The 288,358-nt window shown below is 41.8% G+C and overlaps 3 protein-coding genes across 9 annotated transcripts; 2 read left to right on the forward strand and 1 right to left on the reverse strand.

The window, feature by feature from the left end:
* The first annotated feature begins 1,349 nt into the window (after positions 1 to 1,349).
* Positions 1,350 to 59,914, forward strand: LOC102696192 (1-phosphatidylinositol 4,5-bisphosphate phosphodiesterase gamma-1-like). Of its 2 annotated transcripts, XM_069191131.1 has the most exons (33): positions 1,350 to 2,080; positions 15,458 to 15,607; positions 15,849 to 15,942; positions 20,212 to 20,259; positions 21,780 to 21,864; positions 22,861 to 22,941; positions 23,478 to 23,512; positions 24,748 to 24,820; positions 25,380 to 25,478; positions 27,837 to 27,955; positions 28,095 to 28,180; positions 32,765 to 32,885; positions 33,493 to 33,661; positions 33,812 to 33,931; positions 34,866 to 34,973; positions 35,656 to 35,843; positions 37,084 to 37,284; positions 37,924 to 38,043; positions 38,298 to 38,481; positions 38,691 to 38,768; positions 39,025 to 39,072; positions 41,906 to 42,009; positions 42,164 to 42,260; positions 42,770 to 42,836; positions 44,325 to 44,488; positions 44,745 to 44,841; positions 45,898 to 46,122; positions 49,208 to 49,353; positions 50,510 to 50,624; positions 52,994 to 53,155; positions 54,255 to 54,343; positions 56,174 to 56,358; positions 56,471 to 59,914. In XM_069191131.1, the coding sequence occupies exons 1-33, from the start codon at positions 1,822 to 1,824 to the stop codon at positions 56,529 to 56,531; spliced, it is 3,978 nt and encodes a 1,325-aa protein (XP_069047232.1). In that variant the 5' UTR covers positions 1,350 to 1,821; the 3' UTR covers positions 56,532 to 59,914. The 2 variants fall into 2 exon arrangements, with proteins under 2 accessions (XP_069047232.1, XP_069047233.1); XM_069191132.1 differs by lacking the exon at positions 39,025 to 39,072.
* A 2,426-nt stretch (positions 59,915 to 62,340) lies between these two features.
* On the reverse strand, positions 62,341 to 85,492 carry cyldl (cylindromatosis (turban tumor syndrome), like). Of its 2 annotated transcripts, XM_015354271.2 has the most exons (16): positions 85,124 to 85,491; positions 83,717 to 83,987; positions 80,887 to 81,349; positions 78,364 to 78,651; positions 76,900 to 76,972; positions 75,285 to 75,487; positions 74,586 to 74,745; positions 73,694 to 73,835; positions 72,755 to 72,865; positions 72,127 to 72,218; positions 71,224 to 71,290; positions 69,907 to 70,039; positions 65,609 to 65,717; positions 64,479 to 64,597; positions 63,966 to 64,176; positions 62,341 to 62,978 (listed from the first exon to the last, which is right to left on the reverse strand). In XM_015354271.2, the coding sequence occupies exons 3-16, from the start codon at positions 81,325 to 81,327 to the stop codon at positions 62,794 to 62,796; spliced, it is 2,334 nt and encodes a 777-aa protein (XP_015209757.1). In that variant the 5' UTR covers positions 81,328 to 81,349; positions 83,717 to 83,987; positions 85,124 to 85,491; the 3' UTR covers positions 62,341 to 62,793. The 2 variants fall into 2 exon arrangements, with proteins under 2 accessions (XP_015209757.1, XP_015209758.1); XM_015354272.2 differs by lacking the exon at positions 83,717 to 83,987 and having other exon boundaries at positions 85,124 to 85,492.
* Positions 85,493 to 91,159: 5,667 nt separating this feature from the next.
* rhpn1 (rhophilin, Rho GTPase binding protein 1) lies at positions 91,160 to 139,943 on the forward strand. Of its 5 annotated transcripts, XR_001479179.2 has the most exons (16): positions 91,160 to 91,794; positions 102,095 to 102,210; positions 113,019 to 113,147; positions 114,999 to 115,074; positions 117,818 to 117,895; positions 121,495 to 121,619; positions 122,168 to 122,334; positions 123,361 to 123,548; positions 126,848 to 127,004; positions 127,577 to 127,696; positions 129,579 to 129,773; positions 130,937 to 131,013; positions 131,841 to 131,987; positions 133,176 to 133,334; positions 134,259 to 137,007; positions 138,210 to 139,943. XR_001479179.2 is itself a non-coding variant. In XM_006634211.3 (15 exons), exons 1-15 carry the CDS (start codon positions 91,723 to 91,725, stop codon positions 134,457 to 134,459), a joined length of 2,007 nt encoding a protein of 668 aa, XP_006634274.1. In that variant the 5' UTR covers positions 91,160 to 91,722; the 3' UTR covers positions 134,460 to 139,943. The 5 variants fall into 5 exon arrangements, 4 of the variants coding, with proteins under 4 accessions (XP_006634274.1, XP_069047234.1, XP_015209749.1 ...); XM_006634211.3 differs by having other exon boundaries at positions 134,259 to 139,943; XM_069191133.1 differs by lacking the exon at positions 91,160 to 91,794 and adding an exon at positions 100,723 to 100,749 and having other exon boundaries at positions 134,259 to 139,943.
* Positions 139,944 to 288,358: the final 148,415 nt, after the last annotated feature.

A 288,358-nucleotide genomic window follows, 5' to 3' on the forward strand; every position in this document is an offset into this window, starting at 1 on the left:
GAAGTAATGGAAGAGTCTGCAGTTTATGAAATCCCACGCTAAAATCATTCTTTAAATAGTGGGACGAGTGCCATAGTGGATCGAAATGACTTTTGTAAAGCTGACTTCTCCTTCAATCTTATCTTAATAAGTTAAACATAGTCATAAATGAAAATTGTAGATCTTACAGCATTAAAAATACAATATGTTTCTAAATGGAAACTCCAGAGTGCAGAAGTTGGCAAGGCCTGATGAATATTAACATCAGAAAAAAATGTGCAATAAATAACTGCTGTTGTGGATCATTATGGTATGTTACTTTTTTCCTGCAGCTGAGCCTGAAAACTTTAACTTAAATTTGAAGCGTTAATCATCAAGGTACAGTATGAAGATGAGTTTCCCCATTCCTGAGGCATGGATGCGGTCAACTGTCACACAGATTACAGTTGTTGTTACAGGTTTGTGCCTGAAGATGTCGATGTTTCTAATCTATCCTTTACCTCCAGAGTATTTCTCTTTCTCCTTACTCTGTGTATTTTTCTTCTCTCTCTCTGCATCTTGACCGTAATATTTAAAAAAAAATCCAGCTGATCTCTTTCCGGCCTACTGCGCCCGTTTCCTCTACAGGCGCCTTCCATTCTCTGAAAGAGAGAGAGGACTTGGAATAAAAAAGGCTGAGGTGGTGCAGATAATACCATACGCTAGTCGGTCTGGGAAAATACCGTACCAGGAACATGTACACCAGAGCTGCGTTGGCAGGCAGGCAGCGGGGCCTTCACAGGAATGTCGCCGTCTGAGGAGGGAGGCAGCCCGGTGTGAGAGAGAGGGACGCGCGGTGGGATGGAGCAGGCTGAGCGACCACCGCTGGAGTTTCTGTACCACGCTCTGTCCGTCTCGGCTGTCTGAGACTCGACTCCCAATCCCTGTCACTTGTCTCTCCCCTTTTCCTCGCTGCTTTCCTTTCCTCCACAGCCACATCAGCAGGATTAGTGGTGAGAGAATTGCAGCAATTATAGTATTTTTTTTGCCGTGTACGTGTTTATTTCGTGCTCTCCGTTTCATCTCCGGAAAGAACATATTTTTGTTTTTGTTTTCCCTTTCCTGGTAATCAGAGGTGTGACAGTCGCGTGTCTTGTTCTGTGGCTGGAGGCTCTTGGCACACTCTGTGCAGTGCGTGCGTTTGATGGGTGCACCGTCTCACCACTAGCCAGTCCCAGCTCCTCGGCAGCGCAAGGAGCAGTGTGACACGGCACCCTGCACTTTTTGAAGGGATCTTCAGGTACTGTCAGTCTGTGAAAAAAGAAGACTAGGACCTACAGCAAAAACAAAAACTACACTCATTTTTTGTGGAGAGGAAGAAGCCAAAATCCGGATTCCTCCCTTTATACTTTTGTAACTTTTCCTCCTTACGTTCGGGTCCATACGTATTTTATTATTAGTGTTTCTATTAATATTACAAGACTAATAAGAGACCACTATTTTAAACTTTTTTTTAATCATTTAGGAAAGTCGTACTTCGAATGAAGTTCGAAACCTTGACTGTTCTTCATGAAGGTAATCATCAAAAAAAGTTAGTAGCAGAGGTTTAATCATTTTATAATTTAAATGTAGTATTATAGGCGACATAACCCGTTTTTCCGTTTCAATATAGCTACTATCATTTAAACGTTATTTTATTTTATATGAAGTATTCATTTTTCACATATTTATTGATTTATTAATCCATCCTCTAGTTTTGTAACAGCCATTACAAGTTAAATATTTTCAACACACAAGTACCTTGACTTCAGTCCTCTGAAGGTATTTGAGCTCAGTTCTGTACCCAGCTGCCATGCACTGACGATGTGCGCGGCTCGGTTCGGCGGGAGCCTCAATGGCTGTCTGGAGGAACACTCAAACGGACCCGGGCCCGCAAGTTCGCCCAGGTTGCTAGACTGGGCCGAGGTCGGGTCGCGGATTCTGCGGAGCCTTGCGATCGGGACTGTGATGACCGTCTTCTACCAGAAAAAATCCCAGCGACCGGAGAGGAGAACTTTCCAGATCAAACAAGATACCCGGCAGATAGTGTGGAGCCGCAACCCGGACAAACTGGAAGGCGAGAGTAAGTGTGTGTGAGGGATCACCCTCTGTCACTGGACATCTTATTCGCTTGACTTTATTAACTTTATTTTTGTACAATGTATAACAAATAACAAATGTTTAGGACTTTAAGAAGACGTTCTTAGCATTTTTAGAATTATCCTTAAGAGAGCATGCTACTTTAAAATTTGCAATCATATCCATTGTGTTTGCACAAAAACACATGGTCATTGAGGCATGCATACAGTATGTACAGTAGTTTGCGGACTTTATTGGTGAATTGGTGGGCTTATTGTTCAGGGATGGGCTACAGACCACAGCTCTTGTGACTTCACTGACTGGAGGGCTGGTATTTGGACAAGTCAATTAAGATATGAACTACATATAGTAGGGTTTGTAAGTTAAATACTCTTGCTGTGATAACCTCATTGGCTGCCAGACAGAGGTCACACTCTGCACATCTGTAATAACCGCAGTCTGTCCAGGGCAGATGCCTGATAGGGACATTGTGTACTGTTCTACTCCAGTATATAGACTGTTTTGGTGTGCAAATTATGTATAACTAAATATTTTGCAAAATCTTTGAATTCTCTTTTTTCACTTCTCTAATGTATATACAGTACTTCTGTTGTATACTGTATACTGTACCCCTGGAATATACGTGCCGTATGTTTGATATGAACAGAATATATCCATTACACTACATACAGTTTTACTTGGTGTACATTCTGCATTCTTTCCACTCACTAGAAATACTGAGGAACGTTGTGGCCTATGTACTGTATTGTACATCCAGTATATGCTGTACCCCTGGTACGTACTGACACAAGCTGGAGCTCCTGTGCTGTCATGTGACAGCTCCTGTGGGATGCTGGAAAAACAGGAAGTCTCTCCCAGTGCAATCATGCAATAATTGGAGCAAGGAAGGGAGCAAGGAAGTGGAAACAGTTGTTCCCATCTTGCCTGTTGCTACGATTTGGCATCAGTGCTACCACCTTCTCACCCGATCTTGACAGATCTCAAAAGCTCAGCAGTGCTGGGCCTGGTCAGCTCTACAATGGGAGACCTCTAAAGAAGAAAGCAGGTTGTTGTTGGAAGTTTTAATGTGGGGCCATCCATTTGGATGAGATTTGTAACTGAAGTCCTGACTGATTGCCTGATCTTTTCTTAATTAAAGATCCCATGGCACTGTATGTTAGGATAGGGGTGTCTTGGCTAAATTCTCCTCTGAGATTGTAAAACCAGGGCTTCCTAAAATTCCTCAATGAACCCTCCTATAAGCGAAGCTCTTTGGGATCCTTAGAGATGAAAAGCAAAGTATAAATATGATACAAATTCTTTCAATATTGATAGTTTTGCTAAACTATCCCCCAAATTAAATTTCCTGGACTTAACCAATCATGGCCTCCTAATAATCCCCATCTATGAATCCTCCCCACTGATAGTTGGTGTGTGATGAGCATACTGCTGCACTGTGGCTGCCATTGCATCATCCAGGTGAGGACTGCAATTTGGAGGTGATGGAGGGGAGTTCCCATTACCTGTAAAGTGCTTTGAGTGGAGTGTCCAGAAAAGAGCTACAGTATATAAGTGTAAGGCATTATTATTGTGAATTCAACTGCCATGTTAACTTTTTGCATTACTTTTTTTCTTAAAAGGTTACACAACATAAAGTTAAATTGCTGTGCAGATTTACTGGAGGAAGTGCTCACAGTTGTGGTGCAGATCTCCTGGAGGAGCATCACTGCTGTGTGCAATGTGTCTGTCAGCCTTCTGTGTCGTGTGACCTGAGTAAACAGGGCCATGTGAGCCTCTAACACTCTAACACTCACTTTTGAACTTGCTGTTGAATGCCATAGTCAAAATGTAAAAGAAAGTTAAATGCGTTTTATGTCTGTTATAATGTTAGAATTTTGCATCTGGGGTTGGGCTTTCAAAGTGCCACAGTACATCATGGGATATATATCAGTAAAATTAAGGAGCTTTTCTAGGACAAGCTTGTGATATCCAGTGAAAGTGTGTGCTGTATATTGAGGCATGGTTGCATTTATTAATTTAGGCATGGTTCTGCCTCGTTCGGCCTCTCCTGGGTGGCTGTGTTGCTGTCTGTGTGCTCTCAGGGCGTTGGCAGCAAGTGCACTGGGCCTGGAGAGAGAGAGAGCATTACCAGACAGGCCTCCCTTCCTCCCCCCTTCCTGCTCTCGCTCGCTGCCTCTCTCAATAAAAGGTTTAAGTCTGTGAGCGCTGGCCATTGCCACATGGCTGCTTTCGTGCAGAGCGTTAGTGCAGCAGGGTTCAGTAAAGCCTTCAGTGTCCACATGTCTTCATTCTCTAAACTGGACTGCATCCTCTCTCTTTCTCTCCATTCCCCTCCTCTCATTTCCCCTCTCTTCCCTTCTTCTTTCATCTGCCATCCTCTCCCATCACTTCTACTTCCTTCCTACGATCTCTTTTCCTTTCATTCCACAATTTTTTTTAGTGTAAAAAAAAAGGCCAGCGTGTAATGAAACTTAGTAGCTGTGTTCTGTTTCAGGACGCAGAGGTTTGGAGAGGCATCTGAGAGATGTGTGTGGAAGAACAAAGGGAGTGATAGACTGGTGGTCCCAGCTGTTTGACAGAAGGGAAATGGGAATTAATCATAAAGGACTAAGGACTATATCTCCTGCAAGATCATTAGTCTAGGTGCAGCAGTCCCATTTCTGGAGTTCTGTATGGGATGAGGGCAGTATGAAAAAATCTGGTTGTGGAGAGCAAGGAGGAAGCAGTCAGAACAATTTCCGAGGGGTGGTTAGATTTTTAACATTAAGAAATTGTGTTGTGACCTGGGATAGGTTGTACACATTGTAAGGGCACCCTTCCGAGGAAACCTAAGAGTCAGGCTGCTTGTGAACTAGGTGTTACACTGCGGAAAACCAGGGACTGAGGCGGACAGGTTTTACAGACGTCTGCTCTTTATTGTGCATAACTCATAACTGACACAGAATGGCAAAAACCCGCCAAGGCACCTAAGTACCGTAAAACGGTAACTCCCAAACCCAAAGTGCAGCAGTGTTGTAAACCCCAAATGGATGCTGTGCGCGACATAACACTAGGCCTGACTTCAAGGCCATTAGAAGGGAATATGACATCAGTGCTGATCAGCAGAGGTCATTTGTGAGTCCCACAGTGCGCCAGTAATTAAAAAATAAATACAACACACATGAATTCTTAACAAGGTCTGTGTAAATTTCTCATAACTCGATGTTAGCTCATAACATCGGACGGAAGTGAGAAATTTAGACGTTACCAACCTTATGGTTATGCTATGCCTTATGCCACATGAAATCACAGTGTTAGTTTTAACAACAGTGATAATAAATATTGTCGTATCCTTGATTTAACCAGGTAAGTCAGGTGAGAATAGTTTTCCCATTTACAACAATGAGCGGACCAAGAGACTTAAACCAGTGTCCCACAGGAGACACAGCAGTGAGAAAAGCAATTTAACATAAATCACATACCAAGATTCACAATAGAAGGCATCAGGCAAAAAAAAAGTTGTAATCATACAACTACAAACCTCCTCAGTTGTGTGCTCACTCTGCAGATTAGTTCATTCATTGTCAGCTGCAAATTGAAATGACTTGAGCCCAGCATGCCCTGTGATGGACAGGGTCCTGTCCAGGGTGTACCTTGCCTTGCGCCCTTTGGATGCTGGGATAGGCTTCGGTTTCCTTGTGACCCTGAATCGGAAGAGGCACTTAGAAAATGGATGGATGGATGACTCATTGGTAGATGCTTTATGTAAGTTCAGTGTAAAGGAACTACATCTTAAATTCTAGAATGATGCAGAGACCTGCAGTAAATTCTAAAGAGTGTGTTTTTCCAGTGGGAAATCTGTAGATCAATTTAAACCAGTTTCTTTTGTCTAGTATGCAGAGGAGGGTTGTCAGTTAACTCAGTGACAAACCCTATGGCAGACAAGTGTAAGACCTCAAGCAGAGCAAGTCATTTCTACAAGTCATGATCACTGTCCAGGACGTGGCGTTTGGGCATCTGAACTAGTGTGTGTCAAGAGGAATGTGTAAAATAGGACTTGATGTACTGAAGGAAACCCAACAGCCTTGCATCAGATGTTCATTTCAAGAAGCAGAGCTGAAGCTCAGATTAGATGGGCTGAATGTAATTGTGTGTAGAGAATTAAGAAGCATTGCTCATCACGCAGTGAGGAGAATTTCTGAGGAGAGCGTTTTGGCAGCTTTGTGCCTGAGATGTTCGCGGTCAAGTAAAAATAACATGACAGATTGGTCCTCATTTGTCTTGTTGCTCTTGTTGTGAGACTGCAGCTGTTGATGCTGCTGTTGTTTTTGTTGGGAGGTTTTGCTGTTCTTGCTTTTGGAGTTGTCAGGCTGTAGCTTTTGATGCTGTTGTGAAGCTGTGGATGTTATTGTGGACGAACGGTGTATGATGGACCCACTCTTAACAGATATCAGTTGTACATGATGCTATGTCAAACCACTCCACTTTGGTGTAACTATAGTACAAAGCACAGTGCATCAGCAAAGCTCCTAACCTTAAACTGCAGTGGCATTTTGCCACACTGACTGAACACCAGGGAGTCTTCATCAAGGCTTCAGAGACCCACTAGTTTCATTCTGAGCTGTCACTGTCCTAATTAACCCTTAACTGGAAAACTGTTTGAAATGTTGCAAGAGCTGAGAGGAACTAAGTAAGTCCAATCAAATGCATAATGAGATTAATTAAAAAATGATGCAATTGAGATTTCCGCTGGACTGAAAAGTCAGAAGATGCATTGGGCCTCCAGGACAAATGAGAAGAGACCCATCTAGCTCATTTTTCTGTCAATAGCTTTAGATCCAGGACTTTAATTCAGTCTTTTCTTGGGGGAGAGGAACCTCCAAGGATTTAACAACATGGTTTGTTAGCTTGTTCTATATTGTCCATTCCTAACAATCCTTTGCATGCAAACATGGCTGCTGTTTTCCAGCTTTAAACCTCTAAATTTCCACTTTTATCCCATTGCCCATGTTCTGCTGCTGAACCTGAAAAAGACAATGGGTTAACATTATCAGTGCATCGCAGGATATGGAATAACTTACTCAAGTCCCCCTTGCAGCCTTCACTATTGCAAACTAAAGAGATTAGCTTACTTTAATCTATCTGTGTTTGGCATCCTTAAAGCCAGGATTTAACCTGGTTGCTCTTCTTTGACTGGATTCCAGAACAGCTGTAGCAGTGTCTTTTTTGTACCTTGGCAACACAAATTCTACACAGTATTCCAAATGAGGCCTTCCTTGTGCATTGCGCAATTTTAAACAAGTTCTGCGAGGATTAAGGAATTGCTTGCTTTTCTGGCACTTCAAGTGCAATACTTCTGTTCACTTCTGTTCAGGTCAGCTACATGTCACTGGCATCACGTGCCTTGTGGAGTTTTATCATGAGTTGTCACTGGCTTATTTACCGTCATCTTTTACCTACATGTCCAACACCACAAACATTGCTGGCCCTGCTCCAGGAGAGCAAAGTCCCACATGTTTTATAGATTACCCTTAACAATCAACCCTCTAAACCAGGGCACTTTCCCTATTAATCTGCTAATTAGGTATTTAATTCAAGTAAGTGATTTGGCTCAACCAAATCACTCAAAAAAGCTCAACCAAGATACCCAGCCATGTTGTCGAAACTGATACCCTGGCCTCATTCAGGAAACTGCTGGATGAGATCATTGGATCAATTAACTAACTACCAAATGGATATTCTGAATGGCCTCCTCTCCTTTGTGATCTCTCATTTGTTTTTATGAAACAAAATGTAAATTAGAAGTTTTAAAATGGGAATAAGATTTCTACTAGTGCAGTAACCTAAGTTAAGGGTGTTTTAAATTGAAAGTTACAGGAAAATTACTGACCGGTTTCAATTCTCCACATGAAGAAAACAGCACCTTGCTGTTGCTGGGTACTAAATTTCCCCAGTGTTTGGGTAAGGCGGAGCAGTGGCACTGTGGCTAAGGATCTGCACCTGTGGGTTGAAGGTTGGTGGTTTGTCCTTCAGCCCACAGAGGAATCCTACTCTGTTTGGCCCCTGAGCAAGGCCCTTAACTGCAGTTGCTCCAAGGGAGCTGTAAAATTGCTGACCCTGTGCTCTGACCCCAAGCTTCTGTGTGTCTACTGGAGAGCAAGCTGGGGTATGTGAAAAGAAAAATTCCTAATGCAAGAAATTGTATATGGCTAATAAAGTTATCTAATATAAATTCATATTTTTTCCATGCTGGCTGTTTTCTTTTTATAGTTAGTTTTTACACATTTTTACAGTTAGTTTCTGAAAATAGTGGTTTTCATGCCAGAATGCAATTACAAAATTAACCTAAAATACAAAGCCATGTTGCTTTCACAGCATAGGGGTTTAAGGGAATGACCTCTTGGTAGTGATTTCTCAGTAGTGATGAACAATGATCTCTCAGTATTAATCATAATCTATTTTTTCTTAGTGAGCAGCAGTGATCACTTGGCAGTTGATCAGCAATGATTAGGGATGATCTAGTGGTAATCAACAGAAGTCTGTAGGGAACTGCAGCAAATTCTTGGTATTCTTAGTAGTAATCTCCAGTGATCGTTTGGTAGATCAATGTTTTTCAGCAGTGACCTTCAGCAATTTTCCAGCAGTGACTGTAGTGATTGGAAGTGATCTGTGTCTACTGATCAGTAGTGACCTGGCTCTATCGGCACAAATGATCAACAGTAGAGTAGTGTAGTAATCTACAGTGATCTTTTAGTAGTGATCTGCCATGATCTCACAGTGAGATGCAACCTTTCTGTAGTGATCTTTAGTGATCTATTTGCTGTCATTATCAGTGTTCTAATTAGTGGTCTAAACTGATCTTTCTGTAATATGTGGTAATATCTTGCAAACAATTAGCATCAGTCTCTTGGCAGGGATCTGCTTTTTTCAGTTTTTGATCTAAGAAGTACAGTAGCATAATTGGGTGAGATTTGTTCACTAATTTTAAAAAGTGTGAAACAACAACACAGTCAATAAAAACAGAAACAATTACAATCTTATTAAACTTTTTTCGTATATATGTATATACAGAACATGCTTTAGAATTCTCTCCATTTTTGGACTCATACTAACAAATTTGTACTTGTGCACCAAAGTAACATTTGTTTTACCTTTGACAAAAAAAAACAACCTAGTGCATAAATTAGTTTATGAACACTGCCCCTGTCTTGCTCTCTCATTCCAATTCTTCTGATTTCTCTCTTGCATTTTGCACTGGCCATTTAACCATGACGGATTTTATGCAGTCTTGCTAGAGCGCCTTTTACAGCCTGTGTCATCCATAAATCGCACAGGCTGATCAATACTGCTACATTATGGACGCGATAACAGCACCCCTGCCCCCACTGCTGGTATAAAGAGCACCACCTCCCCTCCCTGTAAGCACACTGTGAGTAATTCCGCTCCCTCTCTCCAGCTGGACTGCACAGACCACCCTTACTGTCCTATCTGCTCCTTTCACTCCCATCCTCCCCCTCCCACTCTGTCCACATGGCTTCCTGGAAGTAGGGAATCTGTGTGTATTTGCAATCAATACTTCTCTGTGCTTTCGGTGTGCTGTGTGCGGGAGTGTGTAGGTGTATGTGTGTGTGCTTGTGAGTGCAGGGAGAGTGCTACATAAAAATATTAAGTGTTTTTTCTAAAGCTTTTTTGCTTTACCCTCGCCCTTTGCTCTGTTTTATTTGAACTGGCACTAGTAAATGCCTTGGCCCGACTTGTGTAATCTCGTCATGCAAATTGCAGTTTTAATTTAGCGAGAGAGGGAGGGGATATCCAGGTTCGCCACCGCACAGTTTTTCAGCAAAAACAGTTAATGTATAACTGAAGTCCATGAAAGTATAAGTTTTGCTGATTTTTACTCCACTATAGCTCTGACTCAGCTCATGAAGGGAAGCTCACTTCTTAAAAAAAGGAGCTCCACTGATACGCCTCAGTCTTGAAGATGCTCTGTGGGTTCTGTCAGGGGTCACACACCCAACCCCAGCAGGACCAGAGGTGAAGGGAAAAAGCAAAGAATTTACAGTTTTACTGTTCGGTGCAGTGCAAACATATTCAGACCCGTTTTCACAGCTTTTTGCTGTAAAGCTTGCAGCCATGATATTTTAAAGTAGCAGTTAATATTTGTTCTTTACGCAAACCTGCAGGGCAAAAAACAAAAAGAAAGAAGTAAATACATAATACAACAAAAAATGGAAAAGTCCTGATTGCATTAATTTTCAAATCCTTTGCTGTCAAAACCTAAATTAGTTTAGTGCACGTAATTAACTTATTACACCAGACACTTTGTTAGGAGTCCTTTGTCTGTGTGCAGTAATGGTAATTCTCATTATTGTCTCAGTCCTTTGGGCAGGTGGTGAAATTCTAGAAAAGGTTCTGCCGTGAATATGCTACAAATTCAAAGACACTGAATATTCTTGCAAGCACAGTGAAGTCCATCATTAAGAAGTGAAAGGTGTATAATAATACCCCCACACTGCCTACTGTAGATCAAGCTGGCCCTCCATGCTGAACAGCTGAGCAACGAGGAAAGTGATTGAGGCTGCCATGAGGCTGACTAAACTGCACAGGTAATTGGCTGAGATGGGAGAAAATGGCCATGAGTTCAAGCTGACCTGCATGGCAGAGTGGCAAGAAGGAAGCCATTGCTACAGTACAAACAAAAATCTCAAATCCTGCATGGGGTTTGCAGCAAACCATTTAAGTGATACTGAAAACATTTGTTTTATGGTTAGAAGACACAAAATTAGAATGTTCTGGTTTAAAGGGGAACTGCAATGCTATTTTTATATTTCAGGGTTAGAAAGAATCAACATTGTTGAGTGCATTTCAAACCACAATAAAAGTCAAATGTAGACAGGAACTTCCAGAAAACTTCCAATTTACATCACAAAATAGATGAAATTTCCAGGTATGTGCAGAGCCATATTCTGTGATTTAGAACAAGGCAACAGAATTTCTGGAAACGTGTTACAGCCCTATGCCATTGTAATCAAACAAGCTTGTGAATACATTTCTTTTAATCCAATAAAAATACTGTTCTTGAATTTGAGTTTTGACAATAAATACTACTCGCTCTGCATGCAGATCACATTGGAACATTTCTGCGGTGAAATGTCTGCTGCACAACCTGTGCTTATTTGTTCCTACATCACATTGCATAAGCTACAGTGACTAGTGAGCAGGAAGGGCCACATCATGTCACAATTTGTGGGAACGGTAATATGAATTTATGACTACATGGCAACTTACAGTATAGTGCTTTCACAAAGTGACAAATCTTGTAAAAAATGTGACACAAATGTGCTTAACTGTTCTAAAGCCTTAGAACTGGGATGAAAATGAATCTCTTGCAAGTCTCACACAAGGCCAGAACCCTGGCTGACACATCCTACCCTGCCCTTGGTGGTACTCAGCCAGTTGCTGTACTGATGATTATTAGGGAATCCCCTCACAGTCGGCTAGTGACGTTACCCAGGCTCAAACCCGCAGTCACTGGGTTTAGCCTGGGCTTGGAAGAGGGGTACCTTTACCAGTGAGATGCTCAGAAACCCCATTACATAGATCTCTTAACAGAACTTGCCTGAATGCTTTCAGCTATAGCTCTGCATCCTGCTTAGTTCATGCTGGAAACTAAACAGGCTGAAAAACCTGTAGTCTTTCAGAGAAAGTAATAAACAAAGCTATTGCAGTGGGAAACTATATACAAGGCTCATTCATTTGCTGTACCATACAGTCATGTACTGGAGTAGAAAAGTCCTCTGTTATGACTTGTTTAAAGGTTGGTATCATTGTTGCAATTGTTACCTGTAAGTTAATAATGTGATTGGCACTCCTCTTGATTAATATACGTAGTTGGCCGGGTGCTGAAGATGAGTAGTTAATAAATAGACATACATCTGCTGTGTTTAAACAAATGACACTGCATTGGCCTGTGTCAGGTTCTATTTATTGATTTAATTATCTGAAAGGTACTGATGATGTAGTTAATCTGAAACAGAATACCGAAAGGGAAGAAGTCCACCTTCGTGAGTAGAGGCAGTATACTGTAAATCAGGCCAGCAGCCATTAGTCTTCTGTCCGAGAGCTGTGTCTGTTTCTGACTCCGCATGGCTGACAACGTCAGGTTTTTGTGTTGTGCCTGAGGCTGTGTCACAGATGTATAGATCTCTACATCATTGTGTTAATGAGTGTGTCACAGCGCAGATGGAACACAAAAACTCAGTCAATAAGGTGTGATGGCCAGAGTGCCTAGTCTCTACAGACTCCACAGGTGGTGATTGTTGACGACCTAACTGCAAAGACACATGCTTGTCACCGTGCAAAAGATCTATGGAAGTATGTCATTCTGTTTTGGTCTTCTACTTGATGTTGTCTTACACTTGTCTTAGCTCAAGGTCCAGACCTGACCTATGCAAACAGGACTGAATCCCTTCAATTGCAGAAAACGTCAGGATTTGACTGCCTGTGATACAGAGACCATTCATGTTTTGTTGACTTAACTAGACAACAGTTTGAATTTCTCTAAATCTGAGACATAAGCAAGTTGTGACATCCAAGACAAAATTGGAGAGGAATTCTCCAAAAACATTTGAGGTCAGTTACTTTCAAGAATTTAATTTACCCTGAAGTGAGTTTTGCATTGGACATACTTGTTGTGCACACTGGGAATTTGATTAACACTGCTTGGGATTTGGTATCTCAGCTTTGCCCATGTGCATCAGTTATGATAATACTGAAGAGAAAGTTCCCTGTTAGCAGGATTGTGGACAGTGTCTTCAGTTTGGTTCTTTAGTAAAGGTACCATGATGGTTTTGCAACGTTACAGCATAGCAAGGCTATCATTCCATTTTTAACAATGAAACACCAGAGACAGATAACTAGCTGCCAATCTTTAACAACTTTTTAACTTTTAAAATGATTTGTAACAGGCTGACGTCTCAGGTTGGGTTTTAGGGTAGGAAGAGTTCTCTTTTTGCTTTTTAATGACAGTTGTCAATCAGATTCTTGTAACAACTCGAATCAGCTCATTTTATTATAATAATAATAATAATAATAATAATAATAATAATAATAATAATATAATAAAAATAATAATAATAATAATAATAATAATAATAATAATACAAATACAAATACTAATACTAATACTAATACTAATTGCTTACACTTATATAGCGCTTTTCTGGACACTCCACTCAAAGCGCTTTACAGGTAATGGGGATCCCCTCCACCACCACCAATATGCAGCATCCACCTGGATGATGGGACGGCAGCCATAGTGCACCAGAACGCTCACAACAAATCAGTGGGGAGGAGAGCAGAGTAATGAAGCCAATTCATAAATGGAGATTATTAGGAGGCCCTGATTGGTAAGGGCCAATGGGAAACTTGGCCAGGACACCAGGGTTACACCCCTACTCTTTTCGAGAAACACCCTGGGATTTTGTTAATGACCACAGAGAGTCAGGATATCGGTTTTACGTCTCATCCATCATCCATTCTACATGTACCATTCACAAACATATACCATACACAAACAAGACGATAGACATCATTAATACAGGACACATACTGTATGACTAGGAATTCTGATTAAACAAAAAGACAGCCCTAGCAAAGAAGCTGTTCAGATACTGGGTGGTGCTGGTTTTAATAGACCAGTAACATCTTCCTGAGGGAAGTTTATGAGACAGGTGGTAACCAGGTCGGGAGTGGTTATCAGCAATCTTGCTTGCCGTCTACTTTACCCTGGAATTGTAAACCTTGTCAATGAAGGGCAGATGACAGCCAATGCCCCTCTCCGCAGAGTGAACACCACACTGCAGTTTGCATTCAGAGTGAGCCTCTGAGGCTACATGTGGGGTGTGATAACCCCCAAAGAGAGTGCCAGTTACAATCATAGTAGTTTTCGTATGGACAGTACCCTGGTATTCTACACCTCAGCCTCTCACGTACACATCAAAAACTAAATGCTTGAAAAATGCTTCTGGAGCTGAAAAATTGAGTTTTTACTTAGTTTCTCTGTTTGTTCTAAGCTTCACAGCCTTTCTAAGCCTTTGTTCCCTATTATTCCGCACATACTATACCACATTAAACTGTACATTTTACTAGAACAATGTGAGTGTAGTACCTTACTCAAGGACACAAGAGCAGTGCCCCACCCTGGATCTGAACTTGTAACCTTCCAGTTATGAGTCTAGTATCTGTAGGAGTGCAAGGAGGCATAGTACAGTCTTATTTCAGGGCAGATTTGGAATAAAGAAACTGAGCATAAAGAGATGCGGTTATTCTCTCACACATCAGCTCTGAAACATACAGTAAGCATTTTTACCTTAGATTCTGCCCCAGACAGATTTCTGTTTACCATAAATCTTGGGTGGGGAAAATGAACATACTTTGCACGATATATTTTTATATCTTTAAAATATAACACAGATTGCAAATTTCCTTAAGTGCCCTGGTCGGCCTAAATAAAGACTTTGCTCTACCACATAGACACACAACAAGTGGGCTAACAGCTTCCTTAGAGATGAGGGGAGGCAAATAAGGTCTAATCTCTGCGTATCCTAGACACGGCTCCCTGAAACTATAGCACAGCTGTCCCCCACAAACACCAAGCTAGAAAAAATGGCGTTATACAACTAGTGATGACCCACTAACTTGTACACTGGACAAAAAGGATGCAAAATTACAGAAACAGTGTTATGAACCCATTTTAAAAAATGTTTTTCTAGAATGCAGTCACATAACCCTGCAACTCACAACTGGTAGCCCACTGAAACTAAGCAGATATTAGCCTGGTTAGTACCTGGAAGAGAGACCTCCTGGGAAAAACTAAAGTTGCTGCTGAAAGAGGTGTTAGTGGGGCCAGTAGGGGGTGCTCACTGTGCAATTGGTAAAAAAATAAATAAAAAAAATTGTACTGTAAAAAGGTTCCATCCTTTGGTTGAGACAGGAAAATGAGGTCCTGACTCTCTGTGATCATTAAAAATCCCAGGATCTTTCTTGATAAAAGGAGGGGTGTAACCCTGATGTCCTGGCCAAATCCCCATCTCTGAACTAGCTTCATCACTCTGTTCTTTTCCCCACTGATAGCTGGTGTGTGGTGAGTTTACTGGTGCACTATGGCTGCCGTTGCATCATCCAGGTGGGTCCTGCACATTGGTGGTGGTGGAGGGGAATCCCCATTACCTGTAAAGCACTTTGAGTGGAGAGTCCAGAAGAGCGCTACATAAGCGTGAGGAATTATTATGATTAATACTATGCTATACTCTCCTCTCCCCTTCTTTCCTTCTCTCTGCCCTCCTTTCACCTCCTCCGTCACCTTCTCCTTCTCTCTCAGTTGACATCCGGGAGATTAAAGAGCTACGCCCGGGGAAGTGTTCCCGGGATTTTGAGCGGTATCCCGAGGAAGCGCGCAGGCTGGATCCCTCAACTTGCTTCGTCGTGCTGTATGGCCTGGAGTTCCGCCTGAAGACGTTGAGTCTTGCCGGTCAGTCTGTGCATCTGTCCCTCTCTTCTCTCTTCCGTTCAGAGACATGTTCCATAAATGCTTTCTTGGCAGGTCACATTCATTAAAATGAAGCATTATTTATGAAAACTGACATAAGAACCTAAAAACAAAGAATAAATAAGTAAATCCGAGGAGAACTATTATTGGTTCTACTGCTCTTCCTTCTGTGAATATTAGATTAAATAGGAATGTTCCTCTTCCTATCTCTCCCTATTGGCAGCATTCAGTGAGGAAGAGGTGAATATGTGGCTGACTGGGCTAAACTGGCTGGTGATGGACACCCAGAGGGCCTCAGCCCCCTATCAGATCGAGAGGTAAGATGCCCAGGCCTTACGACCCCTGTCTTCTCTGCTGTATGGTTCTCTTCAGACCCTCTTCTGCTTCCTTCACAGTCTGTCCTCTGCCACCCTTCGCCCCAGTGAGGACAGTGAGAAAAGAACAGCTACTGTATGTCTGCTCACTAGCTACAAGGAGAAAATCAAAACTCTCTCCTTCCCTCTGCCTTCTTACTCGCCTCCTCCCCCCAGCTCTGCTACCAAATGTGTGTGAATTATTAATGGCACAGCGGGCTCTGGACTCCATTATACACTCACGGACAGTTATATTTAAAAGCTCACTGACCCCTTTCAATTTAAGTTAGGATTATTTAGAACTAGGCTATTTTAAAGAAAACAAATCTTGAAAATCAGAGAAATTGTTGTTGTTGTAATATAAATGATATGGAATATTTAATTCAGCCCCTGTACATTGTTAAGAAGTTGTTTTCTAGCAAACACCCAAGTTAGAAAGGATGATACAGCCATATACACTTGAACTGCTGTTAAACAGAAGAAAATGATTTAAATTGTACAGTTCAGTGAATTTTGGTTTTACCTTGTAGTGGATTTTATAAAGAAAGGCGTCTAAATTGCTGAGTTGGCCCGTTGCTGGAGATGACCTCAGCTGCTGAGGATGAGCTTAAACGCAGGATTGCTGGGAACTGCGAAGGAGGGGAGAGTCAGGGTTGCCTCCCCTGGCAGAGCAGCAGAAGGGCTAAAGAACCCACAGGACAGAGGAGGCCACAGTCTCGGGGTTCCAGCAAATTCTCAATCCTCTTCTTCACAGTCAAAAGTATTTTCTTAATGCCAAATATTGGAATTATCAGTTTTGTGTTTTCGTGTTGCACCTCGTATCTAAAAGCCCCACACAGGGTAGATAGAGAAAGTGTAGGGAGACTCTTCTTCCCCACCTACCTTGGAGAGTCATAGTCTGCACAGCCTATTGGAGGCTAAGTGCTTATTGAAGGAGAGGTACTGTATGACCTTCACTAACAGCACGTCAGCCCTGTGTATCAGAGTGCCAACAGAGCCCTGAATGACTAATGTCATCCCATCCCAACGCTTCCCACTGTTTAAAGAATCCCAGTCACAGTCAGCTGACTTGACCCTGACTTGAACCCTTACTCATACAGCTTAGCCTGTGGTCGGGCAAGTGCCCTTTCCAGCTGAGCAACTGGGGAGGCCACTTTACACTTTCGCCTGCAGCTGGAAACAATTTCTCAAAATTCAGAGTAACAGATCCTGAGCAGACAGTGATAAGTGTAAGTTTAGGGACAGTGAAGTTAAATTTGTAATGAAATGTGTATGTCAGACCACAAGATTAATATGAGAAAAATGTATTTTGTTGTTTTCAGTCCCTGTTCCAGGTGAGCATAAGTATTGGGACAAATGGCTGACAGGTCTTTATTATTAATAATAATAATAATAATAATAATAATAATAATAATAATAATAATAATAATAATAATAATAATAATAATAATTGCTTACACTTATATAGCGCTTTTCTGGACACTCCACTCAAAGCGCTTTACAGATAATGGGGACTCCCCTCCACCACCACCAATGTGCAGCATCCACCTGGATGATGCGACGGCAGCCATAGTGCGCCAGAACGCTCACCACACATCAGCTATCAGTGGGGAGGAGAGCAGAGTAATGAAGCCAATTCATAGAGGGGGATTGTTAGGAGGCCACATTAATTGTGAAAACATAAAAAAGCTATGAATGTATATTCTTTGTCATAATATGGTTTAACATACAGTATGTATAAAATATCTTCAATTAAAAGCTGTCATTCTGTATTTTAGCCTCATATTTATCTTTTGATATGAAACACACATTTCAGCAGTACAGTGCAAAAATGGCAAATGTTGTTTTTGCTTCACTGTCCCAATAATTCAGCTGTTCATTGTATATTGTGTATGAAAATTAACACACTTCAACAATACTCTCCCAGATTCAGTATGAACTTTAACATGAATAACATTTACTTTGAGTTTTTGATGTTTTAGAATTTCTAAATGTTTCTGCCAAGAAAGCCATGTCACAATGAGAAATTTAGGATTCCTCAGAAAACAGTAAGTACTACAGACTACAAAAACACCAGGTTTGTGGGTCTAATATGACACCATAACTGTCAGCCTTTGTTGAAAAGAGGTGATGGCTGACTGACTTGCCAGCTAGTTGAGGACAGAAATAAAAACTAGAGGAAAGTGTGTGAAAACAGAAAATACAAAGTGCTTAAGAAAGCCACTATAGTGTTGTCGTTCTCCAGTGTTTACCAGTGACCCACCATAACGTTGTCCGTTTATGTCTGGTTTGTTGAAAACCATTGGGAGATCAGTTCAGATCAGGAAAATGGAAAGGGTGTTGGCTCAGCAGGTAACTGAAGCTGCAGTTGAATGGAATTCAGAGTATATACCGTATACTGAGCATCAAAAGAAACATAGGGCCTTTATTCATGCTTGTATACTTTTTACAGAAAAAAAGTATAGAGATTTGGGATATTGATTAAATGTTTTTGACATCATTTTGATCAATTGATTAAGTGTGACGGACAGTTATGAAACTCAAGTGTTTGTGACCTTTGTATTTGCACTAAATCACAAAATTAGGGACAGGGGTGACACTTGACCCAATTATCCTGTTGAATGTCAAGACTGGTGAAAACAAAGAATTAGAATAAAAAAAGGAACCGATAAGCCCTACTTATTCACAATAATAATACCTTGGTGCTGTCAGAACATTGGAGATGGGACTGAGTCACTTCAGGTGGACTCACTACAAGGTTTCTGTAGCATAACATTCAGATGTACCGAATAATATGCTATTTGTAATGTACAACAGACTAATCGAAGGAGAGGTTCAAATGTGATGGTCAGGCCAGGAGTATTTGGTTCCTTTAGACCTCCTCTTATAGTCCATAATGGCTGAATGACTGCACAGGCCTGGGACCTCACTTTGTTTCTGTACTATGGGCTCATCCTGGCATGTCAACAGTGTATGTAGCAGGACAACACATGTTCTCATGCTGCTTGTGCAACAGTGGCTTTCTTGCAAGAAAAGAATGTGACATGCACACTGTGGTAGCCCCATTCACCTGACCTGATCCCTGTTAAACATCTGAGGATCTGAGGGGTGAAACGGGACTGTGTGGTGTCTAGGACTCAGAGACCTGTGAAGAGGTACATGCTTGCCTAAGCTCTATAACATGAATGGGGCAGAAGCCCTCAAGATGGCATCAGAAACCTGGTGAAAAGCATGTGTCACAGAATTATAGATTTTATTGCTTGTGACATTGGTGACACATGGAAATAACCTATTACTTTTACATTTGACTCCCTTATGATGAATCTTGTTGATAACAAATGTTAATCGAAAAAATATTTGCCATAGTTTTGGTTGTTCAATAAAATGTCAGTGCACTCGCTACAAAAAAGATTTTGTAATGTCCCTAATAATAACTTTTTGAGTTTGTAGTGAAAAAATATATGAGCATAATACAGTAGCTGAAAAAATCAGGAGCTTGATTTCTCTGTTTTATCATGTCAAGAGAGGGATTTGAAGTCAATCATAAAGAACATTGGAAGCCAATGCGGGGAGGCTAGAACAGGAGTGATACCCATGTTCGTTCTGGGATATAGTTAAGATTCTAGCAAGTGAGTTTTGAACATATAGACGTTTACAGTGGTCTTAGAAGGGTCAGTAAGCAGTGTATTGCAGTGTATTATTGTATACCAGATGAAAAAATTTTGAATGGAATAGGTAGTAATATGCTGGAAAGGAACAAGTAAATGTTTATTCCATACTGAAAAGAGAAGAAAAGAAACAACATTTAGGCTTTGGAGCCTTCTTCAGGTTTGACACCTGAGCACAGTACTCCTGGACCAAGTTAAACTGCTGGCCAGCGGCTTAGAATAAAACTGTCTGGTCCCTGGAAAGAATCATGAAACCTTTAATAGGTATTCTAGTTATACAGTACAAAGCTGATTGGAAAGCTAACATTATTTATTAATGAGAGATTCTGACATCAACAGCCAAGCTATCTGAGGAATAATAGAGAAAGAAGAAACTTCTTCTGAAAGTAATGAAGCTTTGGCGGAATCTGACTTCACCACAGACGGAGGACAGTCTTAATTGGGCCACTAACAGAGGGGCAGGACATGGCCTGTGGCAGGACAGCACCAATAGAAATGGAGTTAGCTAAAGCTGCCACATTTAAGCCACCTTGTTTTGTGTGACTGTACACTTGCTCTGTTGCAGGTGGCTGCGGAAACAGTTTGACGCCATGGACAGAAACAAAGAGGGCAGGTGGGTCCTGTCAGCTGAACTTCAACCCTGGAACTTGGATCTACATGGGGAACCGGGAGCGAGACTCATGGCGACAAGGCAGTGGGCTGAAGGGAACAGAGAACTAGCATAAAGTTTTTGCAGTCTAGATTGATAGGGGACTCAGTATTAGGGAAATGAGACAGAGTATCAAAACTACTGGTATGTATGGAAAGTCATATACTGTATAGGAGTTTAAGTCTAGGGTTTAGACCAGTCACCTATCAGACTGTACAATCCATTACAGTATCACACCCAGCTCTTAAATAGTATATATGAGTTAATTGTTGATTAATGCTGAGAAGAAATTTTACAGGATATAGTGGAACTCCAACGGGAGTATCGGGGACTGGGATAGAGAGAATGGGGATAGGGGCTGTGGGAGACTAACATGCAAGACTGTTTCACTGAGGATGTTCCTCAGTCCAGTGTGTCCAACCACATCACCCACCCTGGCACCTTCCGCTGTGGGGGGAAGTGGGCGTGCACTTGAGTCCACACAAACAGGATGTCTGACAGGACGTGATAACAGGCAGCCTGGAGGGACAGGAAGTGATGTGGGGGTGGGAGAGAACAACTTCCTGTCCTCAGAGTTGGAAATATAAATAGAAACTCAATCAAAGGGTGCATGAGGAGTGTCTGGGTAATCACGGCATAGCACTCCCACTGCCCCTCCAGGACCACAATGGGCCAGACAGCTCCATCTACAGACTCTGTAGGTGAACCAGCACCAAGAAGTTTGCTTGGATTGTATAGATCAATGATGACTTTTACTAGTACATCAGAGATCTGTACAATTCACATTGAGCAAACATAAAGAGAGCACACTCTCATCAGTGTCTGACAACTTAGCCATATATATCACACAGGAACAAGTAATAGGTTTATTCCATGCTGAAAAGAGAAGAAAGAAAACACAACGTTTCGGCCGTGGTGCCTTCTTCAGGTGTGAGACACCTGCTATTTACAGAGACTAGCCTTGAGTGAGGAGAAGCACGCCTTGTTCTAGAACCAGCACTGGTGAATCTGGGATTCCAGATCATGGGACTGCCATTGGTGTCTCACACTGCCAGGTGTCTTACACCAGAAGAAGGCTCCACGGACAAAACCTTGTGTTTTCTTTTTTCTCTTTTCAGCATGGAATTAACCTATTACTTGTTCCTTTGCAGCCTACGCATGCTGACGCAGCTACCCACCTGAACATATATATCACACACTGACTAACCCAAATGCTCCTGTAAAAATAAGATGTTTTCAGAGCTTTGTATTATTTCACTATCTAAGAGGTTTCACCTACAACAGGGCTCCGAGCTCATCCCCTGCTTTGCACTGCATTTGAAACATTTTGTGGGGATTAAGTAGTGGGCGGTTTTCTGTGGTGCACAATCGGTCTAGAAATAATAATTACAATGATAACAGTAATAGTAACAATATGTATTTTTGAGAAATGTTTCCAGGTTTGCCCCTGGGGGCAACATTGTCTGTCTTTCTCTGTGTTCCAGCATCACAGTGAAGGATGTGAAGGCCTTGCTGCCTCAGATCAACTACAGAGTGCCCAATATGCGCTTCCTCAGGGATAAACTACAGGTACTGTGCAGAGAGATTGATGGCCTTTTCAGAGTGAGGCAGTTTGAGCTAAGTGCCTTATCAAACCATTTAATTACTGTAGTTTCACACTGTGATCCCTAGATTCTGGACAGCAGAGCTCTAGTGTCATGTGAAGGACAGGGAGATGGAGAGACACAGAGGACTGTACCTGTTAAGCACTAGATTTACAGTACATGTGTAAATATGTGCCAGAGGCAGGTTTCTGGTGTGTTGTCAGCAATCCTCTGAGTATTCCTCTTCAAACATACTATCTAAAGATTTTCAAAAACTAAAAACGTTTTGGAATGTTGTGTGGGTGGTAAAAGCTTTTGCCTTTCAACCCATTAAGAAGATAATATGTTCAGCACAGCAAAAACCCATTGAAATGTTATTTATGTTATGTTATTACATGTTACTGTTATTGCTATTGTGTTACTGTCTATTGTCTTATCTTCTGTCCTATTTATATACTGCACCTGAGTGACTAATGAGAAACACTTTTCATTATACTATGCACCTGTGTTAGTTTAATGACAATAAAGTTTAATTGAATTGAATTGAATTGAAATGAAAATGAGCATTCTGCAGACTTGCAGGATACGTGCTGATGCCATTCCTGGTGCTAAAAAAAATACTAGTGAAACTGACCATAAACTTACTATCTCAATTTTTTTTAAACAAATGCTGTGATGTGATGAACACTGCTGAACAGTAGCTTCTCACAACCTGGCATACTGTAGGCAACCCCAATAAAACCAGTGAAATGTATGTTTTGAAGATTAAGTGAACAGACACCTTCTATAAGGGAAAAGGCAGTCCCATGATTTGGAATCCCAGATTCACTAGTGCTGTGTGGTTCTAGAACAAGGCGTGCTTCTCCTCACTCAAGGCTAGTCTCTGTAAATAGCAGTTTTTCATAGATCTGGCAAATCCCAGAGGCTGTGCTTGAATCACTTTGCGTAAATTGCAACCCCTTGCACTATGCGTGTTTTTCAGGAGGTGGAGGCACGCTGTGACCTATCCTTCCCCCACTTCTGTCAGCTGTACAGGACCCTCATGTTCGACGCACAGAAGAGTGTGAGTCAGTGACACCTTGATAGGCTGCCTGAAACCCACTGAGATTCATTGAGACATAGTGAGACACTGGAATATACTGCCTGAAACCTACACTGTGAGATACCCTGAGATACACTGACACACTGGAATACACTGTGCGATACCCTGAGATACACTGACACACTGGAATACACTGTGAGATACCCTGAGATACACTGACACACTGGAATACACCCTGAGATACCCTGAGATACACTGACCAATGGAATACACTATGAGATACCCTGAGATACACTGACACACTGGAATACCCTGTGAGATACCCTGAGATACACTAACACTGGAACAAGAGATAGTTACTGTTTAAAAACCTGCTCAGTTCTGAAGTTCCAGGGAGGACTCTCTTATAGGACTTTGCACTGTATGGCAAATATACAGCACATGCCATAGTGGGATTTCAGTGAGTAGTGGAAGGGAGGTGGGACAGGGAACGTGGGTGAGTATAGGGGTGTTACATGCTTGAGTCCCTTGCTGTGACTCTCCTCCTGTCCCCCCAGGTAATCGAGCAGCTGGAGCTGTCCTTCCCCCTGCGGTGAGTCCCTCAGCACCCCCTGCCATTCTCTTTATCTTTTCTCTCTCTCTCTCACTCCCCTCCTATCTTTCACCCATACTGTCCTGTACCAGGAATATAATTGTGAAATACCACCATTCAAAAAGATTGGGAACATGACTCTCACTTTCTTGGCCTCCCTTACCTCCCAGGTTTGAAATTAGTGTTATTTTATTGCCAAAGAAGATACAAGCAAGGTGTATCCCCCGTGGTGCTTTGAATCAAAGCAGTTTTGCAGGAAGTTTTATCATCTGAATACAATTGCAGTCACCCTCTGTTATTTTAAACGAACGGGTGCTTTGATGTGATCGTAGCACAGGCATTAGAACTACAGTATAAAAAATACAGCACTTGAACACATGGCACAATTTCAGTTTCTGATAATGTTGTCCCTGCCTTTTAGTAACTATTTCCCTAAAGATATCAGAGTCACCTTCCCCCAGCTCCTTCAAAATTAGACTCAAACCCTCCTTCTTTAGAAGGACTGTTATTAAACTGGTTCTGTGTGCCCCTTTGCTTTCCTACTGTACTCCATACTAACATCTACTGTCTCCTCTCAGTGCATTTTTGTTGGCATTTTTGTTCTGTAAAGTGCTTTGAGAAACCAGTTTTAAAGGCACAGTCTAAAAAATAAAGATGATGATGATGATGATGTTGATGATGGTGATTATTACTATTATTATTATTGAAATGTTACACATAAATGCTGTGACAGAAGTCCTCAAATTATGAAATTGAAGTGAAATTTCCTGCAAAACTCCTCTTTTTAAAGTTGCTGTTAATGTTGCAACTGTTAAATGTAGTAAAAAAATAGTGCAGGTGTGGAAAAGATAGATTAAACCATTTTTGGAGTGGAAAATGTAGAACCTCGGTGTCCTTCACTGCAGACAAGGAAAAAAGTGCAATATGGAGAGAACTTGGCTTGACCTCTCCTTCCTGAAATTGGCATCTTGCTTCAACATGCCGTCTGTGGGTTTATTTTGCTCTCTTCCTGCCTCTTTTTTCCTGTGAGCTGTCTTTTCTGTCCTTTGCTCTTCTCTCTCTCTCTACAGTGTCACTCTCTTCTGCTCTGTGTCCTGAATGTGAGGAAGTCACTCTATCTACTGGTCTCTGTTTTGTCTGGGTGGAATTAGCTCTTGATGCACTGATGCCCTGCCAATATCTGGAAGTGTGTAAATGTGGCCTCTACTGTCCCTGTGTGTCTTATGTGTAAACAGGAATGTAGACCGTCCAGAACTATGCCAGATCTCACTCTATGACTTCCAGAAATTCTTGCAGCTGGATCAGAAGGTACCATGATCAAGCTATCAATCAGTTTTATCTAGCACAGTTTGAGTGCTCGCTCACAGGACTTTATGGTGCAAGGCAACAGCACAACAGAAGTAGGATTTCAGTTCTATAGAATAAAAAAAAATTATAAAGATATTATGATCATTATCACAGACTTACTAGAATTTATAAAAAGCTTAATTGTGGGGGTGGAGTCTGAATACTTGCTTTAAATTAAGAAGAGATCACACCAGTTATTAGAAAACTGCAGTCTCCAGAGGGCATTCCACCATGAAAAACATAAGGGTAGAGTAGAATTTCTTATGTCTCAGCTGTTAGTTTTCAGTGCCTTTGTTAATTTGGGTGCCTTTTCGCTTTCCAGAGCTCAGTTGCTGGGGTTTGTGGAAAGAGGATGCTGCAATTGAGCTTAATTTAGAATGCAAGACCTTATTCGTTGGGCATGCAAAAGGACAATGCCTTCTCAACACAGCTTTGGCTTCTTAGCATATCTCAGTGATGGGATCAGTTTAGGGGGCCTGGACACCTTCCTGTGTGTGTGACTCCACGTCTGTGTTCCCAGGAGATCTGGGCAGCAGAGCTGAGTCAAGTCCGGGAGTTCCTGTGTGGCTACCTGAAGGACAGGCAGCAGACAATGGAGCCCACATTGCAATTAGATGAGGTGAGGACCCTTGGAGAGCCACACACACATCTCATAGGCACACTGCCACTCACTGCCAAGATACACATCCTCCACCTGTCATTACCTCTGTCACCATCTGCCTGCCATTTACCTGTCTGCCTGTGGTCCTCTTGTCCATGTGCTTGTCAGACTGCAACACTGTGTTTGAGCTCCACTATCTGATAGTGTTGTTCAGTCTCTCAGTGTGTCTGTCTGTGACACTGTTTGATCTTTACTCTCTGACAATGTTGTTCACAGTCTCTCAGTATGTCTGCCTGTGAGACTATTTGAGCTCTATCTCTGACAGTGTTGTTCAGTCTCTCAGTGTGTGTGCCTGTGACACTGTGTTTGTGCTCCACTCTCTGACAGTGTTGTTCAGTCTCTCAGTGTGTCTGCCTGTGACACTGTGTTTGTGCTCCACTCTCTGACAGTGTTGTTCAGTCAATTCAATTTCAATTCAAGGTGCTTTATTAGCATGACCGTTGGGTACAATCAGTTTTGCCAAAGCAAATAAAAGTAATGATATTTACATTAAACAAAACAAAAAATAAAAGTAAAATAAAATCTACAGACATATTACAGACATTTACAACAAATACATATTATAAAATATTGACATATACTGTAGGCGGATGGAGCATTATTGGGAGACAGACTCAGTGTTCTCAGGCTGTGACAGGAGATCACATACTGGGCTGCCAGTTCAACTGAGTTCCCTCCTCCCTCTCCCAGTAGGATTGGGACCCGTTGTGATTCTGGCAGGTGTGGGAACTCTGGGATTAGATTCCTGAATTTTGGGAAGAATGTTTCTCTAATCCCAGAGTATCTGTCACAGTGCAGTAGGAAGTGCACCTCTGTCTCTATTTCTCCCCGCTGGCAGTGGGAGCACAGCCTGTCCTCTCTGGGCAGCCAGGTCTGCCTGTGTCGCCCAGTTTCTATGGCTAGGCTGTGGTCACTGAGCCTGTACTTCGTCAGGGTCTGTTTCTGTTTGTTGTTTCTTATTTTGGTCAAATATTCAGCTAGTGTGTATTGTCTGTTTAGGGTTCTGTAGCATTCCAGTTTATGTTGTGTTTGTGTGTATGTGTCCCAGTGTGTGAGATATTGCTGTTTGATCTGTGCTGTGATGTGGTTGAGTCTGGGTTGTGGTGCTCTAGCAGTGCTGTCCTGAGGCTGTTTAGTGTCATTGTGGCTCAGGTCAGTGAGCCTCAGGACCAGCTGGCTCAGGGGGCTCTGTTTTGGGTTAGGCTCTTGGCTCAGCAGGGCTTTGTGGTGGTAGGAATTTTGGTCGCTGTTTTTTAGGTGTAGCCAATACTTTAATATTCTTTTCTGTATGTTTATCAACAGTGGGTACTGGCCTAATTCGGCCCTGAACAGAATGTTGTTAGGGGTTTTTCTCTGTACACGGAGGATGTTTCTACAGATCTCCATGTGCAGAGTTTCTGTGGGGTGTTTGTCCCATTGAGTGTAATTCTGGTCTGTGAGGGGACCCCACACTTCACTGCCGTATAGGGCAATGGGTTGGATTACACTTTCAAATATTTGGAGCCAGATTCTTGTTGGTGGGTTGATGTTGAAGAGCCTCCTTCTTATTGCGTAGAAAGCCCTGAGTGCCTTCTCTCTCAGTGCCTTCGCTGCCAGGTCAAAACTCCCAGAAGAGCTGATGGTGAGACCGAGATATGTGTTGCTGGATGTGTGCTCCAATGTGTTGTTGTTCAGTGTGAATTTGTACCTGTTTCCCTGAGGTCTGGCTTTCTTCTGGAAAACCATAATTCTGGTCTTGTCCAGATTGACTGTCAGTGCCCAGGTCTGACAGTACTGCTCCAGCAGTGCCAGGCTCTGCTGCAGCCCCTGTTCTGTGGGCAACAGCAGGACCAGGTCATCTGTGTAGAGCAGGAACTTGATTTCTGTGTCGTGTAGTGTGAGACCAGGAGCTGCAGACTCCACTATCTGATAGTGTTGTTCAGTCTCTCAGTGTGTCTGCCTGTGACACTGTGTTTGAGCTCCACTCTCTGACAGTGTTGTTCACAGTCTCTCAGTGTGTCTGTCTGTGACACTATTTGAGCTCCATCTCTGATAGTGTTGTTCAGTCTCTCAGTGTGTCTGCCTGTGACACTGTGTTTTTGCTCCACTCTCTGACAGTGTTGTTCACAGTCTCTCACTGTGTCTGTCTGTGACACTGTTTGAGCTCCACTCTCTGACAGTGTTGTTCAGTCTCTCAGTGTGTCTGCCTGTGACACTGTGTTTGAGCTCCACTCTCTGACAGTGTTGTTCAGTCTCTCAGTGTGTCTGCCTGTGACACTGTGTTTGTGCTCCTCTCTCTCACAGTGTTGTTTACAGTCTCTCTGTGTCTTTTGGCAGTTCCTGACATTCCTTTTCTCAAGGGAGAACTCGATTGTGGAGCCACGCGGCATGCCAGTCTGCCCCGAGGAGATGAAGAGACCACTGTCCCAGTACTGGATTTCCTCATCTCACAACACGTACGTGAAGAGGGGAGATGTGGGTGGGCAGATGGACTAAGGGAAGGGTTGTGAGTGCAAGAAAATGTCTCTAACACCATTTATAAGTGCTTGGTCCAAGCTCTCTTTCTCCTCATTCTCTCTACCTCTGTCCCATCAGTTACCTGACGGGTGACCAGTTCTCTAGCGAGTCATCCCTGGAGGCCTACGCCCGGTGCCTCAGGATGGGCTGCCGCTGCATAGAGTGTGAGTGGAGCCGGGCTATCGTTCTCTGCGCCACAGGTCCTTCATTCCTTCTGCTCACTCTGCGTCTCCTTATCTGTTCACGTATCATTTCTGTCAGCCCTTAATCCTGCTGACATTCACTCCCAATCCTGAGGAGGTAATTTACAATCCCCAGTGAGTAAAGTCCTGGAAAAGTGATAATACTCACCAATTGAACAATCAAGTCATTAAGAGTCCAGAGTAAAAGAAAAAAAAAAGACACAGCTGTTCTCCAGAACCAGCAGTGAAGACCACAGATTCATCCCGTCATGTTTTCCTCTCTCCCTCATTTCAGTTCACTTTGATAAGGACAGTGTTAAAGACAGGAACCCCTGTCTGTCAGTATCAGGCCACAGTTTTTCTGTGTTGTCTTTAAATTCTCTAGATACTCCCAGGTACATAAAATATTATCTTCCCCATGTGGTCTAGAGGATTAAATTACGGTGGTCATTCATGTCAGCCGTATGAAGCAGATTAACTAATTGAGGACCCTGCTTTTCACTTCCTGGCCACAGTATTAAATTTTTCACACACACACACAAAAACATTTTCCCTGTAAGGTGAATAGCACAGCCGCTAAGGTAGGGCCTCCACAGCTGCCTTTTTTGATCATCCACACCAAAAAGGCCATTTCCCACAGAACATCCAGGCCTGAGCCTTTGTGCCATGGAGAAATACAGATGCTTCCATTCTGTTTGCTTCCTAGCTCCTAGCAATGAAAACATGTGCTCACATGCTCACAAAATATGTGAGCTGCTAGTTTATAACACTATAAGTTTGAATCAGGTGGGTCCTGGGCTTGTCTTAGGGTCTTTGTTTCCTTTAGGTGCTAAGGTTGCTTTAGATAAGTGGTTCACACAAAACTGTGAATTTCTTTACTAAATACTGTAAGTTTTGGCTCCACTGCTGGTGGGTGAACCTGAGAAGCTGTCCTGCAATCCTGGTGACATAAAGGCATTGCTCTCTTAATAAAGGGGACTTCTGTTTTTTTTCTGGATTTCACCTGATTTTCATCAGGTTACATGGCCTTTTCACCAGTGACCAGTAATTTGTGAGGAAAGCTGAGGCAATTTAGTACTGGCACTGCACTCTTGGATTCGAGGGTCATGCACATTAGAGCACGTACATTGGAGTTGGTCATGAAGGATTACTTAAGCAAAATGAAACCAAGTTATTTAATCAATATTCAAGATATGTTTATTTAAAATCATTCAGGTATGAATCATTGATTCTGATGCTCAGTATTATTCAGTTGTGTTTAAATAAATAAATTCAGCTCTGGCATTTATTCAGACCAATATATCTCGTCAGTTTTTGAAGACTGCGTCCACAATGTGGTTTTAGTCAGCAAAGGACTTGTTTGGATTGCTTTCAAAGTGTGTGTAACACAACACTGATAGTTTCAGACAGGTAGTCTGCACCCCTTTTGGTTTCAAAAGATGTTCTTACACACCTTATCAAAAATCATTTAAGTACAGTAGGTCAGATCTAAGAAATATCAGAACTATACAATGAAAGAGACAGAATCATCTATTTACTTTAATTTCATGCTTTTTAATATTTACCTTAAAATACCTAGGTGTGATGAAACAGTAGTTGCGCTTAAATGCCTGTGCTTAATTTGTGTTTTCAATGATTTACCTTCTAAAAAAATCCAGTGTCTTGCACACCCCCAGAGGTGTATACGCCCTAGGTTATGAATCGCCACTTTACAGTCTTTGGCAGGTGTTCATATGCCCCATCAGGAGCTGTTTCTCCATTGTACATTTTGCAGGAGGTTTCACCATGTTAGAGCCATAATGCTTTCCCTGTGGGAGCTCCATCAGTAGTTTCTGAATTCACAGAACTTTGTGAATTCCTATTTCATTTTGACCTGCAGGTGTGCATCTCAGAGTGTGGTCAGGGATATTGGTCAAGAGTGCAGACATTCACACAAGACTGGAAGAGTAAGACCTGCAGCAGCTGTGTTCAGTCAGACTTTTCACTAAAAATAGAAAACGAACACAGGTTTAATCAAGGAGTCGGTGTAGTTGCAGTGAGAACAGTCTGAGGGTAATGGTTTGATCAGGAAAACTAGGTGATATTTCCCTTTTGTTAGAAGAGAGAAGTAGATTTACTCATCCTTCCTTTTACCTTCCTTTTTGATTAACGGTGAGAAGTGAAATGCACAGACTGCATTTCCTCCTGGTTAAGGGTTAGAGGTGAGGTAAGATCAGATATGGACCAAATTTGTGTTGGGCGGATAATTTACACCAGGGTTGGGCCAGCCTTGGTCCTGGTTTCACATTCCCTCACTGTTTACTAGATATGTGTTTCTTCAGGTTACAGCAAATAAGTGCAGGGACCCAAAAACTGGGTACCCTGGATGAATTACAGTATGCACAGAAGATACCAACAATTATTTATTTGCACATTAAATAAATGATAAATGGATTTCTTTTAAAAATCCTAAAAGCCTTATTAATATTGCTAACATTGGGATAACATTTAAGGGGGTTGAAGTCTGGGAGTTTCACCATGAATTCTAAGAATTTTGTCGTGATAAAATAACATTTTTTAAATCAACCCAATTCACCTTATTGGGTCACTTAAACTAGAGATTATTTTTGTTTTAATGTCTGTCATGTGTTGTTGTGTAATTAGGCTACCAACCTGTCTTGCGTTGACTTAGTTGCTTGGGTCCATAATCAAAAGTCAAAATGAGAACCAAAACTTTCTGTTAAAGAAAAGCAGACAACCAAAGCACATGCCAAAATTCTGGGCTTAATTACCAATCAGCCAAGACCAGTTCGTAAAGAAAAAGATCTGTAGATGTTGACAATCAACTGTTCTCATTACACTGAGATAACATGATAACAGTGTCTATACAGCAAGATGTTTAATTTCTCATCAGCACCAAGAATGTGAGAGACAGATTAGCATTTGCTCAGAAGTAAGAAGATGAGCATGGAGGGTTTTGTAAAAGGGTTTTTTGACAGATGAGACAAGGATAAACCTTTACTAAGCTGATGTAAAGGGTAAAGCATCAAAGAACACCACCTCATCTGTGAAGTATGGTGGAGGTAGTGTCATAGCCTGGGCATGGATGGCCTCCTCTGGAACTGGCTTACTGGCTTTTGTTGATGATGTAACTTATAACAGCAGCAGTAGAATGAGTTCTGAATTGGACAGAGGCCTTTTGTCTTCTTGTGTTGAAGAAAATCCTTCCATGCTTCACCATTCAACTTGACAGTGACTGAAAAAGTACAGTCAATGCCCAGGAGTTCACTGGAAGAAAAAAGAGGAAAATCTTAGACCAGCCAAGTCTAGATTTTTGGACATTTTTGTAAATGAGCAACATTTTACATTCTGGAGAAAACAACTAGTCAGAAGTGAGAACACTGCTATAATAAGCACAATGTCAGAGTGGCTGCAGCAAAGCATCTTAGATGTTTCTATAGCGCGTTTGCTGAGCTCAGTAGGGCACAGACTTCGTACATTTATTTATTAAGATGAATAGGCATCAAAATACTGACTTTTACACACTGAAATTAACGTCGATTGATCCCAGTAGTTATGAACATATGGGTTGAACAGAAAGTTTATCTTTATTATAATATAATAATTTGTATTATAAAAGTCTCCATACAGGTGCTGCTTTTACAGGTTGACACCCTTGCCAGTGGCCGACAGCAGAGTGCATTGCACTTTGACAGATTGTCTTTAAATCAATTGTCAGAATATCCCCACCTCCAAACGAGAACAAAATTGCAACGATTTTATTAACTGGTTGTTTCAGTAACTTAAAGTATATATTTAAAGTAATAATTTAACAATATATGTAAATGTTTTAAGATATGTCTATGTTGTGAATGTCTGTAGATTGTATCTTATTTTTAGTTTTTGTTTTGTTTATAAGAGAGAGTGTCATGGAGACGACTCCCTTACCCCCCATCCTGATTTAAATACTTTTATTTTTTCACAATCTGGCAATGCCAGACAGAATTCACATTCGCTGCAGCCAATTATCATGCCCGGCTCCTCAATGGAATCGCTTTAACATGCTAATGCGTTGGTGTAACAGTCCGGGCGTGGCAAGCTTCTATGTGAGAATTGACTGCGTCAAGCGCACCGCAAACTAATGCGGTATCGCCTGCTTGTTTTGAATGGCTGCATCTGTATATTGTATTTAGGATTCATATTAGTCTAAAAATCCAAATGACTTGACTGTCAATCCAAAATAACTATTTTGACTTTGCTGTCCCTGTACGTTTATCAAATTCATTCAATATTCGTTTTCTTCACTACATGTCATTTTTCTCTTTAGATTGGTTTTGGAGAAGGCAGCGCTACAAGCATGGTGGTCATGTGTGGGAAGGTTCTGATCACTTTCCGAAATGTTTAAATGCTTTTTGACAGTTGACAAGTGGCTGGGCACGGCACCTGTGCTGCAGATCTTAAGACAAACTACACAAAGCAGTTCCAGAAAGTAACTAAACTAAACTAGTTTCTGAGGAAGTTCGGTTGTACTTGCCACCCGCTTGCACTCACCCTGACCACCACCGAAACATCTTCTGGGTGTTTCAGTGGACTGCTGGGATGGGCCAGATGATCTGCCCATCATCTATCACGGCCACACGCTGACCTCCAAGATCAAGTTCCTGGACGTTCTGCACACCATCAAGGAGCATGCCTTCGTCACCTCGGAGTAAGTGACACACCGCAGATCCAGATCCAGCGTTCATTCCACACAGCCCCCAATGGCACAGAGCAGCCTTGTGTCACTTGTCTGACTTCCTATGTGAGTGCTGAAAACTAAATTCAGAGAGCTTTATTGGCATGACCAATAACATACAGTACTGCCAACATTTGCAGTGGTTAGCACTGATGCCTTGCAACGCTGGGGCCCTGGGTTCAATTCCTGGGTCCTCCCTGTGGAATTGTGAAAGTTCTCTCCCTTTTCCACATGGGTTTCCTCTGGGTGCTCCAGTTTTCCCCCACAGTCCAAAGACGTACAGTACTGGTAGGTTATGGCTTCTGGGAAAATTGATCCCTGGTGTGAATGTGTACATGTCTGTGTACATACCCTGCCTTGCGCCCATTGCCTGCTGAGATAGCCTTCAGCTCCCCTGAGACCCTGAATTGGATAAAGTGGTTAGAAAAGGGATGGATTATTATTATTGGAGGAGGCTCTTTTCCACTGTGACAGGAGATCATATTCTGAGTAAAGTACTGTAAATAAGAGGCTGTTATTGGCTCGAGGACAGAGATTATTGTCATTCTACTCAGGTCCGGCCCTCCTCCTTCTCGCCCAGGTACCCGGTGATCCTGTCGATTGAGGACCACTGCAGTGTGGTGCAACAGAGGAACATGGCCTCCCTCTTCAAGAAGGTGTTTGGGGAGATGCTGCTGACCAAACCAGTTGATGTCAACGCCGAGGAGCTGCCCTCCCCCCACCAGCTGCGCAGGAAGATCCTCATCAAGGTGGCCACCTCTCTTTCCTTCTCTTGTTCTGTCCCTCTGCTCGCTTGTTCTTTCACTCCAGGGGTGCGTGTGAGATTTGTGTGTCTGTGTGTATGTATGTGCAGAGTATGTTGTGTGTCTGGACTGACCTTGGCTCTCTGGCTTCCTCAGCACAAAAAGCTGGCCGAGGGGACACTGTATGAGGAGGTGACGTCGGCGAGCTACTCGGAGAGCGACATCAGCAACTCCCTCCGCAACGGCATCCTGTACCTGGAGGATCCCATCGACCATGTGAGTGGGGGTCGGGACGAGGAGGGGCGAGGGGAGAGGCTGGAGATGAGAATTCACTACTCTAAATTCACTGGCCTCCCAGTCCTGAGAAACATAAGAACGTTTCTAGGAGGAGAGACGTGTTTCTTTCAGGAGGTGGTATAGCTAATAGCTGCCCTGTCTGCCCAAGAATCAGAGACTGACACCACTGGACCCACATGTGTGCATTCCTGAACTGGATTTAATTTAATCTCCTCTCCTTTCGGCCACATTTGCAGATTATATACAGTGGATCATTGATTATCTGGCACACTACCAATGAGTTTTTCAATAACTGGATGATCACATCAAAAGTCTTACAATAGTTTAATAATCTCATTGTATTTTTTGGGCATTGTATTTTGTTGCATGTTTTGAATTTTTTCACTAACTAAAAATGATCTTAGTAAAGCAAAGTGTATTTAAAAACATACAAATAGATGACACGCTCGTGTTTAAAGTGATGTATTGCAGAAACAGTGCTGAACAGTACGTATGACATCAGTTTGTTTAATGCAAGGTCCAATACAATATGTTTAGTACAGTCCCTGTTTAATGAGAAATAAAAGATTGTAAATATTGTATTATGTACTTTAGACAGATCATCCTATTACTGTCCATAAATGTTGGAAGGCAGATTATCAGTCACCAAATAATCAATGATCTACTGTTTAAAAACTGTTTTTGTTGGTGATGCGGGAAATGGTCACGCCAATAAAGCACCCTGAGTCTGAAGGAGCATGGAGAGGTGAAGGGGGGGGATTTGATTGGAAACCCTTTAAGATGTGGGGCAGGATGGGTGAAGAGGTGGCCAGGCGGTGCTTCAGGGTACAGATGGGTAGCCACAGGCAGTGGCAGCAGCTCAGCAGTGTGAGTGTGTGGTAGGAGATCACTCTCTGTGTCTGCTTTTCCACAGACCTGGACCCCCCACTACTTTGTCCTGACCAGCAACAAGATCTACTACTCTGAGGAAACATCTCGCTACCAGAGCCCGGAGGAGGAGGAGGAAGAGGAGAATAAGGAGGTGAGTGGACAGAGACAGCAGCAGGCTTTATGATACTGAAATAACTCACCCCTGTTTGTGAATGACACATCATGCCAATTTAATAATAATTCAGCAAACATGTACAAGTTTCTGGTGTTTACATCGACTCCTTCTGCCTTACATCTCCCATGCAGATGCTCTTCTCTGAGTACTGGCTGCCTAGCTCTGTTGTATCCTCTTCATCACCCTGCCCACTTCCTGTCTCTTAGCCCTAGTCCTTCTCTTGGCATATGCTGTACACTTGTCCCCTTCTGATGTTTTAGCAGTTCCTCATCTTCCCTCTCTGCCTGTTGTACCTGCTTCTTCTCCTCCAGTAGAACCCTGGTGTGGAATATGAGGCCTAGAAGCCTCAGGCCTGTACCATTCTTGACTGATGACTCCTCAAGACTGCCAAGACTGCACCTTTATGGTTGAGACCTGTAATTACTGTAACTGCTGCCCGTTATTGCACAACGTGTTGCATTCTGTTGATGTCTAAGACTTGTGTTCATGTTTCTGTACCTTAGTTTTTTCCAAGTGACGTTTTGCAGTGTAGGCATTGACATTTTTGATTGTTAATCGGTTGGAGCAGGGGCATGAGCTGAATTGACTTAAAAAGCAGAAATAACAGGAATGGTGCCGCTCCATTGTACCCTGTGATGACGCCCCTCCCCTGCGCCAGGAGCTGAACCACAACGAGCTGCACTGCAGCGAGCGCTGGTTCCACGGGAAGCTGGGCGGCGGCCGCGACGGGCGGCAGGTGGCCGAGAAGCTGCTGCAGGAGTACTGCGGCGAGGGCGGGGGCAAGGACGGCACCTTCCTCGTGCGCGAGAGCGAGACCTTTGTCGGGGACTACACCCTCTCTTTCTGGTCAGTACGCCGTACTGTAGGCACTGAGGGAGACAGACACCACAGTATGACCTGGGGTCACGGCTCTTCCTGATTTACATCAGCGCCCTAGTGCCTCACTGGTGTGGTGAGTAAACACATCAGTTAATTAGAAGGATGAGCAGACACTGAAGAAATATGCAGACAAGTGCAGGGATTGCAGGTAGTGAGAACATTTTAAAGATTAGCATTCAGCCTTTTGACAAAAAGGTATAAACTGTACCTTCACAAAACTCCTCAAGAATAATTAAAACCATCATACTCTACATTTATTTGGGATAAGTGGTTTTTTGTTAGTGCTCATCTAAACTTTTCATTTACATGTTTGCATGATGGTTTTAATTGTTTTTTGTAACTCATTGTACACATCTATTGTATATATTTGATATACTCATTCCATTAATCTCTATATTGTGGTGCTGTTGTAATTGATGTAACTTTTTTCTGGAAATGGAAATGTATTTTGTCTGCAAATATTGACTTTTACCTTATTTAAAATTTATTTAATCTATAAATGGGGTGGTCACTTTGCATCTCTCCTGTTGAAGTTTTCTAGGGAATTGAATATTTCTTGTTGGATGTGATGATAAAAATTTTTCTGGAGTATTGAAAAATGAGTGCAGATTAATACATGTTTCCATTGCACCTTGCATCTTACATAAAGTATATTTGGCTCAGCTCATCAAGCATTCAGTGTTTCAACCACCCCTCTTCTGTCAGGGAACCGGCAGGTAGTTTTCTGAGGATCCTGTGCGTAGCTGTGAATTGTGCGGGATGCAGAGGCAAATGATCCAAAATCATAATCCAGAAGCAGGGTCGATAGGGGAAGCTATAGATCAGATAACCAGATAGAGCCAAGACAAACCAAGAAGAGAATCTGAAAGGTGAAATCCGAGAGACGAGATCGAAGAGGGAAAAGTTAGGCCCAAAAACTGGGAAATCCAACAAGACTAAAGCACACACTACAAAACTTTAAAGGAGACTTCTCAATAGTGAGCATGGGTTGGTCCCTGAGGGAACTTTAAATACTGAAGGGAGAGGGATGTGGTTGGATAATTGGTTCAGGAGTGAGAATCTGTGGAATCTGGTGCCTGTGAGAATGTGATGGGTTCAATTAGAAATGAGATAGTGAAACAGTGGGTTTGGGAATGTAATGGCATTTAAGAGGGAGAGTGCGGGGCGTGACATCTTCTCCCCCGTCCCCTGTCTGTCTCTTTCCCAGGCGGTCTGGACGTGTGCAGCACTGTCGCATCCACTCAAGGCAGGAGGCAGGTTCGACCCGGTTTTATCTCACGGACAATCTGGTGTTTGACAGCCTGTACCAGCTCATCTGCCACTACAGAGAGGTGCCGCTGCGGTGCAACGAGTTTGAGATGAGGCTGGGCAGTCCTGTTCCCCAGCCCAACGCCCACGAGAGCCGAGAGTGAGAGCAAGGGAGGGGGAGAGGCGGGGGGGGCAGATAGGTACCCCAGCCAAATGCCCCTGAGAGCTGAGAGTGAGAGAGGAGGGAGGGGGGGCTAGAGAGTAAGGGGGACCCAGGAGGAAGAGAGGAATGCAGACTGATACCCCAATCTGAGAGCAGTGAGTGAGAGTAAGGGGGAGAGAGAGGGTATCTGAAGGGAGGGAGGGGTGCAGAATGTTACACCAGCCCAGTGTCCACGATAGATTTGCACAGAAGGAAGCAGTCTTGATTAAGGAGGGGAATGAAGAGAAGTGAGAGCAGAGAAAGGATTGAGGTGGATGACCAGCAGGACAGTGTAACAGAGAAAAATGGAGAGAGGAAGAGGGACAAACATATGGTGATTGGACACGAAGAGCTGCACAGATGGGATATTGATTTATTTATTGGTAATGGACAGTGTAGGTTAGACTGAAGAAGGGTAGGAAGTTAAGAATATGGCTGATGTTTACTGGGATAATACGTTACCCAACTCTTTCTTATTCTGACCCTTCTCTTATCACACTCTTCCCTCCCTCCTAATGTCAACTTCTCACTGTCTCTCTCTACACTCCATTCCTCTGCCTCTCCCTCTGTAACCCCCACTCCCCCATCTCCTCCCAGGTGGTTCCACGCTTGTCTTACCCGTCTCCAGGCAGAACACATGTTGATGAGGGTGCCGAGAGACGGGGCCTTCCTAGTGCGAAAACGCAGCGAGGCCAACAGCTATGCCATCTCCTTCAGGTAAGCGAGTGCTAGACCACATCTCTCACCGCCTCCCTGTCTATCACACACAGTCTGGCCTGCATGCCAGTCTGGCCTTCTCTTTCACTAAACTCTACTGCACTCAGGTAAAGCCTCCATTACTTCCCACCATGCCTTCCCTGCCTTTTGCTTATGCTCTTTTTCTGACTTTTTACTTGAACAAACCGGAAAGCAGGCCGTCATTCTTCAGCACTGGTGTCAAATCCTCTGTTGGCCCCTCTTTGTCATGTCAGGGCGGAGGGGAAGATAAAGCACTGCCGCATCCAGCAGGAGGGCCGGATGTTCATGCTGGGCAGCTCAGCAGAGTTTGAGAGCCTGGTAGACCTGGTCAGCTACTACGAGAAGCACCCGCTCTACCGCAAGATGAAACTGCGCTACCCCATCAACGACGACACCCTGGACAGGATGGGCACCACGGTACAGGCAGAGAAGGGGGAGGGTATTGCATGAAGATCATTCAGAGAGAGGAGTGAGAGGCACAAGATGGGATGATGCTGATAGAAAAGAAAGCGAGAGAGAGTTGGGAGGGTAAGGTGAGGGAGCTGAGGAGAGACGTGAGGGAGGGAAGGTGATGGCCAAGAAAGAGAGAAGCAGAGGTGTTCAGCGATGTCCTGATTTTTCCACAGGAACTGGATTATGGGGCACTGTATGAGGTTCGTACCCCACACTTCTACGTGGAAGCGAACAAGATGCCCACAGCCAGGGTAGGTCATGGCCTTTGGGAGGGGTCTGGGAAAAGGGAGGGTTGGCGTGTCCTTGTAATAAGATGCTGTACCCCAATAAATTGGCCCCAGCTGTTGTCATTAGTGAGCTAATCTGCAACGGGCCAGCAATCCATTCATCCTATGTGATAGTGCATTTAAACTTGGCTGAGTTTGTAAATGTCCAAGGTGAGAGAGCAGTCTGCGGCAGTCCCTATACTGCTTTGTGCTGTCAGTAATCACAGTGTTCTGTGTTCAGATCTATCGAAGGAGGAATGCGCAGAGGAGACCTGGCCGACTGAGCGAGGTGCATGCTCTTTCCAGTATGAAGCAGGGAGAGCTTAGGGAGATGGCAGTCTGGAACAGAGCTCTAAGTGGGATGAGAGGGCAATGTCAGGCCTGTGGTTCACTCCACTTTCCATTCTGTGCCAAAACCAGTGTAGTTCAGACAAGTCCCATTGAGAGTCATCCAGTTAATTGCAACACATTCCAGCCCAGATCATTGCAGCCCAGTTTAGTACTGTGCTGTCCAGTTTAGCATAGTATAGTCTCCTGTGTTTATATCCCATTCAGACCATCACATACAGTATATGTATCCTCCAGAAATAGACATTTTATCCTACTCAACAAGTAATGAGACTAATCATGAACCTGTGAGCTAGCAATATAGCACTAATCAGAAGATTCTGCTTAAGGTTAATACTTAATATGGAGCATTTCTTAAGGATATTCCCCTTTGATTCTTAGACTATACATTTCCTATTTTGGTGTAATACAGGCCTTGATATGTTAGACTTCTTTATCAAATATATGAGACAGTTTGAATACAGAGGAGAGAATATGCTCTGTGCGCTTATGTGGTATCAGGGTTGGAGGTGGGATTTGTGTGAGGCCTTGAGATTAGAATGTGGACTGGGAAGGTTTGCAGACCCTCAGTGTTTACTCACTAAGCTCCTCTCCCTGTCTGATCTCTGAGCCAGCTTTGTTAGGGACTGGGCCGACTGGCACAGCTCAACACTGCCACCTCTCGGCCGGGAGGATTTGCTCTGCCTGCTCTGGCTATTTCTTTCCTCCCAGATTCCACTGTGCTCTTAGAGCCCAATAGAAACCTGCTTGTTGTTAAAGCTGTTTAATTCTCAGTGATTTGAGATGTTTTCAGAATGACTCGCATTGTTGAAGAACAGGAGGGCAAGATGCTTTGGAATTAGATCTATGCCCCTACAAAAATGAAAGCATGTTATTTTTCTGATCACATCAATGGAAATGCATGTAGTAGATCATCAATTATTTAGTAACCAATAATCCAACTTCCAACATTTTCCAGCACTTATGGGATGATCTGGTAAAAGTATATCCTGTGTTTGTTCCATCCATCCATTTTCTCACCACTTTATCTGAAGGAACCTGAGCCCATCTCAGCATGCAACATCCAAAATTAGGATACACTCTGGATGGGGTGCCAGTCCATCACAGGGCACACAGACACAAACATGCACAGAGTCACAGCATGGACAGGTTCTCCAGAAGCTAGTTAACCTGCCAGTATGTCCTTGGATTGTGGGACGAATCCAGAGCACCCAGAGAAAACCAATATGAACACAAGGAGAACCTCCTGAATTGAACCTAGGGCCCTACACTGGAAGGCAGCAATGCTAACGATTGTGCCACAGTGCTTTCCATCTGAGAGTATACGCAAACAATACTTTGTTTCTCATTAAAGAGGTATTATCAGCTGAAGTAATATTCAGCGCTGTGTTTCTGCAATGCTGTACATGAGTATGTAGTCTATTTGTGTCTGCAGCAATTACTCCGTGCTTTATTTAGAACATTTTAAAAAGATAACACATTCAAAACACCACATAACATTTACTCAATACCCCAAAACTCAATTATGTAAAAGAAAGTGCATGAAAACGTTACAGTAACAATTTTAATGTGATTATCTGGAGTTTATGAAAATTGGTGAAAACTTGGTGATCCCTCCTCCCCCAGTGGTGCTGGCCAATTAATGATCTGCTGTGTGCATAATTCTCCCAGCTCCTGGAGGTATATTTCAGCCTCCAGTTACATGTTTGTGCCCTACTGGATTCTTTTTTTGAAAAACAAAAAAGCTTTTAGATGGAATAAACCTGGTACCAATCTCAGTAAATCTGCACAGAAAATGTTAGTAATAATTTAGCCGGGTAGAGAACTTTTCCATTCCTGGAGGCCCTCATTCCAGCAGCGTGCTTAGGTTTCCTTAAACATTCAGACAGGGTGAAAGGGATGCAGTTTAAAAAACAATGACACCACAGTATAGATAAAATCAAGTATATATGTTTATGAAGTTTCAATATATTTTTGTCACAAATACCTTTAGTCAGCTTTGGACTTGCAAAGAAAGAATATTCTCACAATTTTGGTGGAAAGAAAGAAAAAGAGCACTTTTTCACACTTAAGTACTGATTACATTTTGCCTGACTGGTCAGCAGAAACCCTGGAACAGTGAGCAGGTTTTTTGTTTGGCCCCTTGTGAAGCTTGGAAAGGTTTTGTGAAATCAGTGATGTGGTGGAAACATCTAGAAAACGAAACTTCTACAGTTGTTAACATCTGGAACACCCTGTAGTCCTGCAGGTCTGGATCGCGGCTCTCACCTCTTCGGAATGAAATTCCATGATTTGCTGTTGAAGAGTGGGAGCATTTCCTCTCCTCCTCTTCCCTTGCACCTTTCCCTGATCACGGGGACTGATCAGCATGTAATCAGATAATCAATAAAGAAGAGTGACAACTGATGAGTCAGAGTACAGTAGGGTTTTGAATGTGCATGACTCTTCAGCACATTGATAGAAATTGATAGATTGGTAGAAATTGGTGATTGCTGGAAAGACAGGAAATAAAATTAAAATCAAGCGTCCCTACAGCTTCCCCTCAATTCAACTGATGAGGCAATTGCTCTCCCTTCTGGGGCTGCTGGTGCGTAATGGCTGTCACAGAACCCAGGTATCTTTCAAGAAACAGCTGGATGAGATCAATTAACGACTAATTAACAATCCTCTCATTTGTAACCCTTATGTTCTGTGTTGCACCATGCTATGCTATGCTATGTTTTGTTATGTACTGCGCCTTGTTATTGATTTGTGTGGGTTGTGTTGTATTGCAGTGTACAGTGAAGGCCCTGTATGACTACAGGGCCCAGCGAGAGGATGAGCTCTGCTTCCCCAAACAGGCACTCATCCTTAACGTGGACAAGCAGGAGGGTGGCTGGTGAGAGAGGGGAGTGGGAAGAGGGAGAGGACAGGGGGAGGGCTGGAGAGAAACAGGGGAGGGACTGAGGAGGACAGAGGGATTGTGGCAAAAGAGAGAGACAGAGTGTAAGTCAGACAAAATGGAAAACACGCTGTCTTATGTGGCCCTGCAGGTGGCGTGGTGACTATGGGGGCAAGAAACAGCTGTGGTTTCCTGCCAATTACGTGGAGGAAGTCCCCAGCTCTCCCACGCGTGAGCAGGATGAGGCTGTGAGTCGGACGGACAAGCAGACATGCAAAGAGACATGGCTATCCTCACAGGCAGACATGTTGACAGACAAACACATGACTGAGTCACAATCACGGCCTGAACAGTTCAACATTTATTAACATTGACAGACACTATTTACGTCAAAACAAAGACAGAAAGGATAACATAGTACGTTGTGTCTTATAGCAGCTTGGGCATGACCATGGTACATGTCAACAAATGCGATAGCTGCTGCAGAGACACACCAGTGCTTTATAACTCAAGTGAAGGACAAAGCAGGGGGGCATTAATTACATTGCTCTAAATATAAGCCCCTCATAATTAGATGCCCTTGCCTTTATCATTAAACCACCAAATTATCACTGGCATCTTCAGCAGTCTACATTTCCCAGTACAGACTGGCCAAGAGACAGGGGTGGTATCACTGCCGTGTTGTGTCTTAAACTCCTGATGTCTCCTGATTTCGCTCTCTACGTCTCTCCACTTCCTTTTTCCCTCCCCCTCTCAGTCAGCAGAGAACAGTCCTCTGGGTACCTTCCTCAAGGGTTTCATTGATGTGCCAACCTGCCATGTGGGTGAGTCTCTCATCCTGCTGTCTTTAGTCTGTGTTCCAGCTGTCTGTGAATTTATTTGTCCTACTGTCTGCATCTGTGCGTGTTTCTGTTTCCACCCATCCTGCTCACTGGCACAGCCTGGGCACTTGCCAAAAAAAAAACGTAGGTGCTTATGTTGACCCATCATTTACATATTCTGGAAAGTATAGGGGAACAACAAGAAGACAAACAAAATATTAGGATATATAGTTAAAAGTATAAAACCAAGTGTCAAATCAAAGGCTGTCATGATAAAAATGTACAAATAAGACCTCTTACAGAATATTGTGTACGATTCTGTTCACTGTGTTTACTAAGTGAACTAAGTGTGTGTCAGTCTTGTGGCAGTGTCTGCCATTGTATGTCAGTGTCCTGTGTCATTGTCCCGTGGCAGTGTATGTCAACGTGTGGCAGTGTCAGGTGGCAGTATGTGTCAGCGTGTTTCAGTGTCTTGTGGCAGTGTCCTGTGGCAGTGTCAGCATGTGTCAGTGTCTTGTGGCAGTGTGTATTAGTGTCCTGTGTCAGTGTGTGTCAGTGTGTGTCATTGTCCTGTGGCAGTATGTGTCAGCATGTCAGTGTCCTGTGGCAGTGTCTTGTGGCAGTGTGTATCAGTGTCCTGTGTCTGTGTGTGAGTGTCCTGTGGCAGTGTGTTTCAACGTGTGGCAGTGTCCTGTGGCAGTATCTGTCATTGTGTGTCAGTGTTCTGTGTCACTGTCTTGTGGCAGTGTGTGTCAGTGTTCTGTGTCACTGTCTTGTGGCAGTGTGTGTCACTGTCCTGTGTTAGTATGTGTCATTGTATGTCAGTGTCCTGTGTTAGTGTGTGTCATTGTATGTTACTGTCCTGTGTTAGTGTGTGTCATTGTATGTCAGTGTCCTGTGGCAGTGTGTGTCAGTGTTCTTTGACAGTGTGTGTCATTGTATGTGAGTGTTCTGTATCAGTGTCCTGTGGCAGTGTTACTCAGTGTGTGGCAGTGTCTTGTGGCAGTGTCTGTCATTGTGTGTCGGTGTCCTGTGTCAGATTCTGTCATTGTGTGTTACTGTCTTGTGTTAGTGTGTGTCATTGTATGTCAGTGTCCTGTGTCAGTGTGTGTCAATGTCATGTGGCAGTGTGTGTCAGTGTTCTTTGGCAGTTGGAATCGGTGATCTTTGACAGTGTGTGTCATTATATGGCAGTGTCCTGTGGCAGTGTGTCAGAGTCTGTCATTGTGTGTTACTGTCTTGTGTTAGTGTGTGTCATTGTATGTCAGTGTCCTGTGTCAGTGTGTGTCAATGTCAGGTGGCAGTGTGTGTCAGTGTTTTTTGGCAGTTGGTATCAGTGATCTTTGACAGTGTGTGTCATTATATGACAGTGTCCTGTGGCAAGTGTCCTGTGTCAGTGTGTGTCAGTGTCTTGTGGCAGTGTCTGTCAGTGTGGGTTTGTCTTCCTCCCAGTGAGTTCATGAACTGTACCTATGTGCTTGTTGTCCGCAGTGATACAAAAGGATGGGAAGAACTCCAGGCCCTTTGTGTTCACATTACACTCCCAGCAGATGTCTCCCCCTGTCCAGATGCTGGACGTGGCGGCCGACACCCTGGAGGACCTCAACGGCTGGGTGTCCAAAATCCGTGAGGCTGCACAGAATGCAGATGCACGGGTCAGTACCAATGGACAGATCAATAGGCACATGGGTCAGTGTGAGCAGACAATCAGGCAGGTGGACGAAAGGGTCGGTAAGGACAGTGAAACGGTCTACAATATCAAGAGTGGCAAGAAACAGACATCAGTGATAAATATGGAGAGTGAACAGACTGAATGTTTAGTGTGGTGGAGGGAGCAGTAGATGTGGTGGAAGGGAAGGCAGAAGGTGCTGATGGTCTGGGCCTGATGTTGTGCTGTTTCTTTGGTGACAGATGCAGGAAGAGAAGCAGATGGAAAGGAGGAAGAAGATTGCGCTGGAGCTGTCAGAGCTGGTGGTGTACTGTAGACCTGTGCCTTTTGATGAGGAGAGTAAGGACTGTTATACATTCAAAATACTGTATACACTCCCCCTCTCTGGTCACACTCTTCACTCCTCCCTCTGTCTACCTGACCACACCCTTCAATAAGGGCAAATTCATATTGCTTCTCTTGTTCTCACGTCTGTTTCTCAAATGATGTATAAACTGTGTCAGACAAAGGAGAAGTATGAACAAGCTACCAAGCCAAGCTGATAAAGTTGATACCGTGGCTTCTTTTAAGAAACAGCTAGATGCCCAGATCATGTAGCTATCAAACGGGCCATCAAACAGACTAAGTGGGCTGAATGTAACCATCGTTTGTAACCATTCTTTTATTCATATGAATGTTACTATCACCTGTGTCTAAGAATCAGTGTTATCGGTTTTAACCTGGCTATTGTCAGGAACAGTTCTTTCTGGGCCCTATGCGAACGACACGATCCGGAAAGTGAAGAAACAGTAGGGAAAAATATCATGCAGGAGTGGGTCAGGAGACGGGGGGGCGTGTTCGAGGTGAGCAGGTGTCCAGGGGAAGTGAGTCCGGGGCAAACAATCCAAGCATAAATCCAAAATGGGAGGCAGAGTCCAAGACCAGGGGATCCATCCAAAGTAATTAAAACCAGAACCGGGTCGGGACCGGCGGGACAGGGAATCAGGAACAGGAAACTAAAACCATACTGCAGCAGGACCTCGGGCTCTCACGAAACGAGATTCAATGAGAAGCGCTGGGCAAACGCCTGCATCTGGCTTTAAAGGTGGAACTAAAGAGGGGCTGGAATAAGGAACAGGTGTGGGGAATGGGACAGAACGAGGAAGGGCTGGGGCGCCCTTAAGAGGAGGAGTAACGATCGTGACAGCTGTAAGTGCACTAACAATTAACAGGTGCACAGTGCTGCTTATACCTCTTCCCCAAGCTGTCTAGAGTGTAGTCCTGTCAGGGGTGGCAGGGGAGCTATGATTATTGAAGTTCATTGTGAACGAGGGAGTCTAAGCGAGTGTTGGGAGAGGTCTCTTTCTGTTTTGTCACGCCAGTAAACGCGTGTCCCCCTGCCTCCGTTTCCCTCAGAGATTGGTACGGACCGAGCATGTTACAGAGACATGTCGTCATTCCCCGAGACGAAGGCGGAGAAATACGCTAACCGCGCCAAAGGCAGGAAGTTCCTGCAGTACAACCGGCGCCAGCTGTCCCGTGTCTACCCCAAGGGCCAGCGGCTCGACTCCTCCAACTACGACCCTCTACCCATGTGGCTGTGTGGCTCACAACTTGTCGCACTCAACTTCCAGACTCCAGGTAGAATATGGGGATACAGTGATAATTCTCTGGGATCCAGGGATCTTGCTCTTGGATACTTGGAATGAGCTCTGGAATATTTGGATAGCTCACTGCCCAAAGCACTTGATACTGAAAAATTGTCATGATTCTATATTGCAATGTGTTAATTCAAGTAATAAAAAAGCTTATAACTGTATGTGTTTTCTTAGATTCTTGGAACAGCTGGTAATACAATAGTAATTAGGCGGCAAGCATAATAAAACAGATTATTTATTACAAATTAAACTGAGAACCTGTTTCCCTACTGCAAAATAGTCCATCACTAAATAACGATAGACGTCTTTTAGCCTGGGGATTCCTCAATTATGAAATCACTATTTTTTTAACAATATAAATATTTTCTTAAGTGTGGGGTACTCTTCCAGTGCTCAGTTTACCTGGACAACTTCTGGCATCTTGGTCTGTATGAAGGAGATATCCCTCCCATGGTCCAATGATATCTCTTCTGAAATTATCTCTCCCTTCTCTCTTGTTTTAATTCTTTCCTGTATTTTGCATCGTATTTATCATGACTTGAGGCCTACAGTATATATGACGTATCCCTGTGAAGGCTTACTTAGTGACCTCACTCAGAATTATCTGGTAACTCTTAAATATTGCTGATCTAAGATGGCTGATTTCATAGAGGTTTAGTTTAGCCCAAATTATCCCACTGTGGCTGCTTCAGATAAAGACAATGTACACAAATACTTTAAAAATGCCCATTGTATCATCTTTTTTTAAAATGGGGTGCTTTTCTTGGACATTTCAAGTGTTTTGCTAACCCCGCAACTATATTAGTAAGAAAGATGATCCTGATACTGAGTGCTGATAGCAGGTATATCTGTATCATGGGGTTTATTCTATTAGCAAGACTGAGTAAAAATTGCATTTTGGGGGTGTTTTCCGTGCAATGTGATCACTGGGTGCTATTGTCTTTGATGCTGTTCTCTATGTGGCGTGATCGCAGTGTTACAGTGTTATATTGGGGTGGTCCTCTGTATGGTGTGGTCACGGTGTGAGAATCTGATATTAGGGGTGTTCATTTTGTGGTGTGATCACTATAAAGCTGTGTTCACGAGGAATGACAACTCCCAAAATCAAAGTGTAATGAACTATTGTGGAGAAAATGTTTGGCTTAACCCGCTTGGCTGAGGGACGACCTCCTGGCCATAGGATGAGGAGCCCAGGACCCCCACGCAAGGTAACCAAGGGGTAGCTGAAGAGGTGGAGTTGGGGTGGAGGTGGGATGCAAAAGTTGCACGTGACGGAGGGAGATATCGCATTCGGTATTTATAGCGTTAGGTGGAGGAAGGACAAAGGGAGTGATTGCTAATCACTGACGGCTGGGAATGATTGAGCGTGGTTGTTGTCATCCCTCCGGAACTTTCATTAAATAAACTCCATTTCACGAGGAATGACAACGCCCAAGATCAAAGCATAACGAACTATTGTGGAGCGAATGTTTGGCTTAACCCGCTTGGCTGAGGGCCGACCTCCTGGCCGTAGGACGAGGAGGCCAGGACCCCCACAAAGAACCAAGCAGGACCTCAAACCACCAATGCAGAATTTGGAAGAGCCTGGAGAAGGTTAGAAGGTGTGATCTGTGACGCATGGGTTGTTGCAGCAGTAAGACAGTCAAATGAAGAAGATCGCTTTATTAGCCACATACAATTTCTTGCATTAGGAATTCATCTTTTCGCATACCCCAGCTTGCACAGGGTCAGCCATTGTACAGCACCCCTGGAGCAGTTGGGGTTAAGGGCCTTGCTCAGGGGCCCAACAGAGTAGGATTCCTCTGCTAGCCGGGGGATATGAACCGGCAACCTTGCCGGTTCATGTGGGACAACTGTTGACTGGGCCAGAGATAGGACAGCGGGCAGACACGGCCGAGGAGGTGGCCGCAGTAGCAGTGGAAGGGGGAACCCGGGGCTAAATTGAATGCTGGGTACGGGGACATGAGACAGGACAACTGGTGGCTGGGCCGGAGGTAGGATGCCGGACAGACCCGGGGCTGGGGAGATGCCTGCAGCAGCAGTGGAGATGGGAGGAATGGGCCCGGGACTAAATTGAACGCCAGGTGGACATGAGACAACTGTTGACTGGACCACAGGTAGGACTCTGGATAGACCCGGGGACAAGGAGATGGCCACAGCAGCAGCTGAGACAGGAGGAATGAGCCTGGGGCTCTTTCTTCTCTTTCCTCCCTTTTTTTTTTTGCGAAAGCGGTCATTTTTAATAGGCTGCAAACCCTTTCATTGAGGAACCCGTGTAAGACTGGGTTAATTAGGCTGTTTAGTGTCCTGGAAATGATGAGAAACCGACTGGCTGTATCCAGTCTGTAGCTACTGCAGCGCAATTTCTAGCGTGGGCTGGAGAATGGCTGTGCGGGTGGCGTCAGCCGAGGGCGCCGGAAAATTTGGAAGCGTTTCTTTTAACTGGACTCTCAAGCCTTCAGATCGCAGTGTCAGGTCTGTAATTGCGGGAGAAACTGGAGAAGAGGAGGAGTGGATATGCGCGACTGCAGTGGTAACGTTTACGTTTGAGGCAGGGGCTGCTTGGAGAATTCGCTGCGGAGGAAGGAGAGCTGGATTCGTGGTGAGGCAGGTGATAATTGCAGAATGTGGAGTTCAGTGAGGTGTTGAATCTTGAGAGAGCTGGCCGGAGATGAGCGCTGCTGGTAGGAAGGCAGGAGATGGAGGCGCCGGGGCAAAGGAGGGAGATATTGCATTTGGTATTTATAGTGTTCGGTGGAGGATGGCCAAAGGGAGTGATTGCTAATCACTGACGGCTGGGAATGATTGAGCATGGTTGTTGTCATCCCTCCCGAACTTTCATTAAATAAACTCCATAGATATTGGGGTGGTTGTCTGTGTGGTGTGATCACTCTATGACAGTGCGATATTGGGGTGGTTCTCTGGTGTGATCACTATGAGACAGTGTGATATGGATTGGTTGTCTGTGTGGTGTGATCACTGTCTATCTGTGTTATTGGAGTGGTTCTCTTGTGTGGCTGGAACACTGTGTGACAGTATGATACTGACTGGGGCGTTTCTCTATCCAGATAAGCCCATGCAGCTGAACCAGTCTCTGTTCACGCTGGGGGCAGGCAGCGGTTATGTGCTCCAGCCCGACATCATGAGAGAGGAGTCTTTCGACCCCTTCGACAAGAGCACCCTTAATATTGAGCCCATCACCATACAGCTGCAGGTCAGGGTAACAGATGTCCTTGAGTGTCTCTTTGTCTGCCTCTCTATAAATTCTACCTACTGTATTTGTGTCTTTTGGTGTCTGTCTCTTCAGTTTCTGTGTCCTGCTATCTGTTAACCTGTCAATGACCAATGGTCATTGGTCCAATGGTCATTGGTCACACCTGAAGAAGGCTCCACGGCCGAAACGTTGTGTTTTCTCTCTTCTTTTTTTCAGCATGGAATAAACTTATTACAATGACCAATGGTAGGCCCTTCAGCCATGACATCTACCAGGTAGTTTAAAATTGCTGCAGAACAAGACACAGCAACATAGTCTAGAGAACCTGGTGGAAAGGGAAAAGGGGGGCCACAGAGTGGTTAGGACAGACAGTTTGCATAGGCATCCAGTTTTGTCAGCTCCAATGATAAAAGTGTACTGTAAAAGTGCACTACCTACTGTAGGTATATTAATTGGTTGCTCAAGTACAGCTGAGAAGAGGTGTTCTCACCTGGAGTGGGGCTTCACCTGAAATTAGCAGCAGGATGTCAGATACAGTATGTGGTGAGAAGAAAATGGAAGAAATAGCAAACCATCTGTCTAGTGCTTGTGATACACCTTAGAACATGGCATTTGTTGCATCATAAGCCATTCCTGCTCAGTGAGCCCCACATTTCTTCCCAGGTTCTTTGGTAAGGCTCTTAATGATCCTCAGTGGAGAGGCTAATTCCATAGGAAGTCTGTTGTGACTTCCTTTCCCTCCTATAAGAATTCTGCTCAATCCGAGGGCTCAGCACTCACTCACGTCAGCTGTATCAATCCGAGGGCTCAGCACTCACTGAAATCAGCTGTACATTCAGCACTTTTTGTTTTACTCTAGAGGAGGCCATGGTGGCTCAAGGCCCCACCACTGGGGTTGGGTTCTGAGCCAGAATGGTGACTTCCTTGTTCAGCCATATTTCACTACATCTCTCTCCTTCTGCACGTCTTGTATGTTGGAGATGTGAAAGTCTCTGTCTGGGAAGATGGGCTTCCACCTCTCTCCGCATGCATTATGTGCTTCGTTCTCAATTTTTAATTTTCTATTCTAGCTGTCTGGGTGTCTGCAACTCAAACTACTCATTGACCTGAGACGTTGGATAGCTGCCGTTAAACATGTGGTACTTTACATTGGCAGGTGCTGGGCGCCCGTCACTTGCCCAAGAATGGCCGCAGTATTGTGTGTCCCTTTGTGGAGGTGGAGGTATGCGGCGCAGACTTCGACTGCAGCAAAAACAAGACTGATGTCGTGGGTACGACACACTGTTCATGTCTCTGTCATTGACTTTACAGTATTTGGTTACAGGAGGGGTTCTCAAAATATTTGGACCAAGTACCACCCCTAATCAAACCAAAGCATCCAACTACCACCTACAAGTCATCTTCTCGTAGGAACCCCAGAAAATCTCAATGACCAACATGAGCATGCGTGCGTGGACACACTCACATATACATATAATAATAATAATAATAATAATAATAATAATAAACTTCATTTGATATAGCCCTTAAAAGGTGGCTTCTCGATGCGCTTTACAGAATGACAACAGGAATAACAACAATTAAAAATAAACAAGAAAAGCACCATTTCAGTGAGAGAGTCTGTTTAGTCGAGCAAAGCTGATGTGAATTAATTGTTCGAGCCTTTATACAATTCACAACAGAGTCTAACAGATTTTAAATCGTCAGGCATTTTATTGATGGCAAAGACCTCGTGGATGCTGCAGTGCGTCCACTTTATATCTGGAGCAGCCTCTTTAATTCATGCAACTACACCGCTGGGGCAGCTTGTCATCGCTCTAGCACCGTCTGTACAAACTTCAACGCATTTTATCCAGTCGATGCCATTCTCTTCAATAAATTCATTCTGAAATATGTATACTCCTGTAGTTCTTGACCGTAGCAGCTTACAGAACAGAAAGTCCTCATGGGACATACCCTCAAACTCAAACGAGCAAATTGGCAAAATCAAAGGCATCTAATTGCAGTGAAAAGCATCTGCTCATCTTAATGCGCTTTTCAGTGTACTTTTGACATCATCTGCCATATTAATAATTCTATGAATTAATGTGTCTTTTGAAGCGAAGGGGGCAGCAGGTAAAGCTGTTTAGCAGCTGTTTCTCCACACATAATACGCGTCAGCTCTTTTGCCAACGGTTTACCTGCTTACCTGCTTTAGCAATCCGCAAGCTTGCGTTTTTCCCCGTTTCCGTTTCAGGAGTCTGTCTCAGAAGTTAAAATACGTTTTTATTTAATGCGCATGGAAGTGAAACACGGAGACACTTGGTGTATTTTTCTCAAATTAACCTAGAACAGTCCTTAAATATTTGTCTGTTACCTATTACACTTTCCTGTGCTCACAAGATTTCAAGTGTTCCAAAACCATGCACATTCTCCTACCTCCCTATTTTCTGGAGAGAACTTTTTTTTTAAAATGCAATTGGCAAAGTAGCAAGCATTCTTATACAGTGGTATAGAATTACATAGTAGCTCTTGTGTCCACTAAAGTATTAGTGCTCACTGTATTGATGGGAGACCTCCTGGAAAAATTTGAGGTTTTTGCTGGAAAGGTATTAGAGAAGCCAGCGGGGGCCACTTATCCTGCTGTGTGTGTGAGTCCTAATGCCCCAGTATAGTGACAGGGACACTATACTGTAAAAAGGCACCGTCCTTCAGCTGAGACATAAAACCTGACTCTCTGGGGTCATTGAGCAATCCAGGGTGTTTCTCGAAAAGAGTAGAGGTGTAACCCCAGCATCCTAGCCAAATTTCCCCCTGGCCTTTACTAATCATAGCCTCCTAATAATCCCCATCTATGAACTGGCTTCATCACTCTGTTCTAGTCCCCACTGAAAGTTGGTGTGTGGTGAGCATACTGGTGTACTATAGCTGCCATTGCATCATTCAGGTGGGGTTGCACATTGCTGGTGGTGGAGAGGAGTCCCCATTACTTGTATAGCTCTTTGAGTGGAGCGTCCAGAAAAGTGCTATAGAAGTGTAAGGAATTATTCATCATTAGTAGTTGAAGTATCTGAATTCCACCGCCGTAAGAAAGGCGAGCTTATGGCCGACCTGACTATGCCCGTGGAGTCTCCAGGATAAACTTCGCCAGGTTTAACAATTAAACATGTTTTATTCACATTGACTTTGGTTTAGTCAACAAACAAAAAAACGTTTTCCACAATACCAAAAGCTATTCCTCAAAGCTCAAGTAAACTAAACCCGCACCCACGCAAGCACATCAGAACCGTGATGCTCTAATTTCCTCTGTTTTTTGAAAACTAAAACTTCTAGAATTTACATTAATGAACATCGGCGATTGGCAGTCTTAAAGGCATACGCACAATTTCTGTAAACAAAACAATGTGGTTTTCAAATAGTAGAACATCAACATATTTACAGGATTGTTTTTAAATGTATATAACCAAATTAAAACATTACATGGCTCCTACAGCAGTAGTAGTAGTATTTTCTCTGCTCGTGCACTAACTCTCCAATATTAATCTGCTCTATTCCGCCTGTAGCCATTCCATTCAGTTTGAAAGCCCTCACAGTGTGACAGGCTGGTTGTATGTGGCTGTGCTGCTCCAGGTGTTAATGAACCCCGCTCTCCCCCTCACAGCGGACAATGGGCTGAACCCTGTGTGGCTACAGAAGCAGTTTGTTTTCGATGTGCACAACCCTTCCTTCTCCTTCCTGCGCTTTGTGGTGTACGAGGAGGACATGTTCAGTGACCCCAACTTTCTGGCCCAGGCCACCTTCCCCATTCGCAGCCTCAAGACAGGTATGGCACACCGAGAAATCCCCAAATATACAGTAGGCAGATTACAATAATCCCAAAGCTGGGACATAAACTGGGCAGAAAATTGCAAAGTACAGCACAGCGTGTTGCAGTAGCACTATGTGTATCAAATTAACATTAATATTGTGCGTATACTGTATATGCAGCATTTTAGTACATCACAGCAGCAATGTGTGTATTACAGTAAAAGTAATACAGTACTTCACAGTAGCAGTTTGTGTATTGTGGTAACAGTGTGAGTGTACTGGTACTGTAGTGTAATACAGCACAGTAGTAGCAGTGTGTGTATTACAGAAACACTGTGTTATAGTGTCATAAAATACAGTAACTGAATTATACTACACTATTATAGTGTAGTACATCATTGTTGTGTTTATATTACATTAACAGTGTGTATTATGGTGTAATACATCACAGTAGCAACGTGTGTGTGTCAGTAACAGTGAGTGTCTTTTAATGTAATACATCACAGGAGCAGTGTGTGTGTAACAGTGAATGTATTATAAATTTAATACATCACAGTACCACTGTGTGTGTCAGTAACAGTGAGTGTATTATAATATAGTACATATCAGTAGCAGTGTGTGTGTGTCAGTAACAGTGAGTGTATTATAATGTAATACATCACACTAGCAGTGTGTGTCAGTAACAGTGAGTGTATTATAATATAGTACATCACAGTAGCAGTGTGTGTGTGTCAGTAACAGTGAGTGTATTATAATATAATACATCACACTAGCAGTGTGTTTGTGTCAGTAACAGTGAGTGTATTATAATGTAATACATCACACTAGCAGTGTGTGTCAGTAGCAGTGAGTGTATTATAATATAGTACATCACAGTAGCAGTGTGTGTGTGTCAGTAACAGTGAGTGTATTATAATATAATACATCACACTAGCAGTGTGTTTGTGTCAGTAACAGTGAGTGTATTATAATGTAATACATCACACTAGCAGTGTGTGTCAGTAACAGTGAGTATATTATAATGTAATACATCACAGTAGCAGTGTGTGCATTACTGTTGCAATGCATTAGTATTAGAATGTAACTTGTTATCTCAGCAGTGTGTGTGTTTTCAGGCTTCAGGAGCGTTCCTCTGAAGAACAGCTACAGTGAGGACCTGGAGCTGGCTTCTCTGCTGGTGCACATTGAGATTGTCAACGCCAAGGTCAGGACCACACCCTTCTCCTGGCCTGATTCTGCAGTCAGCCATTCCTCTTGGGGTTTTTACCCTAGTGTGGGACTGCTCGCAAGAGTTTGAAAGCCAGCTGGTCACATGAGAACATTGTCATGAATGTTTATCATTTCTGTGTGTGGAGTCTTCATTGGGGTGGCACAGTGGTGAAGAGGTTAACTGCCTCGCAACACTGAGCCCTGGGTTCAGTTCCTGGCATGCAGGTGTAATGTTGCCATAGCCAAAATGTAATGTAGTGTGCTCTCTGAAGGCACCAGTTCTGTAGGGTTTGGGCATTTACTGGGACAATTATTAATTGTAGCAGTAAATCACAAAATTGATTCTTTTGATGGCTTTAGAATCCAACCATGCGATATAACTCAAACAACGCACACACACAGGTACTAATACACAATGATACGTTTATTAATACATAGAATATGCATATAAACTAACAGATCTTATCGAGAGGGTTATCAGAATACAAAAGATATATATTCAATCAGTTACAAAGAGTTACATATATCAAGAGGACATACGTTCAGTATATCATTCATTTAGACCGTTTCATAAATGAGCTTGGTTGTAACTTCTACATTAGATACTCAAACAAGTACATAACTCTTAGGAATTAAATTGATATCAACTGGTTGGGATAACAATTGAATTCTCGAGCTGTAATGCATTGAAGTTGAATACTCATCCAATCTCTGGGGATTCAGATCTCCTGCGGGCACAAAGAAACAGTTGCAGGCTTGTTGCTGTCCAATCCACGCTCTCTGGCTCGGTGCCAGGCTGTGCTGTGCGGCTTGCGACGGTGCGCTGCTGATGCTCACTGTTGGCTTTAACTAGCAAAGTTTGTGCACAGGAGAAAAGATGACTGTGGGTCCCAGCAAGTCAGGAAGAGGACCGGTTCGTTCCTGATGAAGAGCTACAGTAGTTCTGAATAGTGATTCAGCTGTCCACAGTTCTGACCTGTTCACGAGGCCTGCTGCTGGTGCTAACCTCGGGTGGATCCTCTGGTTACTCTCTGGCAACCTCCGCTTTCGACTCTTAGAACAAAGGAAAGTTCTGGCACTCGGACACACTGGCCGTTCCGTGGTTGTCCGGGCTGAGTCTCAGGATGGTCAGGAGGCGCGCTGCGAGAATGTCCTGCCCTTGGGAGCCTTCTGCTCCTGGGCCGTCCTGACCTGGAATTCTCCTTTGAATTCCCTTTAGAAAAGTCCACAGAATTCTCCTGAATCTTACAGAATCTCTCAGGCTCTCTGTGTTGCTTGTTTTTACCTGGAGGAACTTCAGCTCGCTGATTGGCTGAAAGTTCCATGGGCATCAGAGTCCCACGTGGGTTACTCGGCCCTACCAGTCCCTGATGGGTTGATCAAGGTGAGATATGAGTCACTTACTCCTGACAATTAGGAATGCAGTCCAGATGTCCATCTGGCACTCCCTAGACAGATAGGCGCCAATGGATGACCATTGATCATGATAGCCAGGCTTAGCTAAGTGCATCCCCCTTTGGGAGCTGTCCTAGGAAACTTTATCAAAGGAAACCTTAAATCAGCCTGCATGAATAGTTTCTTTATTCCACAGAGATGAACAGAAAGATGAGGCCTAATTTGGGAAAGCTCTGAAACACTTAATTCTGCCTTATTAATAAGCCTTGCCGCTACACAGGGTTTGTATGTTCTCCCTGAAATTGGACCTGGTGTGAGTGTGCATGAGTCCGTACCCTGCAACACTACTCTTCCTCAGGGTTGGTGCCGCCATTTGTGCTTTAAAGCCTGTGTGGCGATGTCAGCATTTTGTCTGTCTGTGTGTGTGCAGGAGGAGGATGACGAGAATCTGTACTCGTCCATCCAGCGGCTTCGAGATCGCACCAGCGAGCTGTCCAATCAGGTGTCGGTGCTGGAGAGGACAGGGCCGGCAGACCACACTTACCAGCAGAGCCTGGATGAGCTGCGGGCAGCACAGGACCAGCTGAGTGAGCTGATCGAGGCCCGCAATCACAGGTCTGCGTGACTGCACTCACAGCACTCTGAGCACTCGTCCCCTATCAACCCGCCGCACTCCTCCTTCTCCCCATCCCGGTGCCTCTCTCACCTCCCCCCCGTCTTCCCACAGGTTGATGGAAAAGAAGAAGAGGGAGAAGCTGCGGCAGCAGATGGTGGCGAAGCGCAGTTGAGCAGCTGTCCAGCAGAGAGAGGGACTGGAGAGAGGAGACTCGAGGAACGCAGGGAAGCCGCGGGGTAGCCCTGCCGTTTCCGTAGAAACGCACCTGCAAGGACCCCGCAACCCGGGACTTTCTGCATCTCCTAAGTTCTGCAACAAAATTGACAAAAAAGACAGCAAATGGGAAAAAGTGAAACAGAAAACTGGAATAGACAAAAAAAAACCTCTAGTCTTGAAGGAATTTCAAGTACGATGCAGCTTTCTGTGCCTTCAACTATATATATGATATATAACCTTTACTCTGAGTATTATGAGACTGTGGCCTAGACTAACCTCTGACCCCTAACCTTTAATCCCCCCCCATCTCAAATCTTCTATATCACAAACTCACAAAATTTATGGAAAAATGAAAAGAAGCTGATTGTAAGGAAACAAAACAGCAAAAGCCCATCGATTACTATTATTTTAGTTTTGTTGTTAGTAAGGTTTATGTTAAAGGCTTATAAAGAGCTGAAGAGCCGCTGGGAGGCCAGTTCAGGGCTGATTGTGTAATGTGGGAACTAAGAAAAAACTAGAGAATGTGAAGTTGTTTCAAAAGTTAGAGCTCTCTCTGGGGGTTTATTCTAGACACGATTAGCCACGATGACATAGTAGAATGCAATCAAAGTGACAATCAAATCCAGGATGCTGTTAGCATTGTTGCCTCACAGCGCTGGGTCCCTGGGTTCAATTCCTGGGGTGCTATGTGCATGTAAGTTCTCCCTGCGTTTGTGTGGGTTTCCCCTGGGTGAGCCAATTTCCCGTCACATTCCAAAAGCTTAACGGGTTGGTTAATTGGCTTCTGGGAAAATTGGCCCTGGTGTGAGTGTGTACATGTCTGCATGTGTGTCTGTGTGTCTGCCCTGCGATGGACTGGCGTCCCATCCAGGGTGTACCCTGTTTTGTGTCCATTGCTTGCCATTGCTACGACTCCCCTGTGACCCTAAATTGGAAGAAGTGGTTAGAAAGTGGACAGTTGGATGTGAAGCTCAGAGGGTGTAGCAGAAAGCTGAGACTTGACGTACTATGACGTGACACAATATTTGTACATAATACACAAACCGAAAAAGCTTGAACTTTTTTTATTTTGCCTTCTATTTTTTTTCCTTTTTGCCATCACAATCCACTGTGGAGCATTGCCCTGTATCCAGTCACTGTGTCCCAGTGAGTGAGGCAGCAAAGGATTGGCTCTGTACTGTAGCTCAGTTTGTTTGCTTCATTGAGCAAAAATTAATTTTGTCATCTAACAGGGCCACTGTGGTACATATCTCTCCCAGGTCTTCGCTTTTATTGACCTCCAGTTTGCAGCTCAGACTCTCCAGTGGCCTGTTTTATACAGCTCAAACCATAGATAAAAACCAAATTCGTATGGTGTTATTGCGGTGGTTTAAAGCAAAGCTCTACATTATGTCTGTATGTTTCACACCATCCAGGATTTAAGCTAAAAATGTAAAGATGTTTAAATATGAGCTGCTTTAGACAACCAACAAAGCCTGTTCATGATGTTAGTACTACAGATTGGAAGTGAATTCAGCTGTCAAGAACTGATTACCACGGAAACACTACTGCCCCACACGCCGTTCTGTCTGAACATCAGGAGGGCCACAGACAGTCACCCTGATTGCTTGTTTAGCAACTTGTGGACCAGAAGCTGAAGGGAGTCAGGGAACCTGTCAGGGTGTCAGCATGGTGAAGTAGTTTAGTCCAGTTTATTAGATTAGGGAGGGGGGGCTGTAACCCTAGCCCTGTAGCTCCATACACTTGGCAAGAAATCAGTGTTACGCATTCTGCATGTACTCGCACTGTCACGCATTCCACATGCTCTCACAAATGCCCTCACATTCCGACGCACACCCACTTAAACAGACGCTCACGCCGCAACTGATCTTCCTATTGCCTTTCACTCCTGTCACTACTTTAGCCCTCCTTTTTTTCCCATACCATTACTCACTATTTCGGATTCTCCCTGGAGCTCCCTAGTGCACATACCCTCCTTCTACAGTATAGCTTGTTCTATTCCTTACTCTCGATTCTTGATTCTGACCACATTTCTGCCTTTGCGAAAGGATTGGTTGCCTCGCTGTATTGTCTCCTCCCGGTTTTGACTATCACCTGCCCCTTGGATTTAGTATATTAGGACTTGTTTCTTTTCGGTGGCATTTTCTATTTGGATTCTCTATTTACTACTTGGGGAAATACGCCTACTTGAGCCCTGCACAGGGTCCTTATTTTCAGCATTCATAATTGTTAACCTGTGCCAGAGATAACATCCTTGTGCTTAATTAAATCCAATTAAGTAGGTGGGGTTGTAAGTAAAAAAGTGCTTCCTGATTAATTTCTAAAGAACACCTGCACTTCATCTGGGTAATTGCTGTACTGAGGCTAAAGTAGTTATTTAGATGATTCCTCTGAGCTGGGATACAGGGAGCACCAGTGTTTGCTTCACCCAGGAGAGAGTAAAGAAATTCTGCCCTTACAAACTTGCGAGCCATCAGTTTCATACCCATTTGACTCTTCTGCCCCCTTGTGGCAATATGTTGTTGAATCTGCATGTTTATTCTAGTCTTTTTACTGTCCATTCCCTCTGTGTTTTGGACTCTCCCTGCTCTCCCTGTGCGATTCTTTGATTTTAAAGACTTTAATTGCATCAGTGCAGTCAGGCTGCACTTTATATACGGAAAGGCTGTTTCACATTGACCAAAAAATGGACTACATGATATTTAATGCTTTATTTTAGCAGTGCTAGGCCAGCCATGTAGATAGGACTTTGTACCTGTTGAAAATAAAAAGAACAAAATTCACTCCCTTTTAAAATAGATGTCTTAAGGATTCTCAAAAGACTTGTCTCATCGGTCCTGATACACTGTAGTTCATTCCTGTGCCACTCTTTGCTCAAATTGACCTTCCTCAGTGCTGTGACACTCCACGAAAGGGCTCCGATTCATTCTTCCAGCTGCTGATTAACATTTTATATATGGTAGGACAAGACTGGCAGATAGTTTCATCTGTTTTATAAAGCTCTTTTTTGCTAGGGCTGCACTCCTCACCTTTTAGCTTCATGCGTCATACAAATGAAAGAAATTGCGCTAATAACTCAAGAGCCATAGGAGGAACAGCAGGAGCAGCAGGAGCAGCTGGGTCCACACAGCAAAGTCTTGAGCTGAAGGAAGGGCGAGGCTGCTAGAGACAGTTGCCTCACAGCACAGCAGGGTCCCAGTGCACAGGACGACACCAGACATGAACATCTAGGGGTTGAGGGGGTCGAGGGGACTGCCACAGTGGGTTTCTATTGCTGTACCACCCAAGAGACCATTCCACATCGTATCAGTGTTAATAAAAAGTAAAAAAGAGAGGAAAGTGTTTCTGTCCCTTTTCTCCCCAGCGCGTTTTGCACTGAAGACATCAGAATGGTGTGTCGTGCTGAAGCAGTGTGTTCGGTTTTGCCCACACAGAATGTACTTGCATGGATTCACATGACGGTTACAACAGAAATAAGGGCATATAATAACAGACCACGGAAACCAACGAAGGGAGGACTTTAGGGCCATTCGCTTCCTTTGGGGTTCAGTAACTATTTGATCTAAGAATCTCGACCAGCAGTTTCTTGAAAGAGGCCAGGATATCGGCTTGAGCAACATGGCTGGGAAGCCTGCTCCATTCTCCCACAACCCTTTGGGTAAATTAGTCTCTCATTCTCTGTTTTGAAACCGCTTCCACCTGTGGTTAGTTTTTCCTTTAACTGCTGATTCTGAACAAGTTCAAGGGGTTGACTTTATTAAGGTTTTTGACGCTTTTGAATACTTGATTCAGATCCCCCATAATCTTCACTCTTTACAAAGGTTCAGTTCAGGTCTGCAGCCTGTCCGTGCAGGACATTCCCTTATGCTCCAGAATGTACAGTACAGTATCCGGTCACTCTGGCTGGCGCAACGGGCCAGGTTTTCATTCCTTCTTAAGAAAGGTTCAGATGGACCTGTTTATATTTATGGAAATAATTAAAAACATGAACAGTGTGCTAATATAGCAGAGTTCAAAAAAATGAGAACACCCAGCTAAGGTTTTTTTTTAAATGAGGGGTCAGAATACATTTTAAATAATAAAAAACTGATTGTGTTCATGTCCTGTAACGACACAGCCCTGAGTTACAGAGACCAAGTTACTAAGCTGGAGAGGGGAGCTAGTTGGACCTCCCATTTGTACTTTCCCTCTGAATCTCAACCTTTTCTATGTTTTTTTTAATGAATCACACAGACCTGATTTCTCCGCTTATTTTCATGTCCATTAATTGATACATTCTTGTGCTATTCCCTATGGCACACACAGGTGAGGGACAGACTTCATATTCACCAGCTGCAACATACAGCAAACGGGCAAAGCAGCACACAGAATGTCAAAGGACACTGGCAGCACTATATCCTTGCAATTTTTTTCTCCCTCCACCCAGATGTCACTGAAGAAAAAACCCAGGACTAAACGGTTTCAAAACTGGGCACCTGGCTAGCTTTTCTAGAAAAGGAACTTTTCTGAAGAGCAAATTGAGCTTGAGGAATTACGTTACTCTATCTAGCCTTGGCCATCGACCAAGATTCCCAAAGTAGTGGGGCAAACTTTGCAGAAGATGGGGAATTAGTCAGCTAGAGCTGCCTCAGCATTCCTGGGAACAGCACCTCAGAGACTGGACCCCTCCTGTGGAGTTTGCAGCTCGTCTTCCAGGCACTACAGGAGCTGTTGCTACAAAGCCGAGTTTTAAAAAATGGTTCTAAAATTAAGTGGGTACAATTTATTATAATATAAAATGGGATTTTATCTCTGATATCCAGACTGCCTTGTCTATTTCCTTTGACAGACGAATTTTGATTGTGATATGATCACTTTGAATGCTTGGCTGCCACAAGCCAGTCCTGCTTAAAACCCTAAACAGACAGAAAGCTGGTGAGGCCCTTGCTTTCAGTTGTCTGTGTTCATACTGAAAATCAAGATCAAGCCAGCTTAAGCCCTTCTGCTCCACAGGAGGTTTCTGTTCTCCTTGAACTCGCCTGAAGACACCTGTGCTACCCTCCGACAGGCGGACCACCAGCCAGTCAAACTTCAGAGACGGTGGCTCCTCCCAGCTCCAGGTGATGGCTTCATCACCGCCTTCCAAGCTCCTGAAGGCAGTTTCTCACAGCAAACCTGCTGTCCTCCATACCCTCTTTCTCACCTGCCTCACCCCGCACTGAAACACCTGCCCCAGGGGCTTTTCACTGAGAGGCTGTCCCATTCTGCCGAGTCAATCTGCACATAAAACCCGCCAATCCATTTATGGAAAAACCTGATGGTGTCATGAAATGTATTATAGAAAAATATAACCTCTTTAAGTGCATAAATTTGCACATTTATACATTTAAATGGAAAAGACCCTTAAGTGGATTTGTGATTAGTGACTCCAGTCACAAAGAAAAAGAAATACTTGTGATCTACTCATCAAACTGCTGCACATTACATTCCAGATTCAGGTTTCATTATGACAGCTTTTCATTGTAATGTTTCAGTACATTTCAGTAATATAATAGAATCAATAGGGTAATGTATACTAATTAACTTTCAGCATGAGGAATTTTTAGAAAATCTTGTGTGAATTCTGGATGTAATGGACACTGAAAACTGAATTTGCTCACTTTGTTTTTCCAACGCTGACACCGAGAGAGCGAGAGCAGGGACAGATCTTCTGTGACTGTAGAACTGACTGACTGGTTGTACTTTTTAGTACCACAACTTGGCACAAGAATCAAATTGGAGGTCCGTTCAGCATGAAAAATATATTTGAAAACAAAAATGATCGGTCATCTAGTTTTCTTTTCAAGAAAAATTAACTTAGTTTAACAATCACCGTATTTTTGCATCAGTATGCCTATATGGGCTGTGTGTCCTATTCCAGGCTGTGCCAGTGAGTACCAGCTGTGTAGCAGTTCCTGGGCACCGTGGCAGACATTCCAAAGACTGCCAGCAGAGCAGCACTGCTGTCCAGGTTGGGGCAGTGAACTGTATTGCCCATCCTGGCTTGCATTATATCCTGCCTGGGAGGCGTTGTTTCCTCCATAGAGAGTATGTGTGACACCCCCAGCCGGCCAGCAGCAGGGGTGTCGGTGCCTCATCTTTGTCTGATGGGTCTCCCAGTACTGTGACTGGTAGGCGGTATGTGTCACCCTGTTAATGAGGGAGCCATGTGTCTGTTCCTGTGAGAGGCACAGTTCCCCTCAGCGGTACAGGGCCATGCTGGGACTCTGGTAAAGGTACATGTAAGCGTCGCAGAAGAGGCGCTTGGCAACGCCCTCCATGTCACGGGGGCACACCGCTGCCAGCTCCCCCAGTGGCATCTCCAGGTACTGCCCCACCTCCGGGCACAGCTGCACTGCTGGGATATTGTACCCGTCTTCATCCCCTGAGGATCAGTGGACACATGCAGGAGAGACGCACACAACAAGGACAGAAAGAAACAGCAAACAGTGAGCGATCGACTGTGGAATACTACAGGTCCACGGCAGGACAGTGTGGCAACTGCAGGTGTGATAACCTGCCAAAAAGCTGATAATGTAGAAATTTGACAGTGCCTCAAAATAAAGATAAACACCACAAAGGTTCTCTCGGGTAACTTGAGCTCTTCCATTCCATGTCTTTGGTCTATCTCAGCGGTTACCAGTCTTTTCAAGTGTGGGAAGTCCTTTCAATTTCTCAAACCATCACACCCTCCTGTTTTTACATTCCTCTAGGTGGGGAAATCTAACATAATTACATATAAGCTGAACTCAAACACTTTATTAGACCAACTTTAACATGAGGTTAAACTCTTATTCATCACCTTGACAAATGGATTTTGAAGCAGTGCAGTGCCTTGTGAATGGGGAGTCAATTAATAAGGAGACTGGTGCTGCTCTGCTGACTTCAAAGACAGATTGTCACATTGAATTGATGACGGTTTCAGCCTTAAATCTGATTCCACATTTGTCTTTCCTGCAGACCCCTGTAGCTTTTGCTGATCACCAGGGATCGGTGGACTAAAGTTTGGGAACGTGCCAACTTGGAATCACAGCAATGATCACTAGTGGCTCACTGAGTTACAGTATGAGCTCCGTGCTAAGAAAGAGGGTTTCGGATTGTGATCTATTTGAAGAACTCCGCTTCTACTGCTGTACAATATATCCTGGGGTGAATGCCTGTAAAGTATGGGGCAACTTTATGCTAAGTGTGCTTTCTTCTTCTACAGACTTCTCCAAATAAGCATATGAGGACCTGCTTTAGGTGTTTTATTAGACACAGGCTGAGATCTTCTTTAGAACCTTCTGTGAAATCCAACCGATTCAGATTCAAGGAGAGAATTAAAAACACAACAATAAAATAACCCTCCCTCACTTGCCCCCACCCTCCTCACCATATCGGTCTGCCATGCTGTCAAAGAAGATCCAGTCCTGGCTGCTGGGCCCATACTTGACGAAGGAGACGTAATGGCTTGTCTCTATACAGAGCACAGCAAACAGCTCCAGCTGTTCCCTGGGGGGGCGCAGGTACTTTCCTGTGGGGTACCCCTCGGGGAGCAGCAGAGGAGAGGGTACGTGCTTCTGTCGCCGAGGCAGAGAGTGGACCTGGTGAGAAGGGGAGCAGGGAGAAACTGAGGTGAGTTTTTATCAAGATACAACCAGTCCCTAGTCACTTACTTTCACATTCTACTTTTGAATACCCACCTTCTCAGAACTGAGGAATCCAAGAACCTATATGTATATACTTAACAAAAATATGAACAAACCCAATCTAAACTCCTGACATTACACAGTTAAAGGGACACATCCGAGTTAAGAACCTTAAGTTCACTTCAGAAGGCACAATGCTGTTCAAGGTCACAGAGCTGTAATGGCCACTGACTAGATACAGTAATGACCCAGTGTACCTGCTTAGAGCAGGTGTAGCAGAACTGCTTGAACCCCGTGTTGCTGAAGGTGGCATCTCTGAAGCACTCTGCACACTCCATTGTGGCCAGCTCCCCACACAGCACGCACTCCTGTGGGCCTGCAACAGACAGCACTGTCATTACACACAGAGCACAGAACAGCGACACGCACACATACATCAGCACTGCGACACACACAGAGCACAGAACAGCGACACGCACGCATACATCAGCACTGCGACACACACAGAGCACAGAACAGCGACACGCACACATACATCAGCACTGCGACACACACAGAGCACAGAACAGCGACACGCACGCATACATCAGCACTGCGACACACACAGAGCACAGAACAGCGACACGCACACATACATCAGCACTGCGACACACACAGAGCACAGAACAGCGACACGCACGCATACATCAGCACTGCGACACACACAGAGCACAGAACAGCGACACGCACGCATACATCAGCACTGCGACACACACAGAGCACAGAACAGTGACACGCACGCATACATCAGCACTGCGACACACACAGAGCACAGAACAGCGACACGCACGCATACATCAGCACTGCGACACACACAGAGCACAGAACAGCGACACGCACACATACATCAGCACTGCGACACACACAGAGCACAGAACAGCGACACGCACGCATACATCAGCACTGCGACACACACAGAGCACAGAACAGCGACACACATGCATACATCTGCACTGCGACACAGCACAGAACAGCGACACACATGCTTACTGTACATCAGTACTGTGACAAAGTAGCACTTTAACACACACAAGAGTACATTGTAATGTACCCATAATACTAGCAAGAAGAACCAGAAAACAGATTACAGAGAAGGTGTGGAAGCTGGGCCTTTCTTAAACTCTATAACTGCGCCATATGATCTTTTGATATGCATTTCACTTCAGGCTTTATTTATAAAAATATTTGGATAAGGAAACCTGTAGGTCTTGTTGAGCTGCTAATAGAAAGGAATGTGTCAATACTACCGGCGTGCTGCACTAGAGGACTGAAGACTCTGATCACCACTCTGATATCAGAACTGTGCTTTATCTGTCAGTGTGCAAACACTGTACTGTCTTACACTCACTGTCAGACAAAAGGTCAGTGATATCCAGCTCAAGGGACGGGATTATCTTGTCAAACAGTTTGAACTTCTTCCCAAATCTTGGCATCTGGAGAATCAGACAGGAAGGTACCTGGGGAGAGGACAAAGATAAATAGTATCAATGATAATACTACACACACTGACTCAGCACACCACACAATGCTGTGACTTGGCTTAATATCAGGTCTGGAGCTAAATCCTAGCAACTTCAACCTTTTCAATTCAGGCAGCACATGACAGAAATCGTAATACTGTATATATTTTTATTTTTAAAATTTTCGGGTCATGTACATGTAGCTACTAACCTCAAGTGTTAACGTAATAATAAGAATAAAAAACTATTTTATATAGCGCCTTTAAAGGTGGCTTCTCAAAGTGCTTTACAGAATGAGAACAACAATAAATAAAAAGAATACACAAAATAAAACACAATTACAATACAGAGAGGAGACTGTGGATGGTGGTACTAGGAAAAGCAGAGGGGTGAAGAATGGAACCAGTTAAGTAAAGGCTCTTCTAAAGAAGAAGGTTTTGAGTCTGGATTTGAAGAAGTTTAGAGAAGGTGACTCTCTGATGTCCTTGGGCAGAGAGTTCCAGAGCTTGGGGGCATAATAGGAGAAGGCCCTGTCACCCATAGAATGTAGACGGGCTTGGAGGACAGTAAGGAGACCAGAATTAGAAGAGGGAAGGTTGCAAGGTGAGGTGCCAAGCCATGCACAGCCTTATAGGTGAGCATGAGGATTTTAAAGTCCACATAACATTTGATAGGAAGCCAGTGCAAGGACTCCAGGATAGGAGTAATGTGATCACTTGCACTAGACCTGGTCAGGATTCTGGCTGCTGAATTTTGGACATACTGCAGTTTGTTCAAAGTAGATTTACAGCGCCTTGCGAAAGTATTCGGCCCCCTTGAACTTTTCAACCTTTTGCCACATTTCAGGCTTCAAACATAAAGATATAATTTTTTTATTTTATGTGAAGAATCACCAACAAGACGGACACAATTGAGAAGTGGAACGAAATCTATTGGATTTTTGAAACTTTTTTAACTAATAAAAAAATGAAAAGTGGGGCGTGCAAAATTATTCGGCCCCTTTACTTTCAGTGCAGCAAACTCACTCCAGAAGTTCAGCGAGGATCTCTGAATGATCCAATGTTGTCCTAAATGACTGATGGTGATAAATAGAATCCACCTGTGTGTAATCAAGTCTCTGTATAAATGCACCTGTTCTGTGATAGTCTCAAGGTTCTATTGAAAGCGCAGAGAGCATCGTGAAGACCAAGGAACACACCAGGCAGGTCCGTAATACTGTTGTGGAGAAGTTTAAAGCCGGATTTGGATACAAAAAGATTTCCCAAGCTTCAAACATCCCAAGGAGCACTGTGCAAGCGATCATCTTGAAATGGAAGGAGTATCAGACCACTGCAAATCTACCAAGACCTGGCCGTCCCTCTAAACTTTCAGCTCAGACAAGGAGAAGACTGATCAGAGATGCAGCCAAGAGGCCCATGATCACTCTGGATGAACTGCAGAGAACTACAGCTGAGGTGGGAGAGTCTGTCCATAGGACAACAATCAGTCTTACACTGCACAAATCTGGCCTTTATGGAAGAGTGGCAAGAAGAAAGCCATTTCTCAAAGATATCCATAAAAAGTCTCGTCTAAAGTTTGCCACAAGCCACCTGGGAGACACCCCAAACATGTGGAAGAAGGTGCTCTGGTCAGATGAAACCAAAATCGAACTTTTTGGCCACAATGCAAAACGATATGTTTGGCGTAAAAGCAACACAGCTCATCACCCTCAACACACCATCCCCACTGTCAAACATGGTGGTGGCAGCATCATGGTTTGGGCCTGCTTTTCTTCAGCAGGGACAGGGAAGATGGTTAAAATTGAGGGGAAGATGGATGCAGCCAAATACAGGACCATTCTGGATGAAAACCTGTTGGAGTCTGCAAAAGACCTGAAACTGGGACGGAGATTTATCTTCCAACAAGACAATGATCCCAAACATACAGCAAAATCTACAAAGGAATGGTTCACAAATAAACGTATCCAGGTGTTTGAATGGCCAAGTCAAAGTCCAGACCTGAATCCAATCGAGAATCTGTGGAAAGAGCTGAAAACTGCTGTTCACAAACGCTCTCCATCCAACCTCACTGAGCTCGAGCTGTTTTGCAAGGAAGAATGGGCAAGAATTTCAGTCTCTCGATGTGCAAAACTGATAGAGACATACCCCAAGCGACTTGCAGCTGTAATCGCAGCAAAAGGTGGCTCTACAAAGTATTAACGCAAGGGGGCCGAATAATTTTGCACGCCCCACTTTTCATTTTTTTATTAGTTAAAAAAGTTTCAAAAAGCCAATAGATTTCGTTCCACTTCACAATTGTGTCCCACTTGTTGGTGATTCTTCACATAAAATAAATTTATATCTTTATGTTTGAAGCCTGAAATGTGGCAAAAGGTTGAAAAGTTCAAGGGGGCCGAATACTTTCGCAAGGCACTGTAGATACCCCAGCAAGCAGAGCATTACAGTAGTCCATTTCAGAGAACACAAATGTGTTGATCACCTTTTCAGCCACAGTTAGTGGATAGCATAGGGTGCAGTCTAGCGACATTTCTGAGGTGAAAAAAACATGTTTTGACAAAATCTGCTGCACATGTAGGTCTTTCAATTTAGACTGAAGCTCAAATACAGAACGGATGTATATTTGAGTATCATCAGCGTAGAAATAATAGCTGAGGCCATGTGATCTTAAAAGCTGACCAAGTGGAAACATGTAAATGCTGAAGAGCAAGGGGCCCAGTATTGAGCCCTAAGGAACACCAGACCAATTTCAGACCTATACCCATTAAGAGAGACAAAGTGACAGCGATCAGTGAGGTAAGACTTGAACCATTTCAGAGCAGTGTCAGAAACTCCAAACATAGCCTCAAGACGAGAAAGTAAGATGTCATGGTCATCAGTGTCAACAGCACTGAGATCAAGAAAGAGGAGTACAGAAAGAGAACCATAATCAGAAGCTATTAGAAGATCCTTAGTGACTTTGATCAGGGCAGTTTCTGTGCTGTGAAGTTGAAGGAAGCCAGACTGGAGGGGTTCGAAAAGGTCATTTGTCATGAGGTGGTTATGTAACTGGAATGTGACAGCACGTTCTAGAATTTTTGCAAGAAAGGGTAAGTTGGAGATGGGGCGAAAATTCTTAAGATTGTTGAGATCCATGTTAGCCTTTTTTGGCATGGGGTAATGGCAGCAGTTTTGAGGACCATTGGTAAGGATTTATTTATAATATTGAGGACAATGGGACAGAGAGAAGAGAAACAGGACTGAAATAAAGTGTTGGGAATGGGATCTAAAATAGATGTGTGATCTTGGAGCTAAAGAAATCTAAGAATGTGTTGCTGAATCTAAGAAAGTTGTGATGAGGCAGTTAACGTGGTGGGGCAGTTTGGCTTTAGTAAGCTGTAGATGGTGGAGAAAAGATGTCTGGGGTTGTTATGGTGATTTTCAATGATGTGAGAGAGGTAGGTGGATCTAGCAGACTCTATTGTAACCTTAAATTCAGACAAGTAATCTCTCCAGGCCTGATAATGTACATTTAGACCAGAAAGACGCCACCTACGCTCAAGTTTGTGGGAGGCTGCCTTCATAGATCACAGATGGTCGTTGTACCAGGGGGGCAGGGCGAGAGAAGGAGATGGTTCGAGTTTTTAAAGGAGCAAAGGTGTCAAGGGTAGATAAAAGAGCACTGTCAAGTAACTGTACTTTGCCCTCTAGAGGACATCTATAGAACACGTCTACTGTATATAAACACTGCTTTTTATGATCCACAAATAATCTGCTGCTAAGTGTACTTCCCCTGAAATACAGCTCTGAACACAGTAGAAGATCTTTATCCAATCTAACTTTGTGGAGTTTGCTTGGGTTTTTCTCTTGGCACTCCTCTCTTCTCCAACAGCCATCCAAGACGTGCTTTCCAGGTTAGCAGACATCCCTATGCTGCCTCCCACATGCCTGTGTTAATGTGTGTGCCCTGCAATGGACTGATGTCCTATCCATGGTGTTGGACAGCTTACACACCAGCAGTGGAGTTTGATGTCTTGCCCCCTGGACAGCTGCACTATCTTGCCCTTTCCATTCCACATGAGCTTTGAAAAAACTGCACCAGACGTTTGCTTTGCTAGTTGAAGTGAACTTGTTTTTTTTCCCCAGAGAGGCAGGCCAGTAGGCCCTGGCCCTTGCCCTTGCCCTTGCCCACGTCTGTCCAGGCCCCTCACCTCTGCCAGTCTCAGTAGGGCACTGTGGAAGGAGTGCTCCAGCAGCTGCTGGACTGTGGGCAGTGCCAGGCTGTTGTTCTGGTCAATGAAGATTTGGTAGCAGTACCCATCCTGCACTTTCTGCTCTCCAGTCCTATCAAAGAAGAAAAACAAAAAAAAATGTTGAAGAGCACCTAGCTTGTTCTGTGTTATGTTTTGTGCACATGCCAAACAGCTCCTAGAATCTCGCTACCCTTAAAATCATCACCGTATAAGCTTGCACTGTAATTACACCATATCTTAATTGCATTTACCCGGTGTTCAAAATGCTTTCTGTATTCCACTATGAACTGTGTTTCACTATAAACTTACCATGTTTTCTTTTCTGCACAACTCTGTGATAATACCATCATTTTGAATGCAACACATAGAGAAAAGCAATAACACTTCATTGATATGAACACATGCAGGACCTCTCTTGAGACTTTAACCTCTTCACACCCAAAGACCGAGAACTAGAGACCTGGACTGTTCTTTCAGACAGTCTGCAGAAACGACAACTGTGCCTCCGCTCAGGACAGTGGACAGCTGTATGGAGTAAATTCTACCTTAGTTCACTCCTTATGTGTTAATTGAGTATCCTTTTTATAACCGCTTCTTCCAATTCGCAGGGGAGCTGGAGCCTATCCCAGCAAGCAAGAGGCGCAAGGCAGGAGACATCCTGGATGAGGCACCAGTCCATCACAGAGCACACACGGACACAGACACACACTCACTCACACCAGGGCCGTCTACACAGAAGCCAATTAACCAACCAGTATGTCTTTGGACTGCAGAAGGAAACCAGAGGATGTGGAGCACACATGAGGAGAACACACAAACGTCACACAGGTAGTACCTCTGTTCCGGATTTGAACCCAGGACCCCAGCGTTGTGAGGCAGCAATCAGCATTACACCGCCGTACCACTTGAGTATTAAAGTGTTGCATAAAAATCACTTAAATACACTTTAATACAGTACTTAAGGAAAGGTATTAAAAATAAATACTCTGTGTATTAAAATTAGTGAGGTGTTTATTGCAAGCAGTCTTGGGCCCAGAACATGTTTCTAAGGGTAACCCATTGTAAAGTTGGCTCACAGCATGGTAAAATATAATTCAGTAAAATTATAGTTCCTTCCATTTGGAAGATGCAGATCTAGGGAGAGACTGCAAAGAAATGAGGAAAAAATTGCAAATTTGCTGGTCCTGAGATTGTCTACAACAGCGAAGAGCTTAGAAAGCCTTCCTGTTGGTGCTCTTATGGCTCGAGGGTGGGGGTGGCAGGTGCTGGTCTTACTTCAGCTTGAGCAGGGGGTCCAGGGCCAGGATGTGGTGCATGACGAGGTTCAGGAACTCCTCAGGATCTGCAGCCAGACAGAAGGGTGTAAAATGGCACAGTAACATGTCCGGGTATGATAATATAATGTATAATGTATAATGTATTTTACTACCACAGGGTTCCAGGAGGAGACTGGGTCCATAAGAGCTGTGGGACATGGCAGAGGTGCAGGACATACGGATATAGATCAGAGAAACAGATCCCACTGTGGAGTAGTTTTACCCCTTACTGGTTTTATGTTGCCCTTCTGCAATTTCCCTCACAGGATCAATAAAGTATCTATCTATCTTCTATAAGTTGTCTTGATTCAGCAAAATAGCTATAATTTTATTTTCATCATCCCATCACTTCAATAACTGCTCATCCAATTCAGGGTCATGGTGGCACAGAACCTACCCCGGGAAGGCTGATAACCAGGATGTAATCTACCAGTTAGCTAACGTGCACATTTACATAGCTCAATGGTTATGCCTGAACCTGCAATCTCACCCTGCACACTGATTCTCCAGAGTCACCGTCGTCATTTATGATACAAATGCCAACTTCTGCTTCACTCATACAAGTGATCAACATCCATTTATCCCTCCTGACCACACTGAAGAAGACTGAAGGCAAAATGTTTGTCACCCAGCTCACACCGCCCACCGTCCGGTGGTTCCTGTACGCTGCTTGAAGAGTTGGAAGATTCCACTCTAATAACACATCACACTGATAATGTATGTTGAGTACCTTAATATGGCTTCATATTGGAAAAAATAGCTTATTCAGATTGTATTATCCCACATGAAAATGTGCTCATTGTGCTCAAATGTGCTCAGATGTGAATGGCTCCATATTATGGCCAAACAAGGTCAGGGATACCTTTCTCGTCAGTGGTGAAGCTGGCACAGTGCCCGCCTTCCATCAGCTGCTTCCGGAGTTTCATCACGCTGCTGGCCTCCACATAGCCCTCACTGCACAACACAATACAACATTAAACACATTTTGTGGCATAACAATCTGAAATCAAGAACATTAGATGATAATTTATTTCTGATTTATTTCAATGTGTACATACGGGTAAAATAATTTCTGATTACACGTGTCTTGATTTCACACAATGTGGTACAAGTGTGTAGACTTTCAAAAGGCACTGTATTACTGATAATGGGCCTTTCAGTATGTGACAACAACAAGTGACATGGGAATCAGACAACTCTGTATTTATTTATTTCGTCTCTGACACAAGTATCTGTATGAAATTCTTAGCATAAAGTATTTATCCTTTCAGGTGTTTACAAATCTGTCTGGGGACCAGAGGTACAATCACAGGACAGAAGCCGACAATCACAGCTCCTATAGCAGGCATATTCAGCAAGGGACAGTTGTGAAGGAGACCTTGAGGAGAAGAGTGAAGTACAGACTGCCGGAAAACAGCAGGACATGGCTGCGTTGTGCTAATCACGCCAGCTGCAGCGGAGCAGGAGCGGGCTGGAAAACAGGGACTCACGTGCGGAGTGGGTTAACAATCTCTCTCAGCAGTGTAGCCTGGATGAGCGCATCACTCGGCTGGGCAGATTTAAACAGCAGGGAGTCCAGCACAGAGGAGCAGGAGAACAGGCTGGGGGAGAGAGACAGGTTGTTACTGGGCTACTACTGAAACAGCTGGAGCAGGAAAAACTGAGACATCAGTTTAACTAGCTTAGGCTCCAAGACACGAGGTGTAAATTGTCCCATCTTTTAAGGCCTAAATCCATCATGAAAGAGAACAGGCCCTTTTCTGATGATTATTTTTAAACAGCATAAACATTTAAAAAATAAAACATTTTAAAGTTCCTAAAAAAAGGCAATGCCTCAAATCACTCCGTTTTGAACAAAACAGGTAAGTCATATGTCTTTGTAGTACAGTTTTTCTAAAACCCGGGGATCATTAGGACATTTTGTACACGTCAGTTTGGAATTTGGCTTATTGATCTGCTCCGTGTTGGCAGTACAAAGGGGAATGAGAAGTCTCCTGACATGCCTGTTGCTGAGGCGTGCAGTATATACTGCACCCTTCACAGTGCCTTACAAATGGTAGGTGTGTCCCTTGCTAACGACACAAAACTAAAACACTTGTTCCCCAAACACTTCAACACTCCTGATCGCCTGATGCCAAAGGTAGGCTAATGAATGAAATACACGTAACATGTTTGTTAGAACTTGTGAAGACACGTATGGGACAACAGGATTGAACAAAGAATGTTTAGATGAAAAGAAAACACCCATATTTTTATTTTTGAGCATATCTAAAGTAAAAAGGTTTAAAAACAAAGTCTAAACATATGATGTTTATTTCTCCAATAAATACTCATCTGCACTTTACCTCTGTTACCAAGGTCTCCCTGTGAAGCAGTTGGTAATGTACGAAAAGTGAATTATGAAAATAAAGCTAAAGAAATTTCCTGACCTGAAAAGAGTGGCGTCCATGTAGCAGGAGTTACAGTGCCCCTGGATCCCTTTCATCTGGCCTGCCAGCACCTGCACTGCCTGGTCTCCCCACAGAGGGGCAACAGTGCTTGGCACTGCATGGCTGTTCACAGACCCCTGCACTGCAACACACAGAGGGCACCTGCTCACACACTGCCCATAAGGCCCACGCCCCCAGTTCAGTACCATCAGCATCAGCACACACCGGGAGAATCAAAACGATTTCAGTCCAGGTTTCAGTGTCCTTAATCCTCTGCCTGCGAGAAATCCATCTAATACCTCGGAACAACTACCAGGACTGCATGCTTTGCTCTTGATGAACGATTGTGAACATATGGTAAAATAAACTCCTTCTGTTAAGAAGACTGTAGGTCACATAATTCATTTACAGTGATAATACAATTCAGAAAAAAGTTACTTTAAAACTTTTTCCCTTGAGGCATGCTTGCATTTTATTAGTAACACACAGAAAGACGAAAGAAACAGACACTTCCACCAGGGCTGACGTGTTGCTTGTGTCTATGTGCTAGAGCTGTGTTAATCCAAACACTGTGTTGCCCAGTGATGCCAAACAGCCTGGGGGACTGACTTCCAAGCTATGCCCCTCCCAGAAGACCTTCATGAAATACAGCTACTGGCACTGAAAACGATTGTACCATCAAAAGGCAGAAGCCTGACGTAGGCTTGTAGCCTGGGAAATTGTTCTTCCAAAATCCTGAAATATGCGTCATTTGTTTCAAGGGAGGAAAAACGTAGTCAGAGATGTGCTGCTCAAGTGTTAGCAACCCTATTTGGATCCATTACAGGTTTAATGGTGTTGAGAGTCAGAAGGACCTCAGTGAGGTGAGAAGGGAAGGAATGGAGATTCTGACCTGTGTGCCACCCTGAGGCTTTGCCATCTCTCTTCCCTGGTGGCTGGAAGCGAGAGTCTGGACGACAGGACGACTGTCTGACAAACAGTCCTCTCTTGGGCGGGCACTGGAACAGGCGGCGCCCTTTAAACGTCCCGTCACTGACACCTTTATCCTCCTCCTGCCGGGACACAGCAGACATACTGAGACACTGTGGCTGCCTGTTTCGGGCCTCATTCATTCAGGCAAAACCTCTGGGGAATAAAGGCAAGAGGAGGAGGAGAGAGAAGGCGGCACAGGCCAGAAGGTGAGGAGAATGAGGGGAGGCGAAGAGTGTATCGAGGCAATGAAGATACTGGGAGAGGCAGTCCAGGAGGAAAGACAGAATACGAAGGGAGTTGTGATGAGAGGTTGATTGGATTACTTCAAAATTGGGGAACTATTCGAGGATCAATTGGGAAGAGCTCATACATTAAGATTCCTAAATATTACATCTGATCTTCATGGTCACCTGATCTGCAAATGCCATTTGAGTACTCCAGTTGATGTTATTGAGAACATCATTTGAGAACTCCTGATGTAAACCCCAGAACTGAACTGGGTTAAAAGTAACTGTGTTCCCTACAGTTTCTCAAAGTACTCAAACTTCATGTCCACTTCATCACTTATTAAAGTCCTCCCAGAGAAAGGACTAATGCTTGTAGCTCCAGTCGTAGTTACCAGCTCCAGCCCCACTCTGATTCCTTCCGAGTCAGGGAGACGTCCAATCCAGCGCACTGTTCCATACACCGTCCGCCCCTCAGACAGGCTGACTTCCACCACCGAGTTCAGGCTGAGGGAAAAGTGCTTCTCATCGCCGTCCAAAGACCATACTGAGCTAACAGAGTCCTGCCAGTCCATCTCAGCCTCTAACTGAAGAGACGCTGAGGCAGACGCGAGAGATGGACAGCATGTCAAAGGGAGATTACTAAAGGAACCGATACAATTCAAATTACAATGTTAATTACGTTACTTCATTGATACATCCGATACAAAAAATACCTCTGAGGGAAAATGCTCCAATAAAATATACTGTGATCAGTGAGCCACTTCAGGGTTGTTTCTGGATTAATATGACAAAAACAAAGTAGGAGTACCATACTGTTTTTTTCAGTGCTGTAGCTTCAGTTGATTCGAATACCATGAAGTTGGCGAAATGTACTTATGAAGTGTTTTAATACCATAACACACACTCAAACTGTGAATTTAAAACAATACCACTTTAAATTATCAGAATTCATTTACAAATGTGTTAACTTTCACAGTTCAATGTAATGAAGATCCAACATGTGCCTTGTTTACTCATTAGCTAGTGCAGTCATGCGTCTCTTATTAGTTAAACATAAAACTTGTTTAAATGAATGTGTTTGTTTACATTATCCAACTTCAAGTGGATAATCAATCAAAACAGGTTTAGAATTTCAAAAGAGCTTTAAAGTTCTTGACAGTTGCTGCCTCAGTAGAGACATGGATAGTCAGAGTCACTCCTTCCCTACAACAGTTCAAGAGATCCTGCTGATCAGGAGTAAGAGAGCCGACACTAACCAGCCTCAGGACAGCACTGCTAGAGCACCACAACCCAGACTCAACCACATCACAGCACAGATCAAACAGCAATATCTCACACACTGGGACACACACACACAAACACAACATAAACTGGAATGTTACAGAACCTTAAACAGACAATACACACTAGCTGAATATTTGACCAAAATAAAAAATAACAAACAGAAACAGACCCAGACGAAGTACAGGCTCAGTGACCACAACCTGGCCATAGAAACTGGGCGACACAGGCAGACCTGGCTGCCCAGAGAGGACAGGCTGTGCTCCCACTGCCAGCGGGGAGAAATAGAGACAAAGGTGCACTTCCTACTGCACTGTGACAGATACTCTGGGATTAGAGAAACATTCTTCCCGAAATTCAGAAATCTAATCCCAGAGTTCCCACACCTGCCAGAATCACAACGGGTCCCAATCCTACTGGGAGAGGGGTATGTGATCTCCTGTCACAGCCTGAGGAACAGTGAGTCTGTCTCCCAATAATGCTCCAGCCGCCTACAGTATATGTCAATATTTTATAATATGTCTTTGTTGTAAATGTCTGTAACATGTCTGTAGATTTTATTTTACTTCTGTTTTTTGTTTTGTTCCATGTTAATTTTATAATTTTTTATTTGCTTTGGCAACACTGATTGTACCCATCGGTCATGCTAATAAAGCACCTTGAATTGAATTGAGCCAGCTCCTGCTCAAGACAGGACACCCCCCCACACCCCTCTCTTACACCCACCTGGTGGAGACAGCAGCTCCTGCTTCATCGCACACTCCAACGGCACAGTCAGCCTCTCCTGCTTCTCCCCTTCCTACAAGAGACACACAGCGCTGAGCCACAGCAAGACTCCATTAAACTCTGTCCTGCGCTGGCAACTGAAACCTGGAACAGGGCCGACTGTTCATCAGCTGTATTACACAGGGAGTGTGTCCATGACCCTTTCTGTTGCCCCGTTCTACCCGTGTGATATCAGTCTAAGAACGCACTAAGTGAAACTAATCACTGGCACCTTGTTTCTCCTGTTTCTCTCCCTTCCACATACACTCAGTGTGCTCTCACGCTTTGGTAACTTGCTCCTTCGCAGATCACACCCCAGGGGCAACAATAGTGCAGGGACAGCCTATGAAGACAGGAAACCTGTCTGCACAACAAAACCCCTCACAAGAGGGCAGTCCTGTGTGGCCACACTCTTGCAGGGTCAACTCACAACCATCTCCACGGCGATTTAGCAACATTTTAAATATGGCTCAGGAGAAACTTTATTAATTTTGTTTACTTTATACATAAGCAAGTAGTGAGGCACTTTGGGAATAGTCTCCTTCTGAGCTTACTTGAATGTGTTTATTTATAGGAAAACAAGGAGCTGTAGTATGCAGACGTCAGCTCTTTGTGTGTGAGGATCTGACAAGTCAGGATCACAGCGAGGCAAAAGCAGGTGATGGTTCAGGTCTGGGTGGGAAGAATGTTACACCAGGGCTGGTGAAACTGCCGCCCGCTTTCACAATTCACTACTGCTTATTAGTGAAGACTTTAATCAGGTAACAGCAAATAGGCAGTGAGGACAGGTTAAAGAGACATGACTACAGCAAATGGTAACACCCTGAAGAGCTTGGAGAGCTCTTGTGCCAATCCAGCCCCAACAACCACTTGCAAAGTGAACTGATTGAGAATGAACAGTCACCCTCTTAAAAACTTTCAGAATTTGGTAGAGATTTTGCATTATGTTGAGATGTGAGATGCACGCTTTGTAAGACTGGTATACATTGTGCGAATAAAGTTTATTTTGTTAAAGAAGTAGGATACAGGGGGTGTGCATGTCCTCCAATGCCAAGCGACCAGGTTAATGGGGACCTGGAATGCAGCTCAGCTTGCATTGTATTGTCAGTTATGTTCCACACAGGAAGTACTTCTTGACTTTTTGTACATAGCGCTCTGCTATGAGATTGACTGTCAATGTCAGTTCATGGCATCATTAAAACATAACCAGTAGCCAGACTTGTTTATATTATTATACGAATTCTGACGGTTTCTATGTCAAACCAGAACAGTAAATAAAATGTTACACCTCCTCTCCTTTCTTTTGTGAAGAAAAACGAAGTATTACACATGTACAGACCACTGCCTGCTTGATCCTATAAACGTATTCTGAGCTACTGTACTGTGACTGGCTCACAGTGGGGCAGAGGGAAGACGGGGACTCACCATGGAGATGATGGCACACATCCCAGCCTCCTCTTTCTTCAGCGCAATCACCACGCCCTGCCGGAATGAGTCGTCTGCTAGGAAGACCTGCACTCTATCACCGGGGTTCAGGGGCTCTGCTGAAGCAGCAGGAGGCTTCCGGGAGGTCAGGGGCTGGGGCCAGCTGGTTCGGAGGCGACCAGGTCTCACGCGGTTAAAGGGGGCAAAGATGCCACAGTTCTTCTCGCAGCAGAAAAATGTTCTGCTCATGTATGTCCCATCATACTCGCCCTTTCCTTTGTCATTTCCCTGCAGAGGGGAAACAAGCATACAGGGCCATCCTTTCAAAACACTTACTGCCATGATACACTTCAGGCTGTCTCACGATGGGAAAACCACTCATGTACGAGCAGCTACACATAGCAATGCTGTGTCCAATTTCCAAGGATACCTTGATGCTGTAGCACAGTGGTGTGACTGCAGATACAAACATATTGTATGAATCTTTTATTTGAATAATTCTTTGTACTGTTTTTAGGGGCTGCACAGTGGCATAGTGGTTAGTGTATAACTATGGCATAATGGTGTGAGTGTATTTGTGTCTACCCAGTGACAAACTGGCATCCCATTCAGGGTGTATCCTGCCTTGTGCCTGTTGCTTGCAAGACATGCTTCTGTCCCTCCCTGACCATGAACTGGATGAATGTATTGGTTTTTTTCTTACACACCAAAAGGAGCTGCATATGAAAGCAAGTGAATGCAGTGTAGGATGACAAGAAGCTGTCACAGAGAAATGGACACCAGAAGCCAAAGTGATTTTTTGCCATTAGCTTTATAAATACACTTCTGTGTAAATGTATCAGACACAATCAGGAATTACAATTATGTATTTTCGGACAATGGCTAATTGCTTTAAGGCCTCTACTAGTTTTTTTCTACCATTATAAGAACTTTAATACCAACTAATACAGCTTAGTTTGGATGTAAAAAAACTACCCTTATCACTCAACAATCTGTAATACACATTGATCACAATCAAGAATTAGATCACAGCAACAACAGTTATATATGCTGTGTTGTAACAGCAAATCTATCACATTTACCAATCAAATCTAATCAATCCATTGTCAGCGTTAAGCATTATTAAAATGATTTGGTCCTCTCTTTACATTCATAATGCTAAAAATCTACATTTTGCATCATGAAATACAGTTCTATCAGGATAAACTATTAATTTAACATAGAATTGCTATATTTTCAATAGAATATCACCACAGAATTGAGTTTTGACATAAATAAGAAACTAACTACAAATAGCATAATGTTATATAGAGACTTTTACACAGCAAAGTGTAAGAGCAAAGAACTTAAAGCTGGGAATGGTGTCATCAAGTCTCCCCTATAAATCAGAACAGAACTGGAACTTCTTAAACTTTTTGTTTCAATATTGGTGGATATTGATATTGTAGATTTATATTGTTAGATATCGATTAATGAAAGTAGTTCTGACACTCCAACTAAATTTTTTTTTTACAAATATAGTAAGCATCAAGCACAATGTTAGTGTCACAGCTGTGGCTTATTTCAGCACAGGGAACTATTTTGTGTTACTGCGCTGCGGAAGGACTGATACTAGCACTGCAAAACAATTTCACTTGGACTTCAGGATCACTACCACCAGCACAAAAGGAAATAATTCTTACAGTAGCAATGACTAATCACTGATTCAGCACTCATTATAGGAAATTCAATAACCCTTTTGAATTGATGTCCTTAAGAGTGTATTTTGTCCCCAATTAAGTGTGGTACTGTACATCCAGCATGGAGGCTAATGCTTCATGAATAACATTCATATTCAAAATATTTATGATTCAACTTTATAACAAAACCATGAATCAATATTGAAGGAAAAAGTGGCTATCATAGGAGATTTTAATTTTCCTCACAAACATTGGGAAAATACAATAGGGACATAGGCAGCTGCATATAAAATATTAGTAGTCTATGACAACTGTTTTCATACTCAGTGATCTAGTAGCTTCTGGTTAAGTTAGTAAACTAATCACGTTTACCATTTATCTGTAAGAGGAGTGGCAAACACTTGTAGAAGCAATAAAAGAAATCCAGAAAGCTTTAGATAACTCCCAAGACTGGCCAAACACCTGGTACATGACACTTAACACAGACAAGCGCAGAGAATTACAGGTAGCAAAAACACACATTATAAATACAAAACAGGAAACAGAGTCACATGAAACTGCTAATGAAAAAGACTCAGGAGTTTAACTGAGGAAGCAATAAAATAACAAACAATGTTAGGATATATAGCACAAAATTATTAATTTAAATAATTTCAAAATCATGATAAAATAAGAGGAGCCAAATGACTTGTTTTCTTGCATTCCTGTGTGTTTACATGCCGGGGGCTGGAAACAGGTCTCCTTTTAAGTGTTGAACTTCACAGACATGGAGGCAGAGAGGGACGATAAGAGCAGGTTCAGCCAAGGCCCCTGCCACCTGTAGTATGATGTTCTGAACACTCACCTGTAACTCGATCCCGAAGAAAATCCCTGGCAGCATGTGAGAGGTGTACAAGGCAGGGATGGATGTGATGCTACCAATGTAGCGGAGGATCCCCTGGCACCATTCCGACCGGATCTCCACGGAGACCGGGGCGTCGATCTTGAGGGCCAGCGCACTGTCCAGCTCGTCCCTGTGCAGGAAGTAGCGCAGCCGCTGGGCGTCTTCTACAATTGCCTGGAGCAGCCCTGCTTCTGTTTCGGACAGGTGCCGGAGCGCCATCACCTTCACATGATAACTTACCATGCTTCCCATAGCCATTACAGGCAGATGCTCTGGGTTTGAATCATTCTCAAACTTTTCCAGATACCGTCTTTCCTCAATGTAACATATGCTGCCCGGGATGAATGAATTATGGGTCTTCTCCACACAGATGAAGTACAGGTACTTCCCTTTGGAGTCCATGGCTGTGGTGGCCTGTTTCCGCCTGACAGAAAGGGAACAGAAAGCATTTCCATCGTCACGGTAATGATTAACCGCCAGCTTGACTGGTAGCCCCGCCACAACACAGAGAGCTGTGGGTCAAACCGGTTTAAAAGAAGACTCATAGTGTTTCTTTCCAAAAAATGTATGCCCACTCTAATATGATCCAGCTGCAATTATAGCTGGCACTAAATTGTGTGCCCACTTACAATAAACCAAAATATTTTGGATTTTGTCCATGATAAGCACTGCCAGAGCATTAGAAGGGGATATAGCAGTCATACAAATAGAAAAGGAATACATGTAAAAACAGTGGGGAAAAAACTGCCAGAAACAAACACATTAATGACAAGGTAGGAAAAAGAACTACAAGAGTTTGTGGCACATTGGGCACAATCTCCTGTCTCCATCTTTGAGTTAAGGGTGCTGTTTCTTCCGGTTGTGTCTTAACTTTGGGGTGCACATGCCAAATAACGCATTTGGAAAAATATTCAATTTTACTTCAGAATTTCCATGATATACCAAGAGGCAAAACACAGCAGAGAAGAGGAAATGAATCTGGATGCATGTTGAATCACAATCAGTTTTCAGCTTAAATGATGCATTTCCTGATGAGAATGTTCTTGAACCACTACTAATGTGAAACCGACGGGCCTTGAGCTTTATTTAAAGGCACCACTTGAACTGGGAAAAATGTTTCATTAGGCTTGGGAATGTCCAGTAATTTACTTAACTGCAGAATTATTTCTACTTTAAATAATACTTGAAAAAACATTTCCACACCTGCCTCTATTGAATAAGGATTCCTCACTGTAACTTTTGTATTTTCCATATAGGAATTTGCTATTTGCAGGTACTACAGCAGCCAAGATAATGACGGCTTTCTCTGTCATCACATGGCTTTTTCAGGGCTAGTTGAGACCCTTGTAATGTCTCCTGTTTTTGAGTTGCGCCCACCACTGGCTGCACACATAGAAACACCAAAAGGGATGAGGTCAACACTGATTTCATATGAAACGATCCATAACCAGATAGCCCATATCTCCAAAAATATTGACTTGTCTCTTCTTCCAAAACACTCCTTGAACTGGACAGAAACCTGACAGGTTTTCCCCAAGAACCACCTTTCTAACCCCCAGCCCTGCTCCAGCAGTGAACTACACAACACCATTTTGTCAAAGGCAAGTACAGCTGTCTTTGACGGCTATCACCACCAACCAGGGAAGATCTCCCTGTTCAAAAGAGTGGGGTATCCCGACTGAACCCCACTCTGAACTTGAACAACCTGGCTTCTCCACCTGATCTGCTGGGTGCTGGGGCATAATGGCTGCTCCATCTATAGGTAAAGTGGTAAAAGTGCTTTGAGATTCTTTTGGATGAAAATTACTTCATAAATGCAAGGAATAGTTACTACTTTGTAATTAAAGTCAAAGTAGCTTATTTTAACATGCCATCTCCCCCGACATTAAAACAACAAGCTCATTTTGCGTGAAACAGTGGAAGACAAACCACAGGACACAATTGAAAACTGTAAAAGTGCATTTACTGTAAAACTCAGAAGAGGAGGCACATCTTTACTTAAAGGGGTGTGGGGGTGTGAAACAAACTACCCAGCTGTGTGGTAGAAACCGATATCTTTCCAAGAAACCAGGGATCAAAAAGCTACTAACTACCAAACGGGTCAGATGCGCCAAATGGCCTCCGTGCATTTGTAACCTTTCTTACGTTCTTATTTTCAAAGGTGTCCAGATATTGTGTAAATAATTAGCTTTATCGCACTTTAAAGTTATTACTCAAGCACTCTATCACTTTTATGATCATCATTATTGTTTAATATCCTATATTTGTAAAAGTAGGAAACTCCTCTCCTTCATTATTGCTTAAATATTCTGCGTGTCCTTTACCGGGAACTACCCTATAACTCTTTTAGGGGACCAACACTGTAGTCAGACGGCTGTGTTCCGGGTATATCAGTTATCATCTGAAACAAGTTTATTTTTGCTTTCTTCACTACTAAAGCCTGACAGCAATCCGATCAGGTCAGAACACGCCAGCCTTTTAATCATTAATAACACAATCGCCAGCACCCTTTCTTTCAATGTCCAATCAAAACACCCAAACACACTGTATAAACCGACCGACACATAAATCCAGAAAACGAAACACCGAAGGGGTTTTCAGACTCACATTTCATAATAAATATAATCCTGTCGATATATAATTATTTCCGCTACCGCAATATCAAAACTTAACCAAACTGTCTGTCCTTTCAAGGTGTATGTGTGTCACGTTATTAAAGCAGCAAATCTCGAAAGAGAGAAACGTATTTGATTTAACATTAAATTAGAACAAGTGAAAGCTGTTGACTCACTGTGATGAAGTTGTTAAATCTGGATTCTTTTCGTTTGTCTTTTCGCATCTGATTTTCTATTTTTCTAAACTTCCTCCTCTATTTACAAGCGTACTGCGCTGAAGTAGCAACGCACAGCTCGCTGACCTGCCCTCTGCTTTCGCTTTCTCCTGCATGGCTGCCTCGCCGAAAGTATCGCGCCCTCTGCTGTTCCAAGGTCCTCAATTTACGCTCAGTAATTAAGTTTCGTTTTAGTTCAAGTAGGTACTGTAGCTGCGTCAGCATGCGTAGGCTGCAAAGGAACAAGTAAAGGTTTATTCCATGCTGAGAAGAGAGGAAAAGAAGGCTCCACAGCCGAAACGTTGTGTTTGTTTTTTTTTCTCTTTTCATCATGGAATACACCTAGTTTCGTTTTCACGTAGGAACTCCAACTTCCTTCATAAGTATTCTGTAAATTTAAGATAAAGCTTGTGGAATGAAGCACTAAATCAAAAACCGTGGGTCTTAAAAGTGTGCTCATTTCTAGTATTTGACATGTACGGTTCATCGCGTCTTGAGGAAAAAAACTGGTTCACTTTCGCTGAGTAGTCCAATCACTTAACTGAATGCTCAAAAGGAGTGAAAACCAAAATACCACGTAGTCCGAAGACTGGAGGCAGTTTAGCGCTAGAGCATCAGATAGCTGAGGACGCAGCACGTTCACAGATCACATATTGCTGTTTTATCACCCCCACCAATCACAATCCATAAAGATTTACAGTAATCTACGTTGATAGAAGGAGCTCAGCTCAGGCAATATTTGCACGTCCCTTTCTTCTGTTATGCTGGGTCCCGTGTTGGACGTTATCTGTTAACTATTGCATTTCATAAGTATCGTAAAGTGTAAAAAAACTCGCAAAATGTTCAAGTCAAGCAACTCGTTGGTTCAGTAAAGGCTTCAGGTAAGTAAGCTCAGATGAAATGTAAACCTGCAGATGTGGGGGTCGAGGACCCGGACATGGAAGCCCATCTCAGTCGTGGTTCTGCGTGTTTCACAGGCCGAGGAGCTCACTAATCTCGTCTAATTAAACAAATCCCCTTTACAATTTAGTGACTGTCAGTTTGGTCGTTACAATAACCGCCCGACCCTGGGGTCTACACGGGACTAGGTACAGTATGATGCCCAAGATTAATTAAACTGTTAACTTAATTAATAGTTATTTTAACAAGACCTGATTAAATAACCGTGTGATCCTCTCATTAATGTAATAATTTGATAATGAAATCGTTTTTAGCCTTTAAACTGAATGAGTTCAACATTTTCAGACCACAAACGTATTAGAAAACCGTCAGGCAGATTAATTAAGGATTCATTTAGGCTCTTTGAATTAATGCAACAAAATGAACCATTGTGTACTTCAGTTTAAAGTTCATAAACGAATTTCTCACCATTTCAAGACATCGTTTTTCCTTCCGGTCCACAATGATTATCTTATATTCATGCTGCCACAAGAGGGCGGTACACAGCCATGAAAACGTTCCCGGGCCTTTATTGAGTTTTTTTCCCCGACAGCACACTTGGCAGATTTATAGGCTCACCTCCGGGAGCAGTTACGTAAACAACAACACAAATTAATTAAACGCATTCCTATCTTAACGATGACCACACAATTTTCTTATTGTGAAAAGACAAATAGAAATTGTGTTTTTTTTTTGTTTCCTGGGATACGTGCGTCCTGTCCAGAGAGGAGTGCTGTCTTGAGTAAGGGCTAGACAACGTTTGACTCATGGTATGGTAACGGTGAACGTGTCAGTGCTCCCTTTCATTCTCTACATTGTGGCAACAGATTGGCAGGTTTCAGTTAGCAGAGTAAGAGGAACGGTTACATGTCGCGCTCTTAGTTCAAAATACACGAAGACAGCGAAAGCACTGAAACTAACCGTCTCCCCTTTACAGGTACGGCGATCCAATGCTTCTATTCATTGGGACCAGTGATAATTGGGGGCTTGTCTGAGATCCAATAGATTATTACGGAGTTGAAATTAAGCGACAAGGCGCAACACGAAACCAGGTGTGCTTCAACTCAACAGCGTCAGGACGCAAACATTATTACTTGCTGATAGGAATTAAACTACAAGGGCTTAAATTAAACAGCGGTCTAAAATTAGGTCTTCACGTAAGGAGATTATGTGGGACAAAAAGTAGTGCTTGGTTGAACTGAAAGAGGAGCGACAGTGCCAAATTGCACTTTTGTTTATGGGGGCATCCACTGAAAATATTCTTGAAATGAACGCCTGTAATGAATTTGGGACATACTGTATAAGTAAATCGAGTACAGTTTAGGAACATGGAGCTATTAAAAACAGATGTCCACGGCTGCTCCTAAAGGATCAGATAGATCTAATGATTTTTAACAAACATGGAAAGGAAAGAACAGGGAAAACAGGGAAAAAACTCCAAAGCTCCAGAAGCCAGAGGTCCACTCTTACCTGTAGATCCTGGCAGCTTACATGCATTTAGTTCAAGAAAGAGTGAATTATAGCCGATACTAGGGGACTATGAACATTTAATTAAGTAGACTGAACAGCAAAGGCTTATTACCTCTATTCCAAATGAAATAGTTGGAGAAGAAAGTATGTAAAGTAATGCACCCAGTAATGTTATTGATGATTCAACTAGTCTTTGAAGTTGAAACACATTGCCAGTGAGAAAAGAGACAGCTCTCTTGCAACGTAAAGAATTCACAATTCATGGCGGTGAAATTGGAGATACTAAGTCAGATATCAATGTTTGTAACTTTACTTAACAGATTGATGAAGGTGTAAAAAGAAAACACAGTGAAACAGAGAAAATAAGGGCTGGTTGGAGAATTATCAGACCTGGAATATTTAAAGAAATGCTTTGGAATAAGAAAGATGTAACCCTTACTGAACTGAAAAACTTTTTGAGAGTCTATCTGTGGGAAACAGCTGCAACATAACTGTTTCGGGAGTTGATTAATGTCAAGCAACATGAGAAGGAAAGCCCACAGCAGTTTATCTATCTCATGACGGGACTTAAACAAAAGGTTTTACTGTCATCTGAAGTGGAGGCTGGATGTGCATTTACTAAAGGGAGTTATTCTGTGTTCAATGTATCAAGGACTAGATGATAAATATGTGAACATAAGGGAGGACATGAAACCATATTTGTCTGATCCAAAAATTAAAGATCACATTCTGTGAGAGGAAATCATAAGAGCCTCAGATGATGAAGCTCAGATACTGAATTGCTTAGGTAACCTTGTCTATCCTTGTCACAAAATTGTGGTTCAAACAAAAAAAGAGGACATTTCACGGGCAGTGACTGAGCAATCATCCAGGTTGAAGTTCAGGCTAATCTGGAAGTTATACAGGAACTGAGTTCACAGCTGCTGATGCTGACTGAGTTCCTTGAAAAAATGGTGGTGCTGAGAAAACCAATACACATCGGCTCAACTCTGAGAGCAGCACATCAGGTTTGTCCTGAATGCACACAAGAAAGGATTTCCATCTGTCAGCACTGCTTTAAGTGCAGCAGTGCTGAACACAAGGCAATAGGTTGTTTGAGTCGTCCACAGTCATCGAGACACGGGACGTGGTCACAGCAAAGAGACATTCTGTGACCAAGGGAACACCAATGTCCCTGGCTGTAAATTGTAACCAAAACAAAAACAAGAAAGTACTGTATATAAGAAATGTAACTCAGTTGGTATTCAGAACACTCATCCTTTCTGTCAAAGGAATTAAGCAATCTCAAACCTAAGTGTCCTAAACACATTGTCAAACTTGGGAGAACATGTTTGTTCAGTGCCAAGTCCAGTTCTGCTTGATACAGGAACTCATGTTAGCAGAAGGGAGAGAAGGTGCAAAAAAGAAATGACCTGTGCTACAAGTGAGACCTTAAGACGAACTGATCAGACTAGATAGAAGAAAGCATCAATATTATTACAGAAAATGGCACCACACATTCCGTTTGCAGGTTGGGCAGTTGATGTCAACCTAGATCTTGATGGAAAAAGACTTCAAACAATTCGAGTTCCATTTCTAGTGAGCAGAGAATTACTGGAACACCCAATAACGGGATAAAAAGTATTTGAAGAAATCATCAACAGTTATGTGGACCAAGTGGAAAACACTTAAAAGACACTAACTGACTTGCTGGGTGAGGCTGTCAAATTAATAAAAATAAAATTGAGGCATTAGTAAATACAATTCATGAAGGTTCAATACAGTATATACAGTATACTGTACAGTATGATGACAGCTTCATAGTGAGAAGTAGAAAGAAACCTATCTGTATCCCAAATAAACAGGCAACAGATGTTAGGTTTCAAGAGCATGTGGGATTACAGAATAACATTATTGCTTTATTTGAACAAATAGAACCAAGCTAACATCCTGTTAGACCTACAGGTAATGTGTAAGGAGTTTAAAAATCCCCAAAGGCTCTTCCTGTCTAATTAAAATACCAATGTGGATTTCAAGAAAACACAACATTGTACTATCAAATCACCCCACTCTTGGGAGCCTAGAAAGCATTAAAATGATGTTATCATTATCTCAGTACGGATTCACTCATAGGAACACCAAAACTTTTGAGCCAAACTTGGTCCTTGTAGCATAGGTTACAAAACCCAACCCTGTGAACATGCCAGACGGTCTCCCTCATGATGGGAAACCAGAGCAATGGATCCCTACTGTGGATCTGATCCATCTTGGGTTAGAACAAGACAAATAGTAAAAAGAATGCAGTGTGAGGAGGTGAAATGAAATAAAATGCCTTTGCAAGGACTGAAGATGACATAGGTTGTACCCCTGACTTAAAACTGAAAATTAACCTTGCAGTAGAGAAGAATGTCTATACCAAAGCTATTGCTGAAGGAAGTCAAAGAATATGTGCAGGATTTGCTGGCTAAAGGCAGGTCACAAAAAAAGAAGCCTGTGCCTTTGTATAAATTTTAAAATAATTAAATAAATAGACAATTCCTGATAGATGCCCACTTCCAAAGATTCAGGACATTTTAGACTTCCTGGGTGTTTTTTCCTGCTTCACCTCATTACACCAGGGTTGTGCTTATCATGAAGGATTCATGAATGAGAAGTCTAGACATGTTGCAGGAATCATTACTCAATGGGGTCTTAATGAATGGGTACGTTAATCCATTTGGACTAAAACATTTTCCTGCAGTTTCCAGAGGAGTATGGAATGGAGCTCGAAGGACTCTCTGAAGAGGAAATGTTATACAACGACTAAAAGAGAATTTGTGAATACTGTAGTTCCAATTCTTACTTACATAAAGTTTCTGAATCCAAGAAGCTTTAACCAATGATTCAATGCTTCGATGTTAACCAAGTTTAACCTTCTATTTTGAGAAGTTCTGTCAATATATTTCTGCTTACTGTACCTTTTTTCTAGTTTTCCACTCCATAAAAAGATATCTTAGCCTCATACTGCCTGAAGAAACTATTGTCTGCAGAAGGAATGGATTAAAAAAGATAAACAAATTGTGATACAATTAAAGAGTCAATTAAAGTCACTTTGCCATTAAGGGACAGTGTTTTCCCTCGCCATGGTAATTAAATAATTTCAATCTTTGCTAATTTTGAATTGAAATTCAAATTCAAATTCAGTTCCTGAGGTGCTAACTGTGTTCTGCCAATGTTCTTGTGGGTTTTCTCACATGGTACAAAGACCTAGTTTAATTAATTTCTGGGAAACCTGCCTCTTGAGGGAGTGAATGTATCTCTGTGTCCCTGTGTTCCCTGTGATAGACTGGCGTCCTGTCCAGGCTGTTTCCTACTGTGTGTCTGTTGCTTGCTGGGACAAATCTCCAGCTCCCCCATGACCCTGTATTGGATAACGCTGTTAGAAAATGGACAGACAGGCTAGTTACTATAGTTTGTCTATATTTTGTTTTATAACCTTCCAATGCTAACTGGTGGAGATTAAGTTTGGGATCCACACTATATAAGGTGTAAGAATCGAAGGATATAGCATGTTTTCGGCAAGGTTTTGAAATATTTGTAGTCCAGATCATTCCTCCAGCAGGTCGGCCTCCAGTTGAGGCTGTGATGAGGGTAATGGTGTTTGGCAATGAACTTCCTCTCCCACCAGTCCCATCTGTTGTAACACAGGATCAAGATCTGTGGATTGTTCTGGCCAGAGAGTGGTTAGACATCTCCTGCAGCTCGAGACCCCCTCATAATGTCATAGATAAGGTCTGTTTCAGGGGGCACAAGGGTCTATTTCACTAGGCCAGTGTCTCCTCTTTGTGTTCCATCTCGAGAAGTCAATTAAACAATTAATGCAATTATTTTCTTAGACATACATTCAAAAGGTCTTTTCCAGCTGATGATTGAAAATGTTCACTTCACAAAACAAACATTTACAAGTAAAACATGTCAAAACCTGGTTGGACGTTTTATCATTATGCAGATAATTAAACAATTAACCAATGAGGTAACCAAGAGCTTGAAAGAGAAACCTAAGTCACTATGCCCTCTAGAAATTGGGCTTGAGGTACCTGGCCTATACATATTACTGCAGGTTTCTAAAGTAGTGGGTTTATAGAGGTTTATAGGCTCGGCCCTGTGTCCCTGAACAATAGCTGTTCTCCTCATGTCAGCATGCCCATCAGGCACCGGCAAAAATATAATCAAATCACAGCAGGGTGTGTGGGTGTCACTCAGGATCTCTGCAGGGTCACAGGGACTCCTGTGTACTTCGCCTCCTACACCCACATATATTGATTCCATTCTAAAAATTTGCCTACGTGAAAAAAAAAATGTTTTCAAAACGTAAATAAAATATTTAATTGCTATTGTGACCACAAAGCTAATGTATTGCGTTAAATACAGGTGTGTTTAAATTGAACCAGACAGAGAAAGTGTGGGGAGAAACTGAGCTAACGATCACGGTATCAAGTTTTCAAACAAACAGATGCTCTTTACGTTCTTTATAATAAAAGATGTATTTTCCTTGCTTTGATTGTCCACGTGATTATGACTTTACTCTGGTGGTACTGACTCAGTCTATTTTGCCTTTTCCCATATTACAATGTGTGTAACGGATATGACTCCCATTGCACCGCAGTTTAAACCAGAACAGGCTTTGCTCTGAGATGAATGTAGTGGAATAAAGACTCCCCTGGTTTTGTTATCCAAATCTTCACAAAAGCGAGGCTTGGTTACATGATTACGTCACCCCCTTGTCCTGATGGGTGGTCTTCGTGGATTGTAATTTCCATGAAAACTACGCCCCCAACCTCTAATGCCTACGTGTTGCTAAGGGCAACAAAAATTCCACAGTACAGAGCCGAAAGCGGTGTCCGCCCCTTTGGTATTTCATTGGATAAAACCGCTTGTCAGTTAAGGGCTCAGTGGGTTTCTCATTGTTCAAACCCGCGGCAGTTATACGAGTCTGAGCTTTGATTGGTTGTCCGACACCTTTATCCCCTCCCTCACCCCTAGCAGCAAGCGGTGCTCGTGGTGCGAAAGTCAGCTGCGCGAGTGCAGCACAGAAGATCTGGAGAGCAGGCAGATGCAGTGGATGAGCTTTACCCTGTTGCTCCATATTGTTCCGGGATAAAATTTCCACTTTTTTCTGAAACTTTTTTTTTAACCAGCAACTCGCGGAGACTGGAGGTCAAACGCAGCACTGCAAGGAAAAGGAGCACCTAAATTGAAACTGGAAAGCCTCCTTGATATGGTACCAGCATACATCGCACTGCTTGTGGTTCTACAGTAAAATACTAAAACCCAGAAGAAAAAAGGCCTGGGAAAAGAAGCTGCTTTAAAATCAGCATGCTGCTTAGGATATCGCAGCACGTCCTTTTACACCCTCAGCGTTTCGGGTCCTGGTGTAATGTAGATTAGTTCTGGGGCTACAGAGACTGTGGTGTCCGTTAATATTACTACTGTATTAGTATTTTTGTCATAATACACCTGCTTGTCTGCGACCTGAAGGGATCGGTTTGGCAAATCAGCGGCGATGCTGTGATCGCTGCCGGCGCGTTGGTGTGGTGGGGATGTCTGGAGGCTCGGACGAGGATCTTTGCCCGCAAGCAGAGGAGGTCAGCCCAACCGGGAGCATCCGGAAGGTAAGGGGTTAACAACCGCAACATCAGCAGCTGCAGTAGCTGGTTGAGGACACCCTGCTCCGCTCACTTAGACGCGTATCAGGTGAGATAAAACATGCATCAGTATGGAGATCGGGCGTGTGCACTGTTAGGGGGGGAGTTGTTTGTAATCTGATAAACGAATTTAAAAGAAATAAAATAAACCCAGTTGCCTCAGCTGTACAGTGCTAACTGGCGCGATGGCATTCACTGTCCAGGATCTCTGGTGTGTTTTAAATCCAATATATTTGTACTAGGCGACAATATTTGCATAATCTAATGGCAGTGTGACAATGTCATCAGTCTCCTGAGAAACTGTTTGGATTCCTTTTAGTGTCCACGTGATAGTTACATAGGTCCCTGTCTGATTTGTACAATACAGTCTTGAGTATATCATCCCGAAAAATAGCGAAGAAAAACTTCTTATTCATGTATGATTTCATGGTAGAATCGCCACAATGAAGTGAGTTTTACCGATGAATTAAGATGTTTCCTGAATGTCGTTTGATAAAAATCTAAGATCGTATACCCGATCAGACAGACAGCTATAGATAATTGAATATCACCTAGGAAACAGACGTTTTAATGCATTCTTACTGTTTTACAGCGTTTAAGGTTTTCAAGGGTCAGGGTTTAAGAATAATTCATCACTTGCAATGTCTTTTTGTAAAACAAATCGATGGAAACCATGGTTTGCTTCAGGCAGATGCAAACCAAGAGGAACAACAGGTGTTAGGCTGTAGCGCTGAAATGATTGTTCGCGTTTACTCATCAGACTAAATAGGCTTTTCGTGATCCAAAATCAGTTTCTCTTGGGCTACATTAAGTAACACAGTATCATACTACTGACAATGGACTATTTTACACTTTATCTTTGTGCTATATTCAAATGCATATGCTGTATACTGTACATATACTTTAAAGCATTTACCTCCTGCAGAGACGGGAATAGAATTAGTTAATGCAGTACTCGCAGGTAGGCAGTTTGTAGAGTAGTATTTTTGCTTAATGGCGCTGCTTGTGAATTGATTTTCACATGTAGGTTTACATATGATACAGTAGTTGTGATTGCGTCGTTAAACTTCAGTGCTTCGCGGTATGACTGTAGTCACTGTATGCGGTCAGCGGTTCGCTGACGAATTCATAAACAAATCTGCTTTAGAACGCTGACCTGTTCCCTACCTTGACATTTGCTTACATATTGTTTTAAATACTGTGTTTAAGACGACCGGAGCCAGGGCTGAGTGCGGTGGACCCGTTTTCTGTGTGCGTCTAGTAATCTGTGGCTGGAGTGTGTCCAGTTCCGTAATCCGCCCAGGCACAGACGGGATTAGCGGTCGTATGGTCATAAAACAAACAATAACAGGGCTGACACAAAGAGCAACAGAAAATGAGCACACTTATCCAGAACAGTTTGTAATGCCTTTCATATCATACAGGCTTGTTCTGTTCCTTCTGTTGAACCTGCATCTGCCTATTCTCCTATATAAGGTAATATACTGTTGATAGGATGTGTCAAAATGTAACCAATTGCTCTACACCTGGGGGAGAAGAGGTAATGATTGATGACACTGGGGCAGAGAAGAACAGATCATAAAAACACAGTCTCCTAGGCTTCGAGGACTGGGAGGATCTGAAGGGAGTGAACAGTTCAATGATGTAGTCAGGAGCCAAACCGTTCAAGCCCTTTTAAAGGAGAGCTGTAGTATTGTGAAAACTATTCTGACATAAACTCTTGCCTTTAGATAAGGTCTGAACGGATGTGTTTTCAACATGATTCAGCTTGTTATCCAGCAGCACAAATCGGAACCAGAGACAGCGGTTATTGGTGATTATTAACAACCCTAATAAGAGCTGTTTTGGGGCTATGAGTCAATATGAAACCAATTTGAAATGACTTTAAGATGAGTGTTATCTATTTGATTTAAAATATATTGAAAGATGGTGTCATGAACACGGACTGAGATCTGTGTCAGGTCTTGTAGTAGACACTATCCGATGCGGTAAGGGCTGGAGAAAACAGGAGGTGTGGTAAAAGGAAACACACAGGGGTTTAATAGTGCACAAAATAATAGTGACAATCCGTGAGACAGTGAATGTAGGGGGACAAAGAATGGCATCCAAATCCAAACGGGTCAAAAAGTCAGGGCACAGTCTGAGAGTCCATCAGCGAGTAATCCATCCTGGGACGCGAGAAGGTTAAAATCCCCGGGAAGGGGGAAAACACAGACAGACAAAACATGAAGGTCCAAGGGTGACATGGCGAGATCCTACAGACCCTGGCTCAGGAAGCGGGAGGGGTCGGGGATGAGGCCTATGCCCTCAGGAGACGGACGTAGGGTTTCCTGGTGCCAGGCGGGCCTCGCGACATCCTTACCCTAATGATGAGCCCTGAGGACTGGAGGAGCTAGTCTTAAAATAATACATCTAAGAAGGTACACCTGGAGAGCTTAATCACAAGGACAATAACGTGAGTAGTGGAGCGCCCTCTAGGGAGGGATGTCAGGTGTGACAGATGGGCTCCCTTCTTTGATTGGTTTCCTAAAAAAACAAACCTAGTGGCAGTCAGTGTCTTAACATAGCATTGGTATTGTGTTCTTCCCTGTTCAAGTTGACTCCCATGCAATTCCTGGAGCGAAGTTGGTTGTTGCACCAAAGGGAATGACTAAAAAATTAGATGACTTGAATTGTTAAGGGAGCAAACAGATATAAACAACTACCTAGGGTGGAACTCTAAAGTGTGGTGGATTCCCAAAGACTTTCTCCAGGCCACTTTCAGGAGAATTTAAAATTTACTGGGAAAGCAAATCTGAATGAATCAAACTGATGTTTCAAAATATGGTCATACACTTTGTCTTGTAGGTAGATGATTTGAAATGCCCAGTTCAAGGATGTGCTGGCCACACCACAGGTAATGACAAGGTCCAGTGTGTGACTTCTTGTTATGAGTAGGTTTATTATGTTGGGTAAAGGCAAAAGCGAGGGATCTTCTGGAAAATAATATGCAGATTGCGAAGGAAACAGAGTTTGAGGCCATTTGAATCAGGTGGGCTTTGTTATCAATTGCCATCGTACATCTTCCCTCAAAAAGAAGAGTTAACTGTTTCTCAGTACACAATTTAATACATAACAGATCAGCACATGTGTGCAATGTGTCATATCCATCAATTGGTGCCTCACATGCCAGGAGCATGTCATGCCAAATCAACGTACATGCAACCAGACCTGCAACATTTCTCTAAACAGGGGTGTCCTGGGTCAGGAAGCAGATTTCAGATGAAAGGTGCAATTTTGATGATGCCAAGTTAGAGCTGAACAAGAAGATTGGCACATGTGTGCAATGCATTATATTCATCAAACCTTCTCTAGATTCCAAAGAAAAATTCCTGGAAAATCAATGACCTTGTCCTGAAGAGCCTATTAGGAGGCACAAGAACTTTCTCTTTTGGACTCTTAGTGTTATACACCTCTCGACAGGCACTTTGAATGTTATAAAAGAAACTGATAATGATTAGTTTCACTGCATATCAAAGCGTTTTCTTCCTGCACTGCATGCATTGATTTGCTGGAGGGCAATGCACTTTTAATTAGTACATGTAGAGCGAGGGATTTTTTTGGTCATTGCTAAGCAGTCCCTTTCATATTTTTCAATCTAATAACCAAATTTTGTCTTCACCACTGTGTCCAATAAAGCACAAAGATGTCTTCACCACTGTGTCCAATTAAGCACAAAGATGTCTGGAAAAAGAGTCCTACAGTTTGGTGAATTGTAAGTAATGAGGTTAGTATTTATAAGACAATTAGTCTTTGTGTCTTTGTAGCGAAGCCCCACTGTGTTGGCTTTCTAAGATGACACAACAGCCTCTTTCTTTTTATGTTCAGATTTGTCTTCCCCCTAAATTTCACAAATACTACTTTTGTTTCCAGTGTAAAAACTGGCCTTTGTCTCCGAGTTCCCCTGATTATTTCAAAATCATTCACCTCACATTCACGCTGCTCAGATTCATTATCGCTCATTAGCCATGGGCTGCAAAATGCAGTTGTTTTGCGTTTCATTAGTGTCTAGAGTCCAGAAAAAACAGCCTTTCATTTGGAAATGTTGATCACCACATTGTTTTTATGTACTGAGATTCAAAATATGAATTTCACTATTTTTACATGTACTGCATGTTTTTAGAATAGTATTAAAGTACCATTCAGCAGAGGATGCCTGCAGGAGCAGCTGATTTTAAATTGAAATCACCAGAATCACTTCATTTGAACACAAGAGGAGGCTAGTTAGCTTGTTGTGTGATTTGGAAGGCAATTGGCTATACCAGAGCTCATTTGTTGATGTTACCAAGAGACATACATGTATTTCTATGTAGCCAGTTTTCCTATGTTTTCATTTGTAATTACATTCCAGAATGAACATTTTTTCTCACTTAGAAGTTGTGTGTTACAAGGTTTAAATAAAGGTCAAATAAATTCTGCTTTTGTGTGTCTTGGTTTCAGGCTGTAAAGCCACAAAATGTGTTACTTTTGGAAGGGCGTAGAGATTTTCTATATGGCACAGTATATGGATATTGATTAAGTGTTTTGGGGTTGTTTTGAGGACTTGATCATCTATGTCTGCCAATGCTACACTCAAGTGACTGTGACTGATGCAGAAGCACTGATTCCCCTCATTAGGGAGAGAGTTGACTGGAATTTTATGAGACACCTTGGTAACACAGGTGTGATGAACTGGTAATGTGTTGGTTGAAACATCGTGTCTCTTTTTTTTCCTAAAATATAAACTTCTCATCCACTCATTTCTAGTGTGTGGTTTTCCACTGCTATTTTTTTTAGCCACGGTAATCTTTTTCTTTTTGCTAAGATGATAAGCTGGAGTGTGACTGTAGATTTCAAACGTGCTTGTCACAACTTTGTGAAGTGGTGTAGAATAGATGTCATGGAAATATGAACTGTGAAACTGCTGTTTTACCTTGAAACTGAAACTCATCTTCAGTCCAGCGTTAAGCCTGTGGACACTGGGCTGGTGAAGGGGGAGTTCAGAGGCCTGCTACTCTCAAGTAAAGTAGTAAAGTATTTTTATTCATATGACTTGGGACAATAACCATAAGCTTTCCAGGACTGTAGGATACCCACAGCTCCTGCAGTCTGTCTGTATGCACAGACTGGCGTGAGGGTGTGAATCAGTTTGATTTAGAATTGTTTCATTTTAGAGTTCAGAGGAAAGCCACACCAATGGTTAAAAGTATTGTGAAATCAGGGGGTGAATGTACATATACAGAATGTGGGTGATTTGAGCCATTTCCAGAATTCATTTGTAAAAGGAGTAATTTCTTTCTGCAAAGCACCACATTTCTTTATTAAAAAAGGGGTGAGGAATGGAGGTTAGTCATGTTGTTTACTTGTTCTGTACCCACTACCGAATTTATCATCTGTCAGAGTAATTTAGAGATTATCCAGAGGCAGTATACTAATGTGTAATTCACATTTATCCCAAGAACACAATGGCCAAGTAATACCATCTTATGTGCAAATAGCTCACACAAAGTACAGTAATGAAGCAGTAGTTTGTCTGCAGATAATTTTTCCCTTCATAATTTGCCCATTATTTTTGTTGGTGCTGTGTTGCACAGAGGCCTGTTCATCTAATCCTACTCTGCCCACTGCTGTTTACTATCTGATAATGACTGGTGGTGGGTAGGGTGGGATTAGGTGATCAGGGCTCTTACAGGCAATTGCTGTACACTTTGTATGTGTAACATGGTATGGTCTGCTGGCATAGAAAATCAAAGAGCTCAGCCTGTGCCTGGGCGAGTGCTTTTACCAGTCAAGCCACACAGGAGAGCCTTGGTAGAGCAGTGTTTGATCTTGATTGCTGTGAGATGCAAACAGTCTCTTCTGCACAGGAGTCTTTCAGAAAATGTCACCAGCAGCCTCTCGCTGCTTCACTTCCAGGCCCTGAGAGTTTCTGGTCTCCTTCTTCACTGACGGTCTTTAGCCACCTGCTTGCATCCATCCAAACAGAGGAAATCAGTACACAATTACAACTCCCGTGACAGAAATTAGAACCTTTGATTCTGGCTGCAGTTTATCTCTTTTGTGCTCAGTTTTTTTTTCTCCATTTTATTATTTTTGTCCCAGGTTCTGTATGTTTGGGAGGTGTTGTATGAGGACTTTAGGTTGAGAACTGCTGTTGTAGACCTTCTGTTCTAAAGCCATAGCTGAACTTTGCTTAGTCTCAGTGTACCCCACTTTGAAAAACTGTTAAAATATGATTTAACAGTGAAGGGGCATTGTGGTAGTAACCAAGATTTAACATGATGGATATTAGATCATAAGGGATTTCTACAGGAAAGTGTACATTACCTAACATCATACTCTGGAAGGCAACTTAAAGTTTGGGTCCACATTTAGTTTTCTGACTTATATAGTCAGTGTTTTAAAATTGGATTTAACAAATGTATGTTGGGTTATATGCAGTATGGGGGCACAGAGGTTAGCATCGCTGCTTTGCAGAGCCAGGGCCCTGGGCTCAAATTCCTGGGCTGCTGTCTACGTGGAGTTTGTATGTTCTCCACATGTTTGTGTGGTTTTCCTCTGGGTGCTCCAGTTTCCTCCCACAGTTCAAAGATATGCTTTAGGTTAATTGGCATCTGAAAAATTATCCCAGGGGTCTTGCTGTAGGAGTGTGTGTGTGTGTCTGTGTTTGCCCAGTGATGGTCTGGTGTCCCATCCAGGGTGTATCCCACCTTGCGCATGTTGCTTGCTGGGATAGGCTTCAGCTCCCCAGCGATCCCATATTGGAAGAGGCAGCTGGAATATGGATGGATGGAATTCTATTTTACACAGGTGATTTTTGACGGTGTCTTTAGTGTTTGTTCCTACAGTAAGTGAGGGATGTGCTCTCTCTCTCTGAACTGCCACGGAAACACACTGGGTGTGGCAGGTGAGAAGCAGAGACGATCAGCAGGCAGAGGCGGGGGTCTTTGTGACAACACAACCCGAACTGAAGGAGTTCCCGCTCGCATGATTGGGCGTGCAGTCCTTCTTGTGTTTCCTAGCGACTTGTTCCTGAAATCCAGTTTTCTGCTTAGAGGGGGCAGTGGTTGGATGATAACTCCCCTACCCCCTCAGAGAGGTTTTTGACTTGTGTCAGACACAGACACAGGAGAGGACAGGCATCTGAATGTTTGTTGCTATTTTAAGTTTCCTACAGCCCTGGCACACAACTCCTCTCTTTGGCCTAGTTCACAGATGCTCTTCGCAGTTAATTGTCACCAGTCTGAACTGAGTAAATACAGACCTGCTAGAAATCCTCCTTCTTTGTGTGATAATCCTTAGGTAGTGATGTAGACGCTACTTGGATTTACTGTTTTCAGGTGGGAGTGACTCTGACTTCTGTTGAGCAATGGATTCTGGCACTCTTTGCAGTGCAGTATTTTCACGAAGGAAATCCTGTTTGAACTTTTACCTTTTAAAAGTTTATTTGAACAGTGGTTACGTGGGTCACTGTGATAATCACTCAGAGTTTATTTAACTTCTCTTTATTCCCAGGCTTGTTGCTGAACTGTTGACAATATGGCATATTGCATTTTTGTGCAGTTTTACATAGTTTTAAAATATTAGGTGTAGCTGAATTTACTTATAAACAATTTACAGTACCCTTCATTGAAAGTAACTAGATGTGATTAATATTAATACCTTGTCAAACCCTTTTATGAATCTCAGAACATGTTTCATAGCATACCAGTTAATTGACTCAACAAAATAATTTTGCGTCTTAGTTTGTGGAACCTCTTTGCATTTACAAGGAAACTTACATTTCCTTAAGCTTGATTTCCTAATTCCTTCTGATTTGTTTAATGGAATTCGCTGCCCTTTTCAAAATTTTACCTAAAAGATTAAGTTTTCAAATCTCTGTGCTTGTCATGCATAGTGTTGATATCCTGGGACATGCCCTTCAGTCTCTGCTGGTTGTGAATGAATTAAAGTTGCTGTATGAAATTTGGCAATAATAATACACTATAGATATCTACAAACCAACACATGATCTTTTACGGTCTTTTTATGATCGTGTTTTGGATGCATTGTGGACCTCTGTGTACCAGACTTTTTTTTAAGATCACTTTATTGGCCTTATACTTCTTGTATTAGGAATTTGTCTTTTCGCATACCCAAACTTGCTCTCCATGAGACACACAGACAGGGAGAGAAGCTTGGGGTCAGAGCACAGGGTCAGCCATTTATACGGCGCCCCTGGAGCAGTTGGGGTTAAGGGCCTTGCTCAAGATTCCTCTGCTGGCCGTTGGATACGTACCGGCAACCTTCCAGCCACAGCCTCAGATCCTTAGCCACAGAGCCACCGATATCCAAACAGAGTGAATTAACATTATTGTGCCATTAAACCAAGGTCTACTTGGTCATTAAAGATCCTGTGGCTCCTTTCATGAGTAGAAGCATTAACTAACTTAATAAGTTCATACAGTCAGGCCTTCCTCAAGTTCCATTTTAATTTATTTTCTCTCTGCTCTGCCTGATCTGCTGTGTAGAGGAGCTGCTGGTGCAAAATGGCTTTCGAGCATCACCCAAGTAGGTGCTGCACTTCAGGGATGGATGTTGTTGGTCCCCTCAATATGTGAAGAAGTTTGAGATTATAAATGCTATATAAATGCAAAGAATTAGTATGGTTTTATGAACATCAAATGGAAAATGTATAAGTTGGTTATGTCTTTGTCTCTCGGAAGAGTTAATCTTGGTATCTGATACACACATTATTAGAATTAGTCAAGTTATATATATATTTAAGAGTGGCATTATATTTTGCACTGTTGCCTCTGATCTTTTGGGTCCTGGGTTTGATTCTGCACTAGGGCACCTTCTGTGTGGAGTCTGAGTGTTCCCTGCGTCTGTCTCCTTCCTCAGTCCAAAGACATGCTGCTCATGGTAATTGGCTTCTCTTAATTGCCCCCTATTTGCATGTTTGAGTCCTGCCCCCTTGTTCCTCACTGCAGAGGAACACGATCTGAATCAGCACTTTACAGAAGTCTTGCATGTACTGTAAATGTAAATGTAAATGTGTAAGTGAAAAGGTACAGTACAAATATTCAACTTAGTATTTTTTATGTCCAACTTGTGGTTTTATGCAGTACAGGGATGTCCTACAATTTAAACCCAAATGGTATTTTTGTTTACTTTAAACTCAGTCATCAGGCTATAATGTTTTTTAGATACCTGAATTTTTCTGTACTTTATCATTGTACATTTATATCATGTCTTTATCCAAAGGAGTTTACATTTGTGCCCGTTTACACAGTTGGGCAGTTTAGCGGAGGAGTCAGAGTGACGTTTGTCACTCAAGGTACTGCAGTGCCCAACCCAGGATTCAAACCCATGACCTTCCAATTCTGAGGCCAGAGCCCTAACTGCTGATGCCCTAGCTGGAGCACTGTCCCTGCAGGCAGGCTGTCCACACTCCTCTGACTTGAACACTTGTGGGAACCCTCATTCCCCGACTCGCCTGAAGCTTGGCAGAGGAGAGCTGGAGCTGAGTGGAGATGCAGGCTGTTTTACACAAAGATGAAGGGCCCAGGCTAGCTAAGGCCCTCCCTGCCAGGTTTTTCATTAGATTCACTGATTTTATTTTTAAAAACCCTGCCAATTGCTCATCAGCCTGGCTCGGAGAATAAGGGCTGTTCATGCCATCCTCCGAGAGGCGTTATGGCGCTTTCTGCCAGCCACAGGCTTCGCAGTGGGTTCAGGAGACAAGGGCGGCAAGATTGCTCAGCCAGCAGCCCCGTGAGCTCGGAGACACTGGCTGTGGCTGTGACTGTTCTGCGGGAAGATGGGAAGGTTTGGGCTAAATCAAGGCCGCTCCGCCCCAGAGGCTGATCGTGCTCAGTTTCCGGGGGAGACAACTGACAAAAGCTGATAAAGTCAAGGTCAACGATCACATGAGTTCCGAAAAGTCTTTTTTTCTGAAGGAGTCAGCTGTCCAGCTTCTGTAATAAAGAAAGCCAGCATTCAAGGTGTGTTTTTTTCCTGTTTGTCCTTCCATCCAATCTCTAACCACTTGGACAGGACTACCTCCTGGACAAGACGCCCGTCCATTGCAGTTTCTGTTTCTCGTTTAGTTGATCCGTTTGCACTAATTGGGGGCATCACAGATTTTGCACTGAGCCTACATGTTTAGGTTAAAAGGGCTGTGTGCTCCATTAGGGATGGAGTTGGGGGAGATTTTCCGGGCTGGCGCCGTCGCCTCGATCCTGACCCTCCCGTGTTCTCCCTGCAGGGATGCGACCCCCTGGCACAGACGCAGCGCAGCAGACTGCAGCACCGGCGGGTGAAGATCAACCAGCAGATCAACAAGGAGATGAGGATGCGGGCTGGAGCCGAGAACCTCTTCAGGTGAGGCCCAGGGAGTCAGGCCCAGCAGGACAGGGCTGAGACGCAGGAAGCTAGCTGGTGTCTTAACAGGTGGATTTTGTCTGCAAGTAACTCTTGAGCCCCCAACCTCTTCCAGCCACCTGCTGAAAGAAGTTCACTCTGATAAATACCGATCATGTTTGACAAACATGTCAGGATGCATCTGTAAGCGGTAACTGATTGCATACCATATCACCCTGCAACTCACAACTGGCGACCCACTGAAGCTCAGCAGGTGTGAACCTGGTCAGTACCAGGATGGGAGACCTCCTGGGAAAAGTTAAGGTTGCTGCTGGAAGCGGGGTGTTAGTGGGGCCAGTAGGGGGCACTTATTCTGTGTGGGTCCTGATGCCCCAGTATAGTGATGGGGGCACTGTACTGTAAACAGGTGCCCTCCTTCAGATGAGACATAAAACTGAGGTCCTGACTCTCTGTGGTAATTAAAAATCCCAGGGCATTTCTTGAAATGAGTAGGGGTCTTACCCCGGTGTCCTAGCCAAATTTCCCATTGGCCTTTACCAATCATGGCCTCCTAATAATCCCCCTCTATGAATTGGCTTTATTACTCTGTTCTCCTCCCCACTGATAGCTGGTGTGTGGTGAGTGTTCTGGCGCACTATGGCTGCTGTCGCATCATCCTGATGGGGCTGCACATTGGTGGTGGTGGAGGGGAGTCCCCATTACCTGTAAAGCTCTGTAATTGGTCTTGTTAAGTCTGGTGTTCCTCAGGGCTCAATACTGGGCCCCTTGCTCTTCAGCATTTACATGTTTCCACTTGGTCAGCTTTTAAGATGGAAAGGAAAGTCCCCATTATCTGTAAAGCGCTTTGAGTGGAGTGTCCAGAGTTTCCAGTGTAAGGAATTATTGTGAATTTGATTGGGTTTGGGAAGAATCTGGAATTTTTTCTTGTGGGTTATGTTGGTGTACTTTGTCATGTCTGGCAACACTTATCTACCCTATTGCAATGTTCTTTTGTCTTTAACCTGATGGGTGTGCAGTTGCTGTAGGAACAGTATTTATTTTTTTTAAATAAACTGAAAAAGGTTTTAGGTTAGATATTAATCTGGAATTTTTGTATTAAGGTTTGAAGCAATACAGTACACAAACAGCGGATTGCATGAACATACTTTTCTTTCTTTTGCAATACTATTTTCTTTCTCTTTCACTGTTTAAAATGAACCAGAATGTTTGTTTTGTGAAACTGTTTATTGATTGGCTTGGTTGCAAGCTGTTATTAAAATTGATTCCTACCTTAATGACAGGAATGCAGAAGAATGTCTTCTTTACCTTGAGCTGTTAGCAGTCTCCTGGCTCTTCCTATCTTTAAACGCAGTCTTGGCCTATCTTTTAATTTCCTTTTAGTAAAAGCGGTTTGGCTGTTTTGGATAAGGCAGTAAGTAAAGCCTTTTGCATCCTGCTTCTCCTGAGGATATCGGAATAGTTACAGATAATGGCTCATACACTAGACTGCTTGAGACTGATTGACAGGGCTTGTGGTAGAAGGGGGTGTCCTTATTTTAAATTTCCTATACTGTTTCTTTATGCTCTCATATATGTTTTCAGAGTTACACCATACTTAACATTTGCTGTACCTTTTACAGTTCTACATACCTTCCCAAACCCCTCTATGCTCTTTCCTTCTTTCATTTGACTTCACTGTGCTTGACTACTGTGTTCCATGAGCTCTTTCCCGGTAGAACCACAATTTTCCAACATGAGCATTAGCACACAGAAACCTGGTGTCATTCAGAAGGATGGGCCTTTGTCCGTAGCATTTCTGTGTCATGTTTGTATATTTCCCGGTGGCCATTGTGACTAAAATGTGTTCTTAAGAAGTGGAAACGTAGGGGCAGACAGACAGTGTAAACTACAGTGTGGCGATTCTGTGCTGTGGTAACTTTGGGGGGAAATGCTACAGATATTCCCTTTCCCAAAAGATGAAAGAAAGCACTGTTCATTGGGAAAACAGGAAGTTAAAAAAAACAAGAAATATTTTCCATATTTAAACTCTCATAGTGTGTTATCATGCCAGGCACAGGACAGAACCACTCCACCCTGGGCTGACAGCCGAGGGGAGAACTGGCTTCTCACCTTTAGGTGAAGGCAAGCAGGCCTGCACTTTGGAAGGAGGATCATCCATCAGTCTTTGAGTAAACAGTGCACATGTAGAGCCTCCTTTCTCCTGCAGCAATAACTCTCCGACACTCCCTGTGTTCTCCGGCTAGTGGAGTGCACACACTCCTCCAGAGCTCCACAGATGTTTCAATTAGACAAGGGGCTGAAAGCAAACAAAGCACACTTTCTGCCCCTCACTGGGAAATCTCAGAGTGATTTACTTTTTCCTTTCTTAAATTGCTGTTTTCATGTTCTTTTTTCTCTCTTGCTTTAAGTGTGAACACAAGAACTTGGAATTTTTATTGCGGGTTTAAATCTGTGATGTATAAAGAGAGGAATTTCCTGTACTAATTTATTGTACTTTTAATGTCTCTTCATTATATGTAAGCCATTTTATTCTTTTGGTATTTGATTATACAGTAGCTTTGGTGACGTGGTGCATATGTGCATGTTTTAAGGAACCATCACTTGAAATTACAGTAATCCCTTGCTATATGAGTGTTCATTTATACAGGATCAAGTAATTCCTACCTGTTTCCCGTTGATGAAGATGAAGTTTGGGTGGTTTAGGGAACTTTTCTTGAGTTCCGGTAGCCAATCAGAGATCATAACACAGGAAGTAATGACACTTTAATTACCATAAAATGGGTTCTCACTTTACAAGCAAGTTTTTGAGGATCAAATTAAGCCTGTATAACGAGGGATTATTGCTGGAATGTTCTGGCTGAACTATGAGCTATACTTAAGTTAGGCTCCCCACTCCTGGTCTTAGAGGAGTAGGGTATCTATAGCAGGCGTCCACAGTTCTGGTCTTGGAGTGCCAGTGTGTCTACAGCAGGGCTCCCCAGTCCTGGTCCTGGAGGCTCAGTCAGTGTATCTACAGCAGGGCTCCCCAGTCCTGGTCCTTGAGGGCCAGTGTATCTACAGCATCCTTCAGTCCTGGTCCTGGAGGGCCAGTGTGTCTACAAGTTTTTCAAGTGTCCTTAAAACACCAGCATCTGAGAAGCTGGGAGAAACTTTTATATCCAGTTAAGCCAATAATAAGCTAATTCAAGTCATTAAGATGGGTGAAATAGCCCTTCAGGAGCAGGATTGCAGACCTGAATTAAAATATAGTTAGAAAGGAGCATTCTTTCTGTGCCAATAATAACTGAAATGCAAGTAAAGAAGGTTGGATTAGATTAATTAAAACAGCAGTAAAACACTTATATAACACCTTCAATAGTAATTAAGCTGCCTGTATCAGTGTACAAGGCTGTCCCACACGTCTTTTGTGGAACATGCCAGCCAGCATGCCACACACCACTCCCTCTGCCTGCTAATGAAAACACAGAGCCCCGTTTTTAATTAGCAACCCAAACAGGAGGTCAGAAAATCAGCAGCATTTGGTTTTCTTTCATCAGTGACTTTCCAAACCTCTGCTGTTGGGCATGTCCTTTTCTAATACAGCAGGAAACTGTTTTTTAGATTTGCACTTGTATTGTTATATAATTTTTCCTAACAAAAAAGTGTGCCCACAAAGACATAAAATATGGTTATAAGATTTACTCTTTGGTTTTGTACTGGGTGGGTTAATCCAGTGTGCCATTTTCCAAAATGTCATGCTTCGCGCTAATTCTGCTGTTTGTTGTTATCAAAGGTAATAATCCACAGGGGGGAGTTTAAATGTAGTGTTTGAGCTGAGCCTTTTTCACAGAAAAGGTGTGTTTGTAACAGGAAAGGGCTGAAAAGCTGCCTTTCTTCCACAAAACTGAAACACAGCGCTAATCAATTAGGACTGTCATTGCATGTGTCAGTGCTGTTAGAGAGATGACCAGGGTGTCACACAGATGCTAGATTGGAGGCTGGAGAAATTGGTTTGTACTCTCATTTGAAAGAAAAACCGAGTCTACTGAAAAGGGCTTTTTTGGCGCTATTCTTTTGCCATTGCTTGAATCAGTCCATTTCATGGTATGCCCGGAAAGAAGGCATGAGATTCTGGCAGGTATGGGGTTGTGGAGGGGGATGTCCGCTGTGCTTCACTGTCTGCCCCTCTCTCGGAGGGATGACTCATTGGTATGGGACAAAGAGACAAAGCCCTTATCAGTTTTGCATCTGGTAAAGCTATTGTGAGGGAGCAACAGGGGCATAAAGAGGCCGAGTCCCTGTGACACTGAGTCAGCCAGGGCCTGGGCTTTTGTGCCTCTCTGATTGTCATGCAAAGGGTGCCACAGCAATCCTTTTAGTCCTTCCTGGAACACAGGAACACATCCCCTCGGTTATTGTGATGCTCTTCTCTTCATTATTTTCTTTAAGTCGAGTTTCAGTTCTTGAGCGGCAAGGGAACCGGAGGGTTGGGGTACGAGGCTATTGTGTGATCCACTCAGGCCCTATGCAAGTTGTGCTGCACAGCTGTATTTCCCAGTGTGCTCTCTTTACTCCGTCTTTTCAGGTTCACCAGGGCTGGGAACATTTCCCAGTCTGTAAAATGGGCATTTATGATTCTTTGATTATAAATCTTTGAACTGGTTTTAAGAAGGAGGTAAAATATTCTTCTTTTTGAAAAACAGTTATGTAGAATTACATACAATACCCTGAGATGGCAGTGTAGTTTGCTTTAATTCAGTAACATAACTGAATTACATAACATGCTGTTAACCGGCAATAAACTAGCCTGAGTTGAATAACCCCCTGTAGCAGTTTTACTATTCTATGTTATTTTATCATCAAAAGCAAGGTAAGCTGGTAAGTAAAGTAACTGTATGCATGCTGATGCCAGAACGTTTCCAGATTGGGTTGTGCTGATGCTGTAGCCCATGGAGTTTTGATGTTTAAAATAATAGGCTTATATTTCTTAACACATTGCTGTGGATTCATACAGATGTGAGTGGCTGGACAAAATTTATTAGGGAGGGTGAAATTGGCTCTATTATAAAGGGAAATTCTCCTGTCTTGGCCATGACCTGAACCAGCAGAGGCGTCTCATTTCTAAGACACTAACAGGTAATGGCATATCTCCGCTTCTTGGAATCCATTTCTCCGCTAATGAGTTTGAATCCTGCTTTGAAACATAGTAGTGAAAACTGCTGAGCTTCGAAAACCACCCTCTGAAAGCATTGTTAGAAAGCAGGCATCTAAGGTAACACTTCCTGCTATGAGCAAAGTGTGACTTTAATTTGCACTTTAAAAAATAGAATCTAAATGGAATTGCCCTTCTCGGTGCGATTTTTCTCTTCCTCCTGCCTGTTCCATTAGGATGAGAGCAGCACCCTGATCTACAGGCCCGAACCTCAAGAGCCAGGCGTTTAACGAGGAGAGCCAAACGCCTTCACCCCTAATGGACTCGAGTGCTAGTATGCTTCATCTCTGTTGGATTAAAATCTATGAGTATTATAGTATTCAAATTAATTATGCCTTGCTTTTCTGCAATGGAGTTCCTGTGTGAAAATACACATTTTTAAGAGATGCAGATTTTAATCTGAGTGTTTGTGGTCCTGAGTGGCTCAACTGGTAAACATAATTGTTTACAATGTGGTGTGAGTCCAGACATTAATGTGTGTAGGTTTATGAGGGAGTTAATATCTTGGAAGTATTCAAAGTAAAGCCCCAAGGAGTACGTTTTGAAACCTGAGGCTTTAGTGTAACAAAACACCAAATTCATACAGAGCAGCTTTCTAGACCATTTGTGGAAAGGGTTCAGGTGTGCTGTGGAATTGGAAGAGAACATATTTAAAAAGTGTGGATTGAGAGTTTTGTGTGGACAAAATGTGTGAACAAAATTCTAAATGGTTCTATTCACTGAAGCAAGCTTACATTTTACATTGAAATTCTGGACAAGAAAATGAATGAATGAGCCATTTCAAAAGATTGTGGTCAATGTTTTGTCATAAATGTGTTGCTAAAGAGTCTGGGGTGTGAAAAGTGTACCTCCACTGAAAAGGCTTTTGAAGTCCTGATGTAGAGCCCTGAAGTCCACACCGGCATTCTTAGTCTAGGTTTGAATTCAATAATAGTGCTCAATTGGCTGAGCAGCACTACAAGCGCCGTCCTTCGGATGAGAGGTAAAACCATAGTCCTGACTCTCTGTGATCATTAAAAATCCCAGGGTGTTTTTCGGAAAGAGTAGGGGTGTAACCCCGGCGTCCTGGCCAAATTTCCCATTGGCCCTTACCAATCATGGCCTCCTAATAATCCCCCTCTATGAATTGGTTTCATTACTCTGCTCTCCTCCACACTGATAGCTGTTGTGTGGTGAGCGTTCTGGCGCACTATGGCTGCCGTCATATCATCAAGGTGGATGCTGCACATTGGTGGTGGTGGAGGGGAGTCCCCATTACCTGTAAAGCTCTGTAATTGGTCTTGTTAAGTCTGGTGTTCCTCAGGGCTCAATACTGGGCCCCTTGCTCTTCAGCATTTACATGTTTCTACTTGGTCAGCTTTTAAGATCACATGGCCTCAGCTTTCATTTTTACGCTGACGATACTCAAATATACATCCATACCAAACCTGACACTGATGTGGCTGTCTCTATTCTATCTAATTGCATCTCTGACTCAGTCATCTCTTGGATGACTCAAAACTTCCTTCATCTTAACTGTGACAGCACCCCCCTTCAACTTCGTAAAGCCAGTCCTGTAACCCTATCTGTAGATGGTTCTGTACTTGAGCTTCTATCAAAATTGAAAAACCTTGGGGTTATATTCGATTCTGGCTTAACTTTCGACCCACATGTGCAACGTATTGTCAAAATAACCTTTTTTCACCTCAGAAGTATCGCTAGACTACGCCCTATGCTATCACTAACTGTGACTGAAAAGCTGATCAACACATTTGTGTTCTCTCGAATGGACTACTGTAATGCTCTACTCGCTAGGGTATCTAAATCTACTTTGAACAAACTGCAGTATGTCCAAAATTCAGCAGCCAGAATCCTGACCAGGTCTAGTGCAAGTGTTCACATTACTCCTATCCTGGAATCCTTGCACTGGCTTCCGTCAAATTCTGTGTAGACTAAAAATCCTCATGCTCACCTATAAGGCTCTGCATGGCTTGGCACCTCAGTACCTGTCTGAACTATTATCACCCTACTCACCACCTCACAACCTTCGCTCTTCTAATTCTGGTCTCCTTACTGTCCCCCAAGCCTGTCTTCATTGTATGGTTGACAGGGCCTTCTCCTGTTTTGCCCCCAAGCTCTGGAACTCTCTCCCCAAGGATATTAGAGAGTCACCCTCTCTAAACTCCTTCAAATCCAGACTCAAAACCCTTTTGTTCAGAAAAGCCTTTACTTAACTGGTTCCATTCTTTACCCCTCTGCTTTTCTTAGTACCACCATCCATGGTCTCCTCTATATATTGTAAGTGTGTTTTATCTTGTGTATTCTTCTTTTTGTTTGTTGTCATCCTGTAAAGTGCTTTGAGAAGCCACCTTTAAAGGCGCTATATAAAATAAAGTTTGTTATTATTATTATAAAGTGCTTTGAATGGAGTGTCCAGAAAAGCGCTATATAAGTGTAAGCAATTATTATTATTATTATTATTATTATTATTATTATGGATCAGCAGGCTTGAGCTGGCGACTTATGCTGTGCAAGTGCTTTGTCAGTAAATACTGCCGTTGCTTCAGAAACAATGTTCGTAGCACTGATTAGTGTAAGTTGATCGACCGTTATCCACAGACAATTTCACATTGGAGGTGGGAGGGATAAGTGATGACTGCACATTGTGGCACGGTGGCATCGGATGAGACCTGTAGCCTTGCCTGTAGCCACTAGAGGGAGCTAATGTCCTGAGCAAATTTGGAGAATACGTTTCTCACCTGGAAATTACAGTCGTGTTCCGAGAAGCCTCTTTCCCAAGAGTTCAAAAGAACAGGTCAGAAGGGGAACTGCATCTACATCTAGACTCGGCTGGAAGACAAAACTGTTACCACCTGCTCCCTCTGTCAGGGAGCTTGTTTTCTTTTACAGATAAACAACCCTGGCCCAACAGGACTGGATACAATAATCTCTGGCTTTGCCTGATTTCTCCTGTCAGGAACTATAGATAAAGATGGAGGGGAGAGGGGGAAAGATTAGGGTTCTGAGATGAGTACTACAGAGTAGGAGAAATCAACACTTCAGACCTATGGACACAGTAGGCTAAAAAAAGCCCTCTGAGAACATCAGTGACTTGAGTGTGCAGTTTCAAAAGGTACATGAAGACAGTTTGATGAGGAGAAGCTGCAGATGAGTGACAGAGTGCTTTAGTGATGACATTGCATTTCCTGAAGAATGAAAATAAAGTAGTATCTGCAAGAGAGACGGCAGGACCTCCATACAGCCTGAGGGATGTAGTGGATGGGTCATAAACTATTTTAGGAACACCACCTGTCATGTCCACCCCTAATAATAAACTATACAGTTCTAATTTTAGGTCCAAGTGGGTGAATATTTCTAAAAACTGGGTTCTTGCATCAGTCTTTGGTGTTGAGATTTGGCCCATAACACTAAATACTGCTGTTAAAAACTGTTAAAAATCTGATGCATCATTATTCCTACTATAATCAAGATGGCTGCCATTAACTTTTCAAACATCCACCTGCCACTGTCTTAGGAGCTGCCACACTGGTTGGCTTGAAATGTGGAAGATTTCTGCACACTGAAGCCTGCTTCAGACTTGTGCCTCACAAGGTACAGTGACACTTTTCACTGTGACAGGTCATCACTTGTTGGGCAAACATGCCCTAACTGAACTTCTTCAAAAACCACTTGGCCAAAGAACTCTGGACTTGGTTGGAATCATTCTGCTTCCTCATAGTCAACTCTTGGCTCCCCACACTATTAAGACTAAAGTGGATGGATTTTCATCTCCCTGTAGCCATTGCCTTTCAAGATTATCCACCATCTACATTTTATTTTGTTCAAGTAGTGTTTTTACCATGCTGCATGGAAGCTTTCAGAACTGGTTTCCTAGTTGTTGGGAAGTTTTCTTTAAGACCTGTACTTAATGGTGTCTTGATTGGATGTTCTTATAATTCGTAGAGCACAGTATTGTATATTAATCCAGGGTTCCTATATAATTCTCTTGGTATTTAATTGAAATACTACTATTGCTATATTCTTAAAAGCATTATTTAAGTAACTTGGGATCAAATAATTGTAAAAATACAAAGCCAGGACTGTTATACAGTACAGTAATCCACTAACTGTACGTATGGTATTATTGTATGTGTTTTGGAACATATAAATGTAGTCACCTCTGTACATTGTTTGAATGTGATCTACACATTCCATAAAAATATTACACTTTCCAATATTGTTTTGAGATTATGATTGCAGAGTGTAAGAAGTTCATTATAGAAACATATATGCAATTGTGGAGGTGGAGTAGCTTCTGCATCACTCTTTAAATGTTTAATAGATTCAGTGTCCTGTGGGTAATCTAATCTTACTGTGAGATAGACAAGTTCTCACATTTCAGCTGGTTACAAATGAAATTATTTGAGCTAACCAAAACAAAATTAGTTGTATCGGTAGTTCAGGAATTGAGCTTCAAGCTAGTTTCCCGATCCCTGCCTTTACTGTTGCCTAACACTGGGAAAGCTGACCTGCTGACTAGTGCTTTTTTTAAAAGACTTGGGGGACACTCCTAATTGATTTCTGTATTGTATTTTCTAAAATGGGGTGTACTGTGAGTGAAGGAGAAGTAGGTCCTGACTAAGGAAATCGGGGATACCTGGTTTGTGGTTGCGTAGAGAGCGGAGTTCCCATTTCTTCCTATTCCAATGGGTTAGTCAGTGTGAGAGCTGTGGTGCTGTATCCTGAAAGATTGTGGGAGCACAGTAATCCTGCTGCTGTCTTCCCAGCCTAGATCTGACTAATTGGATAGCTGAGGTGTGTCTTCTGGCAGGGATAGCTGAGCTTTTTTCAGCTTCTCTGCCCTGATTCCCTTACAGAAGTGATAAGGGGAGCACAGAGAATCTCTTGCTAGTATCTGAGACATCACTAAGACATTAGGTCAGCTACATTAGCCTAGAGCCTAGAGCTTGTTGTTGTGTGATTTGCCATGACTGGCAAAGGTTTCTGCAGTGTGATCTATTTACATGTCTGGTACAGCTGGCCAGATTCTGTAATACATGAGTGATTTCAAAACAGTGATCGTGCGTTATGGAAAACAAAATGGAGTGGTAAGGCTTTTTAAGCTAACAGGAACTGAATGACCGAAATTATATTTACTCAAGTGAGTCTAATGTGTTTTGAAAGCTGTATAAAATTACCTAATAAATATATAAGAGGATCTTATTTGGATTTTGCGTGTCACAGGTTTTCGTGAAGGAGGTTAGAGTTCTTCTTTTGAGTTATTAGAAAGCTGTCAGTCTTCCTGCTGTGACAGAGGCTGAAGGGACTTTAGAAGTCTTATGGCCATGATGTGAGCATTTTCACTGTAGTGACTGGGAAAGAGCATAGAAAACAATGATGAATAAGGACATCCTTATAACTCTAACTCACTACAGGATGTGAAAGTCATAACTGGTGCATCCTATTCAGATTCTGCTGAATTTGAAGACTGTGGCTAATCCAGTTAATTTCTGTGTTCGAGTTGATTTTTACTGAAATATCATAGCAGTCTTTGAGAATTTTCTTCAGTTTGTAATGTTTTTCTTTAAAACTGTGTTGTGGCCTGAAAGCCTGAGTAAATGTGCTGTATGTCTTCCAGGGCCACCACAAACCACAAGGTGAAGGAGACTGTGGCTCTGGAGCTCAGTTTTGTCAACTCCAACTTGCAGCTGCTCAAGGAAGAGCTGGAGGAGCTCAACAGCTCCATGGAGGTGTACCAGACTGAGAGGTGGGTATTGATACCGCACAACACTGACAAAACACATGCTGACAGTAAAGAGGTGCACAACCACAACACCGTCATGAACTCAACTATACAGTCGGCACCACACAGATAACACACACACTGACAGTACAGATACACATCCACAACACTCTGACAAACTGTACTGACACAACACAGATAAAACACACACTGACAGTACAAAAGTAGACACAACGACATCCTGATGAACTCAACTGTACAGACACAGCACCACACAGATAAAACACACACTGACAGTACAGATACACAACCATGACACCCTGCTAAACTGAACTGTACTGACGAGCACAACACAGACAAAACACACACTGACAGTACAGATACACAACCATGACAACCTGATGAACTGAACTGTACTGATGAGCACAACACAGACAAAACACACACTGACAGTACAGATAGACAACCATGACAACCTGATAAACTGAACTGTACTGACGCAGCACAACACAGACAAAACACACACTGACAGTAAGAACAGATGCACAAACTAATCTGCTCCATGGAGGTTTACCAGGAATAGAACTGAGCGACTGCATGAATTTACCAGAGACAAGCGTCTTTTCATAATCTAGTACAACACCCACTGCAATAGCATCACAGTCAGAGATAGGCACATACACACGGATGGAATCAGTTTTCAAAACCAGGTGATCTGCTAGCTTCCACTCTCCTGTAACTAAATCCAGTTTTCCCTTGCAGAAACATTGTTTTTAATGTTTTTAATTTAATGTAGTACCTGTATTGGCTTTTTAAGAGTGAAAAGCCCCTCCATCTCCTAATGAGGTGATTATTATTAAGAGTAATCCTACAATTTTAAATCTGCAGTGAACTCTTTTTTGAGGGGCTTTCTGCATTCAAACTCAGGGACTCATTAAGAGAAACAAAGTGAGTGTGTTTTTCACACTAGTTTTAGCTCTCTGTATGCTCCTCTTTGCTTTAATGAGTAGGCATACAAACTAAGTGTACTGGAGGTTTGCCTTTGTTTTTTTTCACAGCTTAATGATGTGTTTGTTAGACTAATAGAGAGGAGATTTGTTTGTTTGAAATAATTTACAACAAGGACATGAAGCAAGGCCCTGTGTTGTTTGGCAATGGTTGCATTCCTGTCTGCCTGGAAGTAAATGATTCAGTTTTGTTTATTGTGGGAGTTTACAATTAAAAGTAAAGGGGCTTTAGAGAATAAGGCCACTTCTATAGACATGTTCAGATATTGTTTAGCAAGAATATGTGTGTTCTCTGCTCAATGGGAGAATGTTCTTCTACAGGTGTGTTAAATTAGAGCAAAGTGTAATAAGCGTTTTTTGTTTTTAATTTAATTGTAAAGAAGGGCTGTTGTGAGTTAATAATTGGATGTGGATTTTTATGATGGATTAGTTTCAATTTAAAGCATTTTCTATTCCAAAAAAATTAAATAGGACATAAATTACCCTTAAATATACATAATTGTTCTTTGGCCGACCCCGATGACAAGTGTTGAATGAACTTTTGTGACAGAAGAGAACATTAACTTAAAATTCTTGCAGTTTTGTGCTCCTTTTTGTGGTAAATGCGTAATGGGCCTGCGAGGGACTAGTTTCCTATTCAAGGTGTATCCCACCCTGTACCCTGTTGCTTGTGGAGAAAGGCTCCAGCTTCCTCCCGACGCTGAATTGAATGAAGCAGTTAAAAATTCGATGGGTAGTGTAAAGGTATTCCTCCAGGGTTTTAGCCAAGAATTAATCTGCCGCATTTTATTTTTTATTTGACGTTATCTTAATCCTACTCTGTTGTAAAACCTGGATTATGAAGTAATGTATTTTTTATTTGCTGCAGCGAATCAATCAATGTGCCCATGATTCCTCTGGGGCTGAAGGAGACAAAGGAGGTGGATCTTGCTGTTCCTCTAAAGGTGAGACATCACTGTGGAGGAGCTCATTCTGAAAGGCCAAGGTGTTTTAACTCACTAGCCTGTGTCTTCATCTGGTCTGGCATCAGAGTTCAGATCTAACTCGGGGCTTTTCACTGGTTCATCTTAAAACATCATCCAGACATGGGTGGAGTGGTGTGAATGTTTTAATATCTTTGAAGACTTTTCTGTTCAACTGTTTGTGAAGAGCTTAAAACAGAAAAAATAGAAGATGGATATCAAAATCACTACTTCAGAAACTGTATCACACATTGAACCTCTCTATTCTGGCAACATCTGTGGCCTGGTTTGATTTTAGTTAATTGAATATCTGCTAATTAACGGGTGATGCCAAGTTTCTAAATGTTGGGCAAGTTTTTTGTATAGCCATCAGTTCTGGCTCTCAGTGCTCTCCTTATGTCTTCTCTGTTTTCTAAGAGACCTGCAAGAAGTGGAGGTGTTGGCCGTGCTGCTATGCGAGAGTGTGTGAATGTCATTACATCAGAACCTGCAGTTGTTGCATAAACTGGAAACGGCGCATTGGTACTGATGTGTTGTTTAAGAAGCACACAAATCAGATTGTTGCTGAAAACAAGTAGTGTTAGATGTTGAAGGAGCGGAAAAGCAGTAATTTAGGTAGTATATTTATACACTGATTCAAGCTTTGTCAAAATGAATGTGTTTCCATTTCTGGCAAGATAATGGCAAAAATAGTCCACAAAAAACTTTCTGCAGCGTACGATTGTTTGCTAGGCTGACTTCCAAAATTAAAATTGAAAAACAGATGTACGTCTACATTGTGCGACAGTCAAAGCCGCCTCTTTGTATGGTTATGAATTTGTACAGTTATCTCCAGAGGAGGTGTACAGTGACTTTCTGCAGTGCACTACAGTGCCAGGGCATCTGTTGGCATTGTATGTCAACTGATGTACACATCTGAGAAGCATAAGTGCAAGTTTGTTGTCTTTGGGTAAAGTGTGAGCCCAAGGGCATTCAAAGGAGTGAAAAATATCCCCAGTGATATACAATTGCAAGAAAAAGTTTGGGATCCCTTTGAAATTGCCTGGATTTCTGCATTAATTACTCATAAAAATGTAATTTGATCTTCCACTAAGTCACAATAATAGACAAACACAATCTGCTTAAACTAATAACACACAAACAATTGTACTTCTTGTCAATATTGTACACATCGTTTAAACAGTCACAGTCCAGGCTGGAAAAAGTATGTGAACCCTTGTCCCTTGTATTTAGGTACTAGTAGAACCTCCTTTAGACCATTCCTCCTTACAAAACAGGTTTCAGTTCATTGGTATTTCTGGGATTCCTTGCGTGAACAGCTCTCTTCAGGTCATGCCAAAGCATCTCAATTGGGTTGAGGTCTGGACTCTGACTCGGCCATTCCAGAACACAAATTTTCTTCTGTTTAAGCCATTCTGTTGTTGATGTGTTTCAGGTCATTGTCTTGGTGCATCACCCAACTTCTATTAAGCTTCAAGTGACGGACCGCTACCCTGACATTCTCCTGTAAAAGTTCTTGATACAATTTTGAATTCATTGTTCCTGCTATGATAGCAAGTTGTCCAGGCCCTGAGGCAGCAAAGCAGGATGAGATTTTGGTGTTGGTGTGCAGTGCTTTTTCCCCACCAAACAGCGTTGCGGGTTTCTGCCAATTAGTTCAACTTTTCTCGCATCCATCCACAGAACACTGTCCCAGCAGCATTGTGGAACATCTAGGTGGTCTTTTGCAAACATGAGACGTGCAACAATGTTTTTTTTTTTTGGAGAACAGTAGTTTTTTTATAGTGGACACATGAACAGAGACTTTGGCAAGTTCAAGAGATTTCTCCAGGTCCTTTGCTGTTACCCTAGGGTTCTTTTTCACCTCCTTCAGCATTACATGCTGCGCTGTTGCCCTGATCTTTACAGGACACCCACTCCTAGGGAGAGTAGCAACATTACTGAATGTCCTCCATTTGTAGGCAGTTTGTCTTACTGTGGATTCATGAACACCCAGGCCTTTAGAAGTACTTTTGTAGCCTCTTCCAGCTTTATGCATCTCTACAATTCTTCTAAAGTCCTCTGATGTGTCTTTTAATCAGGCCATGGTTCACATGAACAACTCTTTCTTGAGAAGAGCAGGCTCTGTCAGTAACCAACCTTTGTGTGCCTTTTTTAAAGGGCAGGGCACCTCCAACCCACACCTCCAATCTCATCTCATTGATTGGAACACCTGTCTCCAATTAGCTTTTGGAGAAGTTATTAGCCTAGAGTTTCAGTACTGACAAGACAAAGTACAATTGTTTGTGTGCAATCAGCTCAAGCAGATTGTGTTATTGTAGTCTATTATTGTGACTGAAGAGACAGACCACATTTTTATGAGTAATTAATGCAGAGATCCAGGTAATTCCAAAGGGTTCACACACTTTTACTTGCAACTGTTTCAACCTATACAGTCTGAAAAAAAACAACATTCATGTTCATCTGCCAGGGTTTTATTTTAGAAAACAGACTATTCCTAGGCACAGAAAAGGAAAGGTGGCTGCTCAGTGGTTCTCTAGATTTAGCACATCACACCAATCTTCCTAAGAGGTTACAATTCTTTGCCAGAGCTCAGACATCCATTAAGATTCCAAAGCAGTGTGGATGAAATCTGTTCTTTCTAACTAGGAAATGTAACTCTGACGTGTACTACAGAGTAGTGCGGCTTTGTGTGGCTCTCTGACTCTGTCCCCTGCCTCCACAGGACTTCATCTGTGAGCACTATGGAGAAGACGGATCACAGTACGAGAAGGAGATCAAGGAGCTCATGGACCTCAGGCAGGTGAGTATCTGACATATCGGTTACCAAAACATGTCCTGGTATTTTGAAAACTTGCAAAACAATTTATGTGCTATTATTCTTTGTGCTATTTAGCTTGAGTAACCACTGGTTGAGGGGCTGTGAAGAACCATTTTTTTCATAAAACACCTCTTTCAGTGGAGCAGGTGTGGGAGTCTCATGGCGAGGATTTTAAGAGCCTTTAAACAGGATTAGAGCAGCACAGAGTATATCTTAAAGGGGGGTCATCCATTACAATGGAAAACTACATGAAGTGTTTTAGTGTGTCCCCAAGCTGAGAGAACTAGGAATGCAAAAGACTGAAAAATAAATGTAATTTTATGGGCTGCTCCTTTCAAACCCAGAGCTCGAAAATATAAAGGGAACAATTTCAATATAGAAAAAAAATAATAACTTACTCTAAATATCCTGTTATTCATCCATAATAGAGAGAAAGGCTGGCTTTCTATTTCCAATGTCAGTTTGGTAGTATATGACCCAAAAGAACAGGAGTGCAGTTCATAGCTTCCCAGCAGTAGAGATAACCACTTAGTCTTGTTTACCGTTCACAGTATTGAGGCTTTAGCCACTGTAGTCTGTTCCTGCAGGTGACACTTGCCTGCTTCCACTTTGACAGCAGTGAGCCACTATCTCATAACTGGTTCAGTTTCTCTGGGATATAACCAGAATTCTGATACGTTATCACTTCAGTGTGATACACTTTCAAGTTTTCAATGTGTATGTGGGTCCTTGCTTAACTGGTGTCTTTAAATGGCTGTTTTAAACTGCTATAAATGGAGAAAAAGTGGACTGACCTTCTGAAATGAGAAGCATAATGCCTTCAAAGCCAGCACAGGTTTGCCTGAGCTTGTCATATGTGTTCTTCATGTGTATCTGGTCAGGTGACTTTTGACCCCTGCTCTGTGAAATCTCAGCCCTCCTCCATTGCGAATTGCTGCCTGCAAGAAAGCAGAGTGAAAACCAGAGTAGGAGTGGCTAACCTTTCCACCCCTCACAGGCTGTTTTTGTCACAGGACATTTAACCCTGTGCAGACTTCCATTCCACCCATTCAGTAGCACTAAAACCCCTGTTACCACAGCAGATCTCCACAAGACTTTACTAGTAGTTGGGAGACTTCCCATTTAAATTAAAAGTGGTTTTAGCATGTGTAGGACCACTAACTTACAACAGAGTCTTTCATATTTCCAGCTCTTCCATATTTGATAATTGTTTCTCCTTTTTTGTGTGAAAATTGCACATTGTTGTCGTGAACTTATGAATGAAGTTCTTCAGAGCTGGTGTTACTCCATGGTGTGAAAATGCTGGCTGCCTCATCAAAACCAGCCTTTAGAGAGCTAAGAGTCTTCAGAGATATAAACCACTATAAAGCTACTTTGGAAGTTTCTGCACTATAGAAACTGGTTTAAGAATAAAAAGAACCAGGCTTCCTTCGGCTTTGTGAAATCCCCGCTGAAGTAAACTGGTGTCTGCTTGCACCATCTGGCTTCACTTGTGCCTCTACAGCACTTTTTCCAGGGAGACATCTTAGTAAATATTAGTTTAAGTGTCAGCTTAATTGAGTGTGTGTGTACATTTCTGAATTGTCCATGGTTTTATTATTTTGGCAAAAAATAGTTGGAATTCTAAATGGAATAGGGTGGCACAGTGGTGCAGTGATTTGCTTTGCTGCCTTGTGGTGCTGGAGCCCTGCGTTCAGTTATTGGGGTACTATATGTGTGGAGTTTGTATGTTCTCTCTGTGTTTGCGTATTTTTTTTTTTCTGGGGGCTCAGGTTTCCTCCCACAGTCCAAAAAAATTCTGGTAGAATAATTGGCTTCTGGGAAAATTGGCCCTAGTGTGAGTGTGGGTATTTTTGTGACAGTGTGCTGTGCGGTGGACTGACATCCATCCAGGATGACTCCTGCCTTCTGTCCGTTGCTTACTGGGGTAGACTATGGCTGCCCTAAATCCTGAATTGAATAGAAGTGGTTAGAAAATTGATGGATGGATAAATGGAATAGTATTTCAAAACAATTCACTAAGTAGAAATGATATTTAGAAGTGAGAACTGGGGGCATGTCTTTGAACAAAGGATACTAGGAGTATAGATCAAGCTACATTGTTGAAGTCGATATCCTGATTTATTTCAAGAAATGGCTGGATGAAATCCTTTATTACTGTTCTTAATGTACTGTGCAGTTAGGAAGTTTGTAAATGTTTTGAACTAGCAGAAAAAATGCATTCACGTTCACAGCATTTTGTTCAACCCACAGAATTTAATGAGTGTCTTAAAAAAAACTTCCAGGAGCCTCAGAGTGGAATAACCAGTAAAAGTGCTATCTCAGAAGGCAGCTCAGAAGTCCGTGCTGTGCAAAGATTCGGGTTTGAACCTGAATCGCCAGGGGTGGTTTGTCTGGAGCTGGTCAGTAACTTCAGAGTACTGTGCAGTAGCTGCCCTGCTGCTATTTTGAGCTTGCCCGAGATTCACATCACACCTCTAGTCATGCTAACTTACCGTTGGGGGATTCGGTATTGCAAAACTTAATTTGCATTTCTTAATTTAAGAAAAGTGTTGAGTCTTGCCTTATTTATTTCTTCTGCAATATATGTGCATATACGTGGTTTGACTGTAACCCATCATATCTTAGTGAAAATATCGTGTAACATTACCATCTAGTGGAGCAGCTGGTTAATTGCACAACTGTTTTTGCTGTAATCTGAACCATAAACTGTTCTTCACAACTGTTTGCAGAGAAATAACTGGTACTCCTGGTTTATTAAAACCTGCAGTGAAAGAGAAGGAAAGAAGAAGCCTGAGAAAATAAAAAGGCATGCTTCAGCCAGGATTTGAACCTGGGCCTCCTGCGTGGTGTGTGAGAATTCAGCTGTTGAACCACCGATGTTGCTGTGAGCAAGTACTTCATCCCTCTACCAAAACATTTCCCTACGGTGTACTACACCTTGCAAACAATATTAAAAAGGTCATGTTCGGATGTTAAAAGCACAAATTAAAAGAAGCAGGCCTCTTAGTCCAGATCTAATAAAGGGATTTCTTCCTACAGGGATCCCTGAAACCAGTGGTTTCTAGCCTTAACCCAGAGTCCGGCAGCACTAAAGGAAAACTTTCAGAACTCATGCTCTCGAAACAGTATTTTCAGGAGTGCTCAAGAATATGTTTGTACAAGAAATAATCTGTGTATAGGTGTTAATGGCCACCAATTGGTCCAGAGCTCTCATATGTCCTGCAGACCACAAATCACTGGAAACTTATGTTACAATACAAGTTATCTAACATGTTGGATTTAGACAATACCTTTCTGGTTCATATCTTCATCTTTTTCCTATCTGCAAAGGTGAGTAAACCTTATGTCACATGAATAGCAGCAGGATAGAATGAATGACACAAAGTTCAGCCAAATTCCCTAATTTCCAGGAAGTGTTAATTGTCCCATTCTTACTTTTATGACCATAATTTCATTTGTGCAGCAGCAAGAGAGACCGTCTTTTGAGGAAGGAGGTGTTGGTAAAACACATTAAGATTGAGAGTCTTGACGTTCGTGTTGTATTGACCAGGGGCCACTTGTGTGCTCTGTCCCACCAGGCCATGCGCACTCCCAGCCGAAACGAGGCCGGTCTGGAGCTTCTCATGGAGTATTACAACCAGCTCTACTTCCTCGACCATCGCTTCTTCCCTCCGGGCAAGAACTTGGGTGTCTACTTTCACTGGTGAGGCAGCAGAGGACATCTCCTGGGGAGGCTGGGTGTGGGGACAGCATGTGCAGTTGTGTCTGTGGGAACGGTATAAGCAGTGGTGTTTGTCAGCATTATAGACTGCTGCCTTGAAGGACTGTTTTAAAATGAAAAGACGAATGTTGTTGTTTTTTTAATCGTTTACCTGAAAATTTCAAATTGCTAATCAGTTTATTATCAACGGTACCGGGCAACACTATTACTTGACCAAATTTGTTATTAATGGATTTTAAATTCCATACAAATTCATATCAAGTATCCTGCTGCATCCCAATGTTATAGGAATTTCCCTGAATAATCCCCCTATCATTCGGATTATGCTGAAGGGAGAATCTTGTAATCTTGTTTCCTATAGACAGCTGATTCTGTGTGTTCAGGTACAGTTATTAGCCAGTCGGACACTCTGTCCATTCAGAAATCAGTGCAGGGGTACACAAAGCAGGCAGCTGAAAATCACCACAGTCTTCCAGCCTCACAAATGGCCTCCATGAAAATACTCCCCTCTCCTGTTTTCACTTCCCCAGGTATGACTCTCTGACAGGAGTGCCGTCCTGCCAGCGAGCCCTGGCTTTTGAGAAGGGCAGCGTACTGTTCAACATTGGGGCGCTGTACACCCAGATAGGGGCGCGGCAGGACCGCTCCACTGTGCAGGGCATCGAGACCGCCATTGACGCATTCCAGAGGGCTGCAGGTACGTGCCTCCGCAGCACAAAACAACTGCTGCGCTTCATGACCCAGGCCTGTTACATCTTCACTGCTGCACAGGTGTCACCATTTTCAATATAAGTGTTTAAGGCATTTCCACGCTGTTGTAATGCTGGAAGCACCTGTGTGCAGTACTGTACAAAGATAGTGCATTGCTATGCCTTTGAGAAGAGGGCATTCTGTGCCTAGAAATCTAGGTAGATTTTAATAATAATAATAATAATAATAATAATAATAATAATAATAATAATTACTTACACTTACATAGCACTTTTGTGGACACTCCACTCAAAGCGCTTTACAGGTAACAGGGATCCTCTCCATCACCAGCAATGTACAGCCCCCACTTGGATGATGCGACGGCAGCAATAGTGTGCCAGAACGCTCACCACACACCAGCTATCAGTGGGGAGGAGAGCAGAGTAATGAAGCCAATTAATTGATGGGGATTATTAGGAGGCCATGATTGGTAAGGGCCAATGGGAAATTTGTCCAGGACACTGGGGTATCTAATACCCCTACTCTTTTTGAGAACCACCCTGGGAGTTTTAATATCCACGGAGAGTAAGGACCTTGGTTTTATGTCTCATCCGAAGGATGGCGCCCTTTTATAGTAAAATGTCCCCCTCATTATACTGGGCCATCAGGACCCCCACAGACTGCAGAGTGAATGCCCCCTACTGGCCACACTAACACTTCTTCCAGCAGCAAGCTTAGTCTTTCCCAGGAGTCTTCCATCAACGTACTGACCAGGCTCAAACCCGCTGTGCTTCAGTGGGTTGCCAGTTGCAGGGTGATATGGCTGCTGGCTAGATTTTCAGGTACTGTAGCTGGCTGTTAGGGTTGGGATCTTGCAGTGTTGCCAGGAGTAGATCATGTGTGATTCTGGTCATGACAATCGTCAGCACCACAAACCACAGCTCGTTGGCCGACCGTTCTCTGTTGAAAGTGGTTCTGAACGAGTACGAAACTTTCCTGCTTTCCTGGGCGTTTATGGTCCGTGTCTGTTCAGGTGCCTTCAACTACCTGAAGGAGAACTTCTCCAATGCGCCCAGCCTCGACATGAGTGCCCCCTCCCTCAACATGCTGGTGCGCCTCATGGTCGCTCAGGTGCAGGAGTGTGTGTTTGAGAAGGTGGTGCTGCTCCTGGGGGATGGCGACGTTGCTGCCCACCTGCAGGTGGCTCAGGAGGCTGCCAGGGTGAGTGCTCCACACCAACCCCTCGCCACGGCCTGTGCCAGGGTTTGGACAGAGCAGCATTGAATTCAGTTAATTTCTGTATGTGCTAAGGATGACAGAAAGACACCAGCTGTGTGGAATGTTTGCAGACTGACACATTTCAAAGTGACGTGAGGGTGGGGGATAAGTGTTGTCAAAAATACTGCTGTATAAAATAATCTGTATGTTGAGCAAGTGTTAATCCTACATGTACTGTATACTGGTCCTGAAATACACCCGTACTTCTTTTTATACATGTTCTTTTTATGCAAATTCAAAACCATGTGAATTGTTACCCAAATTTTGAAGAACGAAAGCCAACTTTGAAACTACCAAGAAGCGATACGAAGAAAAATTTCGAAACCTCTGCCCAATGTACAGTAGTGAGTGAAGAGGAAGTCCTCATGCGACTCGTTTCATATTGACTATTCCCATCACTTTCCACTAGCTAGTATGGTTGAGAACTAGCACAGAGGATAAGGAGTGGCAGGAGCGACATACAGTTCACTGCGTCTTGCTTTCTGCATTGTTTGAACTTAGTTTTCATTTCATTTCATATTTGTGGGTTAGACTTTTTCATGGACCCTTAAGGTGTTAAGAGAATGAAATTGAAATTTTGTAATTACACTAAAAGCAAATGAAGTTGTTACTGTACAGTACTGTACTATACTTAATGATTCATGATGTCTAACTAGTAAGCATGTCAGTTATTATTATTATTGTTTCTTTTGTCATTTTTTGGTGAAAAATATATTTTTGGGGTCCGGAGTGGATCATAATTTTCCCCCACAAGAAATAGATATTTCTTTTTAGGATTTTTCGCAATACAAAAGGGTTTCTGGGAACGAATTACACTTGCACCTCTTTTTACAAATGTACAGTGGTGCTAGAAAGTTTATGACCCCTTTAGAATTTTCTGAATTTCTGCATAAATTTGACCTAAAATGTGATCAGATTTTCATCTAAGTCATAAAAATAGATAAAGAGAACCCACTTAAACAAATAGCACACAAAAGGATATACTTTTTCATTAATTTATTGATCAAAATGATCCAACATTATTGGCCCATTCCTCCTTACAGAACTGCTTCAACTCAGCGATGGTGGTGGGTTTTCTTGCATTAACTCCCCGCTTCAGGTCCTGCCACAACATTTCTATTGGATTAAGGTCTGGACTTTGACTCCAAAACACAAAATTTCTTCTGCTTCAACCATTCTTTGGTAGACTGACTTGTGTGTTTAGGGTCATTTTCTTGCTCCAAGACCCACCTTCTATTGAGATTCAGTTCATGCACGGATACCCTGACATTCTCCTGTAGAATTTGCTGGTACAATCCAGAATTTATAGTTCCGTCAGTGATGGCAAGCCGTCCTGGTCCTGTGGCAGCAAAACAGCCCCAAACCATGATACTGCCACCAGCACGTTTCACGGTTGGGATGAGGTTTTTATTTTGGAATGCAGTGTTTGGTTTTCACCAAACAAAACGTTTCTCATTGAAGCCAAAAAGTTCTATTTTCGACCCGTTGGTCCACAGAACATTCTTCCTGTAGTCTTCTGTCTCATCCAGGAGGCGAGGCGAGGCGAGGCGAGGCGAGGCGAGGCATGGCATGGCATGGCATGGCATGGCATGGCATGGCATGGCATGGCATGGCATGCACTCACAAACCTGTGGTGAAGACCAGCCTTTGGTAATGAAGACTCAGGTTTGTTTTTTAAATAGGGCAGGGACACCCAAACTCACACCTGATTGTCATCACATTGATTGACACTGCTGACTCTAATTATCTCCTTAACTGAACTGATAATCCTAGAGGTTCACATACTTTTTCTGGCAAAAACATTTAATTTAGGATCATTTTGATCAATAAATGAAGGAAAAGTATATCCTTCTGTGTGTTATTTGTTTTATTGTCCAGCAGCCATATCACCCTGCAACTCACAACTGGCAACCCACTGAAGCTTAGCTGGTGTGAGCCTGGTCAGTACCTGGATGGGAGACCTCCCGGGTAAAACTATGGTTGCTGCTGGAAGAGGTGTTAGTGAGGCCAGCAGGGGGTGCTCACCCTGTGGTCCATGTGGGTCCTAATGCCCCAGTATAGTGATGGGGACACTATACTTTAAACAGGCGCCGTCCTTCGGATGAGAGGTAAAACTGAGGTCCTGACTCTCTGTGGTCGTTTCTCGAAAAGAGAATGTAACTGGCCAAATTTCCCAAGGGCCATTGGCCCTTACCAATCATGGCCTCCTAATAATCCCCATCTATGAATTGGCTACATTACTCTGCTCTCTTCCCTACTGATAACTGATGTGTGGTGAGCATTATGGCACACTATGGCTGTCGTCGCATCATCCAGGTGGTGCACATTGGTGGTGGTGGAGGGGAGTCCCCATTACCTGTAAAGCGCTTTGAGTGGAGTGTCCAGAAAAGCGCTATATATATATAAGCAATTATTATTATTATTATTGGGTTTTGTTTGTTCTATTTTTATGACTTAGATGAAGATCTAATTTTAGGTCAAATTTATGCAGAAATTCAGAAAATTCTAAAGGGTTCGCAAACTTTCTAGCACCACTGTATGTGCTCATGAAGTTTCTTTAAAGCTGACTTTTACGGTACCTGAGGGAGATGTTTCAAAGTATTGAAGGAATGTTATAAATTTTATAAAAACTAACAGACTGCTTATCTTTTAGTTTTCTAACTGCTTATAACACTAGCAAGTGGGAACATACAAGGGGGCATCTATAGGTCTGTGAGTACAGCTCATGGCTTAAATATAGTAAAAAGGGAAGTCGAATTTCTTGTTTTGCAAATGTAAGCAATAACGAAAGTCTCAATAAGGAGTTGTTTTCCGTTATTCAAGCTTGACTAAGAACGAATGGTTCGTTTTAGAGATGAGGTAATCTATGCTAAAGGTAGGAAGTTTGTCTGTTACTGTGTATAAAAAGCGCTGAGCAACATCTTTCGGAGAGACTAGCTTCTGCAAGATGATCTCCCGAATAAACAGATCTTCTTTCACCAACATCCGGACTCTGACATTTTAATATTTCTACAGTATAGATTGGCAGATAGGGAGAGAATTGTATGCCTCTACTCTCTGAAGATGTCTATTCATAAGAAAAATTTAAACTTACTTCAAACCGTTGCTGAACTGTGCTGTGACTTCATATAATGCTACAGTAGCCAGTCCTTCGACAGCTTGTGAGCCGGCGAAAGAGGCGACTGCATGGAGAGCAGTGAGGTGTGAACTGAAGGCGCTGCTTCTCTCTCGGCCCTGGACAGGTGGCTGATGTGTACTCACTGGTGTTCCAGACCATGGCCCAGCCACCCGTGAAGGACTATGTGCCCTTTTCCTGGGCCACCATGGTCCAGGTCAAAGCGGAGCACTTCAAGGCCCTCTCTCATTACTATGCTTCTGTCGCACTGTGCGACCACGACGGTGAGTGTCTCTGCGCTTTCCAATTAATTGCTGTTCTCAATCTCCAAGTCTTTTCTTTTGAAGAGTTCAGTAAATGGTGAAAATGTTGAATGGATCAGTCATTCTTCAGTGGTTTACTAAACATTGCCTTGCTACTGTCATCTGATTTGGAGACGTAGTATAAGACTTTCGACAGTAACACCACCAAAGCAACAGTAAACACAGCAGCAAAAGGATGTTCCGTCTTGCTGGAGAGAATCAGCAAGAGATTCACATTCTGGCCTGCATTTTCACAACATGGCACATTGTTTTACGAAACACACTTACAATGTTAGACATAGGTGGAAATGTGTATTTAAAACTGAGAAAGGGAGGAACTTTTTTGCACAATTTTAATTGTGGGAGTAGGGAACAAGCTACCCAGCCACGTGCTTGAAAAAAGCCAAAATCTCAGTTTTGGGAAACAGCTGGATGAGATTATTGGATCATTTAAATTCTAACTATCGAACAGGGCTGAATGACCTCTCATTTGAAATATTTCTTATGTACGTATGTGCTTTGCCACATTACGGTGTGCGTGTGTCTGCCGGCAGTGCCTTCTGCGGAGGACGAAGGCAAGAGCGAGAAGGCGCTGTTGCAGTTTCACGCCACGAAGCCACAAGGGCCCTCGCTCAACGTGGTGCTGCGGGATGCCGAGGAGAGGCGCAGGCTGGGTGAGCACTGTCTCCTCACCGCATGTCTGCATGGGTCCACAGATACACAGATGCAGGAAAGTCTGCCTTCAGTGGGGGTGTCAGAGCCATACGTGTCCACATAATCTCAGGGGTCCACACCTGTACGACAGGAGACCGGAACAGCCCACTCTGAAACCAACAGATGCACAAGGCAAATCCTCTTTTGTATGTAGTGTTTGCTGTGGGTGTTCAGTGTAAAATAAATGCAGGTCCAATTCTTTGAGACTTTACAAAGAAGTCCCAGACTGAGATTGAGTCTCAAGGTCTCAAATACTTTTTCTGATGTTCTTCAAACTATACATGAGCCTGAAATGCCAACAGGACAGAACTCGACTGTTAAAAACTAGTCAGTCAGTTTGCTCACATGCATCTGTCTTTTACAAAAAGCTACAGTAAGTTCAATGTAATTAAAACTATACTCTTGCTGTGTGTAGAGCACAAAAGACAAAATCTGCTGTGTAAATAAGTATGGAACAAACTACCCTGCCATGTAATTGAAGCCGATATCTGATGTTTGTTTGTTGAGGTGAGATACTTGCATCAATTAAATATTAACTTCCAAATGAGCTAGATGGGATGAATGACCTCCTGTTGTTTGTCACTGTTTTTATATGTAAGACATTATGCAACATTGCTGACTGTCTCGATTGCTGTTTCATCAGTTTCATCAGTTTCCGGAGACACTCTGCTCTGACACCTTAATAGCGTCCAGATACCATCTAAATCAGTGATGCCTAAATCCCGTTTAGATTTGTTATTCTGGGGTCAGACTAGCATAACACCTGAACCTTTTTAGACTTGAATAGAGAAGATCACGAGACCCAAAACAAGTGTCCTCAAGTGCACTATAAACGTCAGCCCCTTCAGAATTAACAGTTAACATTTAACAGAACAGCACTGGAAGAATTAACATTTCCAGAGCACATACCTGGAAATGTGAAAGAACATTTACAGCAAAGCAGTCAACAGGAGGCACTTCTTAAGACAAAGGGATGTTGAAGTCTGGGACAAGCTACCCACTCGTGTTGTTGAAGCCAGTACCCTGACTTCTTTCAGGGGATGGCTGGATGAGATCTTTGGATCATTAACTATTAACCACCAAACTGGCCTGAAGGTCCTCTCGTTTGTAACGTCTTTTCTTTTCTGTAATACAGTGGAATAGTTACAGAATTTTTTTAACGCTTCACTACATCTCATACTTCAGTGTATGAGCACAGGGTTGACTGTGCGATTTCCAGTGGTGATAAAAAGGAACTGCAACGCTATTTTCATATATTGGAGTTAGAAAGAATCAGCATTGATGGACTAATGACTAAATAATGAACTAAAATGTACACAGTAACTTGTAAAACCTATATTTTAACATCACAAAATAGATTAAATTTCCAGGTATGCGCAGTGCTATGTTCTGCTTTTTAGAATGTGGCAACAAAACTTCCAGGGACGTTTGTGACCCCTTGACACTGTAAACAAGCAAGCTAGTGAATATATCTCTTTTAATCCAATAGAACTATTGCTTTTGATTTGGAGACTTTTTTTCAGACAAATACTACTTATTTGTTAACTCCGCATGCAGATCAAGTTGGAACATTTCTGCGGTGAAATGTCTGCTGCACAATCTATATTCATACGCTCATACATCACATTACATTAGTCATTTACGGAGACTAGGGAGCAGGAAGGTGCCAAAACAACAACAACAAGACTTGCAGTATTTTCACAAAAGGTTTGTGCTTAATTCAAAATTCGGAACATTTTTCTATACCGTCAAGGAAGTTATTTAATAACCGCAGTTCCCCCTTCACTGTGAACGCATGCGTTCCTGAGCTCGAAGCTCATGGCCGGTGTGTGCTGTGTGCAGGAAAGGCGCACCTGAAGAGGGCTGTCATCCAGCACGAGGAGGCCATGCGCATTCACAGCCTCTGCAGGATCCTCCGCAAGATGGACATCCTGCAGGAGGTGCTGTCTTTCACGCACAGGCGCTCGCTGGACAAATACTCTGAGATTGACCACGAGGATGACTTTTTTGAGACCTGTGAGGTTCCTAGCATTCATCGTGAGTACTGGGGCTTTGGGTATTCTTTGTTATCCCTCTGAAGGCCATCTTATCTTAGTCTCCTAACATGTACTGTAAGATATTGTCGAAATATTTTTTTTCAATTAGCTGCTTAGTTTCAGTTTTTGCAGTCTGTGACAAAGCAGGCTCCAGCCACCATGTTAGGAAAAGTGAAACATACATATTCGACCAAACAATAGGTTCTTCTTGCTGTGGCTAGTAAGTAGTATTTGCACCTGTTGGTGCACACAATTAAAGAACACAGGTTCATAAGTATTTAAAATCATCACAAATACTTATACAAAATAACAGACTCAATAATACTCACTTCCTGCTTGAAGGACCCATAGAACCAGACACCAATAGTTGTCTTTATCGTGCCAGAGGGAAAAATGTTCTCCAGAGATTGGACAGACCAGCTAATGCCTAGTTAATGTTAATTTATTCACATTGAGTAAAATATTATATAAATGTTTAAAGAATAGTATGTTTGAAATTATTACAATTTATTTTATTTGATATGTTATAGGTAAAAGTAAGAAAATTGCAAGTTTTCTTACTTAAGTTGAACAGCAATTTAAAAAGTTGTGCCAAGTTTCTGTTTTTCTCAGCTTATATTGCACTAGAATAAATATTTATGCACTGAAGCGCTGCTGTGTGCTTGCTTTCTTTATAATTGATTTTTTGCATGCCTTTTTGGCCTGAGATACCCTCACCAAAGTTGTGGTGTGACACAGTCTAATTCTTGTACACACATTTCATTAAAATAAATTGCCACTAAAAATTATTGCATTTTTTTCAGATGTCTGCCCTTGATAAAGAAATAAAGAAGTCCAAAAGATTCTTATCTGCTGAAAGTCACAAACTGGGTTTTTCACATAGTCTTGTGTGAACCCGGGCAGTGATATATTTTCGGACACTATGATATTAAGTAAAGTGAGATCATCTGTAAGGAGCGGTCTTCGTGTTGGCATGTTTTTGTGAAATGTCACTGCTTTGTGACACATTCTACCACGGCAGGTTAGCATTAGTACTGGAGCCTCTGATGGGGTTTATTCCAAATCCCAAGCCCACAAAGTTCATTCTACATGCTCTTCTAGCAAAACATTTCTGTGAAATTGAGGTAAATCTCAAAATAGCTTTTATTCTTCTGTTTTTTTCAGCTAAAACGCAGCAGAAGCCAGAAATCAAAACTCCAAACTTTTCAAAAATTAGAATTACCGACATTTTTCACCAGCTGGTAAGTATTTGTAAAGGGATATGCAGGACTGTGGCTGTAAACAAGTGAGCAAGTAATAGGTTTATTCCATTTTGAAAAAAAGAAGAAAGAAAACACAGTGTTTCGGCCATGGAGCCTTCTTCAGTGCCAATGTTTTGTGTAAATGTGTGTGGAAATAGTGGTATTACTGATCCAGCTCTTGTTTCTGGTCACCTTTATTAAAGCAAAGAGCAAATCCAAATTTAATTTGGAAAGCATTCCTTACAATAACTTACCACATTGAAATTAAAGTCTAAAGAAGGTGGTAACAGTATTCAGTAGCCCCCACCATTCTATAGAGATGGGTTCACTTTCAGTGCCTCTGGCGAGACGTGAACCTGTAGGGCACTGTATACTGTTCTTCTGCTGAAAACATGTACTTGAAGCTGCACAGCAGCCCCCTCTGCTGGAATCAGACAAGCGCACACTTGGAACGTGCTTCAGATCAACTGCTCACTCTGCAGCCCTTCGAATTCGCATTGGTTTTACTTCTCTCACCTCTCTCACACATTATAGCTGGCTTTCTTTATAACAATAGGTGTGGCAGCTGTGTGAAAGTACTGTAATGGACCTAAGAATATTGGAAAGTTTTCAGATGAAAGGAGGCCATTCAGCCCGTCCATGCTGTTTTGATCTTAGCATTTTCTTGAACAAGCCCAGGTACTGTGGCAGGGTAGTGTCCTTCAGACTCCTGCTGCCCTTGATTTTAAAAGACTCTTTGTTTGAAAGACCAGGTTGCCTGTAGAGCTGCTGCTTTACATTGTATATATCTCCTAAGCAAAAGGATGTGCTTGTGTGTGTATCTCCAGGGCCCTCTGTCGGTCTTCTCGGCCAAACACCGGTGGAGCGCCCAGCGGCGGGTCCGTCTGGGGAGGGGGGAGAGGAGCTTCGGCCTCACACTGCGGGGGGACTCGCCAGTGCTGGTTGCTGGCGTCGTGCCAGGGGGCTGTGCTGCGGTACTCCCTTCTTCTCCATTACTCTTTGGCTCATTCCTCTTGGCAGTTTAAGACTGCACAGCCCTAACTTACAGCTAACAGCAGGGCCAGGGTGCTCTTGCAGTGTATCCATAACAGAGAAAATTCTTATTAGATTATTAAGAATGTAATTACTGATATTCTCTGTATTATTGTATATATAACTATTATAATAATAGTATTAGTAAGAAGTTCAAGTACTGTAGGTAGCTGCGTCAGCATACAGGCTGAAAAAAAACAAGCAAAGGTTTATTCCATGCTGTAAAGAGAAGAAAAGAAACAACATTTCGGCTGCGGAGCCTTCTTCTTCTATTAAGAATATAATTACTGATTTAACAAGTATTTGTTTACTCGCCACTCTGCCTTTCATCTGACCCTGTCTGTCTCAGCCAAAACAGTTTGCTTGAAACTCTTCCGGTCGCCGATTTTCTGCCCAGCGTCTTTTTCCCTTGCGTGTCTTTTTTTAAAAAAGTGAGCCACACCAGTCCGGCCTGTCCACACAGGGAAAACAAACTGCCTGCTGGAGTTGTCCACTCTCCCCTTTCTGTCTGCCCATCCTGAAGATGGCTCCCCTCCGTGGGGCTCCAGCAGAGTCTCCCCCAGGGGCTGCCACCCATCCTCCCCTCTATACCCATCTATTCCTTCCCTCCATCACTCTCTCAATCCTTCCTTGCCTGCCTGGTTTGCTCCTTCCCTTCTTCAAACTTCTCTTTCCGTCTTCATCGTCAGGTGTCCCACCCTCCCCCACATCCTGCAACATCTTCTGTATTAGTTTCTTTCCCTTCCTGCATCCACCGGACTCCCCGTTCACATCCCTGGCAGCCCTATTAATCTGTTAGCCTTATCCCCTTTCATCTTCTGTTTGAAACTCTCTAACTTTAATTCGGCAACTGTGTTAAGGGGTCCCACTTGCTTCTTTTGGGGGATACCAGACTCTTCAGCCAGGAGGGTAATCCAGTAATGCAAACTAATTCAGATCTACTCCCTTTTAATTAGACCACACAACTTAAATAGGAGTTCCCCGGGGGATTTAGCGAGCACTCCTCTACAGGATAATACAAGGAGGTTTTGACTATACAGTGTGACCATCAGTAATTATACTTTGTCAGGTGTGTGGTATCAGTAAGGGTCTTTCAGGGGAGCAGCAATGAGATGCTGTGTGTGTTTCAGGAGGCAGGCCTGCGGGAGGGAGACTACATTGTGTCTGTGGATGGGGAGGACTGCAGGTGGGCCAAGCACGCCGAGGTGGTGCAGATCCTGAAGAGCTCAGGCGAGGCAGGCGTGGAGCTGGGTGTCATCACCCTGCACAGCCCGGAGCAGGGAGGACAGGTAGGACGCTCCACACTGGCTTGTCGCCATCACCGTGGGCATGAGAGGGACTCCGCAGGGAATGTCGAACCACTTTTCACAGCTCCTGAAACAAACTCTTCATTTTTGGGGTATCAGTAGTTACTTAAAAAATCCAGTACTAGGGCTAGTACCTAGGTATCCAGTACTAGGGCTGGGATAGTCAATAATTTGGTTATAATAAAGAAATTCTGATACAATGGCACCGGGGTGCAGTGGGTAGCATTGCTGCTGTTTGCATGGAGTTTGTATATTCTCCCTGTGTTCGCATGGGTTTCCTACCACAATCTAAAGACATACTTCAAGGTTAATTAGCTTCTAGAAAATGTGGCCCTTGTTTGTGGTTGTATCTGTCTGCTCTGCGATGGATAAATGTCCTATCCAGGGTGTACCCTGCCTTGCACCTGTTGCTTGCTGGGATAGGCTCTGGCTGCCCTGTGACCCTGTATTGGATGAATAATATAAGAATAAAATACTTTTTGTGACAATTACTTTTTTGCATTAAAAAATAAGGATACATTTAGTCTATTTGGCCTTTAGTCAAATTAGGTGCTAAAATTAGGGCCAATATTTTGGATTTTCAGAACCACAGCTTGTTGTGTCCAAACAAAGTACCAAATCAATTACTTTCAGTCACCAGGATGGGTGGAATTTGTCCTTTTAGGGTGCCCAGTAACCGCAAATGCTATTTTAGAAATTATTTTTTTCTTCTGTATCTGGTTTATTTTTTTGGCTTTGGAATTTTCTTTCATTATTTTTTATTGTGTACTGTGTTCTGTATGTATTCTCAAGTTCTTTGAGATGATTGAAAGGTGGTAAACAAAACAGCTTATGATTTGAATATACTTCCTGGCACTGGGCCTGTATTCCTTCGACAGCGTGCTCACCAGATTTTCCTCTGTGCAGGGAGAGAAGAAGTGTGTGCTGCTCTCTGCGGGGGGTGACAAGGAAAACACACGGCTCAAGAATCCCAGCACGGCCGTCCGAGGCTCCGGCTACCTGTTGCTCTGGAATAAGAAGAAGAGCAGCACTGCCAGCAAAAAGAGGGCAGGTGGCACCTTCAACCTCCCGTTTACCAACTTCCGAGACAGCGAGGCCATGTACTAGGCAGGGAGGCGGAGGGAGACCCAGAGAGACACCAATCCAAGCTCACCTCCTGAGAACGACCTTGAATACAGGTGGACTAAGCAGAGGGTGGACAGTGAGCGAGAGAGTAAGATGCCCGGGCCGACAAGACGGCAGGCTCTCGAGAGACACGCCAGGATGATGACCGCAGAAACCAGAAGGAAAGCCAGTAATTGGCGACCGAGAAAACAGAGATTCCCTCAGAGGGCGGACTGAGGTGGTGCCGGGTATGACTGTGGCACACATGGTAGAGACATGGTTTTTACTGCTGTCTTAAATTTCACACACAGCCATAGCGTGTATTGAGAAGAAAATAGGAACCATGGGCAATGTGCCCATTTCAGGAACTGCAGCAGTGTAGACATTTTTGTGGTGAGGTGAGGTGGATGTTGGGGACAACATGAGCTGCAGCTAACTTTAGGTAGACAACTGCGCAACAGTACTCAGAGCTGGAAGCCATCCAGCACGTAGAGCCAATAAGCCAGTGAGACCATGCTCTTGTATGGCTTCCTGGTTACACCATACTGACTAGCTCTTTGGCTTCGATTGATAACTGCTTCCGCCTGTGGGCTGCTTTGAATTCAACAGTGAAATGGGACCCATAGGATACACTTAGAAACTCACTGGAAGTCATTCTTAAACCAAGAACAAGAAGTGTGCTTTTTACGCAAAGGGTTTTTGGGTTCTGGAACAAGCTGTCCAGCCATGTTATTCAAGCTTATACCAAGAAATGGTATCATCCTTCGCTTCTGTCCAGAAATTGATGGCTGAGATAAATGGGGTCACAAGCAGGCCAGTGAGCTAGATGGGCTGAATGACCTTCATTTACAGACTGTGACCAATACACTTAGTAGCAGAATATATTTCTAACAGACTGACCACTCACACAGAACCATGAGTCAGCGCAACACAGCTCTCAGTGTTTTGAAACCGAGATGCCCTGGCACAGGCTCCTGATGGCTGAGCAAGGAGACAGGGCTCTTGCAATGTTATTACCCTGGCAGAACTGGCCAAGCCACGTGCACAGAGTGGGGAAGCACAGTGTTTCACTTGGGCACTGTATTGTACTCATTCTAGCTGCCACTGGACCCTCTTGAACTAATCTCAAGTCTAAACACCAGCACATTCTTTGTAGCTGTGTGTTGGGACATTGAGTCAGTGTAAATGAAAAGAAAATTAAAATTCACAAACAAAACCTTTTGAAGATAAACAATGTTTTGCTCTTTGACGTGACTGGTTCAGTTGTCAAAAAACAACCATTTCTGTTAAATGTAATTATATGTAATATATTTTTTAAAAAGTGACTATAGAGAAAAACTGTAGGGGCTGAGGAAAGCAAGATGGAAGATCATGTCTCTTTAAATGAGAAAATATACAGTATTGCCAGCATCATTTTTGGAGATACCTGACTCGTGCACTGGGTTCTCTTTAGATGAGTGACCTGGGATCTGTAACACAGACAAGCTTTCAGTTCAAGTTTGAGTGGAATAATATTAATTACACATTACAAAAGTGATTAAAAAACAAATCCATGAGTTTGATCTTGAAAAAAATGGCATTATGTTTTGATAAATAGCCTGGAGGCCTATCAATGTTATCTTTCCTGGTTTTACACTTTATTTATATCTACACTCTGATTAACATGCACAAATAGAGCATTGTGAAAATGTTAACCCTTTTTTCATTTAACTTTCTGGAGTCATGGGTGGCATGGTGCCACAGTGGATAGTGTATTTGGGGTGCCTGCTATATAGAGTTTATATGATGTGTTTACCTCCTCTAAAAGACATGCTAGTTATGTTAAATGGTATGTCTGAATTGTTCCTGTGTGCTTGTTACATGTGTGCCTTTTGCTCCTGGTAGAGGCACCAGGTTCCCTCACACCTCACTTACCAGAATTAAACAGCTTTTTGATAAAGTGTGGATGGATAGTGCAGCCATAATTCCACTTCCTACCCACAGCCCTTTGCAGTACACTAAATAGGAAGTCAATGGGTTTAACAACAGTGGTTTTATGTAGCTCATATTACAGGGCTCCCCTGGAAGCATTTTTCTGTAACTTGTTTCCTTGTTCTGTTTCTCAGTGGTTGTGTAAACATCAGGCTTTTTAAGGAGGGAATCTTTCTTCCAGCACTGTTCCCTACCTTGTGTTGCACTCTTGTGGTTTGCCCCCAAAACAGGGCCGCAATTAGTACAGTCAGCATTGCTGTGTTGACACTTAGATGTCCAAGTCATTTCATGGTCTGAAAACAGCGTGAAACAGAGAGGGATAAAATCATATTACTTTTGAAAGGTTTCCTAGTGCGATGCCCTTTGTTGTGAAAATACTTTACAGACGGTTTTCCTGACACAGTGGCTTCACCCACATGGGGAACTCTGTACAGCTAGCCATGTGGTTCGTGGAGATGCTGCTCTTTGCACACTGCTACCATCCTTGCCAGCGGGGGACTAAGGCAGCTCATCTGGAAAACTGAGTTTTAATCCGAGACTTGGAGTACGATGCACATTTCCAAGAGAAATATTGCCTGGGGTAAGGAAGATCTTGTCAAGCTGTATTGTTAAGGTGGCTGGTTCACTGTGACCTTCCAGGGAATGGTGTTCGGATCTCCCTGATGGAAGTGAAGGGTTCCAGGATGAAGTATTTCAAAATCATACTCTTGTCATGACAGCTACATCAGTTGAACATACTGAGTGACCCTTCTCCTCAAACATAACAACGCACTTGTTTTCTCCCTGGCTGGTGGTGTTTTTCTAATTCCCCCAGATACCAAGATGTTGGTATTGTTCAAATATTGCTTTCAAAGTGGAAGCCACTACAGCAAGCAAATAATTTCATTAATTTATGGGAGAAGTCTGTTCTTTTTTTACAATTAAACAATCCAATTAACCATTTAAAATAGCACTGGATGTATTGTTTGAAATTGGTGAGTGAGGTGCTTGTTAAAGCACAGCTGTTCATGTACTGGAGTGTTCTAGTCTCAGGGCGCTAGGCTTAGTCCCGGGGTACATGTGAGTCTTTCTTAGAAACACTTTCCCAACATCAGCAGGCTGCTACCAAGCATGAGAGGCTGAATGTGTACTGTTTCATACTGTATATCTCAGGGGTGCCACACTGTATCCTTTATGTTTAATTTTGTCACAATTTAACAGTTCTGGTTTGGAATAGGACAATTGCATATTGTAGTGGGGGTTTCAATAAAGTCATCTAAAAGCCAAACTTATGTTTAAATGAAGTGGAAGGTAGGAAAATGTCTGTTTTTATTAATCTGAATTTGTAATGTATCAAGCAAATTCACAGCATTCCTTCAAGAAGGTTTAAAAAGATCAGTGGAGTTCTGTATACCACCATGGAATGGTTGATAAAATTTAAATCAATCACCTGTTTCTGTTCGAGCTGAATTTTAATTTATGCGATGTACAGTGGTTATTTCATCAAGCAGTAGATCTTCTTGAAGACAAAGTAGATGACAGTTGAAAATTTTAGTAGCATGATTATATGGATTATGATACTTTTTGCTGATAAAAAAAGATACACTATGAATTTGAGATGCATCCTTAACCTTAGGTGTTTGCAAAAAAACAAGAGTAAAACAAAAGGAAATATTTCCAAAGGAAATCCAGATGTTCCTACCTGAACAGATAGTTTTATTTCCTAAAGTATTGCTGATCGATACAAACACCAGGGGAGACGGGGAGAACGCAAATCAAAACTTACTTCTGTTTTTCCTGTAGCGGAGAGGGTATTTCAACTCTTCAGTCCTTCCTGGACGGTGTGGCTTGGGAATCGTCTAATGAGCCAGTTCTCTGCTGGGATAAGCCCCTGCTGGCTTTGGTTGCTCCAGGATTGTGTGAAGCTGGGAGCTTGAGCTAAGCCCTAAGGATGAACACAGACGAGCCCTGGCCGAAATCCGGGACAAGACAATCTGATTCTTTAATCCAGATCAGAGGTGGATCGTGCAGTGTCTTATGGGACTTTTCAGAGTGTTTGCAGGTGTTTAAATGGGTGTTATTGCCATTGCATTTTTTCTTTTAGTTTTTGAGGTCTGTAGGCTTCTGCATCTCTCAGGCAGGACTTTAGAAACCAGCTTGGCAGTGAATTATGGTACATTATTCTCTGTGTGTCACTTCTCTCAGGTAGGACTCAGAGCAGGCTTGCGAAGCCTGCCCTGCTCCTCACTCTGGTTAGAGAAACCATATTTGTGAAAAGGCAAAGGCCAATAAGGGTATTACCCTGACTACAGAAACAGTTGCCTAGAAAGCCTTTCCTATTGCATCTAGAGAACTGGAGCCACCTCCTCTTCTCAGTGTGATACACTTAATTTTGTGCCCTCAAACTCGCTTTCTATACCTGTGTTTGAGTGAATATTACCTCTTGTTCACAGGTTTTGCAGCACCCACCAGGTCCTTGGCATATTTGCTATGTAAATTGGGATTTTTATTCTTCCTGTTATTTTAATGTATAATGAGGTGAGATCTAACAGAATGCATAAGGGTACAGAATGTAACAATAACTCACATGACTTGTGAGACTGAAGAGCTTTGCTGTGATACAGAGAACACCGAGCAGCTTTCTGTCTTTATTTCTTTGTAGTTCAATTCTGATACCTTTGTCACTGGTATCATGGATCCTTGGATAGCACAAAACAGCCTTCAAGTTTGTCCAGTCTGGAAAATTATTTAAAAATGTGCCAAACTAATGGAAGGCATTCTGTTAACATACTAATTAGTCCAAGTCATAACATGCTTGTATAATAGGGTGATCTGCACTAACCGCTGGTAAACGTTGTTAATATTTACACTGAATAAATATATTGCAATACTGGTATCATACAAGAAAACTGAGAAGGAGCGAGTGTCATGGAGAACTGCCCAAAATCACTGAAATGAGCTAGGTGAAATGGCTGTGCCAAGAGGGCCTATACATAGTTGTGTCTTTGTCCAGGGAAAATTTTTATTTAAGGTTTTTCTGTCCTGTGAACATTAATGTATTGTTAGATATATGTATAATGGTTCTGCTGCTACCATCAGGCTTTTTCTCTGCTGTCAGCTGTAAACTATGATGAACTCTTCCAGAGGTTAGTGTATTTTGTGTATGTCTTAATGCCCATGTTTCAATTTCTATGTAAAAATACTGTTTTGGAAATTGTGTGCTGTTTGCTTTGATTGTGAGTTAATATTCCTAAGTGCAGTGATAGAGTTTGAGAGAAATGGTGTGGTGTGGTTCAACAATTCGGATCCTTTAGACTTAATGGTGGGAAGCTGAAAACAGCAAAGCACCAAATTTCAAGACAGTTTGCTCTACAGATGAAAACCATGTGTGTGCAATTGCTTCGATCTGTCAGTAGGTGGTGCTCACACACAGTAGAATCTCCACAGAAACGGCAGACAAGACCCAGTTGTCAGCGCTTGGCTGGCGACTCGAAACGGAAGATGTGCTCAGATGAATAAAGTGAAGAAATCTGAAAACCATGTGTACATTTCTCAAATTCATTTTTTTGTTTTCCTGCAGTGGTATGCGAAGTTCAAGCAGCCCAATGAGTTAAAGGGGGCATTTTCCAAAGCTTCCTGGAACGGGAAGTGGGAATATGATGGCGGCACACCCAGGCTTCACGGCACTGCTGATCTGATAATGGCCAAACATTCCTTTTTTAAACTGCCTTGAAGAAAAAAAGAAAACTTGGGTTAACTCTTACCAGGGCCCTCTGATTGGAGCTCACAGTAAACTTGGACCATGTAACTCATACATCAGTAACAAGATATTTAAAATGCAAGGCAAATACTCACAATTCTGCCATTGATTGCCTTTATTTGCCTTTATTTGACAGACTAGGGGACTATAGGACTCCCCTAAATTGATCTAATAGTCAGCACACCCAGAGCTCTCTGGACTACCATGTTGGAGCTGTTAAATGAAACAAGGACGTTCATTACAATACATTTGATAATAATGTAGCAAACAAGCAGTTTTAGTTTAAGACACGTGTGGGTGCACCCTTCTGCGCACACACAAAGTCCCCGCTCTGGTGCTCTCCAAACCCTGCTCTACTCTACAGGTCCTGGCCTGCCTCGGCCCTCTGCTCATCATTACTGCAGCCACACAGGGCCTCCTGACTGCATTTAACACAGGTATGCACAACCCGGTGAGCACACACGTGAAGAGGCACAACACACACACAACCTGCTGCTTCCTCATTATGTAAACTCCAGTCACTCATTAAATTTTCAAGAGATGATCAACAATACATAGAAATAAGTGCCTTATTCAGTTTTTTTAAGTGGTTTAGTCCAGGAAAGATTTTTTTAAAGGGTAGCAATATACAGACATAACAACATAGATCATATGTTTCATTCTTACACTTGGTAAAGCAAAGGGTTAACTGTGAAGCCGATGAATTACAGACTGTAAGTCTGGATCTACCTCATCTGGTTTTTGGGAGATATTTGGTAAAAGGATCTCTTCCACATGTTTTTTTTTTGAGAAAACGAGCCTAAGTTTATAAATGACTTTCCTTTATGCCTGACCTCTCATTTCTGAACTCATTCCAGAGATCTTTTTTGTATCCCAGTGACCACAATGTTTCATATGAGATACCACTAGTACATTGTAAAGTTTTAACATGGTTTAAATTTTACAGTTTTATCCATGAAGGTTATTCTAATATATACTAAGTTTATTCTCTTAGCCTTTTTATTGTTTCCACAGTGCCTAGCAAATTTGACCACATAAAAACCCTTGCAAGTGTTTTCACCTCAAATAAAAAGTCCTTCTTATACAGAAGGTACTGTACCTTCCTCAAGCCCACTCTCAAGTTTTGTTAGCATTGCCTTTGCTGCTGTTATGGCATTTGGTTCCTCCTAATTTTGGTGTCAATTACAACTTCATAAAAATGGTTTACAAACATGAAGAAGTCATTCAGCCTGTCTAGTTTTATTTTTTCTGACAATGTTATCCAAAGCCTATTTGCTCCTGCTTATATCTGCTTGGGTTATTTTACTAGGATTATTCAGGTGAAGTATTTTGTTCATGAGTACAGCATCAGCATTTCTCCTGGTAAATTTCAACCCACACTCTTCTAGTCCCGAGTCCAGAATCCTCATGGCTGCTCCACACCACTGCCTGTCTTAAAGCAGGTTGAGGAGGAAAGGAAGTGAAATGAGGGAAACTGGAAATACAGAGTGTGAGCAAGAGAGAGATAAGAGGAAAAGAAAAATGAAGGCAGGAAGAGAGTGAGAAGGAACAGGCCCAGGGAGGGTGTGTGAGAGACAGGGGACTGATCCTGTTGTCCCATATTACCGGATAATTACTGCTGTAGCCTGCTGTCTTATTAAGCACATTAATCCAAAAACAACGGCTCTGCTCACCTGCAGATGAGAGCTGGCTTCTAATTGATTCATTATTTTTGTTGTTGTGGTTAATTAAGGAAGGGAGTGTGTGTGTGTGAGTGTGTGCATGTCTCCACCACTCCTTTTCAATTTCTCACTGGTCCCAGAGGCGAGACAGGTGCAGCAGGAGGCATTTACTGCGTTCACACTCTGCTGTTTATGGGAGGTGGCTCAGAGCAACACCCAGGTTTCCTTCCACAACTCACTGCTTTTGTATACTGTACATTTCACTACAAATAACTGTCTATTGGGAATAGTTCTCCATAACACAGCAAAGAGAGATAGCGAGGCTACTTATGCCTATATGCGTCCTGTAATTCATTTCTATAACCTTGCTAAATCACTGATAGCCTAATGGAAAAATTGCAATTTTACTATTAAAACCCTTGAGTGACAATAAAACCCTAGCAATATTAGCAGCAATATTAGGAGAAGAGCAATTAACTGCGGCCAGTCAAGGACATGTATTGCGGACGATAATCGACAGGTGTGAGCTCACCCCAACAGATACTGTTTCCCCTGAAACCGCTGCCTCTACTTCTACCAGTAAGACATTGCTTTCGCACTTCCACTGCTTTCCTAATTTCAATCCCTCTCCAGAGGAATGAGCTCAACTCTCTTCTCCCTGCCCATGGGAACAATTCATGTCTCTTCTTGGAAGTGCTTGTTTTGCGAGGCTCTCCTTGTTCCCTAGACTCCCATTCCACCCCAGTTTTGTTGGGAAAAGAGTACAGGGAATGTGGCCTCAAATAGCGTGGAATGATTGTATTGCCCAGTGTTGGGCATTAATGTCCTAGTGTGAGGACAACACTGCTGGGGACTGTGGTCAGGTTAACCACTTTTGGACTTAACATGACCGACCACTTGTTGAGAAGAACTGGCACGTTTATTTTAGCCCTGAACCTTTCCTTTCCATTTTTTCCCAATGGTTGAATAAAAATTGACTTCAAGCTGGCATGGTGATGTTCAGCTGTGCAAATTTGTTGTTTGGAATTTTAAAAGGAGTAATTTTTGAAGACAGTTCAAGGCTTCTTTATTTAATGGAAAATAATCATTTTTGTGTAAGCTAAACTTAAAACCTGAGAAGCTGCTGGAATAATCTGACAAGAAAAGCCTTCTGTTCCTGAACCTCACTCCCCTTATATTTAAGTTTTTGCACAGTGAAATAGATGTTAGATGGCAACTAGGGGGACACTGGGTAGTGGGTGATCCTCTGGACTCCTAACTCACTTTTTGTGAGTTCAAGTCCCCACTGTAGACACTGGTCTTGTGCCCTTGACTGCGGAACTGTATCCCAGCTTCAAAACCGAAAAAAACAGGAGAGGACTGGACACAAGCTGTTAGATGAGGTGGATCAAGACTAGTCTCAGCTGAGGGCTCAGCACACTGAGCAAGTTTCTCTGATGGTGCAGAACTCTGCCAGTTCTGAAGACCCAGTGTTGTGTCGCAGTGTAATTCTCCGCTCTCTAAAGCGATTCTGCGTGGCTCCGGGCCTTCTAGTGACCGTGTTTGATTCCTGACAGAGCTGCTTCACCTGACTTGGGTTCCATGTCAAATTCTCTTGTGGCGGTCTTCAGATGTCACAGAGTTCTCCTCTGTTTAAGAAATGGCACTGTGTCTGCTCTGAGCCTGCGAGAGACTGTGATTGAATCCCGGTAGGGTCAGAGCAGAACTACATGCTTTCCATAAAATCCCAGTCATGTCCTGGATCTGCATGAGCATCCAGATACAGATGAGCTGCACATCTGGTGACACATGCTGTAGATATAGAAGCTGGCAAACTGCTCTGGCTGTAAAAGTCACTTAAGTCTCACCAGAAAATTGAATTTTATCATAACATTTTCAATCCAGTCTTTTCATTTATTAGAAAAAATAAAACTCTAAAACTTTTCCCTAAGGGTATCTATCTTAGCTGCTTCTACTAGTGTTTAAAACCCAGCTTTTTAAAGGCAGAACCAAATTACCATTCAAGCTCTCTCAGTGCTCCTGGTAAAAATGGGACAGCTCCTTGGATGAATGTGTGTGATTTTATCTCTGATCAGATGTAACACTTGTGAGCAGTAAGCTTTTATACATGTACATACCAGAATCACTGTTAAATATGACCTTGAGTTTGATACAATTTGATCTCAGAAAGGAAATGTCTTAATTTTGGCTTCTTAGTATTGTTAGGCCTAATATTAAATGTAAGTAAACCATAAGTAAAAAAACAAAACAAAAATAAAGGTAAGACCAATAATACTAGTTCAGTTGTTTTAGTAATTGCAGTTAAAACATATTAATTAGTTTAAAGGAGGTCTACACTTAATGTAAACTGTCTGGACAAAATCTCTGGATTGACAAAAACCGAACTGAATGTCAAAAATTCTTTAACAGCATTCTCACCTAGAATAATACTCATATTTCAGCCTTTCTAAACACAATCAATTGGTCTAATTCTAACGTTATCTGTAACTAGTAGTGCATAGGAGCCTATTGATAACTTATATTAAAAAATTGGATGACCCCAAATTGGTTGGCAGAAACATGATATTAACTGGCAATACTCAAATATAATGCACAAAACAAACCATAGGATGTGAGACAACCATAGGATGAAGTTTATATTACTTACTATTTGAGGCCTAATGACTTATTATGGTAACATAATTACAAGCAGAGATGTAACAAAAGACACAGATAATGTGGAGCTGTACACTGCTGGGTTAGGTGATGTACTGTATTAACAACTCAATTCTGGTTCTAGATGTGCTGTAAATTCCTCAAATTAAACTGGAAACTGGAAACTTTGGACTAAAAGATGGTGCCGACATACCAGTGCAATTATGTAATTATGTAATCAGGCCTTGTTATTAATATAATCTTGCATTCGATGGATCGAAGTCTAAGTATCAGAAAAAATAATTACAGAGATCCAGGGGCAACTGAATACTGCCACTTAAGGGGAGCCATGTAGAGGAGGTGCTAGGAAAGGAGCTCACTGCTTTCTGGGGAATGAAGTGTGGACAAGGGCTGCCCTCTTACAATCCATACTGGGAAAATCTGGAAGGCTAAAGAACAACACCAAGGAATAAAGTCTTCTGGATGCAAGCACCAGTAACAATGATACCAGTAGGCAGTGTGGGGATGGAAGTTATTCCTGGATATCCAAACCTACAGTGACAGCAGGGGCTGGATGATGGACTAAAGAGGTTATTTCAAAGCTTGAAGAGAGTGATACTATTGAGGAATATCTCACAACCTTTGAGAAGTCTGTGTGTGCCCTCTAGACTCCTGTATACTTGGTAAAATGAAAGCAGATACCACTAGTTATCTTTTTGACCCAAATAATTTTAACCTTATTTTGAATCATCATGGCTATTAATGAGGATGTATACAACCCGGACTATATTAACATTAACAATCTAAAAAATATTGGAACCCATAGCAGAAAGAGAGCATTGTACTTTTATCTGTGTGCTTGCATTTAATAAATATTTCCCAATTTATTCATAAATCACTGTAGGTCAGTTGATAAAATGAGCTCTGATCTTTACAAATGTACAAATCTTACTTTCTTTCATGCATTGATAATGGTTTAGTAATCTCTACATAACGATGTAGATCATCAGTTCCTCTCCTTCCCCAAGATCGGCAATAGAACTCTCTAGAAGTTTTAGGTAATGTTGGACAGAGACTTTTTGTGAGGGGGAATTGTGTGGATCATCATCTGTACGAGATGGAGATGGCTCCAAGGTGGTTCCTGAGGAAGGACATTTGAAATTAGCTGCCACTCGAAACCTCCCCTTGTGTCACCTGCTCTATCTTCAGGAAGGCCTGTAAGAATGTAAGAACAGAAGAATAGTTAGAAATGAGATGAAGCCATCTAGCTCAGTAGTTAATTGATCCAAGGATCTCATCCACCTGTTTCTTGGAAAAAAAAGGGTATCAGCTTCAACTATCAGCTTCAATGACTGGGTAGCTTGTTCCATACTTCTACAAATCTTTGAGTCAAGAAGTTCCCCCTGTTCTCAGTTTTAAATGCAATGTAAATATAGGGTGTCCCTGAGAGGGCTTGTTGGAGTCCTGACTGTGTGCCCTGCTTCATCACACGCTTGTCGGTGATCAGTTTTTGATTTCCACACTCATGTCACAGTTTCACAGTTTCCTCTATATCCTAGCTCTCATTGTCACGACAGGTGAAATAGGTGACAGGTTAAATACGCTGAGGGAAAATTATTATCTATTTTCCAGTTTTGGTGGTTTCATCTGAGCACATTCAGCTGGCTTCAGAGGAACTCAGCCCTGTTTCAGAAGAAATCCTGTTACCGAGAAGAGCCAGTATTTCCAATGGAAAGCATTTTAATGACGTGCAAAATATTATGACAAGTACAAAAAAAAAACACAAAAAACCCCAACAACAATACAATTGTATAAGAAAAGTAAGAAACAGCAGGCAATGTGAAAAACAACAACAGGTAACAGGTAATGTGCAAAACAACATCAGATGTGCAAAATCAGACATCAACCTTTAAAGGCGCTATATAAAATAAAGTTTATTATTATTATTATTATAACAGAATGAAATAAAGGATAGAAAATTATGGGGAGTGAGCTTCTTGACGTGAGGTAGAGGTAGATTTCAATGTGTGTTTGAGTTTTGGTAAGAGAAAAGGCACTGTAAGGTTCAGATCATAGGTGAGAGTGGCTGGGAGTTTAATAGTTTGATAGTGCAGGGGTAAAAACTGTCTCTGATGGTAGAGGGTCAAACAGTCTGTAGCTGGGGTGTGTGGGGTCTTTGATGATGCTTAGAACTTTCCTCAAGCACCGTCTGTCATAAATGTCCTGGATGGATGGGAGACCAACCCCAGTGATGGACTTGGCAGTTTTCACCACCCGCTGTAGGGCTTTGTGGTCAGCAATACTGCAGTTGCCATACCACACTGTGTTTATAGGAGGGCTTATGAAATAAAGACATTCAGACACATTCTGCAACAAAGCGATTCTGAATTCCTCCAAATTGTAGTATAGCCATTCCCCACGAGTTCCCCACAAAGCTTTTTCATCTGTAGTATGGAAATTGTCCTTCTTTGCCAGTGTCTTTCAAGCTCTGAGTCACGCACACACCCTGGCTGCCAGTAGGTGGCGCTCCTGAGCCCTCCTTCAAGGTGGCGTCATCATGTGTCACACTTGCAGCTGCTGGTTCTGACCCTGTGGAGACCCTGCACATTCATTTAGTCCATTTGGGGGTTTGCAATGTGCTGAAGGAGCCGAGCTTTAAACACACAATGAAATCTTTTTTTTTCTCCGCCGGGGTAATAAATGAAGGTGGTGGGGGCAGCCCCAACTCCCTCAGCCCCTCTGGTCACTGATGTATACCATCACAAGCCGCTGGTAATTTGTTGCTGGAGGACAAGCCATTCATCACGAGACGGAGCTGTGAAGAGAGCCGCAGTAGGTCCCCCAGTTAAACACACACCTTTCAGTTTCCGCAGTCATTGAGAGAAGCCTGCATGCACTTTCCCAACAGTGACAGAATGTAATGATTACAACATCAGGAAGGTTACAAATGAGAAGAGGCCATTTGGCCCCATCTCGCTCATCCGGTTGCTAATAGCTTATTGATCCAGAAGTCATGCCAAGATTTTCTTGAAGGATCTTGGAGAGCCGGCATTCACAATATTGTAAGGCCTGCTGTTCCACACTCCCGCACGTCTTTGTGTAAAGAAAGCTCTTTGCCTTGAGTTAGCCCGTGTAGAATTTGTTCCTGCAAATTGTGTGATTCAACTTATTCACTCCTTTCCACTGTTTTGTTTGTTTTAATCTTACAGGGGAAAGTTCTCAGCGCACCAGAAACACAATTTCATCACCCACAGAAGCACACTGATGACAAAGGGCAAAGGGAATTCAACGAGCAAACCACAGCATGCAAATGTGACTGCCATATAAAACATTGTTAGCAATGAAACAAAAGCTTCTAAATAGACCATTTTAATTGCATTTAGAATAGCACAATATCTATTGCTTTAGGAATACTACAATCTGCTGCAAAAGCAGGGAGTTAACATTTCAGAAAATGGGAGTATCCCCTTTCTTTGGATTGCCACCAGTTTGCTGCCAATGTATCTTGAAGAGAAGACCTGCAGAACTCGGCTCTCAGGCTTGTCCTGGCACAACATATCCTGTGCCTAATGTCAGTGTGAGAAATCACTCCATACCTGAGAAGCTCTGAAACTGTGGTGTGACTGGGACAGCTGGTGATGATTGACAGTCTTTATCATTCCCTCAAGCCATGAGCCTGAGCCATTCATTTAAATCCCATAACAATACAAGTTTCATAACTGCTCCTTAATCAGTCAATGGGTGTCAGATAATAAGTGCACTTTTAATGATGTACAATAAATACGAACAGTTACAGTAATTAAATTCTCAGGAAACTGTAGATGGGTTTACTTCAGGCTGATAACAAAATTGGTGAAACAGTTCCCTGTCACAGCTTTAAAAAAAAGAAGCAGAAGCACATTATACAACAGTTTTTTTAAAGTGGAGCTCTGGATAATTCTTGAATGTGTTGGGCAATTATTTACCATAAACTAAAATTGTGAAGATTAAATATGAGCAGCCATTCACACACAACAGAAGCAAATTTCATTGCTTGTGTACTGTGAATGTAGACTGGAGGTGAATTCAAGTCTTTGTATTTTGGCACTCAATACAGTCTTAATCTAAATAGTTCACCACTAATACCCTATGTAATAGTAACAAGTACCCAGCTTTCTTAAAGGACCTCAGAACACTAACATTCACAGTATGGTAAGACATGCAGTTCCAAACTCCTGCATGTCTTTGTGTAAAGAAAGTGCCTCATACTCTCTGCCTTAATATTTCCTTTAGAATTTGTAGCCCTTTTCTTCTAGGGCTTCCATGTGCCCTGTTGACTTGACTCTGTCATCCCCTCTCACCCTTTTTTGATTTTGGATCTTAGAAGGAAAGTTGTCAGTGCACCCGACACCCATTTTAACACCTACAGACATGTTCATGGTGATGAAAAAAAGGTGTTTTGAAATGTTTACCCAAAGAATCAAAGAGATAATAATGGCATTCAAAAAGTGCAGTGTTATGATTGTGTAAGTGGATGAATTGTGTGTGTGTACAGTATGAGCATAGCAGAGTTATACAGGATGTGTGTATGCCAGGAGCATTATTGTGTGAGAGTGGAACAGTGTTGTGTGTACCAGAGGAGCAGTATTGTGTGCGAGATTGGATCAGTGGTGTGTGTACGAGTGAAACAGTGTTGTTTGTATACGAAGGGAGCAGTATTGTGAGACTGGATCAGTGGTGTGTGTATGAGTGGAACAGTGTTGTGTGTGTACGAGAGGAGCAGTATTGTGAGACTGGATCAGTGGTGTGTGTATGAGTGGAACAGTGTTGTGTGTGTACGAGAGGAGCAATATTGTGAGACTGGATCAGTGGTGTGTGTATGAGTGGAACAGTGTTGTGTGTGTACGAGAGGAGCAGTATTGTGAGACTGGATCAGTGGTGTGTGTATGAGTGGAACAGTGTTGTGTGTGTACGAGAGGAGCAGTATTGTGAGACTGAATCAGTGGTGTGTGTACGACTGGGTCAGTAGTGAACATTTGCAGTTTTCTCCAATTCTCATGATCACAGCAGGAGCATTGATAGTGTTACTTTTACAGTTAAAGAGCACCAGACTCACTCTCTGACAACTTTTGGTAGAAGAGGATATGTTTCAGAGTCCATGTTGTGTGATAAGAACATGAGAATGGCTACGATAGGGAGGAGGCCATTTGGGGGAGCTCTTCTTGTAAGACATCAAATTATCAGCTTCAGCTGTGTGGCTGAGTAGTTTATTCCTTACAACCACAGTCCCTAGCGTAAAGAAGTCCCCCCTGTTCTCAGTTGAACACTTCTATGTAGTTTCCTCTTGTGTCTTCTGGTTTACTATTCATTCAGAAGAAATCTGCTGGATTTTTAATTGTCATAACATTTGAATTTCGAATACTTGTTTTAGATCTCTTGTAGTCTCCTCTGTTCAACATCAAAAAAGGTTCAGTTCAGTTCTGCCTGGTAGCCTCGGACATTCCATTAAGTTTAGAATGGACCTAATTGCTCTTCTCTGGATTGTTTCCAAACAGGGAGTATTTGTTTGAAAACAAATATGACTTTTTTGTAAGGTGGTGACCAAAATTGTACACAGTATTCTCAACGAGGTCTCACTAGTGCACTATACAATTGAGACATTTTTTATTCAGCTCTAAGTACACTGTTGTCCTTTTTAACTGAGCTGTTCAACCTTAGCATTACTGTGCCCTGGCTGTCTTGCTTGTGACGGTTTGCAGAATGAGGTGCCCACCGGACAAGGGTTTGTACTGACCTCCTGGAAATGCTTGTTTGCACAAGCACCACTTCAGCGGGCATCGCACACACAGGTCGAACACATCTGCCAGCAGCCTGGCAAACAGACAAACTGAGTGGATAACCATGGGACGGGACAGGGCCACAAGAGTTAATCCTGCTCCAGGCAAAACCAGAACCAGGTTCACAAGGTGGCATACAAAAGAAAGGAAACTTGGAGCAGAAACCCAAGGAAAAAAATTAAGGAGGGGTTGGGTGAGAGCTGAAAAACAAGAGAATGAAAAAAAAACTGCAAACAGCAGGAGAAGTGAAATCAGCTTGGCTAAGCAGGGTGAGAGCGGCGAGCTGAGATGGAAGGAGATTAATTTAGCAGGAAAAAGTTGTCTTGAGGGCCGTTAGTGGCGGCTGGGGGATTCCGTGCGCGGTTATTGTCTGTGTGAGGCTCTGACGGGAGATCAATCTGAGCGTCTGTCGATACACATCTGGGAGGGAGAGCCTGGTCAGCAAGAAGAGGCCCTGACTGACCAGCCATGGGGCAACACAGGACTGGAACTGAAACACTGCTTCTCCCGTAATACAAACACACACACCATTACTCAACCTGATTAAACACACAACACTGCTACTCGCATACACACAACATTGCTCCACCCACACACACAACACTGCTTCACTTGATTAAAAACACAACACTGCTCCAGTCACACAAACAACACTGCTTCAATCATACACAAACACAACACTGCTCCTCTGAGACACACAACACTGCTCCAGTCAAACAAACAACACTGCTTCTCTGAGACACACAACACTGCTCCATAAATACACACAACACTGCTCCACTCGCACACACACAACACTGCTCCACTCACACACACACAACACTGCTCCACTCACACACAAACACAACATCGATCCACTCTTACACAAATACAACAATGCTCCACTTGTACACACATACCACTGCTTATTTAATTCATATTGCCCCAACCATCAGTGAGCCCCGGAATGTGTACTCAACCAGTGCTGGACAAATCATAGAAGTAATACCATTTAAATCTAGAAACCCTTAGAGCACTTACAGTACATACTCACAACCAAATAAGCACCTTAGGTTGTATGGTCTCCTCTCTTCTCATAACCCTTCTTATATTGTTTTGATGTGTCTTGGAAACTTTTAACAGAATTACATTTCTCCTTTCTGGAATAATGAAGCCCAAAAATGCAGGTGTTCATTTTTCCTTGATTACCTATTTGAAAGGGACTGGGAAAGTTGGTAAAGCAGAGGTACAGTACAATCCACACCAAAGATCAAGCTCATCTTGGTTACTGGACTGTTCAGAGGACTGAACAAATGTGATTCCCCCTCCAGTTGGGACTCAGGGTGACCCCAAGCTGTGCTGGTCTGCTGGTCCCGTCTTATACAGCTGGATGAAGTGGAGCAATGGGGTTGTGTATCTCACTCAAGGGTACATCAGCAGTGCCTGTACTGGAGACTTGAACTCACTACTCTATTCCCTATTGAAAACATACACACATAAGAGATCACTTTATTGGCCATATACAATTTCTTATATTAGGAAAATCTTTTCACCTACCCCAACTTGCTCTCCATGAGACACACAGGCAGGGAGAGAAGCTTGGGGTCAGAGCGCATGGTCAGCCATTTATATGGCACCCCTGGAGCAGTTAGGGTTAAGGACCTTGCTCAGGGGCCCACTGGAGTAGGGTTCCTTTGTCAGCCGCGGGATACGAACTGGCCACCTTCCAGCCACAGGCGCAGATCCTGAGCCACAGAGCCACCACACTGTCCCTAGAATAATACTACTTCATTTTCAACATCACTAGAACCAGACATGGGAAATTGCTCGTATGTCATGAAGCACAAGAAGATTCATGAGTGGCAACACCTTACATAAAGAGGTGCAAAATTGACAGAACAAGTTACTTAGTTACAGGTTACAGGTGTTCTTGATGTGGATTCCCTGGGATCCTTCAAGAAATAACTCTGGGGGCATCCTCAGTCAACTCACAGCCAAGTGTGTTTGATTGGATATCTCTGATATTTGTTGTCTCCAACAGTGATGGTTTTCAATCTTGTAGACTCCTGTATGTCGAGGACAGGCAGCAGCAGGAAAGATTACCTCTTAGACCCTGGGAGATGAAAGACAAGGGACAAAGTGGGGGACTCTTAGCTCCCTGGTTCTTCCTCTCATAGTTTTTCTGCAGGTGATCCTCATCGCGTTACACCGCCAGTGTGTGGACAATGGTAAAGACACTGACCAGTATGATTTCCTAGATGGAAAACCCATGCTACCACTTTGGAATAACCCTGATTTCCTCCAGAACCCACGGAGGAGACCAGGTCATGACGTGTGGTTCTGCTGAGCTCTAAGACACTGAATGAAGGATATGGTGCTGTAGAAAGGACCTGGGAGAGCTCAGTTTAGTGTGTTGCCCTTTGAGAACTGCAGGCCTTTGGATTCTTTCTGACTAGTTCTTATCTCCTGTCTCAGACTGTAAGCTGTCATGAGAAATAACTTGTGCTGTTTCCCTGAGACATGAACAGGCATAAGATAATTAGCCCCCTCTTACTGCTTTGAGCAGTACTGGACAGAATCATACAACAGGTTTGAAGTCCTCAGTGTGAAAAGACTAATAGCTTATGTTCCTGTTGTAATGGAGTTCTAAATTGTCCATATCACTGTGGGAGAGCAGGAGCTAATTAAGTACGCAGTTATGAGATGGTCATCTTTATAGCTTTAATAAGAGAACAGCACCCTAACAGGAGGTTACTTCATTATTAAAGGCTGTGCAAGAGCTGTCTCTTTCACAACGCAGACTACTACTCAGTTTCTACATGTGCATCCCTGCCATATTAGAACGAGCACCTTGAAATGTGCACAATTCCCGCAATGCTTCCACATACCTAGTGTAATCAGAAGACACCTCGTTAGTTTCTGCTACTGGTCCTGTACCAAGGCAAGCTGCCAGATTGTGTGTTTCTTCAGAATGTGCCATTTCCAATGTGGTGTTGAGACATGTATTGTATTAAAGGGGAACTGGAAAATTTTTATAGTTCGGGGTTAGAAAGAATCAGCATTGAAGAGTACATTTCAAACCACGATCGCCATAGTTTGCAATTCAGAATGAGACAAAAAAATGTCTGGTGACGTGATGCCATTGTAAACAAGCAAGCTTCGGCATACATCTCTTTCGATCCAATAGAAATATTGCTCTCAAATTTGAGATAGTTTTGCCAACAAATACTACTTTCTTGTTGATGCTGCATGAAGATCTTGTTGGACCATTTCTGCAGTGAAATGTCTGCTGCACAACCTGTACTTATTCGTTTGTACATCACATTACATTAGTCATTACAGAGACTAGTGAGCAGGAAGGGTTGCTTCACAACTAAATTCGTTGGAGCTCTCGCTCTCACCCGAGACGAGACCAGTTGATTGCGACAACATGGTGACTTACTGTATACTTTCACAAAGCTCATGATTTTGTGCTTAGTTTGAAATTTGTAAAATTTTTCTGTACCGTCAATGAATATATTTTGTTAGATCTAATGACCAGTCTGAGAAATTGGGATTGCAGATCGCTTTTAACTTTTGGTAAAGGCTGCTAGTTTAAATATGTGTACATCACTACAAGTTACTGTTTCTGTGTTCATCAATAACTTATGTGGTGTTACTGACAGATAAATACAACAGGCAATCCATGCTTTGCGATGTTGGGGAAATCACTGGGCTGTGAAAAGCAACCATTTAAGTGAGAAGCAAAAACAGGTAGACTGTGTGGCATTTGCAGTGCTGTGAAGATGGAGGAGTGAACTGATCTCCCTCCTGGTTCTGAGGTACTCCATAGCTCCCAGGGGTCAAAGGTCAAGGGTCAAAGTCTCCACACTTTCACTTAGCATGAATTGATGCAGGAAATTTGCTGAATGTTGTGAAATGTAAAGAATAAAAAAATGGACTGTAAAAAGGTGATGTGCGAACAAACAAACCCCCGTTTCAGCTTGGCTAAGCAGTGCAGAAGGAGCTGTGAGAAACTGGAGGAAAGAGAAAGATTAATTTAGCAACTGGGGACAAACAAAAAAAAACAGGACAGGAAGAAAACAAAAAAAAAATACAGAAAGTGAGTGAACGGTGTGGTGTGTAAGCTGGGGTGCGGGCTGGGGGATTGTGTTCTTGTTAATGGGATACGAATGCGCTAGGTTGAAATTAATCATCCTGCCTGTTTGTGCACAGATGGCAGTGTGCGTGGTCAGCACAACATGCTCGGACTGGGACTGGCAGCCTGGGCTTGACCCTCCCCCCTCCCCCCCAGGCCCCTCTCCTGGCTTCCCAACATGGTGCATGTTTCCAGCCCTGACTGAGCTTGTCAGGACCGGACCTGGGTGACACTGTGCTTCACCAGCCTGCAACCTGGAGGACAAGAACAGGCCATATCTAACATTACTCTTTGTATTCAGAAAAACAGGTACCACTCAGATAAAGGGCTATAGTCCAGGCTTCCCTCATCTCAGTGACCCTTGGCATAAATGTATACTTTTTCCTGATGGACGAAGGCCAATGCATTAGATATTGCTGTATTGTTGTGTCTGTTTTGCCTTATTTTACCTCTGACTGCTACGTATTTTGCAGTATTGTCCCTGGGTCTTGCCGATTTGATGTTTAACCCTCCATATTGACTGTGGTTGTGGTCACTCCAGGTCTGTAGACAAAACCGTTCACCCTGACCTGTGCTGTACGTGGTGGTGACTATAAAGTATAGCACAACGAAGTCTAACATACTGCACTCAGCTGGGCTGATCTCTCATCAGATCATCTCTGTTTTATGTTATGTACTCTACCACGGCCTGATAGTACTGGGCATTGGTAGGACGGACAGATACCCTCCAAGCCTGACATGAACTAAAGGAGTTTGATTCACCTTTGCCAGCTGATCAGGACCATTTGGTGATGTGCTAATGTGCTTACTCACAGGCTCTGGTGCCCAGGGTTTGTGTCCCCGTCAGGACTGCCTTCTCCCAGAGTACTGAAGTGTGGTTTGTTTGTGTGCTCTCCTGCTCTGTGCTGTACCGAACCTACTGAATCCCTGCTGCCTTGATTTCCAATGGCGGAGACTGTGCTATAGTAAGTGGATATGACTCCCTGTTCTTTATACAATGTGTAATGTGCTAATCGCACTGTCGCCAGGGTAATATCACACTATAAAGATGTTTCTGGATAAAAATGTTGAAAACCAGCTAGAGATTGTGAAGAGGTAGACAGGGCCTCTGGAGTCATGCCTGTGTAACCCCCTCCCAATAAACAACGCAGACAGATGAGCAACTGTTTCTGTTCAGGCACACTTCCAATTAAGTATTTAAGAGGCACTATTGGATTTTTTTTAGTGATATCTATCTGTCTATCTACCCCTTCCCATTGCATTATAAGCATTAATGGATTTTTGAGCTTGGATTGATTTTTTCATTAATTTGGTAAAAATGTTTTTTGCTTTCCCATATAATTCTGTCTTAAAAAGCCCTGGCTGACAGTCCTATAAGTTACTTACCTCTTAATGCAGCCTTCTTTCATAAATCTAAAGAGACATTTTTTTTTTCCAGTAGGAGTCTTCTGTTGTTTTCCCTTCGGAGGCAATCATTTTTCAATCTGTAATCAATTTATAAATGAGTGTTGAATTATTGAGTGAGTGTTGCTGGAGTGAAGTTGGGCATCTTCTGTTCTGACTGGGATGGAAAAGAGAGAGAGGAGCAAGTTGACAGCAAGTTGAGAGGCTTGTGGTTAGAGCTGAGAGACTGAGGGAGAGAGAAAGGCAGTATGGGTTTGTGGTTAGAGCTGAGGGAGAGAGGGAGGCAGTGTGGGCTTGTGGTTAAAGCTGAGGGACTGAGGGAGAGAGGAAGGCAGTGTGGGCTTGTGGTTAGAGCTGAGGTTCCAGGAGAGAAGACTTTTGGTTAAAGGTGGGTGAGACACAAAGAAGGCGGTATTTGGAGTCCAGTGTTGAAGAATGGGGTGTGAGAGGTAAAGAGACCAGTGTGTCATTGTAAAGCAATGGGTAGATGAAAAAGAATCAAGTAGCTTGTGTGTTTGAGAAGAGGTGATGCAGCCCTCTCCTGCCTGCGTGTTGGAGCTAGGACCCCACACCGACATACTGTTTTCTGTTTTTATTATCTCAGTGAACTTCAATCCACAGTGTTGTCCTGACATTGAAATAAATAAAGAAATGAATAAATCATGCCGGAAGTAACCCAGCCCTGTAATAAAATCTGTCAATGGTAACACACCATGCTGTCTATTAATGACTCGTGTTTGCACGGAGATTGAAGGTGATTTATAGCAAAATGGCGGGTACTGCAGGCCCAGCTGTTTAAGCATGAAGAAAGGGAATTGTGAGCCGGGGGGGTGTGGTGGGAGTGGGAATACATAATAAAACTATTGCCTCATTAATTGTGGATCAGAGATCGAGGGAGTGCTCTCCCTAGCAGACAGGTGTGTGACAGATCAGCCAAGGCTGCACACTTGCATTATCTCCCCTTGTCTGGAGTCATTAGTTAGCGCTTGAGGAACACGTTGTTTATCAGCAGACATGCTGGACGGGGATGAGGGGCTGGTAGGTATAGCAGCCTGGGGGGAGCCAGGTTTTATTTATTTGTCTCTTTCAGCGTTTTCTGATTACCTAGCCAAAGGCTCCACGGAATTCAAATAGGAATTTGAATTCTGAGGAAACACTTCAGGTGCTTTGTCTAACTCGCCACACAACCACCAGCTGATTCACAGCCCAGAAAAAACCATGATGCTAGGCTGGCACCTTCAGACTTTTCCAATTCATTTTGGAGCAAATGGAAAAACTACACTGAGAAGTGAAGATTGATCCAACCTGTTGAGTTCCTTACGGAATAATACTAGAACAGGTTTCAGCTGCTCTTGAACTAGACCACAGATCAGTGACAAAGCATCTCACAACCCCCACTGCTACCCCTGTACTGTTACATACATGTACTGTTTACTTCTGTTACTGTTATTTGAACTTTTTTATTTTTGACTGTGCCAGTTTGGAACAGTGACATGGTAAGAAACAGGCCTCCGATATTGAGGATGTGGTAGGAGGAACAGAGAAACAGAGCTACAGGGCTGAGGTGAGGTAAGATGGGCTGTTTTGTGTTTGCTGAAGTCCCTGGGACAGACTCTAATGCAGAACAGGATCTTATCTCATGTAGAGTGCATGCAGGAGTAAAGTACCCAAGGGAGACACAGGCCACGAGTAGTTCCGAGTTATGAGTAGGAGGTAAACTCAGTGCTGCATTTGGACATCATGTCACGAGTGCTGGTCCAGGCTCCCATGAAGTGTGTAGGTTAAGACCCTATGCAGAAGGTATAATCTGGAAGTAACTGGAAAAGGACAACTGAGAAAACACGATGAGGATTAGGACGGAATGACAGACAGGGGGGCGGGGCGATGGTGATTCGGTGCTTCGGGGGGCGTGGCACAGGTAAACAAGTCCAAACAGTCCAAAAAGGGAAACCGGAGAGCAGCGCAGGGTCCAGGCGCTGGGAGAACCAACCAAGACAGACAAGGTTAAATCTGGAATGGGATCCGGAACAGGAAGAGGGAGTTAAAAACAGGGTAACGAGGCCAGGTGCTCCGAGCCCCGGACTCAGACGGTCAGGACGCCAGGGAATAAGACCAGCTCTTGGGCTACCCGCAAGCCCAGGGAATAGGCAAGCCTTGTGGCATCTATCTTCCAATGCTGAGCCAGGAATAGTGGGAGCGCCAGGCTTAAATAATAATGGGTAAAACAGGGGGCAGGTGCATGTACTGTAATAAACTAAAATACGAAAGGGTCGGAGTGCCCTTAAGAGGAGGGATGACGATCGCGACACATCAGGCTGTCTGTGTGTCTCATGGAGAGCAAGTTGGGATATGTGAAAAGACAAATTCCTAATACAAAAAAAAATTGTATATGGCCAATAAAGTGATCTTATCTTACTTGAGAGCAGAGGAGGAGCATTTTGAGCACCGCTGCATCATTATCTCAGACGGAAAGGGTCTGCTTTGCCTTGTCTCTCTCAGACCAATTAAGAAACTCATGTTCCCAGAGACTCTCCACTCAGTCATGAGCAGACTTGTTCAGAATTATCAGGAAATGATTCAACATATACATGTAAAGTACTCTGAGATCCTTTGCAATGAAAAGCACTATTATTAGCTTTGTGTTTTTTTATTTCAGTGCCTCAACAACTCAATTTTCTGCCACTGCTCCTGTGGGGGAGCCAGAGTCTATCCCAGCAAGCAACAGGCACAAGGCAGGATACACCCTGGATGGGATGCCAGTCCATTACAAGGGCAGACACTTACACTCACACTAAGGTCAATTTTACCAGAAGCCAATTAACCTCCCAGTAAGACTTGGGACTGTGGAAGGATATCTGAACCTGAACTGAATCAAAGCCATACTTCATATCCCAGTCAAAGTTAAGTTAAAATATAGACCTATCTCCAACATCAGCTTTAGACTTTAGAAGAAGGAACTTAATTTGTGTTGCTGGGTACATTAATAAAAACACATCCTTCAAATATACAGTATATATATATATAAACATACAAAAAAAGCAAAGCTTTGGAACTAAGATTCTGACAGCTGCAGGACACTTTCTCTACTAGACCCTGTTATTAGCTGAAAGTCTCCATACAAGGTTCAGCCAACACCTTGGCCTGTATGAATCCATAAGTGTTATCTAAATATGCATATATGTACCAGGCTATATGCATAAAGCAGTACAGTGTGTTTTATTAATTGAGCATCTTAGAACAGTTATCCAGTGCTTGAAAACCAAAGTTTCACAAACAGTGGCTCTTAGCAGGTATTCCATTCTCCCAGTTCCTGAAGAAACAGGTCCTTCAGGTAATATAAATTAAGTCTATATACCTCAATAATAGGACAAAACCTTGGAGAAAGTCCTTACTCACTTAATACTTACTTTGTCAAAATCTGTCAAAATCAGTTCCCAGAGGGACCAGGGTCTTATGGGCTTTGGTCCAATCTGAATAGTCAGTTAGACAATTAACCTAATTACTTTCTTAATTAGACATATAATGTATTTTATGAAGATCCTTATTGCAGAAAAAATGCATTTCAGTAAATGTACAGCTACCTACTGTATAAAAAAATCTTCAAGCTTGGTTAGAAGTATTAATTGTGCTATTAATTAAATAAATACATTGTATTTATCAATTTAAAATAAATTAAAAATAAATTGTGGAACACAATCTCCGGGACTTGTGTTTGAGACTGATAGTCCAAACTGTCTTCTGAAGGAGATGATTATAAAAATCCACAGACTTTAAAAGCACACATCTAGTATAGATTTCTCTTTCCTGTTTCATTTCTCTCCTTCTCACCTCTCCCTTACTTTGTTAGAACAGTCCTCTCACTATATTTTTTATGTTGGGGCAGCAAAGGCTTTTATCATAAATTATAAAGAAACGGTAAGCTCTCCATTTGCTGGACAGCTGTTATTTTTGCTGAAGGAAAGTACAGGGGCTGCTATATAATTTAGAAGTAAACTAAATGAAGAAAGAAGTCTTCCAGCCATCAGAACCACTACAGCACTGTGCCCATAACATTTCTGTGCTGTTTTTATAAACATATTCACATAAGATTTGAATATAATATAATAAGTATTTTTTTCCAGTAAAGAAAGATGAAAAACACTTGAATCCAGATATGAACGGCCTGATAAAGATGATTTCATTTTCATTTTTTAAAACAAATTGAATATGGACCTGATTGTTCATTAAACATCCACTTTTGCATTTCCATTTACTATTACAGTGCTACAGCTACACATCTTCATCATCAACATAGGTGCAATAGTTAGCATTGCTGTCTTGCAGTGCTGGGGTGCTGGGTTATATTCTAGAAGTGCTATCTGTGTGGATTTTGTATATTTTCCTTGTGTTTTATGGATTTTCTCTAGGTGCCATAGTTTTCTCCCACAGTTCAAAGACATACCAGTAGGTTAACTGGCTTCTTGGAACATTTGGCCCCATGGTGTGAGTCTGTGTCTGTGTTTGTGTGTCCTGCAATGGAATGGCATCCCATCCAGGGTGTATTCTGCATGCCTATACTGGATAAAGTTAGGAAATGGATAGATGGATTATCGTCATCACCATAATCTTAATTTCACATAGAATCTTATCTGATACATTGTTTAAAGGGGCTTTACAATAAAATAAGACATACACAAAGGTATACAGCAAATAAGACTTAATTAAAAGCTAGAGTATAGCAGTGAGTTTGAAGACGGGAGGGTGAAGACTGTGAAAGTCCTGTCTGGATTACAAGATCTGAACCATGCGGGGAGGAAGACTTGATATGGGCTCTCAACTTTCTACAGTCCCAAAGACAACAGAAGGTATTTAATGACCAGAGTCATTAAAACACAACAGTGCAAAATGTGGACAAAAGGGTATAAAGACCTGAACTGTCTGCTACTGGTGTGAAACTTTTAAGTGCAAAACTGTGGATTACATCTCCTTCTTTAGAGGCACTTTCTCCAGAAGTAAAAGGTCATTTTGTTGAATCAATGGAAATAACTGAGATAATTACCTAATTTGTTCAGGGTGGCTCATTATCTCGTATCAATATAGGGAAAAAAACATCAAATTCCCCTTTCTTGTGCAAAATAATTTTGTTTTCATTCAATTGCCTGTTTATTCTATTCTTTTAGCAGCCAAGACTCAGTTTAAGGTTGGGATATCAATAGATTCTGTTTGCTATCCAAAGAAGGTAGCTGAGATCTGCGCAGAACGGACTCGGTGAGCACACAGACTGTTTTCTCTGGACTCTATTCAAGTCAGAGCCCCAGCTCAATTCTAAAGCAAAGATTCCCAGTCCTGGTCCAGGAGGCCCAGGTGTGTGCTGGTTCTGTTCCAGCCAAAGTCTCAGTCACCCAATTTCACCCTTAAAGACTTAATGATAGGATTTACTTGAACAGTCTGACTGTTTTAGAGCTTAAACATGTCAGAGGCTGCCTTTTAACGATTGTATTTCTTAAGCAAAATAGAACTACAAACTTTTGAGTAAGTAAAAGAATTAAAAAAGAATAGTAAACGTTAGTGACTAGTAGGTTATATTACCAGTAGGAAATAAAGCACAGTGGGAATAAAATCCAGCCTCCAGGATCAAGAGGTTGGGAATCCAGGATCTTTGTCCTAAACAACATTTAGCAATTTAGCAGAATTTAGCAATCTTTTTTAAAGCAGAGGTCTGTACGCCAGGTCCTGGATGGCTGTTGTATATACATGTTTTCATTCCAACTCAGCTACCACCAACCTAAATCAGTGAGTTGTCACCCGAATTGGAAAAATTGAACAGCCTCTTCTAGCTTTTCAGGTGATAATATGAAGAGACCTGCAGACCTCCAGGACAAGAACTGGGGACCTCTGTTTTGACAGAATCCTCAAGGAATAGGTTGTCTTGTAGTTCTTTACATCTAGATAATTTTCCAAATATTTATTGGCAAAAGATTAAATACAGCTATCTGAACCACTGATATATTCAGTTAAATTAATTTAAACAGGAAACAATGCTCCAAGACCTAGTGGATTTTGCAGTTTGATGTAATAAACAAGAATTTGAGATGTTTGCTGTTTAGTCTTCTGTTTAGGTTCTGCTTTACCTAATTATGTTGACTTTTTAACTAAAAGTTCTTGCTGTTTTCATCTCTCCATGCATTTGGATCTAAAATTATGTATGTGTAATTGCTAAATCTGTTTGTATTTTACACAAGCTAGCAGTTTAAAAAGGTTTAATCAAACTGTTAATTACTTCAATTGAGTGTTTAATGACTGTATGTGACTAGGAGCTCTGTGACGTCCTCCTGCTTGAGTTAAATTGGACACACCTGGCCTAATTGGTTGTTTATTATGCTGTAGAATGAAATTCCACAGGTGAAAGAGGGGTTCAGGCGATTGGTCCTTTGAATAACGGGACATTCCATGGGGGCGGAGTGGTGGCTCTGTGGTTTGTTGGGAATTTGGCTGTTCAAGCTCTTCCAGTGGGTATAGAAGAGACCTGAAGAACTGATCCACAGGAGATGAAGAGGAATGGAAGATGCATAAAATACTGTAATACTTCTGTCTGTATTGGACTGTCTGGATTTGGGGCCGAGCAGGGTTCTCTGAAAGGATACCACTTTTATGACATAGTAGTCTGGAGGGGTTCCACAAGCCAAGAATAGGGACAGACCAGTGAACTGGGCTCTCCTAACTCTGGTGACATCCTGTCTCTGGGTTAGATGTTATTTACTTGTGGACACAAGGGTAAAAGTTGAGATTCAGTCAGTACCAAAAGGCACGGTAAGAAGGGGGGTTGGGGAAAAAAATATTTGATCCTTCTTTTATAGCAGGTGTAAATGTAATGCAACAGTATATTGATATTAATGTATTAACTATGTAACATGAAATAAATTGACTAAGGGGCTTGATTAGTCAAGATGGTATTTGTTCTATATGTGCAGGAACCCTCTCCAAAAATTGAACAAGCCCTAATATAGAGACATTTAGAAGTGTTAAACAAAAGAACAGACAAAAGGTTATGAGAAAGAACTGGCCATTCAGCCAAACTGAGGGCGCAAGGTGGGAAACACTTTGGATTGGATGCCAGTCCACCCACTGCAGGGCACACACAGACACAAACATATGAGGATAAATTATCCCATCTGCCAATTAACCTAACAATATGTCTTTGGACTGTGGAAGGACATACAAGCCCCATGCAGACAACACACCAGGTCCAGAACTGGAGTCAATGCCCCAGTGGTGTGAGGCAGCAATGCTAACCACTCCACATTATTAAGTCATTTAAGATAACTGAAAAAACTTAACTTTGCCTTCCATGGCAGGCAGGGTGTGGCACCACCCCCTAACAAAAGTCTATTTATTCACAGGATGGAAGCAATGCAGGAAACGTGGGCAGTTTGGGGGGTTGCCAATTTTGAAAGTACCTTGTGTACTTCTGAAGACGTGCCTCTAAAAAACGTGCCTTTTCCATGTGAATTCCCCCAAAAAATGTTCCTGCAGGATATGTGGTTCTGTGTGAAATCTGCAGGAAAGGTGAGGATTCATTTATCCCACATCTGTCTCTCTGGTGTCCTGCATCCTGGGGGATGTTATCTCTGTTATCCCTGTATCTGAGAGGAGCAGGATTCCTTTTCCTTTGAGAAGTTACAGAGAGTTTCCTGGGGAGAGTTAAGGGAACCATCAGCAGAGATGGACATAAAGCACTGATGGCTCTGAGGGATGGCGCATGCCTATTATGACAGCATGGTCTCTCTAAAAGCCCTAAGAGCAGAGCGATGCCCTGGCAGAAAAGGTGCCTCTGACCTTTGCAGTGTCTTTCCAGAAACACACAACTAGTAGGAAGTTCCCAGAGCTTCTCCATTCCTTCCACTAGCAGTCTGCAATTATGATGGGCATTCCTGAAACTGGAAGGCCACAGCCCTATAGAGTAGGATTTATAGAGTTTATTAAATCATAATCTGATTAAAACTTGGAAACTGATCAAACGTGATTTAACAATCCATTGGTCAATTATATTACGTGCAATTACTGGTGTTTAGTACAGTGGTTGGGCTGTACATATTGGATTTTGACAGCTCATTTTTTTTTTTCGTCTGACTTTTAGAGCCTTTGGCTGGTCACTGATTGCTGTCGCTGCTCTAAGTAAGCTGGGAAGCGCGGTCTCTTCGCGCTGGTGTGAGGAGAGGCTGTAGTGAGGAATGTGTCCAGCAGAGGGCAGCGTTCACGCAGAAACGCCATTTAAGAGCGCTGAGCTGCTTGAGAGGTGGACTGACTTATTCAAATCAGTTATCAAGCACTGTACAATAGTAGTCCTCAAATAGCTTATTACTATAAGTAGTAGTAAGTGTTTGAAGCCTTTTTGTACAGTATAATGCAAGGAAACACAATGTAATAGTGTTTCACAATGCATAGAACTGTAGCCAGTTCAATAATACCTACAGCAATTAGGACACTGCAGATGTGATAACAACCAGGTGATATAGTGTGCACAGTGAGGGGGTGTAGAGGGGCTAACTGAAGGATCTGTTTGACTGTTGTGTAAAGAGCTGTGGAGCTGTGAACTGCCTCAACAGCACTGCCAAACTTGTCCTGGAGTCAGAATCAAGGCTCCTTGAACCTGGGACAGGATTCACACACTACACTTCAAGACCTTTTCCATGAAATTCAAAAAGGGTGCACCCCCCAATTACAGACAAAGCTTTGTGTGAAGCACTACCCCCTTCCCCCGCAATGTTCCAGAAAATTCTGTCATGTCCGATGAGGGGTTCAATAGTTCAGAAAACCCAAATTAAGATGAAACAATAGAGGCATTCGATGAGATTTTGATTACTGGCTCAGGTCACGACAGCCTGAGGCTTTCATATGCCCTACAGGATAGAAGGGATAAGCCAACCATGCAGCTGCAGTGTGGGCTGGAAGAGAGAGACTCTGTTAAGATACCTGTTACTTTGGATTTGGAGGATGGAAGTGAGCAAGGTTAGGATTGGCCCTGCTCCTGAACTTTCATCAGAAGCAATCGGAAAGAATTGGTCATTAGGAGCTACATATGCATGTCTGTGTATTTCTTATACTGGGATAAAAACTGTAAAACTGAACAACAGCAGTTCAGCAGGCAGCACCTGATGGAGTGAATGCTGGTGAATCCGGAGGTGTCCCTGGTTGCCAGCTGTGCAGGACTGTAGTGGGCACCCCCTGCTGCAGGTGTATAGCGGAGAGCAGGGTAGGGGTGGGGCGTCCCCACTCTCCCTCATTAGGCAGCAGTGCGCTCCGATAGTGACAGCATGGTGTGCGAGTCCAGGGGGGAGACTGCACCTGCTTGGGGGGCAGGGTTATGGAAAACTGGTGTTTGCACACAGGAAATTGACTTTGCAGGGGGTGCATATCAATGCCCCCCCCAACCCACTCCCCTCCTTCTCTGTATGCATTTGGCTGCTGTCCAAGAAGAGTGGCTTCCGGCCCTGAGCTCAGGGCTGCTGACAGCTGTCACTTCAACTTGGGCTAATGCAGGGAGGCGAACCTGCAATGAGCTGAGACAGTCTGAACCTGGGCACAGGAAATAGCTTATTAATTAAAGATTAGAATATATACGCATCCTCCCTTTCAGGATTTTCTGACTGATGCACAGTGACTGACAGTGCAGAATGACTCCTTCTGTGTTCTGCCCCAGATGTGAACATCAGTGTGAGTGTGTGGCACCTGAAGGCAGACTGTCAGACAGCACAGCGCAGGCACTTTCCTTGGTCATATTTGCCGTAGGCTGCACCGAACTGGACTGTAGCCATAGCAAACTTTTAGTTAGAAATCTGACACCAAACAAAAAGTACATGAACAATTTACTTGTGTAAAAAAATTTGAAAATGCAATTAAAAAGGCTTTCCTGCTGATTCTTAATTGAACTGACTTCTAAGTATGGCTCCAAAGAGATTTTTGAGAGAGTGTGTCACAGAGTTGTGGATACTACTCAATAAACATTTGCACGGACTGCCTGAATCCCCCACACAGTGTCAACTAAAACGTCTGACCTCTGTAACAGACAGTGGGCCCTCGTATGTTAAGTGTGATGGCTGACTGGAGTGCTTACTTATCCTGGGATGCTGCCCTCACCCTCCTCGAACCCTTCCCAGGCCAGGCTGTCATCACCTTGCCTGTGTGTGCACTCACCTGGAGGGAACTCTGATTGTTCAGAACTCATTCCCTGCACCTCCCTCCCGTTCCTGCCCCTTGTCCTATAAAAGCAGGCGCTCACTCTCTTCCAGGCTTTCCACTGGTTCCTGTACCAGGCGAGTCCGGGACCTGTAAGTGCCTGGTCCCGTCAAGGTTTTAGTTCCTGTTCCTGTTCCCGTTCCCATGCCAGTCCGAACCCGGTTCTTGTTTTAATTTCGTCTGTCTTGGATGGATCGCCTGGCTTTAGACTTTTGCCCTGTTTTGGATTCCCCTTTTGGACTCAGCTCTGAATTGTTTGCCTCGGTCACACCTCCTCCAAACACCATCGCACCATGGACACACCCCCTGTTTTCATTCCCGACTCCTGCATGCCATTTTTCCCCGTGTTTTCCTCACTCATCCCCGGATTGTGTCGTCTGCATAGGGTCCGGAAAGAACGCTTTCATTACAGAGTTAGGAAATTTTACAGGAGACACTGCTGCTCTGACCTCCTCTCCACTGTGATCTTCCCCACAGTCCTTTCAGCAACACTCCGATGCTACCTGCCGTACGCTTACCTGCGTCTGCACCAAGGTTCGCGATCAACACCAGATCACATATAATCTCGGCACACATTTCATATGCCCGAAGTATTTAAAAACAAAACATACAGTAGCTCATTGAAGACAGAGGGATCTCCTGACCCCGGAGTGCGGACATTAGGGACTTCCAATCTTTGTAAAAATGGTAGCTTAGAGTATTTAAGAAAAGGACAGCTTCTGACACAAAATAAACAACAATGTGCTGTCTGATTCCGATTTGCATCGCCCGAGAGTCAGCTATAAAAATTATTTTACAGGATTCTTTTGTATGGCTGTGCTGTAATCTAAAAGAAAATAATGATTTCTGAGTTAAAAGATGTGCAAAATACATGAAAACAACTCATATAAAATATCAGGGCTAACGTCCTGCTTTACCAAGTACACCCACAAAGAACTCTACCAAGGCTCTTCAGGACCTAAGAGGTAACACAGTTTGAGTTGTTATTCAAGGTGAGATCATCCTGTTATACAAGGCTCTTTGAGGTTGTTAAAATTCTAATTTGGCACATTTATTAATTACATTTTATCCAGACTTTATAACGTCAGATCTAAAAATGCAATATCAATAATGTGTTCAATAATGTTGCATCTGTTTCAGAGCTCTCATTTACAACCTGTCAATACAATTAATAAATTGATGTGATAATCAACCTCAAAGCACCTGGACTCTAGATCCCCGGTATTCTCGCCAATAATGATCACCAAAGTCCTCCTGGGAGAAAAAGGGGGCGTAGTACATTTTAAGGATCCAGTCGGTTGTTTTTAGTTGTTCCTACTCCGTTTTTCCACGGCTGTTTTTTTAAATCTTTTCCCTCGATTTGCATCCGTGTTCTGTTTACAAGCTAAAATCACAAGGGATTCACAAGTGGAAAATGCACAACCGCTGGGGTGTGCTCTGGGACTCGCAGGAAAGCGACAAGAAATAGGACCTCTGTAACTTGCTGTACGGCTAGGTTTTTTCCCCGCAATGGCTCTTAGCCGTTGTGTGGTATCGTTTCCTCACCTTTACACGAGAACGCAGACGCTGTTCCCATGATATTCCGTCAATTTATGTAGGAATTCGCTTAAGAAAATAATAAGGTCATCATTATCATTCTAATAATAATTTAGGACAATGAAATTTCTTATTACTGTTTAACGCCAAACTTTCGTCATCGGAATTTCACTTTTACTGTACGTACACAGCAAAGACACCTACAGCACACTGTTATTAGGGGGCTGGAACGCAATAAAATAGGTAAATCAATACATTCCATTTATAATTATTTAACGGATTCAAAAACGGGATTTCTGGTAAATCCCTATTTTCAAAGAGCAAAGGTAGACTGCCTCTTTCGTGGATTACTCCCTCAAACTTTAAATGGAGTTTGTAACGAAGGGTTCAAAAGGATTCAGGTATCCTAAATCGTAAACATTCCTGATGTCAATACCTCACATCAGAGAGTTATAAATACTGTACTTAAGCACCTTCTTTCCCCCGTGTTCGTCTTTTCCATCCCTTCTCCTCCACCCAATCCCCACCTTTGCAGCAGGTCCTTGATCTCTCTTCTCTGCACTGGGGTCCCAACCTCCTAGATCTACTGTATATCCAGGAGGTTGGCCCGCAACCAAGAAGCAAAGCCAAATTTACTGTGAGTAAAAAACTCAAGAAACATTTTTAAAATACTGAATTATTGAATTATTTTACACCTAGTGAACCCTCTTTAGTCTCCCGTTATTGTTGCCGGTTTGACTTCTCCAGACAGCGCTTTCTCCGCTGTTGCGTAAGGTGTCACGGTGCCGTGCAGAGCGCTGCAGTAATTGATTCCTCAAAGACCAAAAAGCAGAGATTGGGAAACTATCCGGCTGCGACGGCAGAGGCAGCAACTGATTTACGCACACTTTGCTGATACATCCACTTTAAAACTCTAGGAGTGAATCCAAGACTGAGGAATAAGCTCTACCGGACTCTTTGTTTTCAAGCACGGTTTCCGGGTGGCCCTAGTACTGTACTTTCTAATTTTGTTTCAACTTTGAATGGTAATTCACCGAATTATTTTCTAACGAAGACATAGTTAGATAGTGTGTGTCTTAAGATCTTTTTCAGATGATAACTTTCAACGTACACTTCGTTTAAAGCAGTTACAATACCAGCAAAATTATTTGTGGCCAAGTCAGAAACATTTCGGTTATGCAGTTAACTAGACCCACTATGTATCTCTGGTGCTAGGGGAAAATCAGCTTACCAATTAAAAGCGGTGGTGTGAACCAGCGGTTAGGGGGTCTACGGTTTTGGACCTATAGCATTCTCGTTATATGTTCAAAACCATGTGTGTGATAGTGTTGCTGTACGCTTGAGCAAGGAGCTGCCCTTAAATTATTCTAGGAAAATATTCATCTGTATGAAATGGTGCAAATTGATACGATACTGCAACAAAAAACAGCAAAGTTACAGTGTAACTGTACTAACCACAAAGGAAGGGATCACAGAACTCATCATCATGTCGAGTGAGTCCAGTTTTCATAAGCAGCCGACAAAGAAAAGCAGCGTTTTTTACTATGCGACATACTGTAGGCACTTCTGCTTGGTGGGTGCATTTTTGTGGGTGTATCCATTTCTGTGGGACCATGGGTGATCACATTTATCCTGAAAATTTTTTTGGGATAGCCAGTCCTTTCTATATACTGTATATTCAAAAAGATATCCAGTTTTTTATCAGACAAATAAAAGGAAAACATGGTTAAAAAGTTCCATAGGCCTTTTAGTTGTCCCAGGTCCTAGGCATAATGCCTATTGCGCAAATGGGATAATATGGCCGTTTCTTATACACCCTTTAGTAGTACATGAGGTAGTACACAGATATATGAGCTTATACCAAGAGCATCTGTGCAAGGAAACCCCGTCCATGCCGTACCGCACTAGGAGAGACCGAACTGAACTCAGCGTCCTGTTGTTGAAATGTGCTTTTAATGCATTTTGCATGGCTATAATTACTAAATATAAGTGTACTGTAAAATATTTTGTACATTTGAAGCGATCAGAAGCATTGCACCCTGTATATTCTAGAAAAAAAACATACCTCTGTATTCTTATCAAGAAGAAGAAAACGAGAGATTGGGGACTTCCTAAACAAGCGTTACCTTACAATTTAGATGAAGATCTTTTACGGTAATTTTCATGTTAAGTGTACGTTATGTTTTTTTTATGGGGGACCTACTCAATTGGACACACGCCGGCACATCTTCTCAGTAAGGGCAGTGCACGCGTCCAAGGCCATGACAAGTTAGCGGACTAGCTCAGCAATGTCCTCATATGCAAAATCACAAATCTGGCAGCCTTGTACAGCACACAGGTGAAGACTGCAGCCCCTCGCTCTCCCTGCCGGCTCTAAGCAGTTCACAGGCCATCAGCACAGTGTTAAACACACACTCGGCATTTTTAATATTTCATCGTCTCACTCGCAGGTGGAGGAGGCAAGCAGAGTTCAGCCGGTAGAGGAGGGTACCGACAGCTTCATAAATAGTCAATGACAAACGAGCGCTGGACCAGGCCTGTCACGACGCGAAATGATTTATCGATTTATTCATTTGTCATACAAGGGAAGGTTCCTCCTTAGATCCTCCTCGGGACCTAATATTATGAACAAAGCCTCTCACCAAAGCTTCCTCAGTGAGCCAGCGTGCAGCACGAGTACGAAATCACAGGTATATCGGGAAGTACTGTTGCCCTGTTAAGCATCACTGCAGCCGGCGAACAGTACGTATGATATATAAAACTTGATGTTCCGTACATTAATATATACGAACAACGTACACAGCAGGTGCAGTAGACAAGAAATACAGTAGTTTTGCCTGAACTCGTGAATGGCAGAGGGGGAGTTTGAGAACACCAACCCATCACAGGTTCAGGTCAGAAAGTGGTGGTTAGCTTTTTAAGGATATAATTTACTTTCCCAAAACGTTTAAGAAGAATACACCTCTGTCGAGGGGACCGCCACTTGTAACACTTTATTTTAATCAAGGGGAGGACGTTCCTTGTTGGATGAAGCCCCAAAGACACCGCAAACGTGCAATTTGTGGCTGCTGCTTTTGCCCAGGATTTAGGAAGAAAATTGTAAGGAGTTACTGGAGCAAATAACTTAAGTGTTCTTCAGGGTAGTTAATTGGGAAACCTGTAGAGAACACTAATTTGTCCCTGAAAAAAAAAACAACTAAGCGCTTTAGAGATACAGTATATTACAGCCCTTTTATAATACCGTTTGCCAACATCCTAACCTTCTCCTTTTTTTTTCAACAAAAATAGAAAACTGTCACGGAAATCTCTCAGGGCGCTAGTTTAAGATTCCCTCAGAGCAGGGTACTGTCAATGTTGCTGCACAGCACCTTTTGCGATTTTGCATCAACGTTTTGTGATTTTTTTATTGATGGCCGGTTCCAAAAAAGTGAGTTCAATTGTTCATGGTAGTCGGTGCTGTAATATTTGTCTGGCTCTGTGAGTCTCATAAGATCTGCAGGGCTAGTGTAGGTGCGTTACTGTTAGGGCTGCAGGTGTCTTAATGCTACAGGCTAAGCAGCTGTGAGACATTTGCAGCTGGCTGGAGGAGGCGTGTGATGTCGCCACCAGTTTCATTCTTTGATGCTGGCATATTGAGGGCTGGCTGTAGGCCAGTTTCGCCCGTGAAAGGTGAGGTTCTCGGAAGTGCACTGCAGCACAGTGAGCCATAGGAGGCGCTGTGCCCTTTTGACAATGCTCCCTCCTGCCCTCGCGCTGTCTTTCTCCCTCTCTCCGCCCATCAGGATGTCAATGGGAGTCATGTGCTGGTGGCAGGCGCAGTCGATGCCCCTGACACTGCGCAGTCATCGGGCTGATTAAGATGCCACACTTGAGTTAAACCGCTGCATTAAGATTTGATGGGGAATTGATCAGGGCGTCAGGAGCAGTGAGGGAGGGAATGGGAGGGAGGGGAGGCAAGAAATGGCTTTGTGCTCGGTTTCACGCTAGAACGCGGCAAGGCTCCTGTGAAAGGTTAAGACAATCCTGCTTCCACTTGATCACTCTGCTTCCCAGATCAATGGATTAATTAGTGTGTTATTAAAACAGTTAAACCAGCACTGACCTCGAGAGGCAGAACCTTTCTTACTGACAGAGGGCCAGGTGATTGATGGCTAAGGAAATGTCAATGGGGCTAAAATGCAGTGGCATAGGTATGTCATGACCCCACACTTATCATACAGGGCATTGCTGCAGAGTACTGTGTGTCTGAGCTCAAAAAAGCCACATATACCAAAGATATATAGAGGCCTGTTTAGACTGTGTCAGCTATCAAGCTGAAGTGCCATAAACACAGAGGACGGGAGTGAAAACACCATTTACACAAGCAAGCCACAGATAACAACACAGTGATGCATGGTACCTGCCATGAAAGCACGGTACAGTATACTCTAGCCTGATATCATGTAGTGGAAAGTAAATAAACTAGAATGGTGCTGTCATGGATGTCGGAAGGGACGAACCGTGGAGAGGCAGGAGAGCGGAAAAAGACCCATATGCCTAGTGGAGGAATGGGGGATTAGCCCAGGCTCAGCAGTTCAGGAGTCATATACAGTAGAAACCAATGCCCTCAGGCAGCGGACATGGGGCGACCTGGATGCTAGGCAGGTCTCAGGACATCTGAACGTCAAAGCTGAGCAAAGGTGAATCAGTGACCCTGAAATATATAGCCCCAGAGAGAGAGACACCGGAAGGACAGCAAAGCACAGGAAACTAGGGACAGGACAGAGTAGGAGTGCCCTCTGGCTGCAGAGGGTGTGACAGGTGCAGTACATGCTAACACAGTCTGTATAATAAAAATGTTGAAAAAAAGAAGAAAGTAAACACAATGTTTCGGCCGTGGGGCCTTCTTCAGGTGCTCACACCTGAAGAAGGCCCCACAGCGGAAACGTTGTGTTTTCTTTCTTCTTTTTTTTCAGCATGGAATAAACCTATTACTTGTTTCTTTGCAGCCTACGCATGCTGACACAGCTACCCACCTGAACTAATAAAAATGTTGTACAGTGTCTAACATGTCTGTTTCCATCAAGAAAATAGACACTAAAGAACAGAGTTCCTAGAGTGAAAAAGGAAACTTCCCTGACAAGTACAATACAGGCTGAATTCTCAGGGGGTTAACAGAAAGCACAGGAACACAAGTGAAACTCTGCATCTGTAAGAGTCGATTTGAAGGACAACTTGTTAAGTGATAAAATAAGCGTGAAAAATGACTGTGGTCAACACCTGACAGGAGGAGAGGAGGCAAATTCAATACGCGAGAGGCAGCCAGATAAAAACAGAAAACACTTTGCGTCGCTGGTTTCCGCACATTAAGCAATAATTGACCACTATCATTCACTGCAATTAATTATTGACAATTCTTCTGCTCTTCACTTGTCAACTTTTAGCGTCACTCTGGTGGTCAATACCGCCGTCTATGTTATGTATGCTCTCAGTGACACATCTGAAGCCGAGCGGTCATCCTGTACGGGACTGAGAGGAAGAGCCACTGGCATGAATTCAGAATATTTTGGCTCTTCTGAAGCTGTAAGAAAACTCGATACACTCTGGACAGGTACGATCCTGCATGTTTTACAAAACACCTGCACCTCCTTTGTAGATAAGGACCTAGAATCCTGGACTTTCAAACCAGTTTTTTGAAACCTGATTCAACAAAGTTACTGAAAGTAGAGGTGGAATTAGCAGACTCTGTGGCTGCTAATAGTTAGTTAGACTCTGTGGCTCTGCAGGACCAGGTTGTCACTGGTGTAAACTACTTCCTTGACACAATGTAATCCACTCGCCACTTGCACTCACTGACTCCTGGGCATCACCACGGAGTCACAGACAGACAAAATGCATATTATGAACTCGTAAAGAAAATCTAAGAAAACTTTGATAAAATCATAACATTTAGCCCTGTTTAGTGAAACTATGCAGCTGAATAGGATTTAGTCATTTGTAAAACACAACTCTGTAAATAAAGCCTGAAAAGATGAAAAGGCTAAACACAACAGTTAACAAGTGCCATTGGTGAATGAAAGATTCACAAAACATTACAGATCATGAAGCATTGCTTATTAATGAAAAAATGTGACATATTTTATCACCCAGACAGGTATATACTCCTGGGAAATTGGTTATTATGGTTCTTCTTTGCCTGTTTGTATTGTGTTTTTTGGAGTGTGTCCTAACATTGAGCTGCATCCTTTACAAACCCTTGGGGTAACTTGCAATAGGTGCTGCAGGTCAGATCTTCCACCTTGTGCGATTGTCCGTTGCTCAGGTTATGCTCAAAATGTTTTTCATTAAAACCAACTCTTCCCCAAAGCTGTAAAAAAGTAGCCTATTGCAATGAAGCAAGAGGAGTCAGAATGTGTAGAGAATGGAGATCATGCACTAGCAAAATCTGTAATCCACAAACATGTACAGTAGCTGAAGGATGGTATTGTTTACCACTGCATGGTAAAGCATAGGCAGACAGGCAAGAGGAGAAATAAATAAGCCTGAAAGTTTCCCTTTGACTCCTTGGCTCACACCCCTCCTCCCTCATGCTGCAGGGAGTGTCACAGCCTGGGCTTCAGCCTGTTTTGTTATTCCTGATTAAGCAAAATGGGCTTGGCATCAGACCAGGGGTTGCGTCCTTATATAATTACAGCTGAGACATACAAGACCTAGCCAGTTTGGAAACAATTCCCCCTCTGAAAGCCCTTGATTATATTGTTTAGGGGAAGATCAGGGGGCATTGATACCCCATCCCCCGAGACGTGCCTCTGGGCTTGACAGGGCCACTTTTTCTGAGGAGTTCCTGAAGATTCCATGCTTAGGATTTTTGCCTTTTACACTCCTTCCTGCTGACTGCTACTGTGAACAGTCCCAGTGCAGCTACTGGGCTTTGTCATTCTCACAGGTGGACATGTGTAATGACATCATTGCAATGACATCACTGTTGTTGTTAGGACTGCTGCAGCATCTCAGTCTCCCTAGGAATCACACACACTTGCACAGTGCAGATGTCAGCACATAAACGCTGTTCAGAAAGCATGGTGTTGAGTTACACCTGGATCGGGATGTATATATAGTCATGTACAACGTTTAAATGGCGCATGCACCTAAAAAGTGTGTGTTTTGAAAGTTCCCAGCATCACGTAAAAACATCAATGGGAGAAAAATGTATTTCAGGAAGACATTTTGTCCTTTCTCTGTGTCTGCTGCTGTAGTGCTGCGCGGTAAAGAGGGACTGGATTTGCCCGAGCCACTCGATTCATCATCTCCTTCAAGGTGAGGTAACTGAGCTTCATGTTAGACACAACACATGTATCCTTTAATCCCTTTCCAGCAATGGGACACAAAATAATTTGTGTATATGCTATGGAAAATTCCAAATGAATCTGTCATATTTTAAGTTTATTTTCCTATTACTTTTATGATATGACGTTTATGTAAGTCACGTGGTTGTATTTCCTAGAGCATGTGTTTTGGTTAATAAAGGTTATTTAAAAACCTAAACATACTTGCCTGCCTAGCTGTCTATCTAGGTGTTAGAGTTGAACTGCAGTGTACAAACACATGTTTGAAGAAGATAAGGAAGTTGTTATGTGTTACACAAGATTGAAATGAACCTTATGTAGAACATAAAACTTTTCTTTTTTTTTTTAACAATAATATTAAAGTTTGAGAACTGGGCAGGAATGTGAAGCTTTTTTCCGAGTTTATGAACAGCAGTGTGATGGTATGTAGGACTAGGTGTCACGCCCAGTACACCTAGGGGGCACTCTACTTCTGTCCTGTTCCTAGTTCCCTGTGATTATTCATGTCTTTCTGGTGTGTCTTGTTGTGTAGCCTATTTACGTCCTGCTTCTGCTCTGCTCCTCCCTCAGCATTGAGGTTCGGATGCCCTGAAACCCGCCTAGCATCAGGTCGTCAACTACCTGAGGGCATAGGTTTCTATACGGCATTTCTTGAATAGCTGAGCGCAGGCTAACCCCCGTCTCGCCGCTACGCATAGGGTTTTTTCGCTCTCCTGCCATTCCAAGGTTTGTCCCTTCCGACATCCGTGATACTAGGGCTCTATGAAGACATGAACTGAAAACATCACAGACACTGTAAATCTGCATGGAAATTTCTGTTCTTTTACCTCATGCATTTACCTTTTACACTAACAGTGTACAGTAGTTTCCTCTCTGCTTTTATTATGCTTCTGCTGTATGTTCCAATGCTTGACTAAAATAATGCCATGGTTTATGACAGCACGTGCTTACAAGAGCTACAGTACATACTTACAATAGTAAATACTGCATGGGAGGCAATGGTTTTATTGAAGTCCAGGGTACTAAAGCAAGGTGATGAGTGTGAAAGAACAGGAAACTGTGAGAAAACTAAAACCGTGCAGAATCTGTAATAGCTGGAGATTTACTGTACCTGACCTCAATGGGAGTGATCCTGTGCTGTGTTGGATATCCCCTCTGATCCCAGGGACCTGCACTATGGTGACTTTTTGTTCAGTTCTTTAGACAGCAGCAGAGCCCAGACCCACAGATACCAACAGACACCATTGTGCAGCCTGACCTTGAATAGAGTTGACTACCGGTATCTCACTCACAGCAGCTGTGAATCTGAGCCAGTAGGGTGGCTTGTCTTCTGTTTCTCACTTACTGTTCATTCCCGTTCACTGCAGACCATACCAAAAGGAACAATCACACTAGACATTTGTCTAAATAGTGTGAAATTTACAGTAAGGCATACAATCACCTGCTGGGTACTGTGAGCCAGATACAGTTATTACTAATTTGACTGACACTTATAGTGTCAGCTGATGGTTATATTATAGTGTCTTACTTTAGCCCATTCTTTATACAGCTGGGTATTTTACTGGGTCATGTTGGTACCGCGCTCAAGGGCATCTCACCTATGATATAAAGCACAACCTTCTAGTTACATGTACATAAGGTTATGTTAGCTTGAAATATACAGTACGTGTCAGCCATGCCAAAGGAGCAAATGTATCTTTCACCTTTATCGTTATTCACAGCTTTAGGTGACTGAGAAGTTTGTGACATTTGGAAGAGTAAACACTTCAAACTTCAAAGCAGAGAGGATGTTTGCTGAGGTCTGGGGGGTTCCTTGAGTTGAAATAATTGTGAAGTTTATCTCAGTATAGCTAGGTAAATTGTGGATTAATGATTGTAATGGGATTAAAAAAACAGACTGCTGCTGTAAGTGGTGTTGTTGACCATCAGGAGGCACTTCTCTGGACCAGACTTCCAGAACTGGCTGGGGTCTCTGGCTCTGGGAGGAGCTGTACTTTGAGTGAACCATTAAACTAAGGTTCTGACTGACTTGTCATGGCAGTTTTCTAAAGGGTAGGGGTGTTAACTCTGGTATAAATTCCTCTCTAGAGTTGTAAAATTAAGCCTTCCTTCTTAATTCAATTGGTTGAGCAATTTCTGGCTTGTCCTCCTGATCGGCAAGGTAGTGGGACTGCTGACGCATAATGGATTAACATTAATAATTCATATTAATTCATTAATCTTTGCCATTTGGATGCTAATGGCTTCCTTTAACTTGTGTACTCCTCAATTAAGACACCCATTCTGTTCGCTGGATGATGTCGAACTGAATCTGAGCACACGTGGAGGTTGTTCGGAAATCTTTTTTGAGGTTTACAGTATGTTTCTGGTTCAGTCAGTTTGGATTAAAATTTGATCACATAATCCCCCCCCACCCGCTTTTTCTAAGTGTACAGTTCAGTGCAATGTTCAGCTCTTATTAAAACTGTCTGCTGTTAATTATCTGTGCTCTCTCTCCCTTGATCCCTCAACTCTAACCTCTGGCTCACATTGCGAGAATCCCTCTACTCTGACCTCCACTCTGCCACCTTCCCTCTCGCTGGCTGAGCTCTAACTACTAGGCCGCACTGCCTCTTCCCCAGTCTCTCACTCGCCCAAATACTCTCACTCTCTCTGCCCTTATTATTTTATATCCCCCTCACCTGGTGTTAGAATGATTGGGCAGTGATTGCTCTTTAATGGGCTCCCAACGAGAGATTAACAAACTGTGGTAACAATGCAGACAAACGGGCAATTGAAAAACACTTGCACCTCATTTGTATCAATTTACCGGATTGTCGCCATGGCCTTGATTACATCAGGACATATGTCTCTCCTGGGGAAGCGTGTGGGTTTGCGAAGGGGCTGTGTGTGTTGGCTGGGGGGGCGGGAGAGGCCGGGGCTTGTCAGGAGACTGGAAAATCCCACGCCAGACCTCCAGGAGTGTCACCTCTATTAACCTCCCAGAGAGGGAGAAGAGGTTTGACGCGGAGACAAGGTTGTTGTGCAGGAAAAATAAGAAGGCTTTCCACAAAGCCTGATTATGGGCTGCAACTGTTTTTGCATGAAATATGAAAAAAAAATAGGAAAAATCAATTAGGGCACGGAGCTGCATCAATGTGTGGGCAGGCAAAGGAGCAGGTTGAGGTTGACTCTGCACTGAATAAGGCTTTTTTCCAACTGTGGAGCTCCCATCAGGAGTGGGAAAAAATACAGTTTGGATTTTAAAAGTTGCTTAAAAACGTTTTTATAATGCATTATCATAAAACAACCTTAAGCTTACTAATATTAAGAAAGACTAGCTTTGAGTTAATTTATTTCCATAATTGATATACAGTAATTTCCCTATTTTTTGTTGTATTTCATTCCTTTCATTTTTAAGAAGATTAGAGAGCTTTTCTTTTTAGGTCTGTATATTCTGATTAATTTGGTCAATTTCAGTCTTTATTGTCAACACGTGTAAAGCCTAAACATTGGACAATCATCCTGTGTCTAAAGACTGTAAAAGCCAGTTTACTTCAGACTGAATGAACAAAATGATCCAGGACCAGAAAAGACAGAGAACTTACTTGTTGCTCTCATGCCTGATGAGGGACATCTTGTTCAGTTAGTAACCTCACTCAATCAAGCTCTGGGAGACTGTTGAAGAAAACAAGTTCCCAGTTGCTTGAACCAACATCCTCTCCAGTGAAATTGGATCTAAAGACTTGGCATCCCTCTTGCAAAATTAGATTCAGTGGTTGTTTTTAGTTATGTAACATGCTGAGGTTTGTATTTTCTTTTCATTCTAGAGAGCCTAGTTTTGAACTACCACTGAGACAGCAAAAGTCAAGATTTTAAAGCTATCCACAATAACCTGACAGAGTTACACAATGATATTGTTTATCTGTTGTTATTGTTCTTTTTTTCTAATTAGCTGAGAAACTCCCTGCTTGTTTTTGGTGCCAGAGCACCAAGAATTATACTTCTGTGGTAGGAGCTGGGAGATATATCTCACACAGGGTTTTGCATTAATTTGGGACCAAGAAACTGTCCCAGCTAATGAAAGTTAAGAAACCACGGCTGCTTTTAAGAAGGACATTTTTGTTCAAATTCATGTCTTATAAGAAGGTGACAAGTGAGCATTGATGTTGTTTACTTTGGAAACAAATATAAATATATGAACACTGAAAACCTGCTCCTATAGCACTGTTCGCACAGCTGTCTAAAAACTGGACATTTACAGAACATTTCCAAATGGAGAGCTGTACACCACTTTTTCTAACTCTAACTATTGTTACTAAACTGTATTTAGGGAATTTTGTAAAACTAACATTTCCTTTTCACATCTTCTTAGCTACTGTAGATTTGCACCTCTGCATGTTTACTTTAAGTTTCAAAAAGCCCTCAATTCTCTTAAGCAAAAAAGCTTGGAAGATAGCTTTGAGCACACAATAACATTTGTGAAAGTTACTACATTTCACTATACTATAGAGAATGTTACACTGAGATTTTTATTTCAGTAACTAGCCTGCCTCTCCCACTGCCCTTCTAACAGCAGAGGGTCATTTGCCTTATCAGATGAAATTATGAGAAATAATGGGAACCTCTACAAAGACTGCTGAGACAGGGAGAAATGGGCGGCTGCACAGATCTGAATTTTGATAGCTAGTCAATATTATAGTCCATTCCAGTGAAAACGAACTGAATAAATTAGTCTCATCTGGTCATGTGTCAAAGCACTTCCTGGATTAAAAGAAACCAAAAAAAACCAAAACAAACAAACACATGGTGCCCCTCTTCCTTTCTCTCACTCTGTCCCTCTCTTGCGTGCTGTCCCTGTGTCTAAAGAGGCAGGAATAGAGTGCTCCCTGGCAGAGTGTGGCACATGTACACCACAATCAGAGGACGACCACACCATCTCACTCAGTTATGGTCATTATAGGCTGCGTAAGCAGCTGTTAGAAATCATCAACAAATAAAACAAAAGAAAAGAAGGTGCATAAACTTCACAGAAATTTAGATCTTAAGGGGTACAACCCAGAGGACTGTTTCACTCTCTGTAGTGCAACAAGGTCAACACGGAAAAATAACTGGGAATTAAATTAAAACTGAGACTAGAAAGCACCTTTTTACCAAAAGCTTTGCAGGTATCTGGAACAGGTTATTAAGGCTCAAACTCTCTGCCCTTTTAAAGAAACGACTGGATGAAGTTTAAGATTCATTTAGCCAAGAAAAGAGATAGATTTCACCTCTTCGTGTTTGCAACTGTTCTTATGTTCTTATGTATGGTTACAAAAACTAGCTTACAGGAGCCAGAGATTACTGTAACCCAGAAGGTTTTTAAATAACCGGCCTGAGTGCAAAATAATTTTAGCAAGAGGATAGTGATAATGCTACCAGCAGCAATCGAGTTAAGGCCTGTCACGTGTCATGCTGAGGTGTAAGAGGGTAAGTTTCAGATAAAGCTCCATGTAAAACTGGATTACAACCTTTCCCCCTCTTTTTCCTCTTGTACATAATGATCTATCAAATATCTGCATGGATTCTCACTGTCTTCTCTATCGCAATGATAATTCTCATTCCTCCACTGAAGTAATAACACACAGCCTTGACACTGATCTCAGATCCATAGCACACTGGCTACTGTATATTCAAACACTAAATCACCTGAATAAAAATCAATGAATCTATTTCAGACACCAATATACATTTTCAGCACCCCTGTACATATAATCATTAACAATTATCCAATGAACCTAGTAACTTTGTTGGAGTTGGCTCTATTCTGGATTCTTTTCTCACCTCAAAGACCATATCAACAGACAAGGTGAATAAACTACAACTACAGTATAGGTTTATGGTAAATACATAAATTTAGCAGCACCATCTATCTTCCTGAATACTATTATTTTATCTAGCATTTCATACTGTCTCCCAGTCTGGTCAATAACTCTTCAACTAAGACTAGCACCAATCATTATACAATATATTTCTGCAATAAAAATAATTTGTAAGTGTCCGTTTGGGTTCTCTGCTGAAGCATCTTTAAAACCCTTGAAATTCTTTCTTATTGATAATCGGTAAACACAATATCTCTCAGACTATATTATCAAGTAATACATAACATTCCACTTCCATTTTGTGATTGGATTGATAGATTGAGCCAATCTGTCTCGTTTGAATTTTAGGAATTAATTGATTAGCTGAGAAACTGTCAGGATTTACATACGGGAGCAGATAAACATATTTACATGTAAGAATCTCGTTAATGAGCAGCAGGGGGTGATGATAATCACCCATACTGCATACAGACAACCCCAGCGGATGATTCAGACTGAGTGGAGATGCAGCTGGTTGCTGTAGTGATATGGGGATACATGCCAGCATATGCACATGTATTACAGCACCCCAATAAAGAGTAAACTCCTATTCACCTTAAAAACACTCCCACTGCTAACACTTTAAAAGACTCACAAGAATTCTGTTGTGCCAAAAACAAAATTTCTAAATTTTTACCCAGACACTGGGTCACTGTCTGTTCCCAATGCTCACTTCACTTCCGTGGGTGACAGGGCTTTTTAAGTTGATGTGCCCCTAAGATCTGGAACACCGCCCTAAAGGAAATAAGGCACTCAGCCACATTGGCTGCCTTTAAGACCAACTTAGAAATTGCTTTTCTGCATCTTCTTTGTTTATTGGCTTTTTATTTTATACATATATATTTTTCAATGTGTTTTTCTTTAATATCGTCTAGCTTAGCATTAGTGCCTCACAGCACTGGGGTCCTGGGTTCAAACCTGGACCTGGGGTGCTATCTTCATGGCTTTTGTATGTTCTCCCTGTGTGGGTTTCATCCAGATTTTAGAAAGTTAGAGGTGAGATTTGAACATGTGAAACTCTGATAGCAGTGGTTTAGCCCATGGAGTTACATCAAAGACATACAGTACTGGTAGGTTAATTGGCTTCTGGGAAAACTGGCACTGGTGTGAGTATGTACAGTACATGTCTGTGTCTATGTGTCTGTCTCTGTGTGCCCTGCAATGTACTGGCATCACCTCCAGCGTTTACCCTGCCTTGCGCCCGTTCCTTGCCATAACAGGCTCTGGCAATCCAGTGACCCTTTATTGAATATACAGTAGTGGTCATAAAATGGATGGATGGATAGAGTTGCAGTACTCTCAATGCTGAACAATACGGTATGAAGGTCTTAAGGTGCTCACTGAGACACATTGAATGGTGTGCATTTTTATCATTTGAATTTGTTACAAAATGCAAATTTGAGAGAGAAATAACAGTGGGTCCTGACAGAGTAACCAATAAATTAAATCTGCAAGTACAGGACAGCAGCCAGAGAACAGAGTAAGAGAGGAATGGACAGGAGGGATTGGAGAACAGAGACAGAGTGATTGACCTGATGTTCTGCAGCCTCTACACAGCTCTGCCAAACTAAATAAGCCACAATGATATGCTCATAATATGTACACTGTAGAATGCCAAGCTCAAAACTTACCATGCATAACACCGGAAATATCTGGTCCCTGGCCTTGTGCCTCATGCAGGTCCTGAAACTGACCCTCACATCCTTTGTAACATGGGATAGAGCACTGACTATGAAATCCTGCTCTGTAAGGGGGTCCTTTTTACAAACAAACTGTTAATATTGAACACTAACGTGGGTGTGAGTGGGAGTTGTGTGAGGCCATTTTCAATATATTTTCAGGTTTTCAGGTTTCAATGTGCTCTTTATTGTACATTAAACAGTGACCACAGAAGCATGGGAGAGAAAGACAAATGGGAAGAAATTATGTCATATTCCTAAAATAGAGGTCTGATGAATTATTAATGAGAATGACAACAAAAAGAAAGCCGAGTGCAGCTTTGCCAATCTAGAGGAAAGAGTGGGAAACGAGCGAGAGGGCATGATGACACTTCGGGACTTTCTCAGGTTTCACTCCTGAGTTGGCGGATCAGAAGGTTGAGCAACTGTGCCGGCGGTGCTATCTCCTCCAACTCCCTCTTCCAGCCCCCTTCCAGCCCTGATCCTGCGTGGCAGGGAAAGATCAGGGGGCAGTGTTTCCCCCACTGAGCGTGTTCTCATCCAACCAGCCTCCTAATCATTTAACTTCAAAATCACCACCCCCAGAAATCTGAAATTGAAATGAAATGCCTTTCCTATTCTTTCTATGATGGTACTTCTGTACACTCTCCAGTACAGTGCTTAGAATAAAGGGTTTTCTCCTGAGTCAGGGGTTCAAGGATCAGAAAACTCTTGAACACTGGTCACTATGGATTAAAACTATCCAACTTTATGGGTCCCTCAGAAACCTCATGGTATTTCCTCCTACACATTTTCTAGAGAAGTAGCTCTAGAAAAAATTAAGTGTTGCCATTTTAAAAGACCTGATCCACTGCCTATTGTTGCTAATGTGTTAGTAGAAAAACCTAAATATAACATATTTTCTTGTCATGTGTACATTATGTGCAAATGCCAAAGTCAGGCACGTCCTGAAATGCACAACAAGCTACTGCGGGCATTGACATACTGAACTTTGTCTTCTGCCTAAGCATCTCCTGAAATGTTCTGAAAGCTGCACAGGACAGACTTTGAAGCAGCACTAACCAAAAGATATCAGCGTTAGAGCTGAGACACCTGGTGAAATCATCTTTCAAAATTGTTTCACTGTCGTCGTAAGAACACAAGAAAGGTCACCTTGGGAGTTTACTGCTAATTAATCTGAACATCTCATCCAGCTGTTTCCTGAAAGAAGCCAGAGGCTGCAAAAATTTGGGTGGTGAACTTGCTCCATACACCCACAATGCTTCGTGTGAAGAAGTGTCCCTGTTCTGCATACATTAAGTGTATTTCTGCATACAGTATGTTCCACCTTAGCCTTTGAACAGGCACACAGGGTTGAATTTGTCAATGCCTCTGAGAATTTTGAGAATGTGAAGCAAGCCCCATTGTAGTTTTCTTTTTTTCAAAACATGGTTCAGTTCTTTTTCACAAGTGGCCTTTCTAAACTCAGTGTTTCCCAGCTTGTAAACTGTAGTTTATATTGTTGTTACCTGCATGTAATACTCTGCACTTGTCTACATTAAATGCTGTTGGCTAGCTGTTTGTCCAGTCTGGAATTATATCTAAATCTTTATCGCTTGATGATTCTTTAATGTTTCCTAATCTTTCTAGTTTGGTATCTTTTGCAAATGTGAGTAGTTTATTAATGATACAGAAATCTTGATCATTGTTACAAATTACAAAGAGCGGAGGTCCAAGTACAGATCCCTTTAGTGTAGTGGATTCATTCACATCTTCATTTCCAACAGGAAAAAAGTGAAGTAAAGCCATGAGCAAGTTTTTTTTTTTCCTTTTACTGCTTGTCCACTACGGTGCAGTAATACAGACGGAATGGAATTAGTTTCTTTGGGATCTGCCTAGTTGGTTGTGGGCAGTAGCCATGAACTGACCAGACATGAACTTGAAGGTTTTAGGCATTTCTGTGATAATTCGTACTCTGCCAATAGGTGCTGGGTTTGACTGAAAGGAGATTTCTCTAAGTTTCCAGCTACAGGTTCAACTCCTCTCTACTGGGGACCAACACGTTCCCATTCAGAACGTTTCAAAACCCATAAGAGGCCAGATGATTACAGCATCACATTAAAAGGGGGCAGTTCACAGTCTACTGCTCAATTTTAAGTGAACTGTTTGCATTAATCTAATTCTAATATACACTGGTGAACAACTGGAAATAGTTTAAATAGAAACCAGTTTCTAATTTCTGCTTTCCTTCTTTCCACGAGGGAGAGCATTTTAAAAAGCCACATTGATAGTCCCTTTCTCCTGAACCAAACAGAACAGTCCTACCAATCCAATCGGTCCCAAAATAATCAGGGCACCGATTAAAGCTGGTCATTTTTTTCCTTTGAATGCAAACATTAAAACATAAGTTGTTGATACTTGTATAGGCCAATTAATCAATCAAAAGTTTATTCACATAAATTTAATTTTATACCAAGTGGTTCAGAGTGCTTTCTGCGACAATGACAGAGAGAGAGAGCCCATGCAAAGTCAAGGTAAGACATTTTTCCATAGAATCAGCTGAAACGTGCAAATTCCAAAGGTAAGCTGCAGCTTTGGGATGCCGCATGATGGATATCCCCAGTCTTTTACCCTTCGGAGAAGTCACTCCCTGTCTGGAACGTATGGCACACATAACTCTGCAGAATGGTGCTTTTGATCAAATAATAAAAACGCCCTTTATGGGTGCTTAGGAAGACAATGGGTATTTCTGCTTTCTAAAATCACGACTCAGAAGAGCAGTGAGAGAAATGTCTTCCTGCTGCGTGCCCTTCTGATGATGGATGTGACGGTGCAGTGCCTGTGGATTGTGGATTAACCTTGGCTGTGTTTTCCTGGCAGGGCGACACACTGCTTTAGAGTAGGGGCTTTGTCACACACCACCACCCACCCTGGCTCCCAAGAGCCTGCACAACTGCTGAAACGGCTCTCTCGAAGACCCCCCCAGCATCAAGACCCTTTGTGTGGGAGTTACTTTGATTGGGACTTTTTTTAATTTCATGTTTCAGACCAGAGTTTGGCGACTGGCAATGTTCAGAATAAATTAGAAATTAAATGCAATAGATCCATCACAATACCAAACAAAGAGACTAAACACAGCAGTGGATTGGGTTTATGCAGGCTCTCATGCGGAAGTTTGATGTTTGTGTTCTGTTCTATGAAAATATCAAACAGTAACCCTTAATACAGGGAGCTGATCTACCTCCATTACTGGTGAGTACAGCTGAAAAAAACATTGGATTCAAGACTCACATACAGTAGATATCCATGGGATATGGGACCACACACACAGTGGTCTCTCACAATATCACATCAGTCATTTGTCTCTCTTTCTTGTGGCCAGTTGGGCATCTTTTTTATTGCCTGCCGGCTAGTGCCTGTAAACCCTCGAGTTTGAAGTGATGCATTAGCCAGATCTGCTTTTGCTTTCATTGTCTACTCCACCAGAAACATGCTCACCAACAATCAGGGCTCTTGTGCCTGTTTTCATAAAGATCAGCAAAGGAGTAAGATGGGTCTGATCCTACTTTACAGTCTTCAGGAAACATTGAATATATATGGGTATCCTATTCTTTAGGTGGAATGGGTCACTTCTATAGAACATACTACTTTCTGATAGTTGGTTCGTTAGTGTACTATCTCGGCTATGGAACTGTCTGAGGGAAAATCGACAATCCCAGAAAGTAATAAAGTCAAGATTAATTTTATCTTAATCTTTACACTATTTGCTGTTTTAGCAGAGAGGAAAATCCCTGTGCGAGCTGAGGATTTTCTTAAATTTCACAATATTTTACACCTGAAGTCACAGCATGAAGATATGAAGGGGTCATTGGAACAGAAGTTGTTGCATGCGCCAATAGAGGTGCATGATTCACAGAGATTCACAGCCATGGTGTGGAATTTATTGTTTGTAAATCCCAATTCCTTGTTGTTTCTGTGATGCTGAGCTTGGTTCAATGTTCTGGTCTAACACCTGTTTGAACATCCTCTCAAACTTTTCCTCTCTCCTGTAGGGAGCATTAGAGATGACAGTGACAAGTAAATTACCCTCTATAGCGAGGTGAAGTAGCAGGGTTAGATCTTAATAATGATTGATCTACCTTAGCTATTCCCATTGTAGGCTACTTGACCGAGCCTTTTCAACAGCCATCTCTTTATTTCCAAGAGGTTAGTATTAGCTCCATTTGTTTGCATGTGATAAGTTGTTATAAGAAGCCAGTCTGGCTTCTGTCTGTGCATGACAAAACTTGGCACATCAACTGTTTGTTTTTATTTGCCACTCCAAGAGAAATCACCTGCTTTGTGAAATATCCTTCAAAATCCCAGCTATAACTGCTTGATTGGCTGCCCCAGATGGACTCTGCACTGAACTAGCAGAGGCCTTGAGTTACTAAGTCCTGCGTGCATCTGAATGGGTAGGTAACCCATCCCACAATTCCTGGAGGCCCTCAGCCTTCAGCCACCACTACAGCACTGGTGATTATTCACACCAGAGAGGCACAAATGAGCACCACACAATTTAACTGCGGCCTCAACTGACAAAACCTTCAGGTTTATAGCCCCAAATTAAAATTAAAAATTCAAATCTCCTCGACTCCCCACCCCACAGTACACACTTCCCTTCACAATCCTCCTCCACCCTCCCCTCCGTCTCTTTTTTCATTTTGGTCCTGTCACCTCAATTGCACGTCTCGGGGGACTCATCCGACTGAGGCTGTGTGAGTAGTGTGCTTTCATCGCACTGGCAAACAGCCACTGACTGGGACAAACAGCCTCTCTTCTGTTAAAACCTTTATCTTTAATAGGCCTGATACCATGCAAGGTAGAAAATAAATAGGCCTTTTCTGAGATGAATTTGTAATTGACTGAAGGTAATATCAGATGAAACAGGAGAGGAGGAGAGGTGCTAAAACATATCCGTGTCATGAGACGACTAGAGGGCAGTTTGTAATGGACTGTCTATAATGTGTCTAGTAGAAGCTGCTTCTCCTCTGCCTGCTCTGGGCCAGCTTGAGCTACTGGTCAGATCAGCTAGACAGAGAGCTGGAAAGCCAGGAAACACAAGTCACTGCATTGCTGCCTGGAGAGGTTAGATTGCCTGGGTTGACTTTGCTCCAAAGTTCTTCCATATTAAAAACAAGTAGCTCTGATAAATGCCACATACAGCTAAGAGCAAAACAGAAACCACAAACACAACATCATCTGGAAGCTGCTGTCAGTAGGGCCTGACACAAATGCTTCCTGCAAAAGCAGGTTAAATAATATAGAGGTGTTTTGGGAAAACTGGACTATTACATTTCACCTGTGAAGGCTGGGTGGTGTGATGCCCACACACGTTGATACAACACCTAGCACAAACATGCGGTGAGTAAACTGTCTTATGGAAGTTCAGGGGTGGCCACAGAAGTCACACAAAATATGCAGGAGACCAAAATAAAGTGTAAAACAAATGTGTAATTACTGAAGTAAATCCAGGTGAACTGTCTGACTGACTGACTACTGCACCATGAAATACTGTAGGTTAAATACCCTAAGATTCCCTGATGAACAGGCAAGACTCCATTTAAACCAGAGGTGAGTCAGGGGCTGTAGCTCGAGATGAAATAATAGAACAGACAAATAACAAGGAAAATGTGGTGAATCCACAACATTGGGTAATATACAAATGCATTGCAAAAAGATAACTGTCTATACACAAGTATAAACAAGTATTGGAAGTATCAATGCTAGAAAAAGTAAGAAAAGAAAGAATGAATATCCATCTGTCCACACAGGGTCACAGGGACGCTGGAGCTTATCATAGCATACAACTAGTGCAAGACAGGATACACCCTGGATGGGACACCAGTCTATCAAAGGGCACACGCTCTCACATAAGGGCCAATTTTCCCAAAAAGCAATGATCCCATCAGTATGTATTTGTACTCTAGGGCCTGGAGAAAACTCACACAAACAGAAAGAAAGCATACAAACTCCAAGTAGATAGCAACCAGGGTCTGGAATTGTACCCAAGGCCCCAGCACTGACAGGCAACAATGCAAACCACTACTCCTCTGTGTTGCCCCCTTGGGAATGAATATGTAGGACGAAGAGCCAGAAATTGCTGAAAATCAACAGGAAGACCAACAGAGGCCCTTCATCACAATGTCATCCTGCACCCCCACCGTGATACAAGCACTCACAAGCCCTACACACACGCACTCACACGCTCACTCCTGTACCCATTGCCAGGCAGGATGGATTGATCGCCAGCCTGCCATTTATCAGAGGGGCAGCCCCATCACTTTCCCTGATAGATTCCCCGGCGATGAGCCCATCTGGATGTGATGAAGACTGAAGCATTTTCAACAGGCCACTAGCTCCTGGCCACGCTCGATAATCTCGCAGATTTATGGTTTCTAAACAAGTGAGGGGACAGGGGGGCAGGGTGGCTAGGAGTTTATTTAACACAGACTGCATTAACCCCACATAAATTCATCAGCTTAAACGAGCCACTCTCGCTATTTGAAAGTGTCGTATATCCTCTCAGCCCTCATGCTTATTTGATCTAGAGTAAATAGTCCTCTGTTGTCTGATCTTTGAGAGCTGAATGAGAACTAAAGTTAGATTGGATACGTTTACCTTCGGATTTACATTAATAAATGTATCCATCCATAAAAAGAGGAAAAATTGTGTCTGACTTTCAGTGCGCCCTCTGCTCGTGTCTTGGCTTAGTATTACTTGCTGGTACTTCTGTGAGTATTTGGATCATTGTGTGTCTTCTCAAATCTGTTGATTAAGATTTTGTTTGGTTTAAATATAAATATAAATATAAATATAAATATAAATAAGGATATGCCACACTGCAATTTAGAATGCCCAAAACACACAGTCTTTCATTACAAAGACATGTCTGAAGAGTTCTGATGCATCACATCTGTCTATGTGCCTATTCTACATGGATAAAACATCCATGTAGAAACACTTTGGTCTGGAAACAAAACTGGTGTCATAAATCAATAGGCAGCAATACTCTGCATTTATGAATTAGTCTTGGGTTTAATGTCCTGGATTGTTTAATACTGTTTAGATACCCTTAACATGTGAGGTCCTGGACCAGAGGCTGTCGCACATCATAATATACAAATCAATTAATATTAGTTAATATTACTGCATGAAGAAAATCGTGTGTTTTGCCTTTGTCCTGATTCTCACAGATGTGAGCCTTATTAATACTGTAAGTGACACATACGGCAGAGAATAAAGGTGGATTCTGTCTTTAACTGTATGGAGGTAGATTTGGCTCACTGCACGGAGGGATCTGCGGAGAAGTGAGAAATTGCTTCAATAGTTTGACAGACATCGAAGAAGGCAAAATATCCCACGCGGCAGCTCTGGTGAACCTGTCTGGGGTGACTGGGCTGTTTTGGATTATTAGTCATACTGATGCTCAGGGGTTTCTTCCAGCACCAGTGCGTGGAAGGAATTAAGTGATTTAATTCTGAATAAACTCTAAAGTTTAATTAGTTCCGATGTCGTGTCTGGGTAATCGCATTTATGGATATTAATCATCTTTAAAAATGACAAGTACAGTAACTAAATTGTCTATGTGGCAGCTATCTTAATACACAGTGCTAAATTAATTGAATCAAAGGGTATATGTTATGCTCTAAAGTATTAAGACATAACCCTTCTTAAAACTATTAAGCTGTTTGAGTTTTGAAGTGGATCAAGATCGTTTTAAGATGTTATTCCCTAGCTCCCATTAAATCAAACTGTAGAATGTATTATCCAAATTAATTGTTATAGCAATATTTTATTTACAGTACGCATCAGTCTTATTTATTCTGATATATGTTTATATCCATCTAACCTAGCAATCTAGTTAAAGGTAAATATACTGTAGTTAACACTCAAGGACACAGGACCCAGGATTAAATTGATTGCTGTGTATTAATTTATGGCACCAGCTTCAATTGCATTTTGCTTATCGAGGGAATCTATGTGGGACAGGACACATCAGATTGCGTCAGTATGTGTCTTCCTATAGCCACTTTTTGTGGCGACTCTAAATTCGACACAAAAAAACTTGAATTGGGTTATTTCTGTGTTTGTCAGAAGATGTTTTGGAGGTCACCATTCAATACTAATATGACATATGATGCATTCCGAATGGCAGAGTTTGATTAGCGGGAGTAGCGGGAGAACAAAGGTTGGGAGGGAGGAGGAGTGAGAGGCGAGAGCAGGGGACAGAAAGAGAGGCCAATCAAGAGGTGTGAAGTCAGAATGGGTGCAGAGAGGTGTGAAATGAAATTTCCAATGAATGGAGAAAATTTAAAAGAACAGTAGTCTGTCGTTAAGAGAAGGGAGAATGTGTGATCCTAGCTGCAGAATAATTTTGTTTTCGGTGGTATCTTGCTGGTACACTTGCTGTATCACCTGCAAGTACACATCCACCACCACACTCATTCAAGGCCCCTCAGTACAATTCCGGATCACCCAGACAGCATCTTGTACCTCCAGCAACCTTTTTTACTGCATCTCTTGCAGTAAATGCCCAGCCATCTACATTGGAGAAACAGGAAGGAGACTCGGAGACCGCTTCAGAGAACACGTCAGGGCTGTGAAGATTAAAGATCTCTCCAAGCCCATTGTTTCTCATTTCACCTCTGACAGCCACGACCACTCTAATCTCTCCGTCTGTGTTCTCAAAGACGGTTTTCAGAACTCATACATCAGAAAGACCACCTAAACCAAAATTATTCTGCAGCTAGGATCTTACATTCTCCCTTCTCTTAACGACAGACTAATGTTCTCTTAAATTTTCTCTCCATTCAATGGAAATTTCTTCTCAGACCTCTCTGCACCCATTCTGACTTCACACCTCTTGATTGGCCTCTCTTTCTGTCCCCTGCTCCCGCCTCTCACTCCTCCTCCCTCCCAACCTTTGTTCTCCCGCTACTTTACCTTTGCCTACTGCCCTGTCTCTCTCACATTTGAAGAAGGCTCCATGACCGAAACATTGTAATCTCTTTCTTCTTTTTTTCAGCATGGAATAAACCTATTACTTGTTTCTTTGCATATCACAATAATTGTTTCAATTGTTTCACCCTACATCTAAAAATGAATATTTATTGTGATTTTGCTCTTGTCCACAGTGTTCTGTGTTAAATATTGAACATGTAAAAAAAACTATCTGTATTTATAAATATATAAATATATTATTTATTTATGTATAGACATGTAGAGGAAATAATTATTTCCCTTTAAGGATATACCTGCCAACTGAACCCAAATCAGACGAGCAAGAAGAATAAGAAAAGTTACAGCTGAGAGGAGGCTGTTTGGCCCATCTAGTCCATCTTATTGATTTAAGGATCTCATCCTGCTGTTTCGTGAAAGAAGCCAGGGTATCAGCTTCAACATGACAGCTAGGCAGCTACAGTAGTTCCATGGTAAAAACGGTTTAGGTAAAGACATGCTTCCTATTCGGTTTTATACACCTTTTCATATAGTTTTCATGCGAGTCCTCCTGGTTTGTGTTTCACTGTTGATTCTGAAGAAGTCAAACATCTGAGGATTTTGAATACTTGTATCTATCTAGAAAGATCTAGAATGTACACTGCGCTGTGGTCCTCGTCCATTGGAGCTGGGAACCCCATAGTGACTCAAAACAATCAGACCGAACATTTAAAACAAAACATTCGAATTTATTGAAAACAGGATAGAGAGGAATGTGAACTGAAATATGGAGTAAGGGCACAGCTGGCTCAGACAACATGGCGGTCTCGTCTCGACCAAATTCCCTAGACATCCTAGGGAATGAGCCCAGTCACCTGACCCTTTATAGGAAGGCAGTTTGTCAGGTGACTGTTCAAAAAGCAGGAAGTGGAGGTTTTCTGAGTCAGTCTGTTGGTCACTCTGCAAGAGAGAACAAAGGGCAGATCCTCTGCAGAGATCACTCACCATAGGGATGGGAGAAGGTAATGATAGACTAAGGGTCTTTAGTTTTTCTTTGTCTCGGAGGGAGACTGGAGTTTGGAGGAGAATCTTGGAGCGAGGCTGGTTTGTTTTTATGCTGGAAAGTTGCTTCACTGCCAGGACTTTGGGTAGATGGCTGGTCAAAAAGGAGCTGGGCTTTTAATTGATTTTCTTTTGGTCTCTGGTGGCTATTTTAATTTATCCTCACTGTGAAATAATAAAGCACTGGTGCCTTTAACTTTACTGCTGTGTAATTGTCTGTGTCTGTTGTCCTGGGCCCCCAATTTTAAAGATTCTGATACGTCACTCCAACATGCATGTCACAATGGCCATAAAGTGCTGTGGAAGTGTTCTTCTCTTCTTCTTGTCTCCTGTGACAGCGATAAACCCTTTTGTTTTGGTTTTGAGCTGAATGTGTCGATCGATATCAACTCTCTGGTCAGTTGCTGGGTGAATTCATATTCAGATCTGCTAAGCCTCCCCTCTGCCATGACTTTGGGGGTGAACAGGAATCTGCTTATTCTAATACAAGGAGCTCAGTGGCCTTCTGTTCCATATAAAACACCTTTTCAATGGAGAAATCGCTTTCCACTTTACTTAAAAGGCATGAGGAAAGCTCAGGACAAACCAAGTTGCAGATAAAAATAAGAAATAGTTTTAAGCCTCAGGATATGGGCTCAGTTCAAATACAGTATGAGGTGTTACTATATCTCTGAGCTCCTAGAACACTACCCCATGTATGATTATAATTACTCCGATATTTATTCAGACGTTAACAAGATAATTGTGGAAAGACACTAAAAGGTAAAAGGATTTATGGTTTGTGAATGACATTGGATGAAAGGGGTCGGTCAAGGCAAGCTTTTATTAAACACATCTCAGCAATAGAATTAATACACGATTTCTTGTTGCAAGAGCTGCACATTACAAGTGACCCTCTTGCTAAACACGGGGGGGTTCCTTTAATATTAGCGGATCCCAGAGTGTCCAGGTTGCCCTCACTAACGGCTGAACAGCCACCAACCTTCCATTAATCTCAGTTAAAATGAGCTAAAGTGTCCACATGGCTCTTCTTTTATAGTAGCAGGTACACTCTTCATACCATTACCAGTTCATATGTACAAGAGATCCAGTCATTTTATGGTGTTACGGTGCTCACTCTAATGTAAACGGACATGTACGATTGACCCTGTGCTAAGGTAGTAACAAACTGTCTAGCCAGTTAATGTGCAGTAAATGGTGCAACACAATTAACCCTGGCTTCACATTCCAGGGCCTGTCTGCCCAGGATAGGCGCTATAGAGGGATTCAATGGTGTATCACATCCTCTCTGTAAGGTTGGAAATGAAGCAATGTTTTAAAAATGGTTTTACAGCATCATTCAAGAAGGTTGTATTTTAGTACAGGTCATCTTAACTGTAGAGACCAGGAACCAGAGTCAAGAATGGAACTTAAGGGTGATTGAATTCATGACCAAGAACAAGAGGCAAGATTTTACGCAAAGATGTTGTGGGTGTCCGGAGTAAACTCCGTGTTGCAGGCGATGAGTTACTGGGGGCTTAAAAGATGCTCTTCAGAATGTGCCCTTCATTAGTGACATTTTTCAGTTCTGCTGGACAATAAAGTAATGGAAATAAAGTGGGTAGAGGCAGAGGCCTCCATACTTACTCTGTGACATTTCTGACAGATGTAACGCATACACCCCACTCAACTTTCTCTTTGGGTCCAAACATGATCTTTATATACTTTTAGTGTCAGTGTGATGACAGGTAGGCTGTGGAGAGAGCCAACAGGCCCTGAAACATGGAGTCCTGTGATCAGTGGTCGGGCTGAGCTGCCCTGGCAGCCTGTTTCTGCACTCTTCACATCGACATGGCAGCCTTCAAGTCAGCTCGACTACTGTGTGATGGCGACGTGACTTGAAATCTTCCACTTTTTTAGTCACATTAGCCATTTTCAGGTAACGGCAGAGAGGGAGGAGGGAAGGAGCCTGGGAGAGGGAGAAGAAGAAAAGGAGGACAAAGTGAAGGAAAGGGAGGGGGTTGGTTTCTGAGGGTATGTTTGCATAGTCTATCTCCCTCTTCCACCAGCTGTCCTGTGGTCTCTTGTCTGCTCCTCATTTCTTTCCTGTCTTCTCTCCAGCTCTCCCAGTCTGAATGTTTCATGTGGATGTACTAAAAGCCGGTTGAAGTAGCAGTGACCTGTTCTGTGTTACTTTGACTGGACTGCTGTCACTGGGAGTCCATTTCAGCTCAATCAGCTGTCGCTGAAGCTCACCGTCACTGTCACCGTGGAGGCAGGGGCCTTCTCAGAACCAGGCAAGAGTTGCAATTCAGTTTCACAAAGAAGGTGGCAGGGACACGTTGGGAGACCTCCACACTTCAAGAATCAAGAGATTTCTTTTGGCTTTTTATTGGCCAAAACCGAGCTCCAGAACTTGAAAAGTGAAAAGGTGCATGGGTAATGCAGGAGTTACAAAAAAGAGATGTATGAGGAGTGGAAGGAGTAGAAGACGTTCCTCCTTCTCATATGAGTGCTGTTCTATGATTAAGAGAAGGTGTACTTACAATAGGTAATGCAAGTAGAGAAAAGCACAAATTGCTCATCCCACAAGGGGGTTCAGACCTTTTAAAACACCACTAATATTGATCATTTGCAGTGTTGAGAGATAGGTTCAAATCAGAATATTCCTGTTTTTTTTGTTCTTTGCCAATATTCAGAGATTAAGCCAACATGTTAGGTGATCACAGCCTTATCACAGTATTGAATATTTTTTTAAGAACGAAAATAAATTTAGTGGGGGTAATGCACCTGTATTGGGTGCTGACTTATAGCAGCTGTATCAGGAGAACAGAGTCATTGAGTGTGCCCCCTGTTCTGCCTCTCTCAGACCCCCCCTCTGTGAGACTGCATGTCCTCTCAGCATCTCCATCGATCTTAAAATTATTCCTGCCTCCTGCTCTACTACCTCCTCCTCCTCCTTCTCCCCAGCATGGAAGATCGAATGTCAAAGACACATTCAAAGATGCTTTCGCTCCTTATTAATAATTTACATTCCCTGAATCATCAATAATAATTCTCCTAGAGCCATCATTCAGATTTCCTCTCCCAAGCCAACCATTTTTTTCTTCTCTTATCTCTCTCTCCCCACTACATCAGTTTTATTTCGTCACCTCAGAGAGCCCAATCATATGAACCTGCCCAATCTGATTAACCTCTTCATTCACAGACAGCTCATGTCAATCAGCTGGTACAGGGCAGCAACAGTCCAGCTCTATGGTACTTTTCATCCCAGCTACTGGAGTGCGTTTCAACACAATGATTATTACATTAATGGGGTTAATTTCTAGTTTAAACTTTTGATTTGGATTTTTAAACAGGGGGGGCTGCCATACATTCTTTTAAGTGTTATGAATATATATATGAAATATATTGTAACTCCAGGCCATCAATTGTGTCACTGGGGTAAAAAGGTGTGTATACACATATGAGTTTATATACTGAGAAGTACATAAAAAATACAGTGCCAGGAGAAAAATGTGCTTGTGACCCCATGAAGTTTCACCATGCAAATTAATTACGTGTGTCCATGCAAGTATTGAGTGGACAAGTGCACTTGGAATTCTCCCCATGTAGAGTTAAGTATTTATGGACGCAGGAAACAAAATTTGAAAGAGGAGTTTGAAAAAAAGAAAGTGGAAATACGTATTTTTGTCTAGGGATACTGTTCTTGTGTAGGCAGGCATCTAGTCTGGAAATATCCCTGGTTGAAGGGAAGGGTACAGCATATGACAGAGTTTTAATTTTGGACTCAATTGAGCTCCTTTAATGTTACTGGAAGGTCTGAGTACCTTTTGACAATATTTTGACTAAAATTTGAATACATAGCAACAGAAGTATTTTGTTGAGATAGACACACCCTAGCTCCCTATGTAAAAGACGATCACAAAGATGAGGGTGTGGAATTCAACTTGGAAGTGAGTGGTCTTGAAAGGCACATGCGGAATTAGCGAAACACTATAATAAAAAAGCAGCCTAAAGAGAGACTATGATTCTGCTCCTTAGGAAGAGACTGGCAAATGAGCTGCTCTAAAGTCAGAGGTGCCTGACCAAAATACTGTACAAACTGATTTTTCAGGAAAGTAAGGGATCAGTACATAGAAGAGTTCTCCCTGAACAGTGTGCTGTGAGGGGTGGACAACAGAAGGATGTCACAGGGCCTGGGGAGTTAGATAAAAGAGTACTCTTTTTCCCAGGCTGGTCACAGCACATAGAAGTAAAAACAGATTCTCCAGTTCATACAAACAAGCGGGGAGGTTTTGTGAGCACAGTCAATACTAATCGGCACAATGAAGAGTGAGGGTGAGCTCCTTCACTGTTAATGAGAGTCTCACACCCCTTTGACTCTGACAGCCTACTGTAGCTGTCTGTCCTGCTTCTCCTCTGCGGAAGATTGACAAGGCCGTTGGGAGCCATGTATGAAACACCTTTTCAAAACACTTTTCTCTTGCAGTTTCTCTCTCTTTTTCTGACGTCCTTCAATGGAATTTTGTGACTGTGTGGCGTCGAAGGGAATAAGCAAGGGGCTCTGATATGTGAGCCCATCCCTCGTTCTCTCTATCTCTCCCTGTCTCTCTTGGGTGCTTCATTAAAGGAGATCGGGGGACATTACTAAAAACAAAACAATAACTGGCTATTGCAAACTATTAAGGCAACACCAGCTGTATTCCTACCAGATGAGCTGAACATCTTTTTCTCCCATTGTCTTCTATCTTGTGTGGTGTTGTCTGTTGTACTGTGTATGTGCTGAGAGATCAGTGCTATCAAGAGTTCCAATGTGCATTTACATATGGCAATAAACTACTCTACTCCCTACTCTTCTTTATTCCTATAAATTTAAATTGGGAAGTTCCCACTTTTACTACAGATCTGCTTTGTATTTTTGTATTTTTGTGTTCCAACATTTTCCCCACATTTTCCTGAAGCTTTATTGAGCTGGAACATGATAATACTGATTTAGAAATGAATCCCTAACAGGGAAGTTATCACAGTACCTTGTTCACTGGGTCTCTTTCACACCCACATGGGTGGCGATATGGAAAGCCAGGGTATGAGAATGATGTATTTGTTTTGCTGAGGGTGCAGTAGAGATGCTGAGTGATTCTTGTGTCAGTAAATGAAGTGATCTTCCAATGTGATTCTTCTCCAGTTGAAAGCATGTAAAGTCACCCATGGAGGATGGATGGACATTAAGCTGTCTGAACAGAGGTTTTGTTGATGGCACAACTGAAGTTTTTGCAATTTTACCTTTTTATCCTTTACTTCACTTTAAATATACAGTATCTTGTCGGATCCCCTAATGCACAGACTTAGATACTGACTGTCTCCGTGATGTGATCATCTGGTACGTACTTTTTGAGTAATTAAATAAATAAATGCATATGAAAACAGAAAATATATGGTTTCCTTAATGTACATGTTAAACCTTGTATGGGTTCTGTGCCAAGTGTAAGTGGATGAGGGTTATTGAAAAGAATACTTAAGATTTAGGCATTTTCCTTAATGCTATAGGAGTGTATTGATATTTTGATTTTTTACCCTTGTAGCTCTGCTGAGGCAATCAGTTTCATTCAGTGTTTTATGGGTGAGAGATGAGAGCTGTGCTCGGCAAAGGAGTCCATTGGGAGTGGCTGTGATAAAAGCCTGTCCTCTGTCTTAGCAAAGTAAAAAGCAATGTATAATCATACTGACACCTTATGCTGCTCAAGTACAGTACTGTGATCTGTATACAGTCCAACACTTGAACGGGGACCAACAAAGACTAGTTGTGGTAGTCCTACAGAAAAGAGCAGTCCTGCTATATTCTATTTCTCTAGACCTTCGCTATACAGGCCGTTCATCTTCACAGGCTGAACACAGTACACATTAGTGTACAGTAACACAGTGATACATTCTACTGCTGCCATCTTGTATTGTACTGACAGCACACTACAGCAGCTTAGGAAGATATAAGTGTCACGCCCTCTGCAGCCAGAGGGCGCTCCTTCTCTGTCTTGTCCCTAGTTTCCAGTCTGCTGTCCTTCCTGTCCCTCTCTTTCCCTTGGGCTATATATTTCCGGGTCTTGCACTCCGTCCTCGCTCAGCATTGACGTTCGGATGTCCTGAGACCCGCCTAGCACCAGGGCACCCCATGTCCGCTCCCTGAGGGCATAGGTTTCTATAGGCTTTAAGAACAATGAATACTTTCTGTGGACTGGTTCTGTGGCAATCTGTCTGGAATGACCAATTTCTTTTCAGCACTGTGTACAGTCTGATGCCGATCCAGATCCTGTCTTGGTTTTGGACAAAACAGGTTTTGGTTTAAGCTCTGAGGATGATTTTTGGAGTGCACTGCTGACATTCGTTATCGGTACTTTTGTGCATTGTACACTAAAACATTTGATTGTGGCTCCTACAAATCACAATGTACAATCACTCGCTGCACGTTTTGGAATCCATACATTGAGAACTTGAGCCAGGATCATTCCACTTTTTAGTTGTGACCAGAATTCCCCAAACTGAAGATTGGAAATAGCAACCAATGTTTTTGGGGGCAGAAGTGGGATCCGTTGGCTCATAGCAAATCTCTGATGGACAGTATGTGGCTAGCCAGGTGCTTGCAGTCTTGCAGTGACGTCAGTAAGGGATGCAATGCTAGTCTTATTGTATGACAATGAGAATCTTACAGCATGTTGAATGGCTTGATGGGTGGGCCAGCCGAAGGAACATAACTGCCAATTTTCATTTTCAATCTGCACCAAAATGCAGAACACAGATATTTTGTTTGCAGTTAGTTTTGTGGGAAATTGAGCATATAGCATACCTCAGAGAGAAGGTGCAAGTGGAGAGATCGGTGGCATAGCCACACCAGTGACATCTGGTAGCACTCCCAAAACATGTTCTGTAGCCAGGAACTAGGTAACCCTGAGCACATGTACGACAGAAGGGGCTGGGAGCTATATTCAACTTGGACTGTTGGTATTATGTTGCGTGAATTAAATCCACATAAAATTGATTAATTTGTTAAATGTTTTTAGGGGGGAAAAGTGTCGTACTAGACTGCATCCCAAACAGGAGTACAACAATAATTTTCCCTTCATATAATGATAAATAGGAGTGGACTAATTTTAGATCAAAGAAAAAAGTAATCTAAATGGAATATAAAAAAGAACTTAGTTCAAGTAGGCAGCTGCATCAGCATATGTAGGCTGCAAAGGAACAAGTCAAGGTTTATTCCATGCTGAAACGAGAAGAAAACTCCACAGCCGAAACGTTGTTTCATTTCTTTTCTTTTGGAATAAAAGAAATAAACCTTGTAATGGAATGGAATAAACCTTTACTTATTCTTAAAAAAACCTTTGTAGAAATGTTTAATTGTTTTAGGAATTGGTTTCTGAGTGCTGCATGACACCCCAGAGGCACAAAAGGATGAGGGGAGCCTCAGATACATAACATATAAAAACTCTTTACTCTTTTTCAGATCCTGACATGCACACAGGCCATTGTGATCAAGAATATGAACAAGAACTTATTCTAAACTGGTAAAGGCCTATGAAATGTCCAGGGATTGTTAATGTGACTCTGCTATTATTGGGCTTATTCCAAGTGAGAGAGTTAACCACAGGAACAGAAACAAAAAGATCATGGAGCCTAATTGGCTTAATGCTTCCTCAATTTAGCTCTGAGGATGATTTTCTGGAATCCAACCATGGACCTAAATATCCATATATGAAAGTCCAACATTAACAGAGCTTTGGAGCTTTGTGATGTTGTCAGATAATTGATGGGAGAATATCATCAGCACAGAATGTAATGGAATGTCTGGGCCTCCATCAAAGGGAGTGATGTTGATACCTTGTCTAGCAAAATGTGCTAGTGTTTCTAATGAAAGAATACATGTCAATGGGACATCAATGATCCAGTCTGAACACAAGCAGTGGGACTATCATACAGAGTACGGAGTATGGCCAAAACCAAAGTGGTTTACCATCACTAATTCCAGGTGATCAGATGCCTCCTCTGCATCTAAACCAGTAGATCAAGTAGGTAGCTGTGTGTAGATGTGTCAGCATGCATAGGCTGTTTTTTTTATCACTGCAGAAGAAAGATAAAAAACTTAATAGAGTTTATTCTGAAAGATATGGACAGCAGCAGGGTTGAGAGACATCTCATGAACTAAAGTGATTTGGTCCTGTCTGCTGTATAGAAAGATCTAAACATTTAATTTTTGTGATGACTGAATTCAAGACACATGTCCCAGCAAAGCAGTAAAGCCCCCCTGTGGGAGCTGGATATATGTAACACGTCAGTAACAAGCAGAGGAGAATGGAGGAGTGCTCAGGCTGAAAACAAAAGCTCAGATTGTGCAGCACAGCAATTCAACAGTGAACTCTCAAATACTTAAAGACTCAGTACAACTTCAATCTAGGAATCAGAACAAAGACAAAATTATTCCCACTAAGCTGCAAGAGAAATGGCAGCTTGCACCTCAGCCATGACCCTCACTGCCAGACCCAAGACACAAGGACATCAGCTTCGGTTCCTCTGAACCAAGATTGAAATTCACCCCCACAAGTACACAAGAACACTCATTTTCGGACAGGGGGTACAGCTGTCTGTTTAGTCTGTTTTGTATGTACAAAACAATATATCCCTCCCTCCACATTACCAGAACAACTCATAGAGTCACATTCTGCTTTGTGAAGAAATCCAGGAGTGCACTCCAATAGGAGGCTTATCAGCAATGGAAATAATGGACAGAAATAATAAAACATAGCTCTACTGGCCGACAATAAAACAACAAGCCCAGCCCATGAGACACACTGTTTTTCTATGTGACATATTAACAAGAATATTCTGCAATAAATGTCAAATACAATATGATCAAATGGAAAATATGGTAGAAAATTGTTAAACTGAACCTCAATATTATAATAGAATAACAAGACAGTGACTTGCTCACCTTGTTGCCAGAGTGAGAACAAAAAAAGGCTTCTGTGTTCCAGTACCAAGATTAAAAAGTCACATACATAAGCCCAAAATAATATACTTCATTCAGGCAGTGCCTCAGAAATGGTGTTATGATAAATGTTATAATGATAATACAAAAATGACACTGCAAGAACTTTACAGTTAAATGTGGGGTCTGCAGTTGTAGTCCATGATGTAAGAAACTATTTTGCCTAATATGGGTTATACAGTAGTCGTAGAAACAGTCCTAAACTTATATTAAACTTTATTTTATTAATAAAGCAGGCAAGTAGAGCAAGAGTGTTCTAAATCTGCCACTGTCTTAGCTGGCAGTTACCGGGAGTCCCAGGAAATGTACAAATTAAGTATTAAAAAATGATTTTTTGTAAAGCGAATGTGTTTAAGACAGAGTGGACTCCTTCTCCTGATTATTTGTCCATCAGCAGTAATTACAAGCTCTGCATTCAAGTAAAATTTAGAAATTACTTCTAACAGGTAGTATACTGTAAGTCCAAATAGGGAGCATCAGTCCCATCCACTGTGAATTTACTTCACAGCATTCTTAAAATATTGTTACAATGAGGAAAACTTTATTGAACTCTTCAGTTCTTGCTCAGTCAAGATACCGTGAGTCAGTGTTGACTTTTTGAGTCTTATTTAAAATACTGATTAATTAGCTCAAACTCAAGCCATAGGGCCTTGAGCCAAGATGGCTGCTTAGAGTAAATGATAACCGGTGTTAAACTGGACAAAAGGAAGCCTGTGTGGGGGAACTCTGAGGAGTGAGTGCTGTCCCATACAAGGGCAAAGAGCTATTAGGCTAGATCCTAATAAAATAGAAAGATGGTTAGTTTGTATCTTTATGCAAGAAGAGAGGGATAAAGATAGCAAAACAGCTGTCACTTTGACAGAAAGGCCCATATGTGTTATGGAGGAGCATTTCTGAACAAATGGATTCAGCTGTAAGGGAGAGAGTGTTAGGAATTCATAAAAATGGAATCTACCTAGAAAATGTTTGGGCTGGTTAAGCAGGCTGTGAGGCAACTTAAGGAGATAAAGTGAATGCTGTGTTATGGTAGGTCACAGGTTTTGCATGTGTAGGCCACTTTCAAAGGCCGGTGGTACAGTAATGTGGTGTCGAGGCAACAGTGAACCAGGGCTCACAGGAGGTGGTGGCACCCAGAGGAGGGAGGCACTGCTCTTTTCACTGCAAATGGCAGAGCTACTGAGGAAGATGGGCGACCGAAGAGGTATTGAAGACTCGAGTGAAGAAAAACAGTTTGGTAGTGAAAGAGAACTGGATTCTGTGAAATAAGCAAAAAAAAAAAACTAATGTAAAAGATTATGAGAAGTTCTGAGAAGTGTGAAAAACTGAAATGTGTGATGAGTTGTATGGCCTAACTGCATGGTTAAAGACCATGCTGACTAGCATAATCACAGTAATGACTGCAGTGCCCTTTATTATTGTACAAAAATAATTTGGTTTCCCACAAACTTTTAACTGCATGAATGCAGAAGGAACTGCAGAAGGAACTGACAAGTAAAATACTCTTTAGCTGCTCTGCAGCTGCCCTGACTGTCTTGTGACAGCTCTTTGGCTCATTGTCAAGTCTCTGTAAGGCCGGTCTTCTCCTCTTAGTGTCTCAGCTCTCAGGTTCAGTGGCTCGTACCTTCGCCTTGTTCAGTTGCTTTCTCTGCAGCTCTCCCACAAAGGCCCCAGGTGTGCTGTATTCTGCCTCTCTTCAGCTACCACATACACACCTGTTACAGGGGAACACAGATTTAACATGATGGAGTCCAGCTGTCAGGTATCATGATTATAAGGACTTACAGCTGGTTTTCAGGCAGTGGTTTTAAGCTGACTGCCTGTCCCAGTGTGAGAAGACTTAGCCATCCTTTAAAGGTGAACAACATGAGATTTTAACATTTTTCTATTTATTTCTGTAGTAAGGAACAAAAGAGTCACCCTGCTACTTTTATAATTCCATGTGCAGTTGTTACTATTGCTCTCTGCTGGACCTGTGTCTGCATTGTAGCTTCATAGCATGGGAAAGAAATTGATGCCCAGATCATCAAGAGGCTACTTCACTCATTGATCTGCTGTAAATTGAATCTAAATAAATATTAGTCTCTGGTCATCTCATTAATTGCTGGAACTTATAATTAGCCTTGATCAGCCTCTCCATCTATGAGTTAATTGAAACAGGCTCTGACAACCCCACCAACAGGATCAATTCCAGTTTAATGTCTTCCACTCCATCAGAGATTGTGCTTGGAGACCTGCCTTCCACTAGAGAAGCATTTCAAGAGGATTTTGAAATGTTACCCTGTTGAATTAGAGCCCTGTACCACTATGTAGCTATTGGAGGAGGATACTTTTGTTGTCATTGCCTTTCCACGTAAAGTTAACATTAATACATTTATGTTTACTGTGGTGCACAAATGCACTGGATGAAATTAACTCTGGGACTGGGGAAGGCAAAACATGAAGTAGATTTAGTTATCATAATGGCCTTGAGAATCAGGATTTACAGAGAAGGGGTTTATGATCAGGTAGTGCCAATCTGATCAGGATGGTCAGGGTATTTGGGTGATTTGCCCTAGTCCCTGGATTATGAATGTTTCGGTGCACTAACAGTGTTGACCTTAACTGCTGTTGTATGGTTGAAAAAGAAAGATTAATCCAATTGCTCAACTCAACTCTGTCCTATAATAAAAATTGATTGCATTTATATAATGCTTTCCAACCAGATAGATCCAAAAGCACTTTGCAGTTCAGTTATACAGTACAGTTATAGGTATTATTTATAAGAGGGGCCCCTATTACACCATATACCTGAGTGTTGCACAACAGATATGTGCTAGCAGTCCTATTCTGCATCTCCAACCGACCCCTCCTTCATTGCTTCTGCTCTTGCAGAGATCTTTGGGGACATGCTGGCTTTGCACGTTCCCAATGACCATCTTTTACCTCAATATATTCAGCTCTCCCGAAATAATTTATATGCCTCCTGCCCACACCCATACTGTAAATACTCCTGTAGTTTTGCATCCTAATTCGTCTTTTGTCCACTTTTTTTAGATAGTCTCTCTTTTGGATTTTCTCCACATTTTGTCTCCCACCTCTCACCTTAAACTAACTGCAACAACCTCCACTCAGCACTCTCTACTCCGATCACTGTTGCTTCTCTTTTAGTCAACAAAGTAAAGCAGAGCTTTGTGATTGGTCCAGTATCCATTTCCCCTTTCAAAAAAACCCTGAATTAGCATTCTCAGTATGCCCATCCGAAGGAAAAAAGTGTCTTATCATCACTCTCTCTGTTCCTCATAATTTGTTCATTCTTAAGCATCAATAGCTTAATTCCTAGTTCACGTTTCTAACCGCAACATAGAGTACAACCACTAGTTTATCTGATCAGTGTTTATTTGGCAGAAACATTTGCCTTAAAATATTTCCAATGTTTTTAATGTTGTTGATGTTCATAATGTCTATCGATCCAGATTTCTGGCATATCTTTGAGTTGTGGAATATAAATGTGACTTTGCCATTGATTTCAGTTTTGGTTGCCACTGCAGCCCAAAAATGTTTTGACACTTTGTGCTTTATGAGGCTTTATGCTGGATTCTCCTACATAACTCTAAACTCCCTTCACATTCTTCAAAGGATTTCTTACTGTTTGCTGCTCCACCCACCCTCATGTGCACACACTCAGAGCCTTGTCAAGTCTATTTAGGAGTTCCCCTCTATTCAGTGAAAACACTAGGATCTTCTATATCTATAGGGATTTGGGGGATCCATCTTGATTAGCCTTCTTTCTGCATCTCCTTACTGCAAGCCAATCTCTAACACATTAATACATTCCTCTCCACTTTTCTTTGCTCTTTCTCCTGGACAAAGAGTGATTTCCTTTCTCTTCTTGGTCACTTGGACTTTGCTATGTGCCTGATTCCACAGGAGATCTCTTTTGTCTCTCATCTCCTGAACCTGTTCAGTTGCTTCTCTTTAGACTCCAGCTGCAGGGCACTCTTGGGCTTTTACTCCTGCTTTTGAAGGAGTGGTACCAATTCACTTTTTTCTATAACGATTGTTTTTGTCTAAGGAAGATTTTTATCTTTTTACAGAAGCTGCTCCCTCTTCAGGCTTTAGTGTTTATTACAAGGGTTAGTGGTTTGCAATGGTTTCCTCTTTAGATTCTAATGTTGCACTTTCCGAACTACAGTATACTGTTCAATTTTCCTGTCGCTCTTACAGGATCAGTGCAGCACCCTGATCCAGTACACAGCCTTCCACACAAGTATAGCAGCTCTGACACGAAAAATTCTACATCATTGTTTTGTGGATCCTAATTGTGGGTTCTGTCAGCCTTATTCCTATGGTTAGGCTGTCATTCACTTAGATAGGCAAGTTATGCTAGACAAACCTCTAATACATTTTTTGTCTCTATACTTAATAGTATCTGACTAAACAACTGTAATAGCAGTAATATAGTTTCCCTTTGAGGTCTCGCATCTTATTAATGACCAAGCCCAGCCTGGCTTAGCTTCTGAGATCTCAAGAAGTCAGGGTTCAGGGTGATAAAGCTAAATGCCAAAAAAACAACCAAAAACATTTGTGGCAGGGAGGGGGAATCTGCTGTGCACTAGTATCCCATCTAACATATGTTTTGTACTTGTCAAGTTAACAATATAGCAAACAGGATAAGTTCTAGCACTGTGAACTGCTTTGCCCTTGTAAAGTATTTTAAAGGTTTAATAAGAAAACATTGGGATTTTTTTATTGCCTTCTCCCAAGGGCAGGACAATCTCCCTGGAAAGGGTCCGAAATCTGAGGAGGCAATTGCAATTGCTTGTTTGCTTGCCAGACCTCCTTTACCCAGTAGTTTCACTGGAGTTCACAACATTAGGTTCTACATTGCAATAATACATCCACTATAACAGAAAGATATGAGAAGTGCTTATTCTCTGACCCAATGTGTACAATGTGTCCATTAAGTCCACAGCTGCCAGCCAGTGTGTTAAGCCTGGGTCATTATTTAGGTCAATGTCACTTTAGAATTTAGAAATCCTCACACAAATGCCTTGGAAGCCCTCTTTCCCGCAGACTGATGTTGCACTGGAATTATTCTGGACTCTCGATATCAGTGACCAGGAGTGTCAAGTGTGAGCACAACTACTGTTATCTACTGTATTTAGTGATGGAGAGAATAAAGAAAGATACTTTGAGAGGCATGTTCAACTTCGTAACAAACAGTCCAGGAAACCAATCAATCAGAGAAGCCGACATAGTTCCTTTGCATCTATGGAGAGAAAAGACCCAACACCTTATCTTCACAACTCAAGAGCTCAGTATATACATACAATATATGTGCTGCTGCCCCACCCATAGTTACATTTCCACATGTTATTTTCATGGTGCTCTTCTACACTGTTTCGATAGTAATTTATGCTACCAGTTTCAAGGTGTAACGATTAGGATTGAAACTTGATTTTTTAGGAAAAGGGATAAATGGGCCAAATCACATGCTCTCATTTCAAACTTTCTTATTTTATTATACCTGACAACCTTCACGGTCATTATCAGCATCACTATAAGATAAGATTACTTTATTAACCATATTCAATTTCTTGCATTAGGAATCTGTCTTTCCACATACCCCAACTTGCTCTCCATGAGACCACAGGCAGGGAGAGAGCTTGCGGTCAGAGCACAGGGTCAACCATGTATAAAGTACCCCTGGAACAGTTGGGGTTGCGGACCTTGCTCAGGAGTTTAACAGAGTAGGATTCCTCTGGCAGCTGTGGGATTTGAACTGTCAAACTTCCAGCCACAGGGACAAATACTTAGCCACCGCTCCGTCCCAATGTGTTGAAGTGGAACCTGTCATGTATACTTGTCATGTGTCAAAGTACTTTGTAAGAAAATGTCACTACTGTCCAGGGAAATGGGCAAAATCTTTTTTGTTATAGATAGGGGGGTTGCGAAAAGTATTAGGAATAACAATACACACACACTAAACAGCATGAAACATAAACATACAAGTTACAGTATTAAGAAACTTAAAAACAAGGCGTCCCAGAGGCCACCGTCCTGACCACCCAGGAAGCCCTAGACTGTCATCGAGTACTAAAACCTTAGATACAGTAATTCTTAAAAAGGCAAGAATCAGATAAAGCTGCCTTTAAAACCCAACTAATTATAACACATAGTTACTTCTCTCTTTCTATAAATCTAGGTGCCACAAAGTCAACTGGCATTACTAACCAGTAGAGGCCATTTTAACCGAGGGATTCTTTACACAGGAAATCAGTGTTTCCTAAAAACACAGCAAGCTGTTTAAGGGAGGTTCAAATACTTAACATAAATATGGTCTTTCTGGATGATCTGGGCAAGGAGCTTTCTGTTTTATGTGGTATTCCTCGACTGTTGATGACAATCTTAATGATTTACCAAGAACTTAATTAATTAAGGTAAACCAAGGTAAATTTGCTTTCTTTGCTGAATCTCAGACTCCTACATCTCAGCAAACATCACCTTGCTTTGAAACTCCCAATAAGTGGAAATGATGGCATTGGCCAGGAGTTATCCATTGTATCTACATACCTAATAGTTACAATAGGTAACACATGACTAATTCCACAATAGCTGTAACACTTTGAATATCAAATTAGTTATTTTAATATGGAGGATGCACTATATTTATGTATATTTACCAAGTTACCAAGACATTGACACTGCATAGTCCAATCAGCCATTTCACAGATTATTATTCTATACAGATGAGTGCTGTCTCAAGACGCTTTATAAAATGTCATGCACAGTAGAGCACCACAGATGTGGCTCACAACATAGAAAAGTAACATTGTGTAAATAATGAGGCAATGAAACTAAAAATGCTATAGATGTAATTGCACCACACATATGAAATAGCATACAGTATGTCCAAATAAGGTTCAACAGAATATGCAAGAAACTAAAGAAACTAAACAAAGCCCAATCCTGCTCTGTTCTTCCACAAAGCGCTGTGAAGAATGCTACAAGCGCTGAAGGAAACTGAAAGTATTGATTTAATTGATTCACACAAGCATTGATCCATACACTCATTAACCTTCATTGGTAAACTACTTATTTTATCCTGCAAAAGGAAAATCCAGAATACCAGGAAAAAAAGAATAAACAAAACAGAACAAAAACACCTTGTTTGGTGTCTATGTCTACAGAGCTGATTCAAACCCTATCAAGTTCATGGGAGAGCTGAAGAGGAGAAGAAGGGCGTTCCAAGCAGAAGGTGATTTATAAGAGAAAGATTATCTGTCTGAGGTTTATTTGACATCAGAAACTAGTGCACTCCATAATCGATAGACCATAGACAATAGCTGCCAGGCTTCAGCTTCAGCAAACTTGTCAGGTCAGTGATATAACTAGGAGTTGGAGATAGGCCAATGTACCTGCAGCCTGTGTGCCCTGGCCCATAGGAAAAGACATATTGAACAGGCTACATCTTCACATTAGTTGTACCAGCCTGGACACTCCATTCATGATAAGGTTTGCACCGATGTTTGGAATGTGATGATAAGCAGCTTACTCTTTTTGAAAGAATGGCAGGTGTGATGTTTTAAGATGTCTCCCCTGTTTTCAGTCCTGAATTCAGTGAATGTCCATTTGTGGCCTTGGAGCCTTTTTTTCCAAAGGTGATCTGGAAATACTCCTTTAATTTATGTTTAAACCTGGATCTTGAAATTTCTGAACAGTTGGATTGAATGCTCTCTGAATCTCTAATGTTACTTGCTTGGTAGTTTTTCAAAATCTTTCACGAAGTTCTAAACCTATGGCTGAATCCTCCTTGGCTGTTTCTGGAAATAACATTTTCGTCCACATTTCTGTTTTATCAGCATCAGAGAAGGAGAACAATTGATTATTTTCTGGTTTAGATGTGCTCCCCAGATCAGTCTGAGATGGTGGTGTTGCCCTCTGAAAGGTTTTGAGAGCTTGCGGGATGTTTACAGGATGAGCATATCTTGTGTGTGTGGCCGTGCTGATTTATGCATGTTGGCGTCTGAATGTGTCTTGTTTCCCCACTGATGAATGCACGCAAACATGTTAGAAAGCAGTAGTGATGCTTCTTCCGTATCTGGGTGCCCGGGCTGTGGTGTGTGCCTGGCCCCACTGTGTCTCTGCGGTGAAGCTGCCTGTGTGGAGGGCTTATCTATATGATTGATTGACACTCTCCCTCAGGAGCCACAAGCCTTGACACACCATGATACATCACAAATCCATCCCCTCTTTGTCCGTTTTCCTTCTCTTGCTCAAGCCTTAGGAGCTTGTCTGGTTCTTTACTTATTTACACTCGCCATGATGCAAAAAGGCACTTAGAGAAAAACCCAAACCTCATAATGCTCATAAGATTGGTTTATTTGATGCTGCTATGTCAGACAGGAATGATAGCTTTCTACAAGGTCTGATCACATTGTTTTCCACTATTTTTCAGTGATATGCCTCTAACTTTCCCTCCCTTCTGACAGAGTTAAACTCATGTCTCCACACTGCCCCCTGCTGATCAGGTGTGCAATCAGACAGGGCAGAGGCAGCTGGGGCAAGACTCCTCAAGGCTCATGACCTCATAGCTGTACTGGCCAGGCCGACCAGAGGGAGATTGTACCCTGCTAATTTAGCACGTTGCAAAATATAGAACAGAACAGCTTTTTGCAAAATGAGGGAGGAGAGATGTTGAAAATTTTTAAATTTATTGGGAGTGTTACTGTGGTGAACTTTCATCAGGGAATAGCTAACTGCCAAAAAAAACCTTGAGGAAACCACCTAATCCCAGTAGTGAATGTAATGAGCCACTCTATCAATGGCAACAGAGATACAGAGCGTAGCTAGAGAAAATATTTTTGGAGCGTTGTGATTAGCTTTGCAAAAGCTTCCCAATGAATTATTGATAGACATGGGATAGGGAGAGGAGGAGGGTGTGTGTGTGTGTGTGTGTGTGTGTGTGTGTGTGTGGGGGGGGGGGGGGTGTAATGATTTGACTTTTCCAAAGCCATCATGTAAAACAGGCTGAGCACTAAACTGAAACATCCCCAGCCACCCAGGGCACAAAATAAATACAATCGATGGTTGCGCTCAGATTTATTAAACAGCTTCTGTTTTGATCATCCCAGACAGGGCCTCTGGATGACACACACACGTGTGTGTGTGTGTGCAAGGAGTGCAGCCCTTGACTGGCCTGAGCCTGGGGCTGGCGACATCCTCAGTTTGACTCAAGCACTTCTATCAGGCACTGCTGGGCTCGCAAACAGACAGCAACACAGGGCTGGGGCAGCTGTCTGTTACGACACTGACAAAGCAACCTCGCTGCAGGCTGACACAGGACACTGTGAAGTGCCTGGGAGCAGGTAAAATACAGAGAGGTAGTCCAAGCAATGCATCTTGTTATACTGTTAGTCATATTATCCTAGTGTCGTTCTATAAATGTTTTGAAAGGTGAAAATACACGTTTATACAGAATGGCTTAAAACACACATGCAGTTACCTTTATTTATTCATACTCTCCATGAACTGTTTCTAAAATGACTTTGGTTACTTTACCATGAAAATCCAGGTGCTTTTTGAAAAACAAATAAAGAACTAAAGGTTTTTATAGTGTGTGTGCAGTATGTATAAATAGGACATCTGTCAAAAATAGTTACATTGATTTCTAATTCACCTTCAAGTTTATTCTTGGCAATCAGCAATTTTGCACACCCTCCATTGACTTTGATTCCCTTTCCTGTAGTGTTTGAAACGGTTTTCTCATGACTGGGTACATGATCACTGCTCCATGCAGAACCTCTGCAGGCTCTGCTGGTTTCTCTGCCCTGAGATCTGCTTTCTCCAGCTCAAGCCACCAGCGTTCAGGAGACTGTGATTGTAACTGTAACTTGTGTGCTCCCTTAACCTTTTGCTCATTCCAATTGCGTTTTGCATTGTCATGCTGTTGGAAAGCCCATTTAAAACAAAATAGATCCTGTTCCATTCTTCAAAGAAGGAACATAATTTGTTTTCCACACAAGCTTCAACTTTTTAGTTTAATCATACCCCTGGTGAGTGTTCCAAAACTCACAGGATGTAATGACATTTGACTTTTCTTTTTATACTGTCATGACACTCTATCACAGACTTTTCATTTATGAGGGCCTCCATGACTGGTGGTCTTCAAGACATTAAAGGTTTATGAAATTTCCAATTGTTGTTCTTGTTATTCTCCTAAACCCGGTGACCAAACACTATGGTCAAACCCTCTTCAAAACTAAAGGGATGGTTGTTAGTCCTATGGGATAACAACTATCCCTTTCGCTTTGAACTTCTTGGTGATGATGAGCAAAACTGGAATGTCTTGTGAGTTTTTTATTCCTTTAACTAGAGTTGTTGAAGTATTTATCTTTTACCACAGATCTTTGTACAGAAAGTTATTTCAGAATTCTGCTTTCAAACTTCTCTAATATACAGTATGGTGGCAATGAAGGTCACTTACAGAAGATTCTGTTAACTCTTTTGAGAATCTGTGAAAATACCAGATGACTGAAAAGAAAACATCAGAACACTAGAGAATTAAATGCACAGCATTTACATCCAACATATTTACAGGACAAGAATAGTTTTTAACATTTTTCTTTAAAAATATATACATAAATATGTAATTTTATTTTATGTCTGCTTTATTGACAGTTAGGTTTTTTATATTTTCCTATTTCATTTTAATTAATACTGAGAATTTTATGTACGCCAGTATTTTCTTTGTCAAATCGACTTTCTGTTAAAGTTTATCAAGGAAATGAATGCATTCAGAGGTGACTGTGTATATTAAAATCCAGTGTAAAACATTTGCCAGGTTCATTTTTCTGCACAGCTGTATTTTTTATTCTCTCCGCATCTGTGTAGCCTCAGTGGTATCACAGTATTTTATGCACAGCTATCCCAATACATTATAAATAGAAAACTGTCGTAAGCACTCCTTGATTAGAAATAGAAACAAGTTCCTAAGAATATGCAAGGATCTGAATAAAGAGTTGTGGCTTTTGGTACAGTTCTCCTGAACTGAGATCTGATTAATTCATGGAATAATTAGTTCAGTCCCTCTGAGTACCACAGTATCAGTGGCCAACTCAAACTGTCATCCAATCATGTTTCAGAAGTTTGGTCAAACTTGAATTATTGTGCTGAGGCAATTGTGTTTATATAAATAGTGTATTTAAAGAGGAACCACAATGCTATTTTTATATTTCTGGGTTAGGAAGAAACTACATTAATAAGGGCATTTCAAACCACAATGAAAGTAAAATCTATACAACAACGTGTAAAACCTCCAATTTGCATTAAAAAATAAACTAAATTTCGAGGTACGCACAGCACCATATTCTTGTCACTGTCTGAGATTCAAAACCAGGCAACCAAACTTACAGTGCAGTGCAGCGGCCCCATTACATTGTAAACAAGCTGGCTTGTGAACACACCTCTTTTATTCCAACTATAATATTGCCCTCAAATTCGAGATGGTTTTGCCACCAAATACTATTTACTTGTGAACTCTGCATGCAGATCACATTGGAACATTTCTGCAGTGAAATGTCTGCTGTAAAACCTGTATATATTCACTCGGATTACATTAGTTATTGCATTGATTAGTGAGTAGGACGTGCTGCTTCAAGTCACAATACTCTCCAACTGTCACTCTTGCCTGTGGCAAGACCACCAGTTTGCAACAGCATGTCGAGACCATACTTTCACAAAGTTCATAATTTTGTGCTTGTTTTGGAATTAGTAAAATTTTGTGATACTGTCAATGAATTTATTTTGTTGCTGAGATTTAATAACTGGTGTGAAAAATTGGGACTGCGGTTCCCCCTTTAAAATTAATTTGGTGTAACTCACATTTTCTGAGGAAGCTGACTGTCAGAATGAGGCTTATTGCAAGGAGAGAGCCAAGGAGCCGCAGCAAAAGTGAAGATGAGGTGAAGGGTGGGGTGTAAGAAAGATCCGCAAAAAATCCACAAGAGAAAAGTGGGAGTGCGGAGAGTTTTAAACTTCTGCTTAGGCAGACTGGATCTCAGTCTTCAAATATCAGCTTGCAGAACTTAATTATACTTAAGTAATTTAACTAATGTGCTATTGCTGTATAAAAGTAGCTTTACTTCATCCACTGTCACATTCAGAGTACCTCTTTACCATTTTATAATATCCATGATACCTCAGATAATCACGGACATGAAGTGACCAGAAAACAGAATAGACATTTATCTTGCGCTTGAATCTGGAAACTAGGTTTAAGAATGACCTGGTTTTTTGTTCTCTTTTTTTCACTTTCACCTTAACCCCCCATTGCCAGGGGGCGAAGGTGGAGGTGGGTGAGGGGGGGTGGGGGGGATACTGAGGACTGAGGGAAAATAGAAAGACAAAGTCGAAAGAGAAGAAGAAAGTGGAAAAACAGAAAGAAAACAAAAGAAAAGCAAAGACTCAAGTGCTCATTTGATGCATAATTGATCGTCTTTGTGTGACTCTGTGCCTGTGGAGAGGCCCCTTGATTTCGGCGGTAACGAGCGCATTTTAAATGTGATGAGTCCATGACCGCGGGTTGGAAAGGGATGTGCGCTTTTCACTGCTTTCATTCTCTCCTTTCTTCTTCTTCTTTTTTTCTAATGAGCATCAAGGATGCCGTTGTTTTGCTTTTTTGAAGAGGGAGAAAAAAAATAACAACAACTAGAAAGCAAGAAAGACCAAAAGAAGAGGCATTCTGACAAAGTGCTTACAGAAGCACTTACCTGCAGTTCCGCAGTCTTTGTTTATTCCTAATGTAGGGCACGCACGTTACTGGCATGAGCATCGTTAAATTACTGCAGAGAGGAAGGAGGGAGGAGTAGAGGGACTGTTGACTTACCCCAGGACTGAGTGACTTGTAACTACGGCGACAGCGCTGGACTGACAGACAGAAAGAGGGATGGAGAGATAAAAAAGGGGACAGAAGCACGTGTATGGGTTAGAGCAAGAACAGTGTGCCAGTCGAGGGGGACTCTGGGGTGAAAGTTTTTGTCCTTGTTAAAATAAATGAAATATATGCTCTCCTTCTTACAAGTAGGAGTCCCCCTGCTGTGAATAAGCATGTTAAATGCCTTAATATTGTTGCCATTTAAAACAGAAGCATTTTCTCAAGCTCCCTCCTTGCAACGATGAAGGTGCCTGAGAGCTTCCTCACCCCAGACTATGGATTGATCATAGGGTACCCCTCAAACTCGTGATAGCTTCATGAGGGCCCCCCTAGAGAGACAATTTTCTTTCCTTTTCTTCACACTGGTACTAGTAGGGCTGTAAAAATTACCCCAGCAGGCAACAGACAAAAAAAATGAAATTGGGATATATAAAATTAAAAAATGTAAAAAGTTAAAATTGTTTCTAAAAAGTTATTTTTTAAATTAAAAAAAATGCAATGCATTCAATAAGCTCCTTATAACCAAATGGGCCAGGTGGAATAATTGGAATAATTTCTTACTTCTTATGCTCATTGTTAGTCTTTTTGAGTGCTGAGTAGAATTTTGATCAAGATGCTTGATAAAAATAAAACATTGCTGTCCTTGAATTAGACCAGAGAAAAGTAACCACAGGCATTAGTGAGTTTAAAGAGATGTTTTGTTGTAAGGGGTGAATGTCTTTACTCTTGTACAGAAACCTAGAGGTACTTTTTTGATAACAGGATAGTGACAGTCTGGAATAAGTCAGTCAATCATGTTGCTGAAATGTGCTCCTTAGATGATCCGTAGATCATGAAGTATCTAGTGACCGATCAAGCCAGATTGTTTTTGTCTTTCTTGTTCCCTTTCTTATGTACTATACTGTAATCCCCACCCTTGCAAAGTTGGTGATGTAAAGATTCAAAGAGCACATTCACCACTGATAGCTGTTCTGTCTGCAGGCCAAAATGTAAGTAAGGAACAAGAGCATCACAGATACAGTGGTTTAATGGTAAGCATCGCAGACTATAAGCAGTTGAATCAGTCAAGGTCTCTGGGGTTTTCGTCTATAACAATTTTTCTTAGCTACTATCCCATGTCACAGTGCTGAGCCTACAGGCATTAACACGTTTTGGAACTTTTACATCTGAGGAAAACAAAATTAAATGTTTCTTTTTGTATAGTTAGTTTTCCAGGGTGTGTTGCATGGTTGGTGCATACACATGAGAACTGTGTTGCCACACTTACTGAGTGTTTGGGTGTTGTGTAAGTGATGGTTTTCAAGCTGACTTTGAGGCCCACTCAGATTAAACATCGGAACTATTGTTATTTTGATATTAGAAATAAAGTGCCTGGTCCACTGTCCAGTGTATTTGGGGATGTGGACGATGTACCTCAAAACCTTTATATTTATAATTGCGCCATGGGATGGAAAAGGTTGAGAAGGACTGCTCTATGAGATACTCAGAGACAAGTATACAACTACCTTCAATACTTTTTAAGAACTAAAGGTGATCATAAACAACCATGGTTGAATTATTTTCATTTCTGTCTATGAAGCAGTTAAGAGATACAGTCAGTGACAACCTCAGACTCCCTGTGACAGGTCTCAGAAGGTCCCACACCTTTTTTCACCTGTAGAAATGGCCACTGTTGACAGTGCTGTAAACCCAGAAGAGTTCTTAAGGCTCAAGGAATACAGTGTTTTTTCCAACACCAGATAAAACTGACACATCGAGTGTGGGATTAGAGCAGAGGGAGAGAAGAAGTGGAGGGGGTGTGCCCCCAGTAAACTCACACACACAGCGGAGGTCTCACTTGGCACACTCACACCTGGCACAATCACAGCAGGTACAGACTGCCCTGGGGCCCAGGAGACAGAGCAACTTCCTGCAAAGACACTGTCATTGTCACTGATGATCCAGGCCTTTCAGAACTCAAGGCTGAAACACAACAACTTGAAAAAAATGCCCTTTTTTGCAAAGCTCAAGGGATATAATGAATCTGATTTCTGCAAATGACCAGGAAAATTTACAATCCAGTGGTTCATATTATCAATTGGATTTATGGAAGATTTTACCTATGAAGAAGGAGGACAGACCTACATTAGTTATAACATAAGAACAAAGTAGATCTGAATGGGTCACTTGGCCCATCTCCCCCATTGTGTAGTTAATAGCTAATTGATCAGAATATCTCAACCTCAACCTGCTGTTTCTTGAAAGAAGCCAGGGAATCAGCTTCAACAACATGGCTGGGCAGCTTGTTGCATACTCTCACAACCCCTTCTATAAAGATGGGCCTACTGTTCTCAATTTTAAATGAATTTAAATTCCATCACCTAAACAGGCACCACAAGCTTTTTAGGTAAGATCTTCCTTCATCAGCCCTGTTAACTTGGTCATGTAATCCAGATTTAGGACTCCAGGCTCCCAGAGAAGGTTGTGTTCTTACAGCTTAGTCAAGGTAATCGCACCTGAAGAGAGCAGAAGTGTTTTAAAGGTATGTTAGTGGCAAATATGAAGAAAAGCCATATTAGTATTAACTTCTTATAGAAGACTGTGCAGTACCTATAAAGACACCAGCTCAACCTGCCAGAGAGAATGGATTATATATTGGACTCATCCTTTGACTGCAAGAGAAAACGAATCTTTTGAATATACAGTATAAAAGTACACGAGTAACTGGGATATGTAGAAAAATGACACAACCTACAATAATCATATTCTTCGGGCTTTTCTACTGGGCTTTTCATGTAAATTTGTATGTATACCATGAACCAGAGGTGCAAACTATGTGGCAGTACATTTACGACTAACAACAGTAGCCACGTCTTCAACCAAAAGGTTATGTAAGTCTGGAATAAATTATCTGGCCAAGCTGGTAAAATCTGGCTTCGTTCAAGAAACAGCACCATGTTATTCCCTGATTAATTATAGATCAATTAAGCTTATAGGAACCAAACAGCCTGATAGGTCAAAAGGCCTGCTCTTGTTTATTAGCATCAGGGTAGTGACTTTAACTCTCTGTTCTGTGAATTTTCTCCATTTGGAAATGGTATGGTGTGATATCTGGTAGAAGATGGGGGAAGAGAATGCCTAGAAATGCAAATAACCAAAACAAAGTCCAATTATTTTCTTTGCCTCACTGCAGGAGATCTGACAGCTGGAGTGATTGCTCTCTGAATCCCCCAAGTCTTAAAGTCCCTTCTGGACACATTTTCTTCAATTGTACAAGACTTCACTGTTGTAGAAACAAGGCAGGTTCACAACAGGGCTGTGGCTTTTAAAGAGCTCTTAAAAGAGGTCATAGAATAATTCCTGAAATAAAGGTTACTTGGTGTCAAGCACTGTTACTCAATAAAAGATCAACACATTACTCTTTCTGACCTGGACCAAAACAGTTCGCAATCATGTGATTAAGAAAGCAAGAAAGTAAAGGAAAGTCAAACTCAAATATTGTATATGACATTCTTGAGATCTGATTCACTGCCAGAGATGTTTATTGCCTCGTGCAGGACGTGATGTATAAAATGTACACAGATAAATGAGACAATCATCCATACTTAAACTGTCACTTTGGTTTCTGTTGCTTTGATTTTCATTGTCTTGCAATGTTACTATTTGTCCGGGTTACTAAATCTGCTATATATTTAAAGGTCTATTGCTTTGCAGTGAAGTGCATATAAGTCTGTGCCTCAGGAAACACTTTATACTGAACTACAGGGGAAGGGAAACAACACATACAGGTTTTGTTTAAGAGCAAAATACATTAATAGAGACTCATCAGAAGATGAAATACATGGTTACCAGCTTTAAGTCACGCTTAATTGCACTTTATTAGCAGAGAGTAGATTGGATGCTAAATAAAGGTCTTGTCAAAACTGGGCTCCGTGTTAATGGTTTATTTACTAAGCACTCTTAAACATCCTTCATAATGCTGAAGTGAAGGGATACTGTACTTGTGCTAAAGGCACAAAGAAAGATCTTGATATACTAGGATAATTTGTTTTCTTAATCAGGCAAAATGGTCATGACAAGTTAAAAACAGTGCTCCTTAATTCAAATTCTAGGCATTTCTAGGCATGTAAAAATATATTTAAAAGGATGACATTTACAGAGCAATTGTGGTAAATTCCAGTCCTGGGAAACCACGATCCAGTTAGTCAGGTTATACAGTTTGATCTTAAAGAGTTACTGAAGGCATGGGTAGCCAGAATTCGACCAGTTAAACATGTAAACAATAGTTAGTTAACTAAGAGGTCAGTCAGAGGGGAAATCTGACCACTCAGTAACTCTCCCAGTTAAGGGAACCTACTGACTTTGTTGGACAAGGTAACATGCTTAATAGATCAAAAACCTGAACTGGATCCCAGTCTCCAGAAATCCAGATATGTTTTCTAGTGTTCTATAAGCCAGGTCAGGTTGTGGCTCCACAGGGCCTCAGCTGGACACACCTGCAGTGTAGGGTCTTCTCTCTGCCAGCTGGCACAGGTCATCACTCATGGCTCTCTGCTCTGCAGGCCAGATCTTTCAGCTCGCCAGCCCCCTGAAAGCAGCATCCAAGAGGCCCAGAGGAATTGTGGGATCACCCCTGGCCTCTGACCGTTTGCTGTTGCCTTGGCAAAACAATGCACAGAACCTCCCAAGCAGGGTGGCACAACCGCTCCTCGAGACACTCCACACTAGACTCGCTACCTACCATGCTCGATCGCTCTTTCTCAACTGTTTCTTGTTCCCACCTGTTCTTTCCCTCCTTCTTTTTCATTGTTTTTCTTCGTCTTTCTTTCCCTTTCCTTACGTTCATTTCCTGTTCCCTGTGTGTGTCTCCCAGTGGGATTAATATGCCACCAGAATGGTGCCTCTCGCTGCAGGGAAATCAAGAGGGTAGTGATGGACAATGAATCTCTGACACCAGGCTTTTTGATTGACTTATAATTGATTTTTCTTATTTCTGATGAAATATGTGTAATTATATAATTACATTTTCTAATTCAAATAGAGGGCTGAGCCTTGAAATTGCATCTCTGCTAATTCTGTGTGCTCTGCTTCCTCCTTGTCCTGTTATAAATTATAAATATTTAAGTTTTGTAAAGATTTTTTCTATATCTGGAACCATAGAGTCTTCTGATTTTCATTCCAGTTGAGCGGTGAGAAATGGAATTGAAGCTATTTTCTCAATATTCATTTTGGGAAATGTCTACTCATGAACTTAAAGCTGGTTTAAAATCTTGCGGTGTAGTGTATTCTAAGGTTGCACTCCCATAAGAATACAAGAACAAGAAGAGTTCTGAATGAGACATGGTCTTTCAGCATTTGAGGATCTCCTCTAGTCATTTCTTGAATGCAGCTTGTTCCATACTCCCATCACTCTTTGTGTAAGAATGATATTCCTGTTCTCAGTCTGAAATGCACTTTTTAATCTTCTGGTTTATGTTTCACCGATCATTCTGAAGATGCTAAGTGCGCTTACTTTGTCAGTGATTTCGAACACTTAGATCAGGTAATTTTGATGTCTTCTCTGTGCAAGACAAAAAAAAAGAATCTCTTTTAGCTTCCCCTCTTGTTGTTATTCTGAAATGACCATTTTGTTAATGACTTAATCTGCAAAATTATGATCAATTTTGAGGTTCAGGACTCACTGACTCATGCATTTATTAAATCACAATTGTGACCCTCGTGTCTCCGGCTACAAGCCAAGTACTAAAATCCAAATACGGCTTTTATAACCTGACATAGGTGGTTGGATTGACATTTTGATCACATCTGGGAATCGATTAACACATTGTCAGGGTGATTAAATGCCTACAGACTGCTTCCTCCCAAAGTCTTCCAGACTTTTCTTGACAAATTCAACCCTGTTTTTTTATTGGATTGTGAGACAAGAACAAGAGGGCACAAGTTCACACAGCACTGAAATGTATTTAAAACCAATAAGAGAAACTTCTTTATTCAAAGGGATGTGGGAGTATGAAACAAGCTACCCAACCATGTTGTTGAAGCCAATACCATGTTTCTTTAATGAAACAGCTGGATTAAATTGTCAGAACAAATAACTACTAACAAACAGACTAGATGGGCTAAATGACCTTCTCTTATTTGTAACCTTTCTTATGTTCTTATGTTCCATGTTATATAACCAGCTTGATGTGAAATGTCCCATGTAGGAGAAAATAGAAAGCGAACAAGTGGTGGCAACTACGATCCACAGAACATTCTGTAAACTACAAACACCCATACGCCAGTTGGAATTGTAGTGTTTGGCCGTATTCAAGTTCTGCTCATTTGGTTTGCCACATTCTGTGGAAGGACAGGCCAGGGCTATTTCCATTTTAATGACATTACCTTAAAAAAATATAACAAAAGTAAAAAAAAGTAGTTATTGTTAATTCTTTTATGCCAATAAAATAGTTTAGTTTTCATTTAGTTTTCTTTCTTAGTGCTCATAAAACATTTGAAATACAAACAAAACTAGACACCAAAACGAAGGAACGAAGAAGCAGAAACAGAGAGATGCAGTTCCAAAGATTTTATTCAGTAACTGCTGCTTTCACGGCCTTCTCTCTTTCTTTCTCTGGCCCAGGCTTGGCCCCACTCTGAACTGCACTAGTTTCCTAGCCCTCCGAATGGGGTATGGCTGAACTATGCAATGTTTGAAATGCTGTGCTCAAGGAGCCGGAGAGCTCCGCCTAAGGTGAAACGATGATGAGAAAAAGTGCGTTTGCAGCAATGTCAGAAATAATACATTGCGACGTATTAGAGGGGAGTGCTCCACTCCACAAGCAAGCAATGAAGGGAGCAGGCAAGCAAACGTAAACTAAACCCCACATTCTTCTCTGTTTTGATTGGAAAAAAAACAGTAATTAACGGGAAACGAGCCTGTGGCTTAATTAAGCCATTTCTCAGTACCGCTGTGACAAGCAGAAGTGGTGTTGTCTATAACGAGGGAGGTAATGTGTTAATTGAGTGTGGGGGATCGATGGCTGGTGTGGAGAGTGTCCTATTGATGATGCCTACAGGATGATGGAGTGATGTAGAAGGCAGCGGGGGGCAACAGCGTGTGTGTGTGTGTGGAGTTCGTGGGGGGGGGGGGTGTTGCAAGGAGAATGTAGAGGAAGGGAAGACGCTGAGTTCTCACTGAGAGGAAAGACATCCGCCTCTGTCTTACTGTCCCTCTCAGTAAGATTTTCTGTGGTCCTTACCTTACTCTCTAATTACAGAATATGTCGAACCTATACACACATTTACTGTGCTTGTTGTTGACAGGGGTGAATTACGAGAATGCAAATATCAATAAACTCTTGCTGCTAGAAAGTGAAATCTACTGAACAGACTTTTAATTTTGCTTCGCACGTACAAAGTCAAAGTTAGCTGCCATGGACAAGTGTCTCAGCCTTATTAGGGCTCATTAGTGACAGGCAAGCAGATGACCTTTTGGATTTCTTCTACAGCTACAGTTAAATGACATTTTAGATTCAAGGAAGCATTGTGAATAATCTGGAAGGCTTAAATGAGAATGATATTTGTAGACATACTGCAATAAAACAATTTCATAACTCAGCACAAATCAAACCCTGCATATTACTGCATGTGCTGACTTACACTGTACAGTATATGATGTATACTTTATCAACTTAAACTGAAATTTGTAAAACAGGACACAGGACAAACTGCATTGCAAGAGGAGTGAGAATTGTTTTCCTGGACCTGTTATGGTGCTAAAGAAATAAACATTAGATACAGGCGTATTGGCATGACTTCAAGAGTTGTCCAGACCTCAGAGGTTTCTTGAGACAGTCACAAACACACGACTTGGCTTTTATTTTTAAATCGTCTTTGTCCAGTGCACTTTGCTCACCATGGATGAGTCCAGGCCATGACACGGGCTGTCCTGGTGAGTCTGTGTCTGCCTGCCTCTCATGCCCAATCCCATCTGCTTCAGAGACTACTGCTGGGTGACAGGATGGAGGGATGCCTTCCGTTTCTAAAATAAAAAAAACAACAAAAAAACAAAAATATTGCATGACAAAATACCTTGCCATCAGTGTCCCTGATACAGTCATCTCAGTACCAACACCCCTTTGCGGTCTGCATAAGCAGAGTCACAGTCCTGTCCTCATCGAATGTCCAGTCCAGGGCTGCTGTACTGTCCCTGTCTCAGACACACAGTCCTGTCCTCATTAAGTTTCTAGTCCAGGACTGCTGTACTGTCCCTGTCTCAGACATAGTCCTGTCCTCATTGACTTTCCAGTCCAGGACTGCTGTACTGTCCCTGTCTCAGACACACAGTCCTGTCCTCACCGAGTGTCCAGTCCAGGGCTGTTGTATTGTCCCTGTCTTAGAAACACAGTCTGTGCTCACAAAGTGACCAGTCCAGGACTGCTGTACTGTCCCTGTCTCAGATACACAGTCCTGTCCCCACTGAGTGTCCAGTCCAGGACTGGTGTACTGTCCCTGTCTCAGATACACAGTCCTGTCCCCACCGAGTGTCAAGTCCAGGTGTCATTCTGTCCATTAAATGACTGTATCACTGCACCTCCTGGATTTTGAAAATCCCCAACAAATCAGCCTGCATAAAATATTTATTTATTCAAAATTTAAAGAATTTTCAGTGTATAAAATGATGTCCAGTAATATTGAATGCTTTATTTATAAGTTCCCAGTTTAAGTCCCTGCACTCTGAGGGATTCATTTTGAGACAACAGTCAGATTCTACTTTATTTGTTCTTTTAAATCCTTTACAAATTAGAAAAAGTGTTCAGAATTCTGATCTCTGATTTCTCCTTTGGGGACTCTCTTCAAAGTTGGAATACAATGTTAGACATCTAGTTAGGACATTGTACAGTTTCAAAATAACCTTTTTATTGTATTTTAGGATCTTTACAGTGAATGTGAGCAAATTGGTTTTGCATATTGCCCAGATGCTGAGTTATTTAACTGATATATGTATTTTGGAATCTAATTTTAGGCTCCCTAGGAGCTTCAATCCTTGAAATAATCAACTTATTTATATTGATATTGATATTGATATTGATATTGATATTAATGGATCTCCTCAAGATTGCAATGTCTTCAATGGTACAGTACATGTTCCCCCTAATGGTGTGTCATCAGTAGTCCCAGTTAGCAGTAGCTCTACACTATGACAAACAATAGTTCCAAGTGGACTTTGACGACTCAGTTCTTAACATCACTGAACACAGATTCTTACACATTCTCTAGAAACAGGAGATTGAAGACAAATGTTAACACAGAAAACCAAAGAGGTCTGGAACAAATTATCTAATCAAACTGATAGTAGACGCAGTGACAAGGGCTTAAGAAATGGTTTAATGGGATTCTTGGACCATTATACTACTACCAACCAATTTGTGCAAGTTGGGCCAAATCTCCACTTGACGATTGATGTGTTACTGTATGACTTTTAAATCAATCTGCCAGCCATAAAACCAGAGCTCATTGATAGTTAGTACCTACAGTAATTGATCCCAGGATCTCATCCAGTCTTTTCTTTAAAGAAGCCGGGGTATCAGGTTCAACAACATGGCTGTGTAGACTGTTCCTTACCCCCTTTTCCCCTTTGTGTAAAGAATGGCCTGTTGGTCTCAGATTCAAATGCACTTCCGTGTTCATGATCACAGTCTTAAGGTTCCAGTACACACAGGATTAGTGAGTGTGTTAGTGCTTTATGAATATAATGGTCTGTATGCAGTATATGGGCTGCCCGGGGCATGTAAGCGTGATATAAACTAACACTCCATCTTGAAGCAATGCCTTGCTTTGTCACAGAGAGGACAGACAGTTATTATTAGATTTCCATTAATGAGCAATGGTAATAAAGAGGCAAGGCAGGGGGGGAGCAAAGGGGGGTCAGGAGCAATAGACGAAAATTAAAGGCAAATTGACTATATGGCAACGCAAACTATAAATTAGGGCTATTGTGGCTGCCCTGCCAGCAGCATGCACTGGCCTATTAATCTTCAGAGCCCTGATTAAAACATCCCTGCTAATCCCATTTTCTGAAGCCGGAGCAGATTGCGCATAATCAAATTAATTACCATTTGCAAGATCCTTAGCTCGTTAATCTATTTGTAGCGGTCAGCATAAATGCCTTGGCGGCATTTTTTCGCTGTTGTTATTCAGAAACAAGGATCCTGGGCTGAACGAGAGGTGAGGTCAAGCAGGGGCCCCCTTTCTAGATAACTAACGTCCAAGAGTCCCCAGTTCAGGAACCTCCTGGTAAGTAGAGTAAGGACACAGCCCTCTCTGGGGTCTGTTTCGACCTTCACCTGGCCCCCAAAAATAGTGAGGATATAACATGTTTACAGTTGGGTTATAATGGTTTGTTCTTCTAACCTAAACCTGCTTTTTAAACCTCCTTACTTGTTGTTTGTTTGTTTTAAGTATTGATTCTTGCATACCTCTGCTCTGCTTTCTATCAACGGCAATTTTTACAATTTGTTCTCTTGGCTTCCATCACACAAAGACACTTTAGATTATGCATAACATAGATTATGCTGTGAAACACATTGTATGTACTGTACCTGCCATCTGATTATAAATCTTCATATAATTATTATAAAATGTTATTTTGGCAATAATTGTCACAGTTAAATGTGTTGACAAAGGCAGTTCTTTTAAAACATGCAATCTTTCAGAAGGATGGTAATTTGAATGTGTGTGTCCAGTCTGTGGGCCTGCTTTTGCTTTGAATTTCCATTGCAATTGACTCAACAAATGCTGGAATTATTTTTCTTTAAAGTGTCCATACTCTTTTACTTGAAAGCGTCATCAAAAGGAAGGCTCAAATGATGCTTTATTTTAAAATAATAATAAATAAAGCTTCCTTCCTGATTGCTTTCTGAAAGAACGTAGTTTAAGCTTATCTAGAAAATCACTCCTTAAATTGAAGGAATGTATGATAATAAAAACTCTGGTAACAATAAGAGAATCCATTTCTAATATTAAAACTAGCTAGATACAATGTAGTTCAAGTAGGTAACTGCGTCAGGATGTGTAGACTGCAAAGGAACAAGTAAAGGTTTATTCCATGCTGAATAAATGCTGGAATAAATGGTGGCAACACCTGAAAAAGCTCCGTTGTTTTTCCTTTCTTTCTCTTTTCAGCATGGAATAAACCTTTATTTATTCTTAGATATAATGCATGTTATAGTAATAACCAAAACTGAATAGTAACAGAAGAGAAAGCTTTCCACAATTATCAGAAATCTCTAGTGTAGATTCCCTGGTGAAACATGTACCTAAAGAAAAACGCCACAGAAAATCCCAGGGGACTTGATTTGCTAAAAGGTGCAATTTGTCTTGAGGCTGACATCCCTGTGTCTAGGTTGTGCTGCTCAGAGTGTCCAGGAACGCGCTGTTCCCGAACAGAGTGGCTGACAGGCTCCGCTGGAGGGCTGGAAGAAACCGCTGCCACGGAATCCCCTCGGCATCCTCCATGGATCTGTATCATCAGGTCCCCCTTAAAGATTCTAAAATGATCACATCGGCTCGTTAATCTAAATGTTAATGACACGCCGATTGATTTGCAGTGAAATGGGTCACTGAAGCCAAGGCTGCTGTTTCCCACAATGACCCGCTGCTCAAATAATCGTCACATGCCGCTCGGCACGGACCAGACCTGAAGGATGTGAGGCAAGAGTAAAAAACCCACAAGAGATTTCTTTTGGATAATATACTGAAGGGAATTATAATGAGTGTTGGAACCAGCAGCATTTGTTGCATGCCTCTCAGTATATTATTCATCCATCTGTTCTCTGAAACCACATAATCCTCAGGGTGTCATGTTGCACCAGAGCCGAATTCTGGCAGGCAAAGTTTGCAAGATGGCAGGTCGTCCCAGAGAGGAAACCAGTTGATCACTGGGCATACATACAGAGCAGGGTATACAAGCTAGTGTGGATAGAATATCTTAATGTTTGCAAGAACATGCAAATGGCACACAGAAGGCACTACACGCTGCAATTGAACCAAGGACCAAAGAGCTCTGCACCAGCAGCGCTAACAGTTACGCCAATGTTTCATCCAGTGCAGGTATGTACTGGTTATTAGAATGGAAGTGAATTAATAAATGAAAACACAAAGGAAACTGGCACAGAAGTTGTTGTTTAAGATTGCAGATTAAATGAATTTGCAAATTAAATGAAATGATGGCCTGGATACGTAGTGAGCTAATTCTTTTTCTGTTATATGTTGTAATGTTTTAGTATATAAAAGCATATTCTCTTTAACACCATAAATGGCAGATTGTTTAAAATCGGTTACAATGGATACCTAACATATTCCTAAAATTAAAGAATAACAATAGTCCACTCGGGGCAGCACATACCAAAGACATACTGTACAGGTAGCTTCGACAGTACGGAATTATAGGAACTTCACATTTTGAGACGAGAACGAGAAGCAGCTTTTTCACAGGTAGAGTGTTAATCGTAGAATTTAAGTAATTTTAGAACACTGCTAATTTATTACATTTCAGACACTGCATTGATGTACCTGTTAATTAATTCATTTTAAAAGGGAAAATGTTTTATTCATTTCCCAGTTTTATTCAGATGAGTTGTGGGTAACTATCGTAGCACTACGTGTGTCACAGCTTCTCTGGTGGTGTTCCTGCAGGAGGACAGGTGTGCCAGAGTGACAACAGGCCTGAATTAATCAATTGTCTGGTTGCTATTGTATTATGGGGGTGTGTTAGGAAATTGCAGTTTCAAAATGTCTGCTCCACAATAATGGCAGCAAATGTTTTCGGTTCTCTGGCAGTGGTGCCTCTCTTTGGCTATTGATCATTTGTAAGAAATGTTTCACAAGGCTGGGGAAAGTTACTTTACAAAGTCGTCCTGTACCTGTAGGGGATTTCTTTTTAAAATGAAATAGAAGTAGGAAGAAATTGCTTTTAACGTGTTATGATCATTTACTACTCGAAATAGCAACTATACACCACTGAAAAAATATTACTTTACCATCTACTTGCTCATTTTAACTCACAGTAACTTACAGTAACTTGTAATTGTAACGCATTACTTCTTAATATTAACTTTCATCAGCACTCCCACCTCATCTCTTTAACCTGCCATCTACCTGCTGTCTTATAATTCTCAACCTTCAAATATGAGAGTGATCAAGCATAGTATCATACACTGCTAGCTTGAGCTGCCATAAAATGTCAATGTGCTTAATTGTTCTAGTTAATTGTTCCCTAATCATTAATTCATCTCTCTTAATTGTTGATGTTATGTCAATCTGTTAAAAAAAAAACAAGGGAGTACACAGTCCCCTTTTCCCAGTATACCAGTGAATGTCTACCAGTGTATTTCGAATGGTTTTCTTGTGGTTTACCAAGATTTATTCTGCCATGTATTCAGACTGCTTTGACATGGTTTGTGTCCTATTTTACTACATCTGTGTCCTTCACTGTACTTTTTGTGCTTTTTACTCTATATTACTGGTATTCTATAGTATATCATAGCAAGCCTTGAGAAAGAGGGCCCAGTCCAAGATGCTGGTTGACTGATTCATTGTACCATGTTCTCACAGCAAGGGTTTCTTGGGGATTTCTTTTCCCTGCTGGGAAAAGAAAAAAAAAAACAAATCCATTTCATCCCTTTTCGCTCCTCTGTGCAGCTCCCTGCTCGCCAGTGCTCAACCCTTCCCTAGCTCCCTAGCTCCACACTCTCACAACGGGCCTGACAGTGGCTGGTCTCTGGGTGGACTGATGGCAACCCCATCCCTCTGTAGATAGGAGCAGCCAAGTGCAGAAGGAGAAAGGCATCCTGGAGAGAAGCAAGAAGGAGGGCTTGCTTGTAGGGTGACTCCAGGAAGGCTAGGACGTGGAATTAATCAGAGATAAGACAGGACAGAGCAAACCCTGCCTGAGAGATACACAGCAGCCTAAAGCCACAAGACTGATGGGGCACAGGAGGTAGGGGGTGGGAAAAGCTGTACAGTACTTCACATACTAAATGTACTGTATATAAATCATATACATTATATTTCCAGATGATGCTCATTCAAAAGCAAGGTCCGGTGACATCTAAATTTTTTTTTGCTATTTTGAGTAATGCGCTTTTTGCGAGAAGCGGGCCGAATTGATTAGGGGAGAAATCCCTGGCGTGACAGCCTGCACTGGTTGAAGTGTACCTGATCAGGGTGGGAGATGGCTGAACCGATTGTTGGCAGCGGGGTGGTAAATCATCGCAGATGAGGCGGAACCTCCTCCACCAGGGGACAGATTTGCAGGGTAATGGCAGAGCGGCAGAGTAATTTGAGCGTGGCTTATGATGTGGTCATGCCGTATTAGGGGAGAGCAGAGAGCCTCACGCTGCCTCCTCCCCCTCCGTGCTGACCTCCCCCCCGATGGTCAGTCTGAAAGGCAAGGCGCTGATGCAGGCCGGACTGGGTAACAAGCTTACCTGGAGATAATCTGCTGAAAGAATTTTTTTTTAAAAAAGAGAAGCAGCAGGGAGAGAAATTTAGCAAAGTTGAGTCCCTTGAACGCTGTGCCAAGCAGTTTCTTTTCTGCCCAACAACTTGGTTTGCGGTCGGGCACTTTTCTCCACAAATCTCCGGGAATTATTTGCAAAGCAGAAAGAGAAAGTTTTCCATAACACGGTTTAGATTTGCTGTCATCTCCTTTGACACTTGGCATTCATCCCCTCTTACTCACTCCCAATTCCTAATTCCCAAATTCCTCATGCATAATTTCTTCTTCATTTCAGCTAGGAAAAACACAAAAAGATTTGGAAATCTTTGGGATTGTTTAAAGTTTCATTGGTGGGTGAGAACAATGGAAAGTCTTTAACAGGGGGCCTCACAATCAGGCCTTGAAGGTCTTGCAGTTCTGGTCCTACACGGGCACTCAGGTACAGTAGGTCTTTCAAATACTCCAATACAAAATAGATGTTAAAGAGTCTTAAATATTTCCCTCTGAACAAATAATTAGAATGATTAAGGGCATTACACCTTAAACCAGAGGTGGCTATAATAAGCGCTAGTCGAATCATAAGGTTCTGACAAATTCAACCAAGTGGACTCTTCAGTATCAGCAGTGAATAAAGAGCTGGAGGTCACACTAAGGGAACTAAGGGGAAGTGCATTTAAATTTTCTTTACACAATAGCTGTGCTGGAGTATGGAGCTATTTGGGCATTTTGTTGAAGCTGAAACTTCTTTTTTAATCTTTTTTTCACATTCTTGTTGTCCTGCAATGCTGTTGTACCTGGAAGTTTTTTAGATCTATTTAAAGCCATAGCACCTGAAGAGCTACTGTAGGAGAAGAATTCTGATTATTCTGTATCAGAATAATACAATCATGATCTAATTTTGGTTATTGAGAGCCCAGCTGGACTGAAAATGCACAGACATATCACAGTGGCCTACAGTGACTGTGACTGCGGAGCCTTGCCTAAAAGGACAACTGAGAACAGAAAACCTTGTAGATCAGAAGCTTTAAAACTGGACAACATTTACATAGACCACATAATCTTTAGGAAAACAAGTTGGATGGGAAAATTATTCAGTCTAACAATTGGGATTAGGTTTTCTGTTGCAAGGCAGTGTTTGGTTTTCACCACACAAAATGTTTCTTATTGTGGCCAAAAAAATCATCTTTTGACTTATCTATCTAGAGAACATTTTTCCAGTTGTCTTGTGCCGAGGTTGACTGATGGACTGGTGCCAAGTCTTTGGTGGATTTGTTCTTGGCACTTTGTAGGATCTGTACAGTTTGAGAAAACAAAACCAAGCACTGCCTTCCACAGAAGAAGCTGAGCTGAAAGTGAGTCATGGATGGAGACAATGAGCCTCAACATACAAGCAGAGCTACAATAGAATGCTTGAAGAAGATTAAATTTTGTCTTCTGGACAGCCCAAACTAAAATCGACAGCTAAACTACACTGAAATATTATGGCAGGAACAGAACCAAGGTGTTAAAATAAAGAAACCCTCAAATCTCACGAACTTAAGTAGTTCTGTAAGTAAGACATTCCTAAAAGCTCATGCAAAAGACTAGTAGTTTCATGAAACATCTATTCAGGATCGTTTGTGCAGAAGGCGATGCTGCCAGTTACAGATTCAATGGGTTCACATACTTATTCACACAATGATATTTACTGTTGGATCATTTTGCTAGTTGAATAGTCCAAATATATTTTATGTCTTCTTCTTGTGTGTTTAATAAGATTTTTTTTATTATTAAGACTTTCACAAAGATCAAATTAAATATTAGATCTAAAACATATGAGAAACAAACCAGGAGTTCACCTTTCCCCTGCACTGTACAATCCTCAAGGTTCAAATGCAAAGCAGAAACATCCCCTCTCTTGTGTTGTCAAATCCCTGTGTATTTCTACCTGCCATTAGATTTCTCTATTTAATAATAATAATTATAATTAATAAGAATAATAAGTATTTGATTCGAATGTTTTCATAGTGGTAGGTACATACTTCAAAATAGTTATTGCATTTGGCAATTTATGTGATTTTGATATTTTCATTTGAGTTTCTGTGGAGTGCAATGCAAAGTCAATATATTGAATGTTTGACTCTACACCAATGTTGAATTTTGGGCCCTTTGATCATCAGCTGCTCCAATATAACAAACCTCTTTGAAACGTCTTTAAATTTCATTATGGTTTTATTTCTTGCAGAATTAAAGAACTACCCGCTGTTTTCATAGACACTGGATATATGATGGCCCAGTGGTGGACAGCAGTTCGCTAAGTCATTTGGAAGAAAGTATGCAAAATGAAGTCTATTTTGCAACAAAATGTTGTTGCATATTAAACAGTATAAAAGTACAGTGCCTTGCAAAAGAATTCAAACCTTTCCTATGGTGTCCCATTTTGTGAATTGCAAAGTGAAGCATACACATATTTTTAAACTTAATATTTAAACCTAAACCTCAAAGCTCAAACTGAAGACATTTAAAGTCAAAACAGATTCCAGTCAGCAAAAGCTAAAGAATATAGCTGAAATATGTTGATTGCATAGGTATTCAGACATTAAGACACAAAGTATTTGGTGGAAGTTCCTTAGACAGTGATTACAGCTGCAAGATTTGCTCAATCCCTTACAGATACTTGGAGATCACTTATGGACACCTGTTTTCAGGTCTTTACACAGATTCTAAGTAGATTCAATTAATGAAATTTGGCCTCTTCCTATCGGATCCTGTTCTGGATTTTAACTGTGTTTGTTTCGTCTTGGTTGGATCTCCCGGTTTTGGACTTTGGACTGCACCCCGGATTCCCCTTTTTGGACTGCCTAACCTTGTTTGCCATCGCCACGCCCCCTGAGCACCGGATCACTGTCACGCCCCTCTGTCTATCAACCCGTCCTGATCCTCTTTGTCTCCTCCCCTGATTATTTCCAGATTATACTGTCTGCATAGGGTCCTGAACTACACTTTACAGGAGCCTGGATCAGAACCCTTTACAACACCAGTATAGCTTTGGCCTTGTCTTTTTTTGGATTATTGCTGAAAAGTGAATTTTAGCACCAGTTTGACAATAGGTCTTAAGCAGGTATTCCTCTAGGATTTGCCAAGTTTTGCTTCAGCTATGGTAGCATCTTGTCAAGCTGTGAGAAGCAGAGCTATAACAATGCTGCCAGTTCCATGCCTGACAGTAAGGATTGTGTTGACTGGGTGATGTACTATGTAGGCTTTATTTTGCACATGATACTTTAGATCCAGAAGTTCCAGCTTTGTTTTGGGCGATTTTTGCAGTATCGCTTAATTGCTTTTTAAACTCCATGCTGGATTTGAACTGAGTCTGCCACTTTCCTCCTTGCTGGGCTTCACAGTTTGGATGGAAAGTCTGATCTAGGTAGTGTCTGGATGGTATGCTACACATTCATCCATTTTCTAGCCACTTCATCCAACTCTATATGTATAATAACTAATCTACTACTGTCTACATTGTGTGGTGTTGTCTGCTGTACTGTGTAAATCCTGAGAGATTAGTGTGAATAATAATCCCAAGGTACATGTACATATGGCAATAAACTCTTCTTACTCTACTCTAATTCAAGGCCAGAGCCAGAGCCTGATCTTAGTAAGCAACAGTCACAAGACACAGTACACACAAACACAGACATGAACACAGAATCCAATTAACATACCAGTATGTCTTTGGACTATGGGATGAAACCAGAGCACAAGGAAGAAACCCACATGAACATGGGAAGAACTTACAAACTCTATGCAAGATAGTAGCCCAGGTCTGAAATTTAACCCAGGGCTCCATTACTGTGAGGCAGCAATGTTAAACACCGCTCCACCCTGCCATCCATGATACACATTCCTCTTCTTAATAATTGACTTTATTGTACAAATAAAGATATTTGTTATTTCTTTCTCCTGACCTGTGCTTTTCTGCAACTAAAAAGTTGCTTTGAAAGTTCCTTGGTCTACATTGCAGAATCATGGCTTGAAATTCAGTTTCCAACAGAGGGACTTTACAGAGATAGATGTACAGTATTTATACTGTAATCATGGGAACCACTACTGCACACAGGCAGAAGTCACTGAACTAATTGTGAGGCATATTAAGGTAATTTTGTGCACCTAAACTAACTAATTTTGGTTTCCTACAGAAAAGTGTTTATGCAATCATTATTTTTCTTTAACTGTGTATGCACTTCTTTGTTTTTGTTTTTATTTGGTTTGGATGTGTAGAGTAGGTTGTGTACAGTATATAACAAATATCAATGGTTACTTCAAGATGAATGAAAAGGATGAAAGAAAGAAAGCTTTAAAGAAACAAAATGTGTAAACTGTGCAAGGGTTGGAATACTATTGCAATGCACTGTACATACTAGTTATTCATTTCTATGTTTAGGGAATTTCCATTTTCTTTCAGATGAAGTGAATTAACCTTGATACTTGCTTTATTTGTTCAGTCACAGACACATTCACAATGAGCCCTAAAAGAACCTTTTAAATTATATTTTTTCCTTGATACAGAAAGGTTGTAGTGCACTACAGTCTTCGATTTTTTAAATCTAAGCGGTAAGATCCGATGCAATACCATGGCTAAGCTTGGTCTTGGCTTTGCTTATCAACTGGGCAAAACAAGCCAGAATTATGTGGCGGATTTGTGCTCTAACTTGGATTTATTTTAGGAATTTCACTGCAGAAGCAGAATGCAGTAAATAAATAACCTTACCAGGATTTCTGCTCCAGATGTTCCTGAGAGTGTCACTTCACTGCGTTAGCCTGATTGATCACCTCACTTTGATTTCATTTCTATAATTCATAGTTTCATGGCACATTTTGTTATCAATGTTATTAAAAGTAAAAGGGTGATTTATGAATCTGACGTTTTGTCATAGATGTTAGCAAGCTACGGAATGCAATGTAAACTCCATAATGCTATACAATGCAGGATACCCTGCATCTATCATTTCCACTATAATAACCCACTGAGAGAAACAATTTACATTAAGCAGTTGATATATAGTATCATTGCTGATCTATGCAGAGTGGGCAAGGTTTTTCAAACCATACATGTTTTTTAAGGGACAGATTACAGAAAGGTTTTATTGTCAGATTGTGTGTGTATTTTTTAGCAACATTCCTCTTAGTTTGTTATTGAAACCAGGCATTGACATCTAAGATCTGGACAAGTTAGAAGGAGTGGGATCAAACACTTGTGTTGTGAGCTAAGACTTACACCTGCTAAAAGCCAGCAGGTACCTACAGTTACACAATCCCCCCAAAAACACAATGAGGATAATAAGGAGAATGTTTTAAAATCCTGGCAAATCCTAATTCTCCAGCCACCCTTGCCGAGACTGCAGCACAATTAAACTGTCAAAGAGAACGGCAAAAATAATTTAGGATGGATATGGCTCCAGCACCTGCAGTCTCCTCAAAGATACATGTGTCAGCATGTGTAGGCAGCAAAGGAACAAATAAAGGTTTATTCCATGCTGAAAGGAGAAGAAAAGAGACACAACGTTTGTGGAAATGTCTTCATGTGTCCTTCTTTTTTCTTTTCCTTTCAGCATGGAATAAACCTTTACCTGTTCCTGTCAAAGGTCAGCTTATTTTGGCCCAGGGCTGATACCTTTTAGTGATTTAGCATTGTAGTGACATTATGTCCTCAACAAGGAGCAGGAAAAGACTCATAATAGTGCACAACTTGAAAAACGTAGGGTCTTAGAAAGAAACAAATTGGGAGGATTCTGTTGTCAGCTTGACTTCGATGTAGGGTACTTTGTATGCATTGAAAAAGAAAAATGAAATTGATCATTGACGGCACATTTGAGGGACACCGTCTCAAAACTCTGCCAAGACTTTTCACATTATATGTTGACCTGCTTCATTTCATACCTGGGCCAGTTCATCCGTGATCAGTCAGGTGATCTGGTGGTCATGCGTTCCTTGAGGACTATCATTCTTGATATTAATTTTAGTGTAGACACCCAGTCATCATGGCCCTCTGCAGCTCTGAGCTCCTGAGCTCAAGGGCTCTTGAGCCCAGCTTCCCTCTTGTAGATTACAGGCAGACGCCACTGTGCCTAGCTTTATAGTACCAATCCGGAAACTTAACCATTAGGTTCAGTTCTGTTAACCCGTCATTCCTTCCAAACTGGGAATATGTCTCATTGCTCTCCCCTTGCATTAATATTGATATCCTTTTAGGACCTTTAAAAACTCTTCCAATCCAAGTTCTGTTTTCCTAGGGCTTAGATTTTCTCTTTCCTGCGTGAAATTGAATTGGTATTCTTTGAAAAGGACCAGATTCAATCATGTGGTTAGGAAAGGACTAAGTTAGGACTAGTGCTGCTAAGATAGTAAAGGCTGTCTGTACCATGGAGAAGAGAGCAGGGGTGTATTGCGGGAGCTCCCTATTTCCTTTCTTCTCTACACCATGACAAGCTTTGCCAGAAATCCTTAAGGAGCAGCCAGACAACTGGAATCTGAGGGAGGGCTGCTGCCACCATTGCTGCTGAAGATGGCTCAAATCTTCAAACTGCCTACTACTGACAGAGCATGCAAGCTGATCTTGTCTGTAATCTGTCAAAACCTGTTTGGAATAAGTGTATTTTCATTTTAATCATGCAGGGTGGTAAGGTAATGCAGTGCTTAGTATTGCTGCCCCGCAGTTCTGAGGCCAGGGTTAGATTCTGGACCTTGTGTGCTATCTGCATGGAGACTGTTACGGGTGTTTCCTTCCACGATACAAATGTACACTGGTAGTTTGACTGGCTTCTGGGAAAATTGGCCCTGATGTGAGTGTGTGCTTGTGTGTGTCTGTGTGTTTCCTACAATGGACTGGTGTCCCATCCAAGGTGTACACTGCCTTGTGGCCCTTGCATGTCATAGGGTTAATTTCCCCCACTAAATAAACTGATAGGTATATCCAAGATCCTTTATTGGATAAAGTGGTTAGAAAATGGATGGATGGATCATGATTATTCAACTTAAAAAGTCAAGATCCCAGACACCATGATTTTATGCAGCTTGAGAGGAATAGTAAGACAAAGTTCTGAACTTACTGCAGGCAATCTGATGGATTCCTGCTATTAGTGCTTAAAGACAACAGCTCAAAATTAAAAGCCAAGCTTTCCATCTGTTCTTTGATATAGTTTTACCTGTCCTGGCCTGGCAGTGGTGGTGGTGCCACGTGTGTGGTATTGCACAATAAAAGTGACCTAGCCCTGAGGGTAGGCAGTTCTCTTGTTTTTGTGTCTGGGTTTTCCCAGAGATCAGCCTTCATTTTGTTATCCTTATTAATGAAATTAAAATGAATAGCTCAATGATGAAATGATGTAGCTGCAAATTGACACAAGCCCGAAATGAAGCAGACAGAAAAGCAGCAGTGCCTGGAACTTGGTCCAAGAGCTCAAGGCGACAGAGAAGGTTTCATACTGACATCATGAGTGGGGAAAGACTGTGTCTAACCTTGACCACTTTCAGAAGAGCTCTTCTTTTCATGTAAGGCTCTGTACAAGACACAGTTGTGAGCAAAACTCCATGATGCACTTGTTTTTGTCAGGTGGACAATGCGTCATTTAAAGAGAAGAAATCTGGCAAAATGAGAAGTGCCAAATGATCTTTTGCTATCCATCAGGTGTGGAGCAGTGATGTAGCTCATATCTGCTGCTCCCATAATGAAAAGCTCCATCTGGACCACAGAATCATAAGTACAATAGTTGCATGAAAACGCAATGTTATACAACTCATTTCCAAACCATAAAACTAAACAATAATGCCATCTGAGTTACCTTAAGGCCCATTCAAATGAGCTGATTTTATTTAATGGAGTCTCATTTAATGAACTGACTGCAGTTACAGCAGACGGGTTCATCAGCAAATGTTAATAAATCAATAGTTAAATAAACGATCCCAGTGTGTTGATGTTCAAAAATAATAATCAGGGGTTAGAAGCTCACATTAGATATTTTATTTAGTCATCTTCTCCTTCTCCCTCCAACCTCAAAGCTGCCCTTCACTCTCCTGCTGCCCCCATCAAAACAGGCTAATTAGCATCCTGACCACTTAATTAATTAGGCAGCGCACTGAATTATGACAAACTACATTATCTCAAGGAGCCCCGAGCCCAATGGACATTAGCGGCAGGTTATGTTCGGTAACAATTTGATTTGAGAGGGGGTTTATTGACTGGAAAAGACATATGATGAGATTAAAAATAATCAGAGCGACGGAGCTCAGTGATATTGGCTTGTTGTAGCTGGGGGCTTGGCATTAGGAGGAGATAGAATAGATCAAATTAGGCTCTCTTTTCTCATTAAGGCCAGATGCATAAACTGATAGGTATTGGCAGAGTGAGAGAAGCAATGAAGCAATAAAAGGATTTTTTTTCTTTTTCTCTCCACCTCCCCCCTGCCTACTAACCCAGTGCTGCCCCCTCTTCCCACAAGACTGAGAATATTTCATTTGTTCATTTCCATTGACTTCACCACCATAAGCAACAAGAGACATACAAAACTGCCAAAGACACACCGGAGACGAACTATGGCTATCATGGTTATGAATATTAATTAGCTGTTTCAACCTGTCACAACACTACAGATGGAACTGACTTGTGATTTCTCATTCTTCCATTGTGTGCACAGAGTCAAAGTTAGCAACTTTTTATGCCATTTTTCGTGTGTTTGTATGTTATTACCTGATATGTACATAAAGAATGAATGAGAAGTGAGGCTCTTGGTGCATTGTGATTAGACAAATTACTAATTCATATAATTACAACTACAGGTACAGCTATTAAGTCCCACTCCAGTCTAGAAGGGTATTCACTCTAATATCAAGCCATTTTTCTTTCTTCTTAAATTTGCATTTTTTTCAGTCACAGACAAGGTAATAAAAACAACCTCTTCCTTTAAGACTGTTCTTGAATTCATGACATACAAACAGCCTTTTGTTAATGTTTAATGCCAGAATACTATAGTTAGACTAACAGGCAAGAGTATTAATTACATTACATTAATTACCAATGCTTTTATCACCTTCACATGAACTGTTTTAACTGCAACAGCAGATCCTATAGTATTGTAATGGTTGTGGTACACAGGCCCTCATGTGTGCTGTTTTTCAGAGCACTCACACATAGAGAGATTATATAAAGAGCACATGCATCCCAGGAGATTGAAAGAATGGACACAATGCACAAGATGAAGGCAATGCAAATTCCCACTGTTATGCCATAATAAAAGAGGGGTGTAGTTTACTGCCTTTGGTTTCTGGAAGCTGACAGTCCGAGCACCGTAAGGTGAAAAGTAAGACCTGACTCTTCAGTTTTATACTTTTAGCAAGACGCTGCACAAACAGCAACATTCAAGAACATGGAGACAAAGCACCCAGACTGATGTGCTGGGTCACATTTGAGACGCCAATGATTCAAATGAGCAAGAACTTTCTTTTTTCTTTATCTGATCACTTCTTTTCCCAAATGAGCTGTTTTTCTATTTGTTTGTACGAAATTGTCTCTGTTTTTATTGCTCCGAGCTGCATAACCATAACCATTACACAGCATTGCATTTTTAAAGAGGCATTCATGTTTATTCATTTAGTCATTTTCCTGCTTTCTTATTTTAATCTTGCTCCCATTTCTGGAAACTGTTTAAAGATGGCAAGAGGCACACAGAAATGCTGTCCAGGTTTATTAGTGCTGTGCTTGTGCACTCACACTGTAGCTTATTCTGATTCTTCAGAGAAGAATCACCATCAACAGTACTATTGAATCTGTTTAAAGAGTGAAAGAAAGAGGTGAGGGTCTGTAATGCATGTCAGGATATAATAATGCACTTTGACAACATGTATAGGGTACTGTAAATTATGATAAGCAATGGCATAAAGCTAGCATGGAACCTACGCGTTGAATTTCTAATTTACCATAATAATCTACCGTGGTAAACGTTTCAAGAGGGAGAAGAGCTCAAGGGCTGGGATTTTGAAGAATAAGAAAGAAAGCAAATAATTGCTACAGAACCCACTGCCTGATCTGCCTTCCTCCTTTACTTTGGATTTTCCGTACTGTACTAAGTGTTTGTAGCTACTACTCATGCATCAGATTTCTCTCTGCATTTTGGAACACATGTGGAGGGGCTCCTCTACAGCACCCCCGGAGCTCAGCCTCTGAATGTGTAAAGAAGGGAGAGACGCGACTGGTCATAACTGTCACATGCTGCAAAATAAGGCGTGTCTTTCAGAACAACAATAAAAGGAGGAGGATATGGAGCAGAGCTGCACTCCAAATTCAGGCCGGATGGGTAATTCGAGCTAGACTAGAGGGCGCTCACTGCTCACTGCTAATGGGCGGAGCCATGATCTTCAGCTGTTCAGTGTTCCATGTTTTTGGCACTGATGGAACCTATTTTTTCTCCTGGAGAAAAATCCAGGTTTGCAGGTTCTGTATTATTAAGAGAGATAAGGTCTTCATGTATAGGTCCAGACAGCACTTTTAATTGACTTTTATTTGCTGCAAAAATACGAGAAACAAAAACGAGAGTAAAACAGCCATTGCAGGTGGATGCTGAATTTCAAGTCTGCTAATGTCATGTAAATATCTTAAGAGCATTCCTTGGTCTGCAAAAAGACAGCTAGCTACCAACTCATCAGTGCTAGAAGAGTGAACCTTCATCACCAAAGGAAGGTTAAGTCCGTCACCCCAAGATTTGACTGCTGAAGGTTTAATCTACACAGTATCTTCCAACAATCAGCCTCATAGGGAATTTATAAAACTAAGCATGCTTTCGATTAAAAAACACTTGGACAATATCCCTGATATAAACACATCATTTTCAGTGAACTAGAGGGAGAAAAAAACATGTCTTATGGTTTCTGTTTTGAGAGTAGGTAGGCCAAGGGGGTCTATGTGCATGTTAACTCTGAGTGACTTAGAAGAACTGTGTTTCAGCTACAAAACCCTCTAAGGTGTGTTGTCTGCTGTAACATGCAGCACATTTCACTAACACCGGGAAAGGAAGTGACAGTAAGTCATGTGCTTGTGGAAAAAAATATGTTGAAATAAGCACAGCAGAAATAAGATTGTGCAGATTCAATCTGACGTGCTCATTCTAACATACAACTTGTGCTTGCATCTCACTGGCTATCAAGCACTTTGAAGTAACCACATCTGGTCAGTGCTGTAAACTGAAACATGGGACATGCAGTAAGGCTCAGCACCTGTGTTTAAAATACCCTTAACAGTGACAATTCACATTTTTGGAATCATTGTAGAAATATTTCAGAACAAATTAGAAATGAAGGTGCCTTGTCAGATCACAGAGGAAGCAGGGGGCTGGAAATGAACTATTCTTTGGGATTATTCAAATTCAAGAACAACAGCTGCTGCTGTTATTCATTGATCACGACAATACCCTTAAACACCATTATAAAATATTTTATGATGCAATATATTAGGAATCTGCTTCAAGCTCCATGTTTTTCTCCTGGAAACATCTTGCAGCAGTGAAGGTCAAGATAATTATCTAAGTTACTTTTAACCAAAAATCCTCAAGTTACACATTCCTCAAGAACTCCCTTTACGGCTACTGTAAACATTCTACTGTGGGCTACTGTTGAGGGTTCTGTCACTCTTCCAAAATAAACTAAGAATGTTTATATTTATAAGGCAGAACAATTCAGCTGCAGGATTCTGCTGCAGGAGCAGCAGATTTCAGTCTAGTTACTGGAGTCTAGATAGAAGGTTGGCAGCAATTACATAAAATTCTAACCACAGACTGTGATACCACAACTGTAAAAGTCTGGAATACTGTCAAAGTCTTTGTAAAGCTGACAATTGTCTCAAAGGTTAAAAGTGCCATCTGTTTTTCTTGCTGTTTCACCTCACAACCTTATCATCAAAAATAAGAACAAAAGAAAGTTTACCAACAAGGGGAGCCCTAGCTGAGTCAGGTCATCAAGGTAAGTAGTTAGCAGTTAATTGATCTAATCTGGCTGTTTCTTTACAGAACAGAGGCTATTGTCTTCAACAGCTTGCTCCAGACCCTCACCACCCTTTGGTTAAAGAAGTGCCTTCTGTTCTTAGTTTTAAATGTGCTTCAGAGTTTCCACTTGAGTCCTCTGGTTTGTGTTTCACTGTTCATTCTGAAGATACCCATGGGGCTGACTTAATCAGGTCCCCTCCTAGTCTTCTTTGTTCAATCCCAAAAAGATTCAGTTCCTTCAACCTGTCAGTGTAGGATATTCCCTTAAGGCCTGTATCTGTATCCAGCTTGTACATTATAATCTAAATGAAGATTTGTGCATTATAAAAGTTTAATATAACAAGCTTTGATTTAAATTCTATGCCTTTAACAGTATCTTCTAATCACTCCTTCCAATTCAGAATCGTGGGTTGGACGGAACCAATCCCCAGCAGGCAACAGGCACAAGGCCCTGGACAGGACGCCAATCCATCGCAGGGCACACACAGATACAAACACATAAGACACTCACACCAGGGCCAATTTACCCTGAAGCCAATCAACCTACCAGTATGTCTTTGGACTGTCGGAGGAAACCAGAACAACCAGAGAAAACCCATACAAACACAGGGAGAACATACAAACTCCACACAGACAGCAGCCCAGGGCTGAAAATGAACCTCGGGCCCCAATGCTGTGAGGCAAAATGCTAACCACTGCAACACCGTGCCACCCCATACCTTTAACAATATATCATTGCACATTGTCAAGAATATGTAAGTCATTTTCAGAAGCAGCATGTGAAATGGATTTCCTAAATTTTAAATATACCAGTGGTGGAATCAATGATATTTGGCTCCTGATGCTTTGTAGATTGTGCTTTGTGACTATGTGAACTCAATGGAGTTCACTGCAAATAAATGGTTTTCTAATACAATATTTGAATGTGCTTCATTTTGCTTCCTCACAGACAGATAAAAGTAGTCCCTCTCCCACTGCCTGGCAGACAATGCAGTGGACAGGTCTAAAACATGATTTTGGAGTGTTCCTTCCAGCATTCACATCCTCATACCGGTGCCCATCAGAAGCATGTGCTGGGCCTCATGCTGTGAACCAAGCAGGAATGAATAGTATCATTGACAGCATGCACTATTACAGCAAAACAAGATAACAAAATGACAACAGCAGCAAAAAAATCAGTCCGAACAGATGGTGAGCTGCTCTTGTGCCCTTATTAGAAACATTACACCCGGAGACACAGAACAGTATTTGCTGATATGAAGTTAAAGGTGACTGTTGGCATATGTAATAATGAAGTGGAGATTATTTACTTTTAATTAAAGTATTATTTCTTTGTTTCTAGGCTGTGACCCTTGCCTTCAGCTGATGTATCTCTTTTTATACAAGCAGAAAAATGGGGTTAGTAATCCTGTGAATTAATTGGCCACATGGCATTTAGGAACATTGCAGGTGCATCATTATGGAGTGTAATCCAACACATTTAACAAAAAAACAAAGTGGCAAAACATCTTTTGGGAAAAAGAGATCTCATTCCTCCATGGCCTGCTTGAAAAGGACCTTTGTCATTTTTCTTTTTCCCCGAGAAAGAAAATAAAATGTGGGGCTGGAAGACATAGCAGTTAGCAGTGCTGATACGCAGCACTTGGGTCCTGGGTTCGATTCTAAACCAGGGGCCCTTCTGCGTGGATAACATGTATAGCAGATTAATTGGTGTCTCTAAACTGGCCCTGTATCTGTGTGTGTATGTTTGAGTGTGTATGCATGTGTGTAAGTGTATATACTGTATGTGTGTGAGAGCGTGACCAGAACTGGACAAGTGTCCAGTGCATATTGAAGTCCCACCTTGATTTTTTTCCAAAAAGTGAGTGGACACAAGTTCCACAGAAGAGGCTTTGTGAAGTAAAACTGGCCTAAACGCTAGGGAGCCTCTGCTTCATCAGCAAAACATGCTGAAACATGAGAAACAGAAAGACCAAACTACCCTCTTCCTTTATTAGTGACACTAAATAAATGTCCACTTATTTCTCCTTTCACAGAGCTGCTTCCTTTCTCTGCTGAGAATAAACCTCAAACAGGAAGCTGGGAAAGCTTGTTTCAGAATGAGGGGAGTGTGTAGGGGGTAGCAATGCCAAAACCCTTCCTCTCCTTTTTTAGAATCAATAATAACCAGCACAGTGCTCCGTCACACTAAAATGACATCCCAGATACGGAATTAATCCACAAGCCTCACAAGATTTAGAGCAAAAGAGAGCAGACACAAACACCAGCAGTGTCTGCCAGGTTGGAACCTCCCTGGACACCTTTCAAAAGCTTGATTGATTCTTATTATTTTTTCATCTCCGTGGGTTTTCCTTCAACAAATCAAATGAAATAACGTAACGCAAGAGCAATCTTGACCAGCCTTCGGGGGGAGGGGGGAGTTCGGGTCATCTTTCACCTTTGGTAAAGAGGGGTGAGTGGGGCACAGCCAAACTCCTACCCCCTTCTCATAACAGACCATTGATTCAGGTTTTTGGTGCTTAGCCAGCACTTTTGAGAGCCTGTCTGCGTGGCCCCATATATATGCAAATCTCTCTCATTCTTGCAGACTGCTCATAATTGACAATTTGTGAGGCTTATTGATTGACACACTGATGTCTCTATATCTGCATGGATTTCCATGCGCTCTCCTCCAGAAGAGCCTGATAAAAATCAAGCAAGCCAGCCATGGGATTCCTCTGATTGTTAGAGAGCAAGGCCAATCATTACAAGCAGTCTCTGGGTGATGTTTTACAATGGCTTTTGAGAGGCTAACAAGAAAGCAGGGAGTGCTGAAATGAAATCTCGTTACAGGAACAGACAAACACTCCTCACATCCCCAACAAGCTGGATTGCAGCTCCCAGGAATCTTCACTGCAGCAGCTTGACTTCATGACCTCAAGGTGCTGAATGAGGTGTGGTTCTCACGCTGTGGGGGAAGACAATCAGTGTGTGTGTCAGCTTTCTCACTATGACCTCTGTTGAGCCCAAGACAATAAGGAAATTTTATTTTACTGTAGGTGTCGTCAGCTGCTTAATTGCTTTCTTACCTATCAGATGTTGAAACTATTTGGTTTCTAGAAATGGCTAATTTAGGTTTCTCTTGTTTTCACTCGAATTATACTTTTTTTTTGTCTTCCACATATTTCTGCAAATGCATTGCATTAATGTATTGCACCAGACTAACACAAAGGAAATGGCTTTACTTTTATCCAGCAGGTGTTACACACAGAATGACACCGTTTTCAAGCTGCATATCAAACACACTTTAATTCCTTTTACTATAAACATCATGTCACAGAGAAAATGTAGCTGTCTGAGTTATAGATGATTACAGCTGTAATGGCAAACAGATTGGATAAGCAATTTTAGAAATTAGACTGTGCTCAAATCAGAGCACAGGCCTAAACTAGCTATACACCTAGACTCTTTTACTTGAAATAACCTTGGACAGGCCAATTTGAATCTGTGAAAGCACTGGTTAAAGTATAAAACTATTATTAGCCTTTTTCGCCTTCATACAGATGTATCTCATGCTGGGCATCACTCAACATTTCAGCAAATAGCTTTCTTTGAGTGATTAACAAGAAAGCAAATAAGGAGAATGACGGGCAAAGATACTTGATGCGAAATAAGATACATATTCTTGAATTACCTGGTTACAGCTAGTTATTTTTTAATATTCGTTTCAAGTTTGCATGTTGGAAAAATCACTTATTTAAATTTAAATGTCAGTTGATGTCTCTGTAAAACCCCTAACTGCACGCTTTGTAATTTTCTCTGACTACTGGTCCATCTTACGATCTGTTTTAACTCCTCGCCCTGTCAGCCTCATACATCCATTAGGCTACAAATAAATATTTTTTCTAGGTTCTCGAAAAGATAACTCTTGGCTATGCTGTGATTCACAGATACTTAGAAATGATTAACCAGGGCTGCTCTGAAAGAATCTAGCTCAATGAAAATTAAAACTTACGATGTGTTGTAGTATTTAAAGTAAATTAAAAGAGGAGTGGGGGCGAACAGACTGCAGCAAACTTCGTTTAGGAATGACAGCTCAGTGAAATCGCCTCCTGGCTTAAACCAGCCTTGCGTCATTGCTAACATCTCAGCTGTGTGTGTCTGCCGAGTTCTGCTTGAGTGGCCTACAGCTGCTGAGATAGCGAATAATGAAGGAGCCGTAAACACACTTCAACACAATACAGGCTACCAAGAAATCGCCGAATACTCCAGATGAAGAAAAGGAATTGCCATTTTGTTCCGAGGTCACCCATAAACAGTGTTTTTTCTTTTTTTATATACAGCCTAAGCAGAATCGCACTTCCTGCTTTTGCAGATTAAAAGGACAAATTAATAAATCATCATTTTTTTGCCCGCTCATGAACCATCTGTGCACATAGAAGGAAAAAAAAAGAAAAAGGGAATAAAAGGAAAAGTTTCCGGTCTTGTACCCTTTGATAAATGGCTCTGGTTTTAGGTTTGTGGTGAAATGCAGTGTGGGACAATTTATAACCAGAGAGGAATCAGAAATAATTATCTGAAGGGCTGCATTTTTTTTCCGCTACTATTGCAACTTTCACGCTTCCTCTCCAAGTCTCCAACTGTATGTCTGCGTTTAGGAGAGAGGAGAGGACAGGGAGCAGAGCTCAGTACAGTAATTACTTCACCTCTTGCAACACGGTCCTTTCCTCTCCTCTTTTGTAAGTACAGTAGCTCCATTAGGTGTTTACAAACCCGGTATACACTTATTTACAGAAGACACAGCACTCATATTGACGCAGCTCATTCTGAAGAAACATGTTTTTATAAGGCAAATTGGTCTCCAAAGCAGATCTGCCTTCATGTTGTGATATATTTACTATAGTCTTTTTTCCCCACTCAAGTTTGGACCTTTAATGTGGTGGTGCAGAAGTGAACTGTGCTTAAAAATGATAATCTCAGATATGACTGATCTTGAGCTCCTTGTTGGCTTAATTTGACAAGTTGAAGTTTGTACAGGTACTAGACACCCCAGACCCTGAAGAAGCAGCAGCCCTCCAAAGGCATTAAATTATAATATGTGACACTCCTAATTGTTTATTAATCTTACTTTTGCATAATTTAAAAAAATGGAATATTGGCATATTTGTTCTTAATTGAGCGAAGTATGATTTTTTGTAGTAAAAATGCAGAGAATTTAATTAACTGTATCTCATACTGTGGGCTCATACAAACATACATGGTTTAACATCTCCCCTGAATAATGACAATAAATCAGAGCAAACACTTATATTCCTTAATTGACAGCTTCTATCTCAACAATAGCAAGATACATTAAAGGAGATACACTTCCTTCAGTCATGTCTTTATAGTACTGTATAACACATGAATGATACAGGGGGGCATGGTGGTGCAGTGGTCAGCATTGCTGCCTAGTAATTCCTGTGGTGCTATCTGTGAGTTCTCATAGTATTCCTGTTGGTTTCCTCCAGGTGCTCTGTTTTCCTCCCACAGGCCAAAAACATACAGTACTTGTAGGTTAAATGGCTTCTGGGAAATCAGTGCCTGGTGTGAGTTTGCTTATCTGTTTCTGTTTGTTCTGCAATGGATTGACGTTTCATCCAAGGTGTGTCCTGCCTTGGGCCCATTGCTTCCCTGGCTGATTTAGATAAAGTGGTTAGAAAATTGATTAATGGATGAATAATATACTGTATGCTTATTACCAAACTACATACAGTAAATGGTAAGAGCAAGATAATTCACTGACAGCCCACCCTACACATTTGCAAAGTTGTTTTGATAAAAGTATCAGCAAAAAAGAACTTGTTAGGAAAGTTATAAGACAAAGGGGTTCTCTATACCCCCTTACCACATACAGGCTAAGGCATTTTGGAACAGCAGTTCCTTTACTCTATGTGGTAGCATAGCAATTAAGGAAAGATACTGGTTTCATTGGGTTAACTTTGCAAGTTCTAATTAGTCTTTAGTATTCAGAAGCATACTATAGTTCCAGTTTTCCCTTTGTCTCTATCAATAAATGTAAACTGGTGCTTTTAGGTATTCCAGTCTGTGTTTCTTACTTCCTCATTTTCAGTAAATCTATGAATTATTTGCTCCTCCAGTGGAACTTTTATTCTTGACGGCCACTTATTCATTTTAATATAATTTTTTTTCTATTTTTTTCTTGGCAAGGCCTCAGGGATATACAGTAGGATGTCTTCAGAGGGAAGTTGAAAGTGTTATTTAAATGTGTGTCACTCTTGCACACACAATCTTAATTTATACATCCATTCCAGTTCTTGAAAGACCCAATTGTGAAGAGCTCAGTCCAGTTAAGCAAATTTCAATGAGATAATTAAGATTGGTGGAGTGAGAACAAAAATAACTGTTTTTCTTTAGGACCAGTCTTAGGGTTTCCCATGTTAGTCTCATATTAGAACATGATCGTGTCTGTAGTCCCTTGTCCTTGCTGTTACAGAACTAAGCTCAATGTGAACGACATGTGTCACAGTACATGTATGTCCATTTCTATCTTTGGTTCACAGATGTCAAACCATGTGCAATGTATGACAATAAGCATCTTATTATCTTTGAGAAGTAACACCCACCCATCCCAAGTGTCTCTGAGACACTGTATATGAAACAAATGCAATTTTGTTACGTTATTCCCATGTGCTGTTTCAGCTGTCCTGCTTTTCTATTTCATTTTTTATTTGAGTGTCCAGCTCTCCACAGCTTTAGGCAATTAGATGTTTTCCCGTCATACAGCCATGTGGAGAGGCCCAGGTAGTAAAGCTGCCATGAGGCTCAATTTATTATTGTGTAAAGAGCATGATGATGAGTTATTGGTTTGTCCAAGGTGATGAATCGTAATAGACTGTTATACAAAACATCCAATTTATGAAGCGTTGTTTGTGGCGCTTGTAATAAATTATGTCCCTGAGGAACAATATGTGTATGGTAATGGCGTTTGTTGTATGAGCTTGTCCCTGGGTTCATAGCTCATATATTCCCCCAATCAATAGCAGCAACCTAATTTTGTATTGATCCTTTCAGTTATTAATGTTTATATATGATATGCAAATGCTAACGACTCATCAGTCCCAGCTCACCCGCATGTTTGAATTTATTGCGGTTTGTGACGCAGAGACACAGAGACCTCGGCTCAGACTATAACAGAGATCAAGAAGCTGTTGGTCCCCCAACTGACAGTCCCACAGGAGTGACTGTCGTTCATTCAGAACAGACGATGACTCCTTCAACCCAGTGACAATATGGGACTTATAGGATAGTGGACAGTTGGATAAAGACCTGGATGTCCAGAGTGCTTTGATATAGCTCTTCTCTGTGGGAGAAATCAGGTGTTGTGTGCAGCAACTGAGAGCAGAGCAGATCTGAGCAACCAGAATATAAAGCAGGTTGGATATGTTGGACAAAGAATTCTGGGATGAAAAGCTGTCTTATCACTGCATTCTGCAACATAGGCATCCAATGTGCATTTGAAAAAAAAACAATCACTCAGATATGCACAGTTCAGCAGTTCAGAAACATTTAGATGTTCATGGGGTTTTCTGATTGAAAGCAATAATTTTTCAACACGGTCACCTGTGTATTTAATGTAAGCTAATCCTGTTATAGTGAGAAATAACAGCAGTATTCGCAAATGAAACATTTTCACAAGCAGGTGGAAGTACAAAAGAGTACATAAAGTATTAGTCTGGAGAGTGAGATTTATACACATTGTAAGGTATTTTAGTTTTTTTTAGCTTTACATTTTCAGAACCAGAACACAATAGTGCTGCATTATGCAATAATTCATTCAGTAAGGTACTATACACCCATTTCTTGTATGAACTCCATGAAGAGCTTAACTTGTAACTGCCCCCACCCATTTTGGCTACAGCCCCTCAGAGACACCCTAAACATTAGAGTGACACAGTGTCACCCCCATCAGTGGATAATTGTGCTGTGCTAAAAGGCCAGGCCTCCTGCCACAAGAGAATTCCATAAAAGGATGACATCATCAGTACCTAATGTGCACTACTACATTTTCTGTCCCTAAACTTCTCCTTCATCTGAGCAGTAGTCTGGTGCTTCTTTCTGTATTACTATCCTAATAAATGTCACAGAGCATTAAAATAATTGAAGCTTTACAATGTACATCAAAAGCACATTGTTTTTATTATTATTTATCAATTCTGCCACTGTTGCCTACCTTTGAAAAATATTAATAAGAAACAAAGCAATCAAGGATTTTCACACTTGGCCATTTGAGTTCATCTGACTATATTTAGCTGCAAAAGCAGTGGTCTCTGGTGCTTCCTTCTGTATTAAGCTCCAAACTTTTCAAAACCACCCTCATCTAAAATACAGTTGAATGGGCAAAAACAATTTTTCCCTGTATCTCATAGGAGTAGATTTGTCTGCATTACCCTCCCTCCCTTTCATCAGAAGGCTCTCATATTGCTATGCCTGCTGAACCCAGCACCTTTTCTGCACTCCAGCTGCAAGGAGAATGGTGCTCATTAGGAGGGCAGGCTCACCAGACGCTGGAGATGCATTACAGTATATTATAAGATTGGTGTGATCTGCCTTAGATTCTCCATGAAGAGAGACGCCTTTTTACAGAAAATTGGTGCTGTCATTTCCATAATTTCCCACTCGCCTTCAGAATATTGTCTTCGTAAACCATTATTCCAGCGCTGCCTCCCAGATCAGGGAGAGAGATTGATTTCACAGAGGCAGAGATGGGAGAAACTCTTTCCATTCTTGAGGGGCAGACAGGAGTTGGATAGGAATCCTTGGGCAATGAAACCCATACAAGTGTGTGGTCAAGAGAATCTAGGAAAACTCCACATACCTCCTTTGGTTCGTATACACACGCACACTGAGATCCTCTATTATCACGTGTACTTCTATGGTTATTTCAAATCCTTTTGATCAATGCATACACAGACATACAGTACTGTACACATGTTATTACATAGGCAAACTTGCACAAGATTGTGAAAGTCAGCGCAGCTCTTTAAATAGTTCTTTAAATGTAGCAGTGTGTGATGTTTTCACTAAACAATCCAAAGAGTTATAGTTGCCTTTCAATGTCTTTGTTTTTTAATCTTTTTTAATGTAATAACAAAAAGGAATAGTAACGTTTATCTGGAATTAGCAAAGCAGGAGGATAGAGCATAGTGGCAAGTCAGCTAGCGTTGCTTCCTCATAGCTCCAGTCCAGGATTTGAATCCGATTTTAGATGCCTGTCTGTTTGTACTTCATTCATTTAGTTAATTATTATGGACATCATTAGTTTACTAATTAGGGAGGTATAACTGGGCGGTACCTTTGTCCTGATAATCTGACTTCATACTTTTGCCTTATTAGCAAGACAATTCTCGAATTATATAAATGATAGCACTCATCCAGTCTCTCCGATTTATTAGACAATAAATTAATATTTCAGTGTAATTTCAATATAACGTACATTAATCCTTACATAAATGTTTCATTATCTTTTTTTTGGCACCAAATCCTTTAAAACCCTAAAACAATACTGATCAGCCCAAATATTTTCACAGTCCTATATTAACAATGAACAGAATAATATATTTTATTAGCTGTGCAAATAAATAAAATGCATTAAAAAATATAAATATCTTATTTTACAGCTACAAAATTGCATGCCAGTCTGGGTTCAAAATTTATTTGGGTGTAAATCATCAAAAATATTTTTTCAGTTTTCAAATGATATTTTCTTCATATCTTTAGACATTGCAGTTCATAGTTTATAGTATATCTAAAATATAAATAAAAATATTTTTATATTTGTCTTTATGTGAAGCACTGCTCTGATCCATATTCTTCAGGACAGTTCACATCTGTAGTTACAGAGTTCATGGCTGCACTGCACACCTGACTGTAGACACACGTTTGTCTAGAGTCCCTTAGCATTTGGGATCAGTGCTGAGAAATTGCAAACAATCCTGTAAAAAGATAGAGACTATTCCATAGCACTGCTAAAGATTTCTATGGCACTGCCAGATTCAAAAATGCAAGCCACTGTATGTGAAGAAGACTATTTGTTGATTGAACTGAAATATTTTAATTTTATAAATAGCATGGTGGTTTATATGATTATATGTCACATTAGATTTTAGTGAAGGAGCAATTATGGTAATAAAATGTATGCATAGACAAAATTTTTCACTTTTAAAGTTTGAAATTAAATAAATAGTAGGAAGAAGGGGAAAAAAACATCATTGTTTATGAGCAACTTGTCACGTCGCAAGGCTCACGGACAGTGAGGGAATTAAGTCTGAAGAGCAGCACTGGAGACACACAGCGTCAGATACAATTACTCACTCCCTGCATCTTAATTAGTGCAAATGGTACATTAAAGGAAAATTATCATCAATATGATATTAACAGACGTTCAGTAAATGAATAAAGGAAAAATGCTTATTCTTCTGTCTCTCCTCATAATGAAGACGGCTTTGAGGCCAGGGCTGTGGTATCCCCTTTTATTCAGGGGAGGAGAAGGGAAAAGAGGAGAGAGTGAAGATTGGACTGCATTCCCAAGCTCCCATCGGAATCCATTCATGCAGGAAATGTGGTGGCCTGGATGAAGATGTGTGCAAGCAGATACTGTAGGTTTGCCCATGTCTAGTGTTTTGTTTATGAACTACTGTGATGGAATGCACTTTGAATAAGTTCTCTTATCACAATTGTAAGGCAAGTGTGCTTTAACATATTAGTACACCATTTCTGAGTTCCCATTAAGAAATGTAGGTGTTTGTTTATTTCGCAACAAAAGAATCTGGGTTGCTCTGTCATCAGTGGGTACACATTTTTCTCCAATAAGACAAACTTCCAATATCTGGCCATAGATACTAACTACTATGAGATGCTGACTCAAAAGGATGACTATTTTACTGCTGCAGAAATGCAACTCATAATATAAAATATGGGCAAGTTGCCAGTACATGCTTTGTTTCCACAGCATTTAACTTTCCATTTCTTTGGTCTTGACACTATTGTTCTGAGGAATGACATGAGAAATTACAAGAAACAAACTGGACAGCTACAACCTGGAGCACAGTGAAAACTGAATGAAGGAGAAAAGGAAGCACTTTCACAAATCCTGTACCTTCCAATATTGTGATTCCCCTGGTAAGAAACAGAACTGATCATGAAGCTGTCCATGTGCAGAATTGTCAGGATGCAATAAAAAGGTATTGATTTTGAGCACAGTGTTCAGTTCTTTTGTCTTAAAAGTGTTTGTTTGAGCCTCACTGGGATTATCCAAGAGGTGACATACAAGGGAGAGAAAAACCACCAGTGTTTGGTGAGTTTGAGTCAGCCAGGGCATCTTGCTAAGTAGAACTGTCCCCTGTGATTTCTCAATTATCTGCGTGTGCTTGGTTCTGGACACTCAGGGTACAAATGAGACTGTAACAGAGATGTCAGCCTGTTGAATTCTTCAAGAATGTTCAAATTCTGGGCCGTGAGGGGACGGGTCATTTGGAATAGTAAGCTAAGCTCTGTTTACACTGTGTGCCTTTGACAATAGTTTGAATCAGGTAGACTGCATGTGCTGCAGTGGCACTGTATGTGATCATCTGATTTTGTTCTGTACATCAGTGGAAATAAATAGTGAGATCAAACATGTTTTTATACATTTTGTCCCTCCGTGAATTTTTTCAATTCTAAGATACTAAATCGGAATTATGAGATACCATAGCGCGTTTTTTTTAACTCCCTGGCCGTATACTCCTAGTTGCGGCACACACAATATGTACAACAAAAAGCCTCAGGCACTTTGTTAGATGTGTGGCGACGTATATATACGTATATTCGACCAATCACTGCCCACTGGGACAGCTTTGCATACAAGGGTTTGCGAAGGGGGTCTTGCCGCCTGCCGGAAAAAAACAGTAAAATGTTTGAGTTCCTATGGATTTTCTATTTTTTTTTCTTGAGAAAAGCTGCTATCATTTCCTGGACACCCCGTCCCCCATCAGTGCGCGGTGCCCAGGGAAAAATCTGTAGGGGGGCGTCTGAAATTCTTGGGGTAGGGGGGTGATATTTCGGTTGAAACGGAGCTGTACAGTGCGGCTACCCAAATGAAATCTCGCAGCTATGCCATTGGTTAGAGCTTCATGATAGAAGATAACGACTAGGAATCTGGTATTTGCGATGAAGTTCAGTTTCACATTTTTCATCACTCTCGCGGTTTGTATTGCCTGGAGCCAAAAGTACCACAAGCATTCATTTTTGCAGCTACATCGACAGAGGTTCTGAATCGTTAAGAAAAAATAGTTGTAAAACCAACAGAAAGCACAGACTGCTATAACTAGTCCTAGTTATATAACGATTTTAAGTATTAGGATAAACTTAAGGTCCACCTGAGCAAACAGGATCGTAATGTTGACACTCACTAACGACACTGATATGTGCCGTTCCTGGACGGATAGCTCTCCTGCACATCAAACAGTCCAAGTGATTGTTAGTGTCAATTAGTCAATTAGTGTTGACCATTGACAAAGTACAACTATTTTTTTAGGGCGCAAGTTAAGTTAAGTAAATCCTTTTGCCCAAAACTGAAGGGGCGACACTCCTCCCTCCCCTCATGACGCCAGGCCTGTCCCCATCCTATTCCATAATGTCTATTCCATATATAATACCATACAACAGTGACTGATCCTTACTAACTGCATGCGTTAAAATTCCACATCCGCACATAGTAGGGGGCACATAGCCGCGATGTATTATCAATGTTAAATTTCAACCATAATATCGACAACATTAATAAACGCATACATTGAGAAAATATCTAAACAAATATATTTTCCGGTTATATACCACAATGCATTGCTGGTATTCGTTGGTCACCATTTTGGACATGTTTTTCAATCGTAGAAGATTGAAGTATTTATCTGCAAATATCTCAGCAATCCTCTTTTGTCGAGTAAGTATAAATAATAATAATACTATCTGAATACATAGAGATCTTAATATTATTTTAATTAAAATAGTACATGAATGAGCAAAATATGACACATAAAAATAGTGTGAATAAGGAAGATGACACAAAATCGTTTTGCCGTTTCTCTAATTATTCTTATTCTATGTTGTCCTTTCAAACTTTGGGTACTCTTTAATTAGGATAGACTTTATTGCTCAACTGCTATGATGCAAGCCAAATTTTATATGTTTATTTTAGCTTTGAGCTTAGTAAACCTTAATAGTTCATTTTTGAGATAATACTAAAGAAGATATTAATCACATTTATTTGGGTAGTAATATTATATAATTTTCTCCTAGCTGCGGTGCTGAAGTCCCACCCTACATCGACAGAAAAAGAAATAAAGGAGCACACAATGCGTTACTTGAAAAATGCATATGCAGGGCAGGGGGCCAGGAGATTGAAAATAATAGGTTTCTTGTTCTAACTGTAAGGACAATTAGACAGGGTTTGCAAATGGTGGACAAAAATCGTCTTAACTTCCATTGTAATATTTTTTTTCTTGGAAATGTAGAAGTTGTACATTTTAAAATTTATATTTGAATCAAAATGTGGTTTTGAGTTAGTGTGTTTTAGTTTAGTGTGTTAGTGTGAATTAGTTTGTGTTTGTCATTACTATACTGTATATTGCCATGTTACTAGAATTTGTAGCTGAAGTTTAAGACTAGTTGTGTTTTTTATGATTATTGCCCATATGTTGATTGTTGATTGATTGTATACAATGCATAATTTGAAATACATATTTTTCAGGTGTGAATGTGTATTTTCAGAATAAATTTCTAAACCAAATCATTGGCCTGATTTACTAGTTTCTACACCTGTAAAACCATCTTTGATGTATAATAGACCTCTAACCATATACTGTATGTATAACAGTCCTCTAAAGTTATCCGTATAATAGACCTCTAACCATATACGTATAATAGACCTCTAAAGTTATCCGTATAACAGACCTCTAACCATATACAGTACGTATAATAGTCTTCTAAAGTTATCCGTAAAATAGACCTCTAAAGTTATCCGGAACTCCAACCATATACGTATAATAGTCCTCTAAATTTATCCGTATAATAGAACTCCAACCATTTATGTATAATGAACATCTAATCATAGATGTATAATTGACGTATGACAATAGACGTACAGTATATTAGAATTTCATTCTAGATGAAATGTGGACCACATTTATACGTCTAAGGTATGCGTTTAATAGACGTATATTATACGTCTTTTGCCCACTTGGACCCTAATGTTTTTCATAAATCTTTTTTATACTGTACTCTTCTCTGTTTCTGGAATGAATGATTATTTACTATGTTTTACCACGTCCCAATTGGTTATTTTGGCAATTTACAACAGATTATCTAAATGGGTTTTCCCAAATAGTTTTTCATGTTTTTGTAAAGAAACAAATGGGCATTAGGTAAAGGATGATAAAATAATATAATTTAATTTAATCAATTTGTTAATGACGGTGCAGGCAATCGCCAGAGTAAACCTTCGCTGCTGTGTGTGTATGTGTGTACTGTATGCCAGCAGCGGGCCATGGTACATTGGGATGCACAGGCTGATGTTGGGCTATTCATTTCACAGCTGTAGTTGGATTAGCCGGTGGAAGTGTGGTGGGGTAAGCTCTCTTTTTTATCTCATTCAAACATGTTGCTAATTCAGCAGAGAGTGGCTGCCAGAAGAGGCTCTCTTGCTAATCGCTGTATCATTCTCCCCGCCGTGAATAAACCAGAAATTTTAATCCCCAATCAGCTGCTGTGACACGGATTTAGTGCCCGTGACATGCGCGGCGACCCACAACTTTGCCAAAAAAAAAGTGAGGAAATGGAAAAAAACGGAAAGCAATCCTGGAGTTGTAGCTCGGACACAGAGCTCCACCGCTCTCATTTACTGACTTCAGGACACACTCTGAACCTTCTCCAGAACTCATCTGTTTAGTTCTACAGCGCCACAGCCCAGTTAATCAATGAGTTTATAACCTACAGTACCACACATAAAAATGTTCTTATTCTAGACAATTGAACGTAAAGGGGGCAGAATACGTCTTTTTTTCTAAGGAAGACAATGTCAGAATAGTGCTGGTACTGTATCTTACGGAGTTTTTTGAACACAGCTGAAAAACAAGTAAACTCTCAGAGATTCACAATGCAGTTCCCAATTGGGAACAGAACATTGCCAAGGCTCAGAAAAAATGTAAGGTGCCAGACCCTAAACAGTCTTGAAAGCAGGAGGCTTTGAAAGGGTATGTCAGGCTCTTGTTTTAGAGCCATAGGGGCTGGGGAGCTCAATTGGATACTGAATTACTGGACACACGTGAGGTGAGGTTTTTCTGTTAGCTGCAAGAGGAGGCCGCCTTTCTCATTTTCTGAACCCTGTGGTATCTGAAATGCAAACATGAGTAATTAAAAGCAAATTTGTCCAACTCGAGTATCTCTTCACCCCCCAAAACACAGCACCTGTCTGTGTTAGCAGCTTCTGCTAACAATGGTGGATCTGAAGAACAAATACTTGACAACTCTTGTACTGCACCACTAGAAAATACTTGTTTGCGCTTTGCAGGCTAACTTTGATGCTTTTCAATGTTACTGTCAATGACAGGGACAACAAATGCTAAACGATGTTTCATCACCCTGAAGTGAGAGGCTGCTCTTGTCTGAACGCTTATCTTCCACTTGTCCCAAAGGATAAAGCTTTGTTAGAGCCAGGGTATCATGACAGTTCTAATCTGACCTAGTTTTTCATGACTGTCAGGCCTTAAACTCAGTAAAAAAGCGGTTGGTTTGAATTTATTTAATATCCTCTAGGGATGTACTGTAAGTGTACAGTACTTATATCACTATGGTCCTGTAATTGACTGAAAGGAATGTTGTGGTTTCTGAGTGATTAAGAGTCTGCTCGTTAGCCAGGTTTGCTCCACCTTTCTCCTGGGGAGACTTGGGGCTCCCTTGTGGCCATTGGCAGATCAGGAATAATTGTCCATGAGTGTGACCATCACTCTCCTAGCCTGTAAACACAATCTGTCCCCTGTGGACCTGCCCCTCATTACAGTCTGCGATTCTTAATTAAAACGTTTTTGTCACAATTCATTTCTGAAAGCCTGGCCTCCCCAATTAGTGCCACAGCAGGTTAGGAATTAATCTCCTATTAGAATATTGGCAGTGGGAATATTAGTCTGTCAGGCCAGGCAATACACAGACATTAAGGGACAAAGTGAAAATGCCTCCACCAGGACTGGTGACGCAAAAAGGCTGTTCACTCATACCACCTACAGAACCCCTGGGCATATAGAGATTAACCTGCTCTTGCTGTTTGACTTGTGTTTTTCTTAGTTTCATTCTTTCCTGTTTTTGCTTCTGTTAATCTTCTTCTATCCTAGTGTATCCTAGACCAACAGTTTTCAGTTTGACTGGATCACAGTGACTTCCCTCTGATGTGCTCATCCTGTCTGACTCTGCTGTCTTTCGAAGGATTTTACACCTCAAAACTCAGAAGGTCAGTACAAAAAAACAACAAGCACAAATTACCCTTGTCCCTCTCTGCTGTTGTTTATGTTTTATGTTTAGTTTGCTTTATAGCATTTAAGAGAAACAACGTTCACCCAAAAAGCTGTGAGTACCTTAATTTGACTGACTTTGAAATATTTCAGATATACTGATGGAAAAAAGAAACGCAAAACCTCCTCCTCTACACTCTGGCACTCCCGTTTTCGTGGAACAGGCTGAAAAGTGACTCATCTGTGAAGAGGACCTGACGCCACCACTGATGAGTCCATCGCAGCCTCAGTCTAGGTGGTGTGAGCAGAGGCCCTCTGACAGGTCGCCTCGCTCTAAGGCCAGAAGCATGTTGCCTCACTGCCCTGTCGCTGATGCAGGCATTGTGTCTGCCAGCAGTTTCAGCAGAAGTACGGGTGGCAGATCTGAAACGATCTCTCAGATGGACCAGTCTGATGTGTTGGTCTTGCTCTGGTGTGGTCACTTGAGGGCAACTGGATTTTGGACGGTCATCTGTCCTGCCAGTCTGCTGAAACCTTCTCTGCAGTCGGGACACAGTGCTGGCACATGACATGCCTGCCGGCAGCATGTCAATGGCCCTCTCCCTTGCTTCTGGTGATATTGGAGGCATTATGGAATGCACAGAAATATGACTAAGTGTGGCCTTCTTCTTGCAGTGACCTTAGCTTTGAATTAAGGCCTTTTTAAAGGTGACCTGATCAGACGTTTTTCCACCTGGACCTCGTTGGGTAAAAGTGCACCTAACGAGCTTTTGTGTGATTGGCAAGTTGCAATGCCTCACTGAACACACTGTATTGCCGGTCAGAGGCCTTAAAACAAATTGACATCTTTTTGTGAAAGTACATAAGCTATAACTATAGTATTCTCATTCCAGAAAATGTTGCGTTTCTTTTTTCCATCAGTATATAATTCAACACAATTGTACTGAAAGATTTACAGAGTGCTATGCATTTCCAAAGAAGATCTTAGAACAAAGGAAAAGGTAAGGGCTAGTAAGTAAAATAATGGGTTGAATAGATAAAAAAAAACCTATGAGAATAAACCACAATGGTTCCAATTAACAGTTCCAAAGTTCGTGAGTGCATCTGTGTCAGTGTCTGTGTTAGAATGGGGACTGAGCCAGTGTATTGAGGACAGTGTAATCCCAGGTCTGTCACACACAAAGGGGGCCAGGGCTGCTGACCGCAGGGGAATTTATCTGTCTCCCTGCTGTCCCTTCAAGCTTGTCTACCTCCCATTCACTACAAACTCCCCCTGTCTCCTCTCACCACAGATGCAACTGGTCTGCATCCTATATTCCTATATCCTCAGGCCACAGGCATAGGCTATATGTGAGTTTTCATAATACCGGTTAGCTGTGGGGCTCAGAGGGAATAGCAATGGGGGGAATAATCACTGGCAACATGTCTGTATATAGATGTCATATGCAGTAGGCCAATACAGGTTAGTGCTAGAATTGTGTTCAGTGTGAAATTGTTTTATTTCCCATGATGATAAAACATCTTGTAAATCGTGTGTTAAATGGATGAATAACATGAGCTGTCAGTGCTTCTCTGGGACAAGGTTTGATAAATACTGATCTAGAAGAAACTTATACTTCTGTGCCTTGTAGGACTACTTTCAGGTTTGAGTTCAGTAGAATTCATTACTTTATTTACTTTATTCAGTTATTCATCCTAATTTTCTTTAGCTAACTTAAGGGAAAGCTCAGTGTACTAAACTGGGCCAGGAAAGCCAAGAGCACACCCCCTCCATTGTGAATTCACACCCCGTCCATGTGAGAGACACCTCCGTGTCTGCATGTGTAAAAGTGACATCTGTCAACCCTGCTACAATGTAACATAACTCTCTAATCTCCCGTAACATTATTGTTCTGTCTTCTTTCTTGATAATGTTTATCTGTCCTTGATGTATTATGATATTGGATTGTACCCTAACACAAATTTCCCCCTTGGAATAATGATAATAATAATAATAGCTGACACTTATATAGCGCTTTTCTGGACACTCCACTCAAAGCGCTTTACAGGTAATGGGGACTCTCCTCCAGCACCACCAATGTGCAGCATCCACCTGGATAAAAAGTCTTGATCTGAAATTGAAGGCCGGGAGCCAGAAGAAGCTTTATCAGTGTCCGCACAATTGTAACAGTTCTCAAATCGATCATTTTAAAAGATATCCAACTAGGCATGCATGGTTTCTCGAAATTCCATTTCTGCTTTCATATGTAACACTTCTGTAGACAGTAATGTACTTTGGAGAAAATGGCATCTTGTGAAGAACTGTAGGTGTGCAACAGGTGCTGTTCCACTGACTTTTCACTTTTGTAGTCCAGCGACTTTCCAATACAAGCCAGGGATGTTGTCACATGGGGTACAATAAAAAATACCAAATAATAATTGTTGTGATTTGAAAAATACTCTGCAAGATAGAACTGTGCCAAATTCACAAGGAGAGCTGTCCATTCTGTTGTGCTGTCAGTATATGTTGCATTAGTACCTTAAGAGCCACTGTTCTTTTTTCTTAACGGAACAAGACCTAGTCTTAGTGCAGCATTTAGTGCAATTCACAGTTAGAGGGCCTGTCTCCTGATGGAGGATGGCAGTTAATTTCTGCTGCAGCATGCGATGGACATGCACAGCACTGTGACGGTAATACCAGGCAGAAGAGGCCTCTGTTATTACGGTGCAGTTAAATTGGAATTAGATGTAGCTCCTGTACAGGCGACTGCAGTTATATGCACATATTTCATACTTAATAACTGCAGTTTGTAAATTGAAGCTGTAGTTAAAATGCAGATTCTTAAATTGAAAGGGATGGTGGGGTAATTAAAAAAGAGTCTGGAGTGTTCAATGAGCTAGGACAATGGAGTAATGAACTTATCCACTGAATCAATTTTCTTAATGCGGGAACAGTCTTGTAAGCATGAGGGAGTCCTCAGCCCTTTGTCTGAGAGTTTGCCTCGGTCTGTGGGCAGAGATATTAATCCATTTGTTTGTCTATTTCACCACACTGATTCAGTCTAATTTAGTGCGTAACAGTTTTCTCACCTGTTCTCATCCTGTTTCTCTTTTTCCTCTGGAAATCACACCATCTCTCCAGGATGGCAGACCACAAGCTAGTTTGATGATTGCAATCATGGACAAAAAATGGTGCACTCCCAGTTTGCTTAGGAGCTCAGATGTTCTAGCTTCTTCCTACCTTCTGCAGTACTGGATGAGCTACAGTGCCTTGCGAAAGTATTCGGCCCCCTTGAACTTTTCAACCTTTTGCCACATTTCAGGCTTCAAACATAAAGATATAAATTTTTTATTTTATGTGAAGAATCACCAACAAGTGGGACACAATTGTGAAGTGGAACGAAATCTATTGGATTTTTGAAATTTTTTTAACTAATAAAAAAATGAAAAGTGGGGCGTGCAAAATTATTCGGCCCCTTTACTTTCAGTGCAGCAAACTCACTCCAGAAGTTCAGCAAGGATCTCTGAATGATCCAATGTTGTCCTAAATGACTGATGGTGATAAATAGAATCCACCTGTGTGTATTCAAGTCTCTGTATAAATGCACCTGCTCTTGAGAAAGCCATTTCTCAAAGATATCCATAAAAAGTCTCGTCTAAAGTTTGCCACAAGCCACCTGGGAGACACCCCAAACATGTGGAAGAAGGTGCTCTGGTCAGATGAAACCAAAATCGAACTTTTTGGCCACAATGCAAAACGATATGTTTGGCGTAAAAGCAACACAGCTCATCACCCTCAACACACCATCCCCACTGTCAAACATGGTGGTGGCAGCATCATGGTTTGGGCCTGCTTTTCTTCAGCAGGGACAGGGAAGATGGTTAAAATTGAGGGGAAGATGGATGCAGCCAAATACAGGACCATTCTGGATGAAAACCTGTTGGAGTCTGCAAAAGACCTGAAACTGGGACGGAGATTTATCTTCCAACAAGACAATGATCCCAAACATACAGCAAAATCTACAAAGGAATGGTTCACAAATAAACGTATCCAGGTGTTTGAATGGCCAAGTCAAAGTCCAGACCTGAATCCAATCGAGAATCTGTGGAAAGAGCTGAAAACTGCTGTTCACAAACGCTCTCCATCCAACCTCACTGAGCTCGAGCTGTTTTGGAAGGAAGAATGGGCAAGAATTTCAGTCTCTCGATGTGCAAAACTGATAGAGACATACCCCAAGCGACTTGCAGCTGTAATCGCAGCAAAAGGTGGCTCTACAAAGTATTAACGCAAGGGGGCCGAATATTTTTGCACGCCCCACTTTTCATTTTTTTATTTGTTAAAAAAGTTTCAAAAATCCAATAGATTTCGTTCCACTTCACAATTGTGTCCCACTTGTTGGTGATTCTTCACATAAAATAAAAAATGTATATCTTTATGTTTGAAGCCTGAAATGTGGCAAAAGGTTGAAAAGTTCAAGGGGGCCGAATACTTTCGCAAGGCACTGTATATATCCCAGAAGCCACTAGTCTGAGGATATGTCATTTTGTGACTCAAGGATTCACAGAAGCTGTCCTGTAACTGGCCCAGTTCAACTCAGACCTGGTATGGTTGAGCTGACTAAGAGACAACTGACGACAAATCCATACATTCAATTTGTTGTGGTTATTTATGTCAGTTTTTTTCTATCTCATTTTTACTAGCATTTAAGTGGTATATCTGCTAGAACGGGGGATGGGATGAGTAGCGTCGAGTCCATGTTGACTACCCTTTGGACAGTTCCCCCTTCACTATCCATGCAGTTTTCAAGGCAAGATGCAGAAGTAGATTGCCAGGCCTTTCTTCCCCACAGATAGTGCTAGTGTTGTTGCCGTTGTCAGGGAAACATGATCCTCCGCCGCCCACACCTCCCCATACTGCTGCTGCCCAGTATGGGTTATTAGAGAACCTTGCGCCCGACGTGGGACACGAACCTACTACCCTGAGATTATGAGTCTCATGCTCTACCAACAGAGCTAGTCGGGGCTAGAATACTGGGTTGAAAAAGACAACAGACGATTCGGGACACAATCGTAAAGGCTCCAACCCAAAACTACCAATGACACCTCTGCTGTGCCCTTTTTAACAAAGACAAATTTGAAAGAGAAACAAAATAGTCAAGCAGAGGTAGGGTCCTGGTCATGTGTTTTCCTCACAGGGCTTGGAGAAATCCACTCATATCTGTGTTGAGGGTCTTTTGGTCTTTGAGGCCTGAAAAGCTCTTCAGGGGCATCTGCTACTCTGGCACCTTTACTGCTTGTACATTTATTGAGGGGGGGAGGGGGCTGTGGTCAATAATGCCTTTACTTAGCATCTTTCCCCAGGCAGGAAGTGACAAGATGAGGAGTTACAAAAAGGAAGCGATTGGAGGAAATCTAATCTGCTGCGGTTTGTCTTCCACAGAAAAGATTGGCAATCTGCTATACTGACAGAGGGCATCTCTGCCTTGGGACTGGACTGTCCCTGCCCCCTGCGCAGAGCAGAGAGCACCACTGTACCCTTCCTGCTGCTGTCCCAGCTTAGTGGTGGTGTGGAGTGCAGAGTGTGATAAGACATTCAGCAGGAGTGAGAGAAGAGAGACACCAAGGTGGGGGGTGAGCAGGCAAGGTCACCTCCCAGTGTCAATCCCCCCAGGAATTGCTCAGAAGCTATTAAAGCGATAGCGCCCTATCTACCCCAGTGGGAAGCAGCAGAGTGAGGCATGGGGCTGGCGATTTAATGAAGCTATAATAGCCGAGAAACTGTGTGTGTCCAATGCCATAATGCACAGAGGGACTCTGCTTAACCACCTCCAGAGGATTTGTTAGGACTGTGCAGTTAGCTGATGACAGAGTTAGGGCTTCAGCAGACTAAACAACTTCAGCTAATTCCAAACGGGCAACACCAGTTTCAGATCTGCTTCTTCTTCATTCCTCGCTGTACATTTCCAATTCACGATGTGGCCGTGTATTTTACCAAAAATGTCACAAAACACAAAATTCTGCTCTCTTGTTGCTGCACTTTTCTTTCTGAGTGGGCTACAAAGACGTTTCAAAGACCTAAGCGCAGACGCATTGAAAGTTTGTGTCACAGATACAGCTTTAATACCCGTGGGTTTTGTGTTTTTTAGTGGATTTGTAGAGTGCACCTCTATACTACAGTGTGCAGCTCACTGAACAGCGTTGCCACCATGGTCTGTGAGTGCATACGGATGTGTGTCTGCCAGAGACAGCCAGGAGGGACAAAGACGGAGAGCAGTACAGGGTCAAGTGTAATCATTTTTATAGAGCTCTGATCAATAACAGTTGGCGATAAATGCCTCATGTCAGAGTCCCAGGGATTCCTTAAAAAAAAGAAAAACAGACAACATGAAGCGGCACTTACTGTATTACTGCACAGCGCCAGGACAGCTGCACTGGTTCAATGCAGTGTGGAAGTGCTGCATGGAACGCTAAGTATAGAGAAGCTTAGGTCTGCCCAGGGTCTAAACTGTTGAATTGCTCTGGACCATATTCCCAATAGCAGTGTGCTCCTGTTATTAATACAACTTTTTATTTAATTTTACTTATTGTACTTATCACAGAGACAATATACCGTTGCTGCCTACTTGTGGTTATAGATATTTTATGAGTTTTTAGAGAATAATTGAAACTGCTCTTGTTGTGATAATGGTACTGGTTCATTATGAATAAGATGAGACAATATGAAAAGACAATAAGGTAGGAACTGATGACTTGTGCGATCCAAGAAAGTGTCCCCATTTAATGACAATGATGACAATGATAACAGGAAAAAACTGCGAAAAAACTTTAAATAACTGTTAAAAAAATTATGTTTTATGATCTTTGCTGATAAAAAAAAAATGTTGGAAGGGATGTTGTGTTTTTTGTATTTTGCTGAAGGTTGTTAATTAAATCAGCCTGCCTACAGGTTATGCTTTGGATCAGGTGATGTGAGGTGTTCAGAAGTGGAGCTTGAGTCTTAAGTCAGGGACTTCTGGGACACCAGCAAGCACAGAGCTGGGAGACGCAGGAGAGGGAATGCAAAAAGAGTGTGTATTCAAAAACAAAAGGAAGAGGAAGGAGGAGAGGGAAAATGAGAAAGAGATGTGGCAATTGGATTCGTGAATGATAGGATTGTGGATTTTTGCAGATTTTCAGGCTTGCTTTGTTCCTCAATCCGCATCATCTGCTGTTGTCTCTACCTCCTGCCACTGAGCTGATCACAGGCTAAAGACCTTACCAGGGACTCTGAATCATCCTGGACTAAGGCCTGCTACTGCATAAGTAAGAAATCCTGCAGTAATGAAGTTATGAACTCAACTGTAGGATAGCGTAGAGCTATTCCATTCTATTGTCTTGGTTTAAGAAGTTCCTGAATAGCTGCCTTTAACAGCAGAGTTAAATAAGTCATTCAAGAGCTGACTGAAGAACATGGAAATAATGTGGAAGATATACGGTACAGTGCAAGTGAAACTGGACATGATGCCCACAGGGTTAAGTGTTGTGGAGGAATTTCTCACAGTAGTTACCATTTGTTCTTTGTTACTGATATTGTAAACATTGGGCAACATTGGGCTGTTCTCCTTCTCCATTTAAGGGAATCTTTTGGTTCGTGTTATTCAATGAACCCAGTATCATGCAACCTGAACCAGTAACTGAAAATAAAGTTTTAAAAAGAAGAAGACTAAACTATGCTTTAACATTAAGTGTAGTCAGGGCCATCTGGGGGGCCTGCTGGCCAGCCCCCCATTCCCCAATCCCCAATCTTGCTTCACACATGCATAAAAAATATAAATACATACATGTTTAAATATTTTAATAAAGCAACCACACAAAACTCTTATTCACTCAAGATGTAATCTAAAGTTAGTGGGAGAGCAGATGCTTCATTCAGAACTGGAGGCCTGTACCGCACTAACTACGTCAAAGGCCATCAGTTGCAAGCTAAAAGTTATTACGGCATAACTAGGTTGGAAAAAACGTTGGTGGAAAAATGCACAAGCAGAGATAGGGACAAATTTCTATAATGCTACAGTGGGTGCAAGAAAAGAAAAAGGAAGCAGAAGAGGGAGGATGCAAATGAAGCACTGAAATGGTCTTTGGAAAGGTTTTTTGTAAAAACCAGGAGCGAAGAAGAAATGGACACGTGTGGCGATCTAGGCGACGACAAAGATGCTAGCAGTGAGACACCTTAAGGTACCGATAGCATTAGCAACAGTGGCGATTAGTATTGGTTCTGTATGTCTGTTTGCGCAGGCCAGTTAGGTAGCTATTTCATCATCTCAACGCTGCTCCCTGCCGCCACCACTACACACAAGAACCCTCCCTCCCTGGGCCCCGGCCACCCCTTGAGACAGCCCTGTGTAGTCTTGCACATTTACCACATTTTCCTGCATATTTACCTGCACAATGCCAAACAGCTCAAACTTGACCCGTTGTTGTATTTCTGTTGCCCATTGCAGTCCATTGTACTGCTGCTTTTACCCAACTCTACTGTCTAAAGGTTTCTGATCGGCTAAGAGCCAACAGAGAACATTTTGCTCTAATGCTCCTACTTTCAAAGAAACTGTAACACCCACATCTTCAGCAAGGTTTGCAAGCTGTTGCCTGACCTCTTGAAAACCCCTACTAAACTTTAGGAGACTATGGGCTTCTCCCCACAACTACTTCTACCATCAGTAGAACCAGTTATACAAACCCTTTTCAGGGATTTGATAATGGACACATGATGTGAGGTTGTGCCCTGTCAATAGGAACAGCCTTTTTTATCTGAAAATTTGATTTCTGTTCACTTAGCATGTTGTAACTCCCTTTCCAGGACCCATCACATTCAAGTTTAAAACTTGGATATAGAATAATAATAATAATTGCTTACACTTCTATAGTACTTTTCTGGACACTCCACTCAAAGCGCTTTACAGGTAATGGGGACTCCCCTCCACCACCACCAATGTGCAACATTCACCTGGTTGATGCAACGGCAGCCGTAGTGCACCAGAACGCTCACCACACATCAGCTATTAGTGGGGAGGAGAGAAGAGGAAGAGTGTAGCCAATTCATAGATGGGGATTATTAGGAGGCCATGATTGGTAAGGGCCAATGGGAAATTTGGCCAGGACGCTGGGGTTACACCCCTACTCTTTTTGAGAAACACCCTGGGATTTTTAATGACCACAGAGAGTTGGGACCCCGGTTTTACGTCTCATCTGAAGGACTGTGCCTGTTTATAGTATAGTGTCCCCCTCACTATACTGGGGCATTAGGACCCACATGGACCGCAGGGTGAGCGTCCCCTGCTGGCCCCACTAACACCTCTACCAGGAGCAACCTTTGTTTCTCCCAGGAGATCTCCTGTCCAGGTACTGACCAGCCTCACACCTGCTTAGCTTCAGTGGGCTGCCAGTTGTGAGTTACAGGGTGATATGGGTGCTGGCTTGGATATGCTGGATAGGTTATTGCAAATACAGTATTGCATATACAGTACTAATATAGGCTGTGGTGGCTTGGCACAGTGAACTTTGTTGTTAGATTGTTGCCATCTGATTACATTAAGCACTATTTCATTTACCCTCTGTTTCCATAATTATTTCTGATACTCCATGTACTGTATTTACTTATCAGTTGGTTGTCCTACTATGCTTTTACAATGTGTTGTATTGCGAGAACTTTGAGATGGAGTTCACCACAAAAAGGTGCTGGATGAGATAAGAATTGATCGGTTGCTTGTGGAATGACTCCTTCGTTTTGGTCCTCTGGAACTCACACCGCCTTGCAGTCAGACTTTTACCTAAATGGAACGAAAGCCCTAAAGTCCTAAAGTGAAATGCTGAAGTGCTGCAGTCTGGGTCTGGTGAGGTGGAGCGTGTCTTCTCTCCAGTGGGCGGACTCAGCAGTTTGTGTGTGTGAAGTCTGGGTGTCAAGAAGGTCACAGTTCCAGAGGCCAGTAATTCAGGTGGCAAATGTTCCTCCCCTCACCCGGCCAGTAGATGGTCTGTCCTCCACACAGCACTGTTGCAAAAATGGATATTCACACCACTGTCTGACTGTCTTCACCACAGATTTTATAATGCTTTACATGCCCATTTCCTTTTTTGTGTTTCAGGCATCTTAAGCAAAAAAAGGTCCCTCTTAAAGCAGTTCTTTAATCTAAAATCATCAAGTTTTCACTGCCTTGAAAACAATTTTGAAGAGCCCCTCATCAAAGCTGGCGGGCTGAGAGTTTCTAAAAACAAAAAAGTAAACTGTAAAAAGTAGCTAAAATCAAAATGGTAAATTGCTAAGGGGTGGAGGGAGTTGAACTTTGAACGAAGTGGGTAAAATAGCAGAAGGGTCACTGAATGAGCTGTGTGAGGTAATGCAGCAGTTTGTCAAAGGGTGTGCTTGCTGCATCCACCTGTTACTACAGTACCACAACCACAAACACATACTGTAAGGAATATGGTACAGTACCTGCAGTAGCTGTAATAATCATTCAGCCATGAATAAAAGTTAGGAGGCTGTGGCCTGAATAAAACTGAAACCTCAGCCTGCCAGCAAATTACTAAATGTCCAAAGCTCATGCCTGATAGTGACTTTTGCAGTTTCCTGCTGTCCTGGAAAAGGGTATAGGCTTTGTCATATTCAGAAATTTGAATTTAACCAGCTTAAAGGCAGATCGGTAGAAGTACTAAGGTTCAGCCCTGCTCTCATTTCTTCATTTCCCAAAGGAGAGGAGTGTGAGTTTTTGAAGGTGTTCACAGTGGAACTCTAAGGCTTGGGGGTGTGGTGAGGCACATGCTTTAAGTAGATTACTGTCCAACCATATAGACACTCATAGATCATACATCTATAGATCACATAGACACACATAGATCATAGATCAACAGATCATATAGATACGTATGGATCATAGATCCTATAGACACTAGAATGGAATGCTGATGAAATACTGATTAATTGGTACAAATTAGCATTGATACGAACAAATCGATGCCCTTCATTTGAAAGATCCACTTCAAAATGTCCTTAAATGGATTTCTAGAAAGAGTGAAAAGGGCAAGAAAGGGAAAAAAAGAGATATTTGAATCTATAGTTCAACCTAAAGGGGGAAAATAATTAAAAAAGAGCTGCTATTTCCCTATGCTTAGCAATTTCCAGGCACGAGCAATAAAATCTGATTCCAGCTTTTCTGTAATAATTAGCTCTGGAGGCCCATGGGACAGAGTATGAGATTTTAGCCTAATTGAAATGGTTGCTGAGGATCCAGCTTTCCTTTCTCCCAGTGGGCTGGAGAGTGTCGCTGGAGACTGCTGTTCTCTGTGAGTGCTAACTCACTAGTGTTTGTCAGAGTCAGATCAGACTGTATTTCTCTGCCTGAAGAAGGCCAATATGCTGGCATTTCTGGACAGGCAGGAAACAGGGCTGAGCCATCATCACAGCCATATAGACGTCCTTACTCAGTGCCTTGCTTTTTGGTGTGGTCAATAAGTACATTATACAATTATAAATATTTATGAAAAAAGAGGAAAAAAACACAATTTGGCCGTGGAGACTTCAGGTGTTTATATTTATATAAACATTCCAGAGTTTATATAAATATACAAATACTTAAGTACATGACAACTATAATAATAATAATTGCTTACACTTATTTAACTTTTTTCCGGACACTCCAATGTGCTGTACAGGTAATGTAAATATAAGGTAATGTCACCAGTGTGACATACATCAGTATGCTCACCAGAGATCAGTGGGGAGGATAACAGAATAATTCATACTGTAGATGAGGATTATTAGGAGGCCATGATTGGGAAAGACCGGTGAGAAAATATGGACATGACACTGGGGTAACACCCCCAATGTTTTCGAGAAGTGCCCTGGGATTTTTTATGAGTGCAGAGAGTCAGGACCTCCGTAAAATAGGACATTTCAAAATGGTGTAGGATAGAATCCGATAGCCACAGTGACCCCGGAATGATTTAATGGAGCCTCCTTTTATATAAAAGAAAGAGTGAAACCCCTAACCAAGGGCTTATTTAATATTTCTGTGTCATCAGTATAGTAAGGAAACCTGAACAACCACTCAGCAGAAAGTGTTGAATTATACTTCATAGTGCTCTGTGCTAGTTTTACTCTCACAGACACAACATGTAGCTCCAATGTTTGATGCTCATACTCAGAACTTTCTGTGGGTAACACCAACAAATGTACTAACAGTGTCCCGACATCTGAAGGTGACTTTGACCTGAAAGTATCATTTCTGATCATCCCAGAGTGACATACAGTATGAAATAAAACATGTTACATAAATACATTGTAGATCATGGGTATTTAGGGTGTGTTATCTTGTTTCTTACATAGTATAACAGGACATGGTTGAAAGATTCATGGCACTTGTTGGGGTGAGCCGAGTGAGGAGGGATACTTCCATTGTTGTCCACAGTAAACATCCTGGAGTGGCTTCTATTTGGGGTACAAATCATTCACATCAACGGGAGAATATAGTGCTTTATTCCATCTTTCCTTCTAGTATAGAATAAACCCAAAAAATAACTGTATTTCTGCATCGTTCTGCTTCTATGTTGCTCATGTCCAGAGGTTTCTGTACTTATTCGTGGTCTGAATTAAAGAATAGCAGCGTCACAGAGCCCAGGCACAGTGAGAAGCACAAGCTGTCTCTCCCACTTACTGCCATCCACTAGAGTGACCCCATGGTTGATAAAGCTCTGGATCAAGGAGCATGCTACTGCTACTGCTGCAGTTGCAATCGAAACAATAAGTTACAATTCAGGGTTCCTGGCTGTATTAACAGCGAAAGAGAAAGAATGAATCTGAACAGTGGAAGGAGGATAACAAGGGTTGGTGGTGGCACTGGAGTTTTCAAAAGAGTTTCAGCTAAGAGGCGTAAAGGCCGATAACATACTGTATCTTCCAAAGAGTTCATTTCAGGATGAATTCCAGTTTTCATTGCTTTCAAAGTTAGACATTTCTAAAGGCTCACAGTAGTGTTTCATTAATGTGTCTTTCTCACAGCTTAACTCGTAAACGTACTCGAGGGTCTGACTGGATTAAACCTGGCAAGAGAGACACAACCACTTAAGAAGGTTTTCAGAAGACAAGGAAAAGAAGGGGAGGGGGGGTGGCAAGACCTAAGATTGTGGTCAGCAGCACTGACGGCATCATAAATCAGAAATGGCGCAACTCCCTGTAGAGCTTCCTAGCAACACAGCACGACACGCTCAACGGCGCGGAGACCTTCGATTGGACATGCAGAGATGAGGAGTGGAAGTGGTTCTGGGCAAAGCCCAGTAGCCTGTGAAGAAACCTTTATCAGCACCTGCTGGAACTGGGCAGGACCCAGAGAAACTGCAAGCACCTGACTAATTTCCCCTTTTTCAGCGCTCTTTTTGTCCATGCAAATATATGTGCTCTCTTCTGGCATGCAAAAAATCGATGGTATCTTTTTTTTTCTCTTGAATTTCCTGTTTAATTGAGTAATTTCAACTCAATGGCTTTTACTTAATTAAGGCAGTTATTGAGACTCCTCCACTAGCTGTATTGATTGCGATGCAATATTATTTTTATGTAGAAGCAAGACATTAAGGGCCCTGGATTATCATGTGTTTTACTCTGTCATGTGAACTGTACTCTAGCCAGAATCCATTCACTTAAAATGGGGGGTAATTTGATGGTGGATACTGATACTCACGTAAAGATTCTTAAAAAAATTGTCTTGATGAGGTCCTTCAATCAATAACTTATCAACTACCAAACAACTAATAATGAGATAATAATTTGCTCCTGCTTTCTGACCGTGCAGTTGTGCTAGCTTCTCTCCTGCCTTCTTTGAAGAGAAAATCTATTTTGAGCATCTGCTTTGGAAATTCTACTACTCGAAAATCTCCCATAAGACCTCCAGTAGCTACAACTCTGGCCAAGTCGTCACTGTGGCACCATTGCCGAGCAAACGTTTTTTTTAAAGAGAGAAATCACATTGCAGCACACAGGATTTCAATTCCGGGGTTAACCACTTCGTTTAGCCATGTAAATTGGGGGCTTAGTCAGGGGGACTCAAAGGGGAATTAGGTTTCCCTTTATGCAAAGAGGCTGTGTGTAATAAACCCTATCTATGTAAATGCAAAGCTGTCCTGTAAGCCCCTTGTGCAGGATTAGGGAGTGAGGGAGAGCCCTCATTCATTCAGAGCCTCTCTCTGTGTAGAGCTGCCTGTAGTTATCGCTGAGGAGCAGGGGACTGACACTCTACAGCTGCTGTCTCTCTCCCAGGCCTTCCAACCAATCGGACTGCAGGGAAGACTCGTTCACTCGTCCCCCTCAATTAATGAGAGAGGAGGGGGCTCTGTCAGTCAACCTCCAGCTTCAACGGCTGATCGTCACAACGACTCCAGCCTCCGACATACGTAAACACAAAGCATTAATTAATTCTCCGTGTTATGCCGGAAATCATACTGGATAGGTCAGGACATGCTGGAAAGCTTTAAAGAAGCCAAAATTAGTTTTTTCTTCTCTCTTTCTTTTGCAGGCATGGTGTAAGAAGATTGGCAAGAAAACCTATTAAAATTAGAAACATAGAATTAAATAGAACTAAATTCTTTACAAATTAAAACCAGTTGAACTGCAATTGAGTACATATGTAATGTGCCAGAATGGTGCTCTAAAAGCTATGCAATATACATTGCAAGAAGACAAAAGTATAAATTGATTAAATGATAGTTCTATCCTTTTGAATAGAAAACTAAAGTAGTGCATTCCTGTACCATGTAATTTAAACCTAATTAAATTTCCACAGTTAAAGTTAAATTAACTCGTAAACTCATAAAAATTGCTACATATTCTTAATTAAAAGCTAAAACTCATTTAATCTATAAACAGTTCAACTAAGTTTTTCTATTGAGTACATTTAATTAAAGCATACAGTAACCTACCTTGTTATTATTGCATAAGCTCATTGTATTAAATAACTGTTTCAAAATATATAAACCATATAAATATAACCATGTAAAGACACACTGATAATGTGTGAAACGAGCATCTTCAGAGCAGCCTCAAGACATTTTGATGGATCTTGGACTATGTTGATATAGACTGACTCTTGCTCAGTGGGTTGTTGGACACATACACACTAGCATATCCTGTTGAAACTCCTAATAGGTCTTTTGACAACATCATCTGACAGCGGTCTTAATATTTATGCAGGAAAAGATTTAGTTGAAGCATTTGTATTTCCCGACAATGGAATTACAGCTCTGGCTGAAAACAGTCACACAAGTTCAAAATATTTTTGGGGCATGAATGCAAATTTAATGAAATGCAGTTTTCATAATGAAAGTAAGGATTTGCTCGGCAGGGATGTACAGTATATTCACACTCAAACACATATACTGTATACATACATTACAAGTAATATCCTTGAATTCTGTCATTTTGGAAGACGAGCATAGCAAAATTCACTTTTGTCTGAGGAGGCGCTCTATGGTATAACTCTATAGAGAGGCTCTAGAGAGATGGGAGTTGCTTTAAAGCTTGCAGCCATGACACTTTGAAGAAGCAATTAAAATTTGTTATGTACTGTATACAACCTGCTTCACACAGTCAAAGAAATTTGCAAACAGAATGAATTAAATAGATGAAATGAAAGAAATGCGAAAGAAAAACAGACCAGGTTCTGTAAGTATTCAAACCCTTTTTTATGACAAACCTAAATTAGTGTAGGTGCTCCAAATTAATGTAACAAACCACGCAATTAGTTGAATGGCTTCTGTGTGCAATACTTGTGGTGTACTGTATACGGTTTCACAATAAAAACAGCTATCTCTGTAAGGCCTCTCAATCAGGTAGTGAAGTTGTGAATTTCAAGAAAAGATTCAACCAAGAAGACCAAGGAGCTTTCAAAATACCAGGGATAAAGTTGCATAAAGACAGATCAGGAGAAGAATAAAAAAAACAACATTTCAAAAGCCCTTTGACAAGCTGTTAGTAGGTGCTGGTCTGGGATGTCACATCTGCACAAAGTTGGTGCTTTGATGAGTTGCAGATTTACCTGAAAAGACTTGCAGCTGCAATTGCTAGCAAAATTGCTGAATTACCGTATAACACAAGTTTTCTAGTGGTGTAATGACACATTTATTAAATTCATATTGTTTTAGATTTAAAAAGGATATAGTCATCTATCCCCATGATCTAATTTCACATCTCTGTACTCTTTAACTGGCTGCCCTCTATACTGAAAAACAAACTTTCTTTTGTGTTATACAATTTTTGAGGAAATGTTAAATGTTTATTTTTAAAACTGGTTGCTTTCTGCAACAGAAACCTCTCAAAATATTAAGGAATTGGTTGAGGATAGTAAATTAAGTGTCAATGTATTCAGTTCTGATATTTCATTGATATTGTTTACATTTTAAATTAAATGCAAGGTTTGTTACTATTTTAATTTGGAATTTGTCTGTGGAACATTTCTGATGTCTAGTTACTCACAGCACGTTTTCCACTTCTATTACTATGGTCATATTTTGGTGTGACACAGACAGTTAAGCCACATGTTAATACATACTGCAAAAAGAGCATGTTTTCTTGTCCTGATTTTAACAATGATTGACACTGCTATGTGGTACGGCTAGAAAAAAATACTTATGCTGGAACATTGTATTTTTTAAATGTGACTAGCTATTTTTCATTCCATGCATTGCCTTTTACTGTAATTTGTTACTGTAATTTAACATGTGAAAGTGAAGCCCCTAGAGAAAAAGACAAAAAATCAGAGCATTAAATTTAAATTTTTGTTGTTCCATAAAGCATTAAATATTACAGCTTTTAAACTGACCCAGCTAGTAATCATTGATCCCCATGAGCAATCCATCAGTTAAATAGAATGGAACAGGGCAGCCTTTTTAGAATTCTTCCTCGATAAGTCAAGGCATTTTCATGATGGAGTCTTGCAAAGTACAATGAAAGCATGGTGAGGTTTTTTTTCAATGGTAGTAAAAACACAAGACTATAAATCATCTTGTAAAAACAAGGTGAGCTATGGTAAAAGTGCAAAATCAGCAAGCGGTAACCTTTTCTGAATGGCATGAAGGAACTGTTCTGACTGTTCTAACAGAAGTCATTGGTGATTTGCGGAGAGCCGAGCAGTCAGAAGTGTATAGATCAGAGGGCTGTGTGTCATGGGTTTTCTCCCACAGATCTGTTTCCTTTATGGTGCTGCCAGCCTGTCTGTGCTGCCTGATACAGTGAGGAGGGGAGCAGTCGGAGCAGCTGGCAGAATCAGGGAGATGGTATATGTGAACTACATGGTCAGTGTGCTCTTGACCTGACTGACTGACAGATAGAAGAATAACATTGTACCACTGGTACTGAACATTTGTATTGCAGTGGTGAGCACTATGCTAAGAACCTGGATTCCTTTTTGTGGATCTCAAGGGGCTCAGTGACCCGCTAACAACAATTATGATCTTTTAAACAATTATTATTACTTATCTTTAATACAGAGCTGTCCAAAAGAGTAGATTAATCAGAAAAACCCCAAACCATATCAATATATTGATCAGACATACTGTAATATTGAAGCCCATCCTCAAATGACAAACATTTTTTAGAGTAATATTTAACATTTGTAGTGAATTAAAGAAACATAGAACTCGGGATTCTTAGTGCATTTTATAAAGAATGTATGAAAGTAAATATTTTTAAAAGGGTTAAGCTTGTATTTGAAAATAGATCATAAGGTTTAATTTTAATTGTCAGTACCAATAGAGGACGACATAGTGATACAACAGAGCTGCTGCCTCACAGCTCTTGGGTCTTGGGTTCTCTTCTAGATGGGGGCATCTTTGCTGTGGAGTCTAAATGATCTGCTCTTGTACATGGGGTAGTGTCTGGGGGATTTCAGTGTCCTCCCATCTTCCACACTTCTCATACTAGTGAGGTGAAAGGACATCTCTGTGTACCCGTGTGTGTGTGCAATGCATCAGACTGGCACACTGTTCTGGGTGTGGTTCCACTTTGTGCCCAGTGCTTCCAGAATAGTTGACACGACACTAGCCAGGAATAATGGATGAGTAAGCATCAGCATGATTCAAGAAATTTGCACAGCCTTGGTTGAGGAAAAATACAGTACTTTTAAAAAGTAAGGAATTGCTTTTTTGAAAATTAACAAGAATCTGGAGAATTTGTTTGTAAGTGGTATTATTTGATATGGTAAGTACATAAAGTACCAGTATAAATAATATATATATATATTCCCCAAATGTTTTGCTTATTTTAAAAAGTAATCATTTACACAGTTAGTACATTCTAACTCTGATGGATTACCTTTTCCCAACACTGAGCACAGCTGCTGATAACATTCACCGCAGTGACATCATGATCAATATGATCAAAACAGAAATATTTCATCTGCCTTACAGTAAATCATAACTTCCCCAGCTTTTGCCAGGCCTTCAAAGAAATTAGCCTAAATAAATTAGGATATGTACATCTGGACCTAATGAACAGGAAGTGCCCTGTATATCTTTTGTATTTGCAGCCCGCAGAAAAGTGGTCCAATAAAACCACAAAACTGAAAGCAGCTAAAACAATTCTGTGAACAGCAACATATACATATAAGAGCACACATAGACTTTTTATTGAATAGATACAATATGGATTATGTATATGATACTGTAAATAGGATAATGTTGGATATAGTCTGTATATATAGTATTATAATATATAATAGATATGTTATACTGTATATTAATATTCCTTATTTACTGTAGAATATTTGGACTACATATTGTTAGGAGTCAGTTTTTACATACAGTAGATTTTGCTCTATGTCTATACGATATGTAAGTCTTTGCTCAAACTCTCCTGAGATCCAAGGAAAATCTCGCAGGATCCACCAACAGATCGCAATCTTGTTTTACAGTTCCCATGTGGTTCTCATTTTGAGGCTGCAGGAAGAACACATACACAAAGGACAAAGTTCCTAAATGAATATATGTCTATCAAGCTGTAACTTGTTGTCGAAGCCCAGACTGGCACACTTTGAACCAGAACAGTGAAGGAGAGAAAATAAGAATCTGACTGAAAATCAAGTGTCATTCTACAAATTCTACAAACATATGGACTGAACCCTGTTCTGAATGGAAAGCTCCTTCAGGCACAATTGAAAAATGCTGAATATAGGATTAAGGATGGGAAGTCACTTTTTCCCACCAGGATCAGCAGTCTTGAGCAAAACTTCCCATCTGGTTGTGCTGATGCTAGGCTGGAGAGTGAATCAGAGGAAAGTTTAAAGAAAGAGCTCGATGTGTTCCTGAATACCCATGTCTGTACATATACAGTAATCATTTACGGTGGATGTTATTTCTAGAGATTGCTCCTGGATTTCTATCACTGCAGACAGAGAATATGTGACACTAACAGATAAATGAGCAAGATGACTGAAGTGTCTTCTATTATATCTATCATTGTTGGGTTTCTATGATCTCACATCAGCCATTAACCTGTCCATTGATGAACAACTGCTCACGTTTGTCACAGAGTTTAGGTCTAGGGTCATTAAGCAAAATAAATATCTACAGTAGGTCATGGATGAGGTCATGAGTGAGAATTTCAAGAGTATTTATCATATGTTTTTATTCAGCCCTTGGCTTGTGAGGGTCTATTGATTTATGCGATTATAAGTGGATTTAGGTAAATAGTTGCTGTTGAGGCCTCGAGGGGAAAAAAACAACAGCACAAAACAAAACAGTAAATAACCCACAAGCTGGTTATAAGGGCCAGAGTCAATGGGCTGTTTAGAATTTTATATTAATTGTCGATCTGTCAGGGGCTGGAAAAGGGAAATCCATCAGTTTTAACAAATTAGTGTAGCACTGTCCTTTGCTGTCTTGCAGAAAGTGCCAATAGGAGTCTGGCAATCAGTCAAGTCCATTGTTCGTCAGAAGCTGATGGAAGAGGGCTTGGCCTGGGCTGTTCTGGGAGTTTGACTCACTCCCACTGTTCATTTCCCAGCAACAGGAAAACAGTTCCTATTCCAGGACCACTGCCCCTTCACAAGCTACCCAATTTCCCATCCCAATCAATGGCATGCAGGGACCCTCGTCCAATCCATACTGTCTGTTTCTTTTGTACACCGCAACAGGATAGCAGACAGTAAAGATTTATTAATCTATCATTGGCTGACCAGCTCTATGCACATCTCGTTCTCCTCAGTGGGCTCTGGAGGGCTGTCAGGAATAATGCTGCACCGGTAGTCAATGCTAAGTTTAGGCATTCTCTCTGAATTCTGTTTTTATCTAGAAGGGGGAATTGTGTATGAAAGGCAGAACTGTGTCTGTCCCCTCTCTTTTGAAAACATTTCCATCTGGAACGTTCTGGTTCAGTACTAATCGCTGTTCTTTGTTCAAATTGTTATTTTGATTTTTGTCAGAGCAGAATAAATTGAAAGGAAAAAGGTTCCTTCATACACATATTCTCTGGGATCACATTTGCTAGGTGACTGGCCATTACAGCAAATAAGAAAATACATTTTTTGCTTACTCTTAAGACAAAACCGTGAACATGCAGCTATTTCATGTTTTGGGAACTATTTCCTCTTTTTGCCTTATTATAAAGTATTTATTTTCCATGTCATGGCAACTCATATTGCATCTCATGGTACAGAAGGAGCTGTCTTTCCTGATGTCCTGATGTTTCCCCATGTGACGATCCCCCCCCCCCCCTCTGGGGTTATTACAAACTTTAAACCAGAAAGAAAAACTGCAGGAGCATTTCAGGTGCAGTAGAGTCTACATGAAACATACTGTGATATTTCAACAGGTCTGATGCACTTTTAATAAACTGGAAGCAGAATATTTGGTCAGTAGAGTAAAAGCTGCTTCTTTTTTTATTTTTATTAAATTATGGATCTCACGAAACCATGGTTATGCACCGATGCTCTGCTTAAAGCCTTGCCGCATCGACAGATCAGCTTGAAGTGCCCCTCAGTCATCACCAATGAAGGCATCCACCATTTTTCTATCCAGAGGCTTTTCCATAAGCCACTGAGGCCTCATACACAGCGGCTAGCCTCTTATAAGCAGGCAGGGTCCTGTAAGACAGGTGCTTACCTTGTTGAGTCTGATCTTTGCTGTTTGCCAGGTCCTGAAGATAAGACTGAGAGGCCAGGGAGCTCTGGAGAAATCCCTGAGCCTGGAGTCTGAGAACTTGGGGGTGTGGGCTATATAATAATACCCTTTGAGTATGAGCTCAGCAAATTAACAGAAGCCATTCCTTCCTCCCGAGGCTGCAGGCTGAGGCATCTTCAGGGGCATGCTGGGAACATTACTGCCAATTAACCACCTAACAACACGGAAAGACACGACCACGCGACGCACAGTACGCGTTTGGAGACAATATCACACATGCTCACTTCTGGATACACATGCGCTGTAGTCATGGCCCGACACAAGCAGACAAACCAGTCTGCACACACTGGATGGATGTCAAACAGCACAAGCGCATGTGCGCACAGCAGCACCAACACACACGCAACAGACTCATATGTCTTTTTCTCTGAGGTAGCTCATCCCTCATAAATCTCTTGACAGACATAGGCTCGGGTAAAAAGGTCACACGAAAATGGAAAAAAAAAAGAGAGGAATTTATTGAGCAGATAAATGTCCTGCCATAGATAGCTAAAGCATGGCTGATCACACTCTATTTGAGGCAGAATGGATATGATTGAAAGTGCAGATTGGTGGGCTGCTTTTTATCATGCCCAAATACAGGACTTTGAATAAGGGAGTGAATGGTTTACCACTGCTCTTGCAGCAGAAGTGTTCTGCCTCCAGATTTTCTCAATAGAATGATTTCACAATCTCTCTGAAACTAGGATGCGGTTAGCATTGGGTTTTTTTCTTTCATAATCATCCAAAAGGTTGGTCTTGCAAGGAAAATAACCTTGGTAAGTAGAATAATTTTTTGGTTTTATTTTACATGAACAGTGCCCAGCTCTGGTTTCCTCCCACAGTCCAAAAACATACTGGTAAGTGATTTGGCCTCTGGCAAAATTGGCCCTGGTGTGAGTGTGTGCATGTTTGTGTCTGCCCTGCGATTGACTGGTGTCCCGTCAAGAGTGTATCCCACCTTGCACCCATTGCTTGCTGGGATAGGCTCCAGCACTCTCACAACCCTGAATTGGATGAAGCAGTCAGAAAATGGAAGCAGGAACAATATACATTCACCCTGCTTGCTATTAGTGAATTAATAATGACAGAACAATAATTACTGTTCTGTATGTTCTTGTGCTGTAAGTGCTTAAATCATGGAACTGTTTTTTTTTTGTTTTTACACATTAAATTGGGAAGGAAACTTGAGGCCAGGATTGTTCAGCCCTGGTGCTGGAAGCCTGATGTACAGTAACTGTACGTTTTTATTTTGATTCGGCTGTTAACAACCTAATTTTTTGTAATCCTTTATTTAACCACATAAGTCAATTGAGAACAAATTCTCATTTACAATGATGTCCTGGAGAGAATCCATTTATACTACAAAGCAATAAATGAGCTCATTATTGGCTTAATTGGAGCAATTTACCAACGTCTCTCCCAGTACTCAACTGCTAGTGTTTTAAAGATGTTTCGAAACCTATGGACAGTTTTTTTTTTCTTTTCACAGCCAGTATTAATGCTGTCAAGCAACTGAATTGCTGTCTCACTGGCTCTTACTGCCAGAGAGAACATTGATCTGCAATTGATTTGATTTCGTATTTACTACCATAAGTTTGTATATCTGGCCATTTCCTCCGATCAATGGGATGGCAGAAAGCTGTCAAGTCTCAGGGCAATGGTACGGAAATGTGTTTTTTTTTCCGAAAGGACCTTTCTCTCCGAACTGAAGCTCCTTCTCACTCTTCAATCTTTAAACTTCAAAACTAATCAAAATCACGCTCTACCAATTGTTTTTGTGTGCAGTTCAAACCTTGCTATGCATTTTTCAAACTGATCAAATAAAACATTTCTTTTATAAATATAAATCTTTTCTTGTTTTTAGAAAGAAACAGCAGACGTAGTGTGGCGGATAATATACTAATCATATACCCTTTATGTGGTACGCTATGCAGTAAAGAGAGATGTTAAAGTTAGGTATAAATTGTGAATTTAAATATTGGCATAATTCGGGGAAAATGCTAATATGTGAATGTAGAGGGTAGCAGATATTTTCAGAGTGACCGTTATGGTTTAGAATCTGAGCAGACTCGTTTGTTTCAGAGATTTTAATTTAGCGCAATGTCCAGGGGGATTCTTCACTTACCAAGCAGGTGACTTACAGGACCATAGGATGGCAGGATCTCACAGGATCACTGTCCCTCATAGTAACTTCTTTCCTCTCCATGACATTGCATGTGGAGACATACAGTACAGTACAGTAGGTCCCAAAACATTTTGTCTCAAGCCACACCGGAATATAAGTAGAGACAAACAACCATAAATGTATGAAAAAACCCAAAACAACGGTCACCTACTACCCGAGAAATCAAAACATCTCTCCCTTTCGCTGTTCAAGTCGCCTTATTCGCGTTGTCATACTTGACAGTATTGTGAAAGCGGTTAATTTTCAATATCTCACGGAAAACAAGACTAAAATAGTCCACTAAACACACAAAAAAACATTTACTAAAAAAGCACGTTTGTTCCTTCAATATAGATTATTTATTTTAGTTATACCCTGCTACAAGGGGAGGAGTTAAGATTGAAGAACCCTTTTATAGCAAGAAGAATTTTGTAATCATCTAATAATCCTCCATATCATGGGTTTTGCAGCTTGAGTAAGAATTTGTTTCGGGGATTAAATAGTTAAAAGCTGCAGAGAGTTTAACACACATGGTCATCTAGCGGGAGAATAATGATGTGCTGAAAAAATGTAAAAACTGTCTCTGTTGAAAATCAACTCTTGCAGCTGATAACTTATCTGTGTCACTCGCTTTTGTGATTCAATCTTCGGCATCGGCAAATAAAATTATTTAGGCGAGTTGTTAGGTTTATTTCATGCTGAAACTTCTTAAGCTTCTTAGGAGTGGTTTTGTCACTGTCACGAGTTAAAAACAGTTTTTGGCTGTTTTGTTTTTAGACAGGGAATAATTAATGCATACGATGTAATAAACAGAGATGTGTATCTCTTTTAAAATCAGGTTGATGCTGTGATGAAATTACTAGTTTATTATTATGTGGAAACAGAAAGTTATCATGAGATAAATTACCCATTCTTATCATTAACATTTCTTAGGTTGCTATGGCCCATGCTACTGGGGAATTTACTGTAGTCTGCCTGCTCAGAGACAGGATCGCAGAACAGTCGTCAGTGCTGCTCTAAAGCTATCGCAGAGAGAGTTTGCAGCCGTCTCTCAATCAGGAGCAATTAACGGGTTGTGTACTCACCGCCCACGTGGGACAAATTCTGAGGAATAGGAGGTGACACGGGCGGCCCTGAGGGTAACTCGGGGACCACACAGAAACATTAGCGCGGTTCTCCTGTTAAACATTTCAATTATCCTTTTTTACATGCATATACATTTGCTCTTGCTCCTCGAAAAGAATTCCCCATGCCATTGTCAGGACAAAACGGCAGCATTTCCCAGTTGTCCCAGTTCACGGAAACAATAAAAACACACACACGGCGTCTTTTAATATGCAGTATGAATTTAATTTTTCCGTTTCATTGGTAGTACAAAACAGGATATAATATCATGCACTGGCTTCCTGGCAAATCTCCAGTCAGAATAAATTATATAAGGATGTAATTGTGTAGCATTTCAATCTGTAGGCTTAAAAATAGATCCCCCTTTGCACTAAGTTTTACTTTCTCATCAACTTTTCCTTCAAGGGGAAAGAAACCGGCCCAATCTGATTTGAGGCGAATGACGGCCGTAGGGAGGGGGTGGGGGCAGGATTCCTGAATGGAGGATTTCCGCAGGTTTATGTGCAGTTATTGTTGAGAATCACCGCAACAGCCCCCCAATCCATTCTTTATTCAAGAACCAAAGCCACTTTCCCCCAGCGGAGAGGCAACGACTGGAGAGGGATAATGCTGACAAATTCGCTGAGGTGTGCTGTCTTTCCCAGGTAACAAAGCCTTGGGGAAGAAGGGAGGAGAGAGGGGACAAGGTGGTAGCGCAGGAACCGGGATGAAGAGAGATGTCAAGGATGAAAAGAAAAATTAAGAACAGCTTTAAAGTGGAAAGAATGAAAAAAAAACTCAAAATTAAGACTAGTGAGGTTTGGTTAAAGTGTTTTTTTTCTCTTATATATTATTTAAACCAATGCAGAGGGTAATTCAAGGCGTTATAGTGAAATATATATTTTAAGACATACTGTACAGTTGTCTTTAAGTTATAACAGCTATATTACATATGTACATACTGTTTTACTCAGTATTCTTATTAATAATATTACTAATATCACATATATAATTTATTGTGCCCTTAACGCAGGTTTAAGAATTAACATCAGAAAGCCTAGTACTGGGATGAAAAACATGATTTCTGTTGTTTTGCAGTGTTTTCAGAATTCTGAATGGGGTGTCTGGATGACTTGCAACGTAACACAACAGGTACAGAAGGAATGATGGTATTAATTCTTTAAATGTTCAGGTATTCGGAAAATGTACGAGTGAAAGCATCCAGGCACATAAACTAGTGGATAAAGGCGAGAAGACACAGCCCATAATTGGCTTATACTCAGAACAAAAAATAGGATCGACATTATTGTGGATTTGTAATTTAGATTTGTATCAATTAACTGCTATCTAAAGGTGGGCGAAATGGCCTCCTCTCGTTTGTAACTGTTCTTATGGTCGAAAGAAAAGGGAATGAGAAGACATCACCTGGCTGACGCTTGAACATTTTCATATACATACAATCGAGCGTATTACCGTAGCAAACTCAGTGAAGTTCCTTATTGTCAAAGGTACAGCAGCAGCTTTCCACACGGGAGTCGAACCCTCTTACTGTGTGTCCAAAGCCCCAACATCTAGTCTCTATTAGAATGCTATTAGTCTCTATTAGAATGCTAAACGACATTTATACGATGGAAGATAAAACAAAGTACTTATTAAAGTGTAATAAAGTATCTGAGAGAATGACGAATAACTACGCGAGCAGGGAGAGGAGGATTTAGAAGTTGCAAGAAATTTCAGAGGCAGATTTAAAACGGAAGACGGTGAAAGAGCTAGAGATTGAGATACAGGGATTAAGGGGACGGAAGAGAGAAAAAAACAGAAACATACAAGAAGAGTGACAGAGGGAGAGAGAGAGATAAAAAGTAGGAGAGAGAGGGGGAACAGCGCAGGAGGGCCGTGTTATTTGTTGTGACAGGAGCCAGGTTGTCTGTTTCCCCGCTAAAGCAAACAGCACTCGGCGGGATTATCCGTCCTAATGAGCGCACTCATGTTCTGTCTCTGTGCCAGCGAGGAGGAGCGCCGGGAGACGGAGCCGGGTTCCGTAATGAGGTCCCTGTCACTGCCGCTACCCTACATGCCTTTAATAATTACCAGCGAACCACGGGAAGATTAAGAACAAGCAGAGAGCTGTCAGTGGCTGGGCGTAACCGTGGGCTTCGCCCCGGATTCGAGCTGTTGTTCATACATCCGCGGGTCAAGCGCTATTACATGCGGGGGACGCTTCCAGGGATCTCTGCTTTGCTAGACAAAACACTATGATCCTGCCTGGATCAGGGGACTTTGCTCTCTTTGGAAAATACAAATACTTCAGAAAGAACTCTTGACTAGACCCATTGCAACCTTGGAGTGAACAAAAATCAGAATTCCAGTTTATGGATTTTGCCTGTTGATTTCTTTAATTTTAGAAATGTTACTATCAGCAGGTAAAAGGAATGTGAATTTAGTTTTCTATTAGTTGTTTCTAGATACTTGAACCAGGTAGAGAAAGAGAAAGAGAAAATACATACAATTTACAGTTATAATTGTATATCAACATCATAATGAGATTTTAATTTTGCAACTATTTTATTGCTCTGTTTTATTTTAACACTTCTGAAGAAGGACTTAACATTCTTGTTTATTTGATCATTTTGACTGAAGAGGTACAAAAAATCTTCAAGCAAAACCACATTTAAACCAAGTCTCAATGCCAGTTCTTTTAGATTCTCCTGTCTTGAGGTTTCTGTTCTACCCCAGTCATCAGGTGGATAATCAATCATAAAAGACCTTAAGAAAAACCCTATATTTGTCTGACTAAGAAAATAATGAGGCTAATTGTTTAATTGACTACTGTACTCAGATTTGAACAAAACCAGAAGACGCTATTCCAGTAGGTGAACTGGCAATTATGACATGCTAGGGGGCACTTCTGAGTAGAAGGCTGGCAGTAGACAACAATGCACCCTCTGAGCTATGATTCTCAGACAAGGGTCCACAGTGTTTATATCATGTGGTAATCGTGACTCAAAATGCTCCAGTGGAGTTTACCACAGCAATATCTCTGAATTTCACAGAACAGCGTTAATTGTATGGCAATTTATACAGCATTATAATGGCTATTATTTTGTTACTTTTTATGACACTATAAGCCAGGGGACTCTGGCCCTGGTCCAGGAGAGCTCAGTCCAAGCTAGTTTTATAGACAACTATTAAATCATCAATTTCCAAAGGTTTAGAACAATTTAATAGTGATCAAGTTTTGTTGAGTAATTTAAAGATCATTTAGGGCTAATATATTAGTACCATTGTCTTAATTGAACACATTGCTTGATTAATACTGCAGAAATGTTGCCAAGGGTTAGAAACAGGTGACCAATAAGACTAATTTAAGGTCCAAGTTGGAGACACTTGGATAACAGTGTGAGTTATTATAGGTTTCTTACATAGGTTAAGTAAATTGAACCTCTTTAAGTAAAAATATAAAGAGATCACAAAACTCTGGTTGAAGGGAGTGAAAAAGTTAATCCCCATCTCTTGCCTGTGCCGTAATGAGGAAAAATAACACAATAAAGCTGTAAAGTGCAGCCTCAGACTTTCAGGATGCTAATTTCGGAGTCCCTACAGGCAGGTCCTGTTTCTTTTGGATTTTGTGACATGGGGAGTTTGTTTTTTTCCCGTTTCACGAAAAACGTGATAAATGTAGCAAGGTGGAAATAAAGCTTTATGAATATCCACGTGGGAGTAGGGAAAAAAAGAAAGCCTCGAGTTGATTGAGTTCTGGAGGGAAGAAACAGTTGTCCACACAACTGCAAAACTGAAAAAAATGATGCTAGGTTGAGCTCTATAATTTGTTTATGACTATTCATGAATTTGGTTGACATTTTTACACTTTTACCCCAAACATCCTCTCTTTACATTTTCATTCAATTATACAGCTGGGCATTTTATTGCACCACTCCAAGTGAAGTGCTTTGCTCAAGGGTACAACAGTAATGCCAAACTCACGATCTGAGCCATTGACCCTCCAGTTTTGAAACCCCGTCTGCTCCTCCTAACTGCTGTCGTTCAGACAGTGCCAGCTGTAACCTGACCTGACTGGGACCAGGATTCCCCGAGCAGGAAGACTCCATTGTCTGCTGAGGTTGGAAAGGCTTGACTTCATCTGGGTATTCTCGGGTTGCCAGGCAACAGCCAGCCCAAGGCACTCATGAGCTTTGGGTGCTTCCATTCCACTCCGTTGGTGCTAACTCTCCCGTAAGGCACTGAATAATGGTGAGTGCACTAACATTAGGGTATAAAGCAACAAGTAAAGAAGAATATAAACACAACATTTTGACTGTGGAGCTTTCTTCAGGTCAGAAGAAGGTTTCACAGCCGAAACGTTTTGTTTTTTTCTTCTCTTTTCAGCATGGAATAAACCTTTACTTGTTCCTTTGCAGCCTATGCATGCTGACGCATGACTTGACCATTAGTGAGCTCGATCCCATGTTAATGGATTTTTTCTAATGCTAAATGTAAAAATTGGTGATTTACGCTTAAAGAAAAGCAGAAAACATTATGTTCAGCTCAGTGGCGCTGCCATCAGGCTGGTCTGGGGGGAGGTTAGAATTTGGAAATGCAGACATGACACCCCAACTGGAAGATAAAACACAGTGCATCCTGAGGGCAGGAGTCAGGAAAGTCTTCCGTGTTGTGAGGAAACCTGACAGGGGAGGCCGGGTTGTCAGACCCCAAATTCCGGAAGACAATGACATCCACTTCTCCGACTCTCAAGATGTCAGTTCACGTTTGTGCCGAGACTACTGTCTCTCTGACGTCACCGGCCCCCGCTGGAGAAAAGCCTTCTACAGCAGCGACCATCAAAACTCCTGACTTGAGAGAGACACGTTTCTCTGTCAGCTTCAAGCAGTTCTAGACAGAATCAGACAGGACGCATAACTTAATATAGACTTAAGAACTTGTCAAGACGTGAACAGTGAAAAGTAAAAATACATGCCCATTAGTTAAACAGCTGTGGCATCATATGGTGAAGTATAATTTTATGTTGTTTTTTTCAGATCCTGGCACTTGCTCCTCCAACTACAAAATAAAAATACAGCATAGCGCTCTAGCTTACTGTACAATAAATAAAGATTAGTGTCACACTGTACAGTAAAAATGTCTAGCCCTATAATGCTCAGAATTAGTGGTGCCTCTGCAAATGTAATGTCTGAAGCTTGTCCAATAGTTCTGAATGCTATTCCATGTGGTACATATTTAGAACTTTCAGAAACCTCTGTTTTGACATCATCAGGAGTGACTAGTTTAATTCCCAGTCTTACAGGAATGTCTCACACGCATAGATAAAGAAACAGGATCTCTTTGGTTTTGATCAAAGACAACTGTGTAGGCCCCTGACACATGAACAGTTCAAAGATGGCAACTTCAGACAGATGGAGAGATAGAGGAGGAGCAGTCCTTGCTGAAAAAGAGTCGGCGCTCCTTTACACACAGGGTTGTAGGTGTCTGGAACATGGTGCTCGGCCGTTTGTTGAAGCAGATTCACTGATCTTTAAAGAAATGATGAGACGAGATTGTGGGGTCCAAATAGTACAAGCAGCTACAGTAAATGAGCAAGATTGGCCAAATGGCTTTTATGCTCGGAGAAAGTGAATGTAGAATTAAATTTAGATCCAAAGACTTAAAATTACCAAACCTAATAAAAAAGAGCCTTAAGAATTATTTGAATATATATGTTCATAATCTGCAATTTATATATTAAGTGAAATTAACATTCCTGACACTTCTACAGTATATTTTGACAAAACATTGACCGATTTTAACACTTCTACTTTGCCTGTGCTTCTATTCTCGGGCATAAACCTAATTAAGTAATTAAGATAACGATCAAGAAGAAAGAGACATCAAACTGTATTCATGTATTTTTCTTTTTCATAGCATTTTTCCCTAGCCAGATAAAACTTGGTAGCGTTGAGATGGGGAGAAATTAAAAGTAAGAATCTGGGATTTAAAAAAAATTAAAAAGGACAATATCAATATTTCAGTAATTAACGTTAAATAACTCTTGAACGGCGCTGCGAGGAAGCGTACACGGCGACGGAATTGAAACCTCATTATGTCAGCGAGTGCCGCGCCGCGCTGAGAGAACAGAGGCGCTCGTGCTCTGACAGTGCTGTCTCTACCGCGAGTCGGAGATGTGAGGGCTCGCGGCGCGCCACTAGCTCCGTGTCTGGCCCCTGCAGAGGGGGGGAGAGAGACAGACTCCGCTGGAGAAACCTGCTGGAAATCTTTAAAAAATGATTTCCATGGTAAATTAAATAAAGAGGGATGGAAGAACTGAAATCAGAGAAATTGAGAAACCTATCTTTCTGTCCCACGATGCCCCATGCAATCCCCAGAATGGCTGTTAGCACAACAGTTCACAGACTAAAATGTGCTGCTGTGAAAAGCTAGTAGAAGCGGCGGCAGCATGCCCAGCAGCGTTCCCCAGGCAGTCTATTCCCACTTAAGGCAGCTATTACCAGTGTTAAAAATTCATCAGCCCAGTGTGTGTGTGCGTACGGGGGTGGGTGAGAGAGAGCCGGAATATCTGAATGGCAA

Source organism: Lepisosteus oculatus, chromosome 6 (genome assembly GCF_040954835.1).
Source record: "Lepisosteus oculatus isolate fLepOcu1 chromosome 6, fLepOcu1.hap2, whole genome shotgun sequence".
Classification (NCBI taxonomy): domain Eukaryota; kingdom Metazoa; phylum Chordata; class Actinopteri; order Semionotiformes; family Lepisosteidae; genus Lepisosteus; species Lepisosteus oculatus.

Bases quoted from the DNA above. Each gene is read 5' to 3' on its own strand.
- LOC102696192 (XM_069191131.1), top strand. From the start codon at position 1,822: ATGTGCGCGGCTCGGTTCGGCGGGAGCCTCAATGGCTGTCTGGAGGAA. The intron at 2,081-15,457 runs GTAAGTGTGTGT...CTTCTCTCTCAG, and splicing joins GGACAAACTGGAAGGCGAGA to TTGACATCCGGGAGATTAAA. The intron at 25,479-27,836 runs GTGAGGACCCTT...GTCTTTTGGCAG, and splicing joins CCACATTGCAATTAGATGAG to TTCCTGACATTCCTTTTCTC.
- cyldl (XM_015354272.2), bottom strand. From the start codon at position 81,327: ATGGACTCCAAAGGGAAGTACCTGTACTTCATCTGTGTGGAGAAGACC. The intron at 65,718-69,906 runs GTGAGGGGCCTG...TCCTCTCCCCAG, and splicing joins CCCTACTGAGACTGGCAGAG to GTACCTTCCTGTCTGATTCT. The intron at 64,598-65,608 runs GTGAGTGTAAGA...TGTCTGTTGCAG, and splicing joins CACTGACCTTTTGTCTGACA to GCCCACAGGAGTGCGTGCTG.
- rhpn1 (XM_006634211.3), top strand. From the start codon at position 91,723: ATGTCTGGAGGCTCGGACGAGGATCTTTGCCCGCAAGCAGAGGAGGTC. The intron at 121,620-122,167 runs GTGAGGCAGCAG...TCACTTCCCCAG, and splicing joins TTGGGTGTCTACTTTCACTG to GTATGACTCTCTGACAGGAG. The intron at 127,005-127,576 runs GTGAGTGTCTCT...GTCTGCCGGCAG, and splicing joins CGCACTGTGCGACCACGACG to TGCCTTCTGCGGAGGACGAA.